At 53.6% G+C, this 251,968-nt stretch overlaps 1 protein-coding gene across 2 annotated transcripts; it reads left to right on the top strand.

The window, feature by feature from the left end:
• The first annotated feature begins 88,513 nt into the window (after nt 1-88,513).
• Nucleotides 88,514-251,638, top strand: GNAO1 (G protein subunit alpha o1). Of its 2 annotated transcripts, none has more exons than XM_063334223.1 (8): nt 88,514-89,249; nt 89,361-89,403; nt 144,962-145,103; nt 196,403-196,563; nt 224,411-224,539; nt 225,291-225,420; nt 233,091-233,244; nt 237,021-247,250. In XM_063334223.1, exons 1-8 carry the CDS (start codon nt 89,132-89,134, stop codon nt 237,206-237,208), a joined length of 1,065 nt encoding a protein of 354 aa, XP_063190293.1. In that variant the 5' UTR covers nt 88,514-89,131; the 3' UTR covers nt 237,209-247,250. The 2 variants fall into 2 exon arrangements, with proteins under 2 accessions (XP_063190293.1, XP_063190294.1); XM_063334224.1 differs by lacking the exons at nt 233,091-233,244; nt 237,021-247,250 and adding exons at nt 247,271-247,424; nt 249,346-251,638 and having other exon boundaries at nt 88,540-89,249.
• Nucleotides 251,639-251,968: the final 330 nt, after the last annotated feature.

Below are 251,968 nucleotides of genomic sequence, written 5' to 3'. Positions count from 1 at the left end.
ATTTCCACTCGGTTGTCAGATCCAAGGTTGCACAGGTTCCTTTTATCTAGCAGTCTGCTGTGCTTCGTCTTTCTGGGGAAAGATCCTGGATGGGAGCTTTTCCTCCCTGTTTTCATCACCTACTTTTCACCTCCTTACCTTCGCTTCCAGCCTGGCAGGTCTTTGCTGTGTGTCTTAACTACTTCATAAAATGGGGATTTCTGTTTATTTGCTGTTCCTGTTCCTTCTCTTTCCAGGCTCCATTTTAATTGTAGAAAGCAAAGGAGGAACCCCTTGGGAATCGGAGGAAGCCACTTGAGAGTGTCAGAAGATTCAAAAGAGCATGTCCTGCCGCTGCCCAGCCAAGGATGTCTGGTGGGCAGCTCATGACCCTGGGAACAGCTGGTTTCCTCGCCACTTGTCTTTTGGTCTTCACAGCAGCTTCCTCGATGTTCTCACGTACCAACAAATGTCCGAGGATCAGTTTTGAGCTTCACAGATCTTTTGAGATCCAGAGGGTTTTGGTTTCTTCCACCCCATTGTCTTTCAGACTTCATTTTCATGTCCTTCATATTTATGGTCATTTTCTCGGTAGCAACAAATTGTTCACCTGTTTTTCTTTGGTTTGCCTCTAGATGGGAAACAGCTACAATTAATTCAGGATCTGTTCTCGTTTTGCACTCTGCAGACTGATTTCCCACAGTGTTGGATCCCGGCCTCTATCACATCTGCTCTCACTCAGTTTGGCAACATACTCATTTTCCACCGTTGGTAGCTTAATGGCTCTTTTCTGCTCTTGGAAGGCGTCTACTGCCATTTCAGAGTTTTGCCCTTTAATGTGTCTTTATCTGGCAGGAACCTGAAGCAACGTTCATTTACAAAGATGAGAACTGGGCGCGCTCTTCATGCCACTGTTCTAGGGTCGAGAAGGGGTATGTCTGGCCACCCGGTTTAGGCTTCTGCCTCCAGTAAAAGCCAAGTAGATATTGAAGGGATTCACACCTTGGGCTTCACTAGCAACCAGTCTGGATGAGAGCGTGCCGAAGCCAACCTGCAGTGGCACTCAAGGGTTACCCTCCTGACAGATCTGCCTGCAGGCAGCACAGTCCTCCGCCACCTCCGAGGTAAAGCTTGCAGATTGCTATGAAGGGGAAAATGAGCTTAAGTAACCGTTATTTTGCAGCTCCTTCCCAGTCAGTAACTTGTCATGGCAGACCTGTCAAAGGAGAGACATAGTCTGGGCACTGCTCAGCTGAGAAGGGACGAGACAACCAGGGAAATTGTTCTTAGCAGAAGATGTTAACACTTTAACTTTCATGTCAGAGCTGCCAATAAAGCATTTCAGAGCAGATCTTTAAGGTCCAACTCTCCCTGTTCCAAGGTGTGTCACCCCCCACATTGTACATCTCGGTTGTGACAGGCTGAATTTGAGTGGGTTTTCTCCCCCAGGCTGTACATCGCTGGAGTTTTATCTCCTGTAGAAGAAGCCATAGGTACCCAAAAGTGTCTCCAGGAAGCAAATTCTCCCCTGAGAACCACAAAGCTGGGACGAGCCTCCACTTTCCGTCTGCTGGAAAAAAATCCCTACTCATTTTAAATTCAATTAGTTACAGTCCCTGAATGACTTTGGAGCATGACGAAATTAAAGCCGGTCGAGTCACTCTGATCTGTAGGTAACCAGGGCTCAGTGTCAAAGCCACACACCACCACCGTCCCCACCCAGGCTCAGGAGCACAGAAAGTCCCAGCACTGCTCTCCCGCGGGTCCGCTTCCCAGCATTTATCACCAACACTGCATTTAGGAATAACGTGGTTGTCAGCAGACATCTAAGAAAAGCCCAGGAGCGTGGTGCAGCCGTTGAACTCGCTGCCTGGGAGCTTCTTGCTTCCCAAGCCTGCGCACCGGCTTTCCCTCTGCTCCATCGGAAGGGCGCGCAAAGTGCTTTGAAAGTCAGGTCTGCACGTTTTTCCTCTGAAGCTGCCTGTAATCCACCTTCTTTTTACGCTTACGTAGGCAAAACTGAGTGCCTCGGATAACCAGCTGCAGTCCTGAGCACGGAGGCAGGCTGTTAAACACGCTGCTGCCCTTGCTTTGAAAGCGCCATCCTCCTCCGCTTTGTTTCTCCAACACCGGTATTTAATGACAAACAAGAGCTCTTCTCCAAGGAAAGCGACATTGCCGCAATGCCAGAGCGAGAAAACGGGGCGACGGGTTATTAAGCGCAAGAAGGTATGCTTAAAATACAGTCGAAGCAGAGGTGTGCATGAATATGGACATCAAGATGGGTCTCTCCATCTCCATTCCTGCCTTTGAACTGAAGAGGAAGTGCTCGTGGCAATGCAGGATGCAAAGCTGATTACGCCTTGCTCTGTAAGAAAACATATGGAGCCAGGGAACACATGACAGCCGAAAGATTAAAAGGAGACTAAAATTCAGTGCTTTGTCTTCATTAGCAGTTCCACAAAGTACTTGCTTCCCCCCCTCCCCACCCCCCGCTTTCTCTTCAAAGGCTTTAGAAAACACATTAGAGACGGTTAAAAAAATACCCCAAATCCTGCGAGCAGAGGTAGGGAAACTGAGGCATAATTTATGTTCCTGCTCAGCTGCAGAAAGTGGGCTAGAGTGGAGCAGCAGCTGGAATTCAAAGAGCTCCAGTCACAGCCTCCGTCTCCCGTAGCAGCTAGTTATATTCCCACCAACTATTTGCTTATAGGTTTGTGATAGCCACGCAGCATTGAGCCCTCTCCGAATGCACCCCTGCCCTACCCTGTCCTTAGGTCACCGAGTGTTTCAGAAACTCTGGGACCCTCGCAGAGACCCTGTTCCCTCCTTTACTTTCCAGCGTTTTCCACTAGTCTACTCTACTCAGAAACTATTTAGATACCTTCATCGTCTTTTTGATTTCCTAATTTTCATTTTAAGCACGTGAAGCCTTTGCGATGACAATCGTTCCCCAGCCTGGTTCCCTGCCGATGAACCTCTAGCTTAAATATAGCGCCGAGCACCTGCGAGAGATGCCTGTTCAAAAAGATAATTACAGTTTCTCGGGGTAGGGAGCCAGCAGCCGCTATTAAAACAGTGCAGAAGGTGAAGGAGGGACCACTTCTCCATGTCTGGCGCTGCGGGGGCAAGTGAGGTGCACGCACCTCGTGCAGAGCTCGGAGGTGCTTCAACAGCAGCAAGACGTAAGCTTCAGCCCAATTTTTCTCCCAAAGTTTCATTACTCTTGTGGGATTTTCCTGCAAGGCGTACTGTCCCAGCCCCGAGGGGACGGCTTGCCAAGCACAGCTTTATCCCGACGTGTAAAGGCAGAAATACGAGATGAAGAGCAGCTGCTTTCTCTACATTGCCAATATGTTTCCAATGAGCGGTGCTGGCGGCTACGGCCCCGCTTCAGGAAGACATTTATTCAGCACATGCCTAAAAGCCATTGACCTGAATGAGACTGGAGCTTGTGCTTCAGATTTGTTGGGAATCAAGGCCTGAAAGACGGGATATTTTTTTTTCCCCTGCTAATTTAAACACTGAAACCCAAGACTGTAACACAGTATATTGAAATGTCCCCCTACCGCTGTTCCATCAGCTCATGAATCTTGTGGAAAGGCCATCAGTTACAGGTTGCTGCAACTGCGGTAAAAACTGAACCTTACATTTATCTTTCCACAGCGCACGTTAGTGACTAAGACGTACGATGTTTTCTTGCTATCAGATTTAGAAAAGTTTTGGAAGCTTGTGGCATATGATGGACTCTTTGAAATGTTTTCCTTGGACTGAATATCAGGTTGCATTTTGATTAGGAGAAATATATACACCGGGGGAAGGCGGGCAGTGATGAATTAACAATTTCCTATCGCTTTCTCAGACTTGCTATTTATTTTAGGCGGAACAAATTTGTGTCAATTGAATAATTCCATAGAGGCATTGATTCATTTGGAATTTAAAGGTGCAGTAAAGAAAACGTTCAGAGTCTTAATCATAACGAGTATAGTTTTGATTAACTCTAGGATTGTTTAAAAGGGACAAATTATTTTTCAAGCTGTGGCAATTTCCAAAAAAGTTTCTCTCTATATCAGCAGTTTAGATTAAGGCACACTGTTTCTAAAAACCAGAACAGCACTTTCTGGGTTTCTACCAGGCAGCGCTAACACCAAACTAGCCTCATCTGTCATGTTCTGCTGCTGTTTGCCTTTGGGTATTTCTAATTAAAATAATCATGAAGGAGCCAACGTTGGACCCCACCCACACCGAAGCGGGGAAGCTTAAGACAGACGTGAAGTTACCCACTGGAACTAGCGCTTGCTTCCCTGATAGCTGTTACCCTCTGGAGAAGGTTTTGAAAAAATGCAGCTTACAATAAAATTCTCCATCACTCTAAGGGAGAAACAATTGGGTCTGTATTTAGGTCGAGAAATTAAACAGTAGTAAACCCAGTGAATTATAAGCAAGGCTGACAGTTGTGCTCAGAGGAACGCCGCCACGGATGAAGGGTCACGCCAGCGGTCTGCCCGTGCTGGCCTCTGTCACGAAGATGTCCCTGAGCAGGCTGGTACCCACCACCATGTTTCCAGCACCAGAAAAGCGTGAGTAAAGGCCCCAGTGATGCTGACAGCGTCTTGCTCTTCGGAGGCACAGAGCCCGTTGAAGCCATGTGTTCAGTTGCATGGAGGGGATTTGTGATTCTGCCCCTCTGCTCGGCTCTGTGAGACCCCCCTGCAGTGCTGCCTCCAGCGCTGGGGCACCAACAGCAGAAGGACACGGAGCTGTTGGAGCGGGGCCAGAGGAGGCCCCGGAGATGCTGGGAGGGCTGGAGCCCCTCTGCTGGGAGGACAGGCTGAGAGAGCTGGGGGGGTTCAGCCTGGAGAAGAGAAGGCACCGGGGAGACCTTCCAGCCCCTGCCAGGCTCTAAAGGGGCTCCAGGAAAGCTGGGGCGGGACTCTGGAGCAGGGAGGGGAGCCATGGGATGAGGGGGAAGGGGTTTAAACTGGAAGAGGGGAGATTTAGGTGAGATCTGAGGCAGAAATTGTTTGCTGTGAGGGCGGTGAGCCCCTGGCCCAGGTTGCCCAGAGAAGCTGTGGCTGCCCCATCCCTGGAGGGGTTCAAGGCCAGGCTGGACGGGGCTTGGAGCAACGTGGTGTGGTGGGAGGTGTCCCTGCCCAGGGCAGGGGGTGGCTCTGGGTGGGCTTTAAGGACCCTTCCAGCTCCAACCACTCTATGGGTCACAGCCTGAGCTGCTGGGGACCATCTCCTGCAGAGCAGGGGGCTGAGAGAAGGGAGCTGCGTCCCTCCATGGGGGCAGAGAACTGCTGCCTCCGATGATGCTCCAGCCTATTCCCAAGCCCGTAGGATGAGGCGCCCAACCACGCACCTGCACCACTGTGTCTGTGCGTGCCAGACCTCTGGAAACCCGGAGCAACTCTCCCAAACGGTGTAAAATCCGCCGGTGCCTCCCAGCCATCCTGAAGCAATTCAGACTAACGCTATGTTCTGACTAATGTATGGATCCCCACACACTACCGGAAAACAGATATGCAAGAACAGAAATTTAAATGAGGAAAGGGGTTGTGAATCTTGGAAGATTGTGAAGGTTTGTGAAGAGTTGAATCACGTGCGATAATTACAGCCTTTGCAGGCAGCAAATGCTTCAGTCAAATTCACGGTCCTTTAATTAAAAGGGCTATATCTCCTTCCACGTTAAATATCCTCATCTAAATAATGAACTTTCAATACACGCAACCCAATAAATACTGCCTTCGGATTGCATATTTAGTATCTTCAATAAATAAGGCTGTAATTTCAACTACTAACTAGTTATGAATAGCAGTTTAAAACAACAAAGCAACCGTTCAAACGCAGAGTTAAAATAGCATTGCAAGTTCTAAAATGGTGTGAAATTGTCACTAATGGGAGCCATTCTGCTCTAGCCAGCAGCCCGTTGTCACAGAGCTGGTGGCCCCGGAGACTCCTACCTCTCCGTCAAGCCGCGCTCAACTTGGCCCTTGGGTTCAAGCTAATTGGAGCCGACGATGGACGGCCAGAGCGCGACCTCCTCGGCTTTGTTTACGGAGGAAGCTCTTCTCATTAGATAGCTGGGCGGCTCTGCGCATTGCCGGGAGACAAATATATGGACTTTCACTTGGCGGGTCAGCAGTTCAGATCTGATGGGGATGAGTAATGACAAGCTAATTGATCTCAGATGGCCGTTTGGTGGTCTCTGCAAAATGAGTTTGGTGGTCTGGGTTCATGGCTTGGGGGACGCGCGTCCACGCTCGTGGAAAAAAAAAACAACACCCCGAGACTCCGTAGCTCCTGTGCAAGGGCAAGGTCTGGAAGGAGATGTCGCTTCCCCCCCCCTCATTTCTTATCCTTGGAGGGGGTCCCTCCGCGGCAGGCGCGGAAGAGTTGGCTCTGGCCGAGCAGTTTGGCAGCGGCTGCAGGGAGACGGGCTGCGTTCCCTCCGCCCGCTGCTGGCAGGGGAGAGGCAGCGCTGCCACCAGCCCCTCTGCCTGCCGGGGAACGCGGTGCCCACGCCTAATTGGAGAAACGCTGACGATTGTTCTCTCCTAATCAGGAACTACTGTTTGCATTACGGCTCTCTAATAATATATCCCCCGTCCTTCCACCGTACGAGGGAAAACATGACCCTTTGCAACTCATCTACTGGCTAAAATTAGTGATTTTTAGTGGTAATGCATTTCTTAAATTATGTCCAGTGGGGCAGAAAGAGCCTCAAAAACTCCTTCTCTCAGGAGGGTCATTTATTCCGACAGAAATGCTAAAGCATATATCTTTCTGTCACGGCTCTGGCCCTCAGAAGAATTTCTAGATACAGCATTGCTTTTTTTTTTTTTTTTTATTTCTTTCGTTTAAACATTATTAATTGCCTCCCCAGCTCTCGCCACTGAAAACAATTGTCTGGGGTCAGGCTTGAGGGCTGCTGTTTCCATTCCCGCCGTGCACAAAGGACCGCTTCATTACAGAGCCCTTCTGGAGGAGCTGCAGACGGACGGATCCTGCTCTCCCGCGGCTCCATCCTCCTCTCGCCGCTTTAATCCCAAACTTGCTCAGCAGGTTTGCTCCCGATTTGCAGGGACAGGCCAACCTCAGCCTCTCCAACAGGATCCACCTCAAGCCAGAGGTACCACGGCTGAGGCGTGCCTCCCAAAAGGGAGCAAAGAGGGGGGTCAGCATCCTCGGAGGCACCAGCTCCACCAGGTGAAGGAGGAGGACACCTCCTCCCCGGCGCCCACGGGCCTCTCTGCTTGGCTCGTCCCCATGGGAAGCCGCCTTGGGGAAAAAAATAAATAAAATGGTAAATACTCCGAGGAGGAAGTCTGCTCCGGTCGGCGCTTGGCTCCGGCTTTGTTCTCCGTCCCAGACGCAGCTCCTAGCCTCGGGCAAACCCTGGGGTTCCCCGGCAGTGCGTGGGCAGTGGGCCCTGCCGGCACACAGCCCCGGGCAGGCGGCGGGACGGAGACACCCAGCACCGCTGGCACCGGGCGACACCAGCTGCCCGTCTCCCCGCCAAGCCCTTTGCAGACTGAAATGTGCAGAATAACGACCGGTTCCTTAGCGGTGGGAAAAGAGACGGGGCGCTGGGAGGGAAAGCGCTGGAGAAGCGGCAAGTGCTGTATTTGCATGTAATGGCCGTGTTTGGGCTCCCTCCCCTGCTCCCCCTCACCTTCCCCTCCCTGCCTCCGCCGCCATGAGTTAGGGAGCGGGCAGGAGGTGCGCCCATGCTCATCTGCTGCTAATTTGGTTGCGGCAGGGTGTAGCCGCGGCATGCAAATACTCTCCTGCTTCCTCTTCTGCCTTGGCTCCCAGCTCTGCCGGCAAGGCTGGCGGCGGGGAGCTCCGTGCCCAGTGCCGGACGCTGCGCCCTGGCCACCGCCGTCCCTCCCAGCCGACCCCAGCCCTGGCAGAGCTGGACAAGGATGGTGCTCTGGTGGCACAGAGACAGCGTCCCGTGTCCTGGGTTGGGAGTGCACGGGGACTTCCCAACAGCTCCTGCCCTCCAGGAGGGCACCGGCAGGATTTCACCATTCGCATAATGGTGAAAATTCAGAGGAGGGCCTGGCTGGGGGACAGCGTGGGAGCGCTGAGGCCATTCCTGGCGGCACTTCCCAAACCTGCATTTGGGGCACACAGGGACGAAGGGGAGGGCAGCCCCACACTTGAGTCATGAGCTGCCCAGCACTCAGCCCACTTCCCGCAGGCGGTCAGGCCACCACCTCTGTGTGTGCTTGGTTCCCATGCCAGCTCCGGGCAGGATTTACACTGGAAACAGCTTATTCCAAGTCAGAAAACCTTGTGCTTTCTAGGAGGGCACCAGCACGGCTCTCGGTAGGTGGAGGACTAACCAAACCTGGCATCAGCACCCAGCCCTGTCGATCTCATCGCACTGGCTGTGCCTGGAAGGGACCGGGAGCCTTTCTGGGGGTGCAGCGGGTGGAAGGAGCAGGCGGAGGAGCCCCGAGCCCGCGGCAGGCACGAGGAGCAATGTGGGGAGAGGCAATCGCTCTCTAGATCTACTCCCACGGCTCCTCGCCTTCCTGCTGCTGCGGCGGTTGTTGTATTCAAATCAAGGCCTGACGTCAAAAATAACCACGGCTGATGGCGCTCGGTCCTCCCCAAGCCCTTTCAGGGGATTTCTCTCAGCCAGCAGCGATCACATCCGTCCCGGGTGCCTGTGGGCTGGGGTCCGAGGCAGGACCCTCCTCCTGGGTCACATCAGCCTCGTGCAGCCGGCGCTGGGGTCAAGCAGAGCCTCAGCCTTTCCTCTTCCCTTTCCAGCAGGCAAGGGACGAGTTGGACTAACTGCCTAGCAGGGAAAAGTTAGGAAATATTCAAGGAAATATTCTCTTTGTTTGCCCCCAGCCACTCCAAACAAGCCTTCCTGTTGCCATGGCTGCTCAATACCCCCCTCCCAAAGCACATGGGAGGCCATCTGCAAGGTCTAGGATGTTTAGCAGGGGAGAGCTAGAGGTGTGTATGCTCTTCACTCTCCTTCCTTGCTGTAAAACCAGCAGCCTTCCTGCGAGGCCCCTCTCGCTTGCCTCGGTGCTGCCGGTGATCTCGCGGCACGGTGGCATGCGTGGCTCGCCACATGAAGAGGAAGAAGCGCGCCCGGCCCTCCTCCACGGCGGGAGGGGAGCCTGAAGAGGTGTTTGATAACCCACAGGGTTTTGTGACTGTCAAAACCCCCACAAGTCTCAGCTGAGAGTCTGCCAGTGCGTTTGCTCCGGTGTCAGGTTCAGGACCGAAAGCTTTTACCCCATCCCTTTCATGCAGCGTCTTGTACTCTTTCCACCAAAGCTTCTCTCGCAGAGCCCCTGGGTCAACACCAGTTTACACCAGCCTGGGAAGAGCTGCCCTCTGGTTTCAAAACCTTCCTATACCCACACACACACGTGCTCCTGCAGTTGTGCTTCCAGGCCCTGCTCATCCCTACCATCAAACAAACAGCACATTTCTAAAACACCACAGGGCGAAGGTGCATTTGATTCCTATGCAAGTCCCCCCACACAGACCCCAGGGGTTCCTTAGACCACTCTGTTGCTACCTCCGGGCTTCCCTGGAAAGAAAGAAAATCCCCCCTCTGACATCCATAAACAACTCCTGCACTTGCTGAGAGCCTCAACTTTTTTTTTTTTTTTTTTCAGGAGACACTCCTGTTTTAACATCTCCCTGCTCCTTGCTTCGATACCTAGCCCCACGGAGCAGAACACCCCCCACCCCCCCCGAGGAAGCAGCACTGCCCCACATTTACCTGTTTTGCAGCAAAACTTCCCTTCCTGCCGGGAGCAGCAGCTGGAGCAGCTCCCCAGCCTGAAATCAGGGGCACGAGCCCTTTCCCTTCCCAGGAGCATCCCCAGTGCCCCCTCAGGCACTCACCCAGCCCGCCTGCAGCCTTTTATAGCCCTGGGGGGCGACTGCCTGATGCTCCCCAGGTGTGGGGCTGCCCGGGACCAGCCCTGCCCCACGCCTGCTCCTCCGTACCAGCCCCATGGGCTGCCCTCCTGCTGCCCACCTCCCTGTGCCCGAGCCCCCCGTGCAGCTGGTGGGGAGAGCAAAGCCCCCGAAGGGGCTGGGAGGATTCAAGGGATAATTTTCCCCCCAGTAAGGGAAGATCGACGTTTGGTACAAGAGAAGCCGGTGCCTGAATGAGCAGGGTCAGCCTCCTGTTTGAAGGAAAGCCGTTGTCTGGAAAATGCGTCTGATACAATAAGCAGGTTTAGTATTCTTTAATAGTCTTTCTTTATACATTTTTCATACAATAAATCCAGGGCTACGTTTTCCATGCCTTGCAGAGAGGTGGATTTTGAGAGCTGTTGTTTGGAGGCATCGCAAACTTCTCAAGGGGAGGAGGGAATTTCTGTGGCGTAAGAGCTCAGGCCCATGGCAGAGCGAGGGAGGGGGCTGGCAAGGTCCCCCCCATGCTTAGGATCATAGAATCATGGAATGGTTAGAGTTGGAAGGGACCTTAAAGCCCACCCAGTGCCACCTCCTGCCCTGGGCAGGGACACCTCCCACCAGACCAGGTTGCTCCAAGCCCCGTCCAGCCTGGCCTTGAACCCCTCCAGGGATGGGGCAGCCACAGCTTCTCTGGGCAACCTGGGCCAGGGGCTCACCACCCTCACAGCAAACAATTTCTTCCCAATATCTCAGCTAAATCTCCCCTCTTTCAGTTTCAAACCCTTCCCCCTCGTCCCATGGCTCCCCTCCGTGATCTGGAGTCCCTCCCCATCTCTCCTGGAGCCCCTTTAGGGCCTGGCAGGGGCTGGAAGGTCTCCCCGGAGCCTTCTCTTCTCCAGGCTGAACCCCCCCAGCTCTCTCAGCCTGTCCTCACAGCAGAGGGGCTCCAGCCTACTTCCCAGCAGGTTCGGAGCTGGCCCCACTGGAGCTAACTGGGCAGCTCACGCTGACTTGGGACCCCCAGCATCGGCTCATGGGCCAGATCGGGGTTGTCTGGCGTTACGGAGGAACCCACATCAGCCAAGTGCCCAGTTTCCCCTGGGGGACATGGGGTGTGGGGCAGGAGGGAATAGGTTCTGTGGGTCCCTCCTGCCTGTGGTATTTCCCAGCCACTTTTCCTGCCTGGCCAAACGAAGCTCCTTTCTGAATGATAACACGTGGCAAATGATCCCCACAACAGATGGGAAGAGCCCAGCACGGTTTTCCATGGGACGCCAGCCTTCTCCGGGTGTTTCCCAGCCATGGAAATATCACCTCCAGATCAAAAAACCAACGTCGCCACTGAACGCAGCCCGACGGCTGATTTATATCGTGGAAAAGCCAGGGGTGCTCTTCAAAAAAAACAAACTTAAAAATAACACTGTGGTTGGCGTTCTCTCTCGGTTCATAAATACGCCCGCTCACTCCACAGTTTGGAGGGGGACTACTTTATTTTTTTTTTGGAGGGGAGGGGGATGAATGCCGCAGAAGGGGACGGGGAGCTCTCTTTTTGCCTTGAGTGCAAGGGGGAAAAAACCCAAACCTGCACAGGGAGCTGCCTGGGCTTCGCTGCTGCATGGAAAACAGCTCTGCCCTTTGCTGCCGCGTCCTCAGGTGCTTCCGCAGGCTCAGCAGCGAGCCCGGCCGCCCAGCGCCGCTGCGCGTTTTACCTCAGCTCTCCCGGAGCAGGCAGACTGCCCGTGCTCCGCAGCGTGCCCTGGGTTCTGCCTGGGTTTTTTTACACCCCCCTCCCCTTCCCCCGGATAATGATCGACTGTTATTTTATATTAGAAATCCCCTGGGCTGCAGCTCGCCGCCTTCCCACGGGCGAAAAAAATCTGCCCTCGCCTTCCAGATGCGTTTGCACAGCTGGGACTAAGGCGGAGGAGGCAGAGGAGAAGACATTTGGCCACGGCCACATGTGGCCACGGTGACTCCTAAACCACCTGGCGCTTTGGCTGCCGATGCCCAGCAGCGCCGTCACCTCGCTGGGCAGCCGATGGCAGCGGCCGCCAGTTTAAATAAGGAGAGTGGCTGCCTTGTTCCACACCGGAGAGGAACAAAACGAGGCGAGAAGTCCTGCTTGTCATGTCGTGACCATACGTGCTCCCGGACGCGTGGGTCCCGGGGGGATCTGGGGGTGCACGTGGAGCAGCTTTGCCAGCCCGGTAGAGGATCTCAGAAGAAACATTAAAATCCGCGCGTGTGACTTGGAAGAAGAGACTCGGTTGCATCACAGCCCGGACCAGCTATGTCTTGTGAAACCCAGCGGTGATTAAAACAACAGACGTGTTTTGGTTTGTCTTTTTTTTTTTTTTTTTTTTTTTGAAGTGCTTTAGATCTCTCATTGAGGAAAGCTGGGAGATGACTCACCCTCGGCTTGCAGACCCAGGGGGGAAAAAAAAAAAAAAAGAAAGGAAAAAAAACCAACACAAAACCCAAACCATTTTCTAACCAAATGCTTCAATGCATTTGTTTTCGGCGTGCCCGTGGGCAGGCTGCGAGACCAGCCCTGTGAAGCCCGTCCGCAGCTTGCCTCGAATTTTGAGTAATCCGCAGGGGCGGTTTGATGTGGTTGCGCCTGGCAAGAGCCGGGGTCGATACAGGTGAGCGGCGGCGCTCTTTCTCTTTCTTCCCCGGCTTACACATGAACCTGCCACCATCTGATGGGCAAGACCTGGGCATCCCACTGCCATGGACCGGGGTGACGTGCCCGTCCCCACCATGAGCCTCGGGGAGGTCAGGGTCAGCCCCTGGAGGCCTCTGCAGAGGAGAGGTGGATCCGGATGCTGTTTACCGGGAGCTCCGGGAGGCACCTTTGGCAGATACATGAGTAAACATGTCTAATTGTTGGTTGCAAAGTCCCCCAAGCGCCGTTCGGGCTCAGACGGTGCAGACGCCGGGCTCCACCTCTGCAGGGGCACGTTGGGCATGTCCCCACCTGCCCCCGTCTCCCCGTACACGGGAGGGGGAGACGGGACACGACAAGGGGTACCCCCAAAAAGAGCGTCCGTGGGATGGGCTGCGCGAGAGTTAATGCCAAAAGGGAGAGACGAAAAAAGCTCAGATGCTTCAAAAGCCTCTGGAAGGCTTCTGAGCATCTCATACCAGTAATCTAATAGAAAATTATAGGAATTACCTCCAGTAATGGGTTGATCTTGGCTTTGACATTGCTTTTAGCCCCAAGCTCCGTAGTAAGTAGGCCAAAGCCCACAGAAGTGCTCTTAATGGATTATTGCTTAATAGACCGACCCAATGTATTTTCTCTATAGGTTTCGGCGTCCTCGGCTTCAGCCTGCGTTCCCAGGTTGTGCAGGGTGGCTGCGAGCCCTTCTGCGGGCAGCCGAGGAGCCCAGTCCTGCTCAAACACCCCCGGCCCGCGGTGGAAGCTGGGGTTTTTTTTCGGGTGGGTTGTACAAGGTGGGGGAAAAGGAAGGTCGGAAGGAATTCAAAGCTCTTGGAGGGCCGGGAGCGGACTCTGTGTCTCGCCCCGGGAGCGGTGCTTGACCCACCACCGTTGGTTAGAAAGTGACTTCGGAGGAGAAAGGCGAGGGTGATGCTCAAGGGCTGCTGAGGGCTGGGGGGAAAAATCATCTTACAAACCCTCCAAACGCCCGCCAAGGGCTTTGCGGAGGGAGGAGGTGCCGTGCGGGGCCAGAAATGGGGGACGAGCAGGAGCCCCAGCGAGCCAGCGCACCGGGGGAACTACCACAAGCCAGCGGGATGCTTCACGAGCCAAAACCATCTTTCTTTTCCAGACAAAAAAAAAAAAAAAAAAAAAAAGAAAAAAAAGAAAAAAACACCTCACAAGCTCTACCCCGTTTCTGAGCCCGGCGCCTTTGTGTGCTGGATCCGTATCAGAAAAATATAGCGTTCACCCAGGGGTTTTTATTTGGCATCCCTGCCTTTGTGCCAGCAGACCTTGCACGGCAGGTTCAGTGACTTTCCACAGGGGGCCTTAAGAATTCAATTTTGCTTTTAAATTTGCTGCCTCGAGGCAAGATGTAGCAAGTTTTTATGCGCATGGTGCCTCTTTGTCTGTGTAGTGGGTCTCATGCATAACAAGGAGAAGAAAAACAACAAAAAAAAATAATCTATCTATATAAAGGATGCTATTGTGTGAACTTATTAAGTTCACAGGGGAGCCGGGGCTGGATTTGCCCGCTCCCAGGGGCTGCCAGCGCGTGGGGCTGGATGGAGCAGAGCCGGGGGGGGGCCGCACTGGGAGATTTCATCCCCCTTTTCCAGCAACACGGCTTGCCAGGCCCGGCTTTCATGAACGAGAGTTTATTTTCGGAGCTGCTCCCTCCGAGCAGAGAGGAGCGGGAACGCTCCGGCCCCGCATCCCGCTCCCGGCACCATCCACCTTCCCCGCGGGGAGGTTTTGGCATGAGCTACCCGACTCCATTCCCTCTTTACTGCTGCCAGAGACTCAGCCAGCGATAAACAGCAGCGGGTGCCTTTTAATTAACATCCTCATTCGAGGCAACATATTATTTTCATTAAAATCAATAAATAGTCTCTGCTTGGACTTTTTCGTACGGCTTATATTTAAAGCAAACCAAACCCTCCTCCTGGCATCTGGATCCCATACTTTCTCCGCGGGATGCTCCACCGCCGAGGCCGCACCTGAGCGGGCTCTGCTCGCGGGACAGGGATTTTCCGGTAGGAAAGACAGTGGTGGGTCGGAAGCCTTTGGGGATGCTTCTCCCTGGGTGAGGAAGTTGTTATTTCAGATACAAGAGAGGGCAGAGCCGGTGAGCGATGGAGCCCAGCATCCCTGGCAGCATCCTGCCCCGGACCACATCCCGTCCTGCCCCACGTGGACCTTCCTGCCCAGGGTGGGCAGACCAGGGGAGCTCCGGACTCATACGGAACTCACCCTTTCCTTCTAAAAATGGGTGCTCTTAAGATCCTGCACGTGCGTTGGAGCAATCCCAAGCACAAATCCAGGCCGGGCGGAGAATGGCTGGAGAGCAGCCCTGAGGAGAAGGACTTGGGGGTGTTGGTGGATGAGAAGCTCATCACGCCCCGGCAATGTCCTCTGGCAGCCCGGAACCCCCCCGCAGCCTGGGCTGCATCCCCAGCAGCGTGGGCAGCAGGGCGAGGGGGGGGATTCTGCCCCTCTGCTCCGCTCTGTGAGACCCCCCTGCAGTGCTGCCTCCAGCGCTGGGGCACCAACAGCAGAAGGACACGGAGCTGTTGGAGCGGGGCCAGAGGAGGCCCCGGAGATGCTGGGAGGGCTGGAGCCCCTCTGCTGGGAGGACTGGAGCCCCTCTGCTGGGAGGACAGGCTGAGAGAGCTGGGGGGGTTCAGCCTGGAGAAGAGAAGGCTCCAGGGAGACCTTCCAGCCCCTGCCAGGCCCTAAAGGGGCTCCAGGAAAGCTGGGGAGGGACTCTGGAGCAGGGAGGGGAGCCATGGGACGAGGGGGAAGGGGTTTAAACTGGAAGAGGGGAGATTTAGCTGAGATCTGGGGAAGAAATTGTTTGCTGTGAGGGTGGTGAGCCCCTGGCCCAGGTTGCCCAGAGAAGCTGTGGCTGCCCCATCCCTGGAGGGGTTCAAGGCCAGGCTGGACGGGGCTTGGAGCAACGTGGGCTGGTGGGAGGTGTCCCTGCCCAGGGCAGGGGTTTGGAATGGGATGATCTTTAAGGTCCCTTCCAACCCAAACCATTCTGTGGTGATGATTCTATGATCTTTAAGATCCCTTCCAGCTCTAACCATTCTATGATTCTATGAAATCAGGTGAGCTGAGCTGCGTTAGCTGAACCAGGTGAAGCCTGGCCTGGATCCTCATCAATTTGGGATCTGGGCTGAATACGTGGTTTAAGTGGCAAATCGCCCCCACAAGTAGCGGGCTCGGGTTGACGGCGCTGGTCAGAGGAGGGTGCCGCCGTGGAGGACTGGGCGCTGGGCGGGTGCGTGGCTGGGAACTCCCCCGGGCAAAGCAGGAGCAGGGCTGAGTGGGGTTTCCCCCGCAACCAGCCGGGACATCTCCTCTCTCTCCAACATGCTCGCAATATGTTCCCAGCATTTTGTCCCCATTGCCCGGGCACAAAGTGGCCTCTGTTCCCTCTCTCTTTCCCACCAGCAATTCTTTATTCCTTTATCTCCCCATGCCGAAGTCAGCTTTTAGAGGCAAAGCCTCAGTTTGTCCTCGAAGCTCCCCGGGGTGCAGAAGCGCTGCCGTCCTTTCCTACAGGCCCGGGGCCAAAGAAGCGCGCTGGGAGGTTTCCCCCCGTGGCACTGGCACCACGCTGAGAGGTTTCCCATGGCCGCGCAGAAAAACCCACAGCCCCACCGAGCCCCATCGCTCCCGTCTCATCACCCCCGGCCCCCCCGGCTCATCCTTGCCCGCACCCCGGTGCTGCAGAGAGATGCCTTTGTTGCCGTGGCTTTGGCAACGGCTTTTATCCCGTCGGCTTTTCCAGGAGAGCTGGTGAATGGGATGTTTGTCTCCCAGTCCTTCGCAGTTTATCCGGCCAGGTTTATTCTCAGGGAGTGGCCGGGGTTTGTGCTGCCCCAGACCAGGAGCCAGCTTGAAGGGATCCAGTTCCCGGGGACAAAATAAATCCATTAGTTGAACATGATCCCTGTGCAACGCGGCACCCTTGGACGCTGCCCAGCACAGAATTTTCCTCTGGTTTGGGGCTTTATTGCAAATCTGCGACAAAGCCGGGATTTGTTGGACGATTAGCGTTGACTCCAACACCATGACAAACCCACCCCCGTGCTGATGTACCGGGCGGTCTCCCAGCCCTGCCACGCCGGGGCAGACCTTGATTTAATGAGGGGGCCGCGGTGGTTTGGCACGAGTTGCTTGGGCATTTTATGGAGGGGGATAAATAGAGGCAGGGCACCCGCTGGCTGTCCCCAGGTGACCGCTGCAGGACCTCCGGGGGAAGGCATCCTCCCAGACCTCCCCAAAGGCGCTGGAGCTGCTCTGTTTAGCGGCTGGTAGATGGGAAAAGACCCCATCCCTGTCCCTTGCCGCTGGTGGGGACACGTCCCCCTGCTCCTTTCGGCAGGCGCAGTCCCAGGAGGGCCGGTGGCCTTGGCGGGTCTGATGTCTTTGGAACAGAAGGTCTCCCACAGCCCGCCTTGAGTTGCAACCCAGACTTGAGCACGTTGGAGCTTATTCTGCCTTTGGTTTCATATTTTGACCAAACCAAAGCTTCGGAGAGCTCCAGACCCTGGTAGCTGGAGATGGCAGCTCACCACCATGCTCCCAAAGCCAACCGGCCACCAAGCTCCTACAGAGCCATGTCCTCCTATAGCCAGGGCACCCCTGTGCTCAGCACCCTGGGCTGATCTCAGTGATGGGGAGGAGGAAAATCCAGCTGTTTGTCACAGAGCAGCCTTAAAAAAATGGAATTTTATAAAGCGCATCCACTCCGCTCGCAGCCTCGGTCAGCAGGGAGATGATGCGCTGCGACAACCCCGTTTGCTAGCTTGGATTTAGAATAAATTACCACCTGCGCATAGAAAAAGCGACCCCAGGACAATCTGGTGCCCCTTAAAAACTCCCAGGTAAATTCCGACCCCAGGAGAAGCGACCCAAGGGGCAGCCACCGGTCCTGTCCACAGCCACACCGGGGGCCGAGGGCTGAGCCCCGCAGCTGGAAAACACGCCGGTTTCTTGGCCGGGCTTCTCTTGAGCAAGGAGTGTCTGAAGTGGGATTTCTCGCTGTGCTATTGTCCCCTGAACGCTTTAAGTCTGGGGATGCCGCTCGCTGGGGCAGGCAGCCCTTGTGTGTCCCCCCCCTCCCCGGGGATCTCCAAGCCCCCAGACCTGCCCTGCCTGCTGACACGCTCCCGCTCGGGGCTGGGGAGAGGGATGTCTCCCGCAGCCGCCGACCGAAATGTATCTGATGTTCAAAACAAAGTCTGGAGCTGGTTAGGAGCAGCAATCCGCAGATTGGGAAGCGGGCACTTCTGAGGGATCGCACAAAGGCGCTTCACGGGGGTGTCAGCTCGCCTCGGCGCGTTTTCTTCGCGGCCCAAGTTATTAGAGGATCCAGATGTGCTCGGAGGCGCATGGGCGTGAGCCTGGAAGGCAGGCGGGGGCTCCCCGCTCCCTTTGCAGCCCCCCCCCATGCTATTCCCGCCCCCTGCGCAGCCCGGCATCCCAGCCCCGCTCCCGGTGGGAAGAGCAGCCGGACCTGGGGATCCCTCACCTTGGGAGAAAAACGCTTTTTTGAGCTTCAACCCCAGGTTAAAGCCAAGGCGGTGCTTGGATGCATTGTGGCCGCATACCGGCCCTCGGCTGGTGGCGGGGGGGCTGATTCACTGCCCGGCTGCGCCCCGCCGCAGGGCTTAATTGAATTATGGCAATTAAGGGACATTAGTGCTGCTGCTCGCCGTGGTCCCAAGCTCAGTCCTTGGGCTGGGTGATGGGAAAGCCGGTTCCTCCCGCACAAAAAAACCCCAAAAAAACCAAAAAAAAACATTTTCTGGGCAAGACGGTCTGGTTTGCAGAAGGAAAACTGGGCAGCCCTGGGGTCCCCTCCAAAAGAAAAGGGGGGACAGCTTGGCCTCCAGAGCGAGGGGGGCTCCACTTCTCCTCCCATCCCCAGCAAAAACCCCTGGCGACCCCATCTGCTCGCGGGGCTGCGGGGGCTGCGTGCGCCTAATGATGCTTGTCTAACGAGGGCCGAACACGTCCCGTCCTTGTCAACAGGTTAAGTCATGAGAAATTTAGTGATGTTGGAAAAGAGCTGCTTGTGAGCGCAGCCCCGCCGGATTAGTCCAAACAAAACACATGTGATGGATTAAAAATAAAAATGCTATTAAATTCTTTCAGGATGTGAAATTTAACAAAAGGCCTGTTGTGCGCGGAACTGGAGGGGAAACGCCGGAGTCGGGACCGGGAACTCACTTAGGCAGGCAGTTTTGGAAGGACCACCTCGGATTTATTTTATCCCGCTATTTTTGGCCTTTCGTGTGCGGGTTTTGTTGGCGGGGCGATCTATTAATGCCTCGTCTCGTCTTTTCTGCCCCGCAGCGGGCGAGTGGGGGCAGCCAGGCTCCCAAGCGAGGGGGCTGCGTCGGGAAGCGGAGCAATCCCTCCCTCCTTCCCTCCCTGCCTGCCTGCCTGCCCGGGAACCCGTGACCTTTCCCAGCAAGCAGAAACAAAACCCGACAAATTCCAGAAAGTTTCAAAATCACGACGGCAAAACCCCAGAGCATCGCCTGGGAGCGGAAAAGCCCTTTTCAGATCGGCGCTGGAAGCTTTTCGGCTTTGATTCCTGAATGCTCGGGTCCAAAAATTCACTTTATTTTTCCTTTTTTTTTTTTTTTTTTTCTCTCCCAAGAGGAAAATTTTAACTCCGCCGAAGCCACGTGTCACCCAAGGGTTTTGTGGACCCTCGTGGCTCAGAAAGCAGGATGGAGATAAGCCATCGGTGCCTGGCAATTGCGTTTCTCAGCCCCCCCGGGGGCTGCTTTCTGCCCTTTGCTCCTCCATGCCCAGCTCGCATAATCCCCATTTCTTCTGCCGGCCGGGCGAGAGGAGGCTGCCAAGCTGGAGGAGGGCCCGGAGCCCTGGCCCACCGCAGCTAATGCAATATTTACTGCTGCAGAGCGGCGCTGGAAGCCGCCGAGAATGAGCTGCTTTGTGCGGGGGCGGCTGCGGGAAGGTGGGGGGGCACAGGGGGACACGGCGGGACACGGCGGGACACGGCGGAGGTCCCCCCCCCGGCCGCCGCCGCCGCCGCCCTGCCCGCTCGTGGCGTCTGGGGTGAAACCGGAGCTTCCCTGGGCACGGTGGAGCTCAGACGTGAGCTGGGCACGGTGTGTAGGTCGGGCAGGGTGGACGTGCACGTCGGCGTGTCCCAGGGAACCCCCCCCGCCGTGCTGCGGGGCCATCTGGGGACGCGGGGACCATCCTCATGGCTGCGGGGCAGCCGGTTTTTACTGCTTCTGCTGGGACGGCTGGTCAAATCTTTTCTTTTCGGAAAAATGGTAGTAAAAAGTGGAAAAGTGGGCTGAGTGTGCAGGACCTTCCGGAGAAGCTGTGGCTGCCCCATCCCTGGAGGGGTTCAAGGCCAGGCTGGACGGGGCTTGGAGCAGCCTGGGCTGGTGGGAGGTGTCCCTGCCCAGGGGAGGGGGTGGCACTGGGTGGGCTTTAAGGTCCCTTCCAAACCAAAACATTCTGTGATTCCATGACCCGGCTCTGCAGCTCCTGCAGCCGTGGAGCGTGCCCTGCTGCAGGTGGGGCTGGCGGGGAACTGGCCAAGAGCCCCCCCGTGGGCTGGTTTAGTGAATGAAGTGCAGGTTCTCTGCAACCTCCAGCTTTTTCATCAAGCAAGCCCCACTCTTTCCAGGTAGATTCATTTGATTGACCCATTTTACTGAGGATTTACCCACAGGACCAAATCTGGCCTCCATGGGAGCACCACTGAAGCTGCCTTTGGCCCCAAGAGCAAAAGCGTCACATTTTCATCGAGGACTCTGCTGCCAACGAGGCTTTGAGCCAGGGAAGGTGCTGGGCTGAGCTTCCAGGGAAAACCAGGCTGGCAGAGCCAAGGTCCCTTGGGAAAACCTGGCTGGGATATAGAATTACAATTATAGAATTGTCTGGGTTGGAAGGGACCTTTCAGATCATCGAGTCCAACCATCAACCCAACGCTGCCAAACCCACCACTACCCCACATCCCTCAGCACCACGTCTGCCAGGCATGGGGACTCCACCTCTTCCCTGAGCAGCCTGTTCCAATGTTTGACGGCCCTTTAGGGGAAGAAATATTTCCTAATATCCATCCTAAGCCTCCCCTGGTGCGACTTGAGGCTGTTTCCTCTCATTCTATCGCTTGTTCCTTGGGAAAAGAGACCGACCCCCATGTGTGCTGCTCTTTGCAAACTTGGCCTGGTGCTCCCCCAAAAATCTCCCTCTGGGACGTGTCAGAGGTGGATCAGGGAGGCAATTATGGAATGGGAAAGGCCATCCCTCCATGGCATCTCTGCGGCAGGAGGTGTGCAGAGCACAAGATGCTCCTGCAAGAGCTTCAGAGATGGCAGGACCATCTGCATCCTCTCTGTGGGGCGGGATGGCTGTGTGGGTTGGGCTTCCCGTAGCCACCGCGCAACCGGCAGGTCAGCGCCAAGCAGTTGAACCTAGGTGAGAAATGAAGGTGGGTGGTGTGGGCAGCCGAGCCTCCATCCATATTCTTCTGCGGTCAAGGGCTGTTCTTCCTCATACACCACTCGCCCTGCTCTGCCCGGAGTAAGAGGGCGGTTAAGCACGGGCAGGGTATTCATGTGCAAAGCGATTTACAGCGCGTTAAAAATGTAATTCTGCCTCCGAGTGCCCGATTCCAGCAGGGCTTGCCAGCGGGGCAGGCTGGCCGCTTCAGCCTGCCCTGGTAGTGCTGCCATGGGCGGAGGGGAACGACTTCTCCAGCGCGAGTCCATTCGGTGTTAAAAACGGGAAATCAGTTTTCTATCGATTGGCATTTCTCTTAACGTATTCTCGCAAGTGCTCATTAAATTTTCATTCAATTATCCCGGGCCGCGTTGTATCCCCCCCCCCATCTTTTTCAGAGGGAATAGGCGATAATGGACGCATCCATCCCTCCCGCGGAAGCAAGGCGTTCGGCGTGCGGCTAATTTAATGGAAGAGAGGCAAATCTTAATAAAGGAGGAGGGAAGAGCAGTACTCGTTGCAGGATGGCTGATGGTATAATGACCTGGCTTCTGAAGGAGCAGAGCAGCCGAAGCTCTCCCGGTGCCATTAACGTTCAATATGTCAGAGCTGAAGGTACCAGGGAGAGGAAAACAACATCATTAAGCAGGACACTCTCACGCTGGAAGGGGAGGCACATTTATATTCTGACAGGGGATTATCTAGGCAGCAATAATAATAGCAGGAGTAATAATAATAATAATAAATCATGATCACTTGGCATTGCTGGCTGTAGTGGTACCCCAGGGTGTGAAACGTCTCCGGTAGAGCTAAAAGGGCGAGTGGTAGACATGAGCATCAGTGGGAGAAGACGGGTTTGCAGACCGATCTGGGACAAGTCCCTGCCTGTCCTGCCTCAGTTTCCCCAGCCGCAAAGCTGGGCAGTGATACTTGGCTCCGCAGAGAGCGCTGCAGCCGCTCAGCTGGGTACCGCTATTTAATCTTTGTGCATTTCCACCTGTTCTTCTCCACCAAGACTAAAACGGTACAGTGTCCACCCGACATCACCATGGTTTTGGGGTGGAGAGCTGCAGTCTGAGCTCAGCTCTTGCTGTGGTGGCCATGCCCAAGTCCCCCAGCCTCCCCCGCTCCAAGCAGGGGATATGAATCACAGGATCATACTATCGTTTAGGTTGAAAAAGATCTTTTAGATCATTGAATCCAACCATTAGCCTAGCACTGCCGAGGCCACCACTAACCCGTGTCCCTAAGTGCCACATCTACATGTCTTTTAAATACCTGCAGGGACGGGGACTAAGTCTGGATTTGTCTCTGCTCTGCCTGGAAGAGCTTTTCCCCATGGGAGCATCCTGCTCAGCGCAGAGCCCCCGAGGGCGGCCCGGCCCTTGCTCAGCCCCTTACACGGAAATGGAGGGGGGGGGACAGTGCCAAATCTTTGTCTGAGCTCAAGGTCGGGCTGCTTCTCAGATCCTTTTCAGACTTTCACATTCAGAGTCACGCGAGCATTGGCCATAAGGCCTGTGACAACACCTCATCCATCTGCAACACTGACAAGCCCGGCCACTAGCCAAAATATATTCCAGATTCGGCTTCAAATACCCCCTGCTCGACCCGTCCCTGAGGCCTATATGTCTCAGAGAGACGCGTGTTGCTGTGTGCAGGGGTGATGTCTCCGTGGCACGGCCGCGCACGTCCTTTCCTAGCGTGCGAGCAAGCTTTCAGTCTCGGGGAGACGTGCTCGCTGGTATCACAGCGGTAGGTGGGCAGGGATTTTGGCAGAGCTGGGCAAGCAGGGCAGAGCTGGGCTCTGGCTCATCTCGCCAGTGCGTCTGAGCGGTTTCGTGCAAGGTTGGGAGCCCGGCTGCATGCGCCGGCCTTTATCTGGGTTTCAAGACAGCCTTTGATAAAGAACCACAAGGCAGACAGCGGCGGCAGCTGAAAGGGATCAGGGATCAAGGTAGTGAAGAAAGACCTGGCTCCAAATCAAAAGGATCTCGGCGGGGGGCCAGCGCCCACTCGGGGTGGGATGGGGACGCTCCGTCCTCTCCCGCGGAGGGCAATGGGAGAGGGGCAGCGAGGTGGCACTATGGCTGCGCGCCCTGCTTGCTGCGCTTCTTCCCTTCCCTCCGCCTCCTGCAAAGACCTGGTTTGTCTCCAGCGTTGCAACGGTTTGTGCTGCCTGGAATTTAAACCCAGCGCTGCGCATCCCGCCGGCGTGGGATGCTGCCTGCCCACCACGCCTGCAGCTCAGCCTCCCCTTTGCCATCGCCCCGCGCCAGCCACTTGGCAAACGTGGGCCTTGTGAAAGGAGGGCAGAGATTGAGGAGCCGCGGGGATGTGCTCGGAGCACGTCGGTGTGTTGGCTGAGGCGACGCGAGCTCTTTCCCCGAGTGCTTGCGGTACCGCTGAGTGCTCCATTACCGCCCCGCGCCGCGGCTCGCTGCCTGCGGTGCTGCGCAGTCGGGGAGGAGCGCTCCTTAATGCCACGTTGGAGCTGTCTTTCGTAATGCAATTATTCTGCAATAATCTTGAAATGGAATATAATTAGGAAAGGAGCGGGGAGGGGGCAAGAGCGTGCTATTGCAGTCGGGAGCTGTAACGTGCGGGTCGTGCCGGCGCTGCGGGAGGCTGGATGGGCTGCGGCTGTGGGCATCCTCTTCCCACGGAGCCGGCTGAAGCCTTGACCTTCAAAACAAAGAGTAAAGAGGAGGGTTTGGGGTTTTTTCTCCTTTTATCTTGAAAATTAATTAGGCTGAAAAGTGTTTCGGAAGAGGCTCGCAAGCTTTAAATCAAGCTTCTGAAGAGCCTGATCAAAGCAGAGGCATCTCCATCTGCGGAACTCCCCCGGGGTGACGGGGCTGGGCTGTTGTCCCCGGATAACCCCCCCCGGCCCAAGGGATGCAGGTCCAGGATGCCGGGATGGAGAGGGATGCTCATGGCAGACAGTCTGCACGCGGCTGGAAGTGCCCTGATACCCAACAGAGAATTTGTTCCCTTGCACCGACTCCGAAGCCCCTGGTGGTCCCTGAGGTCCCTCTTCTTGCACCCCCGCAGGCAAAAGGTTGATTTAAACTGATGACTAAATGCAGCCGGTGTCACAGGCTGAAGAATGAGGGGGTGCCTGCGGGGTTTGGGGGGGGGCTCCAGATCGCTGAGGGTGGGTGCAGGGAACACCCCCAGACCCCCCTCTGCCTTTACAGTTTTAGGGCTTTCGCTGGCCGGGGGGACTCACGGAGCCCCTGGGCCACGGCTGGCTTTGCTTCACCCGTCCCCAGACAGACAGACACCCCCCAGACAGACAGACACCCGTTTCTGGGAACTCTTAACCATGGGAAAAAAATTCCCAGCCCTCCGAGTGACTCACGGGGGAGATAATTGGCTACACCGCTTATTTTTCTTCCTCCTTCTGCCTAAAGAAACCATCGTTTCCAGTGCCCGGCACTGGGACACCATGGCTTTCGCCATTTCCCTTTGTTTTGTCTGACTTATTCACCCCTGGGGGGGGGACCTCTCCCGCTGCCAGAGCCCCCAGCAGCAGAGCAGGGCTGGGGGACTTGCCTGGTCCCCGCTGTGGGGATTCTCCGGTGGCTAGAAAGGGTTGTGCTGGGGGTGAAAGTCTCTCCCTTCACCCCAGCCAGCAATTCCATGAAAGCTGCAGGGGCACAGTCACCCCTGGGGCCTGATCCTGTACCCGCTGGGCCGGTACCTTGTGCAGAAGTGGGGGCCAGACCCACAAACGTCCCACACATCCCTCCCCATGAAAGACACTCATTTCCTGCAGGAAGGAGGCTGGAGAAAAAATAAAATAAAGGCTTCACAAGCAGCCACATGCCAACCTCTCCTATTTACCAGCTCGCCAATGAGAGCCCAGCCCGGGACGGGGGGGATGGGGGGTCGCACCCCGGCAGCTCCCGCGGCCCCGGCTCCACCGCACACCCCACGCTGGTATAAAAGCTTTGCTGAATCAGATCTAAACCAGGCCTGGAAATTCCTTTGGCATGAGCCGAGCCGGGGATTTCAAACCACATATAGCTTTTTCATTACAACGGCTGTGCTTTTTATACATACATACATATATATATATATATTTATATATTTTGATTCTCGGAGGGCGGGGGTTTTGCTCTTTCCCAGCCTGCGGGTTTGGTCGGGTCCCCGTCCCGGGGCCGCCTTGCTCCCACGCTGAAAGCTTTTGCCTTCCGGCTGCCGGCTCATTAATACAGCTCAATTAATGCTCACTCCCCTGGTGTCCAAAGGTATTGGATTTCCAGCCCCTTCTCGCCAAGCAGAGCCGCCGGAGCCCCGCTCCACTGCGGGCACAGTCCTACTAAGGCCCTCACCACTCTTTGGGGTTAAAAGTGATTTTATGGGGATTTTTTCCCCTTTCAGCCCCGGGGAGGGGGGGATTTATCGTGGGTCGCTGGAGCAGCACTGCTGCAGGACGGGACGGGGAAATAGAGACAGAAAACCTTCATCTTGGCTTCATCTCGTGACCCGTAGAGCGCATTTAAACACATATCCTGGTTAAGCGAAGGACGCAGGGTCGGTCACCCCACAACCACCACCCTATTTCTCAGGGTGAGACCCCCCCCCCCACCCCCGTGCTGCTGCCGGGGCATGAACCAGCTCCCAAACCACGAGAGATGGAAACTGGGCAGGCGGGAGAGTTTTTCCAGGGTGGGATTAAGATAAAACGCTTTCCATCGGAGCCCCCGCCTGCGCGGCTGAGCAGGGCTCCTGTCCCACCCCCCCACCTCTGTGGAAAACACCTTCGCGGGGAGACGCTGGGAGCTTTTAATAGAAAATCAGAAGTTTAAATTGGCACAGCAGCGGCTGAAGCGGTGCTTGGAGCCCCGCTGTGCCGCGAGTTTATTTAACAAAAAAAATAAAATAATATTAATGATATTATTGGAGCAAAATGGAGCGAGGGAGAAGGGGACTGTCCTAGCGACGCTTCGCTTCTCTCTTTGGGCAGACTAAGGGAAAGTCGCTCCTGGGCTCGGTGTAAGCAGCACGTTTAATGCCTAAATTTCATTTCTTGGCTGTTTGGCTGGCAGCGGTGATTTGGTTTTGGAGCCTGGGCATCGCTTTCTGAGCTGGGGCCCAGAGAAAACCCAGCGAGACACCCCAAACCCGGGGGTGGGGGGGTGGGGGGGCTCCTCCTGGGATGCTCTGCCATGGCTCCCCGGGGCCACTCCTTGAGATATTTCCCCTCCTCCCTGGGGGAAGGCGGCAGGGAGCCCCCAGCAGCCTCAGGCGGGCAGGATTTATCCCCGTCCCTCATTCCCGGGGCTGCCCGGGCAGACTTCTGCGAGCAGAGGGTTTCTTCCCAACAATTTCTCACGGTGATGACACCAAAAAAGTGGCGCGGGGGGAGAGGAAGGGGATGAACCCTTTCATTTGCTTCGCCAGCACGAGGGTTTTCCTGGTCGGGGCAGGCTGGAGGCTGGAGAGGTGTGAGGGAAGGATGGAGCCGGGTCCCCCTTGGAGAGGTGCCAAGGGAGGATGGAGCTGGGTCCCCCCCAAGAGAAGTGCCAGGGGAGGATGGGGATGGGTCCCCCTGTCTCCGCAGCGATGCCGGGCGCTTTCCTCCGGCAGCCGGGGAGGTCCCGGGGGGGCCGGGTCGGGCAGCTAGCGGCTGTGTTCCCCGTGCAGGGAAAAGAGATCCCTTCAAAGGGATTTCTTTTGGAAAGGGGGCTATAATTACCTGTTTATGGTTATAATTATTTCCTACCATTCCTCGCAGTCCTGCCCCAGCTAAAGAAAGCATCCCCCCTCCCCGGGTATGGGCTACAAAGTGCCTGGAGATCTCCATCCCAAATATTTCACATCCAGCCTGCGACCACTTTTCTGGTAGCAAATTCCTTTCCAAATCTCCCCTGCAATTTGCGGTGGGCAAACCTTGTTTGAGTTTGAGGATTTAGCACATTTTTGCTGCACCGTTTTTCGCAGGGAGGGCTCGGGGTGGGGGTGAGGGGGCGTCCGGGCTGCGTTTTGTGTGGTCTGGCCACCCCCGAGCGCGGGCATCCCGCATCCCACCTCGCCGGAGGCACCCCCGGCACCCATCCCGCCATCCCCGGCAGCGGGAGGGCACCGGACGCTCCCCCCGCCGAGGGACGGTCCCCGCATCCCTGTCCCCTGCGCCCCCGCACATCTGGGGCTGCTGCCGAGGCTCAAGGTCGTCGGGCTTTTTTGTTGTTCTTTCTTTTTCCATTTTATGTGGTTTGTGGGCACATAATGGAAGGTGGATTCTGGAGGGGTTTGTTCTCTTGCCAGCCTGAATTATTAATCCAGCCGGGCGTCTTTCTTTCTGTTTTTCTTCCCCCCTGCCCCACCCCACCCAACTCCCCTTGATTTTATTTTAGGCAATGACAAAGTCACCGCCTGGCAGCGCCAGACCTCACACCAGCCTCCGATGGCATCGCTCACCAAAGCGCAGCCGCGATCCGGCCCATGGCAACCAGGAGCCACCAGCCCTGGGGACCACGTCCATCAGCATCCTCAGCCACCCCCCGCTCCCCCGGGCAGGTCCCTAAGGGGCTGCAGACCCCCGGCCTTGCAGCTCTGCTCTCTGGGGCGCTGGCGGCCTTGGCATCCACTTGCCAATGGCTTTGGGTGGCCCCGGCCCACCCAGCCGCACCCGGGGCTGCCACCCACCCGCCAGACACCCGTGCTGCGCTTTAATTAGCCGTGTGGTTTAATGAGCGGCAGCTCGGCTGTGACCGCACAGCCCTCCTGGCTGAACCGCCGTGGTTTGTTATGGCCACGCGTGCTTGTCCCCCTTTGAAACCCTTGTGCCCCCTCCTCTTCCTCGCAGGCAGCCAGGCACTGGTGAGGGGGCTGAGGCGGGGACACAGCCCCTATCATACACCAGAGAATCCACATCAGAGAGCGGGTGGGAGCACCCCGGCAGGTGGGGGCAGTGCAGGGGCACTGGGGATGCCCGGCTCTGCCAGCTCTCTGCTGGGGGCTGCCGAGGTCGCAGCTCCCTGCGAAAGATGCTGTCGGCAGCAGCCGAGGGGTGATGGCTGCTGCTTTGCCCTCCCGCCGCCCCATCCACCGGCAGGCATCGGGCTGGCTCGGGGCTGGGTGCCTTTATTTATACTGGGAAGACTGGGAGAGCATTAGGAAGTCGAGCGTCGCCACACGGCCGCGGCGGAGGGGAAGATGCTCCCGGCCATCGCCGGAGCTGATATTGCTGTTCCCATCACACGGCGCTGGGCAAGCAGCTTGGGCCTTCGGAGGGGGGAAAGGCACTTTCCCACGCTCGCGGCGCTAACGAAGCCCCCGGGAGCCGGGGCAGCAGGCGTGCAAGCGTGTGAGCCTGCGGCAAGGAGACAAAAGCACTTGTTGAATGAGCCCAGCCAGGTGGGAGCATCCCTGGGCACCTCGGCCTCTCACGACGGCGCAGCAGCGGGGCGCTCGGCCGCGTGGCACCTCGCCGCCTAATTGGTGACCCCCGGCCGGCGGCGGCAATTAGAGCCCCAGCCCTCCCCTGCGCCGGGGAGGCTCATTAACCGCCTCCGGCTTCACCCCGCAGGGAGCCGGGGCGCGGGAGGCCGGGGGTGCTGCCCGCCCTGCCTGCTCCGGCTCCGCTGCCCACCCCCGCGGGAGGAGGAACGGGATGACAATTTATATCTGCGCTAATTGGCCTCAAGGCTGCCGAGCGGGGAGCCAAGAGGGCAGTGGGTATGGGCTCATCGCCATCCTCCTCCTCCTTCTCCTCCCCTGCAGCGAGCTCCCTGCTCGGAGCAGAGGGTCCCCATCCCCAGGGCTTCTCCCCTGCTTTTATTCCCTTCCCCACAGCAGGTTTTGAGGACAGATAGTCACATTTTTGGTTATGCCAGAGGCCATTTTACCCCCATCTGGCTTAAGGTTATTTTCCGTGCCTTACAGCTAAGCAGAACTGGGGTGCGAGTCATTAAAATCACCCTCCGAACCTGCCGTTTCGTGAGACCTGAAAAAGGGGAAAAATCAGTAAAAAACTGCAGGGGTGGGGACAGTCTCTGTGCATCTGCTCAGGCAGCTGGAAACAGCCTCATCCGCTGCCGGCAGAAAGCTGAGGCTCTGCTGAAAAATAGGGATTTTGGGGTGGAAACACAAGTCTGCGGGGCGCCAGCAAGGGCCCCCAGCCCTGAAATGATGGCGCTGGGAAGTGTGGTGAAACGCAGTGTCCGTCTGTCCCCTCCGGCCGGGCGTGGAGTGGATCCTCTCACCCGGATGAGATGCCCAGCTCGCCCTGGGGAGCCGGCGGCTGCCGAGGATGGATCCTGGCGGCAAACACAATACCTTTGATCCCTCGGTGGCCAGCACTGGCAAGGCTGCCCTGCGGGGCCAGCTGCGGGCACGGCGCAGGGGCTCCCTGCTCCCAGCCTCAAATATCCGTCTGCTCCGCTCTGGCCACAAATCCTCCCCTGGACTAGAAAAAGAGGGGAAAATGACACGCTCTGATTTGCAGATTTGGCAGAGATGAATTCCACTCCCCTGGAAGGCACGGCAGGAGATGGTGGGGCCGATAGCGCCGGGCTGTGTGTGCCACCGGAGCTGCTCCGGCACCGGGGCTGCCCCGCTCCCAGGGAGAAGCTGGGAAACTCCCTCCCGCCCTGCTCGGGGTGGCAAAGGGCCAGGCTGATCCCGTAAAACCCCACGGGGTGCATCGTTCCATGGGCAAAACCGCCTGAGATTAAGGGCGGGAGGAAAAAAGCAGAGCGGTGAGGCATATGGGGTGGCCACTCGTGTAGCGAGAGCGTTTGGCCTCGGCTGCTGGGGGAGGGCAGCCAGGCTCAGCAGCGTCCCTTCGCTCTGGAAGGGGCAGAGGGGACGTAAGGGACAGCCAGCTCCCAGAGCATCAGCAGGCAGTCATGTGGTGGGTACCGGCCCCTGCGGGGTGATGCTGGGAGGGATGCAGGGCAGAAGGGCTGCCGGCTCTTGCAGGCGGCGAGCTGAAAGCTGAGAGGAGCCCAGGGAAGGGGGGGGGGGGGGGGCGGAAAAAAAGCCCTGACGTGTGCCATATTTCATAACATGAGATGTGAGACTTTAATGGGCTCCGAGATATCAAAGGGGACAGGAAGCCTAAACCTGTACGCGGCACATCAACAGCAACACGCGATACGATCGCCACGCTCCTTCGCCTGCGGCCCCCGAGGACAGAGCCCCGGCGTTCAGCTCAAAGGCGTATCGCTGCCAGAGACCCTGACCTGGAGCACTGGGACAAAGCGGTAAACGAGGTTTTAAATAAAAAGCGATGCCGGGCTCCCGCGGGAGAGGCGAGCTGGGAAAGCCTCCCGGCGGCGCGGGGCTGGCAGGAACATCACCCTGAGTTGTGGCCAGCGCCGTATTTCTCCCTTGCAAAGTCGAGCAGTAAATCCCATCCGGGGGATGTCTCGGAGGCACGGAGGGACAGTCACCACAACAAATTTATGGCTCAGAGGCGGCGGAGCCATGCCATAAATATAAGAGGTGTGCAGGAGAGCTGGCCGGCCCCTGCGCATCCCCGACGGGAAGCTCGTCCCCTTCCCCGTCCTCTCCCCCAGCCCAATTTTCTCTCATTTTGGTCTCACAGCCAGTGCCGTTCATTGCTGTTAAAACACCCCCAACTCCGGAAGGAGCTGGGCCCTGGCAGTGGTGGGATGGCCGTCATGGATAACAACCACCCGGACTCGCACCAGCGGCATCGGGAATAAGAGGGAGACGTGATTTGGCGTGCTCATGCCTGCAAACCCTCTGCTCCGCGGCACCAGCCTCTCCCCATCACCACCATCCCGGCTTTGCTGATGGTGGTTGGCCTCTCCTGGGGCTTAACCCCCACCACCACCCCCCCCCCAGCCAAGCTGTGTCCACACTTATCCCAGCTAATAAATCTGTGGCACTTATCCCTGCTAATAAATCCCGGCGCTGATGGTGGCCAGCCAGGCCGCGCTGGAGGCTCCTGAGGGTCTCAGCTGAACGTGCCGGCCCGGGGTGGGTGGCACCGGGATGCAGGCTGGTGGGCTGCGAGAGCGCTGGGGTTTCCTCGCAGGTAGGGGAAAATAAGCATCTGTGCTTCGGAACAGCGGCCGAGGAATCGGGGAACATTATCAATGGGCAGGAGAAGGGAAAGGAAAGGTCTCCCATGATTAACCTGGCGTAGGATCCCATGACGATGATTGGACCCCAGCTGGCACGGGAAGAGAGCTTGAAAACAGGTTCCAAGGGACAAGGCAGAAAATCCCGTCAGAAATGTGAAAGAATAAAAGCAGCCAAGGAGGGAGCTACTAAAAGTGTATCCAGGAATTAAAAATAATAATAATGAAATAAACCGAGGCTCTCCTGTTGATTTCGCTTTGGGATTTCCCCCCGATGGGGGATTTATAAGGCACGTGTCCTTCTCGTTTGGACAGAAGGGTTTGGGAAGCTGTACCCGTAACCATCACACCAGGCAGCCGTGGGTACTGATGCTTCTGCCTGGACACTGCATCAGGAGCGAAATCTGTGCCCGGGATGAGAGGTGGGGACAGCCACTGCGATACGATGGGGCAGCTATGGCTGTGACCTCGAGCTGACAGCATGTTGATGGGGAGAGTGTTATTTCAGGTAGGAAAGCGCTCCTCCGACCTGGCCAAGTTGCCGAGGCCAACAGGCAGCGGAGCCCTATAAAGCCCAACACAGCAAACCCATTTCTGTTCGAAGGCGGAGGTTCCTTCTAAAAGGCTGCACATTAAGAAGTCCTGGGGAGGAAGTCAATAAAGACATGGAAGAGTTTCCATGCAGGGCTGCCGGCTTTTACTGCAGGGACTTGGAGAAATGCTCTTTGGGCATCCCCGGGCAGCTGTTTACCTCCAGCATTACACTCTATTGGAGGTGGAAGAGCAGAAGAACTCAAGTTTCCAAAAATCACAAGTATCAACCCTTGCCTGGCAACATGCGCAAGACACGCTCTAGGGAAGGGATGCCATCCAGAGGGACCTGGACAGGCTGGAGAGGTGGGTCTGTGCCACCCTCCTGAGGTTCAACCAGGCCAAGTGCAAGGTCCTGCACGTGGGTCAGAGCAATCCCAAGCACAAATCCAGGCCGGGCGGAGAATGGCTGGAGAGCAGCCCTGAGGAGAAGGACCTGGGGCTGTCGGTGAATGAGAAGCTCAACACGCCCCGGCAACATGCGCTGGCAGCCCAGAACCCCCCCGCAGCCTGGGCTGCATCCCCAGCAGCATGGGCAGCAGGGCGAGGGGGGGGATTCTGCCCCTCTGCTCCGCTCTGTGAGACCCCCCTGCAGTGCTGCCTCCAGCGCTGGGGCACCAACAGCAGAAGGACACGGAGCTGTTGGAGCGGGGCCAGAGGAGGCCCTGGAGATGCTGGGAGGGCTGGAGCCCCTCTGCTGGGAGGACAGGCTGAGAGAGCTGGGGGGGTTCAGCCTGGAGAAGAGAAGGCTCCGGGGAGACCTTCCAGCCCCTGCCAGGCCCTAAAGGGGCTCCAGGAAAGCTGGGGAGGGACTCTGGAGCAGGGACGGGAGCCATGGGACGAGGGGGAAGGGGTTTAAACTGGAAGAGGGGAGATTTAGCTGAGATATTGGGAAGAAATTGTTTGCTGTGAGGGCGGTGAGCCCCTGGCCCAGGTTGCCCAGAGAAGCTGTGGCTGCCCCATCCCTGGAGGGGTTCAAGGCCAGGCTGGACGGGGCTTGGAGCAACGTGGTGTGGTGGGAGGTGTCCCTGCCCAGGGCAGGGGGTGGCACTGGGTGGGCTTTAAGGTCCCTTCCAACATAAACCATTCTGTGATTCTATGACCCCCCCCCCCGCCAGACCGCCCCGGCCTCCCCACTCTGACACCGTACAGCCCTCGGGGGGGTGCGGGTTGGAATTAATTAAACAAATAGAACCAACTACAGGCGCAATTAGGAACCCAGCGCCCCTCGTGGGCTGCGCCGCGGCTCCCCCTGGCGGCCGCACGGGGCGCTACCGGGAGGGGCGCGGGGAGAGCTGCGTGCTCCCGCCGGGCCAAGGGAGGGCAGAGCTGGTGGCCCCGCGGGCCTTGTACAGCACCGGCCCCCGGGGATGCTGGGGGGGGTGGGCTGGCTGCCCGGCCCCGGGAACGGCGCCCGAAATAATGGGTCAAAAAAAGGGATATTTGGGCAGGAGAAAGCCCCACAAAATCGGCCGGGCTGGCTCTGTGTCCTGGTTTGAGCAGCACAGGATTGATTTCTCTTTCAGTAATTTTACTTTTCAGTAAGGTCTCTTCTAATGCCTGGGAAAACCGCACTTTCAGAAGACTCCGGTGCCTGAATTGGTGACAATATTTACTTTATCGCCAGCTCTGGGGTGCGGGTTTCAAGGTCTCGGTGTTTTCGAGGTGCGGGGACGAGGGGGAGCGAGACCCGGGCATTGCCCCAAGCTGCCAACAGGGTTATTTCATGCCATGAACGGCACATTCAGTATAAATTAGGAAGTTTGCTGAGGAGTTCTCTCTCTCTCTCTCTCCCCCTCCCCTGATGGCTGCCATCCTGAGCACTCCTCGCCCCGGTGCCGCAGCCCTGAGCCCTTCCCTTCCTCCCGCAGCCGCAGCGCTCGCAGGGTCCCACATTGGCTGTCCCTGCGGGGAGTGCACGGCTTCTGCTGGGGAACGGGCTGGGAATAGTCCTCGTGTGGTTTATATTGGTATCGGGATCAGTACTGGTTCTTTAGTGTTATTAATGTTAATTATTTAGTCTTACTCTATTAAATCTGTTTATATTTCAGCCCTCGTGTTTCCCTGTTTTTTCCCAATTCCCCTTCCTGGGGTGGGGGGGTCATTGGGTGAGAGAATAATTGTCTAAATGACAATAAGTTGTGGGTTCTTCAAACCGTAACACCCAGCTAACCCTGTGCTGAAGGAGGCTGTGGCCCGCGTCCCCCAGCAAGGTCCCCTCTCCAAATCGCTGTCAGCAGCAGCTCTGCTCCCCGCAGCCCAGAGCGTTCCACCCAATGGTTCCAAACCCTACTGGGCTTTTAAAAGGTGCCGTTTTCTGTTAAATCCCACAGCATTTAAAAGCTATTTAATGTCTGGACTACTCCCCGCTGAGTTGTAAATAATTTTTTCCAGCACTGAGAATTGTTTACTAACATTTTATCGAGGCCTTATTTTCCGAAGAGGGGATGCGGCTTGGAACCCAACGGCAAATAGCTCAGTCGGGGCCGTGGGCTGCACGCAATGGGCCTGATCAAAACACTCTCTGTCACTTATTTGCAAAATTCAGAGTGAAACTTTATGCAGTTTGGAAACGAAACGTTGCCTCCCCTCTGTCCCAATGTGTTATTCACTGTTTTCCTATATTCTACGGTAATTCCATGGAGCAATCTCTAAGCTAGCTGACCAGGGTTTTGAATCCGGATTTAAGGCGAGCACAGCGATGTCTCAATATTTACGCTGTTCCACATCAGCACGTCCGCTGGGATGTCTCCAGCCACCTCAGGAGAGCGACAGCAGCAGGGGGCTTGGGCCGCTCGTCCCAGTTGGAAACGGGTGATGTGTGTGAGCTTCCCTGGCCAACCCCCCCCGCAGAGCACCACCGCAGGACCCGGGGCCGACGCGGACTCCAGCCCCAGCCTCTTCCTCCCACCAGTGATTTCTGCACAGGGCATGGGCTCTGCTATTGAAACCGTCCTGCTGGAGCCAGGAGTGGAAATGAAAGTCCTCCCGGAGGGGACACCCCGTGCAGGCAGTTTTTCTCTGGCTGCTTATAGCTTTGGCGTTGGAATACGGCCAGGTGGAGCAGCAGGGGCACAGGAGGCACCAGCCCCTGGTGCATGCAGTGCTGCCGGCTTTCCGGCTGCTCCACCTGCGGCTGCTGTCGGAGCTGGGAGAAGGGCTGTACCACGCACCCGCGGTGTCCCCACCCACGTTTGTGGGCTAAAACCCGGGCATCGCATTCTTGTACCTGAAGACAGCCATTTGACACGCTGCCAAGGAAGCGCCAGGCTCTGCGAGCGCAGGCAGGCGGCTGGTGGGGACCTCAGCCCGGGGACCCTTGTCACCAGTGATGTGACTAAGCCCCTCAGTGGCACCACAGCGAGTTCTGCCCTCAGTTCCCTAGTTCCTCTCCACTCTGCGTCTTTTCTCTTCGACCAGAAGTGGTGCCGGGGTGTTGGATGCCTTCGCAGCACCGAGCGTCTCCGGCAACACCAACAGATGCTCTTTTGCTTGTAAAGCAATAGTGGACAGGGCAGGTGCCGGTGTGGGATGGAGTTGGATTGGCTAGAGAGGGGCGTAGCCCTAAGGTTGGGGGTAGACCCCGGTACACCATCCCAAATCCCTGCCCTCGCTCCTTGAAAGCATCACTGGGGTGCTCTGTGTGCGGGGCAAGTAAGCAGCTGGGTAACAGAGGGTCAATGACGCTCGTGGTCCACCAAAGGACCAGCCTCTCCAGGACCCCTTCGGTACCGCAGGCAGGAGGATGGGAGAGCCTCCAGACACTGCTTTCCAGGAGAGGATGACCTGAACATGCATCAATAAATCACAGAATCACAGAATGGTGGGGGTTGGAAGGGACCTCTGGAGATCACCCAGTCCCACCCCCTGCCAGAGCAGGGTCACCCACAGCAGGTGGCACAGGAACGCGTCCAGGCGGGTTTGGAATGTCTCCAGAGACGGAGACTCCACCACCTCTCTGGGCAGCCTGTGCCAGGGCTCTGCCACCCCCACAGGAAAGAAGTTCCTCCTCGTGTTGAGGTGGAACTTCCCCTTGTCCTGTCGCTGGGCTCCACTGAGAAGAGTCTGGCCCCATCCTCCTGACACCCACCCTCTAAGTGTTTATAAGTGTTGATAAGATCCCCCCTCAGTCGTCTGTTTTTCCAGACTAAAGAGACCCAAGTCCCTCAGCCTTTCTTCATAAGAGAGATGTTCCAGTCCCCTCAGCATCTTGGTAGCCCTACGTGACTGGGTTTGACGTGTGTGCCTTGCACAATGTACATGTAAAATTATTGCCCCAGTAAAACGCCCGCAGAAGCTGCTGGACACGGTTGCAGACGTGCACAGCACGGTGGAGAAAAGGGAGACGGGGCTCAGGGCTGGCCCCCGCTGGGTGGCTGCTGGGTGCCACAACCTGCCCTTGTGTCCCACCGAGGGGCGACACCCAAGGGACGAGCCGACCCTTCGATGAGCAATTGCTGTTCTGCAGCAGCCGCACGGACTGTGCTCCCCCAGCCCCCTGGGATCCAGAACCTCCTCCAGGGAACAAATTGGGAATTTTTCCCCTCTGAGAAGGAGAGCGCGATGCTCCGACACACGAACCCCGGCTGCCGGGGCGGCGGCGGTGGCGAAGTAGCAGGGCTGCAACGTGACGCTGGGAAATTATACCGTCAACGGAGCTGCTCTCATGGGAAAATGAACCAGCCGTCATATGGTGTTGATTTAGTGCTCGAATACGAAGAATAGGGGAAAGGGAGGAAAATAACGCCAAAGAAACCTCAACCCCCCACAATTTTATAAAGGAGTTTTGTGCAAACCCTCCGCTTTTACCCGGAGAAGGGAGCAGTGCTCCTCCGGCTGCCCCTTTGGGCTGCAATTAATCTCGTTTCAGCAAACTGGAATCAAAGTCCCCGGCTCCATTACGAGCCACCTCTTAACGGTGTGTCTTGAAAGTCTGAGCAACTCGACGCTGCTTCGAAAAGTGCCGGCGAAGGCGGAGAAAATTAAAGCGTTGTTCAGGATGACACCACCCAGCTTTTCCCCACAAAAGTTTTAATGATGTTTTTGTCATTTGAAGCGCCTGATCAGCCTCCAGAAGTGTGGGACGGTGGCGCCTTCGGAAACTTTTGAAGCTTTCCTGCTGTTTTCTAAAAGCGGTGTGTTCGGGATGCTGTGAGAGGTGCCCTTGCCGGCGGGATGCGACAGAGTGTGACCACCTTTCATCTCCTGTGGCTACAGGAACTGCACAGCCCTTGTGAGCAGCCGCAGGGCTGGTGTCTGAAGAAAAAAAATGAAGGACATTTGGCTTTGTGTTAGAAACCTGAATTCCAGCTGTGGGCAAAGCAAATGCGCCCCACAGCCAAACCGAAGTGGCTTTCCTGAGGGATGTGACCCCAAATCTTCCTCGCATGGGGGTGGCGAGGAATCACATGCCCAAGCTTGGACTGAATTACTTTTTGCAAAAAAACATTTGGCACAAAGACAAGTGTCCCTTGAAACGCTCTGGGACTAAGTGTGTCCTGCTGCCGGGTCAGCCTGCTTGGGGGCAACGCGGGAGTTCAGCTAAAACCATCCGTTAAACCGAAGCCAATTTAGAATTCTGAGCCATCGGTAGTGTGCGGAGACTGAATCCCCCACCCACACCAAGTCCCCTCGGTGAAGGCACGGGCAGACCTGTGTTTGGGGAAGATGTAATTAGAAGAGATCCCAGACCATTCGCTTCATTACTGCAGCCGTGATTAATAGCAGCGGCGGCGGCGGCGGCAGTGTGGAGCATCGCCAGGGAGGATGGATCCGGGATCCCAGCCCGTCGGCGATTTCCCACCTCCAGGAGCGGCTCTCGGTGGCTGGAAAGGGAATTGAAATTAATTTCCAGCCACTACCTGCTGGAAAGCAGGAGCCTCCAAAAGCAGATAGCTCAAACCGATGCTAGGGAAAGGAGCCGCAGAGCCCCACAGCGTGGTCCCAGGGTTGTAGAGTCAACGGAACGATGCTGGGGGTACAGCGGCTTCGGGTCTGGGGCCGTTGGGTGTACAGACACTGCATGTCTGCGCCCACCATCACCGGTGCTCTCCTTCTATAACCGCCTGATTTACTCCGTTGACATCAACCCAGAGAAGCCGTGGCTGCCCCATCCCTGGAAAGATTCCAGGCCAGGTTGGACGGGGCTCTGAGCAACCTGATGGGGTTGAAGATGTCCCTGCTCATTGCAGGGGTTGGACTCAATGGCGTTTGAAGGTCCCTTCCAACCTAAACCATTCTGTGATCCTATGATTATGACACTTGGTTAGTGTACGAGATGCTCCATCTGATACATAACACTCTGGTAACGTCACATTAATCTGCTGGGGATTTTTTTTTTTAGCTGGTTACACAGCTGTGCCCTCTTTGTCCCCCCTGACTCTCAGCTGGGCCACCGGCAAGTGGCTGCCGTCACACAGCTCCTGCTCGCCCTGCTCTCCCTCCACCGGCCGAGTGCACATCCTGATGGCATTCCGTCTTTACTAACGGAATTAACGTGCCAGCGGCTAGCGGTGGGAAGAAGCCGGAGAGCCTGTTCGTGCGGCTGGAGGAGGCAAGCGCGGAGGCGGCTCAGCTACAGGCAGCGCTGGCTCCTCCTGGGCCGTGCTGAAGATGGCAGCATGTACCGGCAAAAGCGAAGCGGCCGGCAGCAAACCTCCCCGCAAAAAAAAAAATCGTGAGTTTATAGCGGGGTTTTTTTGTGCTATAGGCCAGCAGGAAAAATCTATAAACCCCAAAGCTCGCGAGCTCCGGTCTTATAAAACCTGAGTAAAGCCATGTACGTGCATGAACACACGCGGGTGACGCTTCTGGCCTGTAAAGCAATCAGGGAGGCAATTAGGCACACAACGAGTGGCGTTTGTGTGGCACCTGCCAGGCCGCCGTGGGAAATGGCCATGCTATAAAACTTATGGAGAATGCGGTTTGGGCTTGGAATTGGCTTTCTTTTTTTCTTTCTTTTTTTTTTCCTTTTTCTTTTCTTTTTTTTCATGGCATTAAGTTCAAACCCGGGAGATTTCCTTTGTCGGATGGGAAGTGCTTCATTTCAGAAGTAATTGGTTTCAGTTCTGAGCTGTTTAAAGGCACGTTTGGAGTTTTAAAGGGCGGTGGGGGGAATACAAATGAAGGCATCTTGGAGAGCAGAAATGAAGAAAACAAAAAAAAATAGGCACTTCAGAGGCTTATTTCTAAATGAATAATGCACCAGAGCCGACACGTTCATTTTATTTTCTGTTGTTCCCAGAAAGTGCTCTCCCCGCCACCCTCCAGGACTCAGGCATAGGAACCACCCCGCATCCCAGTGGAAGCAGCAGCAGCAAAGCTGTGGAGAAGCCCGGAGCGTGGAGAAAATTGAATGAGCATCACTAAAACATGTGCAGCAAGGCAGTGTCTCCCGCTGGGAGGTGGCCGGGCACCTGCCCAAATCCCAGCTCTTCCGAGCGCTTCAAGGTCTTCCGAGTGCCGGCGCTCAGGAGCCCTTGTGCCCACCACGTACAGAGGATGCTCGCAGAGTTTGAGCTCCAGGAGATTAAACCCCAACCGACAAAACCTCCCCCTAAAATCCAGGTACAATCCAGAGAGCAAGGATTCAGGGGAAGGAATCAAACCCCTGCAAGAGCCGTCTCTAACCAGCGAAACCCCAGTTTCAACGTGATCCCAAATGGATTGCTTCACGAGGCCATTAAAAATGGTCATCCTGGCTCTTTCTGGGAGCTGGGACGGGGCGGTCGGCAAAGCTGTCCCCTGCCTTCGCAGGCACGCTGGAGACCAACGCCCAGGGCGGCGTCAGTCCGTCGCAGGGATTTGGTGGCAGTGGGACACAGGGCTGCTGTGGCGGGTGGGGGATTTTCCCCCAGGGGAATCGCCTGTTTGGCAATTCGCAGCGCTAATCGCTTGGGCGTTGTTGTGGGCGAGGATGCTCCCTCCGGCCGGAGGGCGCAAAACCGTGACGGATCGGCGGGGATGCAAAATCTGCCTTCTGTAAAACCAGGGCTTTGCGGTAGGGAGAGCCATCGCCCAAGGAGAGCTGATGGACAAAATGGCTCTTCATTAGCAAAAAATGCCATTAGAGGTGATGACCACCTTCACCCCCTCCTGAGGGCTGGCGGGCAGGGGATGGCCACGGCCAGGGCTGGGGGAGGTGGGTCCCACCTGTGCCTCTGCAGTCAACTTAGCAAAAATAGAGAGGATTTTACTATATTTTTTTTGTTTAGCCATCTGCCTGTAAATTTGCCGGGGGGGTTGGGAAGGTTTCGCCTGGGAAGGGGGACTGAAAACAGAACTATGCTCACCCCAAAATCATCGGGTTCACCTGGAAAAGGGCATCGGAGCTGCCGCTTCATCAAGAAATTCTCCTTTTCCCTGCTCCCAGGGCAGGTGTCGGGCATTTATCTGGGGCTATAACCAGCCTTGGTGGTCGTGTGGTGCACAGGGATGGGGATGGACAGGGATGGAGAAAGGGGGGAAGCTGGCTGGATGGACGGTCCCAAAGAGTGGTGGTCAATGGAGTTAAATCCAGCTGGCGGCCGGTCACAAGTGGTGTCCCTCAGGGCTCCGTGTTGGGACCATTTCTGTTTAACATCTTTATTGACGACCTTGATAAGGACATAGAGTATATCATCAGCAAGTTGGCAGATGATACGAAGCTGAGTAGGAGTGTTGATCTGCATGAGGATAGGGAGGCTCTACAGAGAGACTTGGATGGATTGGACCGATGGGCCAATGCTAATGGAATGTGTTTCAACAAGGCCAAGTGCCGGGTCCTGCACTTGGGCCACAACAACCCCATGCATCGCTACAGGCATGGGGGTTCTAATTGACAAGTGGCTGAACATGAGCTGGCAGTGTGCTCAGGTGGCCAAGAGGGCCAATGGCATCCTGGGTTGTATTAGAAATAGTGTGACCAGCAGAAGTGGGGAGGTGATTGTCCCCCTGTACTCAGCACTGGTGAGGCCACACCTTGAGTATTGTGTCCAGTTCTGGGCACCTCAATAAGAGAGAGATATCGAGGTGCTGGAGCGAGTGCAGAGGAGGGCAACGAAGCTGGTGAAGGGCCTGGAGAAGAAATCTTACGAGGAGCGATTGAAGGAGCTGGGACTGTTTAGTTTGAGGAAGAGGAGGCTGAGGGGAGACCTCATCACTCTCCACAACTACTTGAAAGGACATTGTAGAGAGGTTGGTGCTGGTCTCTTCTCACAGGTAATTAGCGATAGAACAAGAGGGAATGGGTTCAAGCTGCAACAGGGCAGGTTTAGAGTGGACATTAGGAAAAAACTCCTCACAGAAAGAGTGGTCAGACACTGGAATAGGCTGCCCAGGGAGGTGGTGGAGTCACCATCCCTGGATGTGTTTAGGAGTTGTTTAGATGTGGTGTTGGGGGATATGGTATAAGGGAGAACTTTGTAGAGTGGGGTTGATGGTTGGACTCGATCCCAAGGGTCTTTTCCAACCTAAACGATTCTATGATTCTATGAAGGAACTGGAAGCAAACCAGTGGTTTCCAGCTGCAGAGGGAAGGAGAAGCACGGCCCGAGGACCACCCCGCAGCATCCCACATGCCCTGGGCGGCTCAGCACCCGCCGGCTCAGGGCAAACAGGAGAAAGAGGGGGGGAAAAAATGCAACGCAGCCGGTAATTTCCCTGACACTGAGTGGTGGAGGATGAAGCCAGCCTCCTAATTCATTGTGATTGGGTTTTTTGAGAAAGCAGGAGTGGGGGAGAGCTGCTTCTACCCACCGAAATGGGAAGCAAGAGGCTCTGGGTGGAAACGTGGGGCTGAGGGTGCTGCGGATGGGGTTCAGGTGCCGCCGGACCGTGGGGCGGGGGCCGGAGATGAGGGGTACGGGACGGGAAGGAACCGTCTGGGCATCTCTCACCCCGCCGGACGTGGGGGGCCGAGGGATGCCCCTCGCATTGTTCCCCGGATCCGGCCGGGGCCGCAGGATATCCTGGAGGAGCCGCCGGACCCCCACGGCTGCGGGGATGAGGTGGGGGGGGCCGGTTTGGGCCCTCCACCAACACGACACTTGCTTTTAGGTCATCTTGTCCCCGAGACAAGTCACACGGAGATGATGCCGGGGTGGCGAGGACACCCCAGCGATTTGGAACCAGGCGGGAAAACAGGCTTGGTTTGCTCCCACCTGTTGAAAAAGTTGAACCCGGGGTGTGTGGGGCGGTTGCAGTGACCTATAACATGATGTGGGTGCTGGGTGAAGGGGCTGGGCGGAAAAACCGCAGCCAGCAAGCGGCCGGCTGGAGGGAGGGAAGCTCCCAGCGGGCTGATAAGCGCCAGGGACGTGGCGGTCTCGCCCTATCTGCCCCACCGATAAACTGGGGACGGGCTGGCGCCTGCTGCACCCCGGCAAGGCCACCCGCCCCCGCCGGCAGCACCCGCGTCCCCGCGGGCTCCTCTGCAGCACCCACGGGTGCCTGGCCATGCCGCGTCTCGCCTTGGCTTACCGCCATCCTCCCCATATCGGGCGGCTAAAAATAATCCGGAGGCAGCAAAGAGAAGGCGATGAGTACCCGAGCCCACCAGGGCTTGGCTCCACGTCTCCATTTCATCTGGGCAGACTGGGCTGCGGTGGCCGCGTTCCCGTCCCGAGGGGCCCTGGGAGGTGGCGGAACGTGGGGGGATCTGCCTTTCCGCAGCCACCCCCCAAGTTAGGGCTAGAAACGCTCTGCTGAGGTGCCAGATGTGGCTTGGTTCCCTCCCGTCTGTTTCCCGGCCATGGGAGATTGCTCGCAGCGATGGCACCGATCCTGCCACTCACTGCCCCCGTGGCCTCGGTCACATCCCTGCGCCCTCTCGGTCCCCCATAAGCCAGGGGACCCCCTTGGCTCGCCACAGTAGGTAGAGAGCCCTGCGAGCTCTGTCCCCACCACCTGCATGGCTTCCTTTGGGGCTTTTTTGGGGGTTTTTGGCTTTTTATCAGGGCTGGGGCAGCAGGCGGGTGGGGGAGGACGGCGACGCCATGCTCACGCCATCGTACGAGCTCCCCGCCGGCGCCTGCTCCAGCGAAGACGGTCCTCACATCTTCCTGCATCTCTGTCACTGGCTGATTGACGCTGCTGAGAGGTCTCAAATATTCAAAAAGTCTCAGCCAGCACCAGAAATAGGTATTTTTATCCCCTCTGGGTGATTATTCGCTTGCTCATGTATTATATTTGCACCCCAAATATACGGACGGGGGAGCAGCAACCAGAACAGGTTGCTCCAGACCACGAGCCAAGAAAAACCATCCGGAAAGGAGTTTCTTTTGGGGGAAATGGAGATATAAAAAGATCCGTTGGGCTTGGTATGAGAAAAGGGCAACTGAATCAGGTGAAACATTTCATTTTGGAGCCTGAATTACTTCTTTAAATTGCGCTGGGGTACATTTGGTGAGGAAATGTCAGTACAGAAGAAGTGTAAAATCCTTCTGAGACAACTGGTGTGAAAGAGTCTGACTTGGGGGAAAAAAAAAATGGGTTTTTTTTTTTTTTTACATTTCTTTTTTTCCCTTCCTAAAAAATGTGACGAACAAAACAGGAATTCAGGAAACGTTTGACTTGACATGACTCTGCCTATTTCTGTGCGAGGAAAAAAAAAAAAAAACCAACCAGAAAACCCACCATGCTGCTGTGGCTCAAAAACACTTGCCCCGGGGATGTCTGTCCTGCCGCTGGCGCTGCTGGGCATCACCTGGTGGCGCGGCATCAGCCCCCCGTAATGGGGATAATACCCAGCTTTTAAGGGATGAAGCGCGCTGGGCAGAGGAGCCGGTCCCGGCTGCCGGAGCGATTCCTGGTCAGCATCTGTCGGGGCGGATTAGTGCCGCAGCAGGCTGGGGGCTGCCTGCCAGCAGCAGTTTTCATAACCAGATGCCGCGCGCGCTCTCTTCGAGCCACCCCCAGAAATGAAATTGCCTCATTCCAAAAAAAAAAAAAAAAAAAAAAAAAAGAAATGAATACGCTGACATGAAGTAGCTCTTTTGCTGGGGATGTTAAAGCTGGTGACAAGCCCAAGTCACTCCCGGGGGTGGGGGGGTGGCTGACACCCCTCAAACCCTCTGCCGGGCTGTGGCATCGCCCGGGCCGGTCCCAGGGACCGCGGCTGGACCGGCCAGCGGAGGAGGGCTGTGCAACCAGCACAGCTTCTGGAAAAATGTAAATAAGGCCCCGAACTGGCGCTGTCAAGGTCTTGCAGATACAAAAGACCAAATTCCTGCCTTCCAGGGAAGGGCCTGAGCTGGGTTTGGGTTTCAGGGCTGGGAGCCCACGTGCCAGGGTTGTGTCTCCGGGCATGGCCAGGGCTGCGGTGGCATCACCGGGGGAAGCGTCACCCTGCACCTCACCGGCGATGCCACCAACCCCCAGTGTTTGGGATAAGGTGGAAAACAGCTCTTTTCCATCTGCCGGCACTCAGCACCTGATGCTGCCACAAAATCCAGGCTGCTTTGGAGTTTGCACTGCATTTTTCCTCTACCTGCCGAGAAAAGTAGGTGTTTTAGGAAGACATTACAGATGTATTAAGGTGCAGTCCTCTTGCACCAGATCATCAGTCCTAATCCCACGGGATGCTGTACTGCTGGTGGCGAGACCCAGGGAGGAGAAGGCAGGACCTTGTGCACCCAGACATCCCTGCCCGGCCTGCCGGGACCACAGGGACTCCGACACCTCCCGGAGCTTCATCGGGGCTGGCGACCCCAGACCATCCTCATCCTCATCCTCGTCTGCATCCCCATCCCCATCCCCATCCTCATCCCCATCCTCATCATCATCCTCATCCCCATCCTCATTATCATCCTCATCCCCATCCTTATTCTCCCAGAGGCTCACTTGGCACTGGCCCAGCATTAAACGGGAGCTTAACCGCCTGGAGAGGCTGGGCAGGCTAGCGGCATTATTAATAGAGCCGAGGCGGAGCGTGCCGCTTACGGGTCCCGAAATAGGCTGCCGAGGCGAGGGGATGCCTGAGTGGGGGCTGCCCTTGCCAGGGAGCTCCCCGAAAGAGCAGCGAGGGCTGGAGCTGAGATGCGCCGGGAGCTGCCGTGGGCACAGGGAGCGTTGGGCACCGCCCCGTCCCCGTCCCGGGGCAGCGGCGGCCAGAAGCGCTGGTGTTTCCCCGCCTCAGTGAAAACGCGTTTCTCCTCCCTGGCATTGCTCCCACGGGTGACCCAGGCTGACCCCCGTAAGAGGATTACGGGGCTATTAGCAGATTGGGACAGTGGGGAGGGTGTTTGGAGAAATTTGCTCTCCCATCCCTCAGGAAGGGATGCTCGTGGTCCCCAGTGGGAGCCACGGGTGATGCCAGGGACGCACTCCCCATCCCTGTCCCCGTCCCTCTCAGCCAAAGGCCAGTGGCGGAGGACAACGGCGGGGTGAGGACCTCCGGTCAGGCAGCAGCCGGTGCTCAGAGCCCTGGCCGGGCTCTCGGGGACAATTTGCCGGGTTGGGATTTGCAGGGGGCGAGCCCGAGCCCACGCACGCCTGCGACACGGCCAGCGCTGGCCACCGACAGCGGGGCCCAGCCGGCTCCTTCCCCCGCAGCTGTTGGGGGGGCAGGTCCCCGAAGACTTACATTTATTCAACCTGAAAACGTAGCAGGGTGGAAAGAAATCCGGGAGCCGTATCGACAGCGAAATCCCATTATTGGCCATGAAATATGCATGCACCGTAATCGGGCGGGCTCTGCACCCCCGGCCGAGCATCCCCATCCCCGGGGAGGGCAGGGAGACGGGCACAAACCCATTGGACATGGCAGGGTGCAGAACGAACCCCCTCCTTGCGCTGCCGGGGAGCAGCCCCCCGCCGACACGCCGTGCTGCGGCGCTGATGGGGCTGGCAGGAGCAGGGTCTGCCGAAACACACTCCCTGGTATGTCAAATTCAGGGAACCAGTCGGAGCCGCGCTGCCTCTGCGCTCGCCACGTGCGACGCCCTTTGCATCTCTTCCCTCGTGTGCCACCCCCTCCAGCCCCTTAAATCCCCATGTTGACTTGATATTTGGGCTCGTTTGGGGATGTTTTCCCACCAGCTCTGGGGGGAAAAATTCCAGGTTAATTAATTTTCGCTCGCGGCAGCTCCTGCCACCAAGCTCCCGTTGCGTTCTGCTGCTCTCAGGAGGGCAAAAACGCAGCCGCCGAGCTGCGAAACCTGGTGAAAATTGCCCGCTGGGTGGAAAGCCCTCAGGAAGGGTGGGGATGCCCCAGAGTGGGCCTTAATTATGGCTCCAATTAATTGTCGGTGGCTGCTGGAGCTGGTGAGGGCTCTGCGGGTGCGAGACCCTGGCCGCGAGGATGCAGAAATGGGGTACCCCCATCGCCCAGCCGACTCCTGCCCCGAAAGCGGGGTGCCAGGGCAGGGCGGGGGGGCTCCTGCCCTGAAAATGGTGTTCCTGGGGGAGTCTCCTGCCCCGAAAGCGGGGTGCTGGGGGGGTCTCCTGCCTCAAAAGTGGGGTGCTGGGGGGTGTCCTGCCCCGAGAGCAGGGTGCTGGGGGGGTCTCCCGCTCTGAAAGCAGGGTGCTGTGGGGTTTCTTGCTCTGAAAGCGGGGTGTTGGGGGGGTCTTTTTCCCCAAAAGTGGGGTGCTGGGGGGTCTCCTGCCCCAAAAGCGAGGTGCTGGGGGGGTCTCCTGCTCTGAAAGCAGGGTGTTTGGGCATCTTGTGCTCCAAAAGTGGGGTGCTGGGGTGTCTCCTGCCCTGAAAGCAGCGTGCTGCAACGTCTCCTGCCCTGAAAGCGGGGTGCCGGGGGGTCTCCTGCCCCAAAAGTGAGGTGCTGGGGGGGTCTCCTGCCCCAAAAGCGAGGTTCTGGGGGGGTCTCCTGCTCTGAAAGCAGGGTGCTGGGGGATCTCCTGCTCTGAAAGTGGGGTGCTGGGGGGCGTCCTGCCCTGAAAGCGGGGTGCTGGGGGGTGCTGTGGTGTTTGCGGCCGTGCTTCTTGCCAGGACATGGTGCTGGCTGTTCTGCAGAGCTGCCTGCGGGAGAGGCGGGGGCCTGGGGGGGCGCATCCTGCCATGCTGCTGCTCAGCAGCAGCTCCACAGCATCCCCCCCGCCTCCATCATTTATCACCCCTTTTCTCACCAAGCTGCGCCCCGGCACTGGGCTCAGACACGTCTCCATCCCTCTTCCCAGCCGCCCTGGCGAGACTCGGCGCTGCCAAAACACCCTTTTGGGGTAAAACAGCCCCAACCCAAGCCCAAAGAGGAGAGTTTTCACCCCAAAAAGCAGCTCCATCAGCTCAGCGCATCCTGGGAGGATGCTCCGTACTTGCAGGCACCTTTTAAATCAGCACCCAGCTAATTACCTCCAGCAATAAGGAAACCCCGCGTTTGTAGCGAGTATCTGCTTTAAAACGATGTTTTACACAACATAAAAGGATTATTTTATAATTAGCTGTCTTCTAAACCCTGGCCTATTGAAATGATGATATTAAGCCATACACCGCTCCCTGCTTTTTAAATACCATCTCGAAGTTGATTAGTTTTGCATTACTAAAGAGCAACCCATTGAAATATTTAATCATCATGAGATCTTTTTCATATAAATGTTAACATTTGATTTATTTTTTTTTTTATTTCCCCCCCCCCCCAGTAATTACTCTTAGCTTTGCTTACACTAAAAAAAAATTAAAAAAAATTGTTGAAGCAATTTTCCCACAGAGAAGGCATCAAAATAGTCCTGTGATTAACACCTGGAGCATCCTTCGGCGCTCGCTGCCTGGCACAGCTCCAGGCGGGAGTCAGCGCTGCCGCTACAAGCCCAGCCATCACCCTTAGGACCAGAATAACGGTGCGCGACGCCCCCGGAGGGGAATTTCCCTTTCCCAAGGGGTCCTTGATCCTGGCTCAGGGAGGAGTAGGTGGGAACAGGGCAGGTGAGACGGGGCGATCTGCCCCAGGGGATGTACGGTTTTAGGCAGGGTGAGAATTTTTTTTTAGGACGGATAGGGAAAAGAACCACACAACCTGTGACACCGGGATGCTCAGAGCTTGGGGCGGGCACCCGACAGCTGCCGAGCATCACCTGGGGACACCCGCAAGGGCGTGGGGGTGCGGGGCCAGGCAGGCAGCGACACCCCTGCTTGCAAAAAGGGACGGTGGGAGCTTCTGGTACGCTAAATCCAAAAGGAGAAGCTTTCGGGGGAGGTTTATTGCCTTTAAAACTGCATAGAAATGCATGTGGGCATCCAGGGATGAACCTGGGCGTGGGGACAGCCCAAACTGTGCCGGGGACCGGCCCAGGGAATGAAGGACCAGGCATCCTCATCCCTTCCCGTCTCAAATCCAAAGGAAAGGAGCAAAGCGGGAGCCGGGAGGGCCGGGAGTGGCTGGGAGGAGCAGGATCCGTCCCACAGCTGGGCTCTGCCCCCGGGCATGAGGAGCAGCCGGCCCCGCTCAGCTTTCCCGGCCGGGGAATCGACCATCTGATTTTAGACACACTTGAAATTCAGCTCCCGCTGTCATCGGAAATGATGCATTTGGTGTGAAACGAAGCCAAGGGAGCAGTATAGAGAGCTTTTTTTTTTTTTTTTTCCCCCCATACGCCTTAAATAGCCAGAACGTTTATTCTATAGGCAAAGAGATTCTTACACATTTCGGTCAAATAATGAGGATAATGTTTCTGGCTTAAGGAAAACACTCCTAAAATCAGCAAAGGGGAAATGCACATTTAAATTTATAATTTTAAGTTACAAATTTGCATGCAAGTGTATATTTAGAAATTTGAAAGAGCTAAATCATACATTATTTTTTTTGGCAGGCTTTCACTTGCAAAAGATATTTCCAGCATGGATATGGCATTGTATTAAAGGCCATTATGTTGCTTAGAAAAAAATAAATATAAAAGCTATAGAAAAGCAAAGAAATACCGCGAAAGGCAGACGGGCTTTTCCCTACGGCGTGTCCCATCGTGCAGCTGCACCGGTGGGACCTGGGAGCGTATGGTCCCCACTGGAGAAATGGTCCCAAATTGATGTTTATGGACTGGTTTTAGCAGCCTGTGCCTGTTGCATTTGCCCCCAGCTTTTTGGGTTTATTTTCCCTTTCAGGCAGCTCAGCGACAGAGCGCTGCTGGTGGATGCAGTGGGTTGGGGACCCCCAAAATCTCTTGGCAGAAACCCGGCAGAGGCGGGTCCGTCTCTCCCTGCCCGGCGCGTGGGGCGCATCCCTGGGGGTTTGGGGTGGGTGCCGCATTGAAAACTCCTGAAATGTTTGTTTTCTTGCAATTTTCCCTTCTAAACAATATTGGGAGAGTTTTCCTAATGTTTTAACCTAAAACCGTTTGTCCACACCTGTGCTTTATTTATTTTCCCCACGGAAAGCATTCACCCCGCATGACCCAAACCCGCAAAGCCTGAACCCACCATTTCCAGCAAAGAGCTGCCCTAACCAGTAATGACATGTATTTTTTCCCCACCACTGCAAGGAAAAATCTCCTCCCAGTGGTGGCACGCTTTTGAATAACTTTAAATACGCCTTTAAAATTCTTCCCCTCCTCGTTTATGTACGTAATTGTTCTCACTTGCGGTGATCTCTGAGATGTTCACGGCTCATTTATTGGATAAATCCTCCTGTGCACATCAAAATTCACCCCTTTGTTGTGGAGAGCGCCATTGAGCATCATCGTTTTGCCTACGTTGTCATCACCCAGCACCGGTGTGCGTTTCCCCGTGGTTACACGCTCTCACAAATGCCATTTGTTTTGAGAAACAGGCGTTTTGGGTTGCAAAAGGAGGGCGGTGTGTGGCAGTACCCATCGCTCTGATGTTTGTCTCCAAACCGGCCATGCCGTGATGGACGCGCCGGCCCCCTGCCCGGGTGTGCTTTTACTCCAGGGATGGTGCGTTTCTGTGGCTCAGAGCACAACGCGTGAAGGATCCCCCCAGAAGAAAAAAAAATAAATCAGGAATTAGAAGCAGCAGTGTTGCTAGGGAACCAGAAGTGAGCGCTCAGCTCCTTTTCCCCTAAAGGATTCCAAGAGAAATCCCTGGATTTCAGGTCATGTGCAAAGAGGCGCTTGGCTGGCGGCTCCCGAGCCTCCGCACGGCTCCTCCAGGATGTTGGTATTTGGCAGAGCCAAGGGCTGCTCCTGTGCCCAGGGTGCAACGATGCTGCCATCCCCTACGGTCAGCCAGCACATGGAGAGGCCAGCGACGGAGGATGGGAAGGACAACGATGGAGGATGGAGAAGAAGATGATAGAGGACAGGAAGGATGATGATGGAAGATGGGAAGGATGATGATGGAAGATGGAGAGGGCAGTGATGGATGGGAAGGATGATGATGGAGGATGGAGAGGACAGCAAAATGGAAGGTGGAGAAGGAGATGATGGAGGAAGGGAAGGACAGTGATGGAAGACAGAGAGCAACTCATTGGTGGGAGTGTAGTTGAGTCAAGAACAACTGCGGTTATGTCCGCTCGCTTGACTCAGAAGATAGTTAAACTTTAATGCAGTCTCGCACCAGTGGAGGTTGTTTATGAGCCTCCAGCATTCCTGTATCATTCGGCTTGAAAAAGGTATAAAATATGAATGATGCTAATGAGAAACACAGGGCTAAGGGCCGCTGGGGAGGCTTGCGCTTCATCGCCCGACCAGGGACCGCCCGCCTTTCGCCTGCACGTCCCAGGGTTGCTGCAGGGGCTGGGAGCACCACTTGTCCCCAGCGCGAGCACCCTGCCCCAGAGTTGGTCAGTCTGCAGAGCAGGGACCCCTCCGTGCCCCGCAGGGTGCTCCTCCACGCGCCCTTCCTCGCGGAGCCCCGACCCGAATCCCGCTGAGCGGCCATGTGTGGTTTCGAAGCACTGAAAATGACTCCTACCCAAGTTGTCTTCCAGCTCGGGAGCTGACTGCCTTCTGTTACTAAACATAACTCTGACTTTTCCTTTTTTTTTTTCTTTTTTTTTATCTTCTGAAAATATTCCAGATATTTTCCAAAGCAAAGCCCCAGAGGATGCTATTTTCATCTCCCCAGTGGGTTGAGGAGCTAGCTCGTTTTCCACCCACCAAAATAGCCACGATTTTACGGGGATTCATCGTCTCTTTTCAGGTCCCTTCCCATCGGGATCCCCAAGCCACCAGGGAAAGGAGGGTCCCTGGTGCTGCCCTGTGCCTGGGCTGACGCATCTCAGACCCTATGGAGTTGCTGGTGCACTGGTTTTTTCACTCTTTCCTGCAAAGATTTTGATTTTCTAAACTTTCCTTAGCACCAACAGTTGCAGAGCTGACGGTCTCATCTTTTTGAGGGATGTTGAACTGAAAGGAGTGTAAAACACGCAGCCGGGATAACAGGATTGTTGCTGGCGCTGCAAAATGCCACCTGGATCTCTCTCCGTGGGAAGACAGCCGAGGGATTGCAGTATTTCCCAGATTAAGCCATTTTTAAAGAATTTGACAGCACGGAGAGGGACGCTGGCAACAGGCAGTGATGAGATTCAGCTCGCCGTCACCTGGGTTGCCCGCAAAGGCTGAAATTTTGGGTGCTCTGGTTTAATTCAGAGCAAAGACATTTATTCGCAGTCCCCTTGGGGTTATTGACTCTGGAGAAGGCACGGGAGGTGTCAGCGCCAAGAGCTGGGCAGAGAAAGGGGGCGGCTGTGCAAGCGGGAGGCTGAGCGGGTTGATTTTGGAAGAAGAGCGCTGCTAAAGCAGGGCAGACCTCGCCCCCGCTCCATCCTCTGCCCTTGCACCGCCGGGGAGACGAAGGATGCTCTTTGCTACGAAACCAGAGCGACAGCGCACCGAGCCCGGCTCCTGGGCTCCCGCATCAAACACGAGCGGAGAAATCCCCACGGGCGGCCCACCAGCGGCTGCTCATCCTTCAGCAACTTTTAACAATTTAGGGGCCGAATTCGAACCCTTAAAACTGGAGCATTTAATGGGTGGACTGGAATAGGCTGCTGAGAACTGGGAGCTGAATTCCTCTACCCTGCGAGCTCTCAAGTAGAGTCATGGGCTACACTGAGCCACTGCCTTTTATATTTCTATGGCATTCAGGGCTTGACTTTACTTGCCATTTTGTTTTGAGAGATGCCTTATTGCAGCTGAGCCCCGTCGGGTGGATGCTTGGAGGGGAATCTGACATCTGGCTAAGACCCAAGGACTTTAAAGAAGATTTTCATCTAAAACTCTACATAATCCTACGATAACATAACCTGAACTTGTTCTCTGAGTCACCCTTTTGCTACCAAACCAACCCAAACTTCAGTAATGACCTGTAAGCCCCCTAGAGCAGCTGAGGGCTGAGAAAACAAGGGGATGTTTGTACATACCCAGGGCTGCAATTGAATCCCGCCTGGCTAGGGGGAGAGTGCAAGGGACTGGCTTTTCTCGGGAAAATATAAACCAGCTCCTTCTTCCTTCAGCATCCCTTTTCTAAACTTCTCTGGAGGTGTTCAAGGCCAGGCCGGACGGGGCTTGGAGCAACGTGGTCTGGTGGGAGGTGTCCCTGCCCAGGGCAGGGGGTGGCACTGGGTGGGCTTTAAGGTCCCTTCCAACCCAAACCATTCTGTGGTTCTGTGATTGTATGAAGTTCAGCCCTTGGGGAGGAGGGTGCGCGGTAGAACCCCATGCCCAGGTTCCCAGGTTCCCTTGGCATCCTCCAGCGCTCTCCACCCACCTTCAGCCCACCATGGTCTTCCCCTGGACCGGACCTGAGCTGCCCCATCGCAGTCTGTGCCCCAAACTTTGTGGTCCACGGGTGGCCTTTGGCATCGGCAGGGTGAGGGACCCGGATCCCTCATAACTCCATTGGCTATTCCTCTCCTTCTCCCACCACAGCCACCTCCTTTAACATCTCTGGCCCTTCTCCAGTGCCGGTGCCCGTCCGACCCTGCCTCCCGCCCCGTGCCAGGCACCTGCCCGCTCAGAGGCTGGCTCAGCCCTGCCACGGGATTAGGATTACACACACTGTCAGGCAAAAACATGCCCGGGGAAGAAAGCACTTAGTGTTGTATTATTTTTTTCCTAAGTAGGTAAATATCCCCGTCGAGTGAAATATGAATATCCATCTTCAGGGTCAGGATGGGATTTGGTGCTGTAAATCTCTCTGCGGGCCAGCTCGCTCCATGAGGTTTAACCTGGGGTGACCCAGGCTGGAGCATGGGATCCGCGTCTCAGGTGTCGATGAGGCCATCCCATCTATCCCGTCCATCCCCAAAAGCAAAGGGACTGAAGGAAAGGGAAAAAACCTGCTGTGAAACCTGTCTGAACACCAACAGGGTACCGGGCCGGCAGCCGCCCCAGGTCTGGGCTACTACGGAGGGTAATTCACGGGAATGTTTCCTATCAGGTTGATAGGAAGGTCAGTAGCCACTTCAAATGCCACTTTATTCAAGCATATTTAAATATGCTGATTTTTCAGCATCCCGAAGGGAAATCCAACAAAGCAGCAATGTAGAATACGTAATACAATAAAAGAATAAACGTGCTGATGTAGGCGAAGACCAGACCACAAGACGAGGACGTGGCTCCAGACCTTGCCGTGGCTGTGGGGCCATCGCAGATGCTACCAGCCATCCTCCGTCCCAGGCTTGCCGGCCACAAAAAGCAACCCAGCACACAAATAACGACCCGTGCAATGCCTTGGGGCACTCAGACTTCGCACTGGCGTTTTCCCAAGTGGAAAAGTTTAAGCCTCGGGCAGGGGAAGGTGCGAAAGGCACCCAAAGGCTCGCGAGCACAGAGGACGGAGCACGCAGGGGAGGGCACGGCACTTTTTGAGGTGCCAAACAGTGGGATTGGTGCTGGGGATACCAATTTTGCTGCCAGAGCGGGAGGAGAGGGGCTTGACCTGAGCGCTGACACTGCCGGCAGCGGCCCGGGCAGGGACGGGGGGATGAAGGAGCCGGAGGAGCTGGTACACGCCGCTGATGTTCACAGGCGGGTGTCAGTCGGGGAGACACACATTAGGCACATCACTAGTCAAAAACTCTCGGAGTCTCTTCCTTCATTTCATTTCTGGGGCTGTGCGTTGGCATTTCAGCTTTAACGCTTGTTAATTTTTCTATTTGCCCGCTGATCTTAACGGTATTTCCGGTATTTCTTCTTTCTTTCTTTTTTTTTTCCCCCCCCCTGTCCTTTTAAGCTTGACGGCAAACCCACAAGAGCTAAAAACATTCAGAAAAGGCGACGAATAAGATAAGAGCATCTCACAAATCACCGGACTCCGGGAGCAAAGGCTTAAGGGAGAAAAACCACCAACCCCAATCTCACGAGGATCACAACTCCCACCATGAGACACCGGCACCCATGGGACACCAGGCTCCCTACGGGCTGGGAGACCCCGGAACATCAGCCCAGCCAGGTCTGTAGGTCCAACCACTGACCAGCATCACGCACTGGGCTTCCCTGCTCCCAGCAAAAAGAAATAACCCCCAGAGGTGCTGACGGGGAGATGCATTTTCATGTCATAGGAATGCTCTTCAAATAGTTGCTTTTCTTCGTTTGCTGACATTTAATGGTGGGAAGCCCGAATAAAAATTCATGTCCGGGTGAGCCAATGTGACGCCGGGTTTTCAGTTTTTCCACTGAAGTAAAAAAAAAAATAATAAAAAAAAAATCCCCGCAGGTGGAGCGAAACTATTCATTCCACACTCAGGACTTTTTGTTTGGTTTTAATATTTAATTGAGGCGAGGTCATTTTGTGACCAAAGGTCAGCTCAAGGCCAACATTTGCAGCGTTTCGCTTAGAAAACGGTGAAACAAAAGGCTTTGGCATTTTGGGAAGGCACGTTGCTGGTTTTCTGTGCTGAAGCATCGGTGCGAGAGCCCCACCGTGCCAGGGTCTGCCTCCTCCTGCTCTTCCCGAAGGCAGGAATGGCCCCGGCAGCTCCCGGCGGAGGTGCCAGCCTTGCCTGCAACGGGCTGGCATGTTAGCCCTCACGCAAAAGGGATTTTATGCCATATTAACGCCCCCCCTACCCCCACAAAACGCAGCTTCCATCCCCAGAGCCCAGTCGAGGGTATCCGAGCCTGGCAGCAACGGAGACATCACCCCAAACCACAGGAAAAAAAATATCTTGAACCTTATTTTCAGCGTAGTCCCTCAAATATCTTCCTCGGTGACTCCTGTATTCAAGTTTCCCGGGCTGATGATGTGACGGACATCCCCACCTACGCTGTGGTGGCAGTTCCCAGCAGCATCCTGCTCTCCAGCCTCCGCCCCTTCTCCCGGGATGGATTGTGCCCCTTCCCCAGTTATGAACAGACCACGACGCTACGTTGCTCTTTTTTTTTTTTTTTTTTTTTGGACCTACTCTTGTTGAAACCCAAGGGTGTCCCAGCTTGGCGAGGGTTCCCATCAGAACTAAGCTCTCAAACCTGGCGAGGGACTGGTCCCAAGCCCGGGCGGGCAGGGGCTCGTGCAGTTCCCTCAGCGGTGCTGTTTTACGGGGAGCTCAGCATAAAGCCCGCTCATTCTTCAAGAGAGAAGGCAGCCACACTCTGCACCCTCTTCTTCTCTTCTTTCGTGATAACAAGGGGGTGAGAACGAGCGGGAGAAGCAGCATGCTCCCCAAGAAATCCCACCCCGGGGTACGCATCGAGTCGCAGCCCTCTGTAAAAAAGGAACCAGGTAGGTATTTGTGTCGGAGCCGGCGTCCTCACAACCACAGCAGAGGGTTGTGTCTGTGGGCAGTGTCCCCATGGGGGACGGGGTCGGTGACAAGCACATCTAAGGGCGGTCGGGATGCTCCAGTGATGGGCTGTCCCTGCCCCGGCCACCCACAGCCCCCAGCCTTTCGGCGGTGTCTGTCCTCCCTCTGCCTGACACGGTCTCCTTTCCACCATATATCCAGTTGCCTAAAGTACCCGCTCACCGGAAAAAGGACAACATTTTAGAGGCAATTAATATCCAGGGAATATATATCTCCGCTTCTGATGCTTGTACATTTGTAACCCGAGTCTCTCCGCTCGCTTCTTCCCCGGCTCTGCGATGCCCTCTGGGGACAGCCGAGGCCGCGGGGGATGCAGGGGGTGCCTGTCCCCTCCCCAGCACCACGGCTGGGACCCCACGGTCCCTACTGGGTCCTCGGTGGGGAAGGACCGACCCCAAAACCTGCCAAAGGCCACGGGCAGCATCCCAGGGAGAGCTGCCTTTCTCCTGCCCCGCAGCTCGGCTTTCCCTGGGGAGCTGTGCCCTTGCCTTCAATCTGAAAGGCATTACGCGGGCTGAATCGGGATTAGCTGAGAAACCCAAAAAAGGCTGGGAGATTATGTTTCCATTTAATTAGCCACACGGCTCTGCTTCCCCTCCAGAGGCAAAACCCACAGGCGATGCTGAGAAGTCGCCGTGGCACCACGTGTCGCTCACGCTCATCTGAACCAAGCGCTTCGCCCACAGCCCATTTCATTGCTCCTCGCCTGCTCCGAGCAGGGCGATTAATTAGAGCGGGGGACTCATCGGAGGTTGCCAGCGTTGCACCTTGGGCTGTACATAGCCTCGAGTGATTTTCCATCCTCAACTCAAAGAAACCCACCAGCAGCTCGGACAGGCGGAGCCAGCTGTCGCCTGCATTCACTTCTGTCAATGGTATTTTCCTCAAAACCCTTCCCCGTCCAACTGTCACACACCGAAGCCTGCGGTTGTAGATGATGGAAACCTGGGCACTGAAACTAATGTCCACAGCAGTTTGCTGGGAGTTAACACCAGCGAAGGCTGGGAGACGGTCAAAACTCCCACGGCATCCTCAAGTGGAGAGCAGAAGGGAAAAAGTTCTGTTGGAGCTGGGAAGAAGATCCTGTCCCACCCAGAAACTGCTTAGAAAAAATTTCCCTTCCCAGCTATGTCGTGGCCATTTTTCACAGAGCAAGCAAAGCCCCTTCCAGCCCAGGTGACAGCCTTGCACCTGGGGCACTCGGCTGGGATAGAGGGAAAGGGCGTTGAGGAGCTTCTGGGGGGCCTATGAAAAAGCTGGAGAGGGACCTTTTACAATGACATGTAGCGATAGGACGAGGGGTGGTGGCTTCAAACTGGAAGAGGGGAGATTTAGATAAGATATTGGGAAGAAATTGTTTGCTGTGAGGGCGGTGAGCCCCTGGCCCAGGTTGCCCAGAGAAGCTGTGGCTGCCCCATCCCTGGAGGGGTTCAAGGCCAGGCTGGACGGGGCTTGGAGCAACCTGGGCTGGTGGGAGGTGTCCCTGCCCAGGTCAGGGGGGTGTAATTAGATGATCTTTAAGGTCCCTTCCAACCCGAACCATTCTGTGATTCTATGAATCATGGAGCAGAGGGTGAAGATGACCCCCATTCTGCAGCCAAGGCTCTCAGTGGTGGGATGCATTGCCCAGCTGGTCCTGGCACAGGACTGGAGGAGACCCCGGGAAAGGCAGCACCGCCAAGCCACAGGCACAGCTTCTCAGTCCCTGCATGCCCCAGCTGCCCCGCGGTGTGTGACAGCAGCGCTCCCAGCCCTCACCTGCTGGAAGTGCTGCCTCTGCATCCACACGTAATTTAACACTGGCACAGAGCATCCATTGTGTATTACAACCTTGAAGAGCATCCTCATCAGGTGCTCTCCTTCCTCATGGACGCGGGTCGGTGTCGGAGCGGGTACCGCTCCCTGCAGGCAGGTTTTCCACTGGGAACCTGGGGAAAGGAGGACGATCAAGCCCCAGAAAACAGAGAGAGGGTGGCCATGAGGAGCCCACGTTGGTAAGGAAGGGTGGGGAAGCAGCAAGGTCCCCGGGCTGGGTGTCACAATGCCTGGGTTCCCCTCCCGGCAGTTTGCTTTCTGGTTTTAGGACGTGATGCACCCATTCATAGTGCAACTGGGCACCGCACTCGGGCCGTGCAGGGTGGCCACAGGCTCAGCTCAGCTAACTCGCAGTGCCTGAAATTCAAATTTCTGCCCCCAAGCCCCGTGGTGCCTTGTAAAGCACGTAGCCAGAGGAGAGCCCCAGGCAGCGTACGGCACAGCAGGCACCGTAGCACACCTCTGCGTTCAGAGGCGGTGATTCCCACCACTCTCCTCCTGGGATGACGAAATAAGTGCGGGGTGACCAACCCCAGCTGTGGCCATCCCTGGCCGTGGCAGGACGTGGTCCCTGTGGGACAAATCCTCCCTCCCTCCTCCACCAACCCAAGCTGCCTCCTACCAGAGCGGTTCAGCCACGACGCCTTGCAGCAGAAATAAGGCAGGAGAAATCCTCTCTGCCCTTTTTTTACTACATCTCCCGGACCACGCTGTCATGGGCAGCTCAAAGCCGTTGGGCTCGGGGCGTTGCATCTCCAAGAGGTGGATGTCTCACCTGCACGGCGGCCAACGGAGACATCCAGGGTATGGCTCTCGCTACCTGCCTCCGGACACGGGGATCAATTTGCGCTCTATCCGTTGGCCATGGAGAGAAAATTGCAATGCCATTTAATGAAATATTAAAATCTGAGCAGCCCTTAGAGCAAGGAAAACCAGAGACCCCTCAAAAGCCCCATGAAGCAGCCTGGCTTCTCCTTTTTGGTAGCCTGGGAGCGTGTCTGCGCCCTGCACCAATCTCAGCCCAGGCCTGAGCATCCCACGGACGTGTCAGGGCTTCCCTCTGCGTCCCTGGGGTGCCCCCTCTGAAACCCCATGGGACACTCCTGCAATTCCCCAGGTGGGGAATAAATCACAGCGACACCCCCCCCTCCCTCCAGGGCAGCCCCCCCAAAGGCAGCACGGCACACGTGCTTCGGGGTGGCTCATCCCAAAGCAGGTCCACGTGTCCTACGCATCCTCCCTGTGCTACCGAAGCGGGGACAAGAGGCCACCCTGTGGTCCACCGCCAGCGGCTCCTCCTCTGTGGAAGCACATCTTTTGCTGGGTTTCCATGGCAACCAGCATCCTACACGTGCCAGCCAGGCCGGGCGGCTCCCAATCCCGGCAGATGCCGAATATCTCCGCATCTCCATGGGCACCTCTCCCCACACCCCACCTCTTCCTTTGCCCCCAGCCCATCGCTCCTCGTGGCATTTTCTGGCCGGTGGGGGCGGTGAGGGGCGGCGGTGCAGGGAGCAAACCCATCTGCTCGGTAACTCAGAGGGGCACACAGCACTTACCCAGCGGTGTGTCTTGCTCTCTGCACGATGCGCTTGCAGGTGACACATGGAAGTGCCCAGCTCCTGGCCTGGGGCGATGCAGAGCAATGCAAGAGATGCGTTCCCAACAGAGGAATAAGGTTTAGGCGAGGAAAGATCCACAGGCGAGGCTTTTTTTCATAATAACTTGCTGCCCCTGGGTCTCAAACAGATTTCTGGCAAATAACTCTGTCCCTGCAATCCTCGCCCCGACCCTTCTCTCTCCTACAGACATTTCCTTGCAGCTCAGCTCCCTGATCCTTCTCCCAGGCTGTCATTTAACGGCGTCGCACCGGTGTCTCGGATGCGTAAGGAGGGATGCACGCTCAGAGCAGTTCGGGGGGAGATGCTGCGCCGGCTCTCTTCTGAGAAGGGACTGAATCGCTCCGCGGACCCAGGCTGGTGAGGGAGCAGGGGCTCGTTCCCGCCATGCCAGGCTGGCGGGCGGCACACAGCGCTCTTCTTGCTGCCATCCAACTTCTCTCCTCCGGGATCTGCAAGTCCTGTAGTTCCCCTTGGCTATTAAACCCTTTATGATACAGAAGTTCTGACAATTATCCAGTTTATCAAACTAATCGCTCTCCCCACGCTGCAAGACACGTCGCTCTGGTCCCTCTCCTTCCACATCTTCTCCACTATTAAATCAAATACTTCTGCAAACGCGGGCGAAGCATCCGCCACGCTCCCCGGGCTGTGACTCCCGCCAGGCTGAAAAATACTGCTGAAAAGTGAATACTTGCCCCTTGCCCTTCACAAGCAGCGACGCAAACCCCGCTCGTGGTGAGCAGGAGATGCTCATCCAGTTCCCACCACGGGAGCGAGAAGACAAGCGCTCTGCTGAAACGGGAAAAACAGGGAAGAGAACACCAGCCCGCAGCTCCGGCAGCCATCTGCGGCAGCGTTAGCAGCCCTATCGATGCCAACAAGGATTTTGAAACCCTCTTACAAATCCTGTGGGTATCCCCTGGGTAAGCGTTACCTCTAAGGCAAACAAATTCAAGGAAGGGCATGGAAAAAAAAAAAAAGGCCCTAAAACTTTCAAAAAAGGAGCTCTTGTTCCCAGCTGCGTCCAGCTGTGGGGCTGGTTCCATCCTGGATTGAAATCGTGAGGTTACGCTGGGGGATGCAGAAAAGGGACACCCTTAGCTGAAGTACGAACGCATTTACTCATCGCAAAAGGCTGGTCGGTTGCATTCGGTATGCCGGTTTCTTGACTGGTGAAAGAACTGGGAGCCAACCTCGGCTCCCCGCACCCGGCACTTTGTATACTGTCCTGACCGATGGCCAGCACCACCCAAAACTCACCCTGTTTGGGTCCGTCTGCTCCGCAAATCCCCAGCACCCCACCATCTAAGCAGGTACTTATCCCTAGACACGTGGCTAATACTGTTGACTGGAGCAAAACTCAGGCAAGTCTCCCTGTTAAGCACGCAGCCAAGTGCTCACTTCCTCCAACAGGATCTTGAAAACACTCTGTTTACTAAGGCAAAAGTAGATGCTAATTTTTTTTAAGGCAGCCTTGAACTTATAAGCTCCTCAAATCCAGCTCTTTTCGTGTTGCGTCGCTGCTGTCTTTGCTTTCTGGCTGCATACTATGCAGTAAGGATGCCACGTCCTTGTCCCCACAAGCACTGAACCTTGTATTTATCTCCCAAAAATTGCTATGCAATGCAAATTATTCCTTTTCCAAGAGTGCCGGCCGGCCGGAGCACATTTTCAATGCCCAGGGCAGAGGATTAGGAACAGCCTCCATCATTTGTAACTGCTCTGCGCCAAGCGGGAATAAAAGTTTCGTACAGAATTAGAAACACGGCTCCCACTCCCGCGTGCAGATTTGTGTTCTGTGAATACAGCCAAAAAGAATAAAAAAAAAAAAAAAGAAAATAAAATTGGCATGCACTCATTCACTTTGAATGAATTCGCTTTGACCGACAGCACGAGGTTTCCACATTTGCAGCCTTGCCAAAAAAAATGCTCCGTGCTGGGTCAGAGGGTCAGAGCAAGTCCCGGGGGGTGGCGGGGAAGCCCCGGGGCCACGGGGAAGACTCGGCCCCCGGAGAAAAAAGTGTGTCCCCGATATTCCGGGATGCTCAGCCAGCCGGGGCAGTGGGGACGGTGCCGCGCACCCGTATTTTCTGGTGTTCCCCGCTTCTCCATGACGAGTCCAGCCGCACCTCTTGGCTCTCCGGGTTTACACCGGCCTGCGGGCTTGCTTTCTGGAGCAGTGGGATGCTAATCTATAATCAATGCTCCCGAAACCCAATGCACTGGGATCTTATCTTAATGCACTGATTGCAACGCGCTCCTGAGTGATTCCTCTATTTGAACAGCCCTAGTCAAAACACTTCACGTCTTGAATTTCATCTGGTGGATATCGCTAATGAACTTACTTCTGCATCTTCTGTAGCTTGCGAGTCGTCTGCTGAAGTGTGAAGGGAATCGTAACGTCTTCCCTGCAACCTGCAGAGAGGGCAAAGGGAAGAGCTCTGTGAAATAAATGATTCATTCCCCAGCCCTCTCCCAGCCCGGCTGCTGGCGTTAGCATCTTAAGAAGCCGCCTCCGCGCGCGGCTCCTCTCAAGGTAGGGTGAGAGGAGGTACCTGGGGGTGCTGGTGGATGGCCAGCTTAACATGAGCCAGCAGTGTGCCCAGGTGGCCAAGAAGGCCAACAGCACTCTGGCTTGTATCAGGAATAGCGCGGCCAGCAGGAGCAGGGAAGTGATCGTGCCTCTGTGCTCGGCACTGGTGAGGCCTCCCCTCGAGTACTGTGTTCAGTTCTGGGCCCCTCTGTACAAGAGGGACATTGAAGTGCTGGAGCGTGGCCAGAGGAGAGCTACCAGGCTGGTGAGGGGTCTGGAGACCAAGTCATATGAGGAGAGGCTGAGGGAGCTGGGCATGTTTAGCTTAGAGGAGACTGAGGGGACACCTCATTGCCCTCAACAACTACCTGAAAGGAGGGTGTAGAGAGGTGGGTGTTGGCCTCTTCTCCCAGGTGAATAATGACAGGACCAGAGGAAATGGTCTGAAGCTGCAGCAGGGGAGGTTTAGCTTAGATATTGGGAAGAATTACTTTACTGAAAGAGTGGTCAGGCACTGGAACGGCCTGCCCAGGGAGGTGGTTGAGTCACCATCCCTAGAGGTATTTAAGAAACATCTAGATGTGGCGCTTCAGGGCATGCTCTAGTGGCAGAGATTGTAGGTTGTTTGGTTGGACTCGATGATCTTAAGGGTCCTTTCCAACCATGAAGATTCTGTGATTCTGTGATGAGAGCGGTGGGTGATGCCCTGCCAGGGCCAGCAATGCTGGGGGAGAAGGCAAGGTGTCCCCTGCTGCTGGTGCCAGCTTTGCTTTGAGGGGAGCAGCATCTCTCCTTAACCTCGGGTAAAAGCCCCAAGACACCCCGAAAGCCAGACGCCCCAATCTCACGCCAAGTTAAGGGGACGGGAAAGAGAAACAAATAAACACCATATCTCTCAGCGGGGCAAATACACGTGTTATTGACACCAGCAAGATGCCAAAGGCTACTGATGGGCTGCTGCACGCATGTTCCTGAAAGAGTAATTATCCCGTCGAGTTTCCAGCTCTTGATGACGCAGAGGATAAAGAGAAGTTTCCTGTTCGGGGCTTCATAAACACCCTGAGCAGATAAACGCTCATAAGCGAGGGGCTTGGGACGGGGAGGCAACGGGCAGCAATCCTCTTTTATGAGAAATGAGATTGGAAAAAATGGTAATCTCCTAAATGGGCATGGCTGGTGGGCTGATAAACAGAGCTCCTGGTTATTACGGTGATGAGCTCAATAGAAAAAGTGTAATCCCAGCCCAACTGCTCGGGAGATGGCTGCCCGGCCTCTTCCCCCCTCTCCCAAATCATCACATTAGGCTGATGGGAGAAAATAAATGAGATCTCTCAGCGCCAGGTTGTGTAACGTCATTGAACAGAAGCATTGAGCTTTGCGCTTTCCTCTGGGGACATTGGCGGCTTCCCACCCTGGGTCAGGGCAAAGAGCCCCAATCTCCCTGCATGCGACTTGCGTCCTCTGGTCCCCTCCTTTCACCGAGCATCTCCGATGGGCCCCGCTCCGTCTTCTCCACCGAGCAGCAGCGACCATAGCGCTCTTTCCTGGACCCTTTTTCTGGGGTTCTTTTCCACCCAGGAGCCGAGCGCCACGGTCTCCTGGCCACCCAGTGCAGGCTGGTGGCCACCGGTACCTCCCTGCCATCCCAGCAGCAGCATCGCCACAGACGAGCCTGGCCCAGAGGACCAACACCTGCCCTTACCGCTGCGTGCAGGGGCAGAGGTGGCAGGGGAAGCCCAAAACACAGCCCAAGGATGTAAACCCGCGGGTTTGGGGTTTGGTTTTTTTTCGCAGCTCCCTCGGTAGGTCCCCAGATGAAGGTTTTGCATCCCGGTGCATACGCAAAGCCTGTCCCGAGCGCCGAAAGTGCAGGCTGGGGCCGAATTAAAGCCAAAGGACGATGTGCCATTTGATGTATTTTTGTTTAGTCTCAAAATACCTAAAAAGCTGTGGGCGGCACGACAATTAGTGACTGGATAATGACTGCCCAGCAGTACTGAAAAGCCGTATGAACATCCCAGATCCCCCCCCAGCGCCGGCCACGTCAAAGAAATCGAAAGAGTCCACCACTTGAAATCAGCCAACCAGCAAACCAAGGCAGAGGGACGAGCTCCCTGTTTCGGGGAAGGCAGCCTCAGCCTCTCCTCCGAGCCTTTCGCAAACACAGGGCTTTCTGCAGTTTGCTTGGAAGGTCGCGAGGTTTGTGGGAAGCGAAGGGCAACCGCAGGCAGGCCGAGGAAGTCAGTTTTTAAGGCGATAGTTTTTAAGAAATAGCTTTGAACGCCGAGAATAACAAACAGACCTCAAGCATTCGTGGCGTTGGGTTTTTTTTTTTTGATGTATTTTGCATGAAATGGAAAACTAAAACAACAAGCGGTATATGCAGTAACAATAAAGGGTGCGGGAAGGCAACAAAGAGAGGATTACAATTTCAAATCGGCGTGCCCTGCGTACGCCGCGCTTCGAGTGCGAGGGAGCGGGTCTGCCCTTATTTCTGCTGTCTGCGAGGCCGGGGATAAAAGATGTCAAACTGCAGATAAAACCGGGATACCGATAAGGTAAAAAGATGAAAAGGAGGTTTCGTATGGCTAAACCCATGATTCACATTCAAGCATCAGGCTCTAAAAATAATTCCGAGAATCGTGTTCGAAAACATTGAAAAAATTTCCTTTCCTCCCCCCGTCTTTTCCCCACCTGCGCAGCTCCCGACTCCAGTGTTGGCTGTGGGATGGCCAGGGGTGTTTAGGTTTGTGATTTACAGCCAAGCAGCGGGAAGACGGGGTGGTTTGGAGCTTCCCCAGTGCCAGGATCGGGTCTGGCTGAGCTGGGGCTACCGGCAGGAGAGACTGCGGGACACAGGGCCAGCATCCGCTCGGGAGGGAGCCACAGGCCGGGGAAGGGGGAAGGAGCGGCCACGATTCGCCCTGGACTGCAGAGAAGCTTTTGATGCCTCGGCACACGAAAGCTTTGCCACGGGGGTAGTGAAATAGGGTTGGAAAAGAGCCACTCTTGGAAAGATGAAAAAGCTGAGGAGTGAGGGTGTCAAAGGCTGCGGGGACGGCACGGGCTCCTGCGTGCCAGCGACACGGTCTCCTGCGGAAACCGGCGGGCAGAGCAGCGGAGCAGTCGGCAGCGTGGATTGGGAACTGCGGGAAAACCTCATCAGGGCTCCGCGCCCTGAGCCGCGGGCTCTGAGGGCTCTAAGGACCTTGTGTGCCACACAAAAAGCCTCCTCAGCATCCCGTTTTTTAATCCTCTCTTCTGCTTTCCCCGAGAATATCCATCCCTCCTCCCTCTGCCTTTGGCAGAGTCCCCCGAGGGGGAATGGGGGACCCCCTCCTTGCTGGGGGTCAGGTAGTGATCCCCACGGAGCCGTACACCCCAAAGCAGCGCAAGGCGTCTTATTAACAAAGATTGAGAAGTTGGATATAACTCACACACTGTTTGGCTGGAATGGGAAGGGGTGGGTTTAGAGGGAAAAATATCTCATTCTCCATGCATTTAATTGGTTGAGAAAAAGAAAATGCCACATTTTGCCCCCTTAGCCAGGCAGACCCTTTTCTACAAACATTTCCAACCCGCCACAAGGCAAACGCAACACCCAACGCCAGACTGTCAGAGCCGGGAAGGGCAGCCACAGCTCCTAAAATAAACCTCCTCCATCCTGCCCATTCCTGAGGCTTGGAAGAGGTCCTGAAGGCTCTGGTTTGCCCTCTCCCATCCCTGCTCTTCCTGGCTTGGGGTCCATCCGAGAGGTGGGGAGACAATGCTCCTGGTTGCTCCAAGAGCCAGCCAAGGCTTCTCCCCTGGGCTCGGGATGCTCCGCCGCTCCGCGCCGCTCCCCACAACCTGCAAAGCTCTTACAAAGCATCCAGGCTGAGAAACGGGGTATTTCAAGGACACTTCATGCAACAACAACAATAAAAAAAAGCCCTTGAAAGCCTGCTCAGCACATGGGCTTGTGTTGGAGGCTTTTGCACAGATGCTGAATCCTTTTCTCCTGTTTTTGCGGGGATGGAATGCCGCGAGGACGGCTGGGCAGCCTGAGATGGGTCTGTTTGTCCGCGCCCCGCCGGCACGTGGGGTTGTTGTGTTCTGCCAGGTGAGATGTGGGAATCATCCCCTCTTCCACTGAAACGCAACCCCTTCGGGGGGCGGGGGGGGGGGAGAAAAATTCATTTTAAAATTTTCTAATTTGGGGGGGATTCTGGATTAAGCCCTGGCTGTGCCCAGTGTTGCATGAAAATTAAAGAAGGTGGGCTTGCCTCTTGCGGTTGAAATACAACATGGGAGTCAGGGGGGAGGATGCAGACAGGGGAGACAGGGGCAGCTTGGGACCAAACCTCCTAATTCAGGATGAGAAACGGAGTTTTTGCTCCAACTGGGATCTGGCAGACGGCAAGCCAGGGCTCACGTCCCCTCATACCCCGCCTCGTCGTGCAGGACCTGGCGGTGTCGAGGGCTGTGCCAGCCCCAGAAGAAGCACCGGTCCTTCCTCCGCAGGGCGTACCGACACCCATCCCCAGCGCTTCCTTCCCGCGGGAGCCGGGAAGCTGCGTTAATTGAGGATTTCAAGGATCTTTGAAATCTGCAGCTGAAAGATGCTCCAGAAAGACAGAGCAGTTTTATTTTTAGCATGGATGTACAGTAAAACCTCTCCCTTTCTTTTCTGAAAAGGGCTTTCTCCCTCCCAGTCTGTAAGTCCAGCTGGGCTACCTGAGCAGAACCGCAGCGCAGGGCGAGGAGAGGGAGGGGAAAAAGAGAAAACACAGAAAAATAAACCCAAAGCGAGATGGACAAAGGTGTTTTTTTGTTTTGTTTTGTTTTGTTTTGTTTTGTTTTGTTTTTCTTTTTATTAAGAAGGATGATATTAAAATGCTGAAAAAATATACTGCCAGGGTACCACAAACATCGCATCGATGTATTGCGGTCTCTTTTCAGGCTGTAATTTAGCCCTGGCTTATTCAAAGAGGGCTGAAAGGAAGCGGCACAGAGAAGAAAGATAAAACGGGCTGAACAGAGCACAGATGAGGTCTGTTTGGCCTTGAGGAAGGTACGATTCCTGCTAAAGGTGGGACTGAGTGGTGGTTTGGACATATTTGAAAGGGACTAACGCTATTTTCCATAAACCTGAGGTTAAGCAAAGCGCAGGTGCCCAGTGATGAGCTGGGCTGAGTCCTGCGTAAAACCTCTCCCAGCTGGGCACAGCCAGGCTTCATCCGTCATTCATTCAGCGTTTTTCAAGCCATTTGTGTTTCTCTTTCCTTTTCCATAAGACACAAAAGCCCCTGAAGAACGTCTTCTGCAAAACACCCATTTCTACGCAACCAGAGCCTAGAACCGGGGAGCTATCAAAGCGACACGCTTCGGTCAGGATATCCAAGCCCGCTTTGCCCCGACGTTGCCACAACTTCGCTTGTCACCCAGGGGTTAGTCTCAGAAGGCAGCAGTGGATTTGGGGTGCCCAGTGGATGTAAGGACAGGCAGAGGAGCAGGGGTGGGAGCATCTCCCCCTTCCTCTGCAGCTCCGTGGGAGGTGCAGAGGAGAGAATGGAGAGAGGGGTGTGCCGAAACCAGGGCGAAGCATCACCTGGGAGCTGAATCCTTCATCCCACAGCCGCTGGACCCCGCACTGCTGTGGGACCGGGGTGGGAGGAAGCGCAGCCGAACAATGAGCTGCAGGAAGCGGCGGCGGCGGCCGCCCCTGACCCAAAGCGAGGACCTGACTCAGCAAACACCGACTGGGGACGAAGGTCCCACCTCGGGGAGTTGCGGCCCCTGGCTGCCCTCGGGGCGATGCCCGGGGCTGAGCTGGGTGGGATGGCGGGGGGGGGCTCAGTCACAACACACCCCGTCCATCTTCCCCTTGGGAGATGTGCCCACACACCCAGCACATCAGCAAAAACGTCCTGCGACAGCACCCAGATCCCCCCTTGGCCATGGTGCAAGTGCACATCATGTCCAGGATGCTGTGGGGGGGCAGAAAATGGCTTTTAAAAACACCCGAGTCTGAGGCAGGTGATGCAGAAATGAGGGTGGGGGCGCTTCTCGGCTCTCATCCAGGAGGTGTTTTCCTCCCATCCTGGTTTTTCCAGCTTTCAGTGGCTCATTGGGCTGCACAAACCCCCCTGGGGAACTTTGGGAAAGTCCTCTTTTTTTTCATTTGCCATTAAAATTTGGCTTTTGGCTCCCAGAGCGCGCAGGAGAGCCCTGCGCTGGGGCAGGGGCTGGCACCCGGCGCTCAGCCGAACACAGCACGCAGTCCCCACGCTGGCCCACGCACCCACGCAGGAACTGACCGGAATTACACAAAAATAATGAATTATTACAAAATTATGACTAAAGAATGCCTTTTTCCTCTCGTTTTGTGTTCCCTCCACACTCAATTGCTAAGTGACCCGGCGGTCCTTGGATGATGGGTGGCCTCATGTAACGGACCAGTGATCGTTCTTATTTTTATTGACTAACTAAAATATTATTCCATTGTGCCGCACCCCCCGCAGCGTCCCTGGGGTGCCGGGTGACAGGATCCGCTCCTCGGGAGCCGCAGGGTGGCCGGAGCACCCCTGGGTGCTGGTGGGGATGATGGGGGGGAGGAGGAGAGGAAATGGGGGGCCGGCACGGTGCCCCGGCGCGCACCCTCCGACAGCTTGCCTGGGAGGGGAAAAAAGCCGAGCTCGCGTGCTGCCACCCTCTCTCCTCGCTAAGGCAGCTTACCAAAGCCATTTGCTATATTAATACCGATAACCCTGCTGTATTAGTGCTGATAAGAGGAAAGATGGGGACAGGCTTTGCAGCAGGGCCTGCGGCGACAGGACGAGGGACAATGGCGTCAAACTAAAAAGAGAGAAGATTTAGACTAGATACATACGGAAGAAATTTTTTACAATGATGAGGGTGGTGAGCCCCTGGCCCGGGTTGCCCAGAGCGGTGGGAGATGCCCCATCCCTGGAAACATTCCAGGTCAGGCTGGACGGGGCTTTGAGGAACCGGATCTAGTTGAAGATGTCCCTGCTCATTGCGGGGGGGTTGGACTGGATGGCCTTTAAAGGTGCCTCCCAACCCAAACCGTGCTGCGGTTCTACGAAGCCAGTCCCCCCACCCACGCACCTTTCCCACTCCTCTGCCCCACAATGAGATTACCGCTCCTTCGGGGAGCTTCACCTCCCGCCTGGACATGGACCCTCTCCTCCGGGGCTGCGGGTCGCAGGGCAGAGCCCACCCTGCCGAGCCCCTTCAGGCCCCCGCCGCTGGGCCCCCGACTTGTTTAGCTCCAAAAGGCAGAAACGGCATTTTTGTATTCTGTGAATTTTTCCCAGCGGATTCATCTCACTCATTCCTCCGCTTTCCCAGCCCGACACCAGGATTTCCAGGAGGAAGGAAGTCTCATTCCCAGCGAGAGCAATCAAGCACCTCGCCTGGCAAAGGCACGCAGGGGCCGCTCACACGCCCAGAGCATCGCTCCAGCTCCCCATCACCCCTCTTCAGGCCTTGGGCACAGCCCGTCAGCCCCCATGCAGACACGACAGCCTTGATTTCGCGGGGAGTTCCTGCAAAGCCAGCAGGGACCATGCCTGTCCCTGCGCCGAAAGGCGAAGCCGCAGGCTGGCCCGCGTCTCTGGTGCTCGCCCCGAGAGTTGGGGGAAAGGCAGAGAGCAAAGCAGTGAGCCAGGAGCAGCCGGAGCGGGGGTGAATCACCCACGTCCACGTACAGACACCATCGCTCTCCGGAACACAGCGGAGCCCAGCTCAGGGCCAGGGTCAGCTCTTAAAACTCAGGGCAAGGAAGGGCAGGACTTTGCACTTCAATCAGCAATGCCGAAACCATCGTGTGCCCAATGCCGTGTTTCTCATTGGGGTAGGACAGTGTCTCAAGCCACAGCCTTCCCCATGGAGAACTTTTCCACCCTCCAACATGAAATCTGTCCCCAGCTAGCCCCCAGTACTGACAGACCCACGGCCCAAATACGGCGTCGATCAAAGCAGTGGGTGACAAGGTCCTGACAGCGGCTTCTTTACAGTGGATCTCAAAGAGTCATCGGCAGAAGAATCTTTACAGTGGATCTAAAAGAGTCATCGGCAGCAGGGGCTGGAGGAGGACAGCACTAAGGAGATGGGGATTCGGGAGATCTGCAAGCGAAATACAGCTGCAGCTCAGAGGCTGCAACAGAAAATGTAGGGCAATAAATTTACGGAGTGAAAGCAACTTGAACGTTGATCAAAAGTACAGAGAACGCATCGGGGAGATGGGGAAATAACTGAAACTTTAATTCAGGATCCTACCTGGCAGTGCAATAAATATTAATGGAATAAGCTGGAGAAAGGGGAGGCTTCCTTGGAAAAGCAATAGCAAAACCACTGAGATTGATTTCCCATCAAACAATATTTGACAAAGTAAAGCAATTAAGGGCTGAGAAACAAAACCTAATTTTAGGGGGGTGATAGGCAGGATAAATGGGTTCCCAAAGAACCAATAATCAAAGCTTTGGAGTTCACTTGAGGCCCACTGATGCTGGCTCGAGTTGAAGTGCCCAGTGCCTCACCAGGCTGTGCCCTGTGAGCAGCTTCTCTCCAGAGCATCTCTTCTGCCCTTCAAGAGCCAACAAAACATGTTTCTGACCTCAAAGCTCTCTTGCCCCATAAAACTCGGCCCCATCCACAGAAGCAACTTGTGCTCCGTGCAATGAGCCCCATCCACGCCTTGAGCACCACCATCAAGCTCCTGTCCCACAGCCACAAGCTCCAGAGCCAAAAGCGGTGAGGAAAAACAACTGTCCTCTTCTTTTTTGCCCTCATGGCCTACTGTAAACTGTTCCCATTCCCCACTGGTTTCTCTGGCAGGATAGGTACCTATGAATCTTGCTTCTCAGCCTGGGCACATATCCATACATGTACTCCCAAGAAAATAATTGCTCCCATCGTATAGGCCTGAGGACTGCTGCTCTTCCAACTACCTTGGCCAGTTTTTGTCCAACTTACACTAGCAGATATGCGCAATTTGGTCTGATGGCACCGTTGAAAATGGCCCCAGATCTTTCTCTTTCAGAGAAGCTCATTGCTGACCATGAAAAATTTCCTCCTGTTGGTTCCCAGTGAGCCGATCTGTGTGGGGAAACTGGGAGGTTCCTGCCTGGTTGGATGGTTGATGGTGCATCCCGGGAGGGACTCCCCAGGACTCCCACTGACATCAGTAACGTTGCAAGTAATCACAGAATCACAGAATGGTGGGAGTTGGAAGGGACCTCTGCAGATCATCCCGTCCAACCCCCTGCCAGAGCAGGGTCACCCACAGCAGGTGGCACAGGAACGCGTCCAGGTTGGGTTGGAATGTCTCCAGAGACGGAGACTCCACCACCTCTCTGGGCAGCCTGTGCCAGGGCTCTGCCACCCTCACAGGAAAGAAGTTCCTCCTCGTGTTTAGGTGGAACTTCCTATGTCCAAGTTTGTGCCCGTTCCCCCTTGTCCTGTCGCTGGGCACCACTGAGAAGAGCCTGGCCCCATCCTCCTGACACCCACCCTTTAAGTGTTTATAAGCGTTGATAAGATCCCCCCTCAGTCGTTTTTTTTCCAGACTGAAGAGACCCAAATCCCTCAGCCTTTCCTCATCAGAGAGGTGTTCCAGTCCCCTCAGCATCTTGGTAGCCCTTTGCTGTCCCCTCTCCAGCAGTTCACTGACCTTCTTGAACCAGGGAGCCCAGAACTGGACACAGCTGAGTCCGTGCAGTGCCCCAGGCCATCTTTTCACTCCGGCAGAAACTAGCTATTGCTTGTTATCTTCACCTTCCCAAGTGCTGATAAATCACCAGCGTGCAAATTGGTGTGGGGTCTTGCACCGCCGGGGTGAGGCCCCCCTCTCCCATCCCTCCATGCCCCCTCAAGGAGCCAGAAAGCAAAGCTTCTGCGTCAATTCACCACCCACCCCATCCCAACCGTGCTGAGCAGGCTCTGCATGCTCCGCATGCGCCATGCGCCGCAAAAGGAGCTCATCAAAGCCGCCTTTTAACTTCTAGAGTAGCGACTCGGGTGTACAAAAAATTGTAGTGAAATTCGCACGACTAATTAAATAATTAAACACAGCCTGACAACTGAAGGAACGCGATCGCGCATCCGAAAATCAAAAACACCTCCTAAGCGTTGGCAGTGAGAAACAGGAAAGGATTCGCCACCCTGTGCATCCCCTCAGCGAGATTTGCTGATGGGTTGTGTGGTTTTGATTAGAGACCAAGTGTAAATAACGGCACCACCGTTCTCTGAAGAAGCCTTTGATCTCTGCCCAAATTGTTGCTGAATCCTCAGCCAAGATAGCAGCCACCCGGCAAGAGCAGGGCTAAAGCTGACTGCGCTGCTGATGCTGGTGGGGCAAGGGGTTGGATAGAGTGTGCAGCTCCATGAAGACCTCTGTGTGGGGTCTGATAGCCCAGCTTTCGATGGAAAATGCCCAGTGCTGCAAAACACCATGGTGGTCAGCCTTGGTGTGCTGACCCAGCACCCCACTGTGAACCTGAAATGGGAAAGGCCAGATTTGTGTCTCCTCTTCTGCCCCTCTGCTCTGCTGTGACTCCACCTGGAGCACTGCCTCCAGCGCTGGGGCACCAACAGCAGAAGGACACGGAGCTGTTGGAGCGGGGCCAGAGGAGGCCCCAGAGATGCTGGGAGGGCTGGAGCCCCTCTGCTGGGAGGACAGGCTGAGAGAGCTGGGGGGGTTCAGCCTGGAGAAGAGAAGGCTCCGGGGAGACCTTCCAGCCCCTGCCAGGCCCTAAAGGGGCTCCAGGAAAGCTGGGGAGGGACTCTGGAGCAGGGAGGGGAGCCATGGGACAAGGGGAAGTGGGTTTAAACTGGAAGAGGGGAGATTTAGGTGAGATCTGAGGCAGAAATTGTTTGCTGCGAGGGTGGTGAGCCCCTGGCCCAGGTTGCCCAGAGAAGCTGTGGCTGCCCCATCCCTGGAGGGGTTCAAGGCCAGGCTGGACGGGGCTTGGAGCAACGTGGTCTGGTGGGAGGTGTCCCTGCCCAGGGCAGGGGGTGGCACTGGGTGGGCTTTAAGGTCCCTTCCAACCCAAACCATTCCACGATTCTAAGAAGATTCTATGATCTCCCACGCACATCCCAAATTGAACCTCAGTCTTCAGCAAAAAGCAAATCCCACTCCCTCCAGCCACGTGTACTGGATCCAAAGGGTTAAACGGTGCCATTTTCCAGCAAGGAGAAGATGATCTAGCCCACCTCTCTCAGCCCTGCTTTTTCAAGCAAGCTTATAAAACCCACTTAAATATTAATATGGAGATGGTCGGGGCTGCACGGGCTAAAGGGGAATTTGAAAAGATTAATTCTCTATTACAATCTGAGCCTTGATTTCATAACCTTACAAAGCAAATTCCCTGAGACTCTCCTGGGCTGCGGCGCAGCATCTTGCCAGGTTTGACAGCACCAGGACCTGACAGACGCCAGAATCTGACATACTTCTAATTCTTAAGAAAAGAGCAGCAGCCACATGGGCCTGAGGAAGGAGGGAGAGGAGACGGGAAACCCAGCCCTAACGGAAAGGCCTGGGACGCCGCCAGTATTTTACATTCTTTGTGACACACTTTGTTGACGGCTCCGTTGCCTGATATGATTAATCCGAGAAAAAAAAATTGGCCGGTGCCTTCCCAGCCCAGTGCTGTCCAGGTAGCCCTTGCCTCCCGCTCTGCCCAGCATCCTCGCAGTCACCAGGAGCCTGCAAGCCCCCGGGGGAGCCACGGGGGAAGTTCGTTATTTCTTTCCTCTGCTTTTGGCGATATTATCTGGAAGAGCACCGGCACGCTTTCAGTCCAGATCTTATCAACACACAGGCAGAGAGGGGAAAAATATCTTCCTAGAGGAGTAGAGAATGTCTAAGATGCATTTTAGCTCCAGAATAGCTCTAGCTAAATGATTGCACCTCGCAGCACTGGCCATGAGAGGAGCGAAGTTCTTCCTCCCCATCCCCAGCTTCTCCCACACCCTGCACCGGGTTAATAGCAACTCTCTTCTGAGTCAACATGGCTAAACTACTGCAAAACCTCTACATGCCCAACCTTGCATATGTTTCCACCATGCTTATATAAAGTGATTAGCGATAAACTGATAAAAATCCGGTGTGCGGATGAAGCGAAATAGCTGGATGAGCCCATCCCCGGGCTCCATGGGAGCAGCTGCACTGCGCACGCCAAATGGAGAGCAGCTCCTTCCCACGGAAAGCTGAGAGCCAAACCAGAGAGTCCCATTGATCTCTCCCTGCCCCAGTCTTTGAAACCAAACCCTCTCCCCAGGGCTCGCTGCCGGACACCGGGTGCTAGCCCCGAGTGTGCCCGAGCCCGCTCTGCTGCCCCGGGGAGGGGGGGGAGATCATAGGGCCTGGGTTATCCCAAGCGAGAACAGACCCTCCAAATGGCAGCACTGCTATAATGGGTGACGGTGCCATTCATGGACCTCGGCTTGCCTCTTTGCTAACCCTGCAAATCATTTCTGTGCAGCGGCAGTGTATGTAAATAGGTGAGAAACGTATCAGAGAATGTATTTCTTTAAGTTACCAAAGTCACTGAGAAGCATCAGGGCAACTTTTAAGAACTGCTCAAACACTCAGGAGTTTAAACTGTGGCAGTCTAGAAAGTTTGTTATTTCTTAGAACCATAGAATGGTTTGGGTTGGAAGGGACCTTAAAGATCATCCCATTCCAAACCCCTGCCCCAGGCAGGGACACCTCCCACCACACCACGTTGCTCCAAGCCCCGTCCAGCCTGGCCTTGAACCCCTCCAGGGATGGGGCAGCCACAGCTTCTCTGGGCAACCTGGGCCAGGGGCTCACCACCCTCACAGCAAACAATTTCTGCCTCAGATCCCACCTAAATCTCCCCTCTTCCAGTTTAAACCCCTTCCCCCTCGTCCCATGGCTCCCCTCCCTGCTCCAGAGTCCCTCCCCAGCTTTCCTGGAGCCCCTTTAGGGCCTGGCAGGGGCTGGAAGGTCTCCCCGGAGCCTTCTCTTCTCCAGGCTGAACCCCCCCAGCTCTCTCAGCCTGTCCTCCCAGCAGAGGGGCTCCAGCCCTCCCAGCATCTCCGGGGCCTCCTCTGGCCCCGCTCCAACAGCTCCGTGTCCTTCTGCTGTTGGTGCCCCAGCGCTGGAGGCAGCACTGCAGGGGGGCAGCGGTATTTATTTCTAGCTGTATTTACAAATCCAGGTAAGAGACTATTTAGACAAGCAGATCCATTTAGCCTCTGTAGCAGAAGGATATTGGGGATGCAGAGCACATAGTGGGGACCCGGAAGAGCCACTCTACCTCCCGCATTTGCCATAAATCAGAGCTCCCCCAGGTGTCCAAGCCCACACGTCCAAAAACGTAAAAAAGCATCCAAAATCAGGCCCAGAGAAACAAGTTTTCTCTGTCTGCACTGCCCTGGCACAACGAGACCTTTTGTTTGCTGAATACTTGTAAAAAAACCTGCTCATTTTTCACATCTCTGAGCAATTTCATACATGTGGACCCAGGAGATGTTGTTGGAAAAACTGGGACCCCTGGAACCGAGCAGAAACCTGGGCTGAGCTTCCCTGATGCTTGCTCGAGCCATGCCGTGGCTCCAGCCTGTATTTCCTCAGCACCTCGCCTTGTTGATTTGCGAGGCAGGTGAATACAGACCCACCTCCAGGCTCCTGCGTGGCTCAACCATTTGTCACATCAGCGATGTCGGAGCTGGGATGGGCTCAGGGTGCAGGAGAGACCAGCAGAGGAGAGTTACGGCCGCAAAGCTGACGATTGCCATGTTAATAATTAGCATCTGTGGCCATCGCAGCCTGCGAGGCAGAGGCAAGCCGGGATGGAAATGCTGTGCGCTGAGCCAGCATCTCCAGTGGGTTTGTGGCCGGTCACCGAGACTTTCCAGCTTCCCAGCACCCGCAGGGACTGGTGGAGCCTCTTGGAGACAGTGACAATTGTGTGTTTAGGGCAGCGTCTGTAGGTCTGGCAACAGGAGCTGATACTCTTTCTTGTCAAATAAAGCCCAGAGACTCTGTTTAGCCCATTTTGGAAAAGACAGAAAGAGACCACCCGGCAACGGAACCTCACGCTTCTGGCACTGAATCCCGCACAGTTCCCCAGGCACAAAGGCAGGCGTAGCCTACACCTCAGGGAGCCACCGCGCGATGGTGTCCTGGGTTGAGCAACACAGGACAGATTTCTCTTCTAATGCCTGGGAAAAGTGCACTTTAGAAGCCTCCGGTGTCTGAATTGGTGACAATATTTACTTTATCGCCAGCTCTGGGGTGCGGGTTTCAAGGTCTCGGTGTTTTCGAGGTGCGGGGATGAGGGACGGCGAGACCCGGGCATTGCCCCAAGCTGCCAACAGGGTTATTTCATACCATGAACGGCACATTCAGTATAAATTAGGAAGTTTGCTGAGGAGTTCTCTCTCTCTCTCTCTCCTTCTCCCCCCTGATGGCTGCCATCCTGAGCACTCCTCGCCCCGGTGCCGCAGCCCTGAGCCCTTCCCTTCCTCCCGCAGCCGCAGCGCTCGCAGGGTCCCACATTGGCTGTCCCTGCGGGGAGTGCACGGCTTCTGCTGGGGAACGGGCTGGGAATAGTCCTCATGTGGTTTATATTGGTATTGGGATCAGTACTGGTTCTTTAGTGTTATCAATGTTAATTATTTAGTCTTATTCTGTTACATCTGTTTATACCTCATCGCTCATTTTTCCTTGTTTTTCCCCGGTTCCCCTTCCCGAGTGGGGAGGGGTCATTGGATGATAGAACAATTGTCTAAATGACAACAAATTGCTGTGGGTTCCTCAAACCATAACGGATGGACACACGGTGCTGCCTGAGGGATTTCCAGCCCTGGAAGATGCTCGCACCTGCCTGCGCAATGGGCTCCGGGATGCGGTTATACTCCTGCCACTGCGGGGGCTGCTGTTTTCCAGCTGCGCCTTGAAAAGCCCTGCCTTGGCATCACTCCCTGCAGCTCAGGATCCGAACCGGGCAGAGGCTTTCACAGGGGCCCCAGCACCTCCAAATCACCTTGATGTCTGCCGAAAGAGCGGGGAGGGACAGCAACACTCCTGTCCTGGTCCTCTTATATTTTAACAAACACGTCACATCTCAGTGAACCTCAGAAAATGTTCTTGGGATTCACCATCCCCACCAGGAACCTTGTTTCATCCCCGTGGTGCCCTGGCAGCCTGGCCAGGATGGCAGATCCGTCCACAGAGGTGCCTCCCCCCACGGCCACCCCCTTCCCAGCCCCCCGTCCCCCTTCCCAGCACCCCGTCCCTCAGCAGACGGAGCCGCGCCGGGCAGCAGGTTTGCAGAGAAACCAGGAGTTCCGAAGCGTAATCCCGAACAGATGGCAGCTCCAGCCCTGCAGCCTCAGAAGGGCACTTTTAAAAGTAAATAGCAACAAATGTTTTGGTGTGTAATGCGTTGAAATCTTGATCTCACACAGAGCTTATTTTCTTTTTTTTTTTTCTCCCCCGCTCCTCTCCCAGCAGTGGCAAATGGATGAGGACAAATGCAGCCGAAGAGAAAGGAGGAGGAAAAAAAAACTAAATCAATTAAATGTTTTAGAAACAATTGTGTTTCAAAACCAACAAGAAGAATTCATGAAAATCAATCCTAATTCAAGAGGGCTGTACTGATTTGTTCATCTCTCCCTCTCCCTGCCTAAGCAACCAAAGCAATAAAAATGATAGCTCCATCAACGGCAAGGAAGCAATTGAAACTTCAAAAACGTTCAACATCAGCTGATGAAGCTTGATGCAGTCTCCACGGCCTGAAAGCTAAATATTCTGCAAGGGAAGCAATGTACCAGGCGGATGAGTGGGAGTTTCAGATAACTCCTACCCCTTCAGCTTCCTTCTCCCGACACAGCCCAGCCAACCAAGGTAAGATTGTCCTGCCACAGGGCAAAAGCAAAACTGTTGGCATCAGCAAAGGCACCGCGCAGACGGGAGCTGCCTCGGATGCTCTTTGCCAGGAGGAGACGGCCGCTTGGCCCTTACACCGTGCCCAGCCAGGGCCGCCACCGCCGGGACATCAACAGGGCAAATCTCCTTGGCAAGGAAACCTAGGACGCAGATCCCGCTACGCCTTCCTGAAACGCCATGGTCATAGGCCAGCGTGACAGAAACCAGCACTGCTGCGGCTGTCCCAGAGGACGGGCTTCTCGGGGAACCCAAAGCGGGGGGGTTGAAAACCTGCTGCTCCCTAGACCTGGTCCCACCTCGGCGCCACACAAGGAGAAAGGCGCTTTTCAGGCTGCCGTGTTCATGGGGGAACACGACCAGGTGTGTTGGTGTCGCCCCTGAAAAAATGACATTTCCACCAGCATTTCCCCCTTGCACGGGGGCGGGGGGGGGGGGACGCGTCCTTCTGCCCAGGTGTGCCCTGCTCCAAGCCGAGCTGAAGTCCTGCCCGTGAGATGCCCGCAGCGCCCAGCCTTGTGCAAACAAAACCCTGTCTTCACCACCTCCCGGCGGCTTCCCGGCAGCGCCGGCAGCACGTGGGACCAGCGCCGGGCACCCGCAGGCTCACGGCATCGCGCCTCGGCACCATCACCAACCCCCCCCCGAGCTTCCTCTAGAGGCGAGAAAACTCAGACTCCAGTGGGGCTTCGGAGGATTCTGGAAGGTAAAGCTTCCTAGGCAGCAAGGACACGCTCCCGAAGAAGGGTTTGCGTTTAACAGGTGGCAACAGCACCCTGTGTGGCTGCGTAGCAAGAGCTGAAGTCGTTACTCACAGTTGAGGTTACTTGTTTGTGGGTCGCAGACATCTTCCCAGCTATCCCCGATGTTCTCTAAAAGGGAGCGGGAATTGGGGCCAGAAAAGAAACCTGGGAATAACAGCGCGGAGTGAAATGAGGAGAGGCAGTTAAGAGGGAAGGAGAAAAAACCTGAAGACAAAACATAACGGGAAGAAAAGAGGAAGTGTAAAACAGGGCCTGGATAAGGATCTCGGACATCTGGGATTTGCACAGGTTAAGGTTTTCTTCAGACAAGGCTTTTCCACTTCTCTCTATAAAAGTACTGAGTGTTGTTAGACCTCCAGCTGGCCAGTACAATCCCACCAGCTATTCAGAGACACTCCATGCTTCTCCCCGTGTGCCTAGTGGAACCAGACAGAGATTTTAGGAGGGAGCCAGCAGAGACCGCCATGGTCGTAACCCAAGGGATTTGGAAACCGCTTGATAAGTCTGTATAGATTTAAGGATTGGGTGCCCTGTTCTGCTGTTTCCTGCAGCGCATTCGTATTGCTGCGCCTTGAGGACTTGGCGTGTATTTCCCTGCAGCATTGAAACAGAAACTGTAAAGAATATTTTTAGGGAACGGGGCAGCCCCTTTCAAGATCTGGGTTAGTTTGGAACAGGTTGCCCAGGGAAGCTGTGGCTGCCCCATCCCTGGAGGGGTTCAAGGCCAGGCTGGACGGGGCTTGGAGCAACGTGGTGTGGTGGGAGGTGTCCCTGCCCAGGGCAGGGGGTGGCACTGGATGATCTTTAAGGTCCCTTCCAACCTGAACGATTCTGTGATTCTTTGAAGATGGCACCCAGGATCTGGCATTCTCTTCATGACCCTCCTGGAAGTATCGAACAGCTTTATTTCCTTCTTGTCTTGTATTCCCCAGGAAAACACGCTGCAGTTTCACTGTGGCTCCGCCGAGGCCGGGATGCGAGAATACGACACGGGGCTGAAGTTCTCGCAAGGCAAGAGAAAAGCTGACTGAGATTTAGGCCCTGCCGGCCCCCGCCGGGGACAGCCCAGCGACAGGAGCATGTGTTTGTCCTGCCGTTCGGCGCTGGCATCACCCAGCAACCGATGCTGCCCTGCCCAGAGGAGGCAGAAGATGATGACGGACCGCCCCCGGGCAGGCTGGCGTCCATGGACACGGTCCTGCCCATCCGACCGAGCCCAGCCCTGGCTCAGAGCGGGAGCGGAGCAAGCCCTTTGCCCAGCAGCGTAGCCACACTCGCGAGCACTTTTTTTTTTTCCTCTCAAATATACCCATTATCTCTGTTCATTTAGCTGGGATTCACTGGGAATGGATTGCTGTAGGCTTCGGTAAGAGATTAAAACTGCATTTATTCCTGAGCCAGCCAGTCATATGACCGATTGTCTACAACGGATAGAGGAATTACATGACCTCACCATTTTTTTCGTGTCAAAACTGCACAGAATATATCCTCAGTTGCTTGTTGGGCTTTGGCTTTACTGTTTAGTGACGAGACGCTGAGGTACACGCGGCTGATGGGGGGGCAAGGCGCATTTTATTTGCCTGGCGACACTTGAGGAGCTGAGCAGGCAGAGATCCCTCCTGCGCCATCCTCCTCCTGCTGGGAGTACAAGTGACAACTGGGATCCGGCTCCGAGATATACACGCCTCTGGGGTTAAGTTCATGCAGGCCGAGGCTGCCCTGGGACAGAGAAGATCTACGGTTGCCACATTAATCTCCAAACCCTCCGCAATCACAGATTATTATCGAGAAGACTAAATGGCTGCTAAGACCCTTAGTCTCTGCCTCAGAGAAAATACGTTTTAATTCTACCTTGGCATCAGCCTGTTGAAGGCAACGGACTTACATCCAGCCTGACTTCTCTCTCAGTACATTCATCCAAACGACTCCCAGCTTTGCACCCAGAGGTTAAATCCTACCACGTTTACCTTCAGTACTTAAAAAAACCCTGTCATTGACCTATTTTGTTCTTCATACCGAGTGGAGAAAAGGAGAGAGGGTAGAAAGAAACACTGTTCTCTTGTCGTGTATATGCTAAGGGATTGTCTACCTTTTTCCAAAGGTGGTCTACTCAAAAAAATCAAGAAGCTATTAATATCTAACATTTACACAATGGTGTTCATCTCAAACATGAACAACAAACTATAGGACTGTCTATGTCTCGTGTCACCTCCTGTTGAAAGGTGGAACAGGGCAGGTGTTTAATAATTCAGTGTAATTGTCCCCAACAGTGTAGGAGGTGAAGAAGAGAATACAACATTCCACAAAGGATTCAAGGAGAGAGAAAGCAAGAGGCAGCCAGCTTAATACTTATGTGAACTATCAATGCATGTTGCCAGTGATCCCACCGCAGCATCCAAAGCTCCTGGACACAGCTCTGTTGGGACATCAGGGAATTCATGCAGTACATTTGGCAAACATTTCTTCAGCCACAGAATAAGCATTTTCAGCCAAACCTGGGATCTTCCGGTCCAGGCAGCAGTCACATATAGCTCAGATAAACTGGGCTACTACAGAAGTCTGGATTCTTCATGCTACAACGATGCATTTTCATAGAATCACAGAATGGTTCGGGTTGGAAGGGACCTTAAAGATGATCTAATTACACCCCCCTGCCCTGGGCAGGGACACCTCCCATCAGCCCAGGTTGCTCCAAGCCCCGTCCAGCCTGGCCTTGAACACCTCCAGGGATGGGGCAGCCACAGCTTCTCTGGGCAACCTGGGCCAGGGGCTCACCACCCTCACAGCAAACAATTCCTGCCTCAGATCTCATCTAAATCTCCCCTCTTTCAGTGTAAACCCACTCCCCTTTGTCCCATGGCTCCCCTCCCTGCTCCAGAGTCCCTCCCCAGCTTTCCTGGAGCCCCTTTAGGGACTGGAAGGGGCTATATTTTTCAATATCTTAATCATTCACGTGGAACTCTCTGGAGCTAGCCAGATGCTAAGTTTTCGACACCACTGAAATCGAGGGGGGGTTTTGCTGCTGCCTGGTGAAGCCATAAGGAAGAGCCACCAGCAGCCCCGGAGGGAGATGCACTCTCCTGCTAAGCTTCACAGCATTTCCTGGACACGGCTGAACTCGGTGGGTTGGGATGGTGACACCAGGCTGGACCAAGGGGCTGCCCGGCCCAGTCTCCGCGATTCTCACCGAGGCCAACGGGGTCTGTGACAGGAGGGTAGGTGTATGAGCAAGGCACGCATACGACGGCCCTCTTCTCTCGCACTCACAGCTCCTCACAGCCTGTCACCTGAGGACATTGTCAGCCAGAGGCAGTAATTTCGTGTGTTTAATAACCTTTGATGGATCTTTTCTCTGTGACTTTTTCCTTCCTGCTTCCTTTTCGGGTTTAGCATCCAGCCAATATTTGGATATGAACTGAGTGCGCTGATACTCCAAACACAGAGTCTGCTTCGGGTACTGTTTCATCCTTGATTGGGATGTCATTTCCCCCAGTATCACCTTCTCAGAACAACACTGCCTGTTTCGCATGTGCAGAATTTCTTCCCCCCCATCCCCTCCCAGCAAAAGCAAGTCCTCGGCTTCGAGCGCCATGAGAGATGCTCACGAAGGTTAACTGCAGCCAAGGACAGCCAGTCTCTCTAGGCTCTCTTCAAAATCAAAGGTGAGAGATGATTCCCATTATTCATCCCGCGCTGGAGGAGTGTCTCCTTTCCTACCCTGATTACAGCCTCTGTCAGCCAAAGCTAGCCTCCGTCAATCACATCGGTACTTACAGTCAGGAAGCGCTGCGTGACACTGAAATAACACTTGGTAAAGCTGATGCTTATTTTAAATATTTTAACACGTATTTCTAATAGCAGAACAATGTGATAATTCTGTACAAAAAAAACCAAAAACAAACCACCGAAAGGTTTTTGCAGAGAAGAAGGGCAGGAGTTGTATGTAACCGACGGTATATTTGAGTTAGCTTCTGAGAGCTGCGAAGTAAGTACACGCTCGTGTTTTCAGGGGCTGAATTAGCATTCCTCAGTGAGACCACTCATCAGGACTACTTGTGTGAAGGAGAGCTGCAAGGTTTCTGGATCGCATTTATATAAAAACAGGAATGTTCCTGAAGTGCTGCAAATGAAGCTGCTCAAATTGTCTGTCCAAATCTTGCATCTGATGGCAGCGGCTGGATGAAATGACACTCGCAAGCAATCAGTCGCATGTTTGAGCTTGAATGCTTAATGCCGAAGGTTAAGCTTGGTTTGATCAAGACCAAGCGGTGACTGATTTTCCTACACAGAGGACTCAAGACTACGTCTCTAACCAGCACTCCTGGATCACGGCAGGAATTATCTCATTCCTACTAAATCATCAGCCTTGATATTGCGGAAATAGGAACGGCAAAAGGGGTGACGGGGTCCTTGTCCCCCTCAAGCCCCAAGCCAAGGTCGGCTACCCTGTCTCATTTTCGGCACCACCTCACCCTTGCCTGAAGGACAATGTTGTATAGCTTCAGTTTCGTGGCTTTTCAAGGTTACTTGAAAAGTAACCTTGAAAAGTAACCTTCAGCACCTGCTGAATCATTCGTGCTATTATATGTTTCTTACTGCAGAAAGGGGATAGAAGCAAGGATAGAAGTAAGCCTCTTCCCCGCTTCTAGCTCTGTTCCGTTTAGATTCTCACATCACCACCGACGTACGGATATCCGCAGTGCCGTACAAGCAGAAATTGGATCAGATGAAGGGACAGAAAATGATGCACCTTTGTGTAAACCTGTCCCCAGCAATGAAAATACCCACAAGGGAATCCGGACTGATTTCCTCTCAATGATCAGCAGCAAAACAGTTAATCGTTTAGCTTCTAATTTAATTTTTTTTAGGCCTACAAGCCTTTATCTGCCATGTGTCCCTGAACCACTGGAAAATGGAAAACATTGACACCGCTAAGTGCCCTTAAAGCTGGAAGTGAAAGTCACTGCAGAAAAAGGAGAGGAGTTCACACCTCATTAGGGGTTATTGATAAGTTCTTTCTCACTTTGGGAAGCCAGAACTTGGGGCTCTCTGCAGAGCGAGCTAATGTCCCATTTCGGGCCACACGATAAATTTATTTTCACAAAAAGTAGTAGAAACCTTTAACTTTATATAAGAAGAACCTTTATTGTGCAGAAACTGGTGTGGATCCTTGGGAAATTGTTGGTGTGAGCCACAGTACTGAGCAGTGCTTGCATTCAGCTGCATCTCCTGCGACTGGTAGACAGACGAGCTCCAGGAGCTCCTCCAGCCCTGGTACATGCCGTTCTCCTTGGCTTCCCCGGCAGATCTTCTCGCTGGAATTTGTTACTTTCCCCTGAATACATCCCAGTCTCTCCCTGTTCTCCTCTCCCTGGCACGGGAGATTTGAACACAAAACTTTCCAAGGTTAACTCTAAGTGCTTTGAAGACAAGCTGTTGTATCTCTCTGTTGTGCAAATGAGTTAACCACTGCCACTCCAGGTGGCAAACATTTTTAGCCCCATAAGCCCTAGCCCAAAAAACTTCACCTCATTGCAAGACAGAAGCTGTCAGTGACTCCCTGGCCCTGTACTTATCATCGTCCACCCAGACAGGCATGAAAAACTAACAAGAAAAGTAGGATTTTCAGCATTTCATTAAACTTGGTCAGGCTATCCAACTTCTTGACACCAAGTATAATGCAGGTCATATTCTTTTCCACAAGTCATTTTTTGCTCTTTTTTTTTAAAACATCCCATTCTTGTTTTGATGCCTATTTTCCATACAATAAACCCCCACCACCCCACACCTTCTCTGCTTCCCACACCAGTAGAGATACTGGTCTCTACTTCTCCAAGTTGTTAGTCAAATTCTACGGTGCTTCCTCATTTGATTTGCCAGAGTAGAACATATTTGTGGGGTACGGAGCGAGTAAGAGTAAAGTAAAGATGTTTGCAATTTGACCTAGTATCTGTGCATTTCATTAATCCTTCCTCCATCAACCACTTAACCTTTATGGGCGTCCTTATTGCCTCTCATTGTATTGATTTCTGTCCATTTCTCCAATTTAGTGAGATCATTCAGTATTTTAAACCCGTCTGCCACTGCATAACTAGGTTTAGTTGGGGGGTAATTGACATCAATTTAAAGAATGAAAAATTAGGCTGAATATCTGGGGAAAACTTCCTAATGGTGAGATCTGCTAGAATGCATTGCTGCCTCTCCATGGGATCGGTGGCCCTTCCATTAGCATGTGCATTAAAACCCTACTGAAGGAATATAAGATTATAGATTGGGCGGAACAATCGTGAAGTCGGAGGGGGAAGACAAGCTGCAAAGCACTGCGGCTTGCCTCCTACGGTCGTCTCATCCTGGATTCGCCCCACTCCCTCTTCGTACCACCCACCGGTACACCGGGGGGATGCTGAACCAGCAATATCAACTAATTACTGGGACGGGATCCAATGTGCTGCTCCCTCCAATCTTATTGCAGTTTCAGTTGGGGCGGTGGGAATGTTGTGGTAGCTGTGGGACTTTAAAACAAAGATTCGTCTTTCCTGAGGTCCACTAGATAGTTCCCCCTGCTGTTTTACCACCTCCTGGCAAAGCTGTGAGGCAGGCACTGGTGGCATCCAAGGACAAAAGGGGTTTGGCCATGTCTGGACTACGAGACCCAGAAAGGCTCCCTAAGTCCAGATGTGCTCCCTGGCTAACACCTTGTCACACCACCTCCTCCTCCCTTTGCACGGGAAAGAAAACAAGATGCCTGGGCTGGAGGAAAGGCAGAGCACTCTACAACCCCCTGACCTGGGCAGTCAGAGCCGGGGGTGAGGGGAGGAGTGCTGGATGGCACATCTCTGCCCAGGCTGGATGCAGCCAGGAGAATCAGCAGAGACACCCAGCACCCGCAGGAAGACAACGGACCTCAGATGACAAAGTCATCATCTGTCCCGCAACACCACTTTGGCCAAAACCACAACACACAGTCTTTCAGAGGCACCTGTCAGGTCTGGTACCACCCTTCACTTCTTTAAGGAAATTACCCTCGGATTAATTTTTCTAGCAGAATGCTTGAAAACCGATTGCAGAAAGAAGCCTGTTTGTGCCGAGGCACAGAACAGAGATACAGGAGAATAAGGACTTTGGTTTAAAATACACTGCTGACTCTTAGGTTTGTAAATGTAACAGTCCAAGCAGAAAGAAGACTGTTCGTTAGGCACCTCGAGTGAAATCATTTAATTGCAAGAACGGCTAGAGAAAAGGTTCTCCTCCCCACCTTTTATGGAGAGGCTCTGTCACATTTAAGAAAAAAAAAAAAAAAAAAAAAGCAGCCTATTTTCATCTGAAGTTGTTACTGCCAGCAACCACTTTTTATTAAGAGAGGACTTCTGTCAGCTCCTGAAAAAGGGAAACATGATTTTCAGCAACAAACCCCAACATATTTATCTCAAAAGGCAAGTAGGCTGGGACGTATTTTGATTGTTTGGTGGGGGAGGCAGGCTTTTTTCTTTTCAAGTTCTTGAAGTTTGTCTGCCATGAATAAGCAGCTTTTTCAAAAAACAAAGTTTCCCTCGAAGAAAATGTCAAAGGAAACATTTCTACCAGCTCTGCTCAATTAGCAGCAGCATAAAAATGCCTCAAAAATGGCTCAGTTTCACAGCTGCTCCCCTGAATCTTTCCAAGAGCTGAGAGAGCAAGGAGAAGACTTGCCCATTTCTGATTTTCCCTTAAGAAAGAAACCAGCAGGTATTTGTGTAGTGACAGGGATGTACGTGGGACGAAGGGCTGAGCGCGCGCTCCGCACTGGTCGAGCAGAAGACCATTTCCTGCCATTTGCTCCATGGCAGAAGGTGCAGGCTACAAACTTGTCAGATAATGAGTAGCCGGAGGCTGATACAAAAGACTAATTCCCTGAGTAAAACCCTTGGAGATTATCCCAATATGACTCCAAGGCTGGCAAGCTCCTGGAGAAGATGGGAAGTAAATGCAGCCATCTCATGAGGACACTGCCTCTGGATTTCTTGATTGTGCTTTTCCTATACGGCACTTTCCATAATGCCCACTGGCTAGAACCATTGAAATGAAACTTATTGATTGAAATTCTGATCCTATTGATTTTACACAAGAGATTTGCGCGAATATGAAAGAGCAGGAGCTGCTCTGTAACCACTCCCACCTCCATTTATTCCCTGCTGAACACATGCGGTAGGCTTGCTTGTCCATCTCAGTCCCCTGAGCTTCCAGAAATAAATTACGCAAATTTCAAATATGCAGTACCTATTAGCTCACAAATGTGCGGTAAATATTACCGTTCCCTGAATACACTAACATTATTTATGAGCTCCCTTTTGCTTTCTTTCCTCTGCTTCTGTCTCACATCTCTTTACCTTGTTAATCACACACCATGTTTTTCCCCTTCATTTCAGAGGTGTGGAGGGAAAATGGGAAGAACACGTTCTGGGAGAAAGGCAAGATAGGAAAAAGTGCTGGGAGGAGATGATGTTTGCCTGGAAGGAAAGCGTCAGGGAATTTGTGCTTAAAATACTGTAAGTGCTATTAGAAATCGCATTTCTAGGCCTAATGGAAGGGTCCTGGATACGGGAACTGCAGAACTCAGGACTGCAGGCCAGAAGATCCCCGAGGAGGTAGTGAACAGAGGTTCGAAATGACAAACCAACACAGTGTGAGTGCATGGTCCCCCACACCCAACATGAGCCCACTGCCTTCCCTGAGTCCTGTGAGGCAGCCCCAACCCAGCATTTCCTTCCCACAACACAGGGATGTTCCTGCCGAGCCTCCTGTAGCCATTTTCTTTTTTGGCAGGGTGGTGGAGTGGGATTTAGAGGCCACATCAGCTGCCTCGCCATTCACGTCTACTTCCTAACAACCAAACCTCCCTTTGCAGGCTTCTCGTTTATTGAAATGGTGGGTATCCTCTCCGTATACCAGGCAGCAGTCCTTGATTTTGCTCGTTTTAGTTTGATGCATTTTAGCTTGCTGCGCTCAACACTTCATTCTTCCCTTTCTAGATCTTTTTATAGTCAGACTGTCACATATCAATCAATGTTATGGATTAAAGTTGAATATATCGTGACTTGTCTGGGCCAGTAGGAAAGCATTTTAAACAAAGTCTGATTTATTTTATTTCCCCCATTGACATTCGTTTTCTCCTCTATTTCCAATCTTGTGAAAAGGCAAAATCTGCCAGGAAAATTGCAGGATATTAACTCACTAGAATTCCTAAATAATTGTTAGATGTCGTGGAATGGTTATGACAAGACAGCAGGCCATCTGGTGAGAAGAGATCTGTGATTGCACTGCAACATGAAAAAAAAAAGAAAAAAACCCTGTTAATTACAGTGATGGAAAAACATAATCCAAAATGGTGGTGAAACTTGATGCCTTACATGCAGCACGTAAATGAGTCGCACCACAAGCGCTGATCAAAATGATTTAACTGTGAGGAGCTGGAGAAGGGCTCCTTGCAGGCTACACACGCCGCACTGCGGGGTGGATGCAAGTGCAGAATGTGGGGGTGGGAGCTGCGGAGGAGTTGCACAGTGTGCGGGGAGGCCGGGCCTACGAGCTGGGGTACGGCAGCCCTGGACCTTTGGGGAGCCCTGGGCCTCCATGCTGGGGTACAGCCAGGCCCCAGCCTTTGGGGCACCCAGGCCTCTGAGCTGGAGTATGGCAGTCCCAGGCCTTTGGGGACCCTGGGCCTTTGAGTGGGGGTATGGCAGCCCCCAACCTTTGGGGACCCTGGGCCTCCACACTGGGATACAATGGCCCCTGGGCCTTTGGGGACCACAAGCCTCCGTGCTGGGGTATGGCAGCCCCTGGGCCTTTGGGGGACCCCAGGTCTCCACACTGGGGTACAACCTGGCCCCTGGGGAACCAGGCCTCCATGCTGGAGCACACTGGTGGGGTGCCTGGACGTTTGGGGAGCCCAGGCCTCTACACCAAGGTATGGCAGCCTCTGGGCCTTTGGGGGACCATGGGCCTCCACGCTGGTGTACAGCAGCCCCCAGCCTTTGGGGAGCCTGGGCCCCCATGCCAGGGTACAGCAGCCCCTGGCCTTCGGGGAACCCGGGCCTCCATGCTGGTGTACAGCAGCCCCCGGCCTTTGGAGAGCCTGGGCCTCTAAGCTGGGGTACAGCAGCTCCGGGCCTTTGCGGAGCCCCAGGCCTTTGGCAAGCGCAGGTCTCCATGCTGGGGTATGGAAACCCTGGGCCTTTAGGAAGCCCGGGCCTCCGAGCTGGGGTCCTGCAGCCCCGGGCCTTTGTGGACGCCAAGGCCCACAGCAGCCCGCTGCCCCAGCCGCACACCCCGCCTCGTCCGCCGGCACTGGGCGGCTCGGCCCTGCACTGCTGTGGCCGAGGCAGACCCCAGCGCCGAGCGCCCGGGACGGGAGAGGGTGGATCCCGGCTGACAGCCTCCCTCCGACCCGGGGCGGGGGGACCGTGTGCCCCCGCACCGCCTCCCTTCTCCGCGGCCTGAGGCCCGAGCGGCGCGGCGGGGCGGCGGCGGGACAGGGAGCGGGGCCGGGCGCCGCCGGAGCATGCGCGGGCCGCGCGCGTCACGGGAGCGGGCGAGGCCGGCGGGAGCGCGGAGCCCCGGTGCCCCCCCCCCACGGTCCCTCCCTCTCGTCGCCGCCGCCGCCGCCGCTCCCGCGCCTCCATTCGGCCCCGCCGCCTGTGACAGACCCGCCGCGGAGGGGAGAGCCGCGAGCACGGGAGAAGGGAAGGACCCTCCCCTCGCCGCCAGCCCTCCTCCTCCTCCTCCTCCTCCTCCTCCGCCGCCTCCGCCTCCCGGCCGGGAAGAGCTCGCCCTGCCCGCAGCAGCGCCGCTGGATGCACTGAGCGCTCGGCCGCGGGGAGAGGGGCAGGAGGGAGCCGGCAGCCCCGCCGCGGAGGCGCTGCGCTGCCCGGAGCCCCACGGCCAGCTGCTTTAATTCTTTTATTTCACCCAAATTTCCTTTCCTTCCCCCCCCTCCCCTCCCCTCCCCGCCTGCTGGTGGCTGGCTTTGCCCCTGCCTCCTCCTCTCAGCCCAGGCGGCGGCGGCGGCGGGGGCTGCTCGCTTTTTTTTTTTTTTCCCCCCTATTTTTTTTTTTTTTTTTTTTTTTAAAATTTTTATCGCCGCCATGGGATGTACCCTGAGCGCCGAGGAAAGAGCCGCCCTGGAGCGGAGCAAGGCCATCGAAAAGAACCTGAAGGAGGACGGGATCAGCGCCGCCAAAGACGTGAAACTCCTCCTGCTCGGTGAGAAGCCGGCTGTCCCCCCCCCACACACACCTCTCCGTACCCCCTGAACCCCCCTCACCTTCCCCGGGGCTGACCCCCCCCCCTCGCTTTTCATTTCTCTTCCAACAGGGGCCGGAGAGTCGGGGAAAAGCACCATCGTGAAGCAAATGAAGTAAGTGCCGCTGCGCCGGGGCGGGGAGGGGGTGTGGGGGGGTTGGGGGTTCGCTGAGGTGAGTGAGGGCCGCGGGCGCCATGTTTACCTGAGGGGACCGGCGGGGAGGGAAGGCAAAGGGCGGGGGGGGGGGGGGGAGGGGGCGGCCCCCCCCGCCGCCGCCGCCGTTCCCGTTGCTGTTCGGGGCCAGTGTGGTGCTGAAGCGTCTCCCGCTGGCCTCGCCCCGCGGCTTGGGGCGGGGGGGGAGAAGGTGGGCTGCGAGCGGCCATGGCCGCTCGCAGCCCACCTTCTCCCCCCCGCCCCAAGCCGCGGGGCGAGGCCGCGCAGATGTCCCCGTGAAAGCGGACCGCTGTCAGTTAAGCTTAATGTCGGGGTGTTATCAGCCGGCTCTGCGGATTTAAAATCAAGCCTCCCCCCCCGCATACACCCCCCCCTTTTTGTTTACCCTCTCCTCCTTTTAATTAATGAAAGGCCGCCCATCGACCATTAAATCCTGCGGGTTGCGGGGGGGGGGGGGGGGATCCGTGCCCCCTCCCCCCCCCCCCCCGCCCTATCCTCCTTGGGGACCAGGGTTGCTTGGCGAGGAGGAGACCTGGGTGTGGATGGGGTGTATGGAGGCGGGGGGGGGGGTCCAGGCTGCTCCCCGTATTCCCGTGAAATCGGGGTGCTTTTGTCGCGGGGGGGGAGGGGGGGGCAAGGTCCCGGCGGGGCTGGGGTTGCGGCTTTCAGGCGGTTGGCGTGGTGGACAGCGCCCAGCGGGGACTCGAACCGCCGGCAGCGCTGTTCGGCCGGGTTCGGCTCCTCCCGGCGCCTCGCTCGGCTGCCCTCGTAGAGGGCTCGGGAGAGAAGCCGAACGGGCTCGGAAATAGCCGAAGGGGCTCGTCGCCGCTCGGCGAGCTGTTGCCCCGCACTCCCGTTGTGAGGGTGAGTGTGAGTCTCCGTGCGCCACGGGGCCAGATCTGGGCCTTCATCCCGGCTCCTCTCCATCCTGGGTGGCTTAGCCGGGTGACCCGGATATTTCGCTTATCAACTCTTGTGGCCGCTGTGCCCAGCGCTCGGCGGTTCGCAGGGGACTTCAGCCATCATCCCCGCCCCAGGCGGTGCTTTTCCCAAGGCACTGCGGGGCTGGGAGGAGGTCTGGCTGCGAGGAGGCTCGCCTCCAGTGCACGGCAGTCTCCGCAGCTTTTCCCACCGACATTTGTGTACCCGACTTCTGTAAAGGCACCGAGCTTCCCCTTCCACGGTTTGAAAAGGGGGCTTTCCACCCCCGACAGCTGGAGCTGGGGCTGGGGCGGGGTGGGTTTGGTTTGCACTTGTTTGCGTGCGGAAGGTGGATCAAGGGAGATGTTACTGCAGATGAACACCAATAAATTATTTAATCTCTAGGAACTGCTTCTGCAGAAGCGTGCTGGAATGGCGGGCGATGGGTTTTGGTTGAAGGGAGAGGCTGTAGGTACCACAATAGCAGTGCAGCAGCGCATACACACAGAGCCCATGGGCGGGCGGGAGGGCAGGCGGTGACCACGCTGGCTTACACAATTAGTGTACAGTGACTCTTGTTTTCCAAAGAGCAGAGCTCTTGTTTTTTTGAAGCAAATTGCATCAAGATAATGACCTGTTTGCTGGACTAGACCAGGATATTGAGGGCTGAAATATACGCCATTTTATATATATACATTTATATTTTTTATATATATATGTGCATATATATATACACATGCATATATAATTTTTATATATATTTTTTTTTCCCCCCATGAAACAGTGTTAAGGTAATGCGTGCTAGGCTTGCAGCTTTGTACCTGACTTGAAAATGCTGAGAAGGCTGCTACGGTGAAAGGGCTCGTAGTGTCGGCAACTGGGAGGCGTCCGTCAGTGTGGAAACTCCAGTGAAGTGTGTGGAGGCTGGGGTGGGGACAGCGGTGTTGCTATGAGCACGGCAGCAGGCATCTGGAGAGAGCCGCGCAGCTGTGGGCAACCAGGGAGAGCGTGATGTGCAGGGAACAACTCGGGGAAACGAAGATTTCTGAAAATTAATTTAAATATAATGTAGGCATTAGCATTTCACCTGGTCAAGCTCCATTAGACAGGCTTGCTGAGAACCTAATGAATTCTTAATAAAGATTAAATCGCATGTTCATTAGATTTTGATGAAAGAGACTGCTATTTTATTTTTTTAATACAGTGTTATTGGTGTGCTTCTAGACAATAAATCTCATCCTCATGAATGGCTAAAACAACTTCACACTTGGTTATTGCCTGAAAATGAGCACAGGAATCTGTAGAGAGGTGAAAAAATGCTAAGACAAAGGAACAGAGAGCAGACATGGTTACGGAGGACTAAGAAGAGGTTACATGCTGTCCAGTTAATCCTTGAAATACTAGGAAGCGGGAGAAGAAGTGACAGGTAGAAATTACAATAATTTGAGAGTGTGGTCAGGATGGGGATTAGGATTTGTAAAATTAATTAAGGACATTTTGTTGAAATATTAAGAGATACCTTTCAGCTGGTGAGCGGGGAGTTATCCAGCAAAGAAAGAGGCACTGGTGAATGGCAGAGAGGTGGAACTGGAGGCTCATCTCAAACAGGGGCAACGCAGGCTAGGAATGGCATTTTTTTGGCACCCAAGGTCATTTTGACACCCTTAAGCCTTGAGTTTTGATTACACCCATTGTGGCTGATAAGGTTTGCGTTGTTATTTTTTTCACAACCAGTTCTGCAGTTCAGATACTTTCACCCATGCCTTAAAATGCAGGGTCAGGACCAAGCTAGTCAGGGCAACAGTCCCGAAAGGCTTGCCATGCAAGCCAACGAGACTCCGGAGTGTGCCACAGTGTTCAGAATCAGGCTGTGACCAGGTTCTATTCTCGCTCAGCTTAAACTAAAAACAAGCTTTAAGCAAGCAAATCTGGGGCCTCCTTTGAAGATCCAAGCCAGAGGGTGAGAGTTAGCACATGGGAGAAATTCACCTTCCACTCCTACCGCCCCATCTCAGCAAATTCACTTTCATGTAGGACTGCAATGGATGTCTACATTTTTTAGATCTTATATCTTGAAATAAATGTTAAGCACATGCAGAATTTGGAATATGTGATCTTCTTTTCTGGAATACCTGGACTGTAACATGGAATCGAGACTGCTGTTATTGTATGATATTTTTTTGGGGACTTATACCTCTAGTCAATGTGTTTGTTCATCAAAAGCCCCAGCCTAGGAAGACACCAAGCATATCTCTGTTGCTACTCAGCAGAATACTTAAATACGTGCAACGCTCCAGTGGTGAACAGGGATGGACTATTTGGATGGGGACATCATCCACTGCCATCAGCGTGAAGCTTCTAGGGAACTCAGTGTTTAATTGCGCTAACGCAGAAAGGGTGAGTTGGCTGGCATGGCTTCAAAAACAAGGTCCTGCCACCTATTCAGCAGCAGCCATTCTGGATGGTGAGCCTGGACAATATTTCACCTTCCCAAATGAGGGGTTAGGGATGGATGTGGCATTCAGGAGACATGGCTTCACCTGCCCACAGGAAAAATCTTGGGTTTGGGGGTTTGGTTTTGGATTTTGCCTCTGCAGAAGCAGCAGTTTCTGTCCCCTGCTGAGCTGGGAGCAGAGAGCTGGGTCCGGCTCCCTTTCTCAAGATGCCGAAGCTTCCAGCCCTGCCTGTCCTCCAGCACAGCCGTGTCTCACTTTGCCAGCAATGCTGGCAGTTCCTCTGTTGGTAGACTTCTTTGCTGTGCCATTTTTTTTTTTTGCAAAATGCTTTTGTTATCTATGAGAAGGATGGGAATATGCAATCAGGAGAAAAACACACTAGAGTACAATGCTCATCTTTAAATATCTACTATCTTCTCCCCAACAGCCATCAGCCCCAATAGCCATCTGATATATTGTTTTGACCTTTTTCAAAAAGCCCCTCAAAAGAGCCCCAGGCTCTACTTGCTCCCCGCGTAAGTGAATTACTTATAATCTAATGAACTTCTTCGGAGTGAGAAGCAATCCCCGCCCACTGGTTTTACAGCCCATCTCAGCAATTTGATGGTAAATGCCATTGAAACGAAATGATGTGTTGTGAACACCCACTTGAGTGCTCTTTGCCGCAGGTCTGCGTCTCAAAGCTGCAGTGATTTCACACTTGCAGCCCCATTTCCCCCCGGGAACACCTCACCCCATGGGGGCTTACAGCGTGGGGCTGCTTCGCTCTGTGGCGGGGAGAGGACTGTGAACTGCGGCTTCGTGCTTTGTCCCACTCCTCAGCACATCAGGTCAGGCAGAGCCCTCCTTCTCCTCCCTTCTCTCCTGCTCTGTTTTCCAGGATTTCTGTGACTTAAGGCCCAAAGTAGGGCAGCGACAGGCTGCGCCTGGGCAGTATTTGAACTGGGTTTCAGTAAGCAGGGGAAAGAGCTGCAGCCTTTCTCACAAAGTTGTGTCGTTCTCCCAAGACCTGCGCCGGTGCGCAATGCCCTGGGTGTGGATTTGGCACAGTAGGTACGGCATACTGATGCTCTTCAACCCCCGCAGAGAGGCTACTCTGGTGGGGCTGATTTGGCAGCGAAACCTGTATCTGGTGGTGAAGCGCCTGCTGTGGCAGTTCTGGCGTGTAGGGGTGGCAGCTAGTCGGTGCGTTGCCTGCCTGGAGGAAGGGAGAGTCTCCGGCCAGGGCCTGAGAGATCATCCCAGTGGAGTCTGCTGCAGGAGGGGGCTCTCCCCTCGCTGCAGCTTTTTTCCCCCCACCTCCTTCCCAGACGCTTTCGTGCATCCTTGGATGCTGTGAGTGCCATGTTCCACGCCCTGCAGTGGCACGGCACAGCGACATCGCCTCTGAACCAGGCAGGATGAGTTGGGAACAGAGGAAAGCAAGGCTGTTCATTTTGGCTTGTAGTTACAAAGAGTAATCATGTTTTCAGCACTTATTTCCTTCCTTTTGGATTATTAATTGTGCTTATAAGCCAAAACATTAACAACCGGAGTTCATTCTTTTATACTTAAGGTTCTTGTTATTAGACTGTGAGAGATTTCAGAGAAAAGCAGTAACAATATCAGCAGGCAAGACGGAATGCATTTTGGGTTTGGGTTTTTTCTTTTTTTCTTGACAGTTCTTAATTTGTTTCTTGTTTTAGGGACTCATAAAAGTAAAAATATCTTTTAGCGACAACAGTGAACTGCATAGCTTCTCCTCTTTCAACCTAGTTTTAAAACCTTAAAAGAAATCTGCCTGTCATATTCTGACATGACACATCTAGTCCTGTTGGAAATGTTTTAGCAATCTAATGAGATGAAAGCGGTTCTTTTAATGAGTTCTGAAGAAAGAGACAAATCTGCTGCACAAATGTAACCAGGGATCTGTTTTGTTTTGTGTTTGGCTTGGCTAACCCTGAAGTTGTACGAGACGTTAGATTGAGTCATGACAAATGAAAGAAGGTTGTGGTTTTCCTCTTCAGTCTGTCCTTTCCCATCCGTCTGGGATACAACTTCGTATCTGATGTGAGTTCTCCAGTATGCTTACTTGGGGAAGATGGGGAAGATAATCAAAATGGGGGAGGAATGAGAGAGAGACAAATAATGGAGGCAGAGGCACTGTGTTGGCTCTTCTGCTTGGTCTGGGCAAGGGAAAGAGTGAAATGAAGAAACGCTTCACTGCTGGCTGAGGCAGGAGCAGGTTGCTGCTGGTCACCCGGAGAATAAGAGCCAGGCAGTCAGTAATGTCTTACAGACTCGTAATTAGCTGCCTGTGGTAGAGCTAGTTTTCTTCATCCGCTTTGCAGAGTTACAGCCTACCCCCTGTAAGTACCAAGTTCCCCTTGTTTCCCCTGGATCTGTAGGATACCCAGGCACAAATGAGTGTTGAAGCTGGTGGATTGGCAGCCAGAAAGCCTGATGCAACCGCAGGGTCTAAGAACTCAATTTTGCAAACTTCTGAGTTCATTCACCTCCCACTCAAGCCATGAGGAAGGTAAAAAGCTTTTCATAGGAGCCAGCAGCAGTTCACGGTGCACAGAAGGGCCTGTCCTCTGTACTCTGAAGTCCATGGTTAAACCCTGAGTGCGACTGGGTGCAGAAGACAGGATTTCGTCCTTTATTCATTGTGACAGCGTGAAGGAAGAGAAGCTCTGGCAGAAGAGAATTGGCAAAACCTTCTTCTCAAATTCAGGTGGCCAGGGTATTTTAAGAGTCTTGTCACTCTTCCTGGTGCAATTGCAAATCTTGTGAGGTTTGTGGTTTTCTGTAGAGCCTGAAATTGCTTCTGTGGAGCCTGGACTCAAATGATGACTGGGCGAGCTCCATTTTCAGGGCTTCTTTGCTTAGTTCTCTGTTTTGTTTTTGAAGGAAAACTCTCAGCTCTCCTCACTTAAAAGAAACGTTATAAAGTAAATGTCCTTATTCGAGCCTAAGAATTGGAAGCAAAATAAAAAAGAGAGCAAATGAAGACACGGAAACCATCTCAATTGCTTGGTTATTTTTGAAGCCTGTTTCCTATTTTTTATTTTACATTAGTAAGATTGAAACCAGCAACCTCACTTATTTTGAGTCAGTTTGAATGCTACTGACCCCAAATCCTCCTTTGATCTCACTGGACTTAGGATCAAATTCTTCCTACACTGAAAATGATATCTGTTCAGTCTGCAATTTCTATGAGATCTGATTAATTTCAAATGTTTGTGTGGCACTTGCTGGGATACTGGAAATGGCTAAATTTCATTCACAAAAACAAAACCAGGAAACAAAGAGGTCTGGAAATCACATTTTAAAACGCATGGGCACATTAAACTTAAGGCCATTTTTCTTGCCTCAAAAATTCCTTTATTTCATTCTTAGAAGGAAAAACTAATGATTTTTGCCACAATTTTCCTAATGCTGAAGAAATGCTCACCCTCATGTAAACCCCCTCCTAAACCGTTAATTGAATCATTCTCATTTTATTTTTAAGACCATTCATGCAAGTGGCAGATGTGGGGAGGATGGGGGATTACAGTCTTGATTATAAGATGCTGTTAGGATTCTGCCTAAAATCGGAAAATGCAAAAGCCTGGAAAATGCTGGATAATGCGAAGCAAAGGAACTGATGGTTTTCTAGTGCTGAGCAAAATGGGAGAGAAAGGTCCTTTAATCCAAAGCTCAGTCATTAATGTGATAATAAAATAGAACTCTTGATGGAGGCATTTCTTAGCTTACTGATAAAAATGCTTACCCTCCCCAGCTTTCAAGTTAATTGAGAAAGAGCTGAGGAGCCCTCTCTCAGGAGGGAGCCCAGGGAACTGTGTAGTAAGCTGACATCACGCCTATTTTCAAATTGCTAATCAATAATATTTTTGACATTGAAAGAGGAGGATTGGCAGAGCTGAAGCTCCTTTGTTTTCCTTGATTCTTGGGCATGTCCTGCTCGGCTCGGTCACCAAAAATTATATCGGTTCATCAGCAGAGCCTTCATCCGTGTATAAAACCTGAAAGCTTAAAACAAAGGAGCTGAAGAGAGAGAGAAAAAAAAATGGTGTGGGTAACACGGGGTCCTCCCATGACTTAATGAGTTCGGGCCATGGCTAGTAGTACAGCCCCTCTTCCCCATCAGGCCATCCTGTGGGATTTTGCATCCTCAGGAGCCAAAGACACTTTGCCATCTATTCTGTTTGATACAGGATAACTTGTGCAATCTTTCCACAGAAATTCTGTGTGGTTACCATTGCAGGAGTTGCTTTTGGGGAGAGGTTGAGAGGCGCCATTGAGTGCGTTGAGGTTCTAGTCGCTGTTCTCTGAGAAAAACCTAAGGGTCTTGGCTGACTCTCTTTAGGATTGTGGCGTTCAGGGAAAACTGGGAGCAGGTTTCCACAGAAGCAGGATCCAATGCTGGTGGGAAATACCGGGTTTAATAACGAGGAAAGGGATTTTCTTCTCTTTGGCATGTGCTTTATATAGAAATGCAGGAGGAAGTGTTTCACATTGGGAGGCCACGAGAGGTGTCTCCAGGAGCTGCTTCTGTGAGCAGAGAAGGGCTCAGCAGGCTTTCCCTGGTCCAGAACACCCTACTCCGGAAATACCCTATTCGGAGAATTCATCGCCCCGGTGTTAGCACTGGAATGCCGGGAACGGACGTTTCACCTCTGTGTGTGTCCCTCGGCTAAAACATCCCCCCACAGTGCTTGAAACGTCCTGAGAGGCAGAGCAGTGACTCAACACGCTTTGGGGCTCCCCAGCAACTTCAGACTTGTATTAAATGCTCTTGTCTACAAGAACATCATCAACAGCAACTTGTACGCACCGAAAGAGTCTGGTACAAGACTTGGAGCATTTCTGCATCAGCTGCGAATCGTTACAGAAGGGGATGCGAGAAGAACGGGCCTGTATTGAGGAAAATACCACTTCAATGATAAAAATGTATACTACCTCCTAGCAGAATTTGGTGTTTTATCCTCTCCCTGTTAGAGATGATTGGAGTTAGTAGCTCCAATTTTAAAGCATTAAACAAAAGTGCATAGGAGAGGCTGAGCGCACAAAATGGATGTTAGGCAGAATAATCTAGATAACAAATGAGAGGTTTTATTGCTAGATTTCTGGATCCGTGGTATGCAGTAGCTTGCAGTGATGTAGCGATGTTTCCTCACTGCCAGTACAGTGATCCTTATTCTTTACAGCCCTGTTCTTCGCCTCCTCGGTAGCGTGGGCCTTGCTGTAATCCAGCTCCTGCCTTCATGGCAAAGGTGGTAGAGTTGATCTCATTTTGACGGCTCTCAGGGAAATAGCACCGTGCTTCTATTTCTGGAGGAATTTTGCGTGGAGCTGGTGCTGGCCAGCTCTGGGTATCCCTGAAGTTCGTGGTGAGATTTACAAATCATTTCCAGGGCACCATGACGTGGATGTGCATGTCCTAATTTGAGATCGCGGTAGATGAACCTACCTGAATTCGTTGTCTTCTCGTGCTCCTCTGTGGCTGGCGCGGCAGGGCACATGCTCCTCCACAGCATGGAGCTTTCTGCTTCGCTTCGCCTGCAGGATCATACCATCCTTGTAATGAGATTTGAATGTAAGGAAGTCAGGTTGGCTACTTAAGTAGCACAGAACGGAGTCGTTGATTCAGCATATTTTGGGAATCTGTTCTTACTTACTCCCAGCCTCTTTACATCTGTAGGCGGTGCAGAAGGGTACTACGGGAGGGGCAGTTATAGCTCACTGCAGCTAAAAGAGCTCTTTCCACTGGCCACGTAGGTCTGCGTGGCCTTTGTGAGAATGAGAAATTCATCACGTGTTGGCAGGTTGGTAGGGTGCGCTGATGCCCATGGGGTGGGTGCTCCTTTCCAAGGTTAGGTGCGGGGGCGGGGGGACCCATCTCATTGCCTACAGATTCTCAAACGGGCAGATATTTATCACCGTAATGTGTGTTCCCCCCGCCGCAGACATTGCAGAGCCTTTATCATCACACTTCATCAGTAACACGAACACAAATCACTGGGATGAAAGAAAATCGCCATGATGAACGCACACCTCAGAACGTCATCATACTGTTCATTTATCACCAGTCACCCTTTGGTGATTAATTATTTAGCCAAATTGGACAATTTTTTCCACGTGAGTGAGAAGATGTTGACTTAATAAAGCAGAAAGCTCCTAGTAGCATGCCCTTGTTTTCCTCAATTTAGCTGTATGATAAATTTATACTCTTCTGATTTACAGCTCAGCAAAAACCCCGAATATCAACGTGTTACTTTCAAGGTGGTTGCTGCCCGGCCAGTTCTTCATCAGGAAACCCGATGCTACTCAATATGCACATTTAAGATGTTTAAATTGAACGCTAGATACGTGAGCTGGTGGTCCTTGGTTTGTTGTCTGCATCTCTGCATGTGCAGAGCCGAAGGGAAACCCTGGGGAGGAGGAAGAGGAGAGTGCTTTGCCAAATCCCGGCTTGAGGGTCGGCATTGCTCCAACTGAGGACATCAGGGTCGCGTTAGAAAAGAGGAAGGGCCCCCAAGACCCCCATCCTGCCAGCAGCCTTGTGCTCCATAGGAATTCCCCAGCAAGCGTGTTGCTGGGACCAGCCAGGTCACCGTCACCATCCCACCTCGCCTCTGCAGTGAGGCGGGATGCGCAGGAGAGGTGAAACCTGCTGTTGGCACTGGGGCATCCAGCTACCGATAGGGAATCAAGGTTTGCTGTGTTCCTTGGCGATATTGATGTCTGCTCAGTGTATTTCACCGTAGCTAATTATTAAAAGAAAACACCACCACCACCAAAACATATGAAATACCAAGAGAGAGCCCATAAATCATAAAGAATTAGAAATTAGTAATTTTCATATGGTTCAGTAAATAATTCAGAATTTAGGCTTTATTTATCTTCTGCTTTTTTATTTATCTACTTCTTCTGCTTACCCATCCTTTTTGAGAAATAAGTTTATTTTTAATTCATATGTGGATAAACAAATTGCAAAGTTTTTCCTACATGACAGAGCATGAAAATTGCATTATTACACTTTTAGTTCTGATCAGCGAGATCAAATTGTACTATTTTTTTCCCATCGGTGATCAAACAAATAGATGGGGCCTTCTGGCATAAACAGATACTCAGGATTCAATTTACTTCCTGATTTTTTAAGTACTCCTGCATGGGACTTTGAAATAGCTTTTTGGAGTTTCCAGTAAAAAGTGGAAAAAGAGGTAATAGAAAAAAATGTCCGTAACAGTGATACAAACCCAGCCAAAGTGGTGTATTTAAATTCCATGGTAACTGGATAAATATATTAAGATTTTTAAAATAACCAGGATCATAATGTTTTTATTGGCTTGCTCATCATCTTGGGCACAAGCCCGTGCAGCGCAGAGCCTGTCTGAAGCTCTCTAACGCATCCCCCTGCCTCTGTTCTCCAGGAGAATCCTCCACGTTCAGCAGAACCGTTGTCTTGACCCTCCGGAAGACTCTCTTGGTGCTTAGCTCTCCGCCGTCGGTTTTCGGAGGCGCTGAGCCCCACTGCCAGCTGATTTCAGGACAGTAACAACTGCTCAGCGCTGCTGACAGCGAGGCCACGGGGCGTGCGGTGCTGCCAAATTAGAAACGCTACTAATCTGTATGTAGTTAAGTCCCAGCGTTAGACATAGCTCATGTTTCATTCACGCTCGGGTCCCAAACCCCAGAACAATTGAGTTTTCTAATAATGTGCACGTCAGCATCAATGGGCTCAAACAGCACTGGGTTACTGCACACGAATAGGTTTGCGTGCAAGAACCTAAGCTTTGTTGAAGACCACAGCATCTCTGCTCGTGCCGAGCGCTGCCCAGTTTGAGTCTCGCTCCGTGTAGCCAACCTTCATCCAAATATTTATTCTGTTTCTTACACCTCTTGCAAAACGCAGATGACGAAATAGAAGATCATTTTGTCGCGGCCTTTTTCATGCCACCCTCATTTCCTTTTTTTGCCTCAGGCGCTCTCAGGTGCCAGCTCTCAAATTTATTTCACTTGTAGTTATTTGCCACGTTACTTCTATCAAGAGAGGAAAAAATACTGCCATGTTTTAGGAAGTGCAGGTTTAACTGTAGCCCTTTGTCTGTGTATTTAATCACTTCAAGAAATGAGGTTGTATGAAATAATTTGGGACCAAATCTTGCCCATTCCCCCCTCCGAATCTGAAACGTGGTGTTCAGTTTCGGATCTTCTGAACCAAGGGGTAAACCAGTGGTAAACTGGAGCCACTGAGGTGTTCGGGGCTGGCGCACAGGGTGAGCAAAGGGAGGCTGAGGGGGCTGAGGAAGAGAAAGATGAGAGAGGGACAGAGAGGGACAGAGAGAAGGTGGAGCCAGGGTCTTCTTAGAGATACCCAGAGAAAGGACGGGAGGCAACGGACACGCGTTTCATGGAAATGAAGATAGAATATAAGGAAAAAAATGCTTCATGGGGAGGTTGGTGCAAAGGTGGAACTGGGCCCAGGGAAGTGGAGAATCATCATCCCTGGAGATTTTCAGAACTCAGCGGGACAAGGACCTGTGCGGCCTGACCTACCCAAGACGGTAGCTCTGCTCTGGGCAGGCACATCTAGCCCAAGTTACTCAATGATGCTGTGACAAGAAAATCCAAATTAGTCTCCTTATTCAGTGTTCCCGACTTCTGTTTTAACCGAAGAACTACCCCTCCATTTGGAAACCAGTTGGGGGACAATATTGCCCAGCATTACCCCTGTTTGCCCTTAGAATGCGTAACAGGCGAGGCTTAGCTGGGAACATCTGGTTACTGGTTTTAATTCCCCTTCACACCACTTTGGTTTGTTCCTTTGCTTCTGGGTGTTGTTTCCTTGCGTTTATCCCAAGCAGCATTTCGCGGGCAGCCTTCTGAAGTCCTGAGCTGGGGTTTGAATCACATCTCTGTGAGTTGGCGGGGTGGGTTGAAGTCACCTCTGCCTGTCCCTGCTCAGCTGTGGCAGTGTGGCGATGCTCGTAAGGTGATGTATGGCTGTGCAGAGAACCAGACTCCGGCACCGATCTGGGTTAAAATAACTAACAACAACAACAAAAAAAAAAAGCAGAAAGAAATGTCCATCAAATGCTCCCATAAGGCAGCAGCGTACTGAAGGTTGAGATGCAAGATTTTATTGAAAGATGCAGTCACTCCTGGCTAATTCTGTGTGTTCAGGCTTACTTTTTGAGGGAAAATCAGTCACATTCAGAGACTTTGAAAAGTAGTTTTCAAAAGTCTTCCTGTACCCTTAGGCATTTTTTTTCCAAACCAGCCTTATTTTCTCCTATCAGTTGCTGTAAAAGAAATGCAAATCTTTCGCTGGCTTGAAATTTCTGCGTTGTTTTAAATAAATTTCCTGTGATCCATAATGCAGTGAAAAAGAAAGTGCAGCCGTTTGTTGCTGTTTCAGTGTATTTAGACCATCTTTTATGCTTGTGGAGGTCAAATCCATTTAATCTGGTTATGCTATTTCAATCACATTTACATTTTTAATGCAAAGCTCAGGTTTGCTTCACACTAGAATGATCTCTCTAGTTTTGTAACAAGCTTTAGTTGTCCTGGGCTTTGGAGAGTTCTCTCTTTTATTTCCCCTCTGCGTTAGACACAGTCTTTGTCATTTGTAAGGTAACTTTCCTCCACTTGAGTTGCCAAAATGCGGCAGAATCCTGATTGCACAAGTGGCGAACAACATTTTCAAATTCCATTTTATCGGGAGCAAATGTTGACGCCTGCATTAAAAGCCTGGTATAGCTGTGGTTAGCCTAGCGGTGGTGCCCGAGGTGGTTTGCACAGGTCTCTGCTGCCCTTCAACGGGAAGAACACTGCATGCAGAATCACCATCTTCACCCGGATCCCATTCAGGCACTGAGCTATCCCAGCGCTCCCCATGCCTCACAAGGGCTCACCAGTTCACACCTTCAGAAAGGCACCTTTTGTGCTCTTTTTGTCTAAGTAAAGCAGGCTAGAAAGTCCTTCTTGTGAAAGATATTTGTCACATTCGTAGCCTCACAGAAGCTCTAGAAGGAACCTGCCCCATCTCCCTTTCCGCCATAAGTCTTGCGTTTCCTCTTTTCCTTAAATGAAGCTTTCACACAATAAGCCTTTTTCCCAAGAAGAAGATGCTTTGTGTTAAGTACCTTAGGAAATAACAAAAAACCGCACCAGAGTTTACTGTTTTCTGAAGCCCCACTTGCTTCTGAATTTGAACCACCACCACCACCATTGCCTTTTGCACCAGTGACCTTCAGGCTTCAGCTGAGTTCTTGCCTTGTCCCCTGAGGGGATGGCAGTTGAGGCCCCAAATACTTATTTTGTTGACTTGTAACATCACTCAGAAAGAAGCAGGAGAGAGATGGCCGGCCTGGCAGAGGTTTGGCACCACCAGTCAAGACAAGAACTTAGTGCAGACAGGGAAATGCAGACTAGAGGCAGAAAGAGACAGAGCTTGATCTTTAAAAGCAGGAGTCAAATGAGGAGTCATGCTCAAGTTCAGGCTCTGGGTAACAAACCGAGGTTATTTCCTAAGCAGTCATCCAGAAGACTGACAACAACTTGATACAGCAGTGCCTGGAATGGACACTGACACCTTTGTGTGAACCTTGCTCAAAGCAAGTGCCGAGAAGTGGTGGATCAGAGCTGTCAGAGCTGTTAAGAAGGGCAAAGGCTGGCAGGAGAAACGGCATCCCCCTGTTCGCAGTGTTAGATGTGCGTGGTAGGATGTGACAATAAGAGAATGCCAACAAGAAGAGAGATCCTAACAAGCCCCCTTTTCCTGGTCAGTCTCAAAGACTAATTTCCTAGATGAGGTTGCAGAAGCAGGACCCAAAACTCTGGAGGGTAAAAGACAAAATGATACCATGTGCTTTGCCCTTCGTAAAATACATCCTTCCATGACCAACACTAACGCGCAGAGGAAAAGGAGAGTAACTGATTCAAGTCAGCTTCAGTTACAAGCAAGCCTTCTCCAATCTGATTTATTCTCTCCTAGGAGACCTCCTTCATGTAAGTTATCATGAGTAGTGGTCCTGACTGTAAGCGGAGAGACACTGGACCATTTGCCCAAAGTTCATGCAGTATATATCCAACAGCAGTGTGAGGAGTGTAAAGATAAATGCAAACGTACATAGGAGCAGCAGCAGATCTTATATCCAATAGCAAAGTCATGCTTAATTATTAATGACTGAAGTGCTGTAGTCTTTCACTTAGCAGCAAAACATACCCTGGACGTCTCTCAGGTTATGTCAGATTGACAGAGCATCACTGTCAAAGACAATGTCAGCTTTTCAGCAAGGGATCAAGTGCCGTGTATAAGAGCAAGAAAGGTGAATATGCAAATGAGAATTTCGGTTTCCTCTGAACGCTATTTGGATAAAGAGCCAGGAATTCCAGGTTCAAGAACTGATGGATGGAAGTTGCCCTTGTCATGAACAAAATATGAACAGCTTCAGAATAATGAATTACAAGCAGAAACTGTGCTAGTCAGTGATGGAGCAGATCGTGGAAAGGTCATTTTGTCCCGCTCCGTCCTAATGCAGAACTCTTCTTGATCACATATTCCTCAGCGTTTTGTGTGATTTACTTGTAAATGACCTAAAGGCACCAAGATTTTCACAATTGTACATCACTCCTAACTGCAGATCGATTTTGCATGGAAGAACTTTCTCCAATAGCGTGAAAATTTTGTCTGAAATTTCCTCTCGCTTCTCCTAATCACTTCTGAGCGCAGAACAGCTCTTAACAATATCAGCTGTTGGAGTAGAAATATGAACTGGTGGATCTCTGGGCTAAACTGTATCTTTCCTAGCCTTTTTACCAAAGTTTGGATCGAGAAGTTGATGGGGCTTTCCATTTCCCGTCCTGAAGATTTCCAGCGCGAGAGAGGCTGTCCTCAACCACAGACAGGAATTGTTCCGTCCCCACAATGGAAGGAAGGGGTTGGAGGAAGCGATACCTGTTGAAGGTGGAAGGTTTCGGTGGTTACATCTCAGATCCCTCTTCGTAAATTTGTAATAGGCTGCGCCAAAGAAAGCAAACTCCAAGCTGAAAGAAAGATGACGCCGATGGCAAACGAGTCTTAAGTAGAGAGGTGGTGGCCAGACTGCACTTTGAGCGCTGGCCTGCCAGGAGCTCAAGGCAGCTTTTGGGGAAGATGGAGGAGAAATCTAGAAGTAGATCCTTTGGAATGCAATTTCAAAAGCGCTGGCTGGCTAGGCTGACCCAGAGAAACAGCGGCTGTGAACCCACGCGTGGCTTTTCGTCCTCTGCGGTGACAGAGGCGTAGCTCTGCAGTGCTCCATGTCTTACACGTGTTTCAGAGAGAGCAGCAGAGTTAATAAAGAGACTGGTCTTTCTGAAAAGCAGGCTTCAAGCTTCACAGAACAAGCATGGGTGTTATTTGCCCTCGCGGTGGTTTTCTAAAAGTAGAAGATGCCCAAGAACTTGCTGTGTCTGCAGCTGGTGCTTGCCAGAAACGCTTGTATGATCTATATGGATGAGTGGAGAAAAGGGGGGCAAGAGGGGGAAAGGCCTCGGAGGGGAAACAGCTGAGGAGATACAAATGAAAATTCAATTAAACAGAAGACAAGGGAAATTCAAACTAGCACTGACGCTCTGCTCAAGGCTGCTGACGAGTCTTGATTTCACCTCTAAATCTAGCAAACGAAGGCGGCAACAGTGAAGAAAATAAATGACCACCCTGGAAGGAGCTAAATTAGATGACCAGGAAGATAAAACCATTAAAATAAGGATCTTCTTTTATGATATGCCTAGGGCTTGTAACAAATTCAACCAGAACAGTAGATCTTGGCTTGTAACTGTTCCAAAGCTTGTCCAATGTAGGAGAAATTTTTTTTTCCTAAAGGACTGAGTTTATTTGCCAATTGGAAGATGTGACGTGGACAATGAATGTAATCCCCTCTTGCTTTCCACCCTCTGTAGCCATCAAAATGATGCTAAGTGGATATATTAAAATCAGAATGGTGGCATTTTGCACTCCTTTTACCTTCTGCCCTCAGCTACACTGGTGTGGGGTATAGAAAGCGTTCTGGTGTGGTTGTTCTGGTTGCTACTGGTTTACTGTTTTGTGAGAGAGGCGTGCAAATGCTCGGAGTCATGAGCGCTTGTAGCAGAGAAGCTGAACAGGCTCTTTTCTCTTAAGATAAACTGTCATTCCTCCAGAAAGTGGTTGTCATCAATTTATTGCAGCCTTATTTTGCTCTTTGCCAGCTGTGTGAGGAGCACGTTCAATACAACCAGTCATTCCAATAGCTTAATTTCTCCCATAAGTATTTTGCTTCTTTTGGGGTGTCACCACAGTCCCATTTAAAAGCCTGCTAATAGTAATTGAAAGCCATTTTAAGCTTGCATGTAGGGTTTGAGCTGTGCTTTATTTCTGTAAAACAGAAATAATAGTTAGCTATGACAGATCCTAGGAAGCTACACAACAGCCAGGGCTACCACGCTTTTGGAAACCTACACTGTTAGAAGAAACTCACAGTATATAGGCTTGTTCCAGAACCCAGTGAAATGAATGTGGATCTTCCCAAGGAGTTCAGGTTCTGAATACAAAGCGTCGTCAGCAGCGGCCAGGAAGAGGTTCGACACAGAATAATCGGGAGCTTTGCCTTTGCGAAGAGGGTGGCTGGGTCTTCACCCCGTGTTTAAGCGGGATGTTCTTCATCCTTCTACGCAAGGCAAAGGGCAACAGAAGTGAAAGGTGCTGGCTGGGTTGGACCATCTTGTGTTTAGACCAAGTGGTCTTCTAGACCACCAGCTTTGTTGGGAAGGAGAAGTTGGCCGATGCTCTCTGTTCAGTTCCTCGTTCTTAATTATTTTAGCTGATATCATCTATATGCTCCGTCAATCCCAATGAATGGCATTTGAAACGTCCAGACCGAAGTCATTACATTATCGCATTCAGGCCAGGCTTTAAGTAAAAGAGATTTGGCTTGTTCTTCACACTGCTTGGCCCCTGTCCCGAATGTACTACCGTTGTAATGGAGGATTATCTGCACTGGAGGTTTTCTTCATTTCCATTAGGAGAAGAAATTTCATTCAGCGCAGCAAAGGCAGCCTGAGATGGCAGGAGGAGATCGGCTGCACGCTGACGCCTTTGTTATCTGACGGGCAGAGCCTGACATCCCCTGACACTGCCGGGGGCTTGGCGAGGGGCTGTTATTTATTTCAGTGTGTGGAACACATTGTTTTCCGAAAGGGAGGAGAATCAGCCCTTTATTGAACAGGAGTCACTGGGCAGTGTAGTCACCGAGCCGTAGTAGCTGGGGTTTGTTGATATAGTTGGCTTTTCAGCAAGCGCCTTTGTTGGGCTTATCTTTTCTTTGAGTCTGCATCTCTCTGGTGGCGTTTAAGGTGGATCCTTGTCTTTCCCCAACCCCTCTGCCTTTTTCTAACATAAAACTGCGGGGACAGAAACAGACTCGCATTTTTCAAGCTGAGGGCTCTCCATAAGGCCCCTTCCCTGAGATACACAACAAACTTCTCATCTAGAGACACCATCTGTCCTGCCGTGGGTTGCCTTAGTTCAGTGGGTTTCTCCAGTCGATGTGAATGGCCCGTACTGCTCTGGTAGGCAGCATAAGCTGGTTTCAAGATTGCACTACACCCACGCAAAAAGGGCTGCTGCTTGCCGGTTTACAGCAAAGCTGCGGCAAAGCACTGTGGCCTCTTCTTCATCGCGTAACCCCTTGTCACAAGCCCCATGACACATTTGCGTTGAAGTGGAAGCCAGCCGGTATAGTAGCCTCACGTCTTCCTAGAGCCTCGACACATGGTCCCCCCCCCGGAGAGACACCATACGAACATAGGACAAACTCCGGGAACACTTTGGAGCTGAGACCAGTCTACGCTGAATTCACTTAAATGTTGAGAAAAATCAGGCTTTTGTTTTTGGTGTTAAGCACTTTACCAGCAGCAGGGCAGGTGTGGAAACCAGGAGGAGTTTTTCTCTTTGGTGTCAGGGAAGCTTTAACCTAGCCTTGTGTGACAGATTCATCATACAATCATCCCAACATGGCCCAAGGGAAGCATTTTGCAGGGGCTTGATCGCCCCAGAAAAGTCTTCAGTTTGGAAGCAGAAACCTACAGGTGAATGAAGAGACATCAGTCTCAGACTCTGCTCTGGACCAGTGCCTTACAGGGCAGTTCCTCCAAGACACAAACCCAAAAATGGAAGAAAAAACTGCTTTTGTCTGCCAAATAAATGGAAACCTGGCTACAAGAGTCGTCCAGTGACCCTACACACACAGCCGCCTGCCCTTCCCCGTGCTTGCTCATCTCATCACTGCAAGGCTGCAGGTGCGGGCAGTCTGCAGATCAGGCGTCGGGACCGAAGGTGCTCCGCAAGCTGGCACCACACTTCAGAGTAGGGTTTAACATGTGCGTTCTCGTGCTCAAGACGAAATTCAGGTTGCTATCTTGTTAGGGTGGCTGCTAAGGTAAAGATGCAGAGGGCCAGGTGACTCACCAGCCAGTTCACCAAGTGTTCTGAGTTCTTCAGCTAAGAGGTTCTGCTATAAATAAATTTTTGCATGGAGGGGAGAATATATAAGCATGCGGATTGCTTTTACTTACCTTTTTTTATCCCAGAAACATGACAACAGGAAAGCAGAAGGGGCAGAGTATTTTGTCATGTGGCTATAAGGAATAGCAGTAAAATGCTGTCTGCTGACCAGGATGGAAGCGTGACATCAAACCCCAAAATGAGAGAACTTAGGATCTGTAGATTTGTGCTAAGATAACCGATTCAGTGCTTGACGTCTCGGAGCTAGTAGATAAATATGCTGTCTCATGGATACCCAAACCAATTTCATCTGATATTGAACTTTCCATTTCCAGTTGATTTCTTAGGTTATGAATCTTTTAAGTAAATCTATCTGTGGGTACTGCAAAACATGGGAAAACAGGGCTCTTATCGCAGCTGGGGGAGGAGAGTAGTCTGGTTTTTCAATGCCTGCACAGAACAGTCTGAAAGCATCCTTGGCCTGTCCAGCCTCGCTGGGGTGCGGAGGGCTCCTTCGGCCATCCCAGGAATCATAGAATCATAGGGTCATAGAATGTGTTGGGTTGGAAAGGAGCTTTAAAGGCCATCTAGTCCAACCCCCTGCAGTGAGCAGGGACGTCTTCAACTAGATCAGGTTGCTCAGAGCCTCATCAAGCCTGGCCTTGGATGTCTCCAGGGATGGAGCCTCCACCACCTCTCTGGGCAACCTGGGCCAGGGGCTCACCACCCTCAGCGTAAAGAACTTCTTCCTCACGTCTAATCTAAACCTGCCCTGCTCTAGTTTAAACCATTGCCCCTCGTCCTGTGGCTACATGCCCTTGCAAACAGCCCCTCCCCAGCTCTCCTGCAGGCCCCCTTTAGGGACTGGAAGGGGCTGGAAGGTCTCCCTGGAGCCTTCTCTTCTCCAGGCTGAACCCCCTCAACTCTCTCAGCCTGTCCTCACAGCAGAGGGGCTCCAGCCCTCGGATCATCTTCGTGGCCCTCCTCTGGCCCTGCTCCAACAGGTCCATGTCCTTCTTGTACTGAGGGCTCCAGAGCTGGACACAGGACTGTAGGTGGGGTCCCACCAGAGCAGAGTAGAGGGGCAGAATCACCTCTCTGGATCTGGTGGCCACGCTTCTTTTGATGCAGCCCGGGATGCAATTGGCCTTCTGGGCTGCCAGCGCACATCATTGGCGAGGAATGGGAAGGGGAGGCTGTCCCAAGGACAGAAGTGTGCCACTGCGCAGGAGGCGGCTCCAGGCGTGGAGATGCGGTCAGGCTCCGCAAAGCAGGGTGTGTTCCACGCTGTGGGAAAGCTGGGTTGGGGTCCAGCAGCTCAGCAAATTCACAAAGAATCAAGGAAGATTTTATCCAAAGGTGTTGTTGGATTATTTGTTGGCGTTGCTCTGATCAAATTTGCTTTGTTGCCATAATAGTACACGTGGTACTTGTGAAACTCGGGGCCATGAGCCAGAATAAAAGGATAAGATAATGGATGTTGCTTGAGCCTTTTACCGTCTTTGTAGTTAGAGCAGTTATTGGAAGGCACTAATCCCTCTCTGCTGATTATCGACTTCTGAATGAATCCTCGTACACTCTCCAGCAGCAAAACTTGTGGGTTTTCAGGCTCAGTAAAGCTCAATAGAACCAAGACCTTGTCATTTATTTTCACTGTTACTATTATTTTTCTATTTCAAAGCAAGAGTTTTCTGCTGCGAATTGCCCGCTGTTTGATCACAAAAGCAAGCAAGGGAAATTGTTATTTTTCATCCTGAACCTTTTGTCCTTTTTATTTTTATAATCCACGTGAGGCGACTTTGCTGGTCATTAGCCGAGTTAGTAAAGCGAGCTTTCTTTGTTGGGCAATAGCAGGGAAACATCAAATGTCTGGTTCCATGGTAGCAATTTGCTCTTGAAATAAAGCAAGCGTTGATAAGTTGCTACCCTCAGCTATATTTGTCCTAGTAAATAAACATCATCAGGATTTGAGCACAAATACACGTTGTTTTGCCCTGCTTAGCTATGCTGAGATTGTGTCAGGCTAACGAAATTTCCTCCGCATCAGATAGACTTGTTCTGTCGTGCTCTGGCTTCACAGACGGTGTGTGTTTCTGCACACCTAGCCAAGGATGTATTATTTTTTTTCTTGAGGCATCGATCAGCGCAGCAAATACCCCTGGCAGCGCAGCCCCTTAATGCAAAGTGGGGCGTGCGTGTGAGAGGTTTGCTTTTCGGAGGCCAAGTTTTCCGTGGGTGGAATGACTTGCAGCGGAGGTGCCTTGGAACGGGGGATTTGCTTGGAGGGCATGGTGATTTGCCAGCGCAGGGCAGGCGGGGGACATCACACCCTCGGTGCCCGCACTGCCTAGGGACAGCAATGGAGACGTGCCGGCTCAAGCAGGCCAGAAAAAGCCCTGGAGATGTGTCTTTGAGAGAAATAACCCAGTTTTCCAGGATACCCATCAAAAAAGGTCACTAACCGTTTGGCGATGGGCTGTTCAGCTTCAAAAGTGAAATCCCTCATGTGAACCTCACAAAATCGGGATCGTGCTTCTTCCTGGACAGGCAGCGGGACCCAAAATAAAACAAAGCAGCAGCAGGAGGCCAAGCGAAACACGACGGTGACGGTGGTTCCACCTGGAGCAGCGGAGCCACCGCTAATTTGGGCTGGAGGATGGGAGCACGTGGCAAGAGGTGGTTTGATGGGTTCAGTAGGTGAACGCGTCGGGTCAGCCCCGAGCTGCAGGTGCAGTGAGGCGAATCAGGGCAGAAATAGGCAAATTCCGCCCCTTCACCGTCACTAAATTTCCCATAGCCCGTCCTAGAAAATTCAAAGGGATTACACAGCTTCCAGACCGAATCCTGGCGTTTAATGGGGGTTTCAGCTGTTTGGGCATGCTGCGGGATTTGCAGTGTGCGTGCATCCCTCTCCCTGCTCGCTTAAACAAAGGGATGTCTGTACTCGACAAGTTGGCTGCCCCACCTGCTGCGCACCTGAGACCCGGAGAAAATGCTTCTCTTCACACTTCTGATTAGCAGTAATTAGATTAGGGACGTTCATAGCGATGGAAGGAGTCTCTCCTCCGTGGAGGAGCGTCCTGTAGAAGTCGGTAAGGGAGCGGGGCGGCTCTATTACTGTGATTAACTCAGGGTTTGGCTGGAGCACGTGCGAGATGCCTTGGTGCCAGGAACTGTACATCCAGCCTGGGCAGACGGTCCCCGCTGCAGAGAGGCGTATGTTCTGGCTGATGCTCCCCTCTCCTTTTAAACCTCCAGATTAAACAAATCATGCCTTGAGCAGTGGAAACGGTGAGTTCCAGCTTCAGGGAGTTTTTGTCTCAGGAGCGAGCACTGCCCTGGTTCTGCAGGGGTACCTGCCTGTCCCGGGGTGAGGGAACGGGGAGGCTTTCTCTCCCTTACCCTGCCTTGAATTTTCATAACACTTCAGCGCCTTCGAGGCTCCCGCCACATTTGGCAAAATTGGCCAAGAAACTGAAATATTGCCAAAAGAGGGGCAGGAGGGTCCCGCAGGAGGACACGGGCGGACCTGCAGCGGGCGATGCACTAACGCGGGGCCCGTGAAGAGCAGACTGAGAAACACGTCGGGGGAACCTGTCGCCCGGGTTGCCAAAACCACTGGGCAAATATTAAACCTAATTACCTGTAGGCAAGTAGACATACTAAAGCCTCTCTGAAAACATTCTCCACCGGAACATTTTTTTGACAAGGAAAAACTAATTCTGGGCTTATTAACCAGTTTCAATAAATAGAATCACACCGATGAACAGACACTGCTTAATTGCTGTCTATAACATAGCTGGGGAACTAGAGAACAGGAGCTGAGACTCCAGGCTCACGGCCCCCTTCTTAGCGCCTCCCCCTCCCTTTTCCCTGAAAAACAACAAAAAAGATCAGATCCACCTTCTGGCAGAGATCAGTTACGTGCTGCTTTTGAGCAGAGACTCAGTATATTATTCTCCAATTTAGGCCAAATTCCAAAGTGAATCTGAAGATGGTTCAGAGGCATGTCAGAAGGAAATTGGTCAGAAAATGGGTGTCGGGTGGGCGTGAGTAGCACGGCACAGTGTAACTCGCAAGGCTTCGGCACTCAGTGGGAGAGCAAAATCGGCTTGAGTGAGAATAACTTACACGGATTTGGGGCGGGGGTGGATGTAGAAGTACAAATCCTGAAAATGGCCTTTTTCTTGGAGGAGATGAAGAGGAGAGGCTGGGAAGGGATCCGTTTGTGGTGAGAAGCGGGTACCAGCCCCCGGGAACAAAGGGCCCTGTTTGCTGGATGTGCCCTGAGGAAAATGCGGATCTGTTCCAACCTCCCAGAGCTCCTTCTTCCTCCTCCGTGGCCTGGGAGCCGCCCTCCCTGCCAGCCCCACACCCAAGCGGGGTGCAGAAGCATTCATTTAGGGCTCGTTAATTAAAGCAAAGCCGTGGCGGAGCGCTGCCAAAGCTGGAGGTGGCTGGCAGCCCCCAGCCCATGCTGCTTCATTTCGTAGTTTCCTAAGAGGGGGAATAATGCTCCGTGCCGATTGCTTTGGGGGGAAGAAAAAAGAGGGGCTGTAGTAACAGAAATCCGCGGAGCTCGGATTTTGCGTAGATGGCTTATTAGGTCAGAGCGGGAACACGCTTTGATTTGTATTCCTCATGACTGTACACGGGCACTAATTGGCCAAAGAAGCAAGGGATCTTTGTTGCTTTTGTGGTTTAATGAGGAAAATATTGTGTAATGTGATGATTATTTTCTAATCAAAAAAGCAAAGGAACAGAATGGGAAAGAAAACCAATGAGTGAATAAAGACTGTGATTTTAATTAATATTTCCGTGTGCTAGTCAGTTTCTCTGTCCTATAACCAGTTGCTAGGCCTAAATATGCCCTAATGTTATATAAATATTATACTGATTAATATTTAATATATTATGCTTAGTATTCTGGGCATATTTCCCTTAATATGCCAAGCATCTTGGCTCTGCGTGCTTCCACTCACAAGTACGGGCCCATTTAAGCCACCAGGACTGCTCAGGGACTAGAATGAGGCACTTGTGTTTGTGGGACTGGCAGGTTTTTTTGTGTCCTGTGCCTGAATACAGGCAAATCGTTGCTTAAGTTTGTAAAAGCAATATACGATCGGTCTATGGGAGAGCCCTGCATTCCGGCCAGTGAGACAGACACATTTGCTAAGGCAATTTGGAGCCGGATTCTCTCCTCACTTACACCCAGTGGTGGTATTCCCCACAATCCAGTGGGATTACCCCATACCCAACGGTGGGATATTTTGTTTCACGAGGGATTTGCTTTGATGCGGCGAGACGAGGTGGATAGGTGACAATAATACCTGTCCAGAGCATTTTTATTAGCGAATCTCAAAGCACTTCACAAGGTGAGACCAATATCATTGCTCCATTTCACAGGTGGGGTAACCGAGGTGGGAAGAGGTTGAGGGCCTGGGCTGTGCATCTGGCAGCATGTTGGCCAAGCCGGGGGTCAAACCCAGGAGGTCTCCCATCCCCTCCCTCCTCCGCAGCCTCGCCACTAGCCCTCACTTCCCAAAACACGTCCCCTTTCAGCACGCTCAAGGTTCGTGCTCACATCTTCACACTCGGTGCCTCCTGCAGAGCAGCTTTGTGGCCCTCAGTGACTGGCCCTTTTGTCCCATGGAAAAGCAGAGCTCTTTGCAAAGCTGAGCTAAGGAAGAGAGCGAGTAGGATGCCCGACACACCACTGTGTTATAAACAAAGAAGCATGAAGGATCAGAAGCAATAAAAATGTCTGTGATCCCTGTAGCATTTGGAAGAACAGGTTGGTGCCTCTCTGGGTTGGAAGGACTGTTTGTCATGGACACTTATGTTCTCAGGAAATATTCAGCATGACTCTTTGGTACCTTTGAGGCTTGGAGGAAATTAATCTGATTCACTGAGCTTTCGCATTACGTACTACTGTGGAGTTGTGGCTCTGCTCTGCTCTGTGAGACCCCCCTGCAGTGCTGCCTCCAGCGCTGGGGCACCAACAGCAGAAGGACACGGAGCTGTTGGAGCGGGGCCAGAGGAGGCCGCGAAGATGATCAGAGGGCTGGAGCCCCTCTGCTGGGAGGACAGGCTGAGAGAGCTGGGGGGGTTCAGCCTGGAGAAGAGAAGGCTCCGGGGAGACCTTCCAGCCCCTGTCAGTCCCTAAAGGGGCTCCAGGAAAGCTGGGGAGGGACTCTGGATCAGGGAGGGGAGCCATGGGACGAGGGGGAAGGGGTTTACACTGCAAGAGGGGAGATTTAGGTGAGATCTGAGGCAGAAATTGTTTGCTGTGAGGGTGGTGAGCCCCTGGCCCAGGTTGCCCAGAGAAGCTGTGGCTGCCCCATCCCTGGAGGGGTTCAAGGCCAGGCTGGACGGGGCTTGGAGCAACGTGGTGTGGTGGGAGGTGTCCCTGCCCAGGGCAGGGGGTTGGAACAAGATGATCTTTAAGGTCCCTTCCAACCCAAACCATTCTGTGACTCTATGAATTACTTTGTGGACCGGCTGCACACATGCCAATACAGTATACTTTGGGTCCCATGCATATTCATAACAACCAGGCTCCAGTTCCACTTCACACAGGCTATTCTCAAAGCAATTTTTGCTGTTGCTGTTGTTGTCGTTGTCACAAAATATTTTAATTAATCAAGAATTTTAATTAATTGTAACCCCGCTGAAAATGCTAAGACAAAAGCAGAAATATAAGGAGGTGGTTGCTCAGGTCAGAGCAGCCTGTTTTCGGTTAGATGTGGTCGCTCTGAGATCACATGGTGTAATTACAGACATGGGCACTGGGAAAACATGGGATTCTGAATGGCATTTTAATGTCATGGAGAAAGATGGTGGTGTTTTTATCACAGAATCACAGAATGGTGGGAGTTGGAAGGGACCTCTGGAGATCATCCAGTCCAACCCCCTGCCAGAGCAGGGTCACCCACAGCAGGTGGCACAGGAACACGTCCAGGTGGGTTTTGAATGTCTCCAGAGACGGAGACTCCACCACCTCTCTGGGCAGCCTGTGCCAGGGCTCTGCCACCCTCACAGGAAAGAAGTTCCTCCTCATGTTGAGAAGGAACTTCCATGGTCAAGGTTGTGCCTGTTACCCCTTGTCCTGTCGCTGGGCACCACTGAGAAGAGCCTGGCCCCATCCTCCTGACACCCACCCTTTAAGTGTTTATAAGCATTGATAAGATCCCCCCTCAGTCGTCTTTTTTCCAGACTTGAAGAGACCCAAATCCCTCAGCCTTTCTTCATCAGAGAGGTGTTCCAGTCCCCTCAGCATCTTGGTAGCCCTTTGCTGTCCCCTCTCCAGCAGTTCCCTCTCCTCCTTGAACCGGGGAGCACAGAACTGGACACAGAACTCCAGATGTGGCCTCCCCAGGGCAGAGCAGAGGGGGAGGATGACCTCCCTCCACCTGCTGGCCACACTCTTCTTGATGCACCCCAGGGTGACCTTGGCCTTCTTGGCCACAAGGGCCCATTGCTGGCTCATGGTCACGCTGTTGTCCACCAGGACTCCCAGGTCTCTTTCCACAGAGCTGCTCTCCAGCAGGTCAGCCCCCAACCTGTCCTGGTGCAGGGGGTTATTCCTCCCCAGGTGCAGCACCCTACACTTGCCCTTGTTGAATTTCATAAGGTTTCTCTCCACCCAACTCTCCAGCCTGTCCACTCTGTATGGCGGCACAGCCTTCTGCTGTGTCAGCCATTCCCCCCAGCTTTGTGTCATCAGCAAACTTGCTGAGGGTGCACTCTATCCCTTCATCCGGGTCATTGATGAATGTATTGAACAGGACTGGACCCAGTACTGACCCCTGGGGAACACCACTTGCCACTGACCTCCAACTAGACTCTGTGCCCCTAATCACAACCCTCTGAGCTCTGTCTTTCAGCCAGTTTTCAATCCACCCACTGTCCATTCATCCAACCCACTCTTCCTAAGCTTCCCTTTGAGGATGCTGTGGGAGACCGTGTCGAACACCTTGCTGAAGTCAAGGTAGACAACATCCACTGCCCTCCCCTCCCCTATCCATCCAGTCGTGCCACCATAGAAGGCTATCAGATTAGTCAGACATGATTTCCCCTTGGTGAATCCATGTTGACTACTTCTGGTAGCTTTCTTTTCCTCCACATGCCTTGAGATGACGCCCAGAGTGAGCTGTTCCATCATCTTTCCAGGGATGGAGGTGAGATTGACCAGCCTGTAGATCCCCGGTTCCTCCTTCTTGCCCTTTTTGAAGACTGGGGTGACACTGGCTTTCCTCCAGTCCTCAGGCACATCACCTGTTCTCCACGACCTTTCAAAGGTGATGGAGAGTGGCCCAGCAATGACTTCCTCCAGCTCCCTCAGCACTCTTGGGTGCATCCCATCGGGACCCATGGACTTGTGGATATCCAGTTGACCTAATTGATCTCTCACTTGATCCTCCTCAACCCAGTGGAAGTCTTCCTCTTTCCCTGTTACTTTCTCCAAAGTCTGAGACTCCTGAGGACTGGGCCAAGCAGTAAAGACTGAAGCCAAGAAGGCATTCAGTAACTCCTCCTTCTCTGTATCCTCTGTCACCATGGCTCCTGTCTCATTCAACAGCGGGACCACAATTTCTCTAGTTTTCCTTTTGCCTTCAGTATACTTGAAGAAGCCTTTCCCGTTGAGCTTGACATCCCTTGCCAGGTTTAATTCCAAGGAATTAAATTGGCTTTCCTTGTTTCATCCCTGCACGCTCTGGCAGCATTCTTGTAATCTTCCCAAGTAAGTGGTCAGTCCCTTCTTCCACTTACTGTAAACTTCCTTCTTCCACTTGAGATTTTTCAGAAGCTCCCTGCTCAGCCATGCAGGTCTCCTGTGTCCCTTGCCTGATTTCTTGCTCTTAGGGATGCACCGATCCTGAGCTGGGAGAAAGTGGTGTTTGAATACCAACCAGCTCTCTTGAGCCCCTTTGCCTTCCAGAGCCCTAGCCCACAGGAAGAGCCCTAGCCCACGGGAGGGGCTTCCAGTCAGGAAGTCTGTTTTGAAGCTCTGATGGTGGCACTACGTTGGCATACTGTTAACTGGAACATAGCATCCCACAAGGATTACAGTGACATTTTTTGCTAGTTCTTCTACTGCTTCAAACAATCAGCTTCAACAAAGGACTTAAAATGTTCTGTGTTTTTACGAAGCTGGAAATTGGGTCGTTTCTAGACTGATTTCACTTGCAATGAATGAATTACTGTGGCTGCGTGTTTCCACCTTTGGTCGAGCTTCTTCCCAGGGACAAGTTGGACACCTTGGGATGTTAATTGTTGGCAGAGATCCCCTTAGAACCATAGAATGGTTTGGGCTGGAAGGGACCTTAAAGCCCACTCAGTGCCACCCCCTGCCCTGGGCAGGGACACCTCCCACCACACCACGTTGCTCCAAGCCCCGTCCAGCCTGGCCTTGAACCCCTCCAGGGATGGGGCAGCCACAGCTTCTCTGTCCCCTTCCTGCTCAACATGTCTGGAAAAGAAAAAAATCTCATTCCAGCCTTGCTACTGGTCATCTGGCCACCATGCCCTGCACATTGTGGCTCCTTTGGTAGGGACGTACTTGAGGTTCCTCTGTGCAGCAGTACGAAGGTGTGGACCAGCTCTCAGCACACAAACTGATGCAACTTCCTGAGCCTGAATTTTCTGCCCTCTGAAAGTGGTTATATGCCTTTGTGCACAGCCTGGACAACCCCCATCGCACCATGAATAATAGATTCCAAAACTCTGTAAAAGCTTTATTTATTTAAACACCTAAATATTTAGAATTTGCTCATATCATTGACATATTTACCCCACTTTCCCCACAGTAAGAGATCTCAAAAGGGTTTCCACCTTGTAAACCCGCTGCGAGCAGTATTTACAGGCTGTCGGCTGATGTGCGTTTTAAGGTCCCCAAGTGAAGCAGACAGGGTTTTGTCCCGGGTGAACGCGCAGCCCTGCCCCTTCTCTTTACGGAGAGCTAGTTGGGGGTGGCTTGCATTTTTCATCACAGAAACATCATGAGAAAGCCAGGAGGGTTTCCAGGGTCTTTGCTCCAAAAACAACTCCATTCCCCAGTTTTCTTCCAAATGCTGCCATGGGGGGCTCATGGGAACTAGTGCGGAACGCGGAGATCTGGGTTCGGCTCACACCTTTTCCACTAACGCTTTGCTGCTTTTTCTCACCGTTTCCCCTCCCACCACGGCACATGCGGTGTCCGGGCTCGTCTGCGCAGGAAGAACCTCTCACCGCGCGCTTGGCTCCCGCACTCTCGATGGCAGCTCCCTTTGCCAGGCTGGGCTCGAGTCTAGCTAAAATCAATTTGGGGGCTTAGCGATGAGGAATTGCAGTGACTCGCCGAAGAGCAGAGGGGATGGGTGGGAGGCGGGGAGCCGTGCCCCATCTCAGGGCTTTCTTCTCCTCTACTGTAACCGCTGTTTTCTTCTGAGCTGCACGCTTGCTTCTGGGGCCGGGTCAGCCCCATCCCTGGCCACGTCTGCGAGCTTGGAGATGAACTCCAACAGGAGCAGGACCAGAGCTGGTTTTGTGCACTGTTTCTTCTCCCGCTCTTCCCAATGTAAATCCACAAGGGCTCTGCAGCAGCGCTGCTTCGGAGGCTGAAAGCGAGGATAGCCACGCGCTATGGCCCCGGGGCTGGTGGTTCACTCAAATTGATGAGCTCCTCGTGAAGACAGCTCTAAGTGACTCAGCTCTCAATCTGGTTAGACCAGCTTTCATGGACTGAGGTGGAAATTGAGCCTGAGTAAAGTCACTCCTCATCCCCCAGGTTATGCCTGGAAAGTGACACCGCCTGGGCGCGTTTCGTGTCACAAGTGGTACCTTAATGGCAAAACCCCCTTGTTCAGAACCGCCCGGGTGATCGTTGCCATCGTCTGGAGGCAAGGCTGTGCACTTCGGGGTTTTCCTGTCCTTAGCGGGTTATTTTGCAGACCACAGTTACTGCCTGCAGCTGTAGCTGAGCCCATTCCTCCCAACACAGCCCCTGGGGAGAGGACGGACGCCTCCAGGGCTGTCTGTGCCTTCGGCCACGGCAGGAGCATCTCCTTGGTTTAAGCTGAGCTCACTTCGTCTTCTCTGCTGCCGGGCGCCACGGATGCTGGCAGAGAGGGAGATGAGTGTATCAGCAATGGTATCCCTGGGAAAAGGTGCCTGAACTGCAGGATTAGTCACAACGGAAACTGCTGTGCTAAGCACCGAGCGTCGCTTGGCCCTGCAGATCTTTAACGTGATGGCAGGGATGCAGGGGAGATGCTGGAGCTGGTACTGTGGCCGGGGAGCAAACCAGCAAGCAATTTGCCCCGGACAGCGGGTGCAAGGAACAGCCCCTGCCAGGTTCCTGCTCCCCTTTCCAAGCAGGTACAACGAAATACAGTCATGTTTAACGTGCTGTTCAACAGAACGCTTCCGTGTATAGCGGAAACACAAGGGATGTGTCCGCAGAACAGGTCTGCAGGAGGTTGGACTGGATGATCTCCAGAGGTCCCTTCCAACCCCTTATCATTCTGCCATTCCGTGAAAAGGAATGGAGACGCGAAAAGCTTCGTTCTGAGGAGCTGAGGGAGAGGAGACAAGATGCTCTTGGTACAGGATCCTCTGGAGGTGCAGAGGAGGGAGAGAAAAGGCTGGATGAGGCGGTGCAGGCGGTTCCTGCGCTGGTGGGGGAGATAAGGAGCCGTGTAAGCAGGAAAGCGCTTTCCTCATGGCCACCCCTGCTCTGGGTGGAGGAGCCAGCTGGGGCTGGGGCTGGAGGTGCCCACCCTGCGTCTCCAGGGTGCCTGAGGCACGGGGCTCCCTTTTCTAACCAACGCACTTTACACGTAGAGCTGCTGCTGGCTTTAAGGGGAGCCCCCTGTGCAGCACAGCTTCCACAGCTGGTGGGATTCGCTTTTTTAGGTACGGCAAACGCGAGCTAACCCCTGGAGCAACCCCAGAGGTGATGCTGGTTCTGCCTCGTGCCCTGCGCCGGGGGACGCAGCGTGCAGGGCTGCCCGTGTCCTGCCGCTCCTGCCGCCAGCACCAGCACAGCCCTCCTGCGGCACCCGCGAAAGCTGACCGGTGTGTCCGCCTGTAGCCGCGTCTCCTCTTCCCCCATGTAATCTCCACTCATTGTCTCTTCTTATATTATTTTCTCAATCTTCACGCTTTCCGAAAACAATTTTTTTTTTTTTGCATTTGTTTTTCCCTGTACTTGACTATTTTCTTCCTCTAAAACCTTTCATTTTTTTCCAGACATTTTGGGGTTTCTAATATTTTTCCTCCTTAACAGATGTATTTTTTTTTTTTTTTATTCCCCCTTCTTTCCTCCTTCCTGCTTTCTTTAGCCACGGGTTCTTGCAGCTCTCGCAGCTCCGTTACCCTCTCCCAGCCTTCCCGGGAGGGGGCTGGAGCACACATCCCACTTGCCTTCCAAATGTTGACAAGGCTGTTTTGGAGGATGAGTGACTGACAGACAAACACCAGCCCCAGATACTCGGAATGCTCTGTTACTAATGGCTTTATTCTTGTCAACACAGTAAGCAAAATAACCCTTGAAAGGGATAGGCCATATTTTTAGCCAACCTTAAACTCAGCTTCTGAAAAATAGCTTTACGCTCAGCTGTCTGTCTCGCTCCCTTGGATTCACGTTCCCCAAGCGGATATTTAGAGGACTGCTTTTCACTTTGACCTGGCAGGGATGCGGAACTAGCCTCTTGCGAGCGCGTTTTCTTCAGCCACCTTGTAATGCTGCATAAGTGGGGCTCTGAAGCCGCCCCCCAGCTTGTAGCTGAGCAGGAAGAAGGCGGCAGGAGATGCTCATCTGGGACTTTCCTGCCCGTTTGGTCCCACGACGTGGAGCCGCACAAAGGAACCAAACGGAGTGGAATTTGAACCTCCCCCACCAAAAATAACTAATTGATAACAGAGTGCCAGGGTTTCCCCACCAGTCGCAGCCACCACCAAATTCAGATCTTGATTATTTCAATATATCTTGAAGGAGGTAAAATTTAGAACAGCTTAGGGAAGATAAATAAGGATGTTTCTGTGCTGGCCGCGGAGGTGCACGACCTTCCCCTCCTCATCTCCTATTGGTTGTAGGACAAGCCAGATTAAGGAGTCATCTCTTCCAAACAGTCTTCGGTTTGCTAAGCTTGTAAACAACAGCAAGGGTGGAAACCATTGCAAGGTGGATAAAGCTTAGAAATGCCGGCCGGGATTTCCCCGTGACGTGCCTGGAAGGAATGTGTGCTAGTTAACGGGGCTAATTCCTCGTGCGGTGCTCGGCTCCCGCTTCTCCGAGCGCTGCCTCTTCCAGCCTGGTCGTTCCGGTCCTCCATTGCTCGCCAAGGCCACCACAGCCTTCACAACAGCAGGTTCCCCGCGGGTCCTTGAGGGGGACAATCTCCAAGCAGCACTTTGACCGCCAGCCCGAACGACAGCGTTCCAGCTTTGCTGTCACCTGGCTTCTTGCAGTGCCGGGGGCCACCGCGTCCGTCGCCGCAGGGGTGCGGGGTGGGAGACGGCACGCTCCGCCCGGGCTCTGCACTCCCTGCGCTTTTAGGCTGGGAAGAAGCCTAATCAGGGAGCATCAGGCCTGGTTTGGGTTTTTTTGTGCCGTGGGCTGCTAAATGCCCACACTGTTGTTATCGGCTTTCAAACCCAGGGGAGGTTTTTCCTGCGGTGACCTGGTCCCGTGCCCAGTGCTGTTCAGTGTTCCCACTCGTGTTTGGGGTGGTAGCGTTAGAAGAGCACACTCAGAAGAAGACACGGCTCAAAAATACAGGTGAGGAGCTGCAAGGGCTGAGGAAGACAGCGTCAGAAACCGTGCTCTGAAACCGCCCAGAAAAAACGATGAGGGAAAACTCAGTAACAAATACAAAGGTGCTGGGGCTAAGAGGGAGAAACGAGATTGTCTCAGAGCTGAGATCTTTAAGATGCCACAACTGCACCTCCACGCGGGAGGAGGATGGCAAACGGTGTCTACAGGTTGTAGACAGGGAAGGGCTTTTCTCTCCAAACTAGGAGGCATCTTCTCCGCTAGTGGGGCTTTTTCTGTTCCTTTGGCGGTTCCAGCTGGATACAGAAAAGCCAGCCCAGCTGCAGACTTGAAGACACTGTTTTAGGACAAGACCTGTCAGGAGGAATGAGGCATTTTGGTGGCGAGTGGCTTATGCTGTGACTGTCACATGTGCGCAGGAGAGGCTATGTTTGCCTTTGTGCCTGCTGTCCTTTCCCTATCTGGAAAAAGCAAGAGCCAGGGCAGTGTTTTCCTTTGGCCATTCAGCGTTGAACGTACCAATAATAGCACAGTCACACAGGCAGAGTTTAGGGGAAGGGACTGTGTCTTACTCACAAGGGACGAGGCTCGAGCACGCTGGGGACAACGCTGCTACTCACGTAATGAACGGAACACGGTGGTCCTCAGCAAGTTAGGACAAGGGGAAACAGCCTCAAGTTGCGCCGGGGAGGTTTAGATTGACATTAGGAAAAATTTTTACATGGAAAGTGTTATTAGGGATTGGAACAGGCTGCCCAGGGAAGTGGTGGAGTCGCCGTCCCTGGAGGTATTTAAAAGCCGGGCAGACGTGGCGCTGAGCGATATGGTTCAGTGATGGTTTTTGTCAGAGTTAGGTTGGTGGTTGGACTCGGTGATCTGAAAGGTCCCTTCCAACCTGGGCAATTCTGTGATTCTAAGTTTCTCCAGTTGCCTTTGCTCTTGGCATAAAGCTTTGATGGCCTTGGTACCTGTGACAGAGGAATGTAAATGCGAAAGGCAGGTCGGAATCCATATGCAAAAGCCTCCTCTAGTTCAAGAGGAAAGGTCAGAACAAGTTTCTCCAGCCTTCGAGAGAGCGGTGGGGTGAGGGACAGCCGGCTCTAGCCCGTGGTAATAGGCAAGCAGGTCTAGTTGGAAGCCAGCTCTGCAGAATTAAGACACCCTTCCCTCCCCCAAATCAAGGAGAGGACGAAGAAAAGCTTTTGGAGGACAAGGGTGAGATGCATTCAGGCTTCACAGGTCAGATGGGTTCGCGATGTGCTGTAATGGATTGCATTGCAGGGACTGCCTTGGGAAGCCCCATTGCTCTTGAATCTTGCGGTGAACAGACCCCCAAACCCCACAGCTGGCCACAAACCCCCCCATTTTCCTGCCTCACGGCACACCCGTCCTGTCGGTAGTGCGTGCATAGGGACAGGACACGTTGCCCAGACCATTAAAGAAAGGGAAGTTATATAGGAGGATGGCAGGGACGAGTTCTCTGCTGAAACTTGACCGCCATCCATGCTGCAGACCTCCGGCTAAATTCCCCGATTCTCGGCTGAAGGACTGCCGGCTTCCGCAAATACATGGAACCAGGTCTGGGTGCAGGTGTGAGGGAGCAGGAGTCCTCTGAAGCCAAACGATGGAAGTTTAGCCGCTTGGAGACTTTTGTCACCACATTTCTTCAGTGGATTTTTTTTCAGGCTTTTTTTTTTTTTTCTCTCTGACCACTCTCTGGTTTTCACCCCCATTTGGTATATATTCCCATCTGTTCCCTGCCCCTGTTGTTTTCCCCAGCAGTTTTCTAAGCCTGCTGCAAATCCCAACAGCCCTCAAGTTCTCGTTGAACTTCTGAACCCACCCTCTTCAAGTGGGTGCTAAATCAGGCAGGACAAGCCGAGCCAACTCTAATTCTGATGATGGCAATTGCACGTTCGGAAAATAATTGACAAACATTCTGCATTGAGACAAAGCTCGTCTAAGGGAGAGGGAACGCTAATATTCTGCAGCCCTGGTCCGCAGAGCGCCAGTGTTCAAGTAGGACATTTTAATAACATCCTTCATGGACAAGTGTTTTGCTGGGAACCCTGTTTTCCTCCCTCCACTCAGACAATTGTCAGCGAAGGGACTCGCAGGGAACAAAATGGAATTAAATCTATTCAGAAAATTAGAGCAATCTGCATTTCTTTCTTTCTGTGCTGGGTTCATTACTGGCGGGGCCATAATCTGCGGGTTTTTTTTTTGCCTGAAGCACACTCCCACTCTTACCTCTTCACCGCCATGCTGCCGTTCTCCCAGATAAACAGGTCCTCCGGAATGGATCATAGCTCCGGCCAAAGGCAAGCTGATGACAAGGGAAAAACAAACAAATGCATTCCCAGGGCCCCATCCGCCTCTTCGGGAAGAAAATAGGAACCCGCAGGGATTTCAGTAGGGATCCAGCCCTCAGCAGTCCCTTTGCTGATGGATAATTGCACAAGGCCCAGGAAATTTGGGCTGTAAGGGCTCGGCGTCGAGTAGGATGTGTCTCCCCAGCACCCACCAGGCAGTGGAGGGGACCCTGTCCCCACGGTCCCACCGCCTTCACCTGGATTCAGACACAGTGGCTTTCCCTGCACCGTGATGCCACCCACAGGTTTGCAGGGTTTTATGAAACGTTGAGTTCCTGGGCGGACAGAAGGGAGGAAGGGAGGAAGGAAGGAAGGAAGGAAGGAAGGAAGGAAGGAAGGAAGGAAGGAAGGAAGGAAGGAAGGAAGGAAGGAAGGAAGGAAGGAAGGAAAGAAGGAAGGAAGGAAGGAAGGAGGGAGGGAGGGAAGGAAGGAGGGAGGGAAGGAAGGAAGGAAGGGAGGAAGGGAGGAAGGAGGGAGGGAAGGAAGGAAGGAAGGAACGAACGAACGAACGAACGAACGGAGGAAGGGGGCAAGGGAGGAAGGGGGGAAGGAAGGAAGGAAGGAAGGAAGGAAGGAAGGAAGGAAGGAAGGAAGGAAGGAAGGAAGGAAGGAAGGAAGGAAGGAAGGAAGGAAGGAAGGAAGGAAGGAAGGAAGGAAGGACGGACCCCGGCCACCAAAGGCAGTGGCCGACGGCAAGAAGTTACTGAAGGGTGGCACCGAGCCAAGGCTGACATTGATAATCACAATCCAAGAAAAGAAGAGCGAGTAAAATAATGAAATGAGGGGCAGTTGAAAGAAAAAATCCAGGAAAACAGCCGGAAATATGTGTGTTGAGGTAGGAAGCTACTAGTGATGGGAGAAGGGAGAGCTGGATGGAAGGATCGGGAAATTCTGTGATTCTATGAACTGGTGTTGGGTTTGAGGTGGAAATAATCCTCTGCGCCCTGGCGGGAGGGTCTGCTCATGCACCCGTTGATCTGCGCTGCTCCTGATTCTGCTCGGGCACCTTTCCATTCCTGGGTGTGTAACCTGCTCCTTTCTTTTCATTTCTCCCACCGATTCTTGCCTGTTTCTGCAGCTGGGGGCCGGTGCTTTCCGTGGTAATAGGCTTGCTATTGCTTTGAATCAGGAGGACTTTTATCAGCCCACTGTTCCTGTGATTTACTGTGGTTTAGAGTGATAATGAGGATTTGGGTATGTAAAGAAACCCTGAAGCACACGTGGAAATCAACACAAGGGAGTGCAGCCCCGAATGTGAATGGGCGAGTGAGGGCTTAGTGCAGGAAACCCAAAAAAGCCACACATAATCTCCCTGGGCTGGCAAACGCCGGTTATCTTATTTGTTTAAGTGACTGGAGAACAGAAGGCTTTTCTTTCCTTGTGTTGCTCTGTAGCTGTGTTGCAGTTCAGCCTCCGCTGGGCACCGTTGCTTGCGTGACTTTGGCGAGGAAGCCAACTGCAACTGGCCCAGTGTGGGACTGGGAGGTGGTCTGGAGAGCCCAGGAGCCACGGGCAGCAGCCCATCGCCCCACCACAGCCACCAAAAGAAGCGAAGGACTCCTCGTTTTGCCCGAGGAACCACAAATAAAAACCCGAGGGGAGGGGAAGTTCCTGAAGATTAATGTGCTTTTGGGGGAAAAAAAGGTGAAGTGCTTCCTTGCCCGGGGTGGTTTCTAGCAGCAAGACGTCCGCTGCGGTCAGGAATCTTGCTGGCAGTGGGTGTGCGCTGGGTCTGAGCGGGCAGCAGCAAAACTGCACGTGCAAGTGGCACAAATTGCTCGTAGCATTCTTGGCACCCAACTAGTGCTCCCATCTATAATTTCAGAAGCCTCATTCTAAGGTTTTGGGCGGGGGGGGGGCATACATCAGGCCTGTTATTTCTGCTGGCAACGCTGGTACTAAAAATAACCGCATGAATGACATTATGGAAGCTGTATTTGAGTTCATCAATAGCTTAATTTTGACTGGGCAGCAGGAAATATTTCCAATGCTGAAATGTGTTACACTGTGGATTATCATTCCTGGAGGAGAAGTGAAAGCCTTATTTCCCGGGAGCTTTTAAAGGGGAGGGTTTAGGAATGAAGAGGAGGGAACAATCTGAGAATCATGGAATGGTTTGGGTTGGAAGGGACCTTAAAGCCCACCCAGTGCCACCCCCTGCCCTGGGCAGGGACACCTCCCACCACACCACGTTGCTCCAAGCCCCGTCCAGCCTGGCCTTGAACCCCTCCAGGGATGGGGCAGCCACAGCTTCTCTGGGCAACCTGGGCCAGGGGCTCACCACCCTCACAGCAAACAATTTCTTCCCCAGATCTCAGCTAAATCTCCCCTCTTCCAGTTTAAACCCCTTCCCCCTCGTCCCGTGGCTCCCCTCCCTGATCCAGAGTCCCTCCCCAGCTTTCCTGGAGCCCCTTTAGGGCCTGGCAGGGGCTGGAAGGTCTCCCCGGAGCCTTCTCTTCTCCAGGCTGAACCCCCCCAGCTCTCTCAGCCTGTCCTCCCAGCAGAGGGGCTCCAGCCCTCCCAGCATCTCCGGGGCCTCCTCTGGCCCCGCTTGTATCATGCCCCGATATTCTGAGTGTTTGGGAGTCCCCGAGAGGGACCAGTGAGCAACAACCACAGAAATCTCACTTCCATGAGCCGGAGGAAGCAGCCCCACGGCCGGGTCTGGTTCCCAGGGTTGGCAGTGTCAGGCTGGGCCTCCAGAGGGCCAAACCCTGGTTGCTCTCGGCTGCACATGGGCTACCACACAGTTCCTGGCAGCAGCTGCTGCGGCCACAACCCCCCTCAGGGCAGCAGCTCGCTTGGGCTGTGGTAGTGTCGCAGGAGCTGCTGCAGAGACCGACCAGACAACCCGCCCTGCCCGCCAGAGATGCTCCAAGCTGGCCTGGGGGTGTCTGGACAGAGATGTCTGCCGTCCACCCCTGTCCTGGTTTGAGCAGCACAGGATTGATTTCTCTTTCAGTAATTTTACTTTTCAGTAAGGTCTCTTCTAATGCCTGGGAAAACTGCACTTTCAGAAGACTCCGGTGCCTGAATTGGTGACAATATTTACTTTATCTCCAGCTCTGGGGTGCGGGTTTCAAGGTCTCGGTGTTTTCGAGGTGCGGGGACGAGGGGAAGAGAGACCCGGGCATTGCCTCAAGCTGCCAACAGGGTTATTTCATACCATGAACGGCACATTCAGTATAAATTAGGAAGTTTGCTGAGGAGTTCTCTCTTTCTCCCTCTCTCCCCGATGGCTGCCATCCTGAGCGCTCCTCGCCCCGGTGCCGCAGCCCTGAGCCCTTCCCTTCCTCTCGCAGCCGCAGCGCTCGCAGGGTCCCACATTGGCTGTCCCTGCGGGGAGTGCACGGCTTCTGCTGGGGAACGGGCTGGGAATAGTCCTCGTGTGGTTTATATTGGTATCGGGATCAGTACTGGTTCTTTAGTGTTATTCATGTTAATTATTTAGTCTTATTCTATTACATCTGTTTATATTTCAGCCCTCGTGTTTCCCTGTTTTTCCCGATCCCCTTCCTGAGTGGGGAGGGGTCATTGGGTGACAGAATAATTTTCTAGATGACAATAAATTGTTGTGGCTTCCTCAAACCATAGCAGTGCCCCAGAAGGAACAGCAGCTCCTCGCTGAGGTCCCGCGTGGCTCAGGCTCCAGGGTGTGAGGTGTGGGATGGGGACCCCTCGGGACGTCACAGCCTGCGCCTTCGGGACTTCCCTTGCGCGGTGGTTTGGTCCCTGGAGGGCATGTTGGAGCGGTTTCAGCATGTGCCACCCTGTAGGAGTCCCCAAGAGGCCAGGACACGGAGGGGAGAGAGCAGCTGTGCCCCAGCCGTACCCCGTCCTTGGAGGTGCTCGCAGAATGCTTTTCCCAGGGGACCCCTGCTGGGTTCATCCGTCTTATTCCCATCTTCCCCATTCCCTTGCCCCTTTCTCCGGCTCTTGTCTTGGCATGAGTTGGGCTGAGTGTGATTTCCAGCTCTCCGCTCCAGTCCCCAGGCAGAGGCGGCTGTGACCATCCTGCCCGAGCGAGCGGGGACGCACTCATCCACCCAGCCCTGCCCGGGAGAGATAGCCTGAGTTACGCCATTTAACTTGTCCAATTGATTAGTTAATGAGCCACTTGTTTGCCTGGGGTCACTCAGCGCTATTGCCTCTGCTTGTAGGTTGGGTGCTGCTTTTTATCACACGTTTCCCCACATCCCATCGGTTGTAAGTCTGTTATGTAGATATTAGTAAGCTGCAATTTAAAGGGGACGCTGGCAGGGCAATTAAATGCCAAATCAGCGTGTTTCCCAAGTTCGGAACATCTTTGTATTTGTTTTCTTTTCCTCCCACCAGCGTCCCAGCAGCTCTCCGCCCCAGCCCTGAGGGTAGCGAAGCTGGGGACTGTTCTCGTTCACGGGACTGGGGGGAAACACAGGGAAGCTGGGCCAGAGAGGAAAGGGAAGGTCTGCGCTGTTTGGAAAACTCAAAAGCTTTGAGAAACTAATGAGATCTCCAAACTTTCCTAAATACTTTCTGGAAAAACAGAAGCCTACCCCATCAAAACGGTGCATCATCCAAATGCCAGCGCTACGTGGGTGGGCAGAGAGAGTCAAAGTCGTCTACACTAATTAAACCTCAGCCTCTATGAATCCAATCAGACCTCTCCAGAAGGCAGGAACGTTTTACACCGGGGACAGTTCAATAATACTAGAGATAAGCTTGAACTCTGACGATCAGATGTGGAGTAAATTTATTACGAGGCAGGTTTCCCAAATCTAGCTGGGTGCTTTATAACGCGGTTCAGACAGTCGCTTTGAACCGCGGTGCGTCGTCTTCTCAGCTGCTCTCGGGAAACACTTATAGGCATTTGCAAATTAAATCAATAAGGAATTTCTCAATTGAAGCTGAGGACATGGGGGATGACAAAGACTGATGAAAGCAGTAGGAGGAACATACTCATTTTCTGAGATGTTTGTCACAGCGGTCGCTTCCCAGCATAATGGGCAAACGCGTTTACACGTGTTAAATACAGTTCTGCTCTCGGTTCTTGTGTCTACCTAGAAAGCAGCTTAGTGGAACCAGAACTGGTCCATGCACCGGTGACAGCTCCTTCCACCATGGCACCTGCGGCTTCTGCAGGGGGCTGGTGGCCACCACGCCACGCAGAAGGAGGAGACGCTGGGAAGAGTTGCCAGGCTTGCTCCCTGATGCTGTCTCCAGAGGCTGGCTTCCCAGCCGCCGCCGCCGCCTCCTTTCTTGGTAGCGCAGCGCTCTGGGGCTGCCATTAGGAGAAGGCGGGCCTGGCAAGGAGAGCTTAATTGCCAGCCTGGCCCCAAGCCAGGCTTTCAGAGGCAGGAGAACGTCTGGCCAGGGTACCCCAGACACCCGATTCCGGGTCGCTCCCTTCTCCGCTGGCAGGAGCTGCCGTGCCGGAAGCTGACACGAAGCTCTAGGCCAGCGCGGGGACCTGTCCCTCAGCCAGGGAGGGCGGGAGAGGCTGGGACAGGGGCACCCTGAGGATGCCATCGGGCTGGCTGAGTCACCCAGGGACGCGGGGGAGCTCCGCTGCTTTCTGCCGGTGGCCAGTCCTCGGTCCACTGGTTTTATAGGAGCTCTCCCAGTTAGAGCCAGGTTCTTCCCTCCTGCCGCCGCCGAGAGGTCACGGGACAGTGCTTGGATCCGGCTGCAAAGCCACAGCTCACTCTGCAGAGCAAGGGCAAACGAATTATTCGTGTTCTTTTGGCAGCGGGCGCGTTCGTTGTGGCATGTATGTTTGTATTCTTCCACCACGCCGCACAGGCATGGGAATATTTGTCAGCACGCTGGCTCCCAGTGCCACCCAGTGCCCCAGCAGCCTCGCGGGGAGGCAGTGACCGGCCATCCCAGCTCAGAGAGACGGGGACACAGAGAGACGCACAGTGGGACCCCCAGAGCAGAGCCCTTCCTCTCCTCCCTGCCAGGGAAGGCCACTGAGGATTCCCGAGGGCTTCAAACCCTTTTCCAAACAGTACTTTTTGGGAATAGCTCAGCTGAAAAGTGTGGGGAGACGCTGGGCAAGACTTGTTGCTGCTTCTTTCTCAGGGCAGTGGTGGGTGGGAGGCTCGGGGCTGAGGCAGAGCCTTCCCCCATGGCCACGGAGCGCTCACCCTCTCGTCCCCCCGCTGGTATTTTCTAAACATCAGCTGGATTTGAGGATGCCTGAAGGGTTAATGTTATGTGGTTGAATCCTTGTGGCAGGTGTCAGGGAAGAGCTCTGCATTTCTCTTCCCTTCAGATAACCTGCTCTTGGAGCACAAGTGTCGAAGTTGTGATTTAAATATATCCAAATGCATGTAATTAATCACAAGTGCAACATACCTCCTTTCCTGCTGCGAAACCTTATTAACAGCGTGGGCGGAATCCTAAAATACCAGATCTGCCACCTTTCAGCTCAAAATCCCCAGCTCGGAAAGCCTCGAGGCAGCCGGCAGACGTGAGCAGCCAGAACCAAAACACCCTCCCTCTGCCCAGGGCTTTTATCACCTCTACAGCAGGTGATCCCAGTACACAGCAGACAATGCCAGTACACAGCAGACAATGTTCCAGTACAGGCTGGGGGCTGACCTGCTGGAGAGCAGCTCTGTGGAAAGAGACCTGGGAGTCCTGGTGGACAACAGGATGACCATGAGCCAGCAATGGGCCCCTGTGCCCAAGAAGGCCAATGGCATCCTGGGGGGCATCAAGAAGAGTGTGGCCAGCAGGTGGAGGGAGGTCATCCTCCCCCTCTGCTCTGCCCTGGGGAGGCCGCACCTGGAGTGCTGTGTCCAGTTCTGGGCTCCTTGGTTCAAGAAGGACAGGGAAATGCTGGAGAGGGGACAGCAAAGGGCTGCCAAGATGTTGAGGGGACTGGAACATCTCTTTGATGAAGAAAGGCTGAGGGACTTGGGTCTCTTCAGTCTGGAAAAAAGACGACTGAGGGGGGATCTTATCAACGCTTATAAACACTTAAAGGGTGGGTGTCAGGAGGATGGGGCCAGGCTCTTCTCAGTGGTGCCCAGCGACAGGACAAGGGGGAACGGGCACAACCTTGACCATAGGAAGTTTCACCTCAACACGAGGAGGAACTTCTTTCCTGTGAGGGTGGCAGAGCCCTGGCACAGGCTGCCCAGAGAGGTGGTGGAGTCTCCGTCTCTGGAGACATTCCAACCCCGCCTGGACGCGTTCCTGTGCCACCTGCTGTGGGTGACCCTGCTCTGGCAGGGGGTTGGACTGGGTGATCTCCAGAGGTCCCTTCCAACCCCCACCATTCTGTGATTCTGTGATCCCCATTTGGATTGCGAAATTTGCCCTCCGTGGGGGATCTGTGGCAGTCGTCGAGGATATCTTCCCGGGGCTGTGGTCGGTGGGGTGAGGTGGTTGGTTCCATCCTCTAACGGAGGGGCAGCACGTTGCGGACCTGGGAACGCCATGACTCAAAGGTTGCCGAGCAGAGATAGCCAGGCTCGTGCCAGCTTGGCAGCACGCCCCCGGGCTCGTGGCAAGCGCAACGCTCAGAGATGGAGCCCCGGAGCTGTCGTCAGTGCCAGGGAAGATGGACAGGGTACGAGGAATGGCATAATCGCTCTTTCCAGAATTGATTCCTTCGCAGCTTAACATGTTAAAACATCAAAAGTACTGAAAAAAACCACCCCATCTGCTACCAGAGCTAATCAAACACATCAATTATTGCTTCAGAAAGACAGTTGCTGCTGGATTTGATATCCCAAAAAAGCAAAGCTGCTTTAAAGCATCTTTTTATTTTAGCTGAGTGTTTTCATGACAGCACATGATTCCTAATGAGCGCTGGTACAGCTAGGACACACAGAAAAATATGTCAGCTGTGCAAAAACCAGCTCTAGGCACGGGGGGAGTAACTCTGAATCCCAATGGATTTCAGTAGAACTTTGGAAGCTGTGTTTGTTGCATGGGGGCTTAGGAACCGGGCTGGGAACTGGGCACGTCCTCCAAAGTCTTGCTTTGATACCCTGAGTCATGCACTGACCCTTAATATCTGGGAAAAATACACAAGGTTGCTCTGTTCTTATTCCTAGGATCATGGAACGGTTTGGGTTGGAAGGGACCTTAAAGCCCACCCAGTTCCACCTCCTGCCCTGGGCAGGGACACCTCCCAGTAGGGCAGGTTCCTTGTGGGATTTGATGGTGGTACTTGACTTGAGGATGAAACACAGGGGCCGCTGAAGAGGCTGGGTATGTCCCTTCGTTTCTTCAGTTGTCCGCAGCGTGTTTGGTGATGGAGAGCATCATCTGAAAAGGTTTTGAAAAGCAAAGTCACCTTCCAGCTATCAAAACACTTCAGATGAGGCAGATGGGAAACCAAAAATATTATTATTTAGGTTTGGGCAGTAAAACTGACGTTGAACCCATTTGCCTCGTTTTTCAGGCTTTGATGATAGTTAATGACAGCTTACAGAAGTTGTAAGTGATCTAAAAAAGCCATAAAAAGCTGCTTTGTGTCCTTGTTCAGGGGATGCATTTAACAAAACCATTACGGGGCCTTAAAACACTGTTTTGACTTTCTAGAACCAGCTGTGGGATGATCCAGCTGCAGTTGGATCCCCCTTACATCGAAGAGAACATTTAAGAGGATTAATCCCAATAATTTTAATTCAACAAAATGACCTTATGTAACATTACCGAGGAATTAATGAGAATTCTCTCATGTGGGTCATCACCGGCCCGCTGGATTTTTATTTTTTTTCCCCTCTCACGGGTCTCGGGCAGAGCGTGGACAAAGTAGATGGACCGTGTAGCATGTTGCGCGGGATCGGGAGGATAAGTCACTGGGATCGGGAACCCTTTTCCCTTCGCCAGAGTATTATTTGGGAACGCACGGAGAAGGACGCAGCTGCCAGCCTCCGCTGGTGCTATTTGAAACCCCTTTTGGCTCCCAGGCTTTTTCCACAGAAAAATTGCAATCTCATCCAATGCAAAGGCTGCTGCAGGAATCTGTGTAGTCCATCCAGCTGCCTGCTGGGTTTTGGGGTTTGTTTTTTTTTCAATCGTGGAAAAAAAAAAAAAAAAATCCCCATCTAATCATTTTTGACTGTGTTTCTTTGCTGCTCTCACTGAGCCGAGCAGGATGCGTATTAAAGCTAATTAGGTGCACGTAGGGTATGCAATATTTGATCTTAATATTAAGGGCCCCAGGAGAGGGCACGTTGTCAAAGTTACACAACTGCAAATTTCAGTAAAACCGAACTATGCCAGTGGCCTGCCGTTGCGTGCAGCCCGGGTCTGCGCCGCCCCGGCTCGCTGCGGGAGGTGGGGGTCTGGGCAGCCCCCCCTGCGCCCCCGCTCCTGCCCTTTGCTCCCCCTTGGGCGCCGGGGAGAGTAAAAACCCCATCTGCGGCAGCGGGAAAGAGTGTCTGTTGCCTTGCTTTGGTATCAGCAAGCGTGATGGATTCCCCTCCCGCCTCCCGACTGCACCCCAACAGCACCATCCCCGGTGTCGGTGTGTTTGGGGAGGGGGGTGAGGTTTGGGTTTGGTTCGGCGGCAGCTCTTGGGGTCGGGTCCTCAGCCCGCGTGTGCCACCCGCCAGCACCAGCCTGACCTCCACGGGAACTGGCGGCTGCCGGGAAATGGGCAGCTCGTTTGTAGTGTCATTAGCACTTGGGAGCAGGGTGGTGTGTCTGGGCACCGGGACCCCTCTGGGGCCAGTGGTCTCTGCGGGAAAAAAAATATCATTAGAGTGACTTGGGTGGGTAGAACCACTGGTATCATAGAATTATAGAATCATCGAATGGTTTGGGTTGGAAGGGACCTTAAAGATCATGTAGTTCCAACCCACCTGCCCTGGGCAGGGACACCTCCCACCAGCCCAGATTGCTCCATGCCCCGTCCAGCCTGGCCTTGAACCCCTCCAGGGGTGGGGCAGCCACAGCTTCTCTGGGCAACCTGGGCCAGGGGCTCACCACCCTCACAGCAAACAATTTCTTCCTACTATCTAACCTAAATTTCCCTTCTTTCAGTTTGAAACCGTTACCCCTTGCCCTATTGCTACATTCCCTCATAAAGAGTTCTTCCCCGTCTCTCCTATAGGCTGTGGAAGGGATCTTCAGAGATCATCCCATCCAACCCCCTGCCAGAGCAGGGTCACCCACAGCAGGTGGCACAGGAACGCCTCCAGGCGGTGTTGGAATGTCTCCAGAGACGGAGACTCCACCACCTCTCTGGGCAGCCTGTGCCAGGGCTCTGCCACCCTCAAAGTCAAGAAGTTCCTCCTCGTGTTGAGGTGGAACTTCCTATGGTCAAGGTTGTGCCCGTTCCCCCTTGTCCTGTCGCTGCGCACCACTGAGAAGAGCCTGGCCCCATCCTCCTGACACCCACCCTTTAAGCATTTATAAGCATTGATGAGATCCCCTCTCAGCCTGCTCTTCTCCAGGCTGAACAGCCCCAGGGCTCTCAGCCTTTCCTCAGCAGAGAGATGCTCCATCCCCTCAATGTCTCCGTAGCGTCCGCTGGACTCTCTCCACCGGTTCCCTGTCCTCCTGGAACTGGGGAGCCTAGCACTGGACCCAGGGCAGCTGTGGCCCCGGCAGGGCCAAGCAACTGAGGGCAGGGGACCGTTGGCTCTGGGCACAGCTGGGCTCCGCGGGGGTAATACTTAGGATTTAGCCACGGGATGCTTCATTTTCCTGACTTTGTGGCGTTCAATTCCAAAGGATGACTACGTCCCTGTGGCGTTTGGCTGGAGCGCTAGCACAGTGGCTGGACTTGCCCTGCCCGCTCAGCCTTGCCTGCCTTTGAAGTATCAGTAGTGGTGTCTTTCCTTTCTCAGCAGTAATTAATTACTTTTGGGATGCGGCAGGCTGTTTATGCTCTTCGACTTGTTTTATACACACGTTTAAAAGCGGAGCGTGTCACTCCGCTGCTTCCTGTTAGAAAACGTAAATGCTGAAGCAGTCTTCAGAGAGCAGAGGTGGGAAGGGTCCCTGCAGCGCCCCACACCAACCCCAGAGCCCAGACCCCGGCTCTGGTGTAGGGAACGGAGCTTACGGCCCAGGAAACCTCCTGTCCTCTCAGCCACCATCTGGAAACCAAGTGAGGGTCACCCCTCGAGACAGCCCAAAGCCAAAAGGAAGCGTCGATGTAGAACTCGATTAAAAAATAATTAAAAAAAAAGACTAAGAGCCACTTCCAACAAGCCACAGGACGGCAGAGACACAGCGTCACATTGGCACTTCTCTTTAGTGCACTTGTTTTTGGTTTTGGGCCATGTTAAACTGGAAATGAAGAGAATCCAGCGTATATTTTACATGCCTGAAAACAACCCGAAATCAAAGGTTTTTGGGAAGATGCAGTACCTGGCCCCTACATGTCTAGAAGCTCATCATCGTTAGCTCGATAGCTGCGCTTCTACAAGCAAAAAATAAGGTGGTGGTGACAACCATTTTGAGTACGCACAAGAGAGTTTCTTACGACATGATTTTCTAGCGTTTTGGCCGGCATTACGGTGCAGAAGCGCGCGCCCAGCTTGGGCTAGACCTTGTGAAGGCATCGGTTACTTACAGGCGTTGATATTGGGCACAAATTCAGCTCCCTTGGAAGAGCAAGGATGTTCCTGCCCTGTACAGGTCCATGAAGGGTTTGCGATGGGTTTGAATGAGCTCGGCCATTTCCAGGGCCCTAGATTTTGGCAGCATTTACAACGGCCCAATGGATTTGCTTCTTGTTTTTAACATGAACCAGCTGGTTAGTTGGAATAACGTCTCTGCGTGCAAGAAATACATTGGTGGTAAGAATTCCGTTTTGAGTGACCCAAAGGTATTTCCTGCAGAGCGGAGATTTCCCCCAGCCGGGGGAAGTCTGTCACAGGGCTCCAGCGGTATTTCTTGGACTGGCGTTAAAAACCCAGGTGGAAAAAATAGACGCTTTTTAAAACGAGCTCCATTTGCAGTTTTGAGATGGCCCTGACTAAGGAAGCTGTTTTTCTTTTCAAAAAAGCGGGCAAACGGTCATCTTAATCTCCATCTCGGAGAATCGCTTGTGGGAATGGGATGGACAGTGTGTTGTTCAAGCACAGCCAGAGCGGGGAAAGACGGAGAGGTTTGAGAATTTTGCGCCCTGTCACAGAGGTCTGAGCTGTGCCTTTGCAGTCTTTGAGACACAAGGTCATGGGCATCTGTGTTGATTTAATTTAATATAATCCAGGAGATTTTAATCGCATTTCAGGCTATTAAATGAGTGAGAAGAGAATCACTGGAATTTAGCTTCATAACTCCCCTGTAAACAAACTTTTTAACCTCATATCAAGATAAAAATAAATTTTAAAGTAGCTGATTACCTCCAGCGGCAGATTTGCCATCAAAATTTGATCAACCCCTTCCCTTCCCTTCCCTTCCCTTCCCTTCCCTTCCCTTCCCTTCCCTTCCCTTCCCTTCCCTTCCCTTCCCTTCCCTTCCCTTCCCTTCCCTTCCCTTCCCTTCCCTTCCCTTCCCTTCCCTTCCCTTCCCTTCCCTTCCCTTCCCTTCCCTTCCCTTCCCTTCCCTTCCCTTCCCTTCCCTTCCCTTCCCTTCCCTTCCCTTCCCTTCCCTTCCCTTCCCTTCCCTTCCCTTCCCTTCCCTTCCCTTCCCTTCCCTTCCCTTCCCTTCCCTTCCCTTCCCTTCCCTTCCCTTCCCTTCCCTTCCCTTCCCTTCCCTTCCCTTCCCTTCCCTTCCCTTCCCTTCCCTTCCCTTCCTTTTATGTGAAAGTCAGATTTTTGCATGATTATTTTTCCCCATTTGCAAACACAGCATACAGAGTTTTCTTCAAAATTAGGTTTTTTTCCTTTTGACTCAAGCTCTGCCCAGCCTCACCAGAATCACAGAATGGTGGGGTTGGAAGGAACCTCTGGAGATCATCCCGTCCAACCCCCTGCCAGAGCAGGGTCACCCACAGCAGGTGGCACAGGAATGCGTCCAGGCGGGGTTGGAATGTCTCCAGAGACGGAGACTCCACCACCTCTCTGGGCAGCCTGTGCCAGGGCTCTGCCACCCTCACAGGAAAGAAGTTCCTCCTCGTGTTGAGGTGGAACTTCCTATGGTCAAGGTTGTGCCCGTTCCCCCTTGTCCTGTTGCTGGGCACCACTGAAAAGAGCCTGGCCCCATCCTCCTGACACCCACCCTTTAAGTGTTTATAAGCGTTGATAAGATCCCCTCTCTGCCTTCTCCAGGCTGAACCCCCCCAGCTCTCTCAGCCTGTCCTCACAGCAGAGGGGCTCCAGCCCTCCCACCATCTCCAGGGCCTCCTCTGGCCCCGCTCCAACAGGTCCACATCCTTCTTGTGCTGAGGGCTCCAGAGCTGGACGCAGTACTCCAGATGGGGTCTCACCAGAGCAGAGCAGAGGGGCAGAATCGCCTCCCTCAACCTGCTGGCCACGCCTCTTTTGATGCAGCCCAGGATGCGTCCATGGCCAAATACTCGGTTGTCCCTTTCACGCCACCTCCCTTCTGCCGTGGATCTCCTGCAGCTGCAAGCAGCACTTCGCACCCTGTAGCATCTCACGCCCTGCGCATCGGCTGGGACGTTCTCCCTGCCCGCCTTGTCCATGTGGACTTCAGGAGCTCCCCGTACGGAGTCCTGGGGAGCCTGGGGCTCTCCTGCCGTGGAGGGAAAGGCTGCAGAGGAGAACACGACCATCCAGGCTGGAGCGGAGCTGCGGGTCCTGCCCAGGGCACCACTGCCACCAGCTCAGCCTCCTGCAGCCCCGAGAGGTCGAACTCCTCGCTGTGGCACCAGGCTCTGCAGGAAAGCTGTGCAATGACCTCTCAGAGCCTGTGTTTGTCCCGGTGAAGGCAAGGAGCGAGGACACTCTCACAGGGGCTGTACCCTTCATTTGCAAGGCGTTTGCTTGCCGTACACTCAGAGCGTAATAATCTCTTCGTGATTTCTCGCCTGGCTTTATTTAAGCAAATCGCTGTAATTTTAGGGATCTGCATTGGTATGGGAAAACTTCATTCAGCTGGAAGCATCATCGTGCTGATTGAAAGTAAATCACCTTAGGTAAAACAGAAACAGTATGGGATTTATTTTCTCTGGTAGGCAGCTGGAAGTCTCTACGTATGTCTTTTACAGTGACGCAGACAGTCTGAAGCCACACAGAGCTCCCTGAATTTAGCAGGAAACGTTTCGGAGGTGTTGGCTGGAGGTTCTGGAGTGATGATGAAGTGCAGGAGACATGAGGCAGGGCTGTGTCCATCAGGAAAGGAGAGCCTGCGTGTAGAGCCGTGGAAGGGATGGAGGATACCGAGCAGAAGTGTCCGCAACAGGCTCCGCCGCTGAGCGCTGCCGTCTCTCTCCCTCTGGCACAAGAAGGGCAGGTTTTGTAAGATTAAATGTCTTCAGGCTGGCCGTGTTTAAGGAGCTTCTTACTACATTCTTACAGGCTCTGCTGGCGCCATCTCGGGAATACAAACACTTCTCCTTGAGAGCTCTTGGAGGGCAGGTGAGATACCAGAAGACAAGGGAAAAAAAAATGTAAACAGGGTGCCTATCTCTAAATATAGAGGGAGAAAAGAGGAGTAAGAATTATAGACCAGTCAACTTCTAGAAGCTTTCAGGAGAAAAGAACTATCAGTCAAACAATTTGCAAGCACCTAGGAGATAAAAAGGGAGATCAGTGACATCCAGCATGGATTATACAAAAATGAGGTGCGTTAAACTGATCTCATTCGATTTCTTGGCAGGAGAAGGAGAGGAATAGTTGGTGCCGCATCTAGATTTTGGGAAGGGCTTGACACAGTCCCACTTGACTTTCAAAAAGTCAACCCATTCACAACCCATTCCCAAAGAACAGAGTTACCGGTGGCTCATGATCAGAGCAGAGGACGCTGTCGACCAGGGCTCTGCAGGGGTTGATTTCCTTCCGAACTTTCATCAATGAAGAATGGATGAAAATACATAATTAACATCTAGCAGTGGTGTGGAGCCGGGAGAGGTATTTGAGCATGTCAGAGGACAAGCTTTACAGCTTCAAATGTCTTGGCAGGTCAGAGGAGTGAGGACCGGGTCTGATCTGGGGCACTGTGCCTCGAGAAGGAAGAGGACCCGGTGGAAGAAGGTCTAGAAGAGTCATAGACTAAGCCTGGCTTAGGTTGGAAGGGCTGGAAGGAAAGTGCTGGAATAGCTTGTCTGAGACCAGAGCGGGGCTGGGGGGAGGTTTTTGGGATAGATGGACAAGAATTCCCCCCAGGAGTGAGCTAGGCGACCCGGCTGGAGCTGTGGTCTTCTCCCTCCAAAGCTGCTGCTCCACAGCCGCTGGGGCAGCGCGTGTCAGCCGGGACATGCGGCAACATTATCTTTGGCTTTGCCTTTTAAATGCGTTCGGTTTGTAGTGAGAGGCTGAAGGCATGTAAGTGCTTTGTTGAACGGGAGCCAAAACGAGCCGCCGCGCAGAATTGCCCCCCCACCACCACCACCGCTTCGTTTCCAAGTATTTCATTTATTTTGTAATTAAGCAATAATCGCCAAGGCACCGGGCGCTTCTTCGGGATTGATGACTTGCTGGGGGACGGCAGAAGATCTGATCCGGTTTCCCCAGCAAGTACCTGTCTGTTAATGCCGTTCTAAAATGAGTCTGACAACCTAAGATGCAAACGTGTGGGGTTTGCTGCTAGCAGCCGAGGGGTGGGGAGCAGGCGCTAATGGGGACATGAGACAATCAGGTTGCTTCAGTTGTCTCTCGCCATTCCATTCAGAGCACGGTGTTTCATTAGGCACTTGGTGAATGAAACGGCTTTTTAATTGCTCAGAATCGCTTTTAAAAATCACAGCGTTGTCTCCCCCCTCCACGGCCCCCGGGGATCTTCTTAAATCCCTTTTCTTCCTTTGCCCTGGAGAGAAGTGGCTCTGCCGTGGCAGAGGAACCTGCCTGCGGCACTTCCCTTTGTGTCCCGGACACGGGGAAAAACACCAGCCATTCAGAAAACGGAGGATTCGCATTTTTAGTGCTGAAAAGTCCCCGTTCCCATTAATTTGCGGGTTGCTCGGGGACTAGCCCACCCTGCCTGGACCTTTAAAGTCTTCCCAGCCTTGACACACTGCTCGCTTCTATTAGTTCCGACACTCTGGGCATTTTTAGTATCCAAACCCCGCTGCTTCTCATGTCCTGGGGCATACAAGCAGGCTCAAGCCATCTCCCACAACAACATACCTCCCGAGAGCCTTGTTGGAGCTTTGGATGTCCTCTGGGCAGTAAATCATAGAATCATAGAATCTTCATGGTTGGAAAGGACCTTTGAGATCATTGAGTCCAACCATATACACACACACACAAAAAAACCAAACCAAACAAAAAACCCCAACAACCTACAATCTCTGACACTAGAGCATGCCCTGAAGTGCCAAATCTAGATGTTTCTTAAATACCTCTAGGGATGGTGACTCAACCACCTCCCTGGGCAGCCTGTTCCAGTGCCTGACCACTCCTTCAGTAAAGTAATTCTTCCTAATATCTAATCTAAACCTCCCCTGCCGCAACTTCAGACCATTTCCTCTGGTCCTGTCATTATTCACCTGGGAGAAGAGTCCAACACCCACCTCTCTCCAACCTCCTTTCAGGTAGTTGCAGAGGGCAATGAGGTCTCCCCTCAGCCTCCTCTTCTCCAAGCTAAACATGCCCAGCTCCCTCAGCCTCTCCTCATACGACCTGGTCTCCAGACCCCTCACCAGCCTGGTAGCTCTCCTCTGGCCACGCTCCAGCACTTCAGTGTCCCTCTTGTACAGAGGGGCCCAGAACACGATGGCAGGCAAGAAGAAAGGTGGAACCCAACTGGGTGAGCGGCAGCATGAACGCTTCCAAAGGACTATGGAAAAAGCTGCTAGGGGAGTTCAGCCATCGGCTCGCCAAGGCCAGCAAGAGGAGAAGCATTTGCTAAAAGCATATAGGACAATAAACCAGTTCATGGTGTCCTAGCAGGCTTTGGAACAGCACTCGTCAGTGGGGATTTGCTCGCTCAAATATTAGGTAATGTGCTAACTGCATGATTGATTAATCCGTAGGTACTTCCTACAGCAGAACTTCAATACTGGCATCCGCAGCGCTGCTTTCAGTCACCGTGGCTGCCTTCCCGGAGAGATTTCCCAGCAGAACAATCGGGGTGGTTTTTTTTTCTCCACGCTCTTTTCTGCCCCCTTTAGAAGTAACGCTTTTCATGTCGGCGCTTTGAACGATGTCAGTCCGTTCGCGGAGGGACACCAGAGCCATTCGCCGTTGCTTAATTCTGCCCCTTCAAGACAAGGAGCCCTGTTACTTGATGGGGAGGCGACTGGCTTGGAATATTTAGCAGCGTGGAGTATTTAGACGTGAAAATCATAGGATCATAGAATGTGTTGGGTTGGAAGGGACGTTTAAAAGTCATCTAGTCCAACCCCCCTGCAGTGAGCAGGGACATCTTCAACTAGATCGGGAAAATGTCAGGCAACAACTTCGTGGTGCAAAGCCAGAGATGGTTTAAACTCTGAAGAAGACCAAAGCTCACCTCTTCCCTTCTCCAGCTGCCCAGCCCTCTTTCGGCCATGTCCCATCCCTGGCTGATGCCTCCCATTGCCAGGCAGGAACGAAGCCAGCCCGAGGTGTGGGCACGGCTCTGATCCCCACCGACATGGCCAACGGCTGGACCAGACAAATCTCAGCTACCTCCTCTTGCCCCGCCTTACACTGCTCCTCATGTTCGTCCTCTCCTCGCCCCTTTCTTACCCCCCTCCCACGTTCCCTTCTCTTAGTTGCCCCAGAACCAGCATTTAGTCCCCTCTGCCCCAAAATCCAACCCCGAGCCAACCACATGGAAAGAATGAGTTCTTCCTGGCGATGCTTTTGCTAACCGCCCGCCTGCCTCCCGTGGGAGCCCCGCTCTGCCAAGCTGCTCGCTGCCATCCTCAGAGCTGGGAGGAACCGGTGCTGCGCGGTCTCTCTGGAATTCAGAGGGGATTGATGCAGACCCGTGTGCTTTGTGCCAGCCATAACTCTTCAGGTTTGACTGCAACTTTTGACAAAGAACACATTTCCCAGAAGTGCAGCAACTTATCTGAGTAACGGTAAATGGTCCGTGGGACGCAGTGCCAACACACAGCTCTGCTGGCCCTCCTCCTTCCCCCTTACTCAAATGTTGCTACTCCAAACCTCGGCACAAGAGCTGGGTGCACTCAAAATAAATGCCACAGGGTGGAAGGTCTGCTATTGCCCATAACTCTTGATCAAAAGCAAAACTAGCTATAGAAAAAAAATTTGACAAATTGGCAAGCATCAAAAGAAACGTGGGCAGCAGGGCGAGGGGGGGGATTCTGCCCCTCTCCTCCACTCTGTGAGACCCCCCTGCAGTGCTGCCTCCAGCGCTGGGGCACCAACAGCAGAAGGACACGGAGCTGTTGGAGCGGGGCCAGAGGAGGCCCCGGAGATGCTGGGAGGGCTGGAGCCCCTCTGCTGGGAGGACAGGCTGAGAGAGCTGGGGGGGTTCAGCCTGGAGAAGAGAAGGCTCCGGGGAGACCTTCCAGCCCCTGCCAGGCCCTAAAGGGGCTCCAGGAAAGCTGGGGAGGGACTCTGGAGCAGGGAGGGGAGCCATGGGACGAGGGGGAAAGGTTTTACACTGAAAGTGGGGAGATTTAGCCGAGATCTGAGGCAGAAATTGTTTGCTGTGAGGGTGGTGAGCCCCTGGCCCAGGTTGCCCAGAGAAGCTGTGGCTGCCCCATCCCTGGAGGGGTTCAAGGCCAGGCTGGACGGGGCTTGGAGCAACGTGGTGTGGTGGGAGGTGTCCCTGCCCAGGGCAGGGGGTGGCACTGGGTGGGCTTTAAGGTCCCTTCCAACCCGAACCATTCTATGATTCTGTGATTCTAAGTCTGGATTTACTAAGTCAGAAAGTTTTTCATCCATCCCTGCTCTTCCCAGCCCAGGTGAGACAATCCAGCAGCCCCTCCTGCTGTTTCAATTCCCCCTTCGTGGAGCTGGGGTACCTGAGCAGGGGGCTCTGCCCAGTTCCTTGGATCAGTAGCTTAAAAATTTCCTGGACACCAGTTAATTTGAACTACTGCCCATCTTGGTCTGCCTCTGCTTGTAGCTGTGTTTTTCCAGGACTGGGAGGGTGTTGGAGGAGCTCCTCCCAGGAGCTCGGTGTTAGTGATGTGCAGGCGAAGGCTGTGGTGGGGAGAGCAGGGAGTCGGTCGCTTGTGTTAGAAAACCTTTCCATGAGCTTCTCATCGCGGGAAGTAGATCTGTGTCTTTGTCAGCATGTTTCTATCAGCCTTGTTCTTCACGTAGTCACCCGTTACTAACACGGGGCTGGCATCCAGCCCCGTTCTCCGCTGCCGTCCCAGCACCGTATCCATTGCGAGCTCACTATGATCCCCGCCAGCGCTCCCTCTCCCCGGGGGGATGCCAGCACCGGTCAGGACTTTGGTTTGCGTGATTTAGAAAAAAAAGCAAACAAAATTCCTGTTATAGACAGGATGCTAGGTTTTATCAGCGACCAGATCTGTTGCTGAAGGACTCCCCGTTGTCCAGGGAGATCTGAGGATGAGCAAGCAAGGACTTCATTTCAGCTAAGCAGATCATCCTCTCTGCCAATATTTAAGAGACAGGATCATAACTTATGTCTTCACTGGGAAGAATCATTGTCAAACATAATTAGCTCTGCAAACCCTAGCTGTTTTCTAGACACACCCGGGCACAGTTCCTGAGCTGCTTAGAGATGAAGAGATGATAGGGGTCAGTCTTCTGGCTGGAGCAAGGGGCTGCAAGAACTCACTCCATCAAATAGCTCGTTTTGCGGCGTGTAATCGAGACCAAAGCACGGAGCATCCAGCGCGCAGGGCTGATGGGGCTGTGGGTCTCATTCCCGCATGGCTTCAGGAAGGGATAACACGCCATGCCTCTGGGCAGAAAAACTGGTTTTAAAGGAGGGAGAAGGAGGGAGGAGGCGTGAAGGGTTTTAATTACTTTAAGTGCTACACAACCAAGTCATCCATGCCTGTGTCCCCGTGTGCACAGGGGTATTTTACTTCTGGTTTCTTTTTAAGGCACCCCCGGAGTTACTATGAAAAGGACTGGACAAGAACTAGGGTTTTCTACCACTTGTTTCAGGGGTTAAGGTCGGATCTGATGGTCATTGGAAGCATTGAGCATAATTCCATAGACCTGGACAGGAAAGATAATGTAGGACCTGGAAACCTGCCCGCTGTGACCAGTGAGGATGCGAACACGAGGGGCTCCAGGCCCCGGCGGTCGCGGTTGGGTTGGGAGGGAGGTACCGTATGCGCCGACCCCACACAAAACCTCCTTGAGAGAGAGGAAAAGGGGTGCTCATCCCAGGCACTGGGCTCAGACACACTACTGGCGAGCAACCAGAAAGGTTTAAAAAGAAACGCTGCACTAAATTCAGTGAATCGAGCTCGCAGATGCGCTCTTCAAAAGAGCACAGCTCTCTTTGAAACGTCTCCCCCACTGAAATGACATTCTCAAGACGTTTTTGTCCTTTGTGTTTTCTTCAGGATCATCCACGAGGATGGCTTCTCTGGAGAGGACGTGAAGCAGTACAAGCCAGTGGTCTACAGCAACACTATCCAGTCACTGGCAGCTATTGTACGTGCCATGGATACCTTGGGCATCGAATACGGTGATAAGGAACGACGGGTAAGTTAAAACCGCCACCGCTTGGGTACAGAGAACGGAGCACCTGGAGGCTCCAGAGCACTCACAGGAAGCGTTTGCACAACCTGAATACCTTGGGGGGCAAAAAGGAGGGAGCGGGGGGGAAGATTTACGCCACTGACGTGTGCCTACTGCACGTGCGGTTTGTGCAACAGCAAACCAGAGGCACAGGCACAACCGTGTATGACGTGCCATGGGTACACCCGTGCTAGCAAGAGTAGCCCTGGGGACCTCCGTGTCACAACAGCCGTGGTCTCTCATGCCCTGGCGCTAGCCAGGACGGTACAAAAAAGGAAATTCGGTTATTTAGGGACAGCCCGGACAGAGGTACTGACAGCCCTGGGGAAGCAGTGAGGATATGTGTCCTGTCTGCTGTGCCCGCGCTGGGAACATGGCCTGCGAGGGGAAATGTCTCGGGGAGAAGTCTTGGCCGCTCTTCAAACCCCTTCCAGCCTGCTGATGTAGGACAGCTTTTAGGATGGACTGGACTTTTGTGGGGGCTTGGCTGGTTTTTGACTCGCACATCCCCCATTCAGGTGTACCCGAACAGCAGCTTCTCTTGCAAACGGGGGGGTGCATTGCTTCGGGGAGGTTGCGGGCAGGGTCTTGGGCAGCGGCACAAGCGTGTGTGTTATCCCAATAACGATGCGTCGCCTGGCAGCCTTCTCGTGCCGCACACCTAAGCCAGCCTGTCCTTTTCCACTTGGTGCTCTGCAGTCACTTTAACCAGCTCCCTATTTTTAAACGGCGGCTCCTCTGTGAGGTGCCCTGCCAGCCCTCTGCCTTCCCTTCTTGCGTTTCTGGCTCAGGCCGAGCCCGCACGGGGAAACTCAGAGCCCGAGAGAAGCCGAGACCACCCTTTTTTCATGCTGCCATCCCAGAGAACGTAAAACTGCTTGGTTTCGCTGGAAATAAAATAACTTCGCATAAAAGAGCTGGTAAAGGCGAAGTCCTACGTGCCACTGAGTTTGTCGCGACTATTTTTAGGTAGCTCTCAAATGACAGATGTACGACATACCCCAAACTCCTTATCTGAGGGTTGATAATAAAAGCATTCACTGGAAAGGATGCCAAAATCCCGCTGTGGTGTTACTGTATGAAGAGGTACCTTATTTCTCCCAATCGCAAAGGAGTATTTTGATTTCTTTGCATCTAGGGATTTTTCCCACAGGAACTCTAAATCCTGGAGACATTTCCATCCCAAACGTAGAGACGATACCATAATGGAGTTCTTGTGAGCTTGCCGAGAACTAATGCTGATGGCTTTCGAACTGAATACATTAATCTGTTGATTACTGGGTGACTCAGCTCTCAGCGAGGCAACGTATCTTGTCTCAGCTAAAAACCTATGCCCAGGAAAGCAGAAACAAATCATTCCTCGTGTCTGATAAATAGTCGGTGGCAGACAGTTTTAAAACGTAAAATTTCTTTTTTTTCTTTTCTTTCTTTTGTAATGCCTGAAGTCCTAATTTGAGGAGGGGGAAACTCGTCACTGCGTTAGTGCCAGCCCTGGCAAAGCACGGGGAGCTGTTATCGGGACTGCCAGGAATGAGGGTGGGAGTACCGGGCTGCGCAAAATGTCGTGGCCGCTCGTATGCCCGTGGAGAAGATGCCAAATGTCCCTCGGATCGTACGATAACTCAGGCTGGAAAGGAGCTCGGGAGGTGTCTAGCCCAACCTCCTGCTCAAGCAAGGCCGGGGCCGAGGCCAAACCAGGTGGCTCAGGGCTTTATCCAGCCTGAAATCCCCCGAGGACGGGGACCGCACCGCCTCTTTGGACAGCCTGGTCCCCTGCTTCGCTGCCCTCCCCGCGGAAAGGTTTCTCCTTGTGTCTAGGGTGAACGGGCCACTCCTGGTCCAATGTGTGCTTTACGGCAGCAGGGATCCCAAGTCACGCCTTGCGGAGTCAAAAGCAAGTCGGATTACGTTCTCCCCAGCCTGGTTTTCCCTAAAGTATTTAGTCCTAGAAGAATTCCTCCTGTCCTACAGCGGTGTCACGCTGACTGTGTCGAGGCAAGCCCTGAAACAAACACTGGTCCAGGAGGGCAGATCCAGAGCATCTTCTCCCTTCGTAGGTGGGAGGGATATTCCTCCATCCAGCAGCAGATGAAGGGGGAAGAAACAAAGTCTCTCGGGCCAGTGGTCTTCCACTTGCTCCTTTCTCTTAGTCAGCCTCCACAGAAAGTTGCTGGCGTTAGTATGAAACAGTATTTATTTTAATCTTACAAAGAAGCGGATGGCTTCTGTGGCCCCACTTTTGTTATTAGTGCACAGCTGCTGTAAAGAGAGGCCATTAAACAGGCGATTGGTGGTTCATCCCTTTTCAAGCAAAGCCCTTCTATTTTAAAAAGTCGTTCCTCGGCCAAGCGTTTCCCATGCAAATCTTTTAGTGGGGGATTTTCCCCTACTCATGACTTAAGCGCCCGGGAGCTGGGGAAGGGGAGCCGGGGCTGCCGCTGCTCCGGGCCTGGTTCAGCAGCAGGGAAGGGGGGGGCATGGACCCAGGACAGATTTTCCCCAGGGATTCCTTGGCTTTTACAGCTTCCCTTCCCTCCTCCCCGACTCCACGGGGGAGGCATCTGCCCCTCTATCCCCGGCAAATGGCACCCTGACAGTCATCAGAGCAAAAAAACCTGCTCCCCTACTTAGTAAATGCGAGTGAGATGATTTGTGCTGCTGTTATTGAGGTGAAATAATCAAATCCTCTCTCACTGTTCTCATTTTTCTCCTGCCCATAGTTATACCTCCAAGTATTTAGTCTAATAGACGTGAAAAACTGGGGGGGAGAGTCCAGACTAAATCCCTGAGCTTTTGTCAGCCAAAGTGAGATCAGTGTAGGAAATATGAGCTAAAAAGACAAAATAAATCATGAAAAGCAGATGCCCCGGGTCTCGCTGACCCTCTCTGCTGATAAGGACCTGTCCCCAGGTGAAGAACAGAACAGTCTGCCTGTGGGATTTCACTTTTATCCGTGCTCCTTGTCGAAGGGAGCGGGTTTTCTTGCGGCTGTGCCTGGCTCACGGAAGGTCCATGGCCTGTGGGCAGCACCGAGGTCCTTCTTGGGTGTCCTTGGAGGCAGGAGCACATCCTGCCAGCTCGTGGCACGTTATCACCATGCGCAGCCCGGAAGGTCAGTCTGAAACTCCAGAAAAGCTGTGCAAATGCGAAGTCACAAATCATAGAATCATAGAGTGGTTCGGGTTGGTAGGGACCTTAAAGCCCACCCAGTGCCACCCCCTGCCCTGGGCAGGGACACCTCCCACCACACCACGTTGCTCCAAGCCCCGTCCAGCCTGGCCTTGAACCCCTCCAGGGATGGGGCAGCCCCAGCTTCTCTGGGCAACCTGGGCCAGGGGCTCACCACCCTCACAGCAAACAATTTCTGCCTCAGATCTCACCTAAATCTCCCCTCTTCCACTTTAAACCCCTTCCCCCTCGTCCCATGGCTCCCCTCCCTGCTCCAGAGTCCCTCCCCAGCTTTCCTGGAGCCCCTTTAGGGACTGGCAGGGGCTGGAAGGTCTCCCCGGAGCCTTCTCTTCTCCAGGCTGAACCCCCCCAGCTCTCTCAGCTTGTGAGAGAGAAAATCCTTTACGAGTTGCAGGAGGGTAGGCAAAAAAGGAGCGGTCGGAGAGGAGACAGGAGTCAGGCTGCGTCCAGGGGTGTTCCTCATGTGCCCTCGCTGCGGAGCCCTGAATAGCCAAGAGAAAGGGTCGCACGGAGGAAGAGGCGCGGAGCCTTCATCTCGCCTGGCTGCTCGAGACCCTCCAGCTGACCCATAGGGCATTACTCCGTCCTTACCTTTATAATCAGATTAACAGGCAGGAAAGAGTCAGGCTGTACCGTGTAGCCTCTGGATTAAACGGTTCTCTAAAGTGCAAATGTATTAATAAAGCAAGCTGCGCACTGATTCCCTTCCAGCGTACCCAGGCGGAGCAAGCGGGAAATGGGGGTTTAAAGCCAGGAATCTAGAAGCCGGTAGAGGTGGTTTGATCTGATGGAGCAGGAGGGGCAGGGAAGGGGTGGACTTTCATCTCACCATCTGAAGAGCCGGTTCCAAAGTCTGGCCTCAGAAATCCCAACCAGAAAAAGCGCAAAGTCCCTTCCTCGGCGGGTCAGTGCTGACCTCAGAAGCTGCAGCCCTGACAATCCCACCCGGATAAAATGCCTGAAGGCAGGGAGGGACCGGGGAGCGTCCAGGGCTTGGAGTGGTCCTGGGCTATGATGAGCCTGCTCAGGCAAGCACACCATTCCCACAGGCTGGTATGAAAACAGCTGTAGAGCGTGGTCCTATTAGCATAAACCAGGCAGAAACAGGCTGAAAACTGTTCAGAAATTGCCCAGCAGAGAATCCCCCCGTCGGTCGCGGGGCTCAGGTACAAGCGTCTGCAGTGGCAGGGTCACAGGTCCAGCACTGGGGGGCCGGAGGTGGCAGGCGGTGGCCTTCGAATTGGACTTTTTTCCCAGTGGGAGTCTGGAAACATCTGCTTCAGCGTGAAAGGGAAAACTGAATAGCAGCTAAAGTGTTAAAAATTTCTGATGGGGGATTAGTTTTTTTTCTTTCAGGCTTTGTAGCGGAATGTGTTCGCGGTGACCTCGCGCTGTATATAGTGTGTAGCGCCTGAACTGTGAGCTAAACAAAAAGATGCCTGGGACATTTTAAAATACTGGTTAGTAATATTTAAAAAAGCCGTTTAATCTAATTGAGCCGCCCACCCGAAGCGGCTGGCAAAGGGGCCCATGTGCACTGGAGCTGCATCCAGCCTGCCTCCGAGCAGCGGGGGCACACAGAAACCAGGGGCCACCAGCCCCGTCCCCTCGGCACGCCCCGAGGCAGTGCCAGGACCCGAGTGTCCTGGGTTCAGCCACACAGGATGAATTTCTCTTCTAGTGCCTGGGAAAAGTGCACTTTTAGGAGACTGTAGTGCCTGAATTGGTGACAATATTTACTTTATCGCCAGCTCTGGGGTGCGGGTTTCAAGGTCTCAGTGCTTTCGAGGTGCGGGGACGAGGAGGAGCGAGACCCAGGCATTGCCCCAAGCTGCCAACAGGGTTATTTCATACCATGAACGGCACATTCAGTATAAATTAGGAAGTTTGCTGAGGAGTTCTCTCTCTCTCTCTCTCTCCCCCTCCCCTGATGGCTGCCATCCTGAGCGCTCCTCGCCCCGGTGCCGCAGCCCTGAGCCCTTCCCTTCCTCCCGCAGCCGCAGCGCTCGCAGGGTCCCACATTGGCTGTCCCTGTGGGGAGTGCACGGCTTCTGCTGGGGAACGGGCTGGGAATAGTCCTCGTGTGGTTTGTATTGGTATCGGGATCAGTACTGGTTCTTTAGTGTTATTCATGTTAATTATTTAGTCTTATTCTATTACATCTGTTTATACCTCAACGCTCGTGTTTCCTTGTTTTTCCCAGGTGGGGAGGGCTCATCGGGTGAGAGAATAATTGTCTAAATGACCATAAATTGTTGTGGGTTCCCCAAACCATACCACCAGGCAGTGTCCGGATGGGGGACACAGCCACCGTCACCTGCTGCCTTCCCAGCGCTGGAAGGGAGCGGTGTGTGGGAAGAGATCTCTTTCGCAAGACCTGCTCCTGTGTAACTGGCTTTTTCTGCTTGTCAGCTCAAGATAGATATTTGTGGATTTTACTTCATTTTAGTCAGGTGTCTGTTTAGACCAGCTGGCTCCCTAACCCAAGCTCTCTGAGAAATGCCAAAAAGCTGCTGATAACTTTGGGGAGGGCAGGCGAGGTTAATGGGGCACCGGCGTGCTGGGAGGAAGCCTCCCTTTGCTGACTGGTAGCCAGTGGGGTGACTGGGGGTGGGCGGAGGACTCCTGGGTTGCTGCCGCTGCGGTGGGGATACGGCCAGCCCTTGCTGGTCTGACGGTGTAGGCGATGGGAACTTCACCACGGTGAGGCGTAACCTGGGGCTGCTTTCTAGAGGGGCGGGATGGAGTGGGAGAAAAGGGAAAATGGAATAAGGGGGGGCATTAGCCACCCCAGTTTTGCCTGGCATCAGCGTTTGTCTGGGTGTCCAGCTGCAGCTGAAGTCTGCTGGCTTGCTGCATGCAGCAGCCACAGCATGCGTATCATAGAATCAGAATCACAGAATGGTCTGGGTTGGAAGGGACCTTAAAGCCCACCCAGTGCCACCCCCTGCCCTGGGCAGGGACACCTCCCACCACGTTGCTCCAAGCCCCGTCCAGCCTGGCCTTGAACCCCTCCAGGGATGGGGCAGCCACAGCTTCTCTGGGCAACCTGGGCCAGGGGCTCACCACCCTCACAGCAAACAATTTCTTCCCAATATCTCACCTAAATCTCCCCTCTTCCAGTTTAAACCCCTTCCCCCTCGTCCCATGGCTCCCCTCCCTGCTCCAGAGTCCCTCCCCAGCTTTCCTGGAGCCCCTTTAGGGCCTGGCAGGGACTGGAAGGTCTCCCCGGAGCCTTCTCTTCTCCAGGCTGAACCCCCCCAAGTCTCTCAGCCTGTCCTCCCAGCAGAGGGGCTCCAGCCCTCCCAGCATCCCCGGGGCCTCCTCTGGAATATATATATATATATACATGTAACCATTCCTGCTGTACTGCGTCTGCTGGGTTCATCGCTGTAACAGCGCTGGAGAAATATTTCAGTCTGCCCTTTGCTGAGGTGTAAAGATCTGTCATTCTTTTCCAGTAAGACCAAAGCCACCCTTCTCGCTCACCTCCCTCTTCATCCCTCCATGAGATGCATTTCAGTTACCATCATTCATGTTTTGGAGCAGTGGAGGCTAATAAAAGGCAGGGCATTTCTTGAGAGGTGGGAAACATAAAACAGAAAGGAAAGCACTTGTTATTTTCACAGCCTGCCTTGTTGCCGGGGAGATGGCTGGCTCATTCAAGAAAGGCTTGTTGTTGCTGGCTGAGATGGCCAATGTATTGGGAATCATTGCTGCAAAATGAGGCTGGAGGAGAAGGAGAGGGAGACGGCAAAGAACAAGGGAAATCCCAGAGTAAGCGTGGTGTGTGACCCACCTCCCAATCCCTTGAGCCCCTGAAAATACAAAAATCTTTCCCTAATAAATGATCACAGTGAAGTAACAGCATATCGTGAAGACAGTTTGTGATAGCCCCTTGCGCCAACTAAAAGAGCCTGAACCAGTCTGCTTCCATGACTTGGCTCTGCCTCTTTGGGAGAGTCAAACTCAAAGAGATCCCAGCCAAGTATGGCCGAAACCCGCGGCCGGACCCGGGAGACCTTGCTTTGCACAGCTTGGCTCTGCGCTCCTGCAGAGCTGGAGTCGTGGTCATCAAGCCAATGACATATGATGATCTTCATCTAGCAAAAAAAGGTCACCCCAGAACCGGTGTCTGGTTCGCTGTAGTCATGCTACTAATAAAGATAGCATTTAGAAGGGAGACAAAATAAGCTCATGTCATGGCCATAAACACATGATGCCTTGTGCTCGCAGACAGAATCTGGCCGTAGAAGAGCCATACAATTAAATAAGGTTGTAGGGTTGGAGGTTGCCAAGTCTTCATGTAGAGTTTTACTTAGGCTGAGCTCGTCAATCTGCCCCGTTCCCAACCTGGGTCATTACAATAGAAAACTGGCGATTCACGTAGGGCTAAAATGTGATCTTAGCTCTGGCACCGAACGGATTACAGCTATTTATAGGGCAGCAGTAGTGGCGATGAACAACAGGCAGAATCCCAACCTTCGGCAGACATGTAAGGGTGCTTGTGGGCAGGAAGAAATCCCGAGTTGGTGAAGGAGGGAGATAGATGGTACCGGCCCTGAGGAGAAGGGGAGGAACGGAGACTCAAATAGAAATAGCCTAGAAAATGGAATAGCAGTGGAAACAGCTAGGTGCTTTAGGCAAGCGACTGAGCTGCATGGGCACCGCTACATCCAGAGGCAATATCAGCTAACCTTTCTTCCAGTGGAAAACCATCAACCACTGACAGCTCTGAAACCCCAAACTGCCCCCCAGGTGGCCCAATGCACCCATTTTTAGTTAAAACTCCTAGAGAGTGAAAAAAGGCCGTGTGAAATGGAGCCGAAAGGAGGCAGGGAGTGGTGGGCGGCAGTCGCGTAGCAAGTTGGAAACGCGTGTCGTGTGGAAGGCTGCTCTCTGGAAGGTGCCACCTTACTGAGCAGTTGAGGTGCCAGCATGGTGTTTTTCACGTTGGTCCCGCTTCGGGGTGATGTCTATGGTGTTGGCATGGCAACGCTTGAATCCTCACTCAAAAGTAAACAGCGGCTCTGCTTTTTGGGTTCTCCCGGACGCTGTGGGCTGGTGGTGAATGGGCAGCACTCAGGGGATGGGGTGGGATAGAAGTTCCCCTGGTTTTCCAGTCTCTCTGCGCAGTCAGAAATCTGTTCCTAAGAAACACATTTCTAGGGAAAAAAATTGTTTTGATGCACTTCAGCTTCATATCTAAGTGAGGCAGATGAGAATCACACCTCAAAATGCCACTCAGGTCTGTTTCTCTGGTGAGCATGTGGTGTCGGCCAGGCACTGTAGATTGGTGACACTTGCCATCCATGCCACTTTCCCACTTCTGATAAATTCTTCTTCCCGTCCTATAAAACCACTGACCAGAACAGGTGCCATCAGTTAAAATTAGCCTTTTAATTTTCTTTTGAAGAAAAAAAGAGGAGGGAAAGAGATGTCTCAGGGGATCATGGATAAGAGAGACCACAGTCATCTAGCTCCAACTCCAAGCTCCAGATTGAGTCTAATCACATCGTTCACCACCTAAAGAGGGCTTTAAAGAAGATAGTGCCTGAGTCTCCCCAAAGTGACACAGTGAGAGGACAAGGCAGTGGTCACTGGTGCCAGGAAAGGGAATTCCAGCTGGACATGGGCTTGGGCTCGTAGCACTTTCCCTCTTCTCTCCATGTCGTCAGGAGAGATCAGGACAAACCGCTCTTGAAGGGCCACCCAGGCCTTTGGGCTTTAGAAGTGTGGAGGGATACGAGAGGCCTGAGGACGTTTGGGTAGGATCAGATACTCAAAAGGAGATTTTAAAATTATGAGTATTGCCTTCCTCTTCAGCTAGCCACCGGGAGAAAAGCTTGTCAGATGAATCTGGAGCGCATCCAGAGAAGAGCCATGAAGATGCTGGGAGGGCTGGAGCCCCTCTGCTGGGAGGACAGGCTGAGAGAGCTGGGGGGGTTCAGCCTGGAGAAGAGAAGGCTCCGGGGAGACCTTCCAACCCCTGCCAGGCCCTAAAGGGGCTCCAGGAAAGCTGGGGAGGGACTCTGGAGCAGGGAGGGGAGTCATGGGACGAGGGGGAAGGGGTTTAAACTGGAAGAGGGGAGATTTGGATGAGATATTAGGAAAAAAATTTCACTGTGAGGGTGGTGAGCCCCTGGCCCAGGTTGCCCAGAGAAGCTGTGGCTGCCCCATCCCTGGAGGGGTTCAAGGCCAGGCTGCACGGGGCTTGGAGCAACGTGGTGTGGTGGGAGGTGTCCCTGCCCAGGGCAGGGGGTTGGAACAAGATGATCTTTAAGGTCCCTTCCAACCCAGACCATTCTATGGTTCTATGAATTCTCCTGGCATTGTTTGCTCCCTGCCTGGTGGAAAGCACAAACCTCTTTAGGTGCAAATCCGTCTTTAGGGCTGCTTTTTTCTTTTTTTTTTTCTTTTTTCTGGTGCCTCTGCTTTCAGCTGCCATTTCAGGCTTGATTGCTGAGTAATGAACAGCATTAGTCCTCCAAAGGATCCTTGAAAAGGATCCCCGCCTCCCCCAAAACTGCCCTGCTCAGCTGTGGAAGCGCAGAGCCTGCGCTGTAGGCAGGATGGTCCTTGCTTGCAAGCTCTCTCTTTTCTCCGAGAGGGGGATGATGTATTTTTCCTCCACAAGCTTTATGTGCTTGATACTGGTTTTTTTGGATGATGCGGGGAGTATTTTTAGTTGGAAAAGGAGGGAAAAAAAAAAAAACCAACCACCCGACAACCAAGCCTGTTCCCTTGGAAGAAGGGCTGCCTGCCTCCCCCTGGGAGATCTGTTATCCAAATGCCGCCGCAATTCGGGCTGCCAGGGAGGTGGTGTGACAGGGAAGGACTCGGCACACAGGGCAGAGCCAAGCAGCCACGGGACTGTGACATTGCCGGTGAATTAGTGAGAGGTGAGGTGCTGCTTTCCATCCCCAGAAGGTACCGGTGGATGATGGCTTCTCTGGGAGCCCCTGGGAAGCGCCGGAGTGGGACAACACAAAAAACGAGGTGTGCAAAAATATTTGGTGGAAGAACGGAGCTGGAGCAGAGCCCTGGGAAGGTGGAATCCTCCCTGGTGCCCACAAAGGGGTTTCCTGGCAGCTCCAGGACCCAGGGTGGGATGCCGGTCGGTAGAGGGACGGCTCCACACCACCATGGGCTCCTTCCCGGAGGGCAGCTGCAGAGCAGGCAGCGGTGGCCTTGCGCTGGGCAGCGTCTGGTGTCGGCGAGCACAGTCAGATACTCTTTGTCCTTCTCCAGAGCCTTTCTGTCCATAAAGGGATTGAAAGACGCGTAAGCCAGAACAAAACCCACGTCGAGTTATTTGACGTACTGCGTAACCAAGGCACTGGGGTTAAACACACGCCACGGCAGGGGCTTCAAAGATGCTTAGACGTGTTTCTGGCCATACGGATGACGGGGCACTCACTAAAATCCTTCCAGAAAGTCACCACCGTGTTTGAGACGGAAGCTCAGGTTGCATCTGGCCGCAGCCTGTCTTCAGGTGTGATTGCCGGTCGTCTCTCCTGACAGCAATTGCAGATTAACTACAAACTACTCAGCACATTTCAAATCCATGTCAGTTATTAAGTGGATTTATTTCCATCTCTTCTGGGAAGCGTTGGGAAGCGCTGCTGAGTCACGCCGCTTACTCACTGGTTTTAGGAGTGCCATTTAAAATATTTGTTTTCCGAATGCCTTCTATGATGTTCCTATTATTTGAGTGTCTCCAGACATAAAATGAAAACATTTATACAGGGCATCCCTGGCCTTAAACAGATTTTTGGTGTGTAACTCACAAAAAGGGCATAAAGCAAATGTCTTGGGAAGGGACCCCTCCCTTGGCGCTGTCGTTTGATGTTTATTCAGGGATCACGGTGAAGGGTAGCGCAGTCTTTGCTCCGAAACAGCAAGAGCTCAGGCAGGCTGGGCTTGGGACGGCATGGGAGGGAGGAAGGAGAGCCTCTTGACACCCTCCCTGTAGATATTGGTGAACGTTGATGAGATCCCCTTTCAGCCTTCTCTTCTCCAGGCTGAACCAGCCCCAGGGCTCTCAGCCTTTCCTCAGCAGAGAGATGCTCCAGTCCCTTGATCATCTTGGTAGCCTCCGCCGGGCTCTCTCCACTAGTTCCCTGTCCTTCTGGAACTGGGGAGCCCAGCACTGGACACAGATGCTCCATGGACAGGGAAGTGGGACCACCTCCTCCCTCAGCTCCCTCAGCAGGGAGGGCTGCCCAGTTGTTAAAAACCACAGCATCCTTGCTGTGCCCGGGCACGTAGCAGAGGAGGGATGGGGAACATGGTCCTTGCTCACATCGGGTGCTGATAAACTCAGGAGACAATATTCTCCTGCAGTGGTCCACGCTGGCCATGGACCCCAGAGCAATTAATCCCTCGGCGGGACATGAGGTGCCCTTGCAGGAGCAGCAGGTCCAAGGGCACGGCCGAACCCGGGCGCTCGGTTCCATTGTCAGCTCCGTGCAGAGACCCTGCTCTCCCGAGGGGGAAACCTGCCCCTCCGGAGCCAGCGGCTGCTCCTGGTAGCCCGCGTCGGTCAGCCGGGGACAGAGCTCCTGCAGCTACCACGGGGATGGCTGCCTTCCCCCGAGCAGAGGCACAGCGGGATGGTGGCACCTCCAACGCGTCCCTCATCCTGCATCCATCACAGGGATGGCAGGAGAGCTGCCACACATGAGGAGCTCAATGCCGGAATACAGGTTTTACCGAGGCTATTCATCAGTATTATGTACCTTGGTAATAACTGATTAAAGATACGCATGGGAACTCACTTAACAGCTACGATTATGGCTCCCGAGAAGGGACCAGCCTCACCCGGGGCAGCCGGATCCCAAAGATGCCATTCCCCGAGGGGCGGATCGCCGCAGCGGGAGGCCAGGCAGGAATTCCCAGCGTTTCATTCAAAGGAAGGAAAGAATCAACCTCCAGATGAAAATTAAAAACAACAAAGCCTCAAGAGCTGCTGTAAAACGGTATCATTTTGCACCGTGGCGATGTTTAGCCTTGTGGTCAGAGAAAACGTGGAGAAAAAAAGCGCAGGACACGCAAATCAGCCCGTGTCTGGGTTAGGGGTTTTGATGGATAGTCGCTGGGAGCCCCAGGACGCCTCATCCTTCCCTGTCGGAGAAGGATGGAATGGCTCCAGGCAGCGCAGCGCATCCCTCCCCAGCGTCAGAACCCACTCAGGAGCCAAAGAAAACCTCCCCCACAGGCTTTGAGCAAATTCCCTCCTTTCTGCTGCGCTCTTCGTTTTCCAGGGCTGGAGGAGTTTGTGGTTTGCAGCGTATTGTATCTGTGTTGATGGCACGACTGTTGCTAGATGCTTTTCCCGTGGTAAGAAACAATTCCCCTGGGTCGGCTATTTGTAATTAACTCTTCATTTTCCTGTAGATTGGTTTAAGGCTAGATTAACTCCGTCGATTAGGGGGGAATTACTCTTGATTTAGCTGAGATGGTGGGAGTGGAGAATCAAGTGACACATAGCAGCAGTCCCACAGTAACACGCTCGGTTCGCTCGGTGGTTGTCATCCGCCTGTGATCCCAGATCTCTGCGTTTGGAAACTATCCCTGGGCAGATGTTTGTTCCTTTGTGGGAAGGGGGTTTACTGATCCGGTTTTACCTGCTGGATATACAGTACCGGTCTTCAGTCCGGTATCTAGGCTGTTGGATCATGCATTGAATACAACCAGTTACCTTTCGCTTAGGCTGAGTTTTGATTTAAAATTATGAGAGCTTTTAGTGATGGTAGATCATATTCCAGGCAGCACAGGAAATTTTTTTCTGAGAAGAAAGAGATCCCAGTAGTCACCATCCAGCGAGTTTGAGTGAGTTATGTAAAGTTACGAGGAGTTTCTTCCAAGTGAGAATGGGGTCTCATCTCCATTCCTCCCTTCTACATGTCATCGCTTTTGTGTACATTTTTTCCTCTTATGCAGGGCAGGTTTTGGCAACACAACCTATCTGGAGGCGCAGGGTGACATTTCGGTGGATGCCAAAGACAGGAGGATTTTAGGCAGGTTTTTCCTCACCATCTCACCAGCACCTCAGCCAAAGGTCTCAAAACTATTTTTCTTCCAGCTTTTATCCTCCTTAATTATTCTTATTGGTACTATAAGCTTCGGAAAGCTCTTTTTCTTGCCAAGTTCCCCTGCCATATTTATGAGGCACGCAAAGGTTTCTAGCTGGCGATATGTCGACGCGGAAGGCTCGGACAATAACACAACGACCAATGTGATCAGGTTAATGCCAGTTTATTGCACAGATAGCTCAGTTATTATAGACGTTCTGATTCCGCATCACGCGCCGACAATTTGCTGATTGGTTGCACGAGCTGTGCACGCGGCAAGCAACATATTATAATTGGCTTAAAGCATCTGTCCACGCGGACAATCACCCCTCCTATATCCTGGGTGAAGTTCTACATTTCGCACGCTGAATTCAGCACACTTTCTCATATCTTGTTGGTCTCAGCATTTCTAACATCACTACAATGTTTTCACATAGCCTTCAAACTAACAAAGCCTACATAGTTGTTAGCAGTTCTTCGGTGCTTGGCCTACATAGTTGTTAGCAGTTCTTCGGTGCTTGGAGTGTTCGCAGGATGACCCCTTTGTATTAAAAATCCTCCAACAGCGATATTTGTGCTGTCCTTGTTTGAGTCCCTTAGTTTTAAACAAACTTTTGTTTGGCCGCAGCTCCCCTTGGTGCGTGTTGTGGGCAGCCCCTCCCGAGGCGCCCAGCGCTTTGCTGGCGAGGTCAAGTCCTGCTTCTCTTACAGAACCACAGAATCACGGAATGGTTTGGGTTGGAAGGGACCTTAAAGATCACCTAGTTACAACCCCCCTGCCCTGGGCAGGGACACCTCCCACCAGCCCAGGTTGCTTCAAGCCCCGTCCAGCCTGGCCTTGAACCCCTCCAGGGATGGGGCAGCCACAGCTTCTCTGGGCAACCTGGGCCAGGGGCTCACCACCCTCACAGCAAACAATTTCTGCCTCAGATCTCACCTAAATCTACCTCTTTCAGTGTAAAACCCGCTCCCCTTCCTTATCCCATGGCTCCCCTCCCTGCTCCAGAGCCCCTCCCCAGCTTTCCTGGAGCCCCTTTAGGGCCTGGCAGGGGCTGGAAGGTCTCCCCAGAGCCTTCTCTTCTCCAGGCTGAACGCCCCCAGCTCTCTCAGCCTGTCCTCCCAGCAGAGGGGCTCCAGCCCTCCCAGCATCTCCGGGGCCTCCTCTGGCCCCGCTCCAACAGCTCCATGTCCTTCTTGTACTGAGGACTCCAGAGTTGGATGCAGTACTCCAGGTGGGGTCTCACAGAGCGGAGCAGAGGGGCAGAATCCCCCCCCTCGCCCTGCTGCCCACGCTGCTGGGGATGCAGCCCAGGATGCAGTTGGCTTTCTGGGCTGCAAGCGCACATTGCCGGCTCGTGTTGAGCTTCTCGTCCACTAGCACCCCCAAGTCCTTCTCCTCAGGGCTGCTGTGGCACACACGTGGCACACACGTGTCTCACCTCCGCGGTGGGATCCTTCCCCCGGCAAACAGCACGGGGCGCAATCAGCTGCCTGCCGCGGTTGCAGGCTGCTTTCTTTCATTTACTCCAGAGGCAAAAGACGTACTGAGGCTGAAAAGACCGTATTCAGCATTACAGCGGATCATGAGCCAAGTTCAGGCCGGTCTTGTGATGAGTGAGTAGGCAAAAATTCTTATTTCTTCAACTTTCTCTCCAAGAACGGAAGCTCCGGGAAGGCTATAGGAGGATCTGCAGCAGCACGCCAGGCTCCGCAGGGCTGAGCCCTTGGCTCAGGTGCTCTTTAGGTTGTTGTGGACTAAGAGATGAGCATCTTCTATTTCTTGTGGGTGATCCAAGCAAAAAATGTAGATGCACAAAACAACCCCAACCCTAAAGCCCTGAAGTGTGTAGCAGGAGGAGGGAGCCTGTCCCCCAGCACGGGGACGCTGAGCAATTGCAGTGTCAAGGCTCTCAGGCCATGGGGTTTCAGAAATCAAGAGGAGCCAGACCCAAATGACACCTCTGCTTATTTCACACTCACAGGCTGTACACACAGACAGTTTTCCATACTGAATCAGCTTAAAAGCCACCTCTTGGGCTCACACACCTTTTCTGGCTCCCATCCTCCCATTCCTGAAGGAGCTGTAGGGTGCCTGGCCCTGCTCAGGCAGTTGCCGCACTTGTCCCCAGCAGCCGTCAACCACGAGCCAGCTACGGCACTGCACCCAGACATAGAATCACAGAATGGTTCGGGTTGGAAGGGACCTTAAAGCCCACCCAGTGCCACCCGCTGCCCTGGGCAGGGACACCTCCCACCAGACCACGTTGCTCCAAGCCCCGTCCAGCCTGGCCTTGAACACCTCCAGGGATGGGGCAGCCACAGCTTCTCTGGGCAACGTGGGCCAGGGGCTCACCACCCTCACAGCAAACAATTTCTTCCTAAAATATAATCCAAATCTCCCCTCTTTCAGTTTAAAACCATTACCCTTTGTTCTATCACTCCCCTCCCTGCTCCAGAGTCCCTCCCCAGCTTTCCTGGAGCCCCTTTAGGGCCTGGCAGGGGCTGGAAGGTCTCCCCGGAGCCTTCTCTTCTCCAGGCTGAACCCCCCCAGCTCTCTCAGCCTGTCCTCCCAGCAGAGGGGCTCCAGCCCTCCCAGCATCTCCGGGGCCTCCTCTGGCCCCGCTCCAACAGCTCCGTGTCCTTCTGCTGTTGGTGCCCCAGCGCTGGAGGCAGCACTGCAGGGGGGTCTCACAGAGCCGAGCAGAGGGGCAGAATCCCCCCCCTCGCCCTGCTGCCCACGCTGCTGGGGATGCAGCCCAGGCTGCGGGAGGGTTCTGGGCCGCCAGCGCACATCTCCAATGGTCCGTCCCTGGACACTGCTGCATGGTAAGGCCAAGGAGCGAGCCATGCCCAGCACATTTCAAACCAGAAAGCATGATCAGCTGATAAATCCATTTGGAAAAAAAAGAAAGGTGATGAGGACAGAGCTGCCAATAGTAATCCATGCAGGCAGCAGCTCTGAGCTGCCTTTCCACCACTAATCATCTGTCCCTTAAAATCCTGGGCAGGCGAGACCCCAGTTCTGGGGTCGTGCTGCTTGTCAGCATGCATTTTCAGCCCCATTTCTCTGAGCCCATCCAAGAGCACGAAGGATGGAGGGAGTGGACAGGCTATTGCGCCGTGTCCCTTTCTCCTCTGCCATCATCTCTGCAAAGGAAGTGTGGGCAGCAATAAACAGCGAGGGCTGGCAGGGATGGGAAGCCTATCACTCCGCACTGTCATTGTCCGACTTGCCTTGAAATCCTCCAAAAGGTCGCCAGGAATTAGTTCCAGTACTAGTGAGTGGCCCTTTAGGAAGAGGACTGAGCTCAGGAGCCAAGTCCATGGCAAAGCACCAGCATTTTGCCAGTTAAATTCCAGATGTAAACAGATGTTCTCCCTCCCCAGCAGTCCGTACAAACCCTGTGATACGCGTGGGGCAGCACCGCGCAGTTACAAGCCCTTTTCCGTAAGAATCCGCCTGGGATCAGGAATTCCCTCGAGCCAGAAAAAATCAGATTTCCCATCGTGCTCATTATGCAGCTCCAGGTTCGGAGCGGGAGCTACTGATCCGATTGCTGCAACTCAGCACCGTGAAGGAGGTTTAATAGTTTCCAGCGAACCACTTGTCCCTATGCCGCTCACCAGCACTGAACTGGGTTCTTCTCGTGGCTGTTCTGGCAGAGGGGTGATCGCCCACTGGCTACAGAGCGGGGTCTTCCCAGGCAGGTAGATGCTGACTTTGCTCTATTTCTTCCTCGCTGAACTAGCTAGCTCCTCTCCCCCGGGGCGGGAGCTGGGGGAAGCATCGGTGCTTCCTTCCGAGGCGAGTGTCAGGATTCGAGCGAGCTTCACTCAAGCTTCACGGCAGCCCGGGTCCAGGCACGGCCAGGGAGACACCGACTTCGTTTCTCTTTCCTCTCAGATGGCCCGCAAGGGGAGGCTGCTGATGAAAAGCGCCCATTAATGCTTGTGGGGAAGGTGTTAGCTCTCAGAGATGAAATTCTTCCCAAGCCACAGAGACCCAGCCCTCGGCCTCTACTGTGGGTTACCGTAAGGCTGGGTTTGAACCAGACGTCAGGACGGTCTGTGAAACAATGACCCGAACTGCCAGCACCCTGGTGCGCACACACAAAATTATGGCTATAAAATCCATCCGAAGCCGTGCCTAGCACCTGAATCTGGAGGGACTTATCCTAGAAGCAGTCAGAAATGAAGCACTTGATGTGCAGAAGGAAAGGAGATCCAGTTTCGCGTGCAGGACCACCGGCAAAGCTTCTCAGATGGTTGTTTCCAACTCTAACAGGAAAGACAGGGGCCGTAGGTTCGAGCTGAATGCTAAATAGGATACCAAGTAGTTGAGTGATAAAAGTAGCATCTCCGTAACTGTAAAAGGTTGTTGTAAAGGTCAGATCTGCATGTACTCTCCTAGCTCTGTGAATAGCTATTCCTTTCATCCACAAGTTGAGCTTTTGACTAGGACAGGCTGAAATAAACAGAGCTAAAGCTGTCCCATCCGTTATCGCTGGGAATGGCGTGTGTCCAAGAGCAGGCTCTGCCTCTGCAGATAGGACACGCAACGTGGCAGTGAGCAGCCCAGGCGGGCAGATGGCTCACGTGGACCACCCTCACCACCAAGCCTTCATCCCCGGGCTTCAAAATACGGCAGTGCCCCTCTGCGGAGAGCCGGCAATGCCGTCCTGCTCGCCGCCAACGCACCCGGAGCACGCACCTCCTGGTCCAAACCCCTTCGAAAGCATGGGCAGGAGCCAGAAGCCTTTCTTGCCGTAGACGCTGCCCGAGCCTATTTATCTGGAGTTAGGCTTCCTTGTCCGCCCCCGAAGGTGAGATGTCGGGAAGGAAGCCCTGGCAGCCCTGCCTGTGTGTTTTCTCTCTCTCACACCAAGTCCAAACAGAAGGGCCCCGCAGCGCTGGTGGCACAGACGGACAGACTGAGAGAGGGGGCAGACGGGGCTCTGGCGCGTTTGCCCCCCGAGTGCCTGGGGGTAACGTAGCCCTGCTCTGCCCATGTTTTTGTTGATGTCCTTCTGTTGCTCCGGCAACAAGGCGCTTTAATTGGCAAGTAAGGAACAGAACTAAAACCAAAGCCGTTTATTAAATGTCAAAGCGGGTCGGTGCCTCTCCCAGCAATTCCGCCAGGGCACCGGGGCCGGAGCGCGGTGACGCTCAGGGCGATCACTGGGGAGCAGGACTCCTCCAGCAAACAGGCAGCGGTGCCAGAGGGGAACAGTTCCTCTGGCTCTGCACGTTGCCGTCATCTCCGAAGGAGCCGTCCCGCCTTCTTCACACATCGGGCCTGGCCCCGAGATACCTGTCTCAGCAAGTCCTTCCTACGTCCATGTGTAGGTGGAGGAAGGCAGATGTCTTTGCAGGCTGTGCTAAACCTCTGCAGCCTACACAGTGAGGCCCTGCTGCTACCACCATCTCCATGTGGCCCAGAGGGAAAGTCCTCAAGAAGGCGGTGGAGCCATGCCCGTTATGAGCAGAGCGTCTGGTCCAGGAGCCCTCTGTATCGGCCACCACGGCTACTAGGCAGGTATGGGTGAAGTAGGTTGGGAGATGATCTCCCAGTGAAGGCGGCTCATCTTCAACCAACAACTTTAAAAATGTTGTCAATGACCCCGTAGTCTGTGCCCAGAAGAAAACATAAGCTGAAAGACTTGATCCTTGCTTGTGGAACCAGAGAAACTAATCTTTGCTCTCCTGGGAAACAGCCACCCAGGGTCTGAGGCAGGAAGACCTCAAAGTGCTCTGGTTTCTGGCGAAAGGGCCCATCCTGTAACACTCTTTTGCATCTCCAGATCTCAAGAGGCAACTTTTTGTTGGTCTGTCCAGCTGTCCTATTTATAACCAGCTTATATATTATAAAAGGTGTATAATTCGGAGTGCTTTCTAATTAGATGGCACAACTACAGTCCCATTTCACGCCACTCTAATTTGCTCCATCGTGGCATTTTAAAGTTTTGTGTGAACTATATCACGCAGGGCAAACTCCTCAAGGGTTTGCAGCCAGCAATTACGTGATGCTGTGATGGGTACGTAAACCTGGTGTGAGCTCACGTGGCAACGTCCCGTCGTGACAGCCGAAAGCCTAGGATTAAAAGACACTGTTAAAGCTCTGTCCAAAGTCAGGGGTCTCGTAGTCCAAAGTGTGGCGACACCGAGCCAGTTTGCCAGGCTAGAAAAGATTTTGCAATCCCGGTCACTTCTGACCTTTCCGAAAGGACTGAATTTTCAAGAGTCCATATTTGGTAGATCTCCGGAGCAATCTACATCTTCGTGTTTGTGGCTGACGTTCAAATCTCTAAAAATGGAAATGGGCCTTTGCCACTTGAACTTGAAGATTATTCATTAGAGAGGGAAAGATCTTGGGAGTAACTGGGCTAACGTCGTTAAGCAAACAGGACGGGGCTAGCAAGGGGCAGGATTAGACACTACCCATTAGCCCGCTGGCATGTGCCGTCGCAGAAGAGGCGTGGGCTGATTCTTCACCTTATTATAAGTGAGTACGTGCATACAGCTGCTCACCTTGTTTGTGCGGATCAGATATCGGCCTTGACTCATGAAGACGCTCCTCGGTAGCTGTGAATACCAACGATCTGCTGAATGCGCCGCCAAAATTAGCCACGGAAAGTTGCGCCGCGCGCGTTTTAACCTTGGACCTCTGGTATGCTCTTTGCAAGTGTTTATTAAAAAAAAAAAAAAAAAAAAGAACCAAACGCGTTTCCCTGGTATTGGCAGAGTGAAAAAGCCCAGTAAGAGTGCAGAGTCCCTCTGATATTTTCAGGGGCTGTTCTCAGCTATCTGTTCAGCTCAAGAGCTGCCGTGGGGGAAAAACGACAGTTTCTGGAGGTGCTGTGTGTCTGCCTTTGCCTCCACCTCTGTCCTCAAGAGCGAAACCTCTGAAATCCTGCAGACGCCTGTTACCACAGCGGAACTGGTCTTGCCAAGCTTCCGCGTTCGAGAGAGCAGCGGCCCGCGGTCGGGGCCTTCCTTGACCGAGACGCTGGAAGAAAACAGTGAGACGTCGGCCGGGGACCGTCCCCGCTGCTCCCCCCCAGCCCTCCCCGCGCCGCCCGTGCCGGGAACGAGCATCCCCTCTGCACATCCAGCCCCGCTGCAGTCAGGCTGGCCCCGAGGCTTGTTTTGCTGTTTTACAACAGAACAAATAGAGCAACATTTCGTAACGTCCTAATGAGGCACACTGAAGAATGCCCAGGAGACAGAGACAATATCAGTGTTCCTTGGCACGGAGAGAAAAATCAAAGGCATTTGTTTGTTATCTGAAATGTCGATCTTTGCTCCTTTTGGTGGTGGGCAGACATTTTTATAGTGTGGGTTCCTGGAAATACTCAGATGTCACTGTTGGTGCGTTCCAAGAGCGCTGTTTATTTTCGGATGTACCTATAAAAACTGAGACTGAAGCCAGGAAATATTCAAAGCCGTTAGGGGGTTATTAAGCTTTAAGTAGCGCGTTGCACTCTGTATGGCCCCAAAAGACCTAACGCTTCTGGACCCATTCTTCTTCCCACTCAATGGGAGTTACATCATTGACTGGAGAAAGCCCTAGTAAGAGAGGTGACTTTGCCCGCCTTTGCCCGGGGTGGAACCCAGCAGCACCCCAGCGCAGAGATTGAATTGAAAAGACTCCAACCGCGTCCGAGGACATTCAGGGAACGCCGCCTATCCTGTAAGTGGCGGCTGATCTCAGTCTCTGCTTGAAACATCGGAATTAAAAGCAGTGCCGTGACGAGACATCACTACGGCCGTGCACGTCGCGCTGCATTACGGTACGACGCAGCTCACGATGTGGGACGTGCCAGCGCCAGCCCTTTCCTGGGTGCCGGCAGGGTCCAAGCCCGACAGCCAAGTGCTGGAGTCACCCTCTGGCCTGCAGAAGAGGCAGCGGTGCCTCTGCGTGGTAACGGCTGCCGAAGTCTCACCTGCGATCCCGATGGTGCTGTTGGAGAACATGCTGTTCGTTCTGGCCAGCTTGCTGCTGTTGTTTTTTTTCTTTTTAAAGTTTTGACGCTTGTTAAACATCCTCCACTTCTCTCGCCTCGGTCACCAGAAGGCAGAACCCAAAGGCAAAAATACCAATAGGAAAATACCTTTGGAGCCGGGCTGAGGCTCGTGCTGGGAACAGGGACCAGGACTGGCGCTGGGCGCGTTGGCTGGGAGGAGCTGACAGCGGGTCACCTCAGGTGGATCACGTCAGGTTTTGGGCACGGAAGGTCTTGAGATCTGCCCCTCGAGACAGCGGCAGAGACAGACCGGGCTCCATCTCCTCGCCCACGCTGTTTGCCAGCCCAGCGCAGCGGCAGTTACGGGGGGGTGACGGGAGGGTCTGCGGCCATGCGGGTCCCCAGGGAGACGTGCTGCGGGATGTCCACGGCCAGGCAGGCTGAGCAGAGGGAAGAGCTGGAGTCTGGGGAAGGTGAGCAGAGACGACCCGTTCTTCACAACAACTGAAAACACCCCCCGAACAGTAAAGGCTGCTGTATTATTAAGAAGCCAGGCAATTGGAAGGTATTATCCCGTGAAAGGAAGTACATCTCCTGCAAAAAGTGTTTCCCAAGGAAGCAGCGCTGCGCTGCTAGGGTTGACCTTGACAGAGATTTCTCCGTTCTGAGTTGGCTCTGGGAAGCAAGTATGTTAATAAACTCGCTGCCCAGCAATTTAATCTTATTCTGTACACTCTACTCACTCTGGAAGCCCAATTAAGCATAAGAGAACAATGAATTTTTGCGTATTTAATAACATTTTTTCCTAAATGTCACTGTTTCAAAAACCCCAGCAAATGAAATCGCCCCCCCCCCGCCCCTCACCCCCCGCCCCAAAGCCCAAATTAATATCTCAACTAGGTCAGATATGTTCGTTGTGGTTTCTCCAGTTAAAAAGCTATCATCCGTCAGGATTATAATCATCCATCCATCAGGACTGGATCAGCCGTCCAGCTTGTAAAAACGAACACCCTTCTGTTATTTCTGAGGACACACAGGCTGTTCCACAAGATCAGCTCGTGCCCACTATTTCAGAATGCCTCGGCAAGAGATTGAAAAAAGGAGGAGAGTGGTTAAAAAAAGCAATTCAGACATTAACAGTGTCATGGCAACAGCAAATTAGAGCCTCAAAAGCAGAGCTCAGCTCACTAAAGGTTTAGGGAGTCGCTGCACCGCAGGACTGAATGAAATATTCAGCACATAAAAGAGGTGCCCAAATGTTTTTTGTATTTGTGATAATGACGCCAAGCTGACTGCTATTTATATATATTTTTGCCTAACCATGGATGGTTTTTTTTTGCCTGCAAAAGATTTTGAAATAGTATACTTGTCGGGTAGACGCAGGTCTGTTTTGATTCTTGGGGAACTTCGGCATTCGCGAGCGTAATCATGGCCATCGGCTTTTGCTCACGCGGAGGGTGGCCGTTGTGGCAAAAATGGGAAGAAGGAGAAACGGAGTGTTTCGGGAAAAGTTAGCCAGGGAGAGATTTTTGTGTGTCGGGTGAGATGATGTAGCGTGAGGTGACAGCCTGACCTGTAACCGTTAGCGAGGCATGCGCTCTCAAGTTCTGTGGGTTCGCCTCGTGCCGTGCGTGCGTACGAGCAGGCAGCAAGCCTCCTTTGCTGTTTCTTTCCCTATAGCACCTCTTCTGGGTTTCTCAGCCTTTTTCTTCCCAATGAAGTCAGTGATGTCAAGCTGTCCAAGAAGCCAGCGGCCGTTACCACCTCCCATAGGCTTTGCTTGCCTGATCTTTACTTCAGGCTTCATTCTAGTGCTTAGGCTCTTGGTGATATTAGCTACCCATGGCTGGTACCAGTAATGGGACGGGATCAGGGAAAAAAAAAAAAAACAAACAAAAAAACCTGCACTGCGAAAAATATCCTCTTGTTTCAATTTGGGCTTTTGCCAGGCTGTCAGGGAGAGAAAAACTCCGGCAGAGTGTGTTCCTTACACTAGAGAGGACTCAGAAGCGAGGGAGTACTCAGCTCTGATTTGTCTTGTGTTTGTATCCGCCTTTCGTCCTCCGCACCCCACGACTTCTACCCTTCCCCTTTTGTCTTTGCTCAGCTAGCTTGGGAACACGAAGCAAGGTTTGAAAGACCTTGGGACTTTCTGTCCGTGTAAGTGGTCTCTCTCGTGGCGCTGGTGGTCTTAACAGGGTCACTGCCAACGTGCTCAGACTCCTCTGCCTGATACTGGAGGGGGAAAATCCCTGAGCATCTGAGCCTGTTGCAATATTTGCCCGTTCAGTTGCCACATCCGGAGATTCTCCCACCTTTGAAGATGCCAGGTGTCTTTTAGCTAAGTCTCTACTTCCCTTTGCTCCTCTAAACTCTTTCAAGTCATTTCTCGCAATGCTGGGATCTTCTGGTTTTGAACTTGACCTTAAAGTGAAATTTTATATAGTGCTTTCAGCCACAATCCCCCTGAGTCGTAGGGTCAGGGCAGTTTGGAGCTGTTGAATTTTCCTAGTATGTTTTGACCAAGTTCTGTCTCCCGGCGACTCAGTACCAACGAGCCTTCAGGCCTCGCGCCGTTGCCACACAGCCATTAGAAAGAGAGCGACCTGGCAGACTTGAAAAGTCAGAAGCTTTTATGGTTTGCCAGCTGGGCACTCCTGGTACCTGGACCCAAATCCGCTGCCCGCTGTCCTGCTGGAGGGGCTGGGAAGCACTTAGGGTTTGAATCCATCGGTACCAGAGCTGCCACTGAGCGGGGGCAGAAGCTTTGAGTGTTTTGTGCAATTAAGCTCAAGTGAGATAAAGAGAGTTTTCAGTCTGTAACAACGCCTTAAGTCCGGGCGCGGTAGTTCGAAGTCTGCTCTTTCTTGCATGCTCATCGGCACTCTTGGCACCGGCGTGGGCTTCTGTGGTGGAGGGGTTTTTCAGGTGGACCTGGCCAGTGGGTTCTGAAAAGCCTTAGGGTGGCAAGGCAACTTTCCAGAAGGTGAGCAGGGAGATTCCGCATACACAAGGCGAGATCTCAATAGCGCAACGCAAGAGCAAAAACAAGCTGCAAAGAGGAAGAAAAGGTGTTCAGAAGCCACAGTCTGTGGAGTTCCCAAGGGTCCAGCCTCCAGTTTGCGGTACAGTTTGCCATTTTCCGCTTCTTTAGGAACTTCACAAAAAAGCAATACTAGGACTTGGATTTGACACTGCTTGGCTTTCCCTCTCCTCCTAAGTGCTCCCATGTACAAGAACCCTACAGCCAGGAGTACCTCTTACATCTCTGCAATGCCCAAGCAGTTGAGCCACAGCCCAGAAAAGCCTTGACTGTGAAGGTGATAGAGATTATTCCTCTTGCAAAGAAAAGCATCTAAGACTTAGTTTCTTTGTCTCAAAGCCATGAGCTGGGTCTGACTCCACTTTGGGAGAGGACGTGACGCTGCCTCCAGACAAGCAGCTGGCTGGAGGAGAGCAGTCGGGATGCGGGCAGGGTGGACTGGGGGCAGATGGCTTGGGGAGCCCTTACCAAATGGGCATTTTGTCCTCCCCAGCTTGAGAGCAGTGACTAGTTTGGAGGGTTGATCGCATGCAGGTGGAGTCTAAAAGGGTTTGGAGAGAGAGGGATGATGGTGAGAGAGAAGACATCAGCTGCCTCCCTCCAACCTTTACCTTGGTTGCTTATCAACGGCTCCATCTTAAAGAAAATAGCTGCTGTCGGGAGCTCCAGAGCTTCCCTGTACTCTGCTGATACTCTGTTATTGCTTGTCAGAAGCCCCTTGAAGCAGAGCATGGATTGTCTAACAGAAGTCCTAATTGCTACATTCGAACATGACTTATCCTCCGGAGTATGTGGAGCCCTTGAGTTATCTGAGACGGCAAGAGAGAGGTGTTCCCTCAGATTTCCCCTCCATCTCCTCAGCTCTCCAACACCCTCCACTCCTCGGTCCCCCCGGAGCGAAAGCCCTTCCGGTGCCCCGGTCTCCCCGTTTATGTGACTCCGCTAATCGTCATTAGCAGATGAGTCGTACTGGCTGTGTGAGCACCTGAAGAAGAGTTCCCTGGTAAGGCTTGGCCCAGAATATTTGAAAGAGTGTCTTTAGGCAGAGGCTGGCGCAGGGGCTGCTCCCTGTGCTAAGCCTTGCTTCTCGCGCCGGCTTCTCCGAACTGGCAGATGCCTTCAGAGAACTGAACTGGCAGTCGCTCGCCCACGGATGCGATTCCCAAATCCCACACCTCTCTGTCCAACTTGCTTGTGCCGGTACAAGGAAATATCCGTCAGTTTGGTTTTAACCCTTGTTCAGCCGCCTTTCCCGTTGCTGTTCTTCCCGATAAACGTGCAGGGCGCTGGGAGGTGGGGTTGGTGCTTTGGTTCCAGGCGAGGTGTGTATTTGCGTGAGGCTGGGGCAGCCTTTGTTCCTGGGGGGCCGGGTGCGTGCCCCATGGAGATGCGCCCAGTCCTGCTCCCCAGGGCACGCGCTACCCGGTAACTCAGGAGAGCTTGTCCTTATCAGGCTCCCCAGGGATGTATGAGGAATGAACGCAACTTAGGCCATCGCAGCGGTGTGTTCCCCTGACATTTTCTTGGAAAAGCAAGGTTGCTGTGTGAGCTGCATGGGGGAAGAGCTGGCTCTGGGTACAGATACATCCCCGGCGCTGCCCGGGGTGCGATGTGACACATATCACTCTGGAAAGCGATGTGCTGTTGGGAGCACCCTTTCCCTCCGCCGCTTCTTCTTCATCGCCTCCAAGCCACCTACTTCTCCGTAGCTCTCGCCTCCCTTTTGAAACATCCTCCTCAGGCTAGATTTCCACCGGCGCTTTTGAGAAGAAGGGGCTGCCAACCTCGCTGACACCCCACGCACCTCTCAGAGCTACACAACCACACTTTCCCTCCCACAAACGCCTGGTACCAACAGTGACCAGGGGACCTGAGCAGCCCGAGAGCTCTCCTGGCCCTTTGAGGACGCCATGGACTGTTAAACCACTGTAGAGCCTTGCCGTTTCGCCCATCTCCATCTCCATAGACGGGGAAAGCACGAGGAAAGGGGAACAAGTTTTCTTTCCAGGGACGCACTAGGTGGCATCACCGTTGCAATGCTGAAGGACAAGATGGGGATTGCTCCCCATCCCCACGGCAGAACCGTCCAGGTGCTACACTTGGCTCTTCACCGTCGGGGCAAGAGTGCCCGAGATACTTGTCACTACTTAAATTCGTGCTATCAGCAAAAGCTGCCTGGTGGATCAATTAGCACAGAATTTCTGGTCTTCTTAGCAGAAGGAACTATTAATAAACACTTGCCTACAGATTTATGGGTCTGCAGATCAATGTGTCCACAGTCTCTGCGACCCTTTAACCTGGACATTGTGCATGGGCTGGGAATGACCACCAAGCCCAGCTCACAGCTGAAGTAGCTGCTTTCATGGTCTTCTCTCCCTGTTCAAGGATAAACTTACCTCCTTGCTGGCTGACACGAGCGCGCTCTGAATGATGGACAGGAAACGGATATTTTTGGACGTTTTAATCATCAAAACAAATCACAGCCATTTTTTTTTTCCTGCACATCCAAGTGAATGAATTTAAAAACAACTCCCCTTCCCCTCGATGGAAGGAGCTGAGCTAATGCCAGCACATGCGCTCTATCCAATTTTGTGTATTTCCCTGGAAGCAATTTTCTGTCTAAAAATGCTGCTTTCTCAGAATCCCACAATTTTCAGGGAAATTGGTTCTGCTGGAATTTTCGACAGCGAACAGCCGAACAGAACCGTTTGAATATCTTCATTTTTGCCACATAGCAATAGCAACACGTAGCTGATAAGTGGAGGTGAGGGGAACATTAAAATGAAAGGGAAAAATTAAAGGAGGGTATTCTGTCATTACGCTAAGGTAAACATTTGATACTGCTTAAGCGAGAGAACTGAGTGCTGCCTAAACGTGGCGTGGGGACGCCCACCTGCCAAAAATCTGTTGGCACATTAGTTTTGCAGAAACCGGTGTAACTTCTTGTCGTGGCACGGAGGAGAAACCCCAGCATCCAGCTGGCTCTGACGGACACGGGATTGGCAAAGCCGAGCAGACATCCAGTGTCAAAGAAGAAAAAAAAAAGAAGCCGGGATTAGAATGAACGTCATCTCGCCTTCTGCACCTCAATCCGTGAGAGTGATGAGTGATCACCTTCTTTGCAAGTGTTGACTCCAGTTTCTTGAAGTTCTGGTGGCACCAGGGTGGGCAGTGTGAAGACAGCCTCTGCAGGGGGTGGTCCTGGGCGCAAGCGTGTGGCTGTAGCTCCTTGTTTCTCCCGGGAAAGCAGCTCCTTCATCTGGCAGCGGAGCCTCTGGGAGCGGGCTGCAGGCACGCTTCCCACCGAGCATCTGTCCTGAGGCTGGGCAGGCTCCAACCTCCATCTCTCGCGCTCCTGTTGCCTTCACTTGGTGGAAGAAGGTGTCACACAAGCACGAGCTCGTGGGCTCTGACTCTTCTCTCTTGGATGTCAGCAGAAACGGGAGCGATTTCACCAAAGCCAAAAGAGTCGCGGACTGCGCACGAGAGAGAGGAAACAGGACCCCTCCGTCCACACGCTGTTCAGGGTTGGAGGTGTTCGCCTTCAATTAGAGGGATGGGGAACAAGAAGGGGAAGTGGGAGACGTCAGCGAAGAGACAAGAAACATGCTCAGGAGGAAAGAGAGAAAAATTAAGCAAGGACTGAAAGCAGGCGTTTATTGTACTGCTGGAAACGCTTCTGAGCTTGAAAGCATCTGAATACGGGAAAAACTGAGCGTTGCTGTCATGGTCCCAGGAGAGGGGGGCACAGTTCTTAAAAGTATGTGAACTTCAGAGAAACACAGTCATCTGTTATGGCTGTGAGGCCTCTATTTTATTTTATTTTTAATTAAAAGGATGTTTTGAATTTTTCCCACTAGCTGTTTCATTTTATTCTCTGATCTAGTCAGAAATCAACTTCTGAGAAGGCCTGGGCCTGGAGAATAACTCGATGGGAAAACACTAATGAACCTCTGAAGTAAAGCTCTCGGTCGGAGTCGTGGGACAAATGCAGCACGCGGGGACTTCAGCGCGGCGGAGACGCGCCCGGTGGAGCACGGAGGCACCTTTGCGATGGGCGAGTCGCTGCCCGCTCCCGCCGGGGCTGCCTGGGAGATACCCTGCGAGGGTCTTCCAGGAGGGAGAAGCAGGACGTTTCTCATCTGCCTGAAGTGCCGCCCGGTGCGCGGGGCCCGCTGGGAGCAGCGCGCCTGTGCTGAGACGTCAGTAGCTTTCCACTTCAGCTCCACCAACACGATTCCTATGCATAACTGTCTGAGCATCTTTACTCTCTGAAGATCTCTGTGATTTCAGCCGCTTCCGTGGACGATATAAATAATACGGTCTATTCTTAGCTCTACAGCAGTATATTCAAATCTTTATCTAAATTCTGCAGAATTTTCCATTTCAGATGTTTGGGCTTCCAGAGCCAGACTGCTGCTCATCCCGTGCATGGCATTATTCCTTTGATACATGAGATGAAAATTCAATTATCAGGCCAATTACTGATTTTTCTGAAATTTACAAGGAAAACATTAAAGTTTGATTAAGTGAGAATACCCGCTGGACTGATCAGCAACGAGACCAAAATTAAATTGTGTTTTTAATAGCTTTGCCATGTTGCGACGCATGAGGAGTATCTGAATGTGAAAGCCTGTTGCCAAAAAATCAAAACTCTTGAACACTGAGTAGCAAAAGACATCTTTCACTCGTCATAAAAATGAATACGCCAGGCCGGGTGGCGTCAAAGGTGCCTTTCCAGTGGCAGCACTAGGAGCGAGGACTCCACATTAATTATAGATGCAGCTGAACTTAAGCACGTACGAGGTAGGGTCCTAACCCTTCGGTGTTAGAAGGTGGTGAACAGCATCACGTGGAGGAGCAAAGCAACAGGCTGAGAGAGCTGGGGTTGTTCAGCCTGGAGAAGAGAAGGCTCCGGGGAGACCTTAGGGCCCCTTCCAGTCCCTAAAGGGGGCCTGCAGGAGGGATGGGGAGGGGCTGTTTGCAAGGACATGGAGCGATAGGACAAGGGGCAATGGTTTTAAACTAGAGCAGGGTTTAGATTAGCCATGAGGAAGAAGTTCTCTACACTGAGGGTGGTGAGACACTGGCCCAGGTTGCCCAGAGAGGTCGTGGAGGCCCCATCCCTGGAGACATTCAAGGCCAGGCTTGATGAGGCTCTGAGCAACCTGATCTAGTTGAAGATGTCCCTGCTCACTGCAGGGGGGTTGGACTAGACGGCCTTTAGAGGTCCCTTTCAACCCAACACGTTCTATGATTCTGTGAAAATAACTGCTTTTATCAGGAGCTGGATCAACAGCAAAATCATGAAGTCATAGAACGGTTTGGGTTGGAAAGGACCTTAAAGATTACCTAGTCCCACCCCCCTGCCCTGGGCAGGGACACCTCCCACTAGACCAGGTTGCTCCAAGCCCCGTCCAGCCTGGCCTTGAACCCCTCCAGGGCATTGGGTGATAAGGCATCGTGATACGGCATTGTCATCCCTTGGTAACCCAAGAGACCGGGGCTGCTCCAGGCATCGGTCTTGGATGGCTTGCACCAGAACGAGGAGAACGATGTCCATTGCGGGTGTCTCCGAAATGCCAGTGGTTGGGAGGCACGTGCACCGAAAAGACACTTTTAGAGGGGTATAAAGGTTTATCCCTTATAGTTAGTTCTGGTATGCACCCAACTCTCTATGGGCAGGTAAACATCTGCCTAATTGTACCCTCCCAAAGGTCGGATTGACGTCTTAAAATACAACACTGGCGCAGGCGGTACATTTGCTTCTGCAATTTGCAGGTGTAAAAATAAAAAAAAACAAATGAATTTCAAACATTTGCTTGGGGAACAGATGAATCAGTAAAGAGCAAAGGACAGAGATGCAGTTCTACACAGTTGCATCATCAATTAAAAGACTGAAAACAGCTTAGAAACTCGGAGCTCTGTCAGCTGCTGGTTGAGAAGCTCGGTGAGAAGGCGCAGGGCCTCTGCAAGGCCTCTCCTTGGACCTTGTGCCTGCTCTGAGTCCTTCCAGCGCCCAGAACTTCGCTTCTTAACAGGGTGGAAGGATGAGCATTGGGTGCTTTCGTGCACTGACTACACAAAACTGTTTAGAGAAAGTCGGGAATTTACTAAAGGGGGGCTGAAATGTTTGAATTTGGTGAGAGACATTAACGTCAGGGGACCGCACGTCCTTCAGCAACATTGAAGCCCTTTCCATTTGCGGCGTGGCAGTCGGTGTCTGGGCACAGGAGCCGTCGTTCCTCCAATTTTCCCCGTCCCCACAGCATCCCTCCGTCTTCCAGCCTGACACCGAGGAGTAAGGAGGAAAAGCACGGCAATGCCTTTTCACCTTCAGCCTCCATGAAATCGGAATTTCCCGAGGCGGCGGCACAGGCGTGCATAATGCATAGGCACTTAGCGCACCGCCCTCCTCTTCCTCTTCCTCCCGCGGAGGGTTAATGAGTGAAACGAATTGTGTGGTGGTGGTGGTGGCAGCGGGGTGGGGGGGGGACTGACAGACGGATTCCTTTGGAAAGCTCCTCTCCCCTTCCAGAGCCTCTGGATTCATCTTTCTTAAACAAACACACTTCAGAAGTCTTTTGGAGTGTAAATAAGTCAGGGCAGCGGCAAGAAAGCAATTGCCAGTGACTAATTTGCGGAGCTGCTTGCAGCTGGCCCGTCCTCCTGGGGCCAGACCTGCCGCCCGCCAGTGCCCTCTTTATACTTTCTTCGTCTCGGCGCAGAAGCTCCTTCGTTTTAAGAGGTTTCCGTGATCCCCACTCATTTTTCCCCCCCCCTCCTCTTTTTTCAGCTGTAATAGCCAAGACGCTGTTGACCGCCAGCACTTCAAACAATAACCTTCTGAATGATTTAGCAACGCGGCTCCTTCAGTAACAGGTTCCTCTTGGATGAAAAACATTCATATTTATGTAGGACAGAGGTTTTGGAATGCTATTAAATTTACATGGCGAGCTGGCAGAGCAGCCATCTTCATCCGATAGGGAGAAGAGGGGAAAACAGCCTCTCCACAGCAGCAGGGAAATATTTACGAACACAGAAAAATCCTGCCGGTGCTCACCCCCCCAGCTGGGGGATGAGGACCGTTAGCGTTAAAATGGAAAAGCTTATTAAATTACAAGTCCATCAGGCTGGCCTGGCGTGGTGGGGCGGAGAGTTTGGTGGTGGCACGGGCTTTTTTCAGCGGCTTGTTTGACAAGCCCCTGATGCTGGAGGGGGTTTTGTGGGGTTTTCTCACGGAAATGAAGAAGGAAGAAGAGGGGAGAAAAAAAAAACGCGCCGAGGTGCAGTGAGGGTGGGCAGAGGCACCCCGTCACGCAAACTCCACTTTGCGGGCGGATGGGCAGGTGAAAGGAGCACGAGGAAGGGTGAGGAGAGGGGAATCGGCTCTCCTGCGGAGGAAGGAGAGCTCGGTCCAGAGCGTGGAGGTCGGGCAGAGGAGGGGACCAGCGCCGGAGCCCAGAAGGATGCTCGCTGCAGAACGTGGTGCGTTATCCCTAAGCCGGCAACCCGCAAAGCTTGCGGATGGATTTGGAAGGCAAGACTCACCAGAGCCATGACAATAAACAGAAATTGGGTTCAAACAACATTGCCCGCTGTAGAGCACGACCCCTTCGGCTGAGACTCTACAGAGGAAGGAGACAGCCGCATCTCTCGGGGCTTCAGCAGAGCATTAGCTACAGACGCAGCCAGACCATCCTTAGGTTTCTGATCCCAGAGAGCAGAAGAGCTTCGTGTGGAGCTAAAGAATGAGGCAAAACACCGTTGGCGTGGGGCTCTGCTGCAGGGCTGTGACGGAGGGGACCACAGGCCCAAAAGTGACACGTCCCCACTTTACCTCCCGCGCCAGGGCTGGGAGCAGAGCTGCTGGAAAGCTCCTGTGCCACCTCCACATCACGGCGGGGCATGATCGCCAGAGACATGGCACCTCGGGGCTGCAGGGGAGATGGATATTGGGTAGTGTTATGGTTTGAGGAACCTGCAACAATTTCGTGTTGTTTAGACAATTATTCTGTCGCCTAGTGACCCCTCCCCACCTGGGAAGGGGAGTTGGGAAAAAACAGGGAAACACGAGGGCTGAAATATAAACAGATTTAATAGAATAAGACTACATAATTAACATGAATAACACTAAAGAACCAGTACTGATCCCAATACCAATATAAACCACACGAGGACTATTCCCAGCCCGTTCCCCAGCAGAAGCCGTGCACTCCCCGCAGGGACAGCCAATGTGGGACCCTGCGAGCGCTGCGGCTGCGGGAGGAAGGGAAGGGCTCAGGGCTGCGGCACCGGGGCGAGGAGCGCTCAGGATGGCAGCCATCAGGGGAGGGGGAGAGAGAGAGAGAGAGAGAGAGAGAGAACTCCTCAGCAAACTTCCTAATTTATACTGAATGTGCCGTTCATGGTATGAAATAACCCTGTTGGCAGCTTGGGGCAATGCCCGGGTCTCTCTTCCCCTCGTCCCCGCACCTCGAAAACACCGAGACCTTGAAACCCGCACCCCAGAGCTGGCGATAAAGTAAATAATGTCACCAATTCAGGCACCAGAGCCTTTTCCCAGGTCGTTTTCCCAGGCATTAGAAGAGAAATCAATCCTGTGTGGCTCAAACCAGGACAGGTAACCCTGCCAAGCGTGTTCAGCAGCCAAAGGTCCATCAGGAGCAGGGATGACTCCTCGGGGATGCGGCACCATCGCAGCCGCTGACGAGGACCAGCCCTGTGTGTGTTTGCGGTGCCTGGGGCTGGGCTGCCTTCCGGCTCGGCCGCGCTCTCCCCGCCACGGCACCGTTCCCTGCCTCCCCGCACCAGCCTGGACCACCAGGTTTCACATCGGGCTGCCCTCTCCTCCAGCGACGCCGGCCAAGCCAGGATGAGTGAGGACAGATCACTCAGGCAGCCTTTCCAGCGAGGCAGGAGGGCGTCGGAGGAGGGATGCAGGGATGCTGAGCACACAGCATCTTCCCCACCGCGGGGCTGGCTGCTTTTCCCTTCAGTGGGAGGGCTGAGCGTTGGCAGGAGAGATGCCACCCCGGGGCAGCTGAGCGACCTTTGCCGGGCCCGAGAGCACTGACAGCGGTACCGGGGCCGGCCTCCAAAGCGTGCAGATTGCTTTTTTGCCTCCTTAAATACTCTTTGCGGTCTCCGTGAGCTTTAGAAACGCCAAAAGCGCTGGAGCGGCTCCAGATGAAACAGATAACTTGGTGTTATTCATTTGGCAAAGCAGCGTTTCCACCGCCCATCCGAAACTGCTACGCGTGGTTTAACCCTGCCGGCGGCTGCCTGCCGGCCGTTTGCGCGGTAAATAGTCAATTTTTGCACAAAGTTAGAAGCACTACGGAAACGTACGGTCTCTTTATTAAACTCACTGGGCTGTAGGTGGCAAATAACTTCAGCGATTCCCAAATGGCCTCAAAACGTAGCGGCTGCAGAGAGGCAAATTAGTCATTTTATGCTCTAAATATTTAATGCCAGCGCTAAAAATGAAGAGATGGAAGAATGTCCCGGAGAAGCGGATTGGGATGCAGCCGCAAAGCAAACCCCGTCCTCGTCTGGTGGAAATCGGTGCAGGGTGGGAGCCGGTGACACGAGCATCGTTACGGGAGAGCGGCCCATGCCATGCTTGGAGTATTTATATGGAAAACCAGCAGGCTTCTCTCCTTTCTGACCAAGCGGAGTTTGGAACGGAGGCAAAAAAACAAAAGATGACTTCAAAGGTGCTGCCCGCTGACGGGCCGAGGGACGTGAAAAGCACAGCGTGAGGCTTTTCTCCTCCGGGTGGGAGATATGGAGGGGAGAGAGATAGGAAGCTGGCATTGTGTAAAGGAACTTAAAATAAATAATAATAAAGGACTGAGGAGTCCAGGCCATGGTGAGGGCGGTGAGCCCCTGGCCCAGGTTGCCCAGAGAAGCTGTGGCTGCCCCATCCCTGGAGGGGTTCAAGGCCAGGCTGGACGGGGCTTGGAGCAACGTGGTGTGGTGGGAGGTGTCCCTGCCCAGGGCAGGGGGTGGCACTGGGTGGGCTTTAAGGTCCCTTCCAACCCGAACCATTCTGTGATTCTGTGGCGTGCCTTGAGAGGGATCAATGTGGCAATTTTCTGGTGCAGCGTGACTGAGGCAGCAGGACTGTGGACGGGGATCGGTGGAGTCTGGGATGGGCAGAGCAGGAGCCGCTCGGAGCCAACGGACCCGGCCGTTGGGTTTTGCACGTGCGGGGTTTGAGCTGGGAAGGGAGCCCGGCACCGCGGCTCTTTCACTCCTTGGATGAGCTCCTTTTCCTCTGGCAGCTGAAAGTCCACTTGGCAGCACCAGGGCTTTGCTTCTTGTTGAGCCGAACGGGAGGGAGCGGGGCTTTGGCAGGGAGTAAAGAACATACCGGTGCTCCATCAGTGGCCTCCTTACCGAACGCTGGGGCTCGCGAGGAGCAGCGAAGAGCCACGGAGAGCTTTCCTCTGGTAGGCAAACGGGGGCTGGAAATGCGTTTCCAGCTTGACCTGTTGCTCTGAAGATCGCGGCTCAAAGGGAAGTCGAAAGCTTGACAATGTTGGTCTGCGGAGGAGATGTGAGCACGTATCGTCTGTCCCCGAGCTGTGGGTCTGGAAGCCAGGCGCTGTGTGTGCGTGTGTGTGTGTGTGTCGAGAGCAAGGGAGCCCAGCCATCTGAAGCAGAAGGGTGGCACAGAAAATGAATGGGGCAGGCAGGTTTTTAAGAAGGGGTTGGGGTGCCCCGGGCTCTCGACGGGTGCTCGGCATCTGGTCGTGTTGGGACCGAGGGCAAGAGCCGTATCGTCTCCCGCTCACGCCTCTTGGAAAACGAAAACAACACAAGAAATCAGCCAGCAAATGCTCTGAAGAGGTAGCTGGTTACCCGGCTGGCTATACTTTAGGTCTGATTTATTCTGTACATTTATTACGTTATAAATCAATACTGTTTATTCATTCAGACATAATGACAAGACTGTCCATGCAGATGCTGTTAATGACCTGAGCAGATAGATTTTTAAAGACGTCTAGGTGAGAATTTTTAACAAGTCAATGATAATATATCCTGCAAAGTCTATTTTCTCTGTTGTTTAGTCCAAGTGACGGGATTTTCAGGAACATTCATTGTTCCCTGGGGATAACGATCTACAGCTGAGCTCGGTGTGAAACAGGTTAGGTCAATACCCAGTGCTTTGGACGATCCCAACCCCTGTATTAAAATTATGGGCTATTTTGAGAGCTTTTTGTACAGAGGGTGGCACAAACCACACGATATATGGGTGGTGAGCCCCTGGCCCAGGCTGCCCAGAGAAGCTGTGGCTGCCCCATCCCTGGAGGGGTTCAAGGCCAGGCTGGACGGGGCTTGGAGCAACGTGGTGTGGTGGGAGGTGTCCCTGCCCAGGGCAGGGGGTGGCACTGGGTGGGCTTTAAGGTCCCTTCCAACTCAAACCATTCCACAATTCTATGTTGAAGTGGGGCTGAGCACTTTTAAAGTGTGTTTTTTGCAAGTGAAAACTTGATGTGGTCTGTGGGAATCATTTCACATAGAAGTGAAGTTCAGCCGTGTCAGGGTGAAAGCTACGGCTGTGGAAGGTGATCCAGGAGCACCACAAACAAGTTTAGGGCAGAAAATTATCCAGCATGCGATACACATGGCGGGTACTTGTGAGAAGTAAGAACTGGGACTAAGAGGGTAAAATGGCTTCACTGGTTTTGATGCAAACATCCAAGTCCCACGCTTTCCGGCTTCTTAAGTTCACGTCTCATCCCTGCCAGTCCATCCCCATGCTCCAGGAGCTCCCAGTCATCCAGCCTTGCCCCCGCTGAGAGTCCCCTAGGAAGAGGGGGAGCAGGGGGACACGTCAAGCCTGGTGGTCCCCAGATTTTCCTACAGATCATGTCCCGTTCCCCCCACCTCTGTGCTCCACAGCAGCGGCAGCATCTCCTCACGCGTCGAGGGAGGGTGACGAGGCGGCGCTGCCTACGGCTGCCTCGCGGGGCTGGGGAAGCTGCGGTGACAGCGGCCGGGGCTGCTGGGCTGCCCCGCGGGCTGGGGGGCAGAGGCAGCCCTCCATCTGGGTGCCCAGCGCACTTGACGGCGGGTGGGGAGGGGGGCTGGGGGGAGCAAATTCCAGCCTGGCTCTGCTGGGACAATTTCAGAGGAATTCCCTGGAGTTCAGCTACCTTAAAACCATTTGAAGGAGGCGGGGGGAGCGAGAAGCAAACCTCATCAATCTCAAAACTAGGGCTCTGCCGGGTGTACCAAGATGAATAATAGATAGCGGCCGTTCCGCCGTGTGGATGGGTTTGCTCTGCCCACAGCAGAGGGTGTGAAAAAAAAAACAACCCACAAGTGTGAGGGGAGCATTTCCCAGCAGCTCTCCCTCTGCAAACCTCTCGCTCACACGGTATCGATCGAGAGGAGGTTCAAAGGAAAGACTTTAGTTAAATGAAATGTTTTAACGTCAGGCAGGAGGACATCGATGGCCGAGTTGTTCATCGTCCCAAAGAGTCTCTGAGGAAAAGGAGAAGGGGAACGCGGGCCCCAGGTTGGCTCCAGCCCAGGGCAGAGACCAGCACACCGATGTCCCCCGGCCCTTCTGGCCACCCCAGGGAAACACCCGGGCTCCTGTCTCCTCTCCGCCCTGTGTCAGGAGCCCGCTCCTGGCATGATGGAGCTCCGTGTCAGTTGTGTTGCCAAGGAGCCAGCTCCGGAGAAGCTGCTAACCCAACGCCTGTCACATTCCCAGGGCATCCATACCGCCTCCTGGGACACAGAGGAAAAGCTCCGGCAGCTCACTTGGCATCTGATCCTGAGCTTTTAGGCGTTCCCGTGGGACAGGAGCGAGAGGAAAGGCAAGAGCAGGGCTGGCGCTGGGCAGCCTCTCCCCTCCCAGCATGTTATCAATCCCGTGAATGATCTCGGGGGGGGCACCCCACTGCGTCAGCCCCTTCGCTGAGGGCGACCTGCGCGTTGAGGAGCAGCGCGGTGGGGCCACCGACCTGCCCACCTGCCCTCTTGGAGGGAGGGTGCTCTCAGACGGGGGCCATGGGTGGCACCGGTGGGACGTGGAGGGCAGAGGGGTCTTCGGTGTCCTGAAGCCTCAAGTCTTCTGCTATTGGGGCTGTGGATAGCAAAACCATCCTTGCAGACGTAGCGAAAAAGCCTGGTTCTGCAGCTTGGCTTGCAGACAGATATTCACATAATGCACAGCTCTGGAAACCTAAAAAAAAAAAAAAAGAGGAAAAAAAAAAGAGTGAAAACCTGTTTTTTCTGTCTTAATGGGGAGAGCCGGAGGGATGCTCCCGTGCTCTGGCACCTCCCGCCTCGCTGCCCTGCGGGATGGAGGGATGGAGGGATGGAGGGATGGAGGGATGGAGGGATGGACGGAGGCAGCTCGGCGGTGGGAACCGGGGCTGGTTCCAATCAACAGCACGCTACAGCCCTGGCTGCAAAGCTCCTGGGACCCAGGAAGGCTCTGCCTTCGACAATGGATTATTTTTAACTAGCTCGAATCTTCAAACACTGTAGCTTAAAAAAAAAAAAAAAAAAAAAAGGCGGGGTGGGGGGGGTTGGAAAGAAAAGAATAGCTGATTTGTGCAAGCTCCCCTGCTCCCATTAAGTCGGTGGAAGCGGTGCTATGCATTTCAATGGGGGCAGGACCCTGCTTCTCATGAGATAAATTGCCCCCCTGTCCCTCTGCTGGGTGCAGCGAGCCCTGGCTTGCTCAGCTCCGCTCTTTCCTGTCCCCCCCCCCACCCCAAGACACCCCTTTCTCCCCTCCCTTCCCCATACGCTCCCCAGCAGATTTTTTGTTGTTGGTTGTTGTTGTTGTTGTTGTTGTTGTCATTGAGCTATTCATTTTCCATAGGCTGCCTTCATTCCCGTGGCCTTTTGCAGCTAGGAGACAAGATGTTGCCTTGGAAACAAAGCCCCTTAGATGTTTGGAGTCTCTGGGATTGCTCTGTCTGCTCCCGAGTACTTTTGGGTTATTTTTATTGACCGCACAAAGATGCAGCGGGCTCGTAGCCAAGGCAGAAAGTAGCCCTGGGAGGTGGAGGGCAGGCAAGCGTCTTCCTGGCATCGCTCGCTCCACCGGGGATATATTTATTTTAATTTTTTTTTAATGTTTTTTTGCAATGCACCGCGGGCTGAACGGGCTGCGAGGGAAATGGCATCTGCGGAGAGAGCTGGGCAGGCAGGGCTGCGCCTGGGGCTGAGCCGCAGCAGCGCCGGGCAGAGGGAGGGCAAGAAGAGCAGGGAAAAGGGGAGAGGGGCTCAGGGCGGCAGGCGTTCCCCTTCCGCGGGGCTTCTCACTTCTCACCGGCCGTGCCACGGGGGGACAGCTGCCGAGATGTACGTGGTGGCTATCGGCCCCGTCTGCTTGTTTGAGAGGAAATCAGATTGCCAGACCCTCCCTCAGGCGACCGTGAAAGTCTCTGCTCCCAAGGTTTTATTGGCAATTCGTCGCAGGGCGAGTGAGGGGCAGCATCAGCAGACCCCCAGGCTGAGGTTTGCTCCCCGGAGCCCTCCAGCTCCTCCTGCCCCGAATCCGGCTGACCCCTTCTGCAAGGCGGCTTTGGGAGGTGGCGAGGGGCTGCCCCGTCCGTTCCCCTTATCCTTACTGCGGGACACCACCAAATCCCGCTGCCTCCGGGGAGAACGTTTCGGAGTAGGCTTTTACTCCTGCTTCTGCAAAGACGTAAAAAAAAAACAAAACCAAAAGCTGATTAAAAGAAGCTCCCTAATCCCCTGCTGGTACTTGAAATATTTCCACGCCAGCAAAAGCATTCCATAAAAGCCAAAAAAAAAAAAAAAAAAAAAAGGAGTATCTTGTTATTTCCCCAAAAAATGGTCAGTACGGCATTAAGGCTGTGCCTTGTTGCTCGTGCCACCACGGTGCTCTGCTGCCTGCAGCCCCCAGGAGGGCTCCCGGCTGCGGCAGAGCCAGGGAGGCTGGCGCGGGGCGAGGGGAAGGAAGGAGAAGGCTGGAATGGGACGGGCCGGTGAACGCTGCCGGGTCACCGCCACGGAGAGGTTCGAGCACGCTGCTCGGGATATCACAGCTATTTCCATCCTCCACGACGGAGCGACGCCATCCCCGCCGTTTTTTGTGTGGCTCTGCGATGGCAGCAAAATGTTTTAAGGGGGGGGGAGGGGGGAATTCCACCCTATACTCCCCATATGTCTCACGTAGGATTACACACAAGGGAGCAATTTTGCTGTTTCGTGGCGTTTTCCACCAGAGCCGAGCCTCACAGATGCCCAGGCTAGCAAGATGCTCACAGATTTTCTTCTCCCTTCTGGTACACCCTCACCGAAGCGAGGACGTCTGCCTCATCCTCGCAAGTGTCATCGACGCCCGGCGCTTTTTCCCCCCCCCATTGTTGCTGATTTTCCTTGTCAATACTACGTGATGCCATGGTTACGGAGATGTAGGACTAATCCAGCTACAGCGGGTTATGGGCTTTTTGGTTTTTTGACATTCTTTGATGCTATATTTGTGCCAGAAGAATAAATAATAAATACACGCGACGGCATCAAAGATTTCTTCTGGGCCCCCAGCCTATTTCTGCCTACCCTTGTTAAGCCATTATAAAGATATTTCTCTGCCAGCCTCTTATTTTACGGACTATCCTATCATCTAATGCTGCACCTGAGGTCCCATTTGTCCACTCTCTCTGGAAAGAGCAGTTAATAAAAGAAAGTTCCCGTTCATCGCCCCCAGAACAGCTTCCCCGGGCAGGGCAGTGCTCACACCCAACCCACCACATTCCCCCTCCTGCACCAAAGGGATGGGGAACTGCCTTGACCCTGTTGTAAGGAAAATACAAGGAAAAGTTTGTCTCTGCAGCAACCTGAAACAATATATAAGCAAATCTGTTAGTGTGCAAAGGGCCTCAGCTCTGGTGAGGAGGAACTTGCTGGGGTTGGTCTCCGTAATCCCCGCTGATCAAAGGAGGAGCTTCTCCGAGCCTGTTACAAGCACCCGAGTCTTGATTATTTCACTGGAGATACAGCAGCACGGGAGAGATTTAGCGACAAATTCGTGGTTTTATCTGCTCTGAACTCCGGGGCTGCTTCTGGGCGGCCGCAGACGCCTGGACCGGCCGCTTCCCAGCCTCCGCCCCGCCGGAGGCAGCTTCCACTCCCAGCGGGACCTCGGCCGAACTCTCCTCCGCCTCTGAGAAACCCCTCTCCCCCCTGCAGAGGAGGCTTCGCAGGAAATTAAGAAGGGGGAGGGAAGCTAAATGAAGGTTGTCGTAGTAATAAGTCACGGGCAAAACTTTGCCAGCCAGCCTAGCGTTCATGGAGTGCTAGCCACTCAATGCATCGCGTCTCCTTTCGGCCCGTCCCCGTCACGGCGTTAGTAAGACACCTCTTGAGATGGCAGAAGCCTCCGGGGTCACCCCGCGGCTCGGTGGCTGGTTGTGCGCAGCCGCAGACCGGCAAGCCAGAAGTTCTCAAACCAGCGGAGGCGAAGGCGGTGAGCGCCCGGCATTGCTCGGGCGGCTTTACTAAGTGTCTGCGCTGGGAACCGCGGCCAGACACAACCCCAAAAGACCTGCGGGTTTGCACGCTTCCATTTGCACGCTTCCGTCGTCTCCTTTTATAGAAGTTCCCCAGAAAGTACCGATGTGCCATAGGGAAGGCTGGGGAAAGCAAAGCGCTGCCGCCTTTTCCGAGGGCCCTCTTCCCAGAGTCCTCCTCCTTTAAACAAATAAGGGAAACTTGCTTATGTTTGCAGAAGAAACTCGGTTCCTAAAGTGTCCTCGCTGCCTGATGCGATGCCCTGTTAGTTAGACAGCTCTTAAACCCCGGTGCCAGCATGTCCCGTGTCCAGTTTTGGGCCAAGAAAGACACTGAGGGGCTGGAGCGTGTCCAGAGAAGGGCAACGGAGCTGGTGAGGGGTCTGGAGCACAAGTCCTGTGAGGAGCGGCTGAGGGAGCTGGGGGTGTTCAGCCTGGAGAAAAGGAGGCTGAGGGGAGACCTTCTCGCTCTCTGCAACTCCCTGAAAGGAGGGTGTAGCCAGGGGGGCTCGGTCTCTTCTCCCAAGGAACAGGCGATGGGACAAGGGGAAACGGCCTCAAGTTGCGCCAGGGGAGGTTTAGGATGGAGATTAGGAAAAATGTCATCACGGAAAGGGTTGTCAAGCCTTGGAACAGGCTGCCCAGGGAAGAGGTGGAACTACCGTCCCTGGAGGTGTTTAAAAGCCGGGCAGACGTGGTGCTGAGGGACGTGGGGTAGTGGTGAACTTGGCAGTGTTGGGTTGATGGTTGGACTCCATGATCTGAAAGATCTCTTCCAACCAAAATGATTCTGTGATTCCTCTTGCCCTGAGTACCTGTATCCTGACCATTTAGGTCTTAGACTTCACATACTCTGATTTGTTCCTGTAAAGTCCAAGTCAAACTGAAGGAAAACCCCTTTGTCCGTGCGGACAGCTGTGGTCATCCTGGAAGACATTTGGTGAAAGAGTACAGGACTGAAAACCAGAAAATTTGAGGTGGTGAGAATGCAAATTAAAACAGCAAATAAGCAGTGAATGAAGGACTCTTGAGAAGAAAGTTCTTCTTGTGCTTATTACTAGACCTGGACAGAAATGCTTGATGAATTAAAAACACAGTCTAAAAGAAACCAAAACCATTTGTAAAATCCAGTCAAAATCTACAGGTAGCCGTGGCTAAAAGGAAATTGTGTGAAAATTTGGAGAATTTTTCAAAAGGATTTTGCATTCCTGAAAGGGCAAAGTGATCTGTTTTCATTCGTTTGGATTAAAACTAGAGATGGGACGATTCCAACTGGACGTTAGGAAGAAGTTCTTCCCCGTGAGGCTGGTGAGACACTGGAACAGGTTGCCCAGAGAGGTGGTGGGAGCCCCATCCCTGGAGGTGTTCAAGGCCAGGCTGGATGGGGCTCTGAGCAACCTGGGCTGGTGGGAGGTGTCCCTGCCCGGGGCAGAGGGGTTGGAACTAGATGGTCTTTAAGGTCCCTTCAAACCCTGGCAATTCTATGATTCTATGATTTTCCCAACTTTTCGTTCAGAAACAAAATTGTTGTTTGAAAACGGACCTCCATTTAAAATAATAATACTGAGCCCCCAGATAACTCGGAACAACCAAAAATATTTCGGTAGGGCTCGAGGCAAGTGCTTTGGCTGGATGTGAAATGAATTTTTTCAGGGGATTTTGGGCCCACAGAAGAACGCGGGGGAACGTGTTTGATCCGAGCTGATTTTTCACACCGCCTCATTTTTCGGTTCTGCCGCCAAGTGGAAAATCCAGTGTTATTTGGCTGCTGACACCTGCCCTCACACCAGCAGTGCAAGACTTAATTTTGGGACACCTTGCCAGGCAGAAGCCTTGGGTATGGACACCAAACCCACCAACTGCTGGAGCTGTTTCAGCGGAGAGCAGTAAGAAATCCCTACCCAGATATCCCCGTTATAGGCTCCAGAGAAGAGAATAGGCAACAGGGAGCTGAAATTTAGCAAGATTGGGGCGGGGCGATTTTTTTTCCTTTCCACCTTGTCTTCTAAACATAGATCTTCAACACAGATGACCGTGTAAAATAGTACCATAAAATGCAGCAAGGCTCTTTCCGATTGAAGCGCCGCTGCTTTCTTTGGGGACTGTAACCCCCAGCCTTAGTCCTTCATCATGCGAGGCACTGCTAAATCTGCTAGATTAATTGCAGAGTGGAGATTAGCACCCACCGTTCAGCATCAAGCTCTGAGCATTAAACTAATTACCAGGTTCCAGCGCTGCACGGCTTCCCAGCAGGAAGGCGCTGCCCTATAAATCATGATACACGAGCGGCATTTAGCCAGAGAGGTTAAAAAAAAAAAAATCCGGCTTTGTCCTGGGAATACTCCCACCGTAGGGGCTGGTTTCCTTTTCTCTCCCAAAGACAAAGCCCGTTTTACCCCATTGTGGTGGGAAAGCTTGGAAGGAAACCGCGTCCCCTCTGCCCTGCCGCCCGGAGGGGTTTTGGTGTGGAAACTCTTCAAGACGTTTGAAGAGTGGAAGATGCGCAGGCTAAAGCCGTCGGGAGTTCCCAAACCCGGAGCGGGATCCCGGAGAATCGCCATCACTCCCACCCAGCTCGTCCTCAGCTATCTGCTTTTCCCTGGCTGTAAAATAGCCATTTATTTTACAAATGCCCGGAGCCGCTGCAGCTTCCCCGCTGCAATCATTGTGGGATGTCAGGCACGTCCCCGCCATTTACTGCCACACAAACACTCCCATTTTATGGACTTTCACCCAGCAGAGAGGATTTTACAGAGAGGAGGAGGGCGGTCGGCTGCGAGGATTTTGTTCTCTCGCCTTGACGTGTCCCCAGCCCTTCCCTGCGGAGCGTGAAGCCATGCGGCTAATGTCCCCCATCTGTGACTGCCCCTCGTCCCCTCCCTGGTGGGCAGCGCTGCCTGTGCCCGCGCGGCCTGCAAAGCCGCCAGTGAGGGATGGCGTTTGGGCTGGCAGGTCCCGCACCCAGCCCTTCCCCTCGGCGGGACCCCGGCGGAGGCTGCGGCGGCTCTTGGTCTCTCGGGGATGCCATCTTCTCGAATTAGAAGTGACTGGGGCAGACGTAGCGCCCTTTTCTCACCTTCTGTTGCGGCTGGGATAGGCCAGGACTTATTTTGAGACCATTTAAGACATGCTTTCTGCCTTCCTCATCCTTGCTTGGAAAAATCAGGTCAGCTTTCCACTGTGTTTGTCTCGCCCAGCTCAGGAGCCCTTCTCAGCTCCTCAAGAACGGGCTTCCTAGAACAAAGCAAATTTGGGAAATGACTTGCCCTTCAGGGGCATCCCTCTTGCAGCTCGAGTTCTGCGTTGTTGGGCGGTGGGGTTATTTCCCCCCCATCTCTGGTGAGTGACGTGCTGTTTCCTACAGGACGTAGGGCTGTAGGAACTCTTACAGTGGTGGTGGCCAACTGGCAGCCCAAGGTCTTAGTCCAGGCGTTATCCAGTCCCTGGATCGCCGGACAGTCAGTAGTCCAAGCAAACAGGGAATATTATTGTGTGGGTGTTGCAGGAGGGGAAAAGAAGCTTATACCCACATAAGAGCTAGCAAATTTTATTTGCTGGGCTGCAGCGTCGTACAGAATGGGTAGGAATAAAAGTAGTGCCAGACAGAACGCAACTGGCCTGCTTTAGAGCCGTAATAATCTGTAATATCAGTCCTGCTCAACGTCTCCCCAAATAGGAAGCAGCAGACAGAAAACACAGCAGTAACGAGGTTTGAGGATAGAGATCCTAGACCAAGAACCAGGCACACAGAAGTTGTTTGGCCGAGGCAGCCAGAGGTGATGGGACCATCTTGGCTCCAGAAGGGTATGAAAACCAGGGCTTTGCTAATTGCCAGCCGGGCAGCACAGCCTCGGGAGCAGGGATCCGCACGTCACCGTGGCTGTCGGGTCATGTTTTCTGCCGCAAACAGCCTGTCTGCCCGCAGACGGACGGCAGCCCGTTGGCGCGGTACCCAAGTCAGCCAGCCTTGCTGTGAGCCCTTTTGCACGAGCAGGGTAGGAGACGGCCAGCGTGACCCTGTGGAAAGCCAACCATCCCTGACTTAATTTGTTAGGCTTGGCTTTGCTGTGGGATGCAAATTGCTAGAGGGCGATAACGCTGAGCTTTGCTCGGGCGTAAATCCCTCTTTCCCAGACCGCGGGAGCTTTCCAGATCCGCCGCTAACGAGCGCAGACAGAGGGGATGGAGTTTGGGTGCCCACCTCGCCGTGTTCTCCAAAGGGATGGGTTTGACTAAGTCACGGGAGGGTTTTTTAACTAGCTCGGTGCCTTCCAGGGTCCCTCAGACTGCATGCCCAGCAAGCCAAATGCCAAGCAGAAGCAGGAGGCCGCAGGTAAATGTTCTGAAGGTGGGTGGAAGGGTGGAGGAGGAAGGGAGAAGGTGGCAGCTGCTTGATGCCAGGCAGATTTCCCCAGATTCAGAGGTCAGCTCCGAACCACGGACGTGTGAGAAAGAGAGGGTGAGCGAGGGGGAGAGTCATACGTGTAGCTAGTTCTTCGGCGTCTACAAAAACTCCTGTGGACTTGGAGCTGGGCCCTGGATGCCTCTGGAAGAGGCGTATTCACCCGCTCTGCTTTGTTTCCAGAATTCATTCAGGCTGCAAATGCTGTGAAAATAACCGGCGTTGGCTGTGAAGCAGCCACACTTCGGCTGTGAAGCTGGGCGCAGATTTCTGAGATGCTGGAGGAGGAGGAGGAGGTTTACAGTTTACGAGCCATGCTCTGCCCCCAACTTACGGGACCTTGTTTCTCGCTGAAGTAGCCACGGCACGTACCTGAGGCCAGGATCTGAGTCCCCCGAGAAGGTCCCCCTCCAGGGACATCCTTTGTGGATTCTTTCAGGACACCAGTTTCCCCCCCACCAGGTTCCTGGCTGGCGACGGCCACTGCTCTCCGCAGCTGCACACTAGGCGCTGCAGGACTGGCTTGCTGGTGACTAGTACGGATTTGTCTCACGCCCCCAGCAAAATGCCATGCGCGACTTTTCCCCCCGCCACCCGCGTGGATTTTTCTGAAATGTTCCGAGGTGCAGCTTTGGGCACACACAACCAGCCACCGAGGGGAACTGCCCCACTGTTAACCTTTGAGATAGGCTGAGTGACAAGTGTGATTAATCAGAGTAAATAACAGCAAAAAAAACAATGATATTTTCTGGGATTTAGTCCACCGAAAGGAAAGCAGGGTACAATACGACGAGCTGGGTCAGCTCTCCTGTGGGTGTCAGCCAGCGCGGCTCTGGGGCAGATTTGTACCACGCAGTTCACGTAAGGCTTTGCCTTTCCCTTAAACTCCCCCCTTCCAGAAAACTAATCCTTTTTGAAAAAAGACAAAAAAAAAAAAAGGAAAAGAGTCCCTTAGTTAATGTCTAGAGCCAGGGTTTATCCTGGGATGTGCGGAGAGACGGGGACCGGATTCCCGCGCTGTGGCAGGCAGGCAGGGCAGGAGCAGCTCTGCTGGTCCCTTCGTGGGCACAAGACCGTGGCTGGTGGTGAGGAGCGAATCGTTAGGGGTGATCTCTATCTGCGTGATGAAAAATAACTAGCTTGCAGAGACCAAGATGAGTGGCAGTAATGTCAGGCCGCGAGGAAGAGCCCCTCTCCCTTCCAGCAAGGTAACAAATTAATCGGGCGATGCAGCCATCGCAAGCAAAGTCACAAGTCTGCTTGCCGAGCGCAGCCTGTGTGCTTGGTGACAGTGACATATGGGAGACATTAATTAAATAGCTGCGGTTATGCCCAGGTTAGTGAGGAGACGCATCCCCCTTACGAACTGGATTTATACGGTGTGTCTGGTGCAAAGGTAGACGCACAGCCCAGGGTTCGGAAGGCGACACGCTGACGTCCCGCCAAGTTTACAGGCTTCTTGTTCAGCATTAAAAGAGTGACCACAATGTGATTATTTGCTTAAGCGGTAGGGTTTAGTGACGGGGGTTTTTGTCAGTTTTTAGGTTGGTGGTTGGATTAGATGATCGGAAAGGTCCCTTGCAACCCTGGGCAATTCGATGATTCTGTGATTCGGTGAGCTGCCCATGGATTTCACTGTGGTGTAAAACCCCAGCCTGCCTTGGCCCTGCAGAGCCCTCTCCATTCCCTGGCTGGCGGTGGGGGGTGTTGTTCTTTAACCAAGGGTTATTTGGTCTTTTAGCTGGAGGCATGGTTTAGCATCCCAGGGTTTCTGAGCTCAGCTCTTGCCCCAAGCCCAGCTCCAGTTGTCCCGCTGCAGGGTGACACGTTCGGCGCTCAGGAGTGACACAGAGCTGGACAAATCCCACTCTTGGTACCCAACAACCCAAAGGCAAGCAGCTGGGGGGGGTTAGGGTTTGACCCACTATGGAAAACACGAAGCCGTTGGGAAGCGTCAGTGGGACGCGCGGATGGGCTGGGATGCTCCTCCCAGGTAAGAACCGGCCTGATGGAGACCAGCCCAACCCCTTGCCCCCCTCCAGCCAAGTTGTACCAAGGGGACGGGAGACAGAGCAGCTGGGAAAAGGCAGAGGCGAGAAGGGAAGCATCCCTGCACCATTTTGTGGCTCCTTCCAGCAACCCCAGGGGCAGAGCGCCGCCTATTTTTAGCTCCCGAGGCAGCTGAAATACCACCGTGATATTCATTAACGAAAACCCCGTGGGATGGGAACCGCAAGGTGGGAGGGAGCCGGGGCAGGGAGGGGGGGAGCTGGTGGGTCTGGTTTGTTTTGCTTTGTTTAATTGCTGGCTTGGGTGGCGAGGCAGAGCGTGGCAGGAGGCTCGGCTCCGCTCACCTCGGGAGGAGCGGGAGCGCCAGACCCGGGGGAGGCGGGAAGGGAAAAGTCAATCAGGCAGTATTTAAAAACCCACCTGCTGGGCCCAGGGGGGGCTGGAGATTTTAATGTCATTCCCAGCTTGAGACGCAGCCTGGGGAGTGAGAAAAGAAAGGGGTATCTGCTCTTCTTGGAGCCTTAATTGCTCGTTAAATCATCTAACAAATGCCTGAACGCCTGGATGGCCCCATGCTCCTTGACAGAGGGGCTTCATCCTTGGCAGGGGGGAGGGATATTTTTAAAAATACTCATTTCACCTACTTTTTCTGGGCCTGTAAAATTGAGGGTTCAGTGGTCCACTCTGCGAAATAAAAAACTAAGTCCGGAATATTTTTATATACCGTTCAGCGGGAGCAATTAGCTTTCCTACGAGCTGCTCCAGCCTCTGTCACCTCTGGCCTGCCCTGCACCGCGGGAGGGCAACCTGTCCCGTCCCCAGAAGGGACCTCCGGGGACAGCAGAGGAGCATCTCCCACAATGACCCCCTGCCCCACGAGCTCAGCCCCGCTCCTGGCCCAGGCAGACCCCATAACCACAGCCAGGGATGCCCCATCGTCGTTGTTCGTCTGTGTCTTCTGCTCAAACCCTCTTGCCTCAGGTCTTAAATCACGGGGGACGAACACCAGTCTCGGTCGCGGAGAAGGTGAGGCAGGTCTTTGCCGGCGCAGGAAATGTGACGGCCGTGCCGTTCCCTCTGATGCTTTGCAGAAAGCAACCTGCAGCTCAATCCGCAAAGCTCCGAGGAAGTCCAGACCCTGCCCGCAACAGCTGGAGAGCTTCCAATGTGCTTCGCCATCACAGAGAGATGGACAGATCGGTGACTTACACCTATTATCCCCCGCCCCAAGTAGTCAAGATAACACAGAGAAGACCTTCCTCCTACCTGACTGCAAGCACTGATGCTTTTTCTGCAGCACCCATGCCAGACCGCAGCCCTGAGCGGACCAGCCGTTAGCAGGTTTTGTGTTATTTAGAGTCTATGAAAAGAGTAGAATTACAGCTCCAGCAGGGCAGGCAAACCATACTGATGATTTATGAATATTCACTGAGCTCACGAAGCACTCCGGGGCAGAAAACAAGCTTTTGAAATTAACCGAGCTCTTCAAGGTTCTTCGTTTGTCTTGGCTTTGAGGTGTGAGTCACCAATACTATTTCTCAAAAACGAGCAGAGCACGTACAGAGGGCTGGGAGCATTCCTGGGCACTAAAATGTGAAGTTAAGCATCCTGTAAGAAGGACTTTATGTTCGTAAAGTCTTAAAAGTGTAGAAACTCCTCCCCATTAAGTTTTATGGGATGGTGTCTCCATACGGTACTGAGATTTCTGCAGCCTGTAAAAACTGGATGTTCAGGGGGCCTGAGGCTTTCTCTGAGTCTTGAAATCTCCAGCAGCTTCAGTCTCCCGGGCTCACAGTTTGGTGCCCTGTGATTTTTCAACAATTTCAGCGTTCAAAAAAAAAATGCCATGGTCCTCTGCCCTGCCCTGGTGAGACCCCCCTGCAGTGCTGCCTCCAGCGCTGGGGCACCAACAGCAGAAGGACACGGAGCTGTTGGAGCGGGGCCAGAGGAGGCCCCGGAGATGCTGGGAGGGCTGGAGCCCCTCTGCTGGGAGGACAGGCTGAGAGAGCTGGGGGGGTTCAGCCTGGAGAAGAGAAGGCTCCGGGGAGACCTTCCAGCCCCTGCCAGGCCCTAAAGGGGCTCCAGGAAAGCTGGGGAGGGACTCTGGATCAGGGAGGGGAGCCATGGGACGAGGGGGAAGGGTTTTACACTGAAAGAGGGGAGATTTAGGTGAGATCTGAGGCAGGAATTGTTTGCTGTGAGGGTGGTAAGTCCCTGGCCCAGGTTGCCCAGAGAAGCTGTGGCTGCCCCATCCCTGGAGGGGTTCAAGGCCAGGCTGGACGGGGCTTGGAGCAACGTGGTGTGGTGGGAGGTGTCCCTGCCCAGGGCAGGGGGTGGCACTGGGTGGGCTTTAAGGTCCCTTCCAACCCAAACCATTCGGTGATTCTGTGCAGGCCATGTCATGCAGCTTGTCATTCCCACCCATACAAGTAGGTTATTGTGGTGCTCTTCAGTGTTGGCCCTCCTCCACTTTTATTTGTACCCACAACCCAAGAAATAATCTGCTTGCTTTGCCAAAAAACCTGTGACACCTTGTCCCCAGTGCTCAGGTGGTCCCCAAGGAGGGCGTCCCATTCAGCAGTTGGGCTGCTCCCATCACCGCTGCTGAATCCCAGCATCAGAGAGGAGCACCGGCAGCACCTGAGGGGCAGGGGAACAGGACAGAGCCTGTTGAAGCCAGGAAGGATGTGGGAGCTCCTCCAGCGGCGATGCACAGGCTCCCCAGCACCTGCACGCCCAGCTGTGGGGACTTTGTGCTCCCGAGACGGGTCGCTGTGATGGACAGGGCTTGTTGGTCCATGGGACGGGGACAGCAGAGCATGGGCACCGCCCGCACTCCCCTTTGCGAGACTTGTGTTTGTGGGCAGCGCTTGCTGATGTAGACCAAACACCCTGGAAGGTGAAGACTTCCACCTGTGTTTGTCCAAGGATGGGTTCGATCTAGCAAAGAGAAGGTAATAAAGCAAGGAGGTTGTCTTCACTAGTTTGCTGTAAGCACACAGAAGGAATAAGAGCTCCTCTTTTCCAATTAATTATAGCAATTAAGAAGTGGTTTGGCTTCAGCTGGTAGAAATATGAGACTTTCCCAAAATTTTCAAAGCAATGAAAGGAAAACTCGGCAGATTAGCCAACACCCCTGGGGTTTCAGGTGTCTGGGGTGGGGGGGGTGGGAGATTCACTTACTGCAAAGCAAGCGAAGGGGGGGGTCATGAATTTGGGTGTGCGGCTTCGCAGATGAGCGAGGCATTGGCCACTGTGGGCTATTCCGGTAGGGCTGAACTCAGCTATTCCAAGGGACCGGAGTTGTGTCCGAACACAATCCTCCAGGAAAAGCTGCTGTTCCAGCCAATCACATTTTTCTCACCAAAAAGAAAAAAAAAAAAAAAAAAAAGATTCCATGTGAGAGCGGCCAGCTGGCCCTGCCCTCCCTGCCATCCCCCGAACCCGCCGGAGATGCCTCTCCCTCCGAGTCACAAAGCAGGACACCCAGCCGAGGGGGTCTGCGTTGGCATGAATTAGCCCCTCTGGGCGGGGGCTCCCAGCAAAGAACAAGAAAAGCAATAAATCAGCACCCGAGAAAAAAGAAATATATATGTTTCTGGAGCCTTTCTGACGTCCCTTCTGCTACAAACAGCCCCTACTTCACTTACTTACACTCCCTACTTACTTACAGCCCCTACTTACTTACGCTCTCGGTGAAACCGGGTGTCGTTGCAGGATAGGCATCGCTTTCCTAACCGTTTAAAATACACTTGCACATGGATGAATTTCCTTCTGTTCCCCAGAAGCTCGGCACACGGGCAGTGCTGACCAGTTTGTCTGCTGAGCAGAAACATGTGTTGACACGAGGTGAACTGCACAAATAAATAACCCCTTTCCGTCCGGCCTCCTTGCTCCGTCCTGCTTTTTGTCCTTTCTGCTGGGTCATACGGTGTGGATCCTAAAGCCCCATCCCAAGAAACGCAGCCTCTTTGCTCCTGACACTTCGGCGAACCGTTTCTGAAATCTCTGGCTCCCTGTTCTGCCGGGAGCGTCTGTGTGACCGCTTGTTCCTTTCCTCCGCAGGCTGATGCCAAGATGGTCTGCGATGTCGTGAGTCGGATGGAGGACACAGAGCCCTTCTCTCCAGAGCTGCTGTCAGCTATGATGAGACTCTGGGCAGACTCTGGCATCCAAGAATGCTTCAACCGGTCCCGGGAATATCAACTTAATGACTCGGCCCAATAGTGAGTATCCCTGTTTATAGTCTTTTGTGTTAAGAAGCTGCATTCGGGCTCGTTAAAGTTTTAACTAAAGTTAGTGGCCTCCCAGTGGTGGATCTGGACAGGGCTGTGCTTACAGCCTGGGGCGCGTGTTGTGTCACAGGCTGCTGCGGGGCAGAAGGGATCAGGCAGGACGTTCATGTCCCCTCGGGCCAGTCTGGGGTCAGGTCCGTGTCCCCAAGGCCAGGTTCCCAAACCGCTCCCAAGGGTCGGTTTGTACAAACGCAGGTCTAGTGAGCAGAGGCAGACCAACCCGTGGAGGTGGCTGACGGCGTCCTCGTTTGCCTGATGGATGACAGAAGGGTGTGAGCACCTTGCTTTGTACCGTGGTACAGCTCCTGGGCTTGCTTCTCCGACAGTGCTGCACTGCACTGATAAGCAGCTGGATTGCAGCCAAGGGTGAGGGGCCTCTTGGCTTTTACAGCGGCATTGCGTTATTCTCATAACATGGTCGGTGACATCTCTGCCGTTAGGGACCACATCCAGATTCTTTTTTTTTTGATGGCGGTTGTCTGAATCCATGGCTTTGGTTCATCCCGTCACAAGGACAGGGCATCTACCCATCTCTGAAGAAACATTGAGTGCTTCCCCAGTTTCAGTTCGGACCCATTCCTAATGACAATCCATCCAATCCGTTTGCCTCCACCTAGGGCAAGGAGGCTAAAGCTTTTCATTCCACAATTTCAGTCACAGCAGCTGTCAGGCAAAATGTCCCCCTGGCCCTGTACTGTGTCTTGGGCAGTAGCGAGTAAAACGTGGTTGAGTATAAGCATGAGGAACAAGCACGCACTGAATGATCTGCCATACAGAGAGACCTGGACAGGCTGGAGATTTGGACGGAGAGGAACCTTATGAAATTCAACAAGGGCAAGTGTAGGGTGCTGCACCTGGGGAGGAATAACCCCCTGCACCAGGACAGGTTGGGGGCTGACCTGCTGGAGAGCAGCTCTGTGGAAAGAGACCTGGGAGTCCTGGTGGATAACAGGGTGACCATGAGCCAGCAATGGGCCCTTGTGGCCAAGAAGGCCAATGGCATCCTGGGGGGCATCAAGAAGAGTGTGGCCAGCAGGTGGAGGAAGGTCATCCTCCTCCTCTGCCATGGCCCTGGGGAGGCCGCATCTGGAGTGCTGTGTCCAGTTCTGGGCTCCCCAGTTCAAGAAGGATAGGGAACTGCTGGAGAGGGGACAGCAAAGGGCTACCAAGATGCTGAGGGGACTGGAACACCTCTCTGATGAAGAAAGGCTGAGGGATTTGGGTCTCTTCAGTCTGGAAAAAAGACGACTGAGGGGGGATCTCGTCAACGCTTATAAACACTTAAAGGGTGGGTGTCAGGAGGATGGGGCCAGGCTCTTCTCAGTGGTGCCCGGCGACAGGACAAGGGGGAACGGGCACAAACTTGAGCATGGGAAGTTCCACCTAAACATGAGGAGGAACTTCTTTCCTGTGAGGGTGGCAGAGCCCTGGCACAGGCTGCCCAGAGAGGTGGTGGAGTCTCCATCTCTAGAGACATTCCAACCCCGCCTGGACGCGTTCCTGTGCCACCTGCTGTGGGTGACCCTGCTCTGGCAGGGGGTTGGACGGGATGATCTCCAGAGGTCCCTTCCAACCCTATAGTTCTATGATGCTTTGATTCTATGATGCCTTTCCCAGTTATACCCCAGGACCTTTCTGTAGCTGGGGAAGCAGAGGCTTCCCCGGATGGCGACAGGGGAATGCCACATTCGTGCTTTTGGCTTCCACACTATCCCATGTCAACAAGTCCACCAGCTGACTCATGCACTTCTGGAGTTGTTATTGCGTGCTTGGACTGTCTGGCATCTCTGGTTAGAGTTTTCCGGGATATCTATCAAAACACAGACCCAAGCACCGGCGCGGCTGATGGTTGACGGTGGGCCTGCTCGTCCCCGGTCTGCACCAGCTCCTCCCATCCCAGCTGGCAGGGCAGTTAGGGAGGACAGGATTATGTCTGCTCTTGCGGTGCTGCAGCAGAAGGCGAGGGATGACACATCACTTGGCGTTGACCGAAAACCAAATGGGAAACCTGCAGATGTGGGGTTGGTGTCACAGCGTCCTACCCAACCATTTCTCACCACGAGCCTCTACATCTCAGTGACGATCCTGACATTATGCTGCCTTTTAATCACTACTAGGAGGACATCCATGTTTAATCTATATTTCTTTGCCTGTAATAACAAAATCAGCCTTCTCTTGCCAGCAATTTCTTTTTTCTTTTCTTTTTTTTTTTTTTTCACAAAAGAAGGGTCTGATGGCAAAAGCATACCTTCAGAGAGATATAAATCATATAAAATGCAGTCCTAATTGCATTACAACCTTGTGGAAAAAATTCTTCAATTGTTTTAGAGCCAATTACCTTGAGGAAAGTATTTTGATTTTCCTTCCATGCAAGATAGCAGTTGAAACTAATAAGCGTAGCCCTCCCAGTGTGACCAGCTGCTGGGCAATTCATCAGCCAGAGCTCTGAAACCACGAGCCGTTTCTAGGCATCAGCTGAAGAGGCTCTGTGCCGTGGCGTTCACAGCAACATCAACGTGTGGTTGCAGCCCAGAAAAAGGAATTTCGGCGTCTTTAATGAAATCTCTGGTATGTGGAGGAGGATGCGAGACGTTCCTTGGCAGGGATGGGATGGGCTGTGCCGCCACGCTGCGAATCGTGCTGGGGCTGGACACTTGGCTCCCCTGGGCGAGGTCAGATGGCGAAGCCGAAGATAACAAAGTCCTTCTGGTTTACGGACCTGCTGCCGTTTAGGAGCCTCTGGTGGTTGCGTTGCCAGGAGCAGAGATGCTGTCACAGGGCAGGGCACTGCATCGCGTCCCCGCTGCACCTCAAGGCCCTGGTGCCATCGCAGCAGATGGTGATGCAAGTGAGAGCTCAGTCGGCACTTATTCACGCCCAGTGGACACGCAGCGAAAAGAGGCATATTTTTCATTTAATCCTTCAATACTTTGGGGTTGTTTTCTTCTGCATGAGCGAAAGATTTGAGTCAGTTTTCTATTCCCGCCTCCCCGGGAAAAGACTTATTTGTTGACACTGATATTGGATTTAAAACACTAGCAACTACAAAACGTGCTTTTGTTAGGGCTGAGAAAAATAAAGTCCAGACAAGAACTGAACCTGAAGTTCCCCAAACTTTGAAAGACGAGTGAGGGGCAGTGAGCTGTGCTGGCATCGCACCTATTTCAGGCCTCTCTCGGCGTTAAGCCGCAGGGACATTTGCTGCAGGATTCCGAGGTCGCAGTCCGTTGCTGCTCAGCACATGGAGCACTGCCTGCGGCTCTGGGGCCTCAGCACGGGAAGGACAACGGAGCTGTTGGAGACGGAGCTGTTGGAGCGGGGCCAGAGGAGGCCCCGGAGATGCTGGGAGGGCTGGAGCCCCTCTGCTGTGAGGACAGGCTGAGAGAGCTGGGGGGGTTCAGCCTGGAGAAGAGAAGGCTCCGGGGAGACCTTCCAGCCCCTGCCAGGCCCTAAAGGGGCTCCAGGAGAGATGGGGAGGGACTCTGGAGGAGGGAGGGGAGCCATGGGACGAGGGGGAAGGGGTTTACACGGAAAGAGGGGATATTTAGGTGGGATCTGAGGCAGAAATTGTTTGCTGTGAGGGTGGTGAGCCCCTGGCCCAGGTTGCCCAGAGAAGCTGTGGCTGCCCCATCCCTGGAGGGGTTCAAGGCCAGGCTGGACGGGGCTTGGAGCAACGTGGTGTGGTGGGAGGTGTCCCTGCCCAGGGCAGGGGGTGGCACTGGGTGGGCTTTATGGTCCCTTCCAACCCAAACCATTCTATGGTTCTATGACTCTATGTCACAAAGCCCCAAGGCACCAGGCGACCAGGTCCTGTCGTAGCCAGTGCAGGTGGGACTTTCAGGAGTGGCCCAGGCGCTTCCCTTCATCCCAGGAGCCACCCCTGAACGCCCTGAATGGTTTTTAGAAGCCCCCCTCTGCCCCCCACCCCCCCGCACTGCCTGGCCGTTTCTAAGGAACCACCACTTGGGCTTCCCCGAGTCAGTGCTGCCGTTGTCCTACATTGCTCTTCCACTGCTTTACCCGCGGTTTTTTTTAAATGACCCAAACAACAGGCCTTCTGTTACAGCCCCTGGGAGACCAAGTCACGGGCTAATCCACAGCCTGCGAGAGCTAGCAGCGTGGCTCTTATTAGTCTATCATTAATTCCACTGAAAATAGATATAATATTTTGTATTGGCCTAAACAAGAAGGGAGCAATAGCTCTTCTCCCCTATCAAAGGTGGGCAGGAGCACGTTGCTTTCTGCTCTCCTGCCTAAGGGGATGGCCTTCCCTGCAGAGCCTTGCTTCTTTTGCCTCTAAAGGCAGCCCGTCCTTAGGAAGGATTTCATAGCTACTGCAAAGGAACAGTAGAAAACAGCACTTTCCCAGAGAAAAAACCTGACAGAGGAAGAGAGGAGGTACTTTAAGGGGCCTCCTGTGCCTTGGACAGCAAAAAATAAAACAATAAGGACAGCAAGAGAAGGGAGAGGGAGTAAGATGGAGCAGTTGGTTTCATCTTTTTTCATTACTGCATTTTTTCATCGTTCCTTAAGGCGAATTTATGGGTGGGTTGAGTTCCACATTCCTAATCTCTTGATTATGTTTTTATTCCTACTTCGTCTCCTCTTCCTTTCTTGTCTCCATGCCTAGGAGCTAAATCTACCTCTGATCATCAAAGAGTCCGGGCACTGCTAATGTCTTTTTCTTCTCCAGCCAGTTTCTGTCTGTAGAAGCACATCTGTGACCCACATTTTGCTTTCAAAATCAGCAAAATAGAGGTTTCCAGCTGGTTTCCTTAATCTCCTACTTTTGTTCAGAATTTAAAATCGTCTCGTGTTTCCTAGCCTCGAGTTCCTAACTCGCCTGGGCAGTGGAGAACAGTGCGTAGGGCAGGTTTGATTTAACCTGCCCGGGGTGGGGAGGTGCTTTGAGCGGCCCCCAGGCTTCACGGGGAGGATGGAGCAGACGGAGCATCCACATGAGCACCGGTTCTCCGTGCGCGCATCCAAACAGGCACAGGCCCTGCGAGATGTGTAGGCAGAGACAGTTTGCAAGTACACAGACACAAAAAAGCCGGAATCCATCTCAAGTTATTCTCCTCCTGCTTCCAAGTACACTGAAAGATCATTTGATAATGCCAGGGCTGTGAAACTACCGTGAAAATGTAAAATATTTTAGGCCTGCATTCAACCCATCCGTCTTCACACATATCAGAGGTGTCAGGGATAGGAAGCTTGTTGCCTTTGGCTCTCTCCATAGGGAGCAGAGGGAGGGAGAGATGGCTCCGGAGAGGGATACAGACCTCACTGAGCAGTGGAGAAACAGAGCCGCGGTTGTGTCTGCTGCCCTACCGTAGCTAACCTCAGCTCTGTGCCAAACACCCAGCCCAAACGGGACAGCATTTGGGTTGCTCCTTCGTCAAGACCTCCTCTGGTAATGCCTTGTAGAAAAGCGGCACCAAACTCAGACTAAAATACCGCAGTGCCTTCCTTCTCACGCTGTCTCCGGTGGGAATGTTCTCTGATCTCTTTTCCTTGCAAAAGGACTGTCTTTGCATGACGGTGTCACCTTCCCTACTGATACTTACCGCATCCCACGTGCCAGCACACACTTTGCGTCGAGAAAGCAGTTCAGAAAGCAGAGCCAGATGTTGTTGTGATGCTGTGAACGGCTTCCAGACCGAGCCCTGACAAGGCAGCGTTGGAACGGGCTGCCCAGAGAGGCTCTAAAATCTCTGGCCTTGGAAATGCTCAACACCGAGCCACCTGAGCCAACTTTCACACTGAATTTAGCTTTGAAGTTGGCCCCGCTTTGAACAGGCGGATGGTCCAGATGAACTCCAGAGGTCTCATCCAAACCGACACTTCTGGGTTTGTCTTTTGGTCTTTTTCCCCACCCCGCCTCGCTCTTTCTCCCATGACGCTGGGTTTAAAAGCAGAAGGGGTGGCCAGGATTGGCTGCAGGCTCCCGTTCCCAGCCACGCAGGAAGACGCAGCTCTGTGATAATGCCAATATCCCGCAAGTCCCGTCATCTCAACAGCAAAGCCAGCAAGGCGAAGCGTTTAGGTGATGGTTCTTGCGGGACGCGGGCATTACGCGCGGCTGTCAGGACATGGTCTGTTTTAACGAGCTGCAATTGTTGCTGGCTCTCTCAAAACGAAGAAAGAAAAATTATAGGTCCAGGTTTTGCATTAATATTCCCATCAGGTGGGTAGATTGCATTTTCTCATCACAGCTTTCACATTAGAATACGGTTTTCTGCGCGCCCGTCTTACTCGTGCCTCTCACTTGCGCTCCCTTGCATTTAATTGGATGGAGTAGCAGCATAAACGGAGCAATCCAATTAATTGGGATGACCTGCGTGCTGCTGTTGATTGAACAACCCACCTTTGTGTCCTGGAGCCCAAGCACCAATAAAGCAGAAAGGGAAAAATACATCACAAGCGGAGATGCAGATACATTTGTCTGAATTTATGGTTTAATTTACCCCTGTAAATAAATATGCCCACCAGCTTTGAATAATTAAGTTCCCCCTACGATAAGCAAAACAAAGCAGTTCATAAAGGCCAGACAGGGTGACTGGAATCGCCAGCCTTGCTCCGTCCCCACAAATGAGATGCAAATACATTTCCAGGGAGGAGCAGCTCTGCCACGTCCGCTGGTGCCGGGTCTGGAGCGGGGCTGTGTCTGGTGCGTGTTGGTGGAGGAGACGGGGACGGGCTGAGCATCAGCCTGTTGGAGTCTGGCGGGGCTTGGTAGGGCGCTCAGGCTTCCTTGTTATCCTTGTAAATGAAGGCATCGCGGTCGTTGTATGGCTACGCCCAGGGCTGTGTGTGAGCCGGAGGAAGGGCACGACAGGAAAGACGTTGTCTTTGTTGTCAGCTGGATGTTTTCCAGCATCTCACCCCCAGCCTTCACCCACCTGGAGACCCAATTTCACAGAAACTGGGTGCAATCTCTCCGGGGGCTGCCTCTGTTGGCCCAAAGCAGGGTGCAGACCACATCGCGGTACCTTGAAGGTGGCCGTTAAGCAATGCTCACCTTCCCATCCCACCAAAGACTGCCGGGAGAGCGGGAGGACTCACGAGGAGGGGGAGCAGAGGTCTGCAGGACATAGCCCCATCATAAGACATTGCCACCTGCTGTCACGCCCGCCCAGCTTGGCCCCTCTCCGACACCGGCGCAGGAGAGCTCCACCGGATCCGCTCCCTTCTGGGGGACAGCCTGGAGCCCAGGCTTAGCCCCAGAAGTCCCCTTAACCCAGAAGCTTATTCCCAGAGCCAGGTTCTTCCCTTTACTCTTTCCAAGCCGCACATGCAAGTCACTGGGGAAAGGGGGAATGGTCTCAAAAAGACATTTCCTGGCTGGAGCTCGTGCGAACTCTAAAGAAAATGAAGGAGAAGGAAAAGCAGGAGGTCCTGTCCCTTGTGAACACCTGGTTTCTGAAGGAGGACTATATCCCCTCTCGGTCTGTGTGAAGATATCTGAGATGCCATCACCCCCCACCCCCCACTTAGGTTCTTCCACGAAGAGGAGAAGGTACAAAGCTGGGCTTTAAAGCGGAGCTTGTGGCAGCACCCGGTGGCGTGGGGACATGCAGGAAGGCATTTACCAGCCGAACCAGAGCTCCAACGCTTCGCTCGCTGCCTTTCCGTCTGAAATGGCAGGCTCTGCAGCCACCTCCCCTAAAAACGCAGCACCTCTTTAGATGTGGATCTTGCAGGCAAAAACTGGCGGCATAGTGTTGCCACTTCCCCCCTCCTAATCCTCCTTCACCCCCCGAAAAAGATCTCTCTGAGGTCTGTCTGAAGAGACCCAGGAGATAACACTGCGAGGAGGAGCAGGGATGTCGCGTAGGTAGTTCGTTCTGCGGGGACAAAGTACCTGCTGCCACCCTGCCATTTTTCATTGCCATGTCACACCGTAACGATGTTGTCTTTGGCCCGGGGATTAGTAAAATCTTGACACCTTGACAAAATAAATTACAATTTAATGGCCCAGGATACCAATCAGGGCTGTCCCGCTTTTGGCAAAGCTCTCACTCAAAAGGGTAGGAGCCGGGCAGCGGTTCCTGCCCGACACTGCCAGAATTTGGGAACAACCTCTTCTCTTTTTCACGTTTTGCTTAGAGATGAGGAGCTGCCAGCACCACCGATAAACGCAGGAGGGGACATTCACCCCCCGGGAGACCTGCTGAACCCTGGATAATCTGTTCTTGGCGCTGGCTGACAGCCCCAACAGGAATTTCTTCCTCTTCTTCACGAGGGGCTGTGGGTGACAGATTTGGTGCAGAAAGACCTGACTATTTTTTGGCTGCGCGTTTGTGTATTTTTAGGCTGAAACGTCCTTACGAAACCAGCTGGAGCTGGCAGGCTGCCACCAAGGCTTGGGGTTGGGGTTTTGGGTTGGTTTTTTGGGTGGTGGTTTTTTTTGGTTTTTTTTTTTTTGGTGTTCTGTGGGATTTTGTTTTTCCGCCGCTCCCCCGTCTCCCACCAGCTCTGCCTTTCGGCGGAGCAGCGCTCGCGCCCTGCACAGCCCGTCACCGTGGCCTCCCGCCTTTTGCCCCAACCTCCTTCCCGCACCAGGGGGTGGATGCAGCTCCACAGCCCTCGCTCCTCCTATCTCCTGCGGACCCAGGGAGCTTTCTGCAGCTCGCCGTCGGACGTACCGTGCGCCCCGCGAAACGCGGCCAGCATCACTCCCACGGGGTGAGGGCGGGAGATGGGGTGGCTCCCACCGGCCAGCGTTTCGCTTTTCAAAGCTCCGTTGGGGCATCTGGTAGCTCGAGACGTCCCTCTGCATGGGTAATTCCTGCTTCGTGCCAGCTGGTGGGTCACCAGGGGCCGGGAGCCCCCGTCCCCCCGCAGCACACGGTGGCGGGCCGGGAACCATCGGGCTGCTCTCAGCCCTGGGGGGTCTGCAGCCCGTCTGCAGGCGGAGCTGTCGGGAGGCCACCCTGCCGCCGCTCTTCTTCACGCCGCCGGCGTCAGGTCTGGCACCCTCTGCGGCGCCGGGAGGCGACACGTCTTTTCCTGACGTATTTGCCATCCGCTTGAAACCCTTAAATGGCAAAGAACGGCAGGAACGTGGGAATTTCTTGGTAGCCAGGCTCCGGCATGGAGCAAGCCGTCTCCCACGCGGATCTGCAGGCACCGCTGACAGCGGCGTGATGGGGAGCTGCCCTCCCACAGGGGTCCTGTCCCAGAAATCAGATAAGCTCCGTGCTCTCAGGATGCAGCTACCTCCCGTTCCTCCTCCATCACTTTTTCACGGCCATCAGCCCTTCCCTGCCCCGGGTTTCCCATCGCGACGCTCCCCTCCTCGGACCGCAGCCCACCACGGGGGTGCCGTTCCTCCCTCGGTCACCCCATCCTTGGTCCTGCCCCTTGTTCAGAGGGTGCCGCGTGCGATTCATCAAACCCCGTGGCACAAGAAAGCCCAAAAATCATTAGAGTGACGGCTGGAGGCGTGCAGCCGCTGCCATTCCCGCTGCCGGGGTCCCGTCCATGTGCACCCCCCCTGCTAGAAGAGGGGCAGCAGTGCAGCACCCCCACGCTCAGGTGTTTAAGGTTGGGGAAGTTAAATCCAAAACCAATCACGAGCTTAGCTAAAAAGCCCCCGTTTTTCAATGTATGTTGAGACAACCATTGGAAAATTGCTTTTATCTGCTGCTTCCTAAGCCCTCTGGCTTATACTTTTAAAGCCTTTTGTCTGCGAACAGGAGAGCTGGAAAGTCCTTTTCTATTTCCTTAAGCAACTAGTCCATCTAATATTCAGCCTTGAGGGGCTGAGGCTTTAAGAGAGAACAAAACGGAAGGAAAAAAAAAGCAAACAAACAAACAAAAAAAAAACCAAAAAAAGAAATGCAGCAAATGTGGTGACACTTGCCATAAAATCACAGGAGTCGGTGATGATGGGGACGGAGCGCCCGGAGCTGTGCCCACAAGGGGAGGGCGGCACGGCCCCCGGTAGGAAGGCAGAGCTCCTGGGGGACCCCCGAGAGCCCGGGGTCAGTCAGCGGGTTGAAGCTCCTCATCTCGGTCCCGCGATGGGGACGATAAACACGCTCCCATGGATGAGAGGGTGACATCCAGGGTGGCGAGAGCGGCGAAGGCGGGTGGGCAGAGCCTGGCGAGGGGGGTCCGGGTGACCCCGCACTCGGCCAAGAGGGTCCTGCCGAAATGGGGATTCTCCTGGTGGAGCCCCGGGCACTGATCATTTCACAGACTAATTGATATAATAGCTCTAATTAGCCCTGTAGCAAACACCACATGGTTTCTTGCTTATCCAGGCCAAGCGCTGAGCCGATATTCGACCGCCAGCCATTGATTTCCTACCGCTTTTTAGGTGGGAAAGCAGGAAATACGGGTTTCTCTCTCCATGTAGAAGACGTCGCCGGGGCTTAGCGTCACGGATTTGGGCACGGCCAGTGCTGTGTGTCCATGGGGCATCTCGGAGGAGAGGTGGCACCGGGGGTGTCTGGTGGCAGGGAGCATGGTGGGGAGGGCTGTGAATAATTGGGGGGTTCATTAACAGGCCCACGGAGAGCATTGGGCTCGGCTGCTCCCCAGCCCCTGCCTCCGGCTCCCCAAAGCTGGCACGGCCGTGCGGTCCCGGGGCTGGGCCAGTGCCAGGATCGCCTTCCCACCTCTTCCCTCCCTTGGAGACCCGAGAAGGGGCTCGTCGCTGTTTTTTCCCAGCACACATGCTGGTGAGACAGCCGTTGCTTTGGGCAGGGGAGATGAAGGCAGCCGAAGGTGCTGTTTAACATCTTTGTCTGCGACATGGACAATGGGATCAAGTGCACCCTCAGCAAGTTTGCTGATGACACCAAGCTGTGTGGCGTGGTCAACATGCTGGAGGGAAGGGGTGCCATCCAGAGGGACCTGGACAGGCTGGAGAGATGTGTCTGTGTGAACCTCATGAAGTTCAACCAGGCCAAGTGCATGGTCCTGCACCTGGGTCATGGCAGTCCCAGGCACAAATACAGGTTGGGTGGAGAATGGACTGAGAGCAGCCCTGGGGAGAAGGACTCGGGGGTGATGGTGGATGAGAAGCTCAGCATGAGCCGGCAATGTGCACTTGCAGCCCAGAAAGCCAACCGCAGCCTGGGCTGCATCCCCAGCAGCGTGGGCAGCAGGGCGAGGGGGGGGATTCTGCCCCTCTGCTCCGCTCTGTGAGACCCCCCTGCAGTGCTGCCTCCAGCGCTGGGGCACCAACAGCAGAAGGACACGGAGCTGTTGGAGCGGGGCCAGAGGAGGCCCCGGAGATGCTGGGAGGGCTGGAGCCCCTCTGCTGGGAGGACAGGCTGAGAGAGCTGGGGGGGTTCAGCCTGGAGAAGAGAAGGCTCCGGGGAGACCTTCCAGCCCCTTCCAGTCCCTAAAGGGGCTCCAGGAAAGCTGGGGAGGGACTCTGGAGCAGGGAGGGGAGCCATGGGACGAGGGGGAAGGGGTTTAAACTGGAAGAGGGGAGATTTAGGTGGGATCTGAGGCAGAAATTGTTTGCTGTGAGGGTGGTGAGCCCCTGGCCCAGGTTGCCCAGAGAAGCTGTGGCTGCCCCATCCCTGGAGGGGTTCAAGGCCAGGCTGGACGGGGCTTGGAGCAACGTGGTGTGGTGGGAGGTGTCCCTGCCCAGGGCAGGGGGTGGCACTGGGTGGGCTTTAAGGTCCCTTCCAACCCAAACCACTCTCTGGTTCTGTGATTCTAAGGTGAGGCTGCTGCGTTGCTGCCTCGGTGCCACTCTCTGGTACAAGCCAGGCGTGAGCCCAGCCAGCACCATGAGCCAGATACCTTTAGGCAGATTCTTGACCTTTTCCTGTTATTATCTTTTTTTTTTCTTTTTTTTTCGTCCCTGCAACACACAGAGCTAGTGCTAGCTCTGTGTCAGTTCATTCATCCGTACCTTTTAGAGTAAAAGTAACGCTGATACTCTAGATAGATAAACTATTATTTCACCTTCTACAGACCTGTTCCTCGCCTTCAGGTCGCTGGCATAACACACAGATCCCCTCTAATTTCCTGCACGATCCCCCCCGGGCATCCCATACCCAGGCTCTCAGGGTAATTCTGCGGGGCGTGTTGTGGATGGGCACAGGCTCCGGGCAGGGCTGCTTGGTTCGGTCACCACAGCATCGTTCAGAGCAGAAGACGGCTGGATTTCAGCAAAGCAAACACCCCTCCTTGTGCCAAAATCCTCATTCTCACACCTTCCCCACCTCCTATGCATCTCAAGTATCTAAATGCGCCGGTACCTGGAGAAGGCACCTCCTCCGAGGTCCCCGGGGGTCTCTTCTGGGGCTGAATTTATTGGGGGGGGGGGGTGAAAAAAAGAGGAGAAATGGTGCTCAGCCTGGATTTTCGGCAGCACCTTCTCCATGCTGGTGGGAGGGGAGGGAAGAGATAGAGGGGTGAGAGAGAGAAACCAGGCACGGACCGCACCGTGGAGCCAGGCCAAGGAAGCGTCAGCTCGGGTTTTGGCAGTTAGTCCAAGCCTGGCTGGGGATTTATGAACTACTTTTCCTCCCTGTAACCCCTTCCCTGCCGGGCTGCCTTGAGCAGCAGGTTTGCTGGCAGCACCGGCATCAAAAAGACATTCAGTGCTCCAAAACTGTGCCACCCTGCAAGCGGTCGCGGTACCTCTGAGGCTCTGACAGCACTTTTAACAGCATAAATCAGCGTTTCCCTATCCCTCAGTGCTGCTCTTGGTGCGTAAGGTTTGACGATAGCCTAAGAACCATTTCCAAATCCTCGTTCGGGAAAATACCAGCCAGCACATCCCACCGAGCAGCCTTAACGTCAGTTTAAACATTTCCAGTTAAACAGCTCCGCGGTCTTGCAATCCCCAACATGAGAAATACGGCACCAGGGAGCGCGCTGAACAGCGAGGCCAAGTCTGCAACGGGCAGGAATAGGAGAAAGATGGAGCCACGAGGAGGATGACACAAGCTAGCAGCTGCTGAGAGCTGGGAATCGATAACGGAGTCCAGGCAAAAACCTTTACTCAAGTTAAACTGATGTTGGAAGGGGGAACTTTGCATTAAGAAATCCCCGGAGGAGTATCTCGTTGAACAAAAATACGTAAACGAATGACAGACATACAGAAGTTTCAAATGAACTCAGGAAAAAAAAAGGCTACACGTTTCTACCCGGGAGCTCAAGTACCTGTATCCTGCCAGGGGACCGCCCTTGAGGAGAGAAGAGCCTCCTCCCCACCAGCGATGAGGAGCCGCATCTCGCCACCCAGAGTCTTGGCCGGGTCCCACCTGCATGCAGTGGTGGCAGCGCCAGTCCCGAAGGTGACAGAGGGGAGCTGTCAGCCCAGGACACAGGGGCCGTACCTCTGGGCAACCCCTTCCCCCCCAGCGGCTGCTCTCTGGGCAGGGCAGGGTGGGTTCCCCACTTGCCTCTGCTTCCCGGCACCGCTGGAGCTTCCTTTGAAGTGGAGCACATGGGGCAGGGAAGCAAGGCTCAGCCCCGCCGGCTTCACTTGAGCGGCCACCATCACTTTTCATAGAATCATAGGGTTGGAAGGGACCTCTGGAGATCATCCCGTCCAATCCCCTGCCAGAGCAGGGTCACCCACAGCAGGTGGCACAGGAACGCGTCCAGGCGGGGTTGGAATGTCTCCAGAGACGGAGACTCCACCACCTCTCTGGGCAGCCTGTGCCAGGGCTCTGCCACCCTCACAGGAAAGAAGTTCCTCCTCATGTTGAGGTGGAACTTCCCATGGTCAAGGTTGTGCCCGTTCCCCCTTGTCCTGTCACTGGGCACCACTGAGAAGAGCCTGGCCCCATCCTCCTGACACCCACCCTTTAAGTGTTTATAAGTGTTGAAGAGAGAGAAGATTTGGGAGACTTAACAGCATCTGCTTAAAATAGTTGGTAGGACCTAAAAAAACATGCTAAACACGCAGAGGTGACCCGCATGACCTGTTTGTCTCACCAAAGGTTTCTCTGACCGGTGTGCAGGCGCCCATCCGAGTGTCTGAAGGTGCTGCCCAGACCCCTGGGCCGCCCGCGTCGGTCCGTTCGTCCCGCTCTTCGGCTTCCCTCGCCCCGGGACGGAAGCAGCACGGGAGGGCGTCAGGTTTTGCTTTGACCCTGCTGACTCCGCTTGATGTGACACTGCTTTCCACCAGCTTGAGGAGAAACCTGGGTGTAGGATTAGCGCTGGTGCCCTGTCTGAAGTCCCGGCAAAGAGCGTCGCAGAGCGGGACTCCCTGGCTCGTCGGGGCATCTCGCGGGGACAGCAGGGAGGGAGCAAGCACCTTTGCTCCATGGGAGGGTAGAGCTCCAATATGGCCACATAACCCACATCAGCAGGGAAAACCTGAAGAGAAATTGGACGAAATCCAGCATCTGCCTTTAAACATGCTACCTTGCATCCCCTGCCACGTGTTCGCATAACAACAGAGCCACATCACGCACCTCTGTGGTTCCGGCTGCAGTCCCCCAGCTGCTCCCTTCACGCCACAGCGGGGCACATCACGCTGGCTCCCCGCCATCACGCCGAGCCTGGGCACCCCGCTGCACCCTGCGGGAGATGATCCCAGGGAACCTCTTTTTCTCCTCCCTTGTGCCTTAAATCTCATCAGTCCAGCCCCCAGCCCTAGGGACAAGTGGGTCATGCAGTGAGCGTGTGAAGAAGACCCAAGGTGGAGAGCATCTCTGGGTGCGCAAAGGCAAGGCTTAGCAAGGGCAACGGTGCAGCTGTGACCCAGATCCATCCTGCAGCCTTCCCTGTAGGGACATCTCAGCACAAGGAGGACACGGAGCTGTTGGAGCGGGGCCAGAGGAGGCCCCGGAGATGCTGGGAGGGCTGGAGCCCCTCTGCTGGGAGGACAGGCTGAGAGAGCTGGGGGGGTTCAGCCTGGAGAAGAGAAGGCTCCGGGGAGACCTTCCAGCCCCTGCCAGGCCCTAAAGGGGCTCCAGGAGAGATGGGGAGGGACTCTGGAGCAGGGAGGGGAGCCAGTGGCTGCCCCATCCCTGGAGGTGTTCAAGGCCAGGCTGGACGGGGCTTGGAGCAACGTGGTGTGGTGGGAGGTGTCCCTGCCCAGGGCAGGGGGTGGCACTGGGTGGGCTTTAAGGTCCCTTCCAACATAAATCATTCTATGGTTCTGTTATTCTATGACATAGGGGGGCACTCCTGGGATTCAAGGGGTTATTTTTATTTTCACTTCACAGTGGGAGCCAAAAAGCTCTTTATTTTGAGAAGCTTCAAACATTGATTGGATACGGCTGATCCTTCCATCAGCTGGTGCAGGGCCACCAGATGAATAAATCTTGCATGCATCTGTAATTACTGCTTAGCTTGTGTTTAAATGCAGCGTCATTGATCTGCAGAACTCATCAAAATCCCTATAGGAATGCATGAAATTATACGGGATGGAGCAGAAAAGTACATGACAACATCCATTTTCAGCATTCTTTGTTCACCAAAAAAAAAAAAAAAAGCATTTATTTATCTCTCTTCAAATTATTGGTTAACTTAGGATTTAGTCATCAATTGTAACACCATCGTATAGGCTGCTCTTTATGTAGGGAATATATTTCTTTCTTATACTAGGCCAGCAAATTCCTACCAGCCTTACGGTATCTGCCCCTACACGGGCAAAATCCATGTTAAAATCATGGAAGAATATTCCTTAAGGGTTATAAAACTCGGTATGGAAAGGTCTTGTGGTTAAAGCTCCTGACTGCGATTTTGGGACCACAAACCGACTTCTCTCCCCTTAATACTTATATTCCTCCTAAAGCAAGTGCGATTAATAACGTTGCCCTGCTCCGGTGGGAAGTTGGGCGGGCACATCAGTCCCGGTCAGTGGGAGCTGAGGTGCTCCAGCAGCAGAGAGTGCAGGAACGCAGGTGATGCTTGTGCTCACCAGCCATCTGCTTGAGATGCTCTCCTCCTCTTCTGCGGCCAAGATGAAGCTCAGCAAAAGCATTTATTGGCAATAAAGTCCATCTTGTCTGGTAGAAGTCCTGATGTTTTCCAGACCTAATGCTGCTCTGGGCCAGGTCCATCCTCCCACTGGAAATGAAGAGCTCCTGGGTTGGTTCAGACCTCTCCCACCAAGCAGGTGGGGATTCCTGGTCCAACCACCTGGCTTACTGCAGCACCGCGGCTCGCTCCCGAGAGACATGGTCGCTGGCAGGTCCACAGGCAGACAGCAGAGGTTGTCTTTCTTGTTATAAAGCCGGCTTGTGGCAGGGACGTGTCGCCAGGGCAGAGGGGAAAGTCTCTGCACAACCTCAAGTGCAGAGGCAGTAGCTGTCCCCAGCCCTCGCGGAGGAACGCGCGGTGGTGGTGGTGTCCTCAGCTCATCTCTCGCACCATCTCTGTGGCCGGGCTGGCCCGTATGGAGTATCCCAAGCTGATTTTATATCCCACACGCTTCCCTGATGCATCTTCTGCTGAACACAGGGATCAGCCCCCTCCTGCTGAGACCTGGGGGCGACTCAGACGTCTATGGGGTGGGCTGCAGGAGCATGACCTTCCAGGGTGGCTGTCTGGCGGCAGGGGGCTGCGACTACAGACCTCTCTGAGGTTGCTCATGCCTGTAAGAGAGGGAGAACAGAAAAGTGGCGGTCAGCAGGACATCTCGTCTGACCAGCCTGGCCCAAGTGACAGCCTTCCCTGGTGGGAACGACCGAGCTATTTTGGTACACGGCAAACAAATCTCCTCCTAACAACGGCTGGATATTTTCTAAAGGGCTGAGAAACTCCATGAATTTTCCCTCACGTATCTCTGCTTCTGGATCCGGCCTGGAATGAAACCAAAATGCTGCAATACCACAAGCAAAGCCGTTCTAGGAGGAGCCTCAGCCTGACAGCCGCTGAGAAGGACCAGAACGTCCATTTGGATAGCACAGACCTTACACACCAAAAAGATCCACCTAAGTCTGGGATAACCAAGACGTTTTTATCGTGCAGCCGTGGGTAAAATTTCCAGGTTTTGCTTTTGCTAGCTGTGGGTCGTATCTGTCCACGGCAGAGCGTCGGCTGGTTTTGGTACCCACCGTTTCTGGCAGGGATGCTGAAATGGGATTTGAAAGCAGAAATCCCCATAGCTTGCTAATAGGTTGGGAAAATGGACAGATGAGAAGATCCAGAAACACGATTCCCACTCCATCGCCAGCAGCCCGTCTGCCTCAGCACAGTGAGTGGGTAAATGAGGCCCCTGATTGAAATCAGCTCCCGACAGACCCCACCACCACCACCACCATAATTGCGCCGTCACCCAGCGATGGGCATCCTCTACCTACTCGATACGGGGCCGCGGATCTCATTAACTAGCGCTTTAGATCTAAATCCCTCGCCAGTCCTACCCCTGCCGCCGGCAGACACCTAGCACTACAAAAACACTGCCGCTATATCGCATTTTTTCCTTCCGGCTTAGAAAGGAAGACTTTAAAGCTGCTTCCCCTACTGCGCGGATAGATGTCCTGGGCCTTCCTGCGCGCCCGGATGGCGAATCTCCCTGGCCGGCGGCTGACCAAAAGGTTGGAGTCTGCGGGACTGGTTTCATCTGTGGTCACAGCTGTTGGCCATCCAGGGTTGGAGTAATTCTCAGTAATTAGCTCGCCGGATTGCCTGGGGGCCAAATGGAATCGGCCGCTGGGGCAGTGTTGAGGAGGGCTGGGGTGAGCGAGCCGTTGGCATGCTCGCCCGGGGGGACGCGGGGGACCATTCTCGGCGGTGTCTGTCCCCGTTTGGGCTGGAGCAGCTGAACGCCGTGCGGGTGAACCAGCCCGGAGCCCCGCTGCAGCGCGGGGGCTGCGTCCTCTGATCAGGGCTCCTTCCCAGAACAAACCCTTCATTATCCCAAACTCCCCGTGGCTTATTTTTAGCCCCATCTTTTCTTTCCTTTCTTTCTTCTTTTTTTTTTTTTTTTTTTAATAGTATAGAAAGCCATCAGCTCCTCTGTCAGCAGGTTTATAACAGCAATCCTGGAGGAGAGGAAAAAAAAAAAGCATCAAACCCACTTATTCTGTTGCGTAAAGGTTTAGGCATAGATCCTGCTCGCTTCCAGGGCGCTGAGTCCCACCACGCTTCATCCCTGCTCCAGCTCCTGTCCTTCAGAGCTGGTCACGAAGGAAGCAGAGGTCTACGTAAAGCGGGAGCTGGGCTGGAGCTGTTGAGCCTTCCTCCGCTGCAGCCGAAGCTCCATGGGGTGCCTGTGTGGAGGACACCTGCGAGCAGGGCCACCGGCACAGAAGACCTTGCACAGCCTGAGCCGCGCGTCACGCCGGCGGGCTGGGGTTTACGTAGCCCTGCTGGAGAGATCCAGCCAGCCCCCGTAAAAATCTTTCGCTTACGAAAACGAAGGCCGGGGTGCCCCGTGGCCAGCGGCTCGGCGCTAAGCAGTGCTTTAAATCACAGAGGCTTTGCGTAAACAGCGGCATTGCCCACATGAGGATGCTTCTAAAAGGGATCGCGCCACTGGGAGCAAACCAGATCCGCCAGATCTGCCCGGGCAGCGGCTCCGAGGGGGCCAGTGTTAATCTGCTGCTCCACATAGCATCGTATCGAGTGACCGCAGAGCAGAGTTACATATAGAATCATAGAATCATAGGATGTGTTGGGTTGGACGGGACCTCTAAAGGCCATCTGTTCCAACCCCCCTGCAGTCAGCAGGGACATCTTCAACTACATCAGGTTGCTCAGAGCCTCTTCAAGCCTGGCCTTGAATGTCTCCAGGGCTGGGGCCTCCACCACCTCTCTGGGCAACCTGGGCCAGGGGCTCACCACCCTCAGTGTAAAGAACAAGGCAGTTGTGGCTCCCTCCTTTCCCCATCTCAGATAGGACCCAGGAGATGAGGACCCATCGTCCCTTCCTGATGTGGTGAAAGGCTCCGAAGAGCTGCTACACAGGAACATCTCAGGAGCAGAGCAGACATGCTCCCCAGGGGACGCTCCACAAGTGGGGAATGGGGAGGAGAGAGAGGACAGCTCTTCCCGTACAGTAATTAGCAAAGTTAAACTCTGACATGGCAGTTTAAAAACCAGGAAGAGGCAGTTTTTCACCCAGACGGTAGCTGAGCTGGGAAATTCCTTGCTGCAGGTGTGGCTGGTAGAAGCTTCCATTGCTTCAAAAGGCGCCTAGACACATTTCTATAAGGAAAATCACTGCGGGGGTAATAAATATAAAGATATCCGCTATCCATATGAAGTACTGGAGGCTGGGAAAACTGCCTGAGTACTGTGTGCTCGCCCTGTATTCACGTTCTTCTCTCAACATCTGCTCCTGGACACTAGTTAAGCTAGGTGGGTCATTGATCTGATCCAGGCACGTCGGTTTTCCCTTTTGTAAGGGCTCCAATATGTAAAAAAGCCTTCATCATCCCCGCTTACGTAGCGTCCAATTTTCAAATGTCACTGCAGGAAGATGAGCCCACATCTGCTCTCCCAGGACCACCCCAACACCGTTCTTGAGCAGGTTGTTAGCCTTGGCTTTTCCTCCAAAGCCCACCTCTCCCCCAGCCAGAGCTCTCTGCTCACAGACTCACGCTCTACCACAGTGTCCTTTTGTTCCAGCGGTAACCAGACCGTGATACCTTGCTGACCAAACTGCCACCCGCGAGCAAAGCCAGCCAGCAGCTTAGGCCCGGAGACCCTCATGTCCTGAAGTACCTTTGCTATACGGTTGCTATTTAGTGACTCTGCTCATCTGCATGCGATGCTAAAAATTATTCTGGATCCAGTCATGCCTCGGAAAACTGCAAGTCTAACTAGGACAGCTCCACCCCAACCTGCTTTTGTTCATTCCTCCTGCCTATCATTAGTATTAATATCAACTTGTCAAGTTGATCTTGATGTACAAGCCCCGTACAGCCTGCTGCACGACTCCTGTTCCTTTTCCACGGCCGCATCGCTCGCTTGCACTTGGCAAGGTCTGAGCAAACAGCTCGGGGTCCCGTTTCAGTGCCGGGCAAAAAATGGGCATGGCAAAGGTAGCATCCCTCTTGTCAAGGGTTGGCACCACCCTTTAACGGCAGGGACCATCCTCCTCATTTCCCAGGGGCGACTAATGAAAACCCGGCGCATCCAGCAACGTTCATTCAGGAAAATAACTCCAGTAATCCCTGGGCCTGGTGACCATCGCTCTGGCTGTTAGCAGCCAGCGAGAAGCAGGCAGCAGAAGCGGTGGGAGGTGGGGAGCGTCTCATGGCAGTATCTCATCTGGATGGACGTGAGATGAGATTTGTCATCAGGAGCAGCAGCAGGACGGCGGAGCCTGCGGTGTGATTCCCGTCGAGGCCAGGCTGGCCGAGTGGGGAACACAGCCAGAAAGAAAAAAAAACAAGTTTCCTAAAGTCCAGGAGCGAATTCCCAAGACCTCCCTTCTCTGGGCTGGGCTCAGAAAATGCCAGGCGATGCTCCTGCCCTCCCAGCTGAATGGCGTATCCTCTAAGGTCTCCTCCTCCTCCCCCCTGGAAGCGCCCGAGGAGCAGCACATATCGCCTTCTGGCTTTCCCTAGGAGGAGCGGAGGGCTCTGCACACACGTGTGCGCGCCGTGGTCCCCACCCTCAGGTGGGATTGATTTCTGAAGGGACGCGGTGCCGCCGCTTGGCGTCGTTTCAAGGCTTTCATAACCGATGATTATTTAAGACACATGTTGCATCACCGCCGCGGGCGCTGGCTGAGTGCTGGGCTCTGGGAGTGGGCTGGCGTGGTTTTTTTCCCCCTTTCCATACAGCAGGTCCGGCTGGGCATGGCTTCTGCAGGAAAAACTCTGCGGTGCCGAGAGCCTCTGGGCGCTTGTCCGGCGCCGTCCGCCCTGGGTAGCCGTACCGACCCGTATCACACCTTCGGGAAGCAGCATCCACACATTTTCTCTTCTGGTGGAAGACACTAGGAGAGTTTACAATGCTCCTGCAGAGACACTACTGATAAACCCGGTATTTGTCCTCTGAATCCTTACTCTGCAGTCACTAAATATTAAATGGGTTCAGTGCTAAATGTATGTTGAGCTATTTGTTCATCAGTGAAAGAAAGGGAGAAGTTAGGGTACAAGCTAAGGCCAGATACGGATAACAGACATCAGAAATGCCTATTTCCATCCATGAACGAGGAAGGAGCACTCGGGTGGAGACATCTTCACCTAAGCACCTGGAGTTAGACGAGGTGGATCCTGCTCGTGACAACCTTGATTAAAAACTCGGCATTTGCCAGGAGACGATGTTGGAGCTGACCGTCGAGCGCCTCTGTACATGGAGTAGAAAATAACCTGGCGGTGACTCAGCTGCGTCTGTTGACAAACGGGGCTCTGCTTTTTCAATCAAATACAATGCCAGCCAACAGGAGGAGGCTGGGACAACCCGCGCATGGCCTTTCCTTCACTGAGGAGGCGTGGACAGAGGCCAGGACCGGCAGGACGGAGGAGCATCTAGGAAGATGCTGGTGTCCCCAGGCTTGCTCTGCTGAAGTCCCCATTGCTCTGCCCCTGCCCCAGCCCAGGCGTCTGGAGCAGGAGGAGGTGGTGAGCTGGGTGCTGCCTGCCCAAGGACTGCCAAGGTGTCACCTTTGAGGCAAGAAAAACCCAACAGACGTTTAACGATTTCATTGCCGGTAACCTCAACAGACATGAACAGACAGTTCTCTGGGGAGACCTTCCAGTCCCTAAAGGGGCTCTAGGAGAGCTGGGGAGGGACTCTGGAGCAGGGAGGGGAGCCATGGGACGAGGGGGAAGGGGTTTAAACTGGAAGAGGGGAGATTTAGGTGAGATCTGAGGCAGGAATTGTTTGCTGTGAGGGTGGTGAGCCCCTGGCCCAGGTTGCCCAGAGAAGCTGTGGCTGCCCCATCCCTGGAGGGGTTCAAGGCCAGGCTGGACGGGGCCTGGAGCAACGTGGTGTGGTGGGAGGTGTCCCTGCCCAGGGCAGGGGTGGCACTGGGTGGGCTTTAAGGTCCCTTCCAACCCAAACCATTCAATGATTCTCTGAATGTAGGTCTGTGTAAGCCTCCCCACAGGTATCCAGCTCTGACCGCAGCCAGCGACCTCAGCTACACTCCTTCACCCAAAACAGTGGCCAGCGGAGCCTTTGGCAAAGGGTCTACAGCCCTGGGAGAAGGTTCCCATGGTGGCAGAGTGCCCGGGGAGGGGTCCTGGCCAAATGCTGCACGTAGGCTGCTGCCACCGCTCTGTTCCCATGGGATAACTCGGACAGCAGTCCTTTCTGCTTGTCTCTGACATCAGCGGTGCTGCCACCACATGCTGCTGGAAGCAGCAAACGAAGGGGCGAGAAACTAGCTTTACCTCCTATTTTCAATATTACTCTGTGGAGGTATTTAATATCAGCTCATCCTTATAGACCTTTTGTAGCCCCCGCTAGATGAGCTCCTCTCCCTGTATTTGGGAAATGCCATTTCTTGTGTGTTTTGCTTTTAGCAGCGTAATACAGTCGGGGCTTCACCTCCCCGAGCCCGATAAACCGAGTGACTCAGAAACCTGCAATCTGCTTCAAAACAAAGCATCTGAGATAAAAGATATAAGCAGTAATGGAGCTGCTCGGCTCAGGAGTATAAATGCTAGAGGGTTACTCGTGTATTCAAAAACCTCCTGACCTTTCCTCGGCTTTTTTTAACCCCTGCAAGCCCTGGGCAAGGCGAGCCGCAAAGAAGAGCTGATGTGTCAGTTCAGATTCGCTTCCACGCCAGCGTGCGGCCCCCGGAGCTGGGCAGTGGAAGGCGCTGGGATGTCGGCACGAAGATGACGCGGGAAGCGGGGAGAGCCGAGCGCTCGCTCCACAGCCTCCGAAGTGCTCCCATTTCTGCTGGTTAAACAGATGCCAGCTTCTGAGGGGGATTATGTGTCATCGAGCCTGTTGGCTGCGACGACTAATTATCTCCAGCAACAGTTTGGCCTTTAGATTAGCATCTCAGAGGGCATACCAGGAGTGCTGTCATCCATGTGTGGCAATTTGTCCCCACTTAGGTTTCCCTGTTCCCGAAGAGGTGGCACCCCAGCACATCCCATCCTCCACCAGCTCAGGCTTGCACCCAGCAGACCAGCAGGTCCTTCCAAGCAGCCCGGGCAGGGCTCTGGTGAAGCCTCGGAGATACCTCCAGCAGAAACTGAGGAGAAGAAGCAGCAGCTCAAAATCAGCTCAGCATCCAAACAGCAGCCTGCCTGAGATTCCCAGTCCCGCAGCTGGATATTAGCGTGGCAGCCGTGCAGTGGAGCTCGGATGTCGGCAGCGTGCAATGAAGATGACGCCGAAGCGGGGGGAGACGAGCTCAGCTGCGGCCAAGTCCAGTGGAAAAAATATCCGCTGCAGCCTGAGATGGGAGAAATTCCAGGGGAGAGCAGCCGGAGGAGTAAACAGTTTTGGAATGCAGCCTCAAAACCAGCACTGACAACGTTGTGTACCTTCGTGTAAATTGATGGCTGACCCTCATCGAGTAGCGGGAACAGACGAAGAGCAGACCCAGGCAGCTGAAAGAATTTAAGTCACTGAGAAACACATGGAGAGTGATGGAAAAGGCTAGAAATGAGGAAAGAGACGAAGAGGGGGGTTCATAGAAAAGGCAAAGGGTGTGTTGGCAAGCAGGTATTGGAGCTGGGGTGTCCGGCAGCCGGGATGGATGCTTTCACATGGGAGTGACCCTGAGGGACCAGCCTCGCAGAGCTCAGCTCGCCTGACACCGGGGCAGGTGGGGTGTTGGGGATACTGGGTATTCCTCTGTCACAGCACCAGTTAAGGACTGGGAATCGCAGCATCACAGAATGGTGGGGTTGGAAGGGACCTCTGGAGATCATCCAGTCCAACCCCCTGCCAGAGCAGGGTCACCCACAGCAGGTGGCACAGGAATGCGTCCAGGCGGGGTTGGAATGTCTCCAGAGACGGAGACTCCACCACCTCTCTGGGCAGCCTGTGCCAGGGCTCTGCCACCCTCACAGGAAAGTTTTTGCTCATGTTGAGATGGAATTTCCCATGTTCCAGTTTGTGTCCGTTGCCCCATGTCCTGTCACCGGCCACCACTGAGAAGAGTCTGGCCCCATCCTCTTGCCCCCCGCCCTTTAGCTATTACTGAGCATTGATGAGATCCCCTCTCGGCCCGCTCTTCTCCAGGCAGAACAGCCCCAGGGCTCTCAGCCTTTCCTTAGCAGAGAGGTGCTCCGGTCCCTGTGCCCTCACCCAGATGCTAGAGACCCCCCAGCCGAGGTTCCTATGGAGACATCCCGACTGGGAATGGATGCTGGGTGCTGTCAGGGAGCAGAGGGTGGATGGGGTGGATGCTGCTTGGCTCTCCTCCCTCTTTCGCTATCATCCTGCCCCCTCGAGAGGCTGGCAGGCTGCACCAGCTCCCCCAAACCTCTGATCCAACCCCCCCAGTAACTCGGGTGGAGCCGGGCACGCCGGGCTGCGTCACCGCCATGGACAAGGATGCGAAGGGAGGTGAGGCTTTCCGAGCCTCAGAGCCAGGTCGTGTGCAGGACCCCGTCAAATCTGGAGGAAATTGGCTGTTGGGCAGCCGAGGGGAATGCCACGTGGAAGAGCTGAAGGCTGAGCACGCCGGTTAGCGAGAGCAAGAACCCTCTGAAGTCCCAGCACGGGCCTGGGGTTTAAAGGATGCTGCTGTTCACAGGCAAATCATCGCACATTGAAAGCAGTAATTACATTAACGAACGCCTCTGTCACTGTGCTGCTGTGATGCCGAGTCCTTTGGCCAGTTTGCAGTAGATTTCTTCATTTGCAGCACGCCCAGCATTAAAGGAGGATCTCGAAGGCAAGAACAATTAATAGGGAAAGTTAAATTGAAGAGAGTTGAATCATAGGAAATTCCAGAAAATGAAGATGGAGGAAGCGACAAAGGTCTTCAGGGTACTGCCAAGAGCTGCAAGAGGGAGAGAAAATCCCTGCCTCTCTCACACCTCCGCTTTTTATCATCACCTTGAAGTATTTTTTTGTTCCTGAGGACAGAGGAGCGGCCGGGTCCCTGAACAACGGCGCTGCAGAGCTCGGTCTGCGGGGACATGTGAAGAAATGCAGCTGTCTCTTAAATAACGGGAGCTGACACCAGTTGTGAATAGATGAGTGATCGTGGCTTCAGCCGTCACAGCGGAGGATCTGATTTCCAGTGAAGCCCCATTCATCCATCCAGGGCCCATCATAAAGCTATTAAGGGAGCATCTGTCACAAAAACCACAATGGCTTTAAATGCTTGAAAAAGGGCACAACAAAAAGAAGCCTGCTTAGCTTATATACTTTATGCTGGGTGACGTGATTCTTGGCACTCTTTAGCAAAAAAAAAACCAGATGATAAATATGATGGGGAGCCAAAATATGTAATGTGAGCAGGGTGAGGGTTGCGTTTCACCTTAGCGTGGAGTTTGGTTGTTTTTTGTTTTTCCAGGCTAGCGGGAAAGCTGGGGGCAGTGAGTTTTCTCGGGTAGCGGAGTGCATGGCCCCGGCACACTGGGTATCCCGCTCCGGAGCCCTGGCTCAGAGCACTCCCTCCAGGACACACAGGGGAAGACTTTTCCTGCTGTCTGATGTGGCAGGGAAAGCATCTCCAGCGGCAGGACGGGGCAGCGCGTTCCAGCCCAGCGGGATGTGCCTTGGCAAAGCACAGGGGGAAGCGTGCTCCGAGCGAGTTGGTGTGACTAGGTTACTTATCAGGGCTAAACCCACACTTTATGTTGTTTAAAAAAAAAAAAAAAAGAAGTCACATTTAGCTAAACTGAAAGAGAAAGTCAAGCTTAGACATCATGGCTGTCTTATGTGAATTGTTCCAGCTCCTACCTTCTTGCACTCACAGGTAAATTCACAGAACCATAGAATGGTTTGGGTTGGAAGGGACCTTAAAGCCCACCCAGTGCCACCCCCTGCCCTAGGCAGGGACACCTCCCACCACACCACGTTGCTCCAAGCCCCGTCCAGCCTGGCCTTGAACCCCTCCAGGGATGGGGCAGCCACAGCTTCTCTGGGCAACCTGGGCCAGGGGCTCACCACCCTCACAGCAAACAATTTCTTCCCAATATCTCACCTAAATCTCCCCTCTTCCAGTTTAAACCCCTTCCCCCTCGTCCCATGGCTCCCCTCCCTGCTCCAGAGTCCCTCCCCATCTCTCCTGGAGCCCCTTTAGGGCCTGGCAGGGGCTGGAAGGTCTCCCCGGAGCCTTCTCTTCTCCAGGCTGAACCCCCCCAGCTCTCTCAGCCTGTCCTCCCAGCAGAGGGGCTCCAGCCCTCCCAGCATCTCCGGGGCCTCCTCTGGCCCCGCTCCAACAGCTCCGTGTCCTTCCCGTGCTGGGGATTCCAAAGCTGGACACAATACTTCATACTCAGCAGAGATAAAAATGTCTTTTCCTTCCCTTCAAAGGCACAGCTCCTCTTACTACTCTTTATTCTCCACAAGCTGCGCTGGGCACAGCTGCCATCCTCTGGCTGACACCTGAACGGGTGAACCTGAACATGGCTGACACCATGTCACCTCCTGCCCCACTGCCCCATTGGGTGACATCCAGGCTGCCAGAGGCACAGACATCAAAGGGCAGGAGCGCCGCTGGTGCGCAGACCTGCTTTACTACATTCCCAGTACAGTGAAAGCATCTCACGTGCATTAGATTGGTGCTCCTGGGGCTAGAGTTAGGCATTTAGGCGCCTTAATGCACATCAAACCCCCTTTCAGAAGAACTGGAGCGTCTGCATGCAGCTCAATGGTAGTGAGAAAGACAGCTCTGTGTTTATAATTCATATTAAATTTAAATCCAAATTCATGAAATCATAGAATCACAGAATGGTTGAGGTTGGAAGGGACCTTAAAGATCATCTGATCCCAACCCCCTGCCCTCCCACGAGACCAGGTTGCTCAAAGCCCCAGCCAGCCTGGTCTTCATCTTCCTCTTTTCCTTCTAAATTATATTTAGTTGGGCGGAGCTGTTTTGAAAAACTGTCTTGAATGTGGATGAAAAAATGGATCGTGGTCATAAGTGCGCAGCTGTAGGGTTCCTCTGCAAAAACATTTCGTGCCAAAGGACAGGACTTCCTCCCCAGAGTTTCAGCCCATGGAGGCATTGCTTATGTTCATAGATTTGAAGCCTAGAGCAGAAATAAGGGTAACTGGTTTAAACCTATTCGAGTGTTTTAGAAAGCTAGATATCCCCTTTACCCCCCAGAAAAAAAAAAAAAAAAAAAAAAAACAATTTATATTCCCAGATTATCACCATCTCTGCGGGCCCTGGGTTTTGTCTCCCACGGTCCCAGCCCTGTGCTGGATTCCAGCAGTGACTCGCTGGCGGGGATCCGTGTCCCTGTGTTTGAGCTGCCCGAAGGCGAGGCATCTCCTCGCGGCAACCTGCCCCGTCTCCCTCCTTTCCCAACGGAGAGAGAGGCAGCTCCCGAAGGTGGCTCTCGACCTGTCCGTTCTGGGAGCCAGACCCATACGCTCCAACCTCTTATCTGAATAAACCCTGGCAGCAAGGGGTGCGCGCGTGCAGCATCCAGCGCAACGGACCGACAGGGACCTTCATCCCTCGGCGAATAAAAATAGCAAGTAATATTAAGACTGTGTATTTTCACAGATTGCAATCAGGGCTCAGAACACACGCGCTCTTAATTTCCTGCTTGCAGTTCACTATCAGATTTTATGCTTAGGTTAGTGGGGTTTGCTCACGTTTCTTTTTCCCCAGAATAGGATTTTTTTTTTTTTCTTCTTTCCTTTAACTACAATACATTCAGCCATGAAAAATGAGATTGAAAAAGATTAATAGGCAGCTGAAGGATTCATCTGAGATGGGCAAAGATTAGTGTGTGTCTTATTCTTATCTGTTTTTCTTTTTCTTTTCTCTTCTTCTTAGCTACCTAGACAGCTTAGATCGAATCGGAGCTGCAGACTACCAGCCCACGGAGCAGGATATCCTCCGAACCAGGGTCAAAACAACTGGCATCGTAGAAACCCACTTCACATTCAAAAACCTCCACTTCAGGTTAGTCTAAAACTGAACGGACCGGTGCATTTTCAGGGCCTCTCTTTGTCACGGGGTTTCCCTATGGCTCCCAAAGAAGAAGTTGTTAAATTGCTGGTTAATGCACGGGTGGCTCCCACTGCAGAGAACAAGGTGTTTTTGGGGGTCAACAGTATGAAATGTTTGGCTTGAAAATCACTGCCCTTAAGGTGGGAGCTCACGGTACCTTCGTCCAACCCAAACGACACCACTTTGTCGGGAGGTATAATATGAGGTCGGCCCCAAGTCCGATCAAGCCTCGTAAATGTAATATTTGGCCAAATATTTGGCCAAGTCTCATCTCCAAAGTGGGCCTGTCACGTGTGGTTATTGCTATATATTGGCCCTCGTGATGCCAGTCAGCAGAGAGAAGAGGGCGTGAGGACAGAAAGCCGCACACGCACACAGTATTTAGAGCATTTAAAACTCAAGAGCGCGGGGTCTCCGCCGGGCTCCGCAGACCCGTTGGGAGCCAGCAGGCTGCTGAGGCTCTCCCACAGATCCCCACGTCCCTCGGCTGCCACTGCTCCTCCTGCTGCTCCTCGTCTCCAGGCTCTGGGGAAGAGCCAGCACAGTGGTTGGGTCTTCTCCGGAGAAGACCCAGTGGTTAAAGACCTGTTGCTTTGTGTTTGGAGCCTTCCAGGGACCGTATGGTCCGAACATGCCAAGACTGCTGGAAGTTTCCTCATAATTAAGAAAGAGCGGGCGCTGACGGTCTTCTCCTGTGCCGTAGGCTCTTTGATGTCGGGGGCCAGCGGTCAGAACGCAAGAAGTGGATTCACTGCTTTGAGGATGTCACGGCGATCATTTTCTGCGTGGCGCTGAGCGGCTACGACCAGGTGCTCCATGAAGACGAAACCACGGTGAGTCTAACTGGGTTCTCAGAGGCCCCGACACTTCTTTGCGGGAGAACTGCTCGGAGATCGCCGAATGCTGGCTGGGGTGCTGCAGGAATGTGCTTTTGTGGGTCGTTTCCCCCCTGACTCTGAAATCCTGAGGGGGTTTGTCCTCCTCCGCGCTCTTCAAAATCAAGTCCTGCACGCCCAGGTAACGCTTTCTTGCGCCGGTGAAGTCGCAGTGTTTTTATTTCTCCTTTCTAGCTGACCCGGGTGTTTTCAAAGTGCGCTAAGGGGACGCTGTACCCAGCAAGAGGAGATGGATAGAGCCGGGTGGGCTTTTAAACCAAACGCGGGGGTCACACTGTGGTGCAGCGGCACGGGACAGCCCTGCGCGCCCGAGGCGGGCGCGGGCTGGGAGCGTAACCGATTTCCTCAAGGCTACAGAAATTCATTTTCCTGAGTGAGACCGGAACTGTGTGATTCCTCAGGTAATTTGCTCTAGGAGAGCTTTTATGACTTCCCACTGTGACATTAGGCTCAAAATACCATCTGGAAATAAAGCGAGTTGAGGAGCCGTGCGCTCCCTGGTATTAGAGCGCAATTAATACGAGCAAATTACGTACACAGAAAGGATGCGAGGAGCCTCATTACTGTCTCCTGGCCGTTCATTCAGCGTGTCGGGGCTGCATGCTTTCGGGACTAACGACGACTGTGGCAAGCACCCGGTTGCATTTGTCTAACGAGAAGGAGTCGGAGGCCGTGCTCAGATTTTGGGAACGGTTTCATCTGTGCTGTCTCTCCAAGGGTCTTTATCCTCCCGCTGGCAAAAATGGCAGAAAACTGGTGGTGAGGAAGGAGTCGAGGGAAAGATTGCTGTTAGGTGGCAGTCCTCTCTTCCCAAAAAGAGTGGAGCTGTGTCTCCTGGCCCCTTCGAGGCAGGTTTGTGAGCAAACCGTTCCATGAAGTCACCTGGTTGGTCGGGTCGCGTTGATGGCAGAATTCAGGGTGCTGTTTAACGTCGCGACTGCGTCCCGCCGGACTGACTGAGACGCCCCGCACCTTCTCACGGCCAGTTATTTGCAATCCCCGGTTGTCCCCTCTCCGACCTGATAAGCTCAGGGATGCTCGGTCCTGTAGGATTTGCTGGTGACGAGCAGGGTACCAGCTCAGCCGCTCCTGCAGAAAATTGGCATTTGTGCGGCTCCGGCTTCGCTCTTGCGTCCGGAAAGCAGGCTTTGCCTGCTTTCCGGACGCAAGAGCGAAGCCGGAGCCGCACAAATGCTTGCTCTTTCGATTTTACAACGCGTTTCTGAGGATGCTGAGCAACAGGAGGGCAGCAGTCCGTTTACACAAGGGGGAAAGGATTTGGCATTGGCCACCCCTGCCCTCACCCAACCAACCAACCCTGAGCGAGGCCGGGGCAAATAGGGAAAAGAAAACAAAAAAAAAAAAAAGAAATGACGGTGTCAGATTTTCTCGGCCCCGTTTTACCCCCAAGCGTTCGGTCTCCTCCCTGCTAAGGTGGCGCCTCTCCCAAAACCCAGCAGTAAAAGCGGCCTCTCCTCGGTCAGCTGATTTGCCGTCTGCTGTCTGCATCCGTCACATCTGCTGGCTCTGAATGACGTAAATCAGCTTTTATTGCTTCTCACTTAGAAAACACAAAGAGGAGGCAGCTGAGAGCGAGCGAGCTGGATGCTGCTCCTCCATCTTCATTTTCTATAGAGATGCTCACTAGGGCCCGGGCACTTCCAGCGGTATTAAGCCGCGAAAGGTTTGGGGGCTGTACGGATGTCTCTGTGAGTATGGAAGGACTTGCAGAGCTTTCACTGCTGGCGTGGACCCCTGAGAGGGAAAGAGCATCTCAGGGCCCCAAACGAAAAAAAAAACCCACTTGCAAAGCTGGGCACATAGGGAGCACAGCATTCCCTCCTGCGCTCGGCGCCCTGTTGACGATAATCGCCGGGGCACCAACAGCAGAAGGACACGGAGCTGTTGGAGCGGGGCCAGAGGAGGCCCCGGAGATGCTGGGAGGGCTGGAGCCCCTCTGCTGGGAGGACAGGCTGAGAGAGCTGGGGGGGGTCAGCCTGGAGAAGGCTCCGGGGAGACCTTCCAGCCCCTGCCAGTCCCTAAAGGGGCTCCAGGAAAGCTGGGGAGGGACTCTGGAGCAGGGAGGGGAGCCATGGGACGAGGGGGAAGGGGTTTTACACTGAAAGAGGGGAGATTTAGGTGAGATCTGAGGCAGAAATTGTTTGCTGTGAGGGTGGTGAGCCCCTGGCCCAGGTTGCCCAGAGAAGCTGTGGCTGCCCCATCCCTGGAGGGGTTCAAGGCCAGGCTGGACGGGGCTTGGAGCAACGTGGTGTGGTGGGAGGTGTCCCTGCCCAGGGCAGGGGGTGGCACTGGGTGGGCTTTAAGGTCCCTTCCAACCCAAACCATTCCATGATTCTATGGTTTCACAGGGGCTTTTTGTACTTCTCTAAGTGAAACCGCGCTTCAGGCGGATGGAACTGCCGTTCAGATAAATTCAGCCTCTAACAGGCAGCTGGGGCTCACCCTGTTACGCTCGGCACTGGGGCCAGCACGGCTGTAGGGTCAGCATGTCTCACTGGAAAAAAAGCTCAGGAACAGCAGGTTTATTGGGAATGCTTTCAAGCGAGACTCGGCAAAGAGCTGGTTAAACCAGGCTGGGTGAAACGCCCCCTGACCTGTCCCTGCCCTTAAAGCGCAGCTCTACACTTGTAAAGTTGGGGTTTTTTTGTGGTTTGTTGCGCTGTTTGTTTTAAAAGACTGAGCACCCATCCTCCTGCAGCAGCTGAAAGAGGGCTATTGCGTGCGGAGCCATCAATCCCCGAGAGCAGGTTAGTCTTTTATAAGGGATGTATTTTCTCTCTCCGATTCCCTGCCACAAAGAGCAATGCTGCAGGAGTCAAGGAAGGCAAGTACTTCTCTATGTCCAGAGCAGAAAGACATAAATGAAATAAACTCTCTGCATCTGTGATTTCTCGGTCCGTACACCCATAAAGAGCCTGGTGCTGTTGAATCCAGCCTCTCCCTTTGCCCCAAAACCCTTTCGGCGCCGCTGTTGGCAGATCTGAGCTGCTTCCCCCTGTGCCTGGCTCCCAGGGGAGGGGAACAAGGGAAATTCAAGCAGTGCCTTCACCAGTCCCGTCGCTGCCAGCCGCGGCCCACGGCTAGAGCTCACGAGGTGAAACTACACCCTCTGCCCAGCCCCTCCAAAGCACCAGCCGCTCTCTTCAGGGTATGACGCCCTCTGCCTCTGCCGGGTCCGCCACGAGGAGCTGCCGTCTCGGTACACGGTGGGAACATCCCGCTTGAGCCGACTGAGCAACTCCGTGGGTTATGGTTTTGCGTAATGAGGCCACTTCGCCTCATTTGCGACTTCTCTTTGTGTTCCATAAGCTGAGGTTACCGGAGGAAAAGCCTGAGATCTCTCATCTGGGAGGAGAGAGGGGCAGCAGTCAGATCAGTGGGTAAAACTGGAGAAGGTGATTAACAAAGGCAGATTTGCGTTGCTCCTTCTAAACGGAACTCCTAATGGCATTCACAAAAAAGACAGCAATGGCATGGGAACCGAGACTATCCTCTTTGGCTTTTTCCTTGCAAATCCAAAGGAGTCATGGCAAGAGAGGGAGATGTTCTCGCGGCACGTTCCTGCCTCGGAAACGGAGGTATTTAGGTCATCCATATCTAGCCAAGACATGCAAGTATTGTTCGTGTCCCCGTTGCTGAGCATGGGATGGGTTGAAGGCGCTGTGCTGGTGACCCGTGGTATGCATTAGCGTTGGCCTCTTGGTTCCTGTTTCGCTGCGTGACCTGGTTAGCGTGCTCTCTCTGCTGCCATTGGGCAAGGAAAATTGAATTGCAGCACTCAGAAATTGCCTTAGGAGTGACAAAGCAAGTGGAAGTGGCTCGGGCAGCGTAGGAAATAGAAGCAGGAATGTGGGGTTTCTGTGCTTAGGATGACCGTCGGCGTCCTTGTAGTTCGCATGGCGGTTAGCGCTGCATCACCAAGGAAAACAGAAAAGATGGGATCGACTGGATGTTGCACAAATAAGCAGGTCTCCTCTCACGCTCCGTGCAAAAAAGATGGGTTTTGTGAGCATGTTTCTGCCTGGGCAGTGTCTTGGCCGCAGTGTCCTGTCTCCCTCGCGGTCGGCAGAAAGCTGTTCGCCGCACATCAGCGATGGGAGCACGGCTGTGCCGCGACGTCTGAACTCACCGAAAACCAATTCTGTCTCTTGTCCCGCGCAGGAAAGGTTCACTGGACTTGTAATTTGTGTGGGCGAGTGGTTATTCCTCTGTGACGGGTCTGGTGGGGGCTGCGCTCCTCCTTGGGGTGTTTGCAGGCATAAAATACTGATTTCGAAATAGGAAGTGACGCTAAGAAGCCAATGTTTCGGGAGCCCTTTCCCTTAATGCTAGACCCAACATGAAGGAGGAAAAAGCAGCACAACGGGTCCAAAAGCAGGTGAAGTAATTTCTATCACTTCATATAAAAAGACGAGAAGTGTAATCTTTAATGGCTCCTGGCAGAGCGGGCACGTCTGCCCCGTCGCAGCAGCACGGGCGCTCCAGAGGGGCCCTGGGGAAGCTTTAAGGGACAAAAAGGGTCTTTCGCTGTGGATTTGCTGGTAGGAGGGGGATTATTTGGGTGCTCGAACTCCCCCTTTAGCAGCAGCCGGTCCTGTTACATGTGGTACCGCCTCCCCATCCTCGCCCCTGGGCCAAGGCCAGCTTGAGCTGTTGGAGGTCTCCCGCAAACACCTATCAAACTCGTAACAGTTGGGAAGGGAAAGGAAAGGGAAGCAGCGGGGCATCCCCAGTGTCAGCCAGCACCGGGACAGCTTGTGTCCGTGCGTGGGCTCCCGGGAGCCCTCCTGGGATGCGACAGCATTTCCCACGTGGCACCCAGCGACGGCACCGGCAGCATCCAGACCTGCTCACCGGGATGTTGCTCAACACCTTTGCCGCGCACGGAAAGCAGCTCCTCGCTTTGGATAATGTCTTCTTCTCTTCAGTGATGGGGAAGGAAAAGGTGGCTTTTAAGACCAGAACCTTTCCTGGGTGAATAAGGAGGAGTGGGCAGAGCAGTGGTTATATTTACTCAGCTAACTGGCAGAGCTGGGAGAAAAAAAAAAAAAAATTGACATTTGGAGGTCAAAAAGCCGTGTCAGGCAGCCTTAGGAAGCTTCGGAACTTATTTCTGGAATTTGAAAGGAATAGAGGATTATTGCTGTAACTCTCATTTTCTACAGGGATGTGTTGGCTTGTGCTGTGTGTGTGATGTTCTGGTTATGGCTGGACGCTGAGAGTCACTGTTTCTTGGGAGAACACTCACATTTCCTAACAGGTATTAACACAAATTAATCGCACCACGTAAGCCAAGCGGAAGGATTTCTGTCGGATCCTGACGTGGTCTTGCTACCGTAGGAAAGTCAGCTTTTATTTTAGATCAGCAAGGGTGAGAAAAAGGTCTTTTGAAATGTTCTGCGAGGGACCCTGCGTGAAAAACGGCTAATTGTGTTTGCTTTCTGTTCCCCTGACCGCCCTCCGCTTTCTTCTCTCCTCCCCAAGGCTTTGGGTAGCCGAGGATCTCCTGCGCAAAACCTTTGCGGGTTTCTACATGGTTACGGTGTTGACACCACGAGTAGCAAAGAGGAGCTTTGCTCCGGGGCTCCCCCACCAGCCAGTGCAACTTGGGTTAGCAAAAACCCGCACGCAGACACGGGACGGTCCGGATAAGCCAACGCCTTGCCACCCAGACCCAAAGAGGAAATGCATTTTCACATTTGTGCACGACGGCGTCTCCCCCGTGCGCTGCTCCGCTGCGGGGTGGGGAGGTGCCAGGTCGTTTCGAGGCTGGCAGCCGAGAGTGTGGGTCACGGTCCGGCAAAGCGCGCGTGTCCTGTTTCACTCGGGGTCAGATGGGGTGTTTCCTTCGTCCACAGAGCCACTTTTCTCTAAATGAAACGTTCAGCAGCAGCTAAAGCGTATCAATGAAAAGGAAAGCGTTAATCAATAAAGCGCTGGGATGGATGACGCTGCCGGCGCGGGCGTGAAACGGAGCGGGAGAGGGCTGAAAGCGCCCGGCTGCCTCCTCCACCTCTCCCCATTTCCAAACCTGGGGGCGAGGACACACACACACACACACACAAACACACGCTGCACCCACCCCAAAAAACCCTCCGGCAGCGAGCCCTGTTCTCTCTAGCATCTCTGCGGCGGTGGCTGTAACCACTCTCGTGTGTGCACCGGCGGGTTTGGGCAGCGCCGTCCCAAGGAGATGCCGCTGGGAAGAGCGGAGGAGCCGGTCTGGCCGGTACCGTGCTCTGCCGTTGATAACGCCCCGGCTGCCGGGGTGTGCTTCGTCCGCACCGCGCCTGCTCCCTGCGCTGCCCGGCTGAGAGACGGCCACGGCGTCGGCCTCGCGCCCCAAACATCGCCAGCCTCGGCGCCTCCACAGCTTTTCCTCGCCCGACTCACCTTATCTAGCCAAACAAAGGCCAAAAAATGAGCATTTGAGAGACCAACCAAATTTGGCAGGTATGAAGCTTCTCTTGAACCGAGAAAAAAAAAAAAAAAAAAAAACCAAAAGAAAAGCCGAGTTGAGAGTTGAAAGCAGCAGGGAACATGACACTTGGTTGACTTTGCCGTGAGCTCTTTCCACCACCATAAAACCATGTGGCGGACTTTCCGACTCTCTAACTGACTGGTCTGGTTGTTGGTTTTTTTTTTTTTCATTCTTCTTATCTCTCTCCTTTTCCCATCTCGTGGCTTTTTTGCATGACCTATAAGCAAACTCCCCGCTGTGCGCGCATTTGACCGTGTGGCTCTTCTGCGGGCGAGGAGCTAATGTTCTTCTAGAGGCATGAGCTAACACCAGTGGTCGCTGCCTGGCTTCTAGTCTGGTTCTTCTTAGATGCCTTTCCCTCCTTTTTTTTCCTTTTTATATACTACTTCCTCTTCCTTTTTCACTTTTTTTTCCTCTCTGCCAGACGCTTTCTGTCGAGCCATCTTCCAAGAGAACTAAAAAAAAAAAAAAAATAAAAATTAAAAAATTAAAAAGAATTAAAAGCCCAACACCAGGCGCCTCCACTAAACAAAATAACAAAACCAGGCAAAGCTCACGGCAAGGTTCGTTTCCAAAATTATGTCACCTTGATGTCTGCTTCCAACTCTGGATTAATTCAAGGATCTACCAGTCCTTGGTTAATGTATCCAGCCAGTTGTGTGCCACATGCACTCGAGAAAGTAAAAAAAAAAAAAAAGAAAAAATTTAAAAAAATTTAAAAAAATTAATGAGAACGTTGTAGAAAATCTGCATGAGCTACGCCGACAAGTAAATCTGATCGAAGGGCAAAAGTAACTCCCCATCCATGCATGGTGCATGACGATTTCTATGAGCTGGGGTCCTGTAAATGATGTGCTATGCAACACCAGCACAGCTCTGCGTAGTTAAATGCCCTTACGTTACTAACTGTCTGCCCCATGTTATAGGGACCGCATCTGTGTATGTACACGTTCAGCTGTGTGTATACATAAATTTATTATGTATATCGTAGCTTTTCATTTTTTGTGTTTTCCGCCTTAATTTAGTTGTTTTAGATTTCCCTACGTGTTGAACGTCCCCGGGTGGGCTGCCGTTGGCCTGACGCCATCTCTCCTTTCTGTTGCAGAACCGCATGCACGAATCGCTGAAGCTTTTCGACAGCATCTGCAACAACAAGTGGTTCACAGACACGTCTATCATCCTCTTTCTAAACAAGAAGGACATATTTGAGGAGAAAATTAAGAAATCTCCACTGGCTATCTGCTTTCCCGAGTATACAGGTAATGAGAAAGTAGGGATGCGTGGCAAAGGGATGAGGGATGCGTTTCCCAGCCGGGCTGATGCTGGGGTGTACGGCAGGCGGTGAGGCTCGAGATGCATAGCTAAAGCTCCTGTTCGCTTCCCTGCGCGTTTTATATCAATAAATGCCGTAGGGTCCCCCCCCACCGCGTTTAGTGGCCACTTAAAGCCTGAGGATGACTTAAACTCAAGTTCTTTGCCGGCGAGGCGCCACCGTTGCTCAGCGGGGTGTTTGGTCCCCACGCCGCCGGGCCATCCCCCGCGGGAGTGGGGCTGGCAGCGTGTTCCCAAAGCCCTGCCCCAGGTCCCCGCCTCGCTGGGGAACACCATCCCTCCTGCATGTCTCTGAGAAGGACGCAGTGAGCTCAAACCATGGCAAATGGGTAACTGGTCTCTGGGAGGCCAGCGCGCGGGGTCTGTCAGGCTGTCCCCGGCTTTGCTGTCTCATAACCTGTCACGTTCCCCGTGTGGGTCCTGGCTGAGCACAACGAGGATCCCTCGGCAGTTCCCGGCCGCTATTCCCTGCCAGGCACCGAGGGGCTGCGGGATCAGGCCTCCAGCGCGCGGACGGCTTGGCTGCTCTAGCTCAGGCCGTGAATTTTCAGCGCATTAGTTTAGGATGTCCCCAGTTTTCGCTCCCGGTGAGCATTGATCTGACGTCAAGCGTCTGGACGTGGGAACAAGACCAATGCTAGATTTTCTCGTGCACCGGCCACCCACACCTCACAGCCCACCACGCAGACGGAGAAGAGCCGCAGCAAGAAGAGCACAGCGTGCGAGCAGCCCTGGCTTCTGCTGCCTGCCGTCTGACCTGCGGATGGTGAGAACCCATCACCCGTGCAAAGGCTGCAGCTGCATCTCGCCAGCTCCCACAAACCCTCATTACCATTCCGAGACGGCATCAAAATAAACTTTTATCGTCGTGAATTATTTAAGCTCACTGGCGACATCCAGATGAATCAAGCCGGCGGACAGAGAAGCAGATCTCTTTGTCAGGAAACATAGTTGTGAACCGGGAGTACCGAGAGTGTCACATTTCTGGGCAGGCCAACAAATTATTAACCGGAGCTTCCTATCTCTGAGCACTTGATTTTTCACCATGAATAGGCAAAAGCGATCCATCACTGCTGCCGTGGGCTGGATGGTCTGTGACCACGGAGCCGAACGACTCCCTCTGAATTCAGAAGAACATCTGCAGGCTTCCTCTCCGGGGAAGGGTTAGGTGTTTGTCACTACCAACACATTGCAGCCATCGACTCAACTGTTTGGTCCAGACGGAACCAACGGATTCCCGACGTGTTTGTCTAAAAAGAGCGAATAATGGAAATCTCACAGTCGGCACAGTTGACAGCTCACAATAGTGCCAACCCCAAATTTTGATGGTTGCAAATGAGATTGCCGCTCGCCATCTTTTGGATGGCTTGTAGGGCAGCTCGTCACCATCCTCTGTATACCGGCAGATTTTTATCATTGTGTCTTCCTTTTTCCCTTTTCTCCATGAAGTGAACCTGCGCCTTTCACTCCTTCCTGATGGCGTTTTGTGGACCTGGTTTTGTGGGTCTTTGCTGAAGTCTGCCAGTAACCCCACTCTGAAATCGTATCCTTACATATGCCTGATGGCAGAGAGACTGGAACGGGAAGGGATGTCGTTTTAGACAAAACTTTTCCTTGCCAAGCTATCCCAGCCCGAGAGAGGAGTTCAGTGGGGGAGGCAGACCCTCACGCACGTGTAGCTAAGCTCTCAGCTGACTGTGCAGAGGAAAACAAGTACAGCTTGTTTCTGGAGCACTTCAGCCCCAAGTGAACCAATCCAGTCCTCCCCATATCTCAGAAGACCCCAAAGACTCTCTAAATTCCCTCAAGGTGCCAGGAACACAATGGTAGGGACCCTCCACAGGGCTCTTTTCTCTCTTGTGCCATCAGAGAAGGCTGGAAGTCGGAAGGCTGGAAGCCCTTCCACTGATCCGACAGGGATCTGAATCAGAAGTGAAGAATATCTCACCCCAAGGCGTCCAGCAATGCCATTGAAAGTTGGAAGTTGGCTCGTACTAACGTTAAGCCGGACTTTAGACCCAAGCAAACACTTGAGGTCGCTCGCCCCTGCTTTGCTGACCACGGCTCGGAGGACGGAGCCCTTGTGGCCTTGTGAAAAAAAACCAGCCTTATTAGAAAGTTGCCCTGAAGTTAAAAAGAATTATTTGATGAAAGCCTATAAATCAATCAAGCGGACTCTCAATGTCACAAGTCGTTTCCACAAAATGCTTTTAATAAAATGAAGTTTCTGACGTCCGTTAGCTCTGCTGACAGGGAATGATTAGAAGACTGCATCCACGAATTTGCTTGCTGCGTGCTGGAGCACTGAGCGTTTCCATCCCCTTAATTCACTCATGCTTTTAACTAATCCACAAGACTTAGCGAAGCAGCAGCAGAATCCAGGGCGTGTTTTAAGCCAAGCTGGCATTAGTGATTCCCGGCTCCCCCAGAAGGAATCCAGCGTCTAAATCCTCATGCCTTTGAACAACCAGCTTCCCCTTTGTCAAATACCCCCCTGGTGGCGCACAGCGCGTGGGTCTCCTCCCAAACTCTTTACGCAGGTCTTCATGCAAGAACCTGCTCCCAGCAAACACGTGGTCTGTCTTAATTTCAAGCGCGTTCTCAACTCCGATGGTCTTTGTGAGCTCGTGTCTTCAACTAGCGATGCTTGTATATACGTGAGTGCAGGTCATGCCCCAGATCCGCTGCCTTCAACCACAGCAAATCTCAAGCCCAAGTAAGCTTCTCTCTAGCGGATAACGTTTCCCATCAGCGGAGCATCGTGGAGATCCAAGAGCATGATCAGCGTTACCAATGTTGAGTCTTCCAGGGCTCGGGGACACCCAGCCCTGCTGGGGGGGCTGCACCCCGGGCCGGCCGGGGAAACGGAGGTTATCAGCCCTGAGCAGGAGCCCGAGCAATGTCAGGGCTGCCCACCTGAGAAAGGGTCTTCTCCTTTGCTGCTCTGAAGCTTTTTTCACACAAAGCCTTGGAGTTAGTAGGGTTTGGCGCAGACATCTCCTTACATCCAAACAAGAAACTCCTTGTGGCGCAATTATCGCCACAGCTCTAGCAGAGGGTGCCGCGATCCTGATTTTTCAAAAAGAGGGACATTTTGTGTTAGCTTTTTTTTTTGTATTTTGTTTGAGAAACCCCCACTTTGCTCTGTGTAACAGAGCAAATGGATCTTTTCAGGTCCTTTTCGCTTAGTGGTTCAGGGAAAGGAGGGCACGGTTACCAATGCTGCCCTCAATTCAGGGACATTTTAGCTCCTCTTTTCCATCAAAAGCTGAAATTTTAATCAAAAAAAAGCCTAAAAAGGGAAAAAAGCGGAGCCTTTGCACCAGGTCAAGCACTTGCCGCATTCCTGGCAGGTATTTTCTCTTTTTTTGGTCAGCGTTATGTGGAATTTCTTCTGGTTTTCCCGTCATAGCCTGCTTAACACTCAGTTCCCTCATCCAGTTCATCTCTGTAGGCTATAAACGGTGACTCAGAATAAAAATACAACCGAGCTGACGGTGGAGAGCATCTCCTGCCTTGCAGCAGTCCTGGCTGGTAATACTAGTGCCCGTCCCCGGGATGGAGATGGGGCGACCGGGCTGCAGCAGCCCCGTACGAGCTCCCCGTGTCCCTACAACGGGGCGCTTGCAGGCGCCCTACGGACGTAGGGTTACGGGATCGCTTTAACCCACCCTTCTTCCCTTTCCCCTCGGCTCTCTTGCAGGCCCCAACGCTTTCACGGAGGCGGTGGCTTACATCCAGGCTCAGTACGAGAGCAAGAACAAGTCGCCCAACAAGGAGATCTACACGCACATCACCTGCGCCACCGACACCAACAACATCCAGTTCGTCTTCGACGCCGTCACGGATGTCATCATCGCCAACAACCTGCGGGGATGCGGACTCTACTAAAGCCCTCTCCTCCCCTCCTCATCCTCCGGTCCCGCGGACAGGTCCTCTCTCCTCCTTTTTTTTTTTTTTCCTCCCCTCTTCAGAAGATGTTGAGGAAGAAATACGTAAATCCCTCCTCCCGTCCCAGAAAACTTTGCAGCAAGTTCTGCTTTCCCCAGCCCCGTTTTATTTGATTTTTGGTTTATTTTTAGTTCATTCCCTTGCTGCCTGGTTCTACTCCTCCGTTCCAATTCGCAGCGCTGTAGAGGGAGCTAACGCCTTTCCCACAAAGTGCATTTCAGCTGCCAAAAGACGAAAATACTTCAGTTTTAAAAAAAAGAAAAAAAAAAATCAAAGCCTTAAAATACTGGTCAGCACAGTGTAGTTTGGAACCAAAACTTTTCCTTTTCCTTGAAATTAAGGGATATTTTTAATTCTCCTGGTTATTTATCTTTTTTTTAAAAAAAACAAAACAAAACACAACAAAACACTATTGCTTTAGGAAGTGCTAGATACAACGTGATCGTTTTGAGGGTACCCTACAGCTCCAGTTCCTTCCCTAAAGCCGGAGGGGCCGGTGTTGAACGCAGCCACCGCAGCTTGGATTTGTATATTCTCCTTTTTTCCAGACAGCTCTTTGAACAAGTGAAACAGCCATATCGCGTTCTGCTGGTGTCTGAATAAGAGGGACACAGTAACAAAACCTACTAAGCCTTGGTCTAAAAGCATTCGTTACCGGTAACAGTTTTACCTCAAGTTTTTTGAAATTAATGTTAAAATATGTCTAGTGGTTTCAGTAGCGCGTTTCTGATGCTGGATGCCACGGAGCTGCTGGGCTTGGAGCCCTGGCGCGTAGGGAGCGAGGATGCCCCGTGGATGGCATCCCGAAGGGGACCCGACGCGTGGGGACATCCTGGCCGGGATGCCAGGCTGGGTACCCAGCCACCCTTCCCAAAGCACCTCCCAGCCTCCTGATTTCAGCGCAGCCGATGCTCCTGCGGCATCACTTTCCAAACTTTGGCCTTAAAATGCTGGGGTGCACCCAAAAATGTCTAGCCCTGGCCTCTTGTAGGCAGGGTTTGACCTTCAAGTACCTGAAATGCCGAGAGGTGCTTTGGGGAACGGCACAATGCTTGGGTGACAGCGGGGTGTGCAGGAGCCGAGCAGCTCTTCATCGCACCTCAGGCGTCTAAAGACCCTGAGAAGCCCGACCTTGCACCCTGAGCCTCCTTGGCCGAGCAGAAGCAGGTAGCTTGCCTATGTCATCTCCTGCCTGGGCGTCCAGCAGAGACAGCTCCAGGTTTGGTGTCTCCAGTCAGGGCATCTCTTTACCAGTATCTAAAGTGAGAAGGGATGGTTTATACTGGCCGTGCAGTGGCAAGGGAGGGCTCAGGGAGCTGATTCGAGCCAAGTGATGGAATAGGGTGGAAAAGCACATGGAAGAGAGGGAAGGGAGGGAAGGAGGGAGGGAGGGCAGGAGGAGAGATGTGGAAAGGGCAAGGGTAGCACCCAGCAGAGCAGGACATGGGGGCACGGAGAGGAGAACAAACGTGGCTGGGCTGGGGCACACGTGGCCATCCGCCTGCTGTCGCCAAGAGCCCTGGGTGCTATTGGGGTGAAGGCAAAGAAGGGGTGTGTGAGAGGTGGGGTCTCACCTCTGGCAGCACGGAGGGACCCTTCGAAGTCCACCCCAAAAGCTCATTTGGTGCCTGGGTGAGACGGCCACCTCTGAGGTCCCATTGGCATGGCACCTGGGGGCAGGCAGGCAACACGGATCCCTACCTCTTCTTTGCCTCTCCAAAAAGTCCACGATCTTGGAAAACGTGAGTCTTTCCAGGCCAGCCACATGTTCAGCTGTCCTCTCTTGGGAGCCCGGGTGTCTTCCGTGTCTCAGGAGGTCTGAGTTTTGTCCAGTGCCACGCCTGAGAGGGACAATGTCTCTTTCCTCGCTGTGCCCATCTAGGAGAGGTGGCGTGAGAGCTGCCCCAAGGCAAGGGGAGGCAGGGGAAGGAGCAGGTAGGGTGGCACGGGAGGGAGAGGACCGGTAGGGAGGAGTGGGACAGAAGTTGCGGAAGGGAGAGGAGGCAGGTTGAGGCAGCAGGGAGGATGGGAAGAGGAGGGCGGAGGAGTCTCCATCAGAGGCTGCGCTCTGCTGGGACCCTGCTGGTGGGACATCCATGACAAAAGCCCAGCCGGGGATGTTAGCGGGAGCGTCGCGGGGCAAGCGGGGGGAGAACAAGGGGGCTCTGGCCCATCTAAGCAGCTCCCGGCCCAGCTTGGTTGGCAGCGGTGTCAGTAACCCCTAGGTAGAGTTAAATTAATAATACCGTGTTTAGTACTGTGCAGTGCGGACACTGCTGCTCTGCTGGACTCTAACAGCAATAACGCCAGGGGCTTCCCACCTTTCTCTTCACCATCTCAGCCTTAAAATACCTCCGGCACCATCAGCTCTCACGGAGAGCTGGCCGGCCAGCAAAGCCGGGAGCTCCTCTCTGCTCCCCACACCACATCCCACCCACATGGCATGTTTTCCAGGGCCCCAGCCCCTCTCCCAGCTCCATTTAATGCCGGCGCAATCTGCCGTACGGCCGTGAACCAAAGCAACACCGCCCGCAAGGCCTGTGCATTTAATTACGTTTGGTTTAGCTTAGGGTTTTCAGAGTCGATGGGAAGGATTTCCAAAGAAAGGATTTCCAGTGGGAAGCACCTGCCCGGTTCTCTGGTTCCTTGGACAGGACCAGCCGCATGTCCCAGCCCTGGAGACTAAAGCCCAGGGAATGACGGTAAAACGCAACCAACCTGTTCGTTTTTGCGGGAAGAGGAGTTCAGTGCATAAATAGGCGATGAGAAAAAGAAGTAGGCAGGGCTCGGATCCACCCCCGCCAAATTTCCCCCCGACCCCAGGCCAAGCTTTCTGCTCGCGTGCCCTCCGCTCATCTCAGAGGTCGTTTTACTCCAGGTGAAAGCTGGGCTGCGGTCTCAGGTTGTTGAATTAGTCCAGTCCCTCGCTTTGCTTCCCAAGGCAGTGTATGATGGCACTGGGATGGTGCTCCCGCCGCAGAGGGGACAGGGAATTAGCTGGCGGGATGCAGAGGGACAGGGATGCTCCCGGAGCACGTCCCATGCTGGCGGCCAGGTCCCACCAGTATCACCTAGTGTTTAAATGTGCGCCGAGTGTCAAAGTAAGGGCGGAAAAGCTGAATGTTGGTTACCTTTGGTATGTAAAGTGTACGTAACGCCTGGACTCAGAGTGAAGCACCGGAGTTGTGCGCCCATGACTTGCGCGGGCAGCGAGGCAGGTCTCGATAAAGCTGTTTGAGAAGGATTCCATCAGCAGCACGGGAGGTTTGGAGGTTGTCCGTTCCCACCCCTTGCCGTGGGCGACGTTTTATCCCAGCAAATAAGGGGCAGAAGCTATTCGCAGTGAAGGCAGCACCAAGCCAAGGCTTCAGGGCTTCCCAGCGTAAAGCGCACGGGAATATTTTGGTAAAGACAATTTAAATTAACTCAACCCCAAACGCTACCGAATGCAGCCGAGTCACCAGTCGCGGTTGGGTGCGCTTGTGTTACGTTCCGGGCTGGATTCAGGCAGCCCGTGCCCGGCTGTGCCGGCTGGGGGGGTCCAAACCCCCTCCTGCCTTCCCCGGCACGTTGGTGATAACCGACGGCTGGTGCTCCACGGGGGAGAAAAGGGAGAAAAAGAGAGGGAGGTGTTGACACACGGAGCCTTTTCTTTCATTTTCTTTGGCATATTGTATGTCTAAAGCTTCGTTTCAGCCGCTGCCGAACGCATGAGTGTCGTGAGGATTCGCTGACGAAGGCTGGAAGCGGCGTGTGGAAGATGAAATGCTTCCAGTGTTCAACACCGCTATTTCTCCCGCCCGATGGCCAAGTATAGATTTTTGTCTCCAGAGCGCCTGCCAAAGCATTGCTCACCCCGGGCTTTCTGCGTCCTCCCCAGCTGTTTCTGACAGATGTGCCTGCTGCGGGCAATCTTTTGCCCCCCGCTTTTTCTAAACGCCAGCAATCCTTGCAGCCGGTGCCTGGAAAGAAGACCTTGAAAGGCATCGCCTGCTTTCAAAAGCCCTTTTCTTACTAGCCCCCCTTGTGCTCGGCCATTGCCATGTCCCCCGGACCAGCCGGGGCCCCGAGCTGGGCTGAATTCGCAGCTTCCCTGTAGGGGGGACGTTGCGGCTGGTAGAGATGCAACAGAAATCTTATCTGGGGCACGGGGGACACGTTTTAAAAGCACAGCGATTCGCGGAATCGAAACGGCTATATTCGTATCCGCCCTGCCGCCCTTCAAAGCTAACGTGGGAATTGGCAAATGATGCCCTTTTTGGGATGCAGGAGGTTTTTATTGACTCGGGTCACTTGTCCAGCAGCAGCATCTGAGGGGCATCGTGTCAATAGCAGCGTTAGCAACTCGCGGTGAGCTTCAGACAGTGGCCAAAAGAAAGAAGGAAGCCCCCTCGCCCCAGCTTGTTCCATCACCAGTGAGAGGGTCAGGTGTGAGAGGAGCCCTGTGAGCAAAAACATGCAAATAGCTCCTTTATTTAAACAACAATTCCAATTAAATGGAGCAACCTGTAGAAGGAAAGCCTTGCCGTGAGCCTGCAGGGTTGGCTGCAGGGTTACGCCGTGCTCCTTGGGAGGATGCGGTGGCCGGGCTCGTTAGGAAAGCTAGCAATAAACACGCACTGGGAAAGCACAAGTTAAAATACAGCCGCGTACTTCAAAGGCCGGGTTTTTATCTTTAGCAAATAGAGTTGACTCTCTGGTGTTTCCACGCGGCCGGAGGAGCCCAGCCGAGTGGGCAGCGAGGCCATCTGCTCCCTCCGTCTGCTGCCACCAGTGCGTCCCTGCTGGCCCTGGCCTCCCGCGGGGACCCGGCCGGGTCCGGCAAGGGGTCAGGTGGCTTCCCACCACCCCCGACCCTGAACTTCTTCCGACTTAATCTCTCTCAGGAGTTTCGTACGAGAATTCTCGCCGCTTGCCTTCAGCCAGCTTTCCTGGCTGGCCGGCCACCCAGCCTGTCCCCCCGCGGAGGGGAGAGCATCCTTGGGAGGAGGCTGCCGTGCCTCCTCGGTAGAGGGGATTTTTGTTTTACAGGACACCGAAAGTACCCGTCAGAGGGGTCTGTGCTGCGATGTACATTAATGAAATGCAGCTGGTGGTTTTAATCTGTTGTGGCACGAGCTCAGCGCTGGCCTGCAAGGGAAGGGGCTTCGTCCTCGGGCCAGGAACGCGATCTCCGGAGGTCAGGATGGGACGTGGGTGATGTCCTTTCGCCAGGACATCCCGGTGTGCCCAGTGGCTGCCGTGTGAGGCATCGGGCAGGGCGACAAGGCACGGGGTTCAGCTGGGGGTGGCAGGCGTCACCCCCGGGGGAATTGTGCAGTTAATGCCGTGAAAGGGACCAACACTGTTAGCCTGTGCCATGTGTCCAAGCATTTTGTGGCCAAAAGAAAAATAATCTCCTGGAGCCAGGGAGAGTTGTTGAGTTCCCGGGAACAAGGCTGACCGTTTGTCAAGTCGGTTAGAGGAGCTTAGTACTAGTGTGTTTGTGTCTTTGTCACGGGCCGGGTTTGCTTTCAGGCTTACGACCAGAAACTCCGCAGCCATTTCCAAGGAGGTTCAGACACTCAGGTTTCATGACCTGACGCGTCGAGGTCGGTAGGGATGGTGCTGCTGAGCGTCATCCTGAACCACCCAAACCCATCGCCCGCTCGCGTCCCCACGGCGCGCACGCGGCAGAAAGCGGGGACGTGGCGCGGGTGGCACAAAGGAGCAGACCGGGGCCCTGCCTCCGCCTCCCCGGAGGACAGAGCAGACAGAAACGCTCGCCCAAAGCGCCCCGAGACCGCAGCGGACGTTATCGTTTCCGAGCTCCTGCAGCGACACGAGATAATTGATGGCGACAGCTATAGGGACGTGACCTATATAAGACGTAAGGCTGAGGACGTGGCGATGGAAAGGGACTTCTCACAGGCCCACTGGTGTCCCAACCAGCAGCCCGTGAGCTCTTTATTCATGCTGCAAAGGCTAGCTACCGCACCACCATTAAACGCTGGTGTCTTAATAAGAGCAGGAGGACCAAAGCCTCCCGGCTGGAAGGAGAGGGGAGGGAGCGGGACTGGGGACAGGGCAGGGACATCTCCGTCTCCCAGGGAGGGCAGCTCCGTGCTCCGCGGGCAGTGGGCGCAGCAGGGATGGGGAGGAGAGATGTGGGGAGGCGCTTGGGGGCTGGGAGCCACAACCCGGCACTCGCCGCCCCGGCCCCTCGCCCACCCAGCGCCTGGGGAATTAACGTCGAGATCCAGATCCCCACCGTCCTGTAGTGCAGGTGAGCGGCTCTGGGTCTAAACCCCGCATCCTCCAGCTGGGGAGAGGAGATCGTAGCCATTAACAGCACCATTTTCAGCATTGCCTGAGTCTCACCAGCTTTTCCAGTGCCAGAGCAACCCAGCGGCGCTGGGTGAGCCAATACGGTTGTTTAAAGACCAGCCATTAAATAGCCCGGTCCCTAATTAAACATCCTCAGCCCTATTCCCCCCCTCCCCCCCGCCTTTCCCCCCTTCAGCTCGACAAGGGAACAGTGACCGTCACCCCGCTCCCACCGCATTTCTTCCCGAAGGATCGCCGGAGGCCGCCACGATTTCCCCTTTGCTGGTTTCCCGCTGAATTGTTTCTCCTGCATGTTTGATGGCCCAAACTGTATTAACTGTAATTTTGTACGAAGAGTGACTGTCCGTTGGTTTAATAGAGCATTAGTTATTGTAATAATTTATTGGCTGTCGGTAATGTATTTATTAGTTACAAAATGTTAATAAAGTGCCAGCTCTTTTCTAGCGTGAGAGGGTTTTTATTGTGTCTCCCTTGAGCGTGTCCAGCTTCTCCAGCCCGTGACTTGCCCTGTGTATGCTCCGTGCGCACACGGGTACGATACGCACCCACCGCGTGGGTCGGCTGCCACAGCCTCCTTCGCTTGGAAATACGGCATTTGGAAAGGATATAACCCAAAGGTGTTTCGTTCTGTGGAAGTATTCGGCGGGAATTGTTTTTTTCCCTTTTGCTTTTGAGTAGGACAGCTTTACCGTGGTTTCTTTTCGTCCCTTGGCTTCTTGAAGTTACCCTTCTCCTCCTCAACTCCCTTGCCCTGCGTATCGACGGCTGACCATCCACGCTTTGACTCCGGCGCTGCCGGCCTCCCTGCTGGCGTCCGTCTGCCCGCGTCCCGCTGCCCTTTTGGTGGCGATGCTCAGCGCGGGCACCGGCAGGGCAGAGCGTCCCTCCCGCCCCGCTGCTGCCTCCGGTATCTATTACGAACCAAGAAACAAGCTTCGCGTTTCTTTTCCGCCGTCTCTTCACGCCAGCCCTGCCAGCACAGAACCAAAAGAGCCGTTTCTGGTTCAATTCAGTAAACGGTGCTCCCCCCCCCCACACTCCCCTTGCGATAACATCGTACCCGGAGCACCTCTCCCTGCCTCTGAAATAACGCTTGCGCCAGTTTGTTCTTTTTGTGTTTCAACGAAACACCTTCCGTTATTTGGGGGGCGTGAAATAGGAGCGAAGAACTTGAAGAAACTTGAAGAAATTTTCCGTAAACCTCAGCAAAGGGAAAACTAACCATTATTGCTGTTGACTTCACCCATCCCCAGTGACATAACTCCAGCTGGACCCATCCCCGGACACGTGTCCCCGCACAGCCCGTCCTGCACATCCGACGGAATTACAGGCCAGCTCTGAGGAAAAACTAACAGCCGAAAGGATTTTTCTTTGTATATTTGTATCGGGGATTATTTTTTTTTTTTTTTTTAAGTTTCCTGTGGGATGCCTGTGCAGGGGTGCAGGGCTCGGAAATCACCGGGGTTATTTTTCTTGTGCTTGGGATTTTCATTCCCCCGGGCACCTGCTTCGTTTCCGCTCCTCCACTTCATTTAAATATAATATACATATGCAACAACAAGGGGCGGGGGGGGACCACAACAAAACACGCAGATACTTCTCGTAAAAATCTCAAGATGCAGAATTTTTGCAGCAGCCACAAGTCAAGAAGAACCACATCGTTTTGTGGCGGTTTCTGTTTTCCACAGGAATAAGATGGTTGGGTTTTTTTGTTTTTGTTTTTTTTTTTTTAAAAAAAAAAAGATAAGGATCAAATGATCCCGAAGCTTTGGAAAGCGACTGCTTGGCATCCCTGGCTACTCTTTGTCAAGGAGGCGACGGCGCGCTCCGAAAGCCTCTCCAGATGAGATGAGACATCTGCTGAATTTTGCATGCGGAGCTGCAGCTGAAGTGTAGCTAATAAAATGACTCACTAATAAAACATTCATGGAAAACTCCAAAATGTGTAATTGGGTCATCACTTCATGAGGAAACACGTGCGTTCTCGCAAGTCCAAACCCCGCCCCCCCCCCACCGCCGCCTTGCTGCACCTCCAAAAAAAAAAAAAAAAAGGGGGTTCTGGGGGGGGTATTTGCTGCAGGGGCTTCCCACCCACTGCTGAGCACCTTGGCTGCCCGGAGCACCTCTCCGCTGCTCCCAGCATCACGCACGGCTTCTCCAAACACGGGTGTCCCCGTGTGAGGGGCAGCAGGGATCTGGCCTTGGGGTGGGGGGGGGGGGGGGTGGGAACGGTCTCAGCCCCAAGAAGGGGTTGCAGAGAGGGGCACGGAGCCAGGGGGAGCAGCTTTGGACTTCGTCGAGTTCTTGCACCAGGAGCTTTGCAAGTTGGAGTAATGGACTAGGTGGGTACCGGCAACGGAGAAGGTGCCCCAAGCGTCTCCCAGTGCTGGCAGCGGAGCAGCAGGGAACGGTTTTCTGGTTATTCTAAGAGCAAGTTAATGATGGAGAAGAGTTTTTGAGAGCTCCTAGAGAGCCGATTCGGTCCTGTCCGGCTTCACACTAACGGCGAGCGCATGTGCCTGCCCGCACAGACACCCCGCGGCCGCTGGAGTGAAGCACTAAAACCCTCTGCTCGATGGTGCCCTGCGACGGCGGATCCCGCACAGGACACCCTCACCCTCCTCCTCCTCCTGTCCTTCTGTCCGCTCTCCACTCCCTTCCGGGAATAACTCACATAGCATGGGGGAAAATGGCTTTGTATGGCTTTTGTCCACATGTAAAAGGGCAATTAACTTTTTTAAAAAAAAAAAAGTTACAGCTCTTCAAGATTTGCCTCTGTTTGTGCTCCTACTAAAACTCTTCCATGCTTAAAGCCTCCCTGGAGCAGCTCGCAAGCCAGGAACGCTCGGGAGAGCTGCGTGGTGGGCTGGCAGAGGCACTGCATTGGTTTCATCGAATGGTCTGGGTTGGAAGGGACCTTAAAGCCCACCCAGTGCCACCCCCTGCCCTGGGCAGGGACACCTCCCACCACACCACGTTGCTCCAAGCCCCGTCCAGCCTGGCCTTGAACCCCTCCAGGGATGGGGCAGCCACAGCAGCGCTGGGATGTCTCGGCAGCGACCCGGCCACCACCATGGTCTTTTCAAAGGAGATTTTTCCCCAGGGGCAGAAGGGCCCAGCTGGGACAGGACCTGCCTCTGGTACCCTTCCAGGCGGGTCCATAGAACCGAGACAGCCAAAACTCCCTCCATCCCAGTCCCCATGCCCGGTGCATCCCAGCTGCTGGCTGGCGTTGGCCGTCCATCCCTTATTTAGGCTCTGCAAGCGATGCCTTGGGGGTGCCCAGCCCCTGGAGAGATGCAGACGAGACCAGAAAGCTGCAGCCCCTTTCCCAGCTCCTCACTTGATGCAGGTGAGGAGAAAATGAGGGGTTTTTTTCTGCTCTTCCTTGAAGCTTCGGGCGCCAGCCCTGCTCAAGCAGCTGGCGGAGAGGCTCTGCAGGGGGGCAGTGGAGGATCAGCTGCATCCTCCAGCCCAGGATGAGACCAAAACTCTGTTTCCTCCACCTTTGTAACCATCTCACATTTACCACTGTCCTGCTTTAGAGATTTTTATTGTTATTTTTTTTTTCTTTCTAAGCATTTCAATTCAGGCAAATGTTCTCCTCTCCTCTAACTCTCTCTTTCTCTCTGCCTTTCTCTCTCCCCTCTCCTCCCTCCGTGCTCCCCGTTGCAGAACCGCATGCACGAATCTCTCATGCTCTTCGACTCCATCTGTAACAACAAATTCTTCATCGATACCTCCATCATTCTCTTCCTCAACAAGAAAGACCTATTTGCCGAGAAGATCAAGAAATCTCCCCTGACCATCTGCTTCCCTGAATACACAGGTAGGTGCCAGGGCCGACGCGCCGCATCCTGACGTGACACCCACTGCCGGGGCTGGGGGGGGGGCTCGTCTCGCAGTGGGATGGAGGGGACGGGGTGACTTTATGGGGGGTGTGAGGAGGGGGCAAAAGCGCTGGCCACCTTCGAGAGCTGCGGTGCAGCTCCCTCACCCTGCTCTTGGAGGGGGCGGGGGGGGCGGTTGTGTCCTGTGCGTGGTTAATTCTTGCGGCAAAGGCGCGCGGCGGGCTGGTGGGACAGAGAGATGATGGTCAAGATGGTCAAGACAAATGGAGATGAGCTTTACTGAGCCCGGCCACAGGGAGCTGTGGAAAGGAGACGCCTTGGTGAGAGCCAACTGCCCACCAATTGAGCCATCCCGTTTGCCGATGGCTCCTGAGAAGGTCCTGCTAGAGGAGGCGAGACACATGGTCCCGCATCTCCCATTCGCGTCCTCCCAGGAGCGCCTTTGAGCAGGCTACAGCTAGAGAAGGGAAGAGCCTCCTTACAGGAGGAATCTGCGAAACCACAAGAAAAATCGCACACTTTTAAGTGAAACCAACATGGCTTGGGGGAAAAGAACAGCACCCAAGAAGGTGGGGTAAGAACAGATACCCCTTCTGAATTCTCCAAGGGAAAGAAAAAATCGGTTCCGACTCAGAGGCTCCCGTATCCCTACAAATACTTGAATGTCTCTGAACTATTTCACCCAGAGCACACACACCCTGGACACCAGACCCCGGGGACAAGGGGGTCCCCCATCAAGAGAGCACCCGTTGCCCTACGGCATAAGGGCACCAGCATCTCCACCGGAGCTTTTTAGGCTTCTCCATCATGAAAGCAGCAGTTCTTTTTCCCCAGCCACCTGGTGGGACATGCCAAACTCTCTCGCACGGAGTTGTACAGCGTATCATGGCTGCTCCGGGGAGGGGGACAGCCCGGTGGCACCGGGCCACCTCCCCTCTCCTTCAGCCACCCACCGCCTGGGGAAGGAGGGGAACCGTCCAGCTGGAAAAGGAAAATAAATCTCCAGATAATAGCAGCTCTTCCAAAGGCGATTTCAGGGGCGTAATTCAGGCTTTGTGGCTTCCCGCGAGGGGCCAGGCGCAGCCGCTCGCTGCCGTAAGCGGCTTAATACAATAATGCACATTTTTCCGCTCGAAACATCTGGCCCCTCTCCAACCCGCCTTAAAAAAAGCAAAGCCCCCCTGGCCCACCGGGCGAGTGGGCAACGGCGTGTCTCCGAGGGGCTCCTGCCCCACGGCTGCCCCTCACCCACCCCAGAGCCCCGGGGTGAGACCCCCGCCCACCCCAGCCACAGCCCCGATGGCACACGGAGGGGCTCAGACAGCACCCGTGGGTGACATTGGGGTGGCCACCAACCCTCCCGGCCATCCCTCCCCCTGCCTACCTAGCCGGGGGGCCACGAGGCCCCCCGGCCTTTCTCCCCCCCTCCGTGTTCCCTTGGGATGCGCCACAGCGACTCACAGGTGACGTCCCATCAGTGGCGACATCCCATCAGCGGCGACACCGGCAGGAGCATCCCTTGGACACGACCCCACAGGGGCTGCTGGGGGCTGCTGCCCTTCCCCAGGGGTGGGAAAAAGGGGGAGCGGGTGGAGGGGGCAAAGCGGGAACACCTGGGGAGGGAGGAGTCTCCAATGGAGCCCAGGTGCTCTGTGTTTTGGGGGGAAATGGGGTGGAAAAGGGTCGGTGGGGGGCAAAGGAGGGAGATGGGGGGAAAGAGGGGTAAATGGACCCTGCTGAGGGGCGAATTGGGGGGGAAAAAAATAGAAAATAAATAGGTTTTGCCTGGGGTTTTGAGAAATAAAGCAGTCTGCAAGCAGGGAGGGGCAGGAGGGTGGTGGCCGGTGGCCCTGACGCCCCTCGCTCTGTCCCCCCCCCCCTCCCCGCCTCTGCCCGCAGGTCCCAACACCTACGAGGACGCGGCCGCCTACATCCAAGCACAATTCGAGAGCAAAAACCGCTCCCCCAACAAGGAGATTTACTGCCACATGACGTGCGCCACAGACACGAACAACATCCAGGTGGTATTTGACGCCGTCACCGACATCATCATTGCCAACAACCTGCGGGGCTGCGGCTTGTACTGACCCCCCCCTCCGCCGGCACAGAGCGACTTCTTCGGTGGCGGTCGCGGCGCCAGGAGAGAAAAGAAACGAAATAAAAAATATATTAAAAAACAAAAAAAAAAAAACAAAAAAAAAAACCCCAAAAAAACCCCCAACAAAAAGCAAACCCCAAACCCCAACGCGACCACACACGGACACACACACGCACGCACGCACGCACATGCACGGGGGGAGGGCGGGGGGGGAAAGAAAGGAAAAAAGCGAAATGAAAGGAAAAAAAATACAAAACCAGATGGAATGAGAGAAAAAAAAAAAAAAATCGTGATCGTAATCATGCAAGTTGGTAAATAAAAAGGCGTAAGGAAAAATTATATATATACGTATATATATATATAAAAAAAAAATAAAATAAATCCACACCCACCTTTTTAGTTAGTCTCAGGAGCCGCGGACAGACCCCACTGCCCCGGCGGCTCCAGCCCCCCCCGCATCATCCCGGGGGTCCCAGCAGCTCCCGGTGCCCCCCGGGGTGTGGGGGGACACGGGGGCAGCTCCCGGCGTCGCCCCACGGACCCTGCCCGTCCCCCGCCGCGGCCATGCCGCTGCTCTTCTGCGGGGGGGCTTCTCCTCCCGGGAGGTATTTGACCGTGGGGGGGTGTATTTTTTTTTATTATTATTATTATTTATTATTATTATTACTACTACTACTACTGCTATAATTAATTATTGTGGGTAAGTTGTTTTTTTTTTTTAAATTATTATGATGATGGTTATTTTTCTTTCCGGGGGGGGGGAGAAAGGCCAGGCTGCCAACGCCTGCCCAGGCCCTGGGTGAGCTGCTGCCTCGAGTAGCTAAAAGATATATTTAAAAAAACAAAACAAAACAAAACAAAACAAACAAACAAAAAAAAAAAAAAAGGAGGGGGAAAAAATTGAAAACTTCCCCCCCCCCCCCCCCCGCCCTCCCAAACCTCCCCCGGCCATGTGTCGCAGATTAAAAAGGGAACCAACAAGATCTTTTCCCATTTTCCATCCTGGCTGGCCGGGGAGGAAGGCTGCGGTGGGAGCATCCTCCTCCCGCTCCCGGCGTTTTGGGCTTAGATTATTTCGGAATTCCTGCCCCGTTGGAGGCCGGAGCCCTCGCCAACCGGGAGCCAGAGGGTTTTTTTTTTTCCCCCCATTTTCATTCCCTCCTGGTTTTCCAGCTCCCATCTCACCCGCCACGTTCGTATCCAAAAGCACAGCTCGGCCCCCCCCCGGCTTCCCACCTCCCGCGGAGCCGAGCAGGAGGGTTATACAGATATACAGATTTTATTTTATTTTATTTTATTTTATTTTATTTTATTTTATTTTATTTTATTTTATTTTATTTTATTTTTATTTTACTTATTTTATTTAGGGTATTTTTTGTTTTGTTTTGGTTTTGTTTTTTTCTGTTGGGGTTTTATTAATTTTAAACCCTTTCCAGTGAATGCTTTTTTTGTGCTGCTTTTTCATCCTGCGTCCCCCGGCCACCCCCCCCCCGTCCCGCCCCAAGTCCTCTCTCCCTTTTAGTGAATGGTGTTTTTTCTCTCTCATGTGGGGATGTTTGTGCTGAGAAAAAAAAAAAAAAAAAGAAAAAAAAAGAAAAAAAAGGAAAAAAAAAAAACTTAAAAAACAACCTTTAAAAAAAAAAGCAAGAATGAAAATAATTTAAAAATTTTAAAAAAAACCACACACAAAACCACAAAAAATAATTAAAAAAATAATAAAAAAAAAAAAAAACAAACAAAAAACAAAAATCGAATGTAGTGTTTACATCGAAGCCACCGTTTTCATGACCAATCCTTTGTCATTTCTACTTTGATTAGTAACCAGACGTCTTCACGGTTTCACTTTTACGAGTTACCTTTGCTGAAGAAGAGCAGTCACACCTGTTTAAAAGAAAATGAATAAATAAAGAGGAAACTTAAAAAAAAAAAAATAATAAAAATATTATATATATATATATATAAAGCGCCAGGTCTTTCTAAGCCTTTCTATTACCAATCAGTGAGGTTTCTGTGATATATTACACACTGCCAATCTCTTTCTCTGACTAATGGAAAAATTCATGTGTAGCTCAATAAAGAGAATGTTTGTCTGTACCCCGGGCTCTCCCCTCCCGCGCCTCCGCCTCCTTCTTTCCAAAGGGAGAAAGGAAAAAAACACCAAAAAACCAACAACACTAAAAATCACGGGTTTTTTTTTTTTTTGGCGGGGGGGGGGGTGTTGGTTGGTGCTGGTAGCACGGGCAGGAGGGGCTGAGCAAAGAATTGGGTGTCGATCTTGGGTGGGAGCCCTTCCAGATGGCTCCGGTTGCATCACCGGGAGCAAAAATCCCCCTCAAAAAACTCCCCGACCAAGAAAAAAAATTTTTTTTGTTTCTTTGGGGAACGCGGAGATGGTCGTCAGGGCGAGTCCTTCATCTTGCAGTA

The sequence above is a fragment of the Chroicocephalus ridibundus genome, chromosome 4, assembly GCF_963924245.1.
Source record: "Chroicocephalus ridibundus chromosome 4, bChrRid1.1, whole genome shotgun sequence".
Classification (NCBI taxonomy): Eukaryota; Metazoa; Chordata; class Aves; order Charadriiformes; family Laridae; genus Chroicocephalus; species Chroicocephalus ridibundus.
The sequence above is the reverse complement of the archived record's forward strand: the minus strand, read 5'-3'. Positions and strand labels throughout refer to the sequence as shown.

Coding starts and splice junctions, on each gene's coding strand:
- GNAO1 (XM_063334224.1), top strand. CDS start 89,132: ATGGGATGTACCCTGAGCGCCGAGGAAAGAGCCGCCCTGGAGCGGAGC. Junction 145,104..196,402: donor ACGGTGATAAGGAACGACGG/GTAAGTTAAAAC, acceptor TTTCCTCCGCAG/GCTGATGCCAAGATGGTCTG. Junction 224,540..225,290: donor TTCAAAAACCTCCACTTCAG/GTTAGTCTAAAA, acceptor CCTGTGCCGTAG/GCTCTTTGATGTCGGGGGCC.